Source organism: Phyllobates terribilis, unplaced genomic scaffold (assembly GCF_046119375.1).
Source record: "Phyllobates terribilis strain yellow unplaced genomic scaffold, ASM4611937v1 Scaffold_12__6_contigs__length_324123572, whole genome shotgun sequence".
Taxonomy (NCBI): Eukaryota; Metazoa; Chordata; class Amphibia; order Anura; family Dendrobatidae; genus Phyllobates; species Phyllobates terribilis.
Window position 1 is genome coordinate 122,686,866 of NW_027362772.1, and position 288,358 is coordinate 122,975,223.

At 48.4% G+C, this 288,358-nt stretch overlaps 1 protein-coding gene across 3 annotated transcripts; it reads left to right on the top strand.

Moving 5' to 3' along the window:
• Positions 1-1,243: 1,243 nt before the first annotated feature.
• On the top strand, positions 1,244-234,450 carry LOC141173124 (transmembrane protein 238-like). 3 transcript variants are annotated; one of them, XM_073657766.1, is made up of 2 exons: positions 1,244-1,777; positions 234,324-234,450. In XM_073657766.1, the coding sequence occupies exon 1, from the start codon at positions 1,361-1,363 to the stop codon at positions 1,772-1,774; it is 414 nt and encodes a 137-aa protein (XP_073513867.1). In that variant the 5' UTR covers positions 1,244-1,360; the 3' UTR covers positions 1,775-1,777; positions 234,324-234,450. The 3 variants fall into 3 exon arrangements, with proteins under 3 accessions (XP_073513867.1, XP_073513866.1, XP_073513865.1); XM_073657765.1 differs by lacking the exon at positions 234,324-234,450 and adding an exon at positions 3,072-4,662; XM_073657764.1 differs by lacking the exon at positions 234,324-234,450 and adding an exon at positions 24,907-25,233 and having other exon boundaries at positions 1,247-1,777.
• The last annotated feature ends 53,908 nt before the right edge of the window (positions 234,451-288,358 follow it).

Sequence of the window (288,358 nt, forward strand, 5' to 3'; positions counted from 1 at the left end):
TGCAGAAACGCTCAGGAAAAAATTCTGAGCATTTCTGCATCGTGGGCACATAGCCTTACTGTCTATTTTACTCTTGTATAGCTCATGGGTCCATAGAGTTTCATGGATCTAGACACACATTTGTGAAAAAAACAGATCCGTGTGAGATCTGTAAGATGCAGAGCAGATCCTATTTTGATCCAAGTTTGCAGATCAGAATTAGCCATTTATATCTTTGGGGGTTCACGAAACACAGAAGGTTTGCACTTTGTTTCAATTTTCCATCCATGTCTTCCAGATCTGTTGCATAAAGTATCATTCAAGCAATGTTTTTTATTGCAGCGCTGGAGTGGTGCAGCTAATGTAATTTTCCCTGCCCCTATTCTCATATTTACCAGCCACAGTCTTCTTCTGCTCTCAGCGCCGCACCTGTCGGTCTCCTGCAGGGTGATCCGAAAGTCACTACTCACCGTAAGTCTATGAGAGCCCAAACGAGGCCAGAATAAGGCTCGCATAGACTTAAACTGAGAGCAGTCAGTCAGAAGTTGCGCTCACCAGATTGCGGTGCAGGACCGGAGCAGTGCCGGGAACAGTTGAAGACAGCGGCTGGTAAGTATAATACTAGGCTCAGGGAAATTAGATTAGTTGCACTACTCCAGAGCTGAAATAAAAACAACTCTGGAGTGGTGCTTTAATAATACATTTGAATAAAGACATGTCACCTTCCCGGGGGCGGTTTTATTGACTTGGAAACAAACGTACCTTAACAGTGAAAAATAACGGATGAGAAAGAAGTGAATGCAACAATGATGCAAGCAGGATAATACCTGAGAAAAAGATGATCCGTTTTGAATGGACGGTAAAATGGATGGGTGAATGTAGCCTGAGTGTGGGAGACATTTTAACAATGTGCCAGCCAATTTCAGAAAACATATACAGTAGATATGGTATGTCACATATATTGTTTTTATTTCATCTTTTAGTCATATTTGTCAAAAATGGGAATTATCTCCTGAGTGTAAAATGTGCAGAAACATGTGGCACCAAAATAGGTAAAAGTTTACTCAGAAAAATAAATCTGGAAAAATAAATGTTATTAATTTTTGTTTCTTTCTTTGCTTGTTTCAACAACAGTAGATAAAACATTTTACTTTGTCTTCCTGTGGAAAACCGTGAAGTGTTTTGTTAAGCATACCTGTAAAAGCAGGAACAGGTTAAGAAAAAGGACAAAATGAAAGCTGATCTCTTACACCTCCTCCTTTTCCTTTCTGAAACCAGTCAGACAAGTTCTATTTTACTTTTCATAACCTAATGTGGCTTGCTTCTTTGTGTCCACCCTCCCCTGTGTTTACAGATTATTCCAGATAGTAATTCAGACAAAATGGCTTTAGAGCGCTGCCGACTTGCTCTTCTATTCGCTATTTTGATGGACTTAATTGGTTTAACGTCTCTGCTTGTTGGGATTTTTGCAGAACTGCAACTTAATGGACAAGATTATGGTGACCTGTTGATTTATACTGGAGCAATTCTTGTCTTTCTGAGTCTGATTGGCTGGATATTCTGGTATACAGGTAACATTGAAATATCATTGGAGGATTTGCAACAAGATTACATTATCAAGGATGGAACCTTGGCCTCCTTAGCACGTAAAATCTCTCGCCATCTTTCTCACCGGGATGTAAACCATGGAAGCAGAAAATGGCTTAATGTGAGACAAGAGACACCAGAAAAAGTGAACTCCCTACAACTGTCAAAAACAAAAGTTCTAAAAACGGAACTCGAGGATAAATTTTAATTTGTGAGTATCTTGTTTTATAATGTCTTCTTTTCTTGTAAAATTATTAGATGAATGTTTGTTTTTGACATTTAAGAAATTTGTGACGTACTGTTTGCTTCATACGCTGGAAGGAAAAATGTAGAACATCTATGCTGGCATATAGGCAAGTAAAAGTTGAAAGGTTACACCAAATGTATTTAAAGCACCACTCCAGCGTTTCTTTCTATTTCAGTGCTGGAGACCACTAATATAAGCTCCCTGACCCTAGTCTTATTCTTACCAGTCGCTATCTTCAGCTTTTCCTGGCGCCACTCTGATCCCATGCCACCATCTTGTAACTGCAACTTCTGACTGACTGGAAGTTAGAGGTAATGGTCACAAGCTCTCAGTGTAAGTCTATGAGACCCTCTTTCAGGCCTCGTTCTGGCTCTCATAGACTTACATTGAGCATTGACTTTCAGATTGTCCAGAAAACACTGGAGTGATCCGGCAGGTGACAAACTGCTGGAGAAGAAAAGGAGCAGCGCAGATAAAAGATGAAAATGGTGACTGGTAAGTATAAGACTAGGGGCAGGGGCCTTAAATTAGTAGCACCACTCCTGCTCTGCAATAAAAAAATGCTAAAGTGGTGCTTTAAGAATAGTTTTTTTCAGTGTCATTAAATGCCATTAAACAATGTATGCTGGAGGAATGTCCATATTTTTTGCACATATGAGAAAATGACAAATTTTCATAGACATTTTGGAAAAGATTTCATTAGTGTTTGGTCAGTGTGTCAGATTTTATCTTCAGTGTTTTACCAGTTTTTCTCGTAGGCAAAAAAAAATACTGAAGAAGGTTTTACAGCTGTTCAAGTTTTTCATCAAACTATAAATTTGGGGAGTTTAATCCATGAAACCGATCAAAAATAGACATGTCTGCTTTTTTCTATAGATGCTTAGGCCCGATTCAGTAAGAATGTGTTACACACCTGTCTGGGATCCGTGCTTTGCTTGTCTCTCCCTGGTCTGCTAGACTTTTTTTGTGCTGCACGTTGGGCTTTGCATGTAGCCTGACTTGCTCCCATGTGTTTATTTCCTAGGCCTATATAGGACCTCCCCAGACACACACCTGGGTCTTGGTATTGAGACTTTCTAGTATGTCTTTTAGTTTGTCTGTGCACAGTTCCCGTCCAGAGTCTCCAAGATGCTTCTAATTTCCAGTCCCTGAATTACATGTCTGCGTCTTTCAGTACCACTGCTAACTGGCTAGATTCTCCTGGACGTCTCCTATATGCCGGCGGCTTTCATGGTTTACAGACTTTCTTGTTACGCAGGAGTTCTGTCTTCAACCTGTTCCCGGTCTCCATGGCACCTCCTGTATGCCTGCAGCTTACAGTCCTTGAGTCTTCAATTTGCATGCGTTCTTCGGTAACTCTGCAATCTGCCAGTGGTTCCTAGCTACTCTGCAATCTGCCTGTGGTCTACTGTAACTCTGCAATCTGCATGTGGTCTACAGTAACTCTGCAACCTGCCTGCGGTCTTCAGTAACTTTGAAATCTGCCTGTGGTCTTTAATAACTCTGCAATCTGCCTGTGGTCTTCAGTAACTCTGCAATCTGCCTGTGGTCTACAGTAACTCTGCAATCTGCATGTGGTCTACAGTAACTCTGCAATCTGCCTGTGGTCTACAGTAACTCTGCAATCTGCCTGCGGTCTACAGTAACTCTGCAATCTTCCTGTGGTCTACAGTAACTCTGCAATCTGCCTGTGGTCTGCAGTAACTCTGCAATCTGCCTGCGGTGTTCAGTAACTCTGCAACCTGCCTGCGGTCTTCAGTAACTCAGCAATCTGCCTGTGGTCTACAGTAACTCTGCAATCTGCCTGCGATCTTCAGTAACTCTGCAATCTGCCTGTGGTCTACAGTAACTCTGCAATCTGTCTGAGGCCTTCAGCACCTCTCTTAATGGTTTCCTGACTACTATTTGTGATCTGCATGTCTCACCCTCTTGCTGCTCCGACATCCATGGTCTGCTTGCCCACCCGGACCTTGGGCTTAGAGGATCCACCTCACCCAATGAGGCCTCATTATGTAACAGAACGTTGTTTTGAACGCTTGTCTTGATGAAAAGTGCACTGAAATAAAATGCTCTAAATTCATTAATAAGCATGGCTGTGTGCCCACGATGCGGATTTAATGCATTTCCGAGGCACCATTTCCACCATGAAAACGCATTAAAAACGCATGTTAAGTTGTCTGCCATGTTTCTCAATGATAATCCGCATGTGCTGTGCACATGCTGCGGAAATTTCCGCTGCGGATTATCATTGCGGAGAAATCCGCAGCACAACCAAAATCCGGCTGACCGGTCGCGTGACCATCACATGACTAAATGATGTCAGAGCAGGTCCTTTCAGAACACTGCGGGACGCCAAGGACAGAGGACGCCACCGGAGAAGGAGACCAGGGGCCGCCAGAGAGGTGTGTATAATGTTTTTTTTTATTTTTTACGTTTTAATTATTTTTTTCCTATTGATGCTGCATTTAAAGCAGCATAAGGTGGTCACACAATATAAATTCATGCCGGTTCCATGGATTTATATTGTGTAACCAACTTGTCAAGCACTTTTCCAAGTGATGCTCAAAATCGCTTGGAAAAGCGCTTGAAAAAACACATGCGGAAATGCATGAAAAAACTCTTTAAAAAACGCTTCTCCCTGGCAGAAAAAAACGCATGAAAAATCCGCATGCGCTTTTTTCTGCCAAGGAGATGCAGAAATGCCCAGGAAAAATTCTGCTTCATTTCTGCTTCGTGGGCACATAGCCTTAATGAACTTTGAGCTTCTTTTACAACTGCAAAAAAAGGACTCCTGTAGTGGACTTTTATACATTTCTGTCATCATTTCCAGCACAAAGTTTACACCATAAAATTAAGTCAGGCTATGTGCCCACAATGCAGAAATGCTCCGGATTTTTCCTGAGCGTTTCTGCATCTCCCTGGCAGAAAAAACGCATGTGGATTGTACATGCAGATTGTACATGCGTTTTTCCTGCCAGGGACATGCGGATGTGAAGTGTTCTTCACTGGCATTTCCGCATGCGGGTTGTCAAGCACTTTACAAGCGATTTTAGCATCACTTGGAAAGTGCTTGTCAACTTGGTCACACTATATATATCCATGCAAATGGCATGGATTTATATACTGTGACCCGAGAGAATGGTAAAAAATAAAAAATAAATCTATACTTACCTTCCGATGGCCCCCGCAGTCTTGCTTCACTCGGTGCTGACTGCCGGCAGATCGCGGTACATTGCACTGAAGGACCTGCCGTCACATGACTATGACGTCAGCGCAGGTCCTTCAGTCCACCGCGATCTGCCAGTATGGGAGGCCATCAGAAGGTAAATATAATATTTATTTTTTATTTTATTCCTTTTTTCACAGGTTCTATGGTACCCGGGTCTGGAGGAGAGTCTCCTGTCCTCCACACCCGGGTACCATCCGCACATTGAAAAGCATGGATTCCGCATGTACAGATGCAGTGATACGGATTCCATGCATTCCAATGCAAGTCAATGGCGGTGAAAACGCAGCGCTTCCACAAAATAATTGGTAGTGCTGCGTTTTTTTCCGCAATGATAATCCGCAGCGGAAATTTCCGCAGCATGTGCACAGCAAATGCGGATTATCATTGGGGAACATGGCAGGCCTTCTACAATGCATTTTTTAAGCGTTTCTGCAGCATTTTTGCCGCTGTGGAAACGCTTAAAAAACATATCGTGGGCACACAGCATTATTATTAATTTATTGGCAGCACTCAGCTAAGCCACATCCCAGCTAAGTTTCCATAAATTTTCAGTTTGCAGATCTGTCCACAATTGGCACAAAAAAAAACACTAAAAGCCACACATTTTGTACAATATTTCAAACCGTTTTTGGCCAAAATCCTGCTAAACAGCAATGAATCGTACCATCGGTCTGCAAAAAAACATGGACATGTGAACAGCTTCTTAGATTACAATGGGTATTATAGCCTCAGAGACTACAAGGTTAAAAACATATGTGAAAAACGGATGTCTGAATAAAGTCTAATTGAAATATAGCCAACAAGGCCTTTAATAAAATAGGCTGCAAAGAAACGGGTAAAGTGATTAAAACTCCAACAAATGGCAAGGCAAGCTGAGCAGAAGATAAAAGGAGCCAGAATGTTGAATGTCCTGTGTGGAATCTCAAAGCTCTCTTGACAAATAAATGATAAATAAGGGAAGACTTAAAAACCTTTCAATGAGAAATGCGAAGTTAGTTGGAACGATAATAAATTCATTTCATTTTAACATAGCATATAAATCACATATATTTGAGCACTAACCTGTGTGTTAAATTAGAGTGGATTCTCTAGTTTTTAGAGCATGCCAGTAAAAGAAATACATTTTAATATATTTCAGTCTCAGCGGAGGGATCAGTGAAATCATTTTATTTAATCAAGAGGGGCACAAGAATACTATTCAATTAGCCAGAGAATGCTTCAGTGAATTATTAAACTATGGAGCGCATTGCTTTTGGCTCTTTATTAAAAGGGTTTTCCCGTTACCCTAGGATAGGTCATGAATATCATATTGGTGTTGGTCTAACATACTGCACTCATACAAATTAGCTATTAATTGCACCCGCCAAATTTAAACACTTTGAATGGAGCTTCAAAGCACAACATTTAATGTGTAGTGAATAGTAATGAGAGAGCATGCTCGCTACTGCTCGGTGCTCGCCTGAGCATCCAACTTTTCGAGATGCTCGGCGCTCGTCGAGTATTTCCAGGGTTGCTCGGCGGGAGCTTGCGTCTCCTCCCTGCATGTTTGGCGCTCTTTAGAGGGATTTTAGGGATTGTTTGCCACACACTGTAATGCCGCAGCAATGTTGTTTGTGGCATTACAGTGATTGGCTGGTTGCACAGCGTCATCAGGTCTATATCAGACCTGGCGCCACTATGCTCGTCACAGTCTACTCTGGAATCAGGCAGTGTAGGGAGAGGTGCTGCTGAGCTAGGGAGAGATTCGCTTGTTTCTTAGTTAGTGTAGGTACACCACAACATATTCTACACATATCCATCTCAACTAACATCTGAGAACTAATCCAGCTGCATAGATATCAGTGCTAGGCAGGCAGTGTATGTGGCAGACTGCAGTGCATATAGCAAGAGGGTCCATTCCAATTCTGTCTGCTGGTGCTTTTACAGATATTTCTAGAAATAGCCCCAGGTATCAGGGGCCAGGAATAATTTTTTTTGGATCTTAATCCTCATTATTTGCTTAAAAAACAATCCAGAGAACACTGTTTTTGTGCTCCATTTGCTTGTTGGCACTGCAGAATACAGTCAGGTCCTCTTCATATTACAGCGCTAAAAATCCATCAATTTAAAACTGTGGTTTTTCAGTGTGTCAGCAAAGAAATTGACACAAGATTGCTGTTCAAAATAGTTACCTACAGGCCAATTATTTAAAACTGTGGTTTGTCCGTCACACGGATCACATATAATTGCGCTGAAAATTCTGCCATTTCTGGCCATTTCAGGCCTCCATTGAAATTTTGTTGCAGTGTGTCAGCGAAGTTATTGACATGAGGTCACTGTTAAAAATAGTTACCTACAGGCCAGCTATTTAAAACTGTGGTTTTCCATCACACGTATCATATATCACTGCGGTTCAAATCCAGCCATTTGTACTGAACGTGTAAAATATTGTCCTCCATTTAAAGTGGAGAAAGCGCGTGGCAAGGAACGGGGAAGTGGACGTGATGGTGATGATGGTGCATGCAAAGGATGAGGCCGAGGCCGTGGGCTTGTCTTCTCGCTCGACCTTCCTGTTCCAATTAATAGGGGACCGCAGAACACCACTATTGAACACAGAGCAGTGTGAAAAGGTTATTGATTGGATAGCAGATAATGCTTCCAGTCACTTGGCCACCACCACCACCCTGTCTTCCACACGGTCAAGTCTCAGTAGCCGTGAGTCTGGACTGCATATTCCTCACCCTGATCCTCCTTCCACCCACCATGCCGAGTGCTCGGAGACAACTGATCCCACACTTGGACACTCTGACGAGCTACTCACTTCTCCGTTTATAGATTCGGGCCTCTCGCCAGGTCCACTTGAAGCAGGGCAAAAGGATATCGCATGTAGCGATGCCCAAATATTTGAGCAGCCACAGTAACACGAAGGTGACGAAGAGACACTGTCAGAAGAGGTGGACGATGATGAGACACAATTGCCAGAAAGTCAGGAGGAGGACCAGGGTGTGGAAGTGGAAGATGAGGTGGTGGATGATATAGTAACTGATCCAACCTGGCAGGGGGACATACAGAGTGAGGACAGCAGCACCACAACAGGCAGGAAGAAGCAGTGTGGTGGCCACAGACAGAAGGCGGGCAACCATTCCACGTAACATCAACACGACGGAAGTTTTTTTAAAGACTCTGCTGATAACCCCAAAAAGGCTTTTTGAACCTCATGCCAGGCCAGCATCAGCAGGGATAGCAAAACTACCAGCCTGACCACCACCGGCATGATCAGGCACATGGCAGCAAAGCACCCGACTTAGTGGGCCAAACCCCAGGGTCCAGGAACAGTGTCTGCGGGTGGCACCAGTACTTCTTCCGCTATTGTGCGTGCAAGCCAAACCTCTGTCCATGGCGCATGCGAAGATGCCTCCTGCCCTGCACCTGTCGTTGCACACTCTCAAGTAGCACCATCAGCAAGCACGTCCACTTACTTATTCCAGCGCAGCATTCAGTTTTTCCTACCCCAGTCTTTGTAATGCAAGCAAATACGCAGCCAACGCCACACAGTCTTTACTACTAAATTCACACATTTTGCGACTGCTTACGCTTGAAATGTTTCCTTTTAGGCTCATGGAGATGGAAGCTTTCTGCAACTTGATGGTGGCGGCCGTCCCTTGGTACTCGTCCCAGCAGCCACTATTTCTCCCAGTGTGCCGTCCCCGCATTACACGAGCATGTGTCCCACAACATTAGCCATGCCCTCAACAACGCAGTTACAGGGAAAGTCCACCTAATTAAGGACACGTGGACAAGTGCTTGTGGGCAGAGACGGTACATCTCACTGATGGCACACTGGGTTAACATAGTGGAAGCCGGGACACAGTCAGACCTTGGGACGGAACACGTCCTCCTGACATTGAGGATTGCGGGCCCTGGGTCAATCAGGGTTTCCCCCACATTCTACTGCTCCTGCAGCTCTCCCTCCTCCCCCTCTTCAGCATCCATCCTCGAAATGACCATGTCAGTCACAAGCTGGAAGCCCTGCAGCACTGCCTCGGCCAAGCAGCAATAGGCTGTGCTGAAGCTAATATGCTTAGGTGAGAAACCACACAACGCTGAAGAGTTGTGGAAAGCTCAGAAAGAGCAGGCAGATCTGTGGCTGACACCACTGAACCTACAGCCAGGCATGGTCGTGTGTGACAATGGCCGGAACCTGGTGGCGGCTCTGAGGTGAGGCGAGCTCACACACGTACCATGCCTGGTCCATGTGCTTAAGCTCGGGGTTCAGCTGTTTTTCAAATCCTACCCGGAGCTCCCGAAGCTGCTTGTCAAAGTACGCTGCCTGTGTCCCCATTTTAGAAAGTCGGCTACATCTTAATCCGCCCTTGCCATGTTTCAGCAGTGTTTGCAGCTTCCGGCACACTGACCGGTGTGTGATGTTTCTATGCTTTGGAACTCTACACTGCAGATGTTGGGAAGGATTTGTAAGCAGAAGAGGGCAGTTGTTGACTACCAGCATCAACAAGGCTGTCGGTATTCAGTTCAGACTCCACACATAAGACCTCAGGAGTGGACATGGATGTCAGACATATGTACCATCCTCCAAAACTTTGTGGACTCCACCAAGATGGTGAGCAGCGATGACACCATAATTAGCATCACCATCCTGCCTCTCTGTCTTCTGAAACGCTCTCTGCTACCAATCAAAGAGGATGCATTGCAGGCGGAGCAAGATGAGATGGAAATGGGAACCATACAGGGTGATTACACACAGCCCAGCCTCATCTCATCCCAACGTGGATTGGGTGACAATGAGGAAGAAGAGGAGCTAGTTTCATAAGCTATAGACGGCACTACCTGCACAACTGTCATACCATCTGTTCTGCATGGATGGCCTGAGGACAGGGAGGAGGAGTAGAAGGAGGAGGAGAGCATGTTCAGTCATCCTCTTGGTGACGACACGGAAATCTTGCCTGTTAGCAGTCTGGCACGCATGGCTAAGTTTATGTTACGCTGCCTTTCCTGTGACTCTCGCGTTCTCCAAATTTTGGGTGACAGTCATTACTGGTTTGTAACACTTCTAGACCCATGCTACAAGGAGAACTTTCTCTTATTCCCGAGGCGGACAGGTCTACCAAAAGGCCCTTGTTGCGGAATTATTCTAAAATTCCAATCTGAAAACTCTGGCGGAAGAGGTCACAGTTCGATGGACAACGAAGGAGTACAGGCGAGAGAGACACAACTCCAATCCAGCAGAGGCAGGGGAACATTGTCAAAGTTCTAGGACAGTTTTCTCAGACCCTCCCATCTTACAGGCCCTGAGGCGCGGGGTACTCTCATAAGGTGTGCAAAGTTTGGGAAGATGGTGAGGGCGTACCGTGCCGACTGTACCAATGTCCTCCGTGATTCCTCTGTGCCTTATAATTATTGGGTATCCAAGCTGGACACGTGGAATGAACTGGCACTCTATGCCTTGGAGGTCCTGGCCTGCCCTGCCGTTAGCATTTTGTCAGAGCGGGTTTTTAGTGCCGCTGTTGGAATTATAACTGATTAGCGCATCCCCTTGTCAACTTAAAGTGCTGACAGGCTAACTCTTATAAAAATGAACAAGGGCTGGATTGGACCAGACTTCTCAACACCACCGAATGACAGCAGCATAACATAAACTCAAATCCAGTGTCTTTTTTAGGAGGTTTATTCCCATGCACCTCTTCACACCTACACATGAGTATACACTTCCTGATTTTGGCTATTTGCTCTTGTCCTCCTCTTTCTCCTCATCATCCTTCACCATATCATTCACCACCATTTCTACTATATCACCTCCTCTACGTGTCTTGCCAGGGGCATTGGAGTTCCTCCAAATTTTTGGCAGCCGTTGCTTCACTGCATAGGCAAACAGTATGGGAGACCCACTTCCTAATAATGGGAACATTGTTTTTAAGAGGCTCTCTGACCCCTACGTCTCTTGCAAGGGGCATTTGAGTTCCTCCAAATTTTTGGCAGCCGTTGCTTCACTGCATAGGCAAAAACTATGGGAGACCCACTTCCTAATAATGGGAACATTGTTTTTAGGAGGCTGTTCAACCTCTACGTCTCTTGCAAGGGGCATTGAAGTTCCTCCAAATTTTTGGCAGCCGTTGCTTCACTGCATAGGCAAACAGTATGGGAGACAGTCTCCTTTCTAATGGGAATATGTGGTTACTGTGGCCCTGCTTTATGTGACTTTAAATTGTTAGTGGAGTTTTGCTTAAATTTTGACAGCCGTTGGACTCACTGCCTACCCTATGACTGTTTAGCACACCCGCTCCTTTGTAATGGAAAAATGTCATTACTGTGGCCCTGCTCTATGTGTCTTTAAATTGTTAGTGGGTTTTTTTTCCAAATTTTGGCAGCCCTTGCAGTCACAGCATGGGCATTACCACTATAGGAGACCCGCTCCTTTATAATGGGAACATTTTTTTTACTTAGACCCTCCTCTATGTCTCTTCAAAGGGGTATTGGGTTGCGTCCAAATTTTTGGCAGCCCTTGCAGTCACTGCACACGCAATAACAGTATAGGAGACCAACTCATTAATAATGGCAACAACAAAGCATAGCCGGCTGATAGCTCTCTAACAATAGCGAGGGTCGACTGCTGGCTCTTTAAGAATAGTAAAGGCCGCCTGATGGCCCTATAAAAATAGGCTTTGTGACTTTCAGAGTCCCTCCATCATAAATGAAACAGGATGTGTCTGATGATGTGTCACACACCACATGGCCAGATAAGGTTGTAAAATCTTAACATGACATTTGCCGGTGAATGCATTTGTCTTAAAAAATAACGTAAAAAGAAAAAAAACAAAGTAGGATCTTTCTTTAGTATAAAAAAAAGAGTCGCCAAAGTAACCTCAATGTAATCACATTGTTTAGCTCCTGCACCTCCTCCTCCATCTCCGAAATGACCACATCAGTCACAAGCTGAAAGCACTGCAGCACCGTCTTGGCCAAGCGGCAAAAGGCTGTGCTGAAGATAACATGCTTAATGCTTAGGTGACAAACCACCCAGTGCTGCAGAGTTGTTGAAAGCTGTAACACAGCAGCCTGATCTGTAGCTCTCACTGCTGAACATATAGCTAAGCATGGTCGTGTGTGACAATAGGCGTATCCTGGTGATGGAGAAATGACAGCCGGAGTAAATACGGTTTCCCGCTATGCCAGCACTGAACTAAAGAATATGGCTGTGGTGAATACAACTCCCACTGAGAAGCTGTTTCAAACTGAAAAACATTGGGCCCACCAGAGGATTTGATTCTGAGGGCTCACCTTTCTCCCCCGCTCAAGAGCTGCAAAGTTTGCGCTATCATGAACTCTCCTGATGGAGAAGCTAGAGCCCATGCAAGGATTCTCTGGTGGGACTGTCCAACCCTGCCGAAAAGCAGTCCTGGCTAAGAAAAGTGTATGGGAAGGTTCCCAGACACCCTAAGGCTCCTTTTTTATTGAGGTGGAAACCCATGCAAACATGGGGAGAACATACAAAATCCTTGCAGATGTTGTCCTTGCTGGGATTTGACCCCAGGATCCCAGCGCTGCAAGGCTTCAGTGCTAACCACTGAGCCAATATGCTGCCGTTCACCCTCTGATATCTAACAGGCTGGAGAAAATTGCACCTACTGCTACTCTATCTTCTGCTCCTTTGTGAGAAACTAATGTATTTGGGTTGCCACTCAGTCTACCAAATAGAATTCCTGAGAAGGAAATTGGGGATGGCTTCACGACTGGTACTGGGGGCAGTGCTAATACCATGGCGTCATACCATAGTTCACTGGAAATATTACAGGCTGGCAGGAGGCAAGCAGATTTCCACAGAAAAGTAAGCAGTAATGTTCAGGGACTCTTGCTTGTGGAAGGCGGAGACAACACCGGGAGAAATAGTGGCGGCTAGGGACCTTAGTATGGACACCCGGCCGCCGCCGCCATGAAGTTGTGAAAAGCTTCCGCCTCCACGAGCCTAAAAGGCCACATTTCAAATGCAAGCAGCTTTAGAGGACTTCCTGGGAGAAATGACAGCTGGAGTAGATACGGTTTCCTAAAAGTCAGTCCTTTCACCGAGCTAAAAAATATAGCTGTGGTGCAATACAAATCACTGACAAGCTGTGGACTGGCTACGTACCGTCCCTGGCCACATTCACTTGACCACGTGTTTGTGGTTAGGCGGTCCTTCCCAGTGAGTGCACTGGGGAGAGCACGGGTAATGTTGTGGGACCCGTGCTTGTGGAAGGCAGAGACGACACCGGGACAAATAGTGGCGGCTGGGGACCAAATATGGACACCCGGTCGCCGCCGCCATAAGGTTGTGGACAGCTTCCACCTACACGAGCCTAAAAGGCCACATTTCAATTGCAAGCAGCTGTCAAAAATTTGGCAGTATAGTATTGCAGCCTGTGGGTGGGTGGGGGGCTGGCTGCATACTTGCGCTTGTATTCCAAGGAATGGGGTAGGGACAAATGAACGCTGCACTGGAACAAGGACATGGATGGTGATTGTTGCAAGTCTGCAACAACAAGTGTATGGCAGGAGGCATCTTCGCATGCACCAAGGATTACTTATTAATGGGCACACTTTTATGCAGTGACCTGGGAGTCAGATATGCTTCCAGGGGTCTTCCCCATGCTGTTCCCATGTCTTTTCAACACTGTATGCATGTGTCTGATCATGTCTCACACACCACATGGCCAGATAAGGTTGTAAAATGTTAAAATGATATTTCCTGGTGAATGCATTTGTCTTGGTTGAAAGCAATGCAAAAGTGCAAAAACACATCAAAAACGCTACGTGTGAACATAGTCCAAGGTGTGGAGGAGTATTTTTGTTTTTGGTTATTTATTTTGCCTTATATACAAGTCATTACCTTGGAAAGGATGTTCCTTAACATATTTCCCAGGAAATCCATTTTTGGTTTTGTTTTCATATGTTTTATTGTGAGTCCGTAAAAGTGTCGTAATACTCTGACAACGTTGTTGACAGCAGTGACCTGGGAGTCATAAATGCTTCCCCATGCTGTTCCCATGTCATTTGAGCACTGTTTCCATAGATTTAGGCAATTTTTAGGCCTCTGCAGACCGCCTGGGGGAGCTGCCTGAAAAATGCTCGAGTTTCCCTTAGGCTTACATTGGGCTCGTTGCTCGGGTCAAGCACCCGAGCATCCCAATTTGCTCAACCTGAGCATCAAGCACCCGAGCATTTTAGTGCTCACCCATCACTAGTAGTGACCAATGCTTTTTGATTAGGAGCTGGTCTGCAGTACCTGATATAGCCAATCATCAAACCATTTTCTCCAGATGTCTTGTGGTTACGCCATTCTTGCCCCAGCTGCGACAAAGGGGGCCAAGCTGGGTAGGGCCAGGGGCATGATGACAACCTCTTGTCAAATTCAGCAGAGGCAGGGGTAAGATTTGTGGCATGCACATGGAGCAGTGCACGCCACTTCGCGGCTCACATGATTCATTAAAGGGGTTGTCCACTACTTTTACATTGATGCCCTATCAATTGAATAGGAGGCGGATGTGCAGTACACCGTGGTGGCCACTACCACTTGACGGCAGAGCCCCGCAGGTGAGCACTTCCTGCTGGCAGCCGCCGCCGGCACCGATAACAGCTGATCGGTTGGGGTGCCGCGTTGGGGACCCCGGCCGATCATACATTGATGCCCTATCCTATGGATAGGGCATCAATGTAAAAGTAGTGGACAACTTCTTCAAGAGGCATTTAAAAATGGGGTCCACAGTGAAGACTCAAATAAGAACACAAAGCAGCAAATGACAATGGGTTAACAAGTCATGCTACATACAGTAATAGCATAGTTGAGGGATATTATAGCATGTTGAAGATGTATACTACATAGGTAGGAATAGAAGTGTTTATATATGAAATAGTCACAGTGAAATTCACGTCCTACTCAATGGTGATCTCCACTAAAACATAGTTCCTATCTATTCCAAGAGCTATTTTCCTGGGTATGACAAAGTAACATTATCCAAAAAGTTGTGCTTACCCATAGTTTAAAGTGCCACTGTGCTTTTCATCCAGTCCATTGTGTGTCATTGGGCCTAATGTTATTATTACTCAAGGATATTCTAATTGTGCCAGGAGACATTTCATGGGTGAGTGAGCTGGAAAGGCAATAGCGCAATACGGTCTTATCAAGGTAAAAAATCTATAATATAACCGGGGATGCGTGTCTCTGTCTGAAGCCTTTACAGACTGCTCATGCGTGATGCGCAGTCTGGCTCCAGACAGAATCGCGCATGCAGCCGTTACAGGTAAGAGGAGTGTGTGTGGCGCTGGAGATCGCAGTATGCGTAGACACTGAACGCATACCGCGATCTCCGGCGCCATACTTAGATACTTAGTTTACCAGGAGGAGCATTGCTGCCGCACCTCTCTTCGCTGGAGACCGGGGCAGGAGTGAGGCGACGGATCAGTGCATGCGCATAGCGCTATCCGGCGCCATTTTACTGAAGACACATTTGCAGTGTGCCTTCAGCAAAATGGCGCCGGACAGCGCGGCGCTCCCGTGCCGCACTCCTCCCCCAACCTCTGGCAGAACAGGACCCAGCAGCGCTGGAGCACAGAGAAGAAAGGTGAGTATAACTGTTTATTTTTTTGTATGTGTGTACAGCGTGAAAGGGATGAGGGGGCCACACATACCAGGATTGGGGGGTGAGGGGATCATGCATACCAGGATTGGGGGGGTGAGGGGACCATGCATACCAGGATTGGGGGGTGAGGGGAGCATGCATACCAGTATTGGGGGATGAGGAGGCCACGCATACCAGGATTGAGGGGTGAGGGGACCATGCATACCAGGATTTGGGGGTGAGGGGTACCATACATACAAGGATTGGGGGGTGAGGGGTACCACACATACCAGGATTGGGGGGTGACTGGACCATGCATACCAGGATTGGGGGGTGAGGGGTAACACACATACCAGGATTGGGGGTGAGGGGACCATGCATACCAGGATGAGGGGTACCATGCATACCGGGATTGGGGAGTGAGGGGACCATGCATACCAGGATTGTGGGGGTGAGGGGATCATGCATACCAGGATTGGGGGGGTGAGTGGACCATGCTTACCAGGATTGGGGGGGTGAAGGGTACCATGAACACCAGAATAATGATGAGGGGTACCATACATACCAGGATAGGAATGCTGGGCACCATGCATACCAGGATGAGGGGTAACAATCTTAGCAGGATAAGGATGAGGGGTGCCATGCATACCGGGATTGGGGGTGAGGGGTGCCATGCATACCGGGATTGGGGGTGGGGGTGCCATGCATACCGGGATTGGGAATGAGGGGTGCCATGCATACCAGGATTAGGTATTAGGGGTGCCATGCGTACCGGGATTGGGGGGTGAGGGGTGCCATGCATATTGGGATTGGGGGTGAGGGGTGCCACGCATTCCGGGATTGTGGGAGAGGGGTGCCACTCATTTCGGGATTGGGGGTGAGGGGTGCCACGCACACCGGGAGAGGGGTGACACGCATACCGGTGTAACAGGCCAGATTAAACCCCCCACCCAGAATATACCCGGGGTTAAAGTGGCCTAGGCCAGATTATACCCCGGGTATATTCTGGCCTAGGCCAAACTATGCCCCGGGTATAAATTGGCCTAGGCCAGATTATACCCCTCCGGGTCAGAATATACCCCAGCTGCTGTAGATCAGATTTTTCACGCTTTTGAGAACCATTGAGTGATATACTCAATAACGGGGCCCCAGTCAGTGCACAGGGGCCCCAGACAGTACACAGGGGCCCCAGGCAGCATACAGGGAGACAGAGACAGCGCGCAAGGGGGGGAAGAGACAGTGCTCAGGGCCCCGGTGAGCTTTCTCTGCCCTCCTGTGCGCTGTCTCTGCCCCCCTGTGCGCTATCTGAGACCCAATGTACGCTGTCTGGGACCCCCTGTGCGATGTCTGGGGCCCCGTTCTTGAGTATATCACTCAATCCTGTGCAATATCTGGGGCCCCGTGCGCTGCCTGGGGCCTTGTTATTGGGTATATTACTCAATGGTTCTCAAAAGCCTGAAAAATCTGATCTACAGCAGCTGGGGTATATTCTGACCCGGAGGGGTATAATCTGGCCTAGGCCTATTTATACCCCGGAGTATAGTTTAGCCTAGGCCATAATATATCCAGGGTATATTCTGGTCCAGAGGGGTATAATCTGGCCTAGGCTAATTTATACCCCGGGGTATAATCTGGCCTAAGCCACTTTAACCTCGGGTATATTCTGGGAGGGGGTTTAATCTGTTCTGTTACACCTGGATTGGGGGTGAGGGGTGCCACGCATACCGGGATTTGGGAGTGAGGGGACCATGCATACCAGGATTGGGGGGTGAGGGGTACCATGCACACCAGAATAGAACAGGGATGAGGAGTACCATACATACCAGGATAGAAATGCGGGGTACCATGTATACCAGGATGAGGGGTACCAATCATACTGGGATTGGGGATGAGGGGTGCCATGCATACCGGGATTGGGGGTGAGGGGTGCCATAAATACCAGGATTGGGGGTGGGGGTGCCATGCATACCGGGATTGGGGGTGAGGGGTGCCACGCATTCTGGGATTGGGGATGAGGGGTGCCACGCATTCCAGTATTGGGGGTGAGGGGTGCCACGCATACTGGGATTGGGGGTGAGGGGTGCCACGCAAACTGGGATTGGGGGTGAGGGGTGCCATGCATACTGTGATTGGGGTTGAGGGGTGCCACGCATACCAGGATTTGGGATGAGGGGTGCCACGCATACCAGGATTTGGGATGAGGGGTGCCACGCATTCCATGATTTGGGATGAGGGGAACCATGCATACCAGGATTGGGGATGAGGGGTGCCATGCATACCATGATTGGGGATAAGGGGTGCCATGCAAACCAGGATAGGATGGTGGAGACAGGATGGGGGCAGTGCAAATACCAGGAGGGGGCAGCACATACCAGCATGGGAGACCATATACCAATAAAAATGCTCGCCACCCGGGCGTAGAACGGGTTCAATAGCTAGTTGTTAATATAAAGAGATTTGCTCACCTAACACCACGCTTAATGCACTGCGACGCAGGCTGCAGCAGACCCAAAAGACAAAAGAACAATTAAAGATGGAACAGAATGTCCCTAACATGTTCTGTGGTGTGTGTGCGCAACTCCAGAGAACTGAGACCAGCATGTATATTTTTATAAGTACACGTTGCATACTAAACATGGTGCATAGGTGTAAGTGGTGCTCAGCACATATTCAATAACATTTAAAGAAATGCACATTGTCTTTGCATGTGGTTTTCACAATGCCCAGATAGAGTAGGTAAAACTTTTGAAATTCTAATTTACCAGCACTGCCAAATTGTTCCAAAAATTATAATTGCAAAAATCAATTCATCGCAAATTGCAAGGATTGCCAAACCTATAATTGCCCACATACTAAACACAGAGACTGCTGCATGCATCACATAGAAGACAACGAGGCTGCTGTAAAGACAGCACATGAGACATGGAGCTGTGACATAGACATCACAGCAGACATGGGGCTAGAAAATAAACATCACAGCAGACAATTCAGTTGCTGCATAGACTTCACAGGAGACATGGGGCGGCGACAGAGACATCACAGCAGAGGGGCTGGAGCATAGACATCACAGCAGACATAGAGTTGGGGCATAGACATCACAGCAGACATGGGGTTGCAGCATAGACATCACAGCAGACATGGGGCTGGGGCATAGACATCATTTAGACATGGGGCTGCGGCATAGACATCACAGGAGGCATGGGGCAGGGATAGACATCACAAGAGACATGGAGCTGGGGCATAGACATCACAAGAGACATGGGGCTGGGGCATACAAATCACAGAAGTCATGGGGCTAGGGCATAGATATCACAGGAGACATGGGGCTGTGGCATAGACATCACAGCAGACATGGGGCTGGGGCATACAAATCACAGAAGACATTAGGCTGGGACATAGACATCACAGGAGACATGAGGCTGTGGTATAGACATCACAGGAAACATGGGCTGTGGTATAGCCATCACAGCAGACATGGGGCTGGGGCATAGACATCACAGGAGACACGGGGCTACGGTATAAACATCACAGGAGACATGGGGCTGCAGCATAGACATCACAGTAGACATGGGGCTGTGGCATAGACATCACAGCAGACATGGGGCTGGGGCATAGACATCATAAGAGACATGGGGCTGGGGCATACAAATCACAGAAGACATTAGGCTGGGACATAGATATCACAGGAGACATGGGGCTGTGGTATAGACATCACAGGAAACATGGGACTGTGGTATAGACATCACAGCAGACATGGGGCTGGGGCATAGACATCACAGGAGACATGGGGCTGCGGTATAAACATCACAGGAGACATGGGGCTGCTGTATAAACATCACAGGAGGAGACATTGGGCTGGGGCATAGACATCAGAGTAGGGGACATGGAGCTGTGGCACAGAAATCACAGGAAACGCTGCCAGTGCTGTCCTCTACTGTGGGATGAGAGAGAATTGCACACTAACTTCGCCCACAAATTACATCCTGACGCTGGCAATGGCCAGCACGAGAACATAATCTTTCATTGCACGCGCCTCAGCGTTCAGTAGTAAATGCTGTGTGGTGTGATCACAGAGTAAGAAGAAGTTAAAGGGCCCGTGGTAGGCAAAACACAACTGCCGGCCGAGTGCTGCTTTTTCCCAGGAATTTGCCCAAGGACCGGAGAAAAGGTCACTGTGGGACGTTTACGGCCCACGGGTCTGAGGTTTCTCACTCCTGATGTAAATGTTTTGTTAATATTTGATATTGAATGTTTGACTTATTACTGGTGCTACACCACTCATATGCGTTAGGGGGTAATGTGGATTATTTATCAAGACCAGTGTCTGTCCACTCTATTTTCACTTCAGTCACTGAGAGGAGCTGCGCCTTTGCCGTGTTCAATGCAGGTGCAGTGGTCATGTTTAATTCCTGAGTCCGTTGGTGCTGCCCAATCAGAGTTATGGGGTTAGTTCCTGGCTCCTTTCTGTGATCACTGGGACGGGCTGTCATCTAATTGAACGCCCGAACCTCTGATCTTTATTGCCGGTTCACATTCTTCTCTGCATTTGTCTTGTGCTATAAGTTTTCTTTGCTTGTTGTCTGCCTGTTTCCTCATCATTTTTGTCTTCTGATTCTGTGCCTTGACTGTCCTGGTTCTGACATGGCTACCTCGACTGCTCTTGCCTCTGGTTTGCTCCTTTGGCCAGCAGCCCTTCTGTGGAAGCAATTCAGTGGACCCCATTGTAAGACCAGATCCCACTGTTAAAGAGCGAAGGCTGAAGTTCGCCAGACGGATTAACTAATGCCAGGTCTTTCTGAGGAAGCCCTTTGAGGCTGCAGCTTCTGATAGACATTACATTTTGGTACTGATCCTTTTTTGTTTATATGTTTTCACTGTTGAAAATCCTAATGTCAATTGCTTGATAAAACAAAATACAAAAAATAGTTATGTCTGAGGAAGGAGATATATATTTATGGGATTTACTTTGGACTCCCAATATCATAATGTGGAAAATCTACTTTAAAAAAAAGTTCAATGTGTGCTTGGGCAAGTTGAATTTAGTCATATATACAGTATTACAACTGCAAGCTGCAGGTATCTGTCAATGGAACAATGAATGAGAGAAAATCAATACATATTCATAATAGAAATTAAAGCTGTCTTTCTACAGTTTAAAAAAAAGGTTTTTCAGTCAACACATTATATGTACCCCAAAATCGTGCCATCTACCCCTTCAGAGGCATGAATTTTTCATATTTTCACTTTTTCTTTATTTCCTCGCCTTCCCAGAGGAAAAACGATTTTATTTTTTGTTGGCATAGCTATATGAGGGCTTATTTTTCATCAAACAAGCTGTAGTTTCTAATGACACTATTCATTTTACTAAATAATATACTGAAAAACAGCAAAGAATTCCAAATGGGGTAGAACTGCAAAAAAAGCAATCATTGGTTTGGGAGTTTTGTTTTTACAGTATTCACTGCACTTTAAAAATGACACGTTAAGGCTATGAGCACTCAATGTGTATTTGAAGCAGAAATTTCCTGAGCGTTTCTGCATCGCCTTGGCAGGAAAAATGCATGCGGATTTTACATGCGTTTTTGACGCGGTTTTTGATGCGTTTTCTGATGAGTTTTTTTTAAGCGTTTTTGTACATCAATGAATGCTTTTATGCTTTTTGGAGGTAAATAAAGTTATTTGGTGGGTCCTTGCTTAAACATTGGATTACCATCAGAACTGAGGTGAGAATATTGGTTAATTTGAATGATTAAAGAATGTGTCTGTTGTATTTCAATAAAGTGTTTACTCTGTGTCTGTGTGTTTATTTAACTCTACTTTATTTTAATTAAGTTTGGTCATGAAAACGTCATAACCAAACAAAGATCTAGGTGTCAGCTAGTCCCATTCACCCAATCTTCATTAGCATTTCTATTCACGTAATTTATGCGGCTGCTGTGAGCTGGTATGTTTAGCCTGCGGCGAAGGTGCCATTTGCAAACATTTTCCCTGGCCATAATTAATATCTCACAGCTGGTTTGTTACCCGCTACGTCCCCACGAACAGCTACCAGCAGCGCTTTGAACGCACCTTATTTTTGTTGCGTCAAAAACGTGGTGTTCTAATGCTGCACTTTTGTTGTCGGTACATGTGAATCCACCGCATATAATGACACATCCATCTGTTAAAATCTGTAGTGGAGACTAGTGTGTCTGCTACAGAAATTGACATGCTGTGGGTGAGTTTGGGTACATGGCCACCATCAGGAGCCGCTGCAGGTTTGATGCTGGGTGTTTATACGGAATCACCCGTGGACACTGACATGCAGCGCATCTTTCAGGACCACAGCATGTCAAATTCTCTTGCGGAGTCGCTAGTCTCCGCAACTGAAATTTGACCACTAGAATGTATAGAATGCGGTAAATACACATGGTTCAGTGAACACATGTAGATTTACCTGCGTTCAATAGAATGCAACATTTTGGACACAGCAAAAAATATGCGTCCAAAGCACTGCTATGTCCGGATCGTGGGCACAGAGCCTAAATTTTTTTAAAAAAATGGCATGGGCTCCCACAACATTTTTAGAATCAGCAGAGAGAAAGCTGACTGCTGGAGGCTGATATTAGTAGCCGAGGAAGGGGCCATTAGCCAACAATGTTCCCTAGCTATTAATATCAGCCTACAGATGTTTCTTTAGCCTTTACTGGCTAGATTACAGGGGGACCCCAGAAAAAAATTGACGTGGGATCTCCCTATAAAATCTAACCAGCAAAGGCTAAACTAGACAGCTGCGGGCTGATATTAATAGCCTGAGAAGGGGCCATGGATACCAGCCCCCTCCGTGGCTATTAATATCACCTCTCAGCAGTCCGAAAAAAATGGCGCATCCATAAGATGCGCCAAATCTGGCACTTAACATACGGCTCTTCCCATTGCCCTGTAGCGGTGGTTAGTGGGGTAATGGGGTTGGGGTTCACGTCAGCCTTGTATTCGCGGCTGACGTGAAGCCCAGGTTTGTCATGGAGAGCGTTTATAAGATGCCCCCATTACAATCTGCGTAGTAAAATGGTTGCCGTTTTTTCAATAAAAGACACGGCCAGAATAAAGTATTTTAATGAAATAAAAAACACACGGTTCTACAATTTTTTTTATTACACTCCGTCCGCGAAGCCATCAATTTTCTGAAAAAAACGTAAAATAACAAATAACCATATCCCTCACCTGTCCGCCGTCAACAACGTGATCCATGTACCGCAAACAATTGTCCCATGACGATCCGGGTCAGTTCTACAGCAGTGATATCAGCCATCACTGATATCACTGCTGTAGAAGACAGCATTGTATACTGACAGGGGTGTAAAATAACCCCTGTTAGTATACATGCCGCAGGAGGTCACTGGGGTTGATCAGCTGAAGATCAGCTGATCAGCCCCAGTGAGCTTGCCACCATGCTGCGAATGTTCCCAGGATCAGGTGTGCATCAGCTGATCGGTCACGTGACCGATCAGCTGATCGCTGGTGTCACCAGTCAACTGATGGTCACATGACTGCTCAGCTGATCGGTGATGTCAGCGCAGGTCCTGGAAGCCCACTCCCCGCAATATACCGCTGGCCCCCAGGGAGAGAGCATCACCGGGGCCCAGGTATTTTTCCTTTTTTTCCTTTTTTTTACAGCAGGCAACAGGCTGGGCAGAGCAGACTATTGCTCCTACCATCTATGCCACTCTCGCTGTTATCAGCGAAAGCAGCAGTCAGATGAGAGGAGATGTAGTCCTCCTCTCCTGACCCGGGTACCACCCGCAGCACGTTTCTGGTGCGAATTCATGCCCACTGACTTTCATTGACACGCAGCATATCCGCAGGTATAGATATTATACCTGCGGGTTTCCTGTGATTCAATGCAAGTCAGTGGGTGCAAATTCGCGCCGGAAATGCCCAAACAATGGTTATGCTGTGGTTTTTACTGTAATGCACAGCACATCCGGATTTGCATTGCTATACCTGGCAGACCTATTAACAAGCATTTTCACAGCGTTTCCACGGCGGGAAAACCGCCGTGAAAACGTATCGAAAACGCATTGTGTGAACTTAACCTAACTTTGCTTTGTTTCACTATTGTAAAATTACTGATCTCTTATGTGGCTGAGCTTCATAAATGTACAAACATGGCAGACGTGGGGATCTTTAGTTGTCCCCTGGCATGCCTTGGCATCATGGGCACTCCAGGATTTTGTTGCATGGGGGTGGGGGGCAATGTGTATAAAAAGTGACACCTCCCTTTTCAAAACTATTAAGTTTTGCTTTGACGATTGATAACTCTTGAACAGTCAAACAACTTTGACAAGAGTCAAGTTTGATTGCAGCAGGTGGTGTTGAGTCTACTCCATACATGCATTGCACACATGTAAGGCAAGGGGGAAAATTAACCACTACAAGATTACCCAATATAATAAATTTATAAATGTATACAGTGGCCAGCATAAATAAGTACACCTCTTTTTAAAAGTAAGAATTTAATCAATATCTCACTGAACACAATAACAATTTCCAAAATTTTGTCAAGACTGATTTCATAAAACATTTTTTAACCCATAACATAAAAGTAATGATAATAATATAACTATCATTACACAATTTTTAGGTTTACTCAAATTAGTTGATGCAAAAATAAATACACTTCAAAAACAATTATATCTAGTATTTTGTATGACCCCCATGATGGTTAAGGACAGCACCAAGTTTTCTAGGCATGGAATGAACCAGTTAGTGACATATTGCAACATGTATCTTTTTCCATTCTTCAAGGACCTCTTTTAGATCCTGGATGCTGGATAAAGAGTGATGCTCCATTTGTGTCTTCAGAATTCCCCATAGATGTTTGATTGGGTTCAGATCAGGATACACTTGGCCCCTAAATTACTTTCACTCTGTTCTTCAGAAGAAATGCAAGAGTGACCTTAGATGAGTGTTGGATCATTGTCATGTTGGAAAAGTGCACGTCTACCAAAGGCATGGAGCGATGGCAGCATCTTCTCTTTCAATATAAAGCAGTACATCTGTGAATTCATGATACCATCAATGAAATGTTTCTCCCCGATACCAGCAGCACTCATGCAGCCTGGTTTGGCTTTCTACTTCTTCATCTAACTGCACTGAAATTGCATGTTGATTTTCTTCATCTGTTCTTATCAGAAGATATTCCTGTTTAGGTGTTAACTTCCGTGGTCAGCCAGGACTTCTAGGTGAGATGATTTCAGTTTCATCTTTATTAAATTTTTATATCACTTTTGTTACAGTGTTCTGAAGAACAAGGATTCTTAGAAGTTCTGACATGACCCTCACAGAGTCCTAATCTCAAATTTATTGAGTCTGCCTGGGATTACATGATGAGTAAGGAGGATTTTCACAAGCCTACATTCACAGATTTGTGGTTAGTTCTCCAAAAGGATTGGAACAACTTCATTGCCAAGTTCCTTTAAAAACTGTGTACATATGTAAGTGTACTTAGAAGAATAGCTAATGTTTTGAAGGCAAAGCCTTGTCACAACAGGCAATTTGATTTAAATTTCTCTTTGTTAATTTACTTTGTAATTTTTTAATAAATAAAAATAAAATATTAACAATTTTGAAGGCATTTTCACTTTCCAACATTTTTTCATGTGCTTACAACTTTTGCACAATACTGTATGTGTCCCAAAAAAAATATATATATTTTGATAGACTAAGAAGCAAAATGCAAAGCCCCTTCATAATGCAGAATTCCAGTATATGAAGGTTTGTTCTGGTCATCAAGACTCCAAACTCCACTAATCACAAAGGGATTAAACAAGAAAAGTTCTAGGAATGCAGAAATAAAAACATAAAAAGTATTAAACAAAATCACTATATCCTCAAGGCGTAAAATAACTGCATCCTGATTAGGTTAAAATCAAGTCATTATATAAATTACATCAATGTCGTCCTTATACAATACCAGGCATGTAAATTGAAGGAAAATTGGTAATAGTTTATATCTGTGTTATGTCATAAAATGTATCATTTCTAAAATCCTTACCTACATGAGTTAAGTTTAGCCACAATCTAGATATGTAAAGTGGAAAGGTAATTAACATATATTTGATACAAAAAATTTTTTTACAGTGAACAAAAGTTAGTACAGATTTGTTAAAATATGCTGGGAAAGAACATGTTAACACTGTGTTAAGTTTTAATTTTTAATGAATTATCCCTTTAAGTCTGAAAGCTTCAAGTCATAAACTATTGAAGATAAGGTTTCGGAATGGATATATTTCACATTTAGATGCACTACATGTTCAGGAAAATAAAAACAACTATTCCCGAAAGACAGTTCGGCTTACTATTCAATTCTTCCCAAAAACCTGTATAGCTTCTTTGAGGACTGTCCAGTCACATTAGTTAGAATAAGTGAGATCTCTGGGAGATGCAATAATGCAGCTGTTTTCAGATGTTACATGTGGATGGAGTCTTCTGTCCTTTACATAACAAGCCTCAAACAGACCATGGAGAGGAATCAGGTTTCCTCATTTATGCCCAATGAATTGTTGTTCAAATGTTTTGATGTGCTTCTGAAATTTATCCTCATATTTTAATACCCTTTCATCAATGCTCTAGATATATCATGTAGCAAACAAAAATGTTGGAAATAAATGTCTGTTGGAGTATAAAAATACAATAAACGGAAATGTTCATCGTGCACCTAAATTATCATGACAGATGTTGGCCGAGTTTTGTTTTATCATGCTGCTTATTTTGATGTTGCTATTGGTGTTGAACGAGCACTAAAATGCTCGGGTGCTCGAAGCTTTCTCATATATCCTTGCAAGGGTTTGCTGGACACTAATCCGTGAGCCTGGGATTCCTGTGAGTATCAGGTGATATGAGCTAATTATCTTTTTTTCAGTCTATCCCAGTTCTATGACTTCCGTTAAAACAAAGCTTCAGGTGATGAATGATGGATGAGGTGGTGGCAAAGGAGAAAGAGCAGGAGGAACAGGGACCATTCACATCAATATCAGGCCAGTCAACCACACATGTCTTGTAGGATATGTTTCTGTACCAAAAGGAGCGGTTCGGCTACACAGTTGGCATGCAGTGAGTGCAATGCCTAACAAAAATTTCGAGGCACTCCAATCCCCCTTGGAAGTGACATGGAGGTCAGAGGGCCTTAACTAAACGTTTTTTTCCATTTATAGCAACTGAGTCTCCTGTGCACTGTTGGCCTAAGCAGTGAATGGAAGGCTTTCCAAAAATTATGAGGAACTGTAATGCTCCTTGAAACAGATGTGGATTACAGCATACTAAAAACCTTCTACCCATTATTGGGGAGTGGGTCTCCCTTTGTGTTCGCCTATGCATTGAAAAGCAAAAGCTGACTAAAATTATGAGGAAATGCAATGCCCGTTGGAAGAATGGTGGAGGTCGCTGTGGAATAAAAAGACAATATCAATGCCCCTTGGAAAAGTGGTAGAGGTCGCAGTAGCTTAACAAGACAGTTTTAATGCCCCTTGAAAGAATGGTGGAGGTTGCAGTAGCTTAACAAGACGGTTCTAATGCCCCTGGGGAAAGCGGTGGAGGTCGAAGTAGCTTAACAAGACAGTTTTAATGCCCCTTGGAAGAGACGTGGAGGTTGCAGTAGCTTAACAAGACGGTTTTAATGCCCCTTGGAAGAGACGTGGAGGTTGCAGAAGCTTAACAAGACGGTTTTAATACCCCTTGGGAGAGACGTGGAAGTCGCATTGGAATAAAAAGACAATATCAAAGCCCCTAGCAAAAGTGGTGGAGGACGCAGAAGCATAACAAGACGGTTTTAATGCCCATTGGAAGAATGGTGGAGGTCGCAGTGGAATAAAAAGACAATATTAATGCCCCTGTGAAAAGTGGTGTAGGTCGCAGTAGCTTAGCAAGATGGTTTTAATGCCCCTTGGAAGAATGGTGGAGGTCGCAGTGGAATAAAAAGACAATATCAATGCCCCTGGGAAAAGTGGTGGAGGTCGCAGTAGCTTAACAAGATGGTTTTAATGCTGCTTGGAAGAGACGTGGAGGTTGCAGTAGCTTAACAAGACACTTTTAATGCCCCTTGGAAGAGACGTGGAGGTTGCAGTAGCTTAACAAGACACTTTTAATGCCCCTTGGAAGAGACGTGGAGGTTGCAGTAGCTTAACAAGGCGGTTTTAATGCCCCTTGATAGAGACGTGGAGGTCGCAGGGGAATAAAAAGACAATATCAATGCCCTTGGGAAAAGTGGTGGAGGTTGCAGAAGCTTAACAAGATGGTTTTAATGCACCTTGGAAGAGACGTGGAGGTTGCAGTAGCTTAAAAAGACGCTTTTAATGCCCCTTGGAAGAGACGTGGAGGTTGCAGTAGTTTAACATGACAGTTTTAATGCCCCTTGGAAGAGACGTGGAGGTCGCAGTGGAATAAAAAGACAATTTCAATGCCCCTGGGAAATTGGTGGAGGTCGCAGTAGCTTAACAAGACGGTTTTAATGCCCCTTGGAAGAATGGTGGAGGTCGCAGTGGAATAAAAAGACAATATCAATGCCCCTTGGAAAAGCGGTGGAGGTCGCAGTAGCTTAACAAGACGGTTTTAATACCCCTTGGAAGAGACGTGGAAGTCGCAGTGGAATAAAAAGACAATATCAATGCCCCTGGCAAAAGTGGTGGAGGTCGCAGTATCTTAACAAGACGGTTTTAATGCCCATTGGAAGAATGGTGGAGGTCGCAGTGGAATAAAAAGACAATATTAATGCCCCTGGGAAAAGTGGTGGAGGTCGCAGTAGCTTAGCAAGATGGTTTTAATGCCCCTTGCAAGAATGGTGGAGGTCGCAGTGGAATAAAAAGACAATATCAATGCCCCTTGGAAAAGTGGTGGAGGTCGCAGTAGCATAACAAGACGGTTTTAATGCCCCTTGGAAGAGACGTGGAGGTTGCAGTATCTTAACAAAACGTTTTTAATGCCCCTTGGAAGAGACGTGGAGGTCGCAGTGGAATAAAAGACAATATCAATGCCCTTGGGAAAAGTGGTGGAGGTCGCAGAAGCTTAACAAGACGGTTTTAATGCCCCTTGGAAGAGACGTGGAGGTTGCAGTAGCTTAACATGACAGTTTTAATGCCCCTTGGAAGAGACGTGGAGGTTGCAGAACCTTAACATGACGGTTTTATTGCCCCTTGGAAGAGACGTGGAGTTTGCAGCAGCTTAACAAGACGGTTTTAATGCCCCTTGGAAGAGACATTAAGGTTGCAGTGCAATAAAAAGACAATATTAATGCCCCTGGGAAAAGTGGTGGAGGTCACAGTAGCTTAACAAGACGGTTTTAATGCCCCTTGGAAGAATGGTGGAGGTCGCAGTGAAATAAAAAGGCAATATCAATGCCCCTGGGAAAGTGGTGGAGGTCGCAGTAGCTTAACAAGACGGTTTTAATGCCGCTTGGAAGAATGGTGGAGGTCGCAGTGGAATGAAAAGACAATATCAATGCCCCTGGGAAAAGTGGTGGATGTCGCAGTAGCTTAACAAGACGGTTTTAATGCTTTTGGAAGAATGGTGGAGGTCGCAAGAAGCTTAACAAGATGGTTTCAATGCCCCTGGGGAAAGTGGTAGAGGTCGCAGTAGCTTAACAAGATGGATTTAATGCCCCTTGGAAGAGACGTGGAGGTTGCAGTAGCTTAACAAGACAGTTTTAGTGCCCCTTGGAAGAGACGTGGAGGTTGCAGTAGCTTAACAAGACGGTTTTAATACCCCTTGGAAGAGACATGGAGGTCGCAGTGGAATAAAAAGACAATATTAATGCCCCTGGCAAAAGTGGTGGAGGTCGCAGTAGCTTAACAAGACGGTTTTAATGCCCCATGGAAGAATGGTGGAGAGCACAGAGGAATGAAAAGACAATATCAATGCCCCTGGGAAAAGTAGTGGAGGTCGAAGTAGCTTAACAAGACGGTTTTAATGCCCTTTGTAAGAGACTTGAAGGTCGCAGTAGCTTAACAAGACAGTTTTAATGCCCCTTGGAAGAGACATGGAGGTTGCAGTAGCTTAACAAGATGGCTTTATTGCCCCTTGGAAGAGACGTGGAGGTTGCAGAAGCTTAACAAGATGGTTTTAATGCCCCTTGGAAGAATGGTGGTGGTCGCAGTAGCTTGACAAGATGGTTTTAATGCCCCTGGGGAAGGTGGTGGAGGTCGCAGTAGCTTAACAAAACGGTTTTAATGCCCCTTGGAAGAGACGTGGAGGTTGCAGTAGCTTAACAAGACGGTTTTAATGCCCCTTTGAAGAATGGTGGAGGTCGCAGTAGCTTGACAAGATGGTTTTAATGCCCCTGGGGAAGGTGGTGCAGGTCGCAGTAGCTTAACAAAATGATTTTAATGCCCCTTGGAAGAGACGTGGAGGTTGCAGTAGCTTAACAAGACGGTTTTAATGCCCCTTGGAAGTATGGTGGAAGTCGCAGTAGCTTGACAAGACTGTTTTAATGCCCCTGGGGAAAGTGGTGGAGGTCGCAGTAGCTTAACAAAATGGTTTTAATGCAACTTGGAAGAGACATGGAGGTTGCAGTAGCTTAACAAGACAGTTTAAATGCCCCTTGGAAGAGCCATGCAGTACAGCATCTTAAAAACATTATTCTCATTATTGGGGAGTGGGTCTCCCTTAGTCTTTGCATATGCCTTCCAAGCAAAAGCTGCCAAAAATTAGGGGGAACTTGCAATGCTGGCAGCACGGACCAAGGTCACCCTGGTGGTATAGAGGGGGTGGAGGCTGAGGATAAGAAGAAGAACAAAATACAGCCGAAATGAGGAAGCGTATACCCATGTGTGGGTGTGAAGCGGTGCATGGGAATACACCTCCTGAAATAAAACAGTGGATTTGACTTTATGTTACTCTGCTGTCATTTGGTGGTGATTAGTGTTGAGCCACCCCCGTAGTGTTCGAGTTCGGTTCGTCGAACACCCATGTGTTAGCCGAACTGTTCGTCGAACTGTTCGTCGAACACCTTCGAACACCGTTAAAACCAATGGCAGGCAAACAAAAACACATAGAAACACATAGAAAACACCTTCAAAGGTGTCCAAAAGCTGACAAACTGCTCAGAAGACATAACTAACACATGGAAAAGTGACAAGTACATATAGTCATGCGAAAAGAAAAGAGGTGGAGGAGTAAAAGGAGGGGGAGACACAGATATAGGCATGTCATGCCCTTCTAAAATCCAAAAAGTGAGAAGCCGACACGGCCAGTCCGTTCCTGCCCTTGCCACCTCCGTGTCGCCGGGTTTGTGCCAGAGCCGCGGTGGACCCTGACGGCCAGCCCCCCTCTCCCAATACTGGTGCCTGTCCGCTGGTGGGTCGAGCGAGCCCCCCTGTGGTGGAGGCAGCTCTAAGCTTTTTAATTTAAATTGTCTCTCTAATTTGAATGAATACACTTTAAATCTTTTTGCAAGGATCTATTGGAGGGCAAGTCTCATGCCAGCAGCCGTGTAATTCCAGCTCCAGTAGCGTCCACTAAAGCTGCTGCAGTTAAAAAGCTTTTATAAGGATCGAGCTCGGCTGTCCACCGCAAGGCATCCTACCACCAGTCCCAGCCCCTATGCCTTGGGGTTCCTCCTGATGCTCTTCACTGAGTATCCCGTGGTCCCGAAGCATTTCCTTTGAAAAAATTAAGTGTCCAAACTACAGGTGGTGTAGCTTGCTTAACAGCCGGGATAATCCGCTGACTAGCAGACACTGCTACTAGGCACAAAGTATTTCCTGAGCTAGATGCAGTTAAAAATTTGTAATTAGATACTATTGTTGGATGCTGAGAAAGCATTCCATTGAGTCTCCTGGCACGCCATATATTATTTTCTTAAAAAGCTTGGGGTAGGGGTCTAGGGGACCCTTTTATAGCCAAAATCACGGCCCTGTATCTCAATAAGTTACCTAGGCTGAAGATAAATGGAACTGTAGCACACTGAGGGCTCGGTTGCTACAGAGGTATTGCACCTCACCCAGAGGTGTGATATCTCACCCTCAGGTAAGGATGGAGTGTGGATCAGGACCCGACACCTGCATGCATTACACCACATTGCCGTGGGGCAGGGCGCCCAATATGCCCCTGAGATGGGCACGACAGTCCCTGTCCCTGGCTGGAGTGGGGGGAGGGAACATTGAGGAAGGGGAACCCTGAAGTGCAGGAGCAGGGAGGAAGCAGTTCCTTGGTGCATTGAGAAGGGAGTATAAAAGGTGGGCACCATCTTAGTTCAGTGCAGAGAAGTCTGAGCAGAAGTGACAGGGAGCAGGGGCTCTGCATGAGCTCTGCTCCGGAGGCGGGCCTAGTAACAGAGGCCCAGGCTTGGAAGAGGGAGAAGGAAGGAAGAGGAGCAGAGAAGGCTCCAGGAACGAGGAATGAAGGGATCACAGGGGTGCGGAAGGGCGAATCGCCACCGCACGCCCGAATCCACCTGCGTGGAGGGGTCAGGCCAAAGGGGGAGACCGGTCCCCGAAACTAGTGGAGGCAGGAAACGACCCTCAGCTAGAAACCGGAGGCTGTGACATTTTATGTGGCGCAGTCCCTCGCTACACCCGCTAGGAAGGCACCACATAGGGTCAGGGAAACTGGCGCCAAGTTTACCAAGAGGAGGCCCGAGGCAGCCGGACAGAAGGGTTGGTAAGAAAGGCCAGACAAAGGACACACAAAGGGGGTCCTGTGAAGCACTCCAAAGTTATCTGGGTGTTGTCTGAGCCCCTCACCTGGTGAGCACAGTACGACGTGGGCAGCCGTTACCTGCAGAAGTGGTCTGGATAATAAGAACTGTGAGTAAAGGCCCTGGACTGCATCACTGACTCCGTGTCGTTACTGCTGCTGCCCTGCACCATCACCCCCATCCTCCGCATACACTGCCCTGAGGCTATACTCCTCCCGTGGGGAGTTATGCTACCCTCTGCTGCACCCACAACACCAGCCTCAGTGATCTGCCCTGCAGCGGCGGTTCACTCTGACCGCAATCCACGGGTGGCGTAGTCGGACGTTTAAACATCAAAACCACATAAATAGTTCCGCCACTGGTTTGACCGCCCTGAGCCACAGAACCGGGTTGCCGCCACGGAGACTACAACCACCAGCATCCACAAAAAAGGGTCCAGATCGGGGTGTCCCAAGGCCCAGGGGGCGCGTCAGAACATTTTCATCACCTTTCATAATCACCAATGGGACAAGGCAGGGATGTCCTCTGTCCCCTCTCTTATACATCCTAGTGACGGAGCACCTGCTCTCATCAATTCGCCATAACCCCAATATTGGGTGGATTGAGGTGGGAGGCACCGAGTACAAGTGCTCTCTATTTGCTGATGATGTCCTAGTATATATCACTCAATCACATATATCCATCCCTGCTGTTATGGCTGAAATAGATCACTTTGTTACATGGTCAAATTTTAAAATCAATGCAGCGAAGTCTGAGGCCCTCGATGTCTCCCTCCCCAAATCCATACAGGATTCCATCCAGTCCAACTTTTCCTTTGCCTGGCCTTCACAGGGTATCAAATACTTAGGAATTCCTATTCATAGAGACCTCTCCCATCTATGTTATCTTAATTTTGGGCCCTTTATTGAACAACTCCACACAGACCACGGTTGGCAAGTTAGAACTGTAAGATTCACTACGTGAACCACTGGTGTTTTGTGGAAAGGCACATGTACACTGTGTTCCAAATTATTATGCAAAAAGTGTTTAGGAGTGATAAGGGAAGAATTTGTTTGTTTGTCAGTTAAACTCATTGATGGTGATGTGTGTCAGGGCTCTTTATATCACTGTAAGCAATTGCAGACACCTGTGCTAATTAGTTTGGCAGGTGTGTCCAATGAAAGGCAAGACTTCTTAAGAAGGCTGTCCCACGTTATTAAGCAGCCTACATTTTCTGCCAAAATGGGAAAGAAAAAGGATGTGTCGGCTGCTGAGAAGCAACAAATTGTGGAGTGTTTAGGTCAAGGCATGACTACAATCAACACTGTGCGATGATCAGGATGAAGTGTCTTGGCAATCAAGAAGTATGAAGCTGATTCACAGTACACACGTGTGCGTGCTGATAAGGGAAAATTGAGGACTCTTTCCTACAGGTAATTATGTCAGGTTAAAAGAGCAGCGCAAAAAAGCCTTGTCATAGCAACAGACAAGTTTTTGAAGCTGCTGGTGCCTCCAACGTCCCCCGAACAACAAGATGCAGGGTCCTTCAGAGGTTTGCAGCTGTGCGTATGCCATCCTGTCGACCTCCTCTATCCACTGCACACAAGCAGAAACGGCTCCAGTGGGCCAAACAATACATGAAGACTGATTTCAAAACTGTTTTGTTCACGGATGAGTGCCGTGCAACGCTCGATGGTCCAGATGGATGGAGTGGAGGATGGCTGGTTGATGGACACCCCACGCAAACACGGCTACAGCGACAACAAGGAGGAGGTGGAGTAATGTTTTGGGCTGGAATCATGGGGAGAGAGATTGTCGGCCCTTTTAGGATTAATGAAGGGGTAAATATGAACTCCATAATGTATGTGGAGTTTCTCAAACAGCACTTCCTGCCATGGTTCAAGAAGAAGAACCGTGTATTCCACAGCAAGATCATTTTCATGCATGATAATGCACCTGTCACACTGTCACAGAATACTGGAGGTAGGGGGCCTAAGCTGACCCTAAGCTGGGACCCTGACTAACCCCTCAACCTGGAGGTACTGTTAAAGGTACAGAGGTCCAGGCCGCCAGCGTAACCCCTACCTCCTGAGGATCCCTGCACCTAAGTAATCTAGTCCTGAGAAAGACCCCGATCACAACAATAGGGAACCAGAAATAATATGCCCACACACAGTATTTAGACGAACGAGACAGTACAAGGGAAAAACCAAAACCACCTTGCATACAACTTCTACACAACTACAACAGAGGGAACACCAACGGGAAAGGAGATAAATGATAAAGCGAGGAAAGGGAAAAAACACTTCCAAATGCACTTATCTCAGCAACTCCAAACACCACGATCCGCTCTGAAAGTCAGAATGAAAAGCTTTCACCGACACCTCCCAAACAGACCTGCAGGAATATAAAGGAGTCTCACTAAAGAAGCATTGATTGCAGCTGGGCGAGGCTGGACCTCAGCTAGCCCAGAGAGAGAGAGAATTAACTCCTACACTGCCGAAAAAACACAAAGCACCAACAAGTCAGCTGCGAGAAGTCAGGCTGTGTACTCGTGACGATCTTCGTGGCAACACACCCGTGACAGTACCCCTCCTTCTACGAGGGGCCTCCGGACCCTCAGGGCCAGGTTTATCCGGGTGAGTCGAGTGGAAGGCCCGAACTAATCGGTCTGCGTTAATATCCGACGCAGGAACCCACATCCTCTCCTCAGGACCATACCCCTTCCAATGAACCAAGTACTGAAGGGACCGGCGATTAAAGCGTGAATCAATGACCCTCGATACCTGGAACTCCAAGTTACCATTGACAACCACAGGAGGGGGAGGTAAAGGTGACGGTACCACCGGCGCCACATACCTCTTAAGCAATGATCTGTGAAACACGTTGTGAATTTTAAACGTAGGGGGGAGGTCAAGACGGAATGCCACCGGATTAATAACAGAACTGATTCTGTATGGCCCGATGAACCTGGGACCCAGTTTCCAGGAGGGAACCTTAAGTTTAATATTCCTGGTAGACAACCATACCTGATCGTTCACACTTAGGTCCGGACCAGACACTCTCCTCCTATCAGCCATACGTTTGTATCGGTTCCCCATAGTTTTCAGATTCTTCAGCACCCCTCTCCATACTGAAGCGAGAGATGAGGAAAATCGTTCCTCCTCCGGAACCCCCGAAGAGCCCCCCCTACTGAAAGTACAAAACTGGGGGTGAAAACCATATGCCCCAAAAAACGGGGACTTACCAGTGGACTCGCTCCGCCTATTATTGAGAGCAAACTCTGCCAGAGGTAGGAAAGAAGCCCAGTCCTCCTGGTTCTCTGACACAAAACACCGAAGATATGTCTCCAAGCTCTGGTTCATACGTTCCGTCTGACCATTGGTCTGAGGATGAAAAGCCGACGAGAATGACAAATGCATCCCCCGCCGAGCACAAAACGCCTTCCAGAACTTGGACACAAACTGAGACCCCCGATCAGACACCACCTCGGAGGGTACCCCGTGAAGCCTCACAATCTCCCCAATGAATACCTGCGCAAGAGTTTTAGCATTAGGAAGAGCTGGAAGAGCGATAAAATGTTCCATCTTGCTGAACCTGTCCACTACAACGAGTATGACCGTTTTACCCGAAGACGGAGGGAGGTCCGTAATAAAGTCCATAGACAGATGAGTCCAAGGACGCTCCGGGATCTTCAAAGGTAAGAGGGCCCCAGACGGACGGGTATGTGAGGTCTTAGAGCGCGCACAAACCCCACAGGACGCGACAAAAGTTACCACCTCTTTATGTAAGTTAGGCCACCAAAACCGACGCGAGAGGAGATCCACAGTTGCTTTACTCCCCGGGTGTCCTGCAAAAACTGAGTTATGGTGTGCCTCGATCACCTTTTGTCGCAACTGATCTGGAACGAACAGTCTCCCCGAAGGTCCAACAGGGGCGTCCCCCTGAGCCTCCAATATCTCCTCCTCCAGCTCAGAGCATACTGCCGAAACCACCACCCCCTCCTGAAGAATAGGAATCGGGTCGTCCGTATTCCCGGCCCCAGGGAAACTGCGAGATAAGGCATCCGCCTTTACATTTTTAGACCCAGGACGATATGTAACGACGAAATTAAACCTGGTAAAAAACAATGACCACCTAGCTTGTCTGGGATTCAGACGTTTAGCGGACTCCAGATATAGCAGGTTCTTGTGATCGGTGATGACGGTGACCGGATGAACTGCCCCCTCCAAAAAATGGCGCCACTCCTCAAAAGCTAACTTAATGGCCAAGAGTTCCCTATTGCCGACATCGTAATTCCTCTCAGCGGACGACAACTTTTTAGAGAAAAAGGCGCATGGATGCCACTTACCAGGGGACGAACCCTGTGACAATACTGCTCCCACCCCTACCTCGGAAGCGTCTACCTCTACAAAGAATGGCTGAGACGCATCAGGTTGAATGAGAATGGGTGCCGAGGCAAAACATTTTTTCAAGGAGGAGAATGCTTGACAAGCCTTGTCAGACCACCTAGAAAAATCCGTCCCCTTTTTAGTCATGTCTGTGAGAGGCTTAACCATGGACGAGAAATTACGAATGAACTTCCGGTAATAGTTAGCAAACCCCAGGAAACGTTGTAGTGCCTTAAGATTCTCCGGCCGATCCCACTCAAGAACTGCCCGCACTTTCCCAGGGTCCATACGAAAACCGGACGCTGAAACCAGGAAGCCTAAAAACTGGAGTTCCTGTACGGCGAACACACACTTTTCCCACTTGGCATACAGTTTATTATCCCGCAAGATCTGTAACACCTGTCTAACGTGCTCCTGATGAGACACCAGATCCGGCGAGTAAATTAAGATATCATCCAGATATATGACAACAAACTGTCCCACCAGGTGGCGAAAAATATCATTAACAAAGTGTTGAAACACCGCCGGGGCATTAGTCAGACCGAATGGCATGACAAGGTTCTCATAATGCCCCTCCGGAGTGTTAAAAGCCGTCTTCCACTCATCCCCCTCCTTCATCCTAATCAGATTGTACGCCCCCCTGAGATCCAACTTAGAGAACCATTTGGCGCCCACGATCTGATTAAAGAGATCGGGAATAAGTGGGAGCGGATACGGATCTCGGACCGTAATCCGATTAAGTTCACGGAAATCCAGGCAAGGGCGTAGGCCTCCATCTTTCTTCTTAACAAAGAAGAACCCCGCGGCCACCGGTGAAGATGAAGGTCTAATATGCCCCTTAGCCAGACTTTCAGAAATATAATCCTTCATGGCCTGCCTCTCAGGACCAGAAAGGTTATACAACCTAGCTTTAGGTAACTTGGCCTCAGGGAGCAGTTTTACAGAACAGTCATACTCGCGATGAGGAGGTAGTTCCTGACACCCATTCTCCGAGAATACATCCTCAAAGTCCGCCAGAAATGGAGGTAAGACCCAAGGAGTAACTGCACCGATGACCGTGTTCATGCAGTTTTTATTACAGAATTTACTCCATTGGCTTATCTCTCTGGTTTGCCAATTAATAACCGGGTTATGCTTAGCTAACCAAGGAAGGCCCAACACTATAGGAGTGGGAAGACCCTCCAACACGTAGCAAGACAACAGTTCTTTATGTATTGCCCCCACTTGAAGTTTTACACCATGCACAGCTTGCAAAAAACTTCCCTGACCGAGAGGCCTGGCATCGATCGAGAATATGGGGATGGGTTTAGCCAACTCACTCAATCGCATACCTTGAACCCGGGCAAACCGAGCATCAACCAGATTAGCCCCGGCCCCACTATCCAGAAGAACAGATATCCTCTCAGTTCTCGTACCCACCACCACCTCCGCCGGTACGAGAAACTGAGACGAACCTAGGGACGAAATACCTACTCCCAGATTGCCGTCCACCACACAACCTGGGATCAACAGTTTTTTCGACGACTCTTTACTCTGCAAGGGACGGGATGGACACCCCCCAATAAAATGTCCCTTTTTCCCGCAGAGGAAACACCTTCCTGTCTTATGGCGCACCACCGGTCCCCTTCCCCGAAATGATGTCCCTCCTAATTGCATAGGCTCCTCCGGACTGACCAGGGGAACCACCATATGAGGGGACCTTGTAGGAGGTGGAGACATTACAGGGGGTAGAGTTATCCCGCACCTCTCCCGAAGCCGTCTGTCAACACGAATAGCAAGGGCCATAGCGGCTTCCAGTGACGCGGGAGAGTCATACTGTGCCAACACATCCAGTAATTTGTCGGATAAACCATGACAAAACTGGCTCCTAAGAGCCGGGTCATTCCACTGGGTGTCCGTGGCCCACCTACGGAACTCCGAACAGAATTCCTCCGCCGGACGATCTCCCTGCTGAATCCTACGTAACTTAGACTCAGCAAGGGAGATCCGATCTGGGTCATCATATACGAGTCCCAGAGCAGCGAAAAACCTATCCACTGACTGGAGAACCGGGGAGCTTGGGGGAAGAGAGAACGCCCAAGATTGAGGGTCCCCTTGTAGGAGCGAGATGACAATTCCCACCCTTTGTTCTTCACTGCCCGATGACCGAGGCCGCAGCCGAAAGTACAATTTGCATGCCTCCCGGAAAACAAAAAACTTGTCCCGCCCCCCAGTGAACCTGTCAGGGAGAGCTACTTTAGGTTCTGGTCCGGCTTGCTCCGGAGGATGCAAAACCTTGGACTTAACGTCCGCCAGCCCCATGGACAAACTCTGCAACTGCCGAGCTAGACCGGCTACTGGATCCATGGTAGCTGGAGAAAACTAAGATGGTCGGTGAAAATGTCACACTGTCACAGAATACTGGAGGTAGGGGGCCTAAGCTGACCCTAAGCTGGGACCCTGACTAACCCCTCAACCTGGAGGTACTGTTAAAGGTACAGAGGTCCAGGCCGCCAGCGTAACCCCTACCTCCTGAGGATCCCTGCACCTAAGTAATCTAGTCCTGAGAAAGACCCCGATCACAACAATAGGGAACCAGAAATAATATGCCCACACACAGTATTTAGACGAACGAGACAGTACAAGGGAAAAACCAAAACCACCTTGCATACAACTTCTACACAACTACAACAGAGGGAACACCAACGGGAAAGGAGATAAATGATAAAGCGAGGAAAGGGAAAAAACACTTCCAAATGCACTTATCTCAGCAACTCCAAACACCACGATCCGCTCTGAAAGTCAGAATGAAAAGCTTTCACCGACACCTCCCAAACAGACCTGCAGGAATATAAAGGAGTCTCACTAAAGAAGCATTGATTGCAGCTGGGCGAGGCTGGACCTCAGCTAGCCCAGAGAGAGAGAGAATTAACTCCTACACTGCCGAAAAAACACAAAGCACCAACAAGTCAGCTGCGAGAAGTCAGGCTGTGTACTCGTGACGATCTTCGTGGCAACACACCCGTGACAGCACCGTCTCATGCTGCACATAACACATCTGCATCTCTGGCTGATATGGGCATAAAAGGGGACAAACTTATGGTGTGACCCCCATGCTCCCCTGACCTCTACCCCATTCAGAACCTCTGGAGCATCATCAAAAGGAGTGTCTATGATGGCGGGAGGCATTTCACATCTAAGCAACAGCTCTGGGAGGGTATTCTGTCCTCATGCAAAACAATTGAAGCAGAAACCATCCAAAACCTGACAAATTCAATGGACGAGAGAGTTCAGAAGCTTCTTTCGAACAAGGGGTCCTATGTGCTAATGTAACATCACCTAGAATAAAGTTTTGAGTTGAAAACTGTTTGATTTCAGTTTCTAATAACCTGCTAAAGCTTATAATTTCAAAATTGACCATTTTTTTGTTCTTTATTAAAATGAAAAGGTTGATCGAAGAGTATGGGGGATCTAAGAGTGTGGCAACCCAGTAGTCAGGATTACTTTGAATTCTTACAATCTGAGGGTCATGTTGCAGGTAGTGCAGCAAGAAGGCACTTATGTGTCTTGCGCATCTAGGAGCCCCAAAATTATTTTCCGGGCTAGATGCAGCTAAAAATTATTATTAATTTTAAATCTGGTGGAGCTTAGTATAGATGGCCTAATAGAATCAGTACTGCACACTGCTACAAAGCCCAAATTATTTTCCAGCCAAGATACAGATAAACATGATTAGTAATTTTAAATCTGTTGGAGCTTAGTATAGATGGCCTAATAGAATCAGTACTGCACACTGCTACAAAGCCCAAATTATTTTCCAGCCAAGATACAGATAAACATGATTAGTAATTTGAAAGCTTAAAACGGTTGGTGAGGTGATTTTAACCAATCATCAAGCTTTTACTCTCCCCAGGATGACACAGGGGTAGAAAAGTGGTTTCGGATCCACGATTTGTTTATCTTTATGAACGTGAGTCTGTCTACATTATCAGTGGAGAGCTGTGTGCCCTTATCTGTCAGCACACCACCAGCAGCGCTGAACACACGTTCAGACAGAACGCTGGCTGCGGGGCATGACAAGATCTCCAAGGTGTAAGTGGCTAGCTCCGGCCATTTATCCAGATTGGAAGCCCAAAAAGAGCAAGGGTCCCGTGACACAGTCATGGCTTCAATATTTACTTGGAGATACTCCTGTTCCATCGTCTCTAGGCGTTGACTATGTGTAAGACTTCTTGTCTCCAGTGGCCTTGCAAAGGATGGGCTAAAAAAGTGGTGAAATGATTCCGAAAAATTGATGTTACCAGCAGATACTGTGTTTCTGTTACGGTTTGAGTGCTGAACACTCGACGGTCCCACGGTTGGCAAGTTGGAACTGTGAGATTCACTACGTGCACCACTGGTGTTTTGTGGAAAAGCACATGTAAGATTCTGCAACAGTCTCTGCTGATACTCCTGCATGCGTGCATCCCTTTCTATGGCAGGAATAATTTCTGCAAATTTACTTTTGTACCGGGAATCTAACAGTGTGGCAACCCAGTAGTCAGGATTATTTCTAATTCTCACAATTCGAGGGTCATGTTGCAGGTAGTGCAGCAAGAAGGCACTCATGTATCTTGCGCATCCAGGAGCACCAAGTCCCTGTTGTGTTGGTGGCGAGGTAACAATCATGCTTCCTTCCTCTGTCCTCTCCCCCCAACCTCGCAAAACAGAAATGTGAACAAGGGCTCCCTCATCTGATGAGTCTTCCATCAGTTCGTCCTCCACTTCTTCCTGGGCTCCTGCACCTTCCTCACTAGTTTGGCTGCTACCATGCGCCCTGGTAAAACCATCTCCTCCACCCTCACATGCCTGCCGCCTTGGTGCTGCCGAACGTCTGGACCTTGCAGATGTTAGCCCTTCCGCATACAACTCCTCCTCTACTTCCTCCACCTCCTCTTGTGCCACCACCTGACTCCGAATTCTGTTTAACATGTGCTCTAGCATGTAAATCACCGGAATAGTCATGCTGATAATGGCATCGTCAGCACTAAACATCTTCGTCGCCATTTCAAAACTGTGCAGAAGTGTGCATAGGTCCCTGATCTGAGACCACTCCTCCAGCGTGATTTGCCCCACCTCTGGATCTCGTTGGCCCAGGCTATACGTCAGAACACATTGCACCAGGGCTTGTCGGTGCTGCCACAGTCGCTGCAACATGTGCAGAGTTGAATTCCACCGGGTAGGCACATCGCATTTTAGCCAGTGAAGTGGCAGGCCCAACCACTTCTGTAGAGATGTAAGTCACTGAGCTGCGGGATGCGAACGGCGGAAGTGAGCACACAGCGACCGTGCCCTTTGCAGAAGGCCATCTAGTCCAGGATAGTGGGCTAAAAATTGCTGGACAACCAGGTTCAACACGTGAGCCATACAAGGCACGTGTGTGACATTGCCCCGGCGAAGGGCCGCACCCAGGTTTGCATTATTGTCGCACACGGCCTTCCCTTGTTTCAGGTCCAGTGGAGACAACCATTCATGAAATTGGTTCTCCAGAGCTGACTACAACTCCTCGGCTGTGTGACTCACATTTCCCAGACATTTCAATGTAAAAACCGCCTGATGACATTGAGCCCTACTGCCAGCATAGTAAGGAGGTGTGCAGGATCCCTTCTGCGCAGTTAGAAAGCTTGTGGCATGACCAGACAGGCTTTGGGTGCAGGTGGAGGACCGAGAGGAGGTTGAGGAGGCAGAAGCAGTGGAGGAACTTTGAGATAAAGAGGATTGACGCACAACTCGTGGGGACGGCAAGACTTGGACAGCAGCCCCTTGTCCTGCTGTCACCATAGTTACTCAGTGCCCAGTCAGCGACATGTAACGCCCCTGTCCATGCCTACTCGTCTAAGTGTCTTTGGTGAAATGCACCCTGTCACACACAGAGTTTCTCAAAGAAGTGGTGATGTTGTGTGCGACATGCTGGTGGAGCGCAGGCACACCTTTATTTGAGAAGTAGTGCCGACTGGGCATCTGGTACTGGGGCACTGCGACGGACATAAGGTCTCAAAAATCCTCTGTGTCCACCAGGCGGAAAGGCAGCATTTCTGTAGCCAAGAGCTTGCAGATGGTGAAATTCAACCTCTTAGCTTTCTCATGGCTAGGAGGAAATGGTCTTTTACTTGTCCACATCTGAGGGACCGAGGGCTGGCTGTTGTGCTTAGACGGGGTTGATAAGGGTGTCCCCAGCAAACTGCCAGTCTGTGAGGAAGATGCAGGCGGACATGTTAGGTTGCCTTGATCCAAAGGTGGTGCTATCGATGTCGGACAGCGCTCAACACCAGCTGGTGTTACCACCTCCAAAGAAAATGATGACCTGCCAATCACGCTGGCTGTTGCGGGTAAAGAGGTGGCAGGTCTGCGTCCCAAAGCAGGTGTGACTGCTGTCCCCCCAGTCACAGAGGATGAAGAGGCCACGGATGCACAAGATGTGGCAGACGACGGTTGGCCCGGCCGGATAGGCCGCATTGTAGCACAGTGAGCTTCCCACTGCAACTTATGCTTCATGTCCATGTGCCGGTTCATGCATGAAGTACTCAAACTATGTATTTTTTGGCTTAGCTTTTGCTGACAAATGTTACAGATAACACGAGTTGGGTCATCTTTATCGATCGGAAAAAATGCCCAGGCTATGCAAGGCTTGGCACCCATGCGACCTGAAGAGCCACCGCGACTTGTGGTGAGAGGCAGAGTTGTGTTTGAGGATGCAGTTGTTGACGTGCTTCGAGTACTACGTCTCTGTCCAGGAAGGCGCAACCTGACCTCGTCGTCACTAGCATTCTCCTCCACCTCCTCTGCTGACCTCATCTCTTGGCTGACTGTGGGTTGACAGTAAAAGGGATCTCCAACCTCATCATCATCACCCTATGTGTTATCACACCCGTCGTCCTCAGAGCCCACCTGTTCCTGCCCTGACAAAAAACTCAAGTTGTCGCTCCAATCAGGTATTTGAGTCTTATCATCGTCTTCCTCATTGTCTCCACCAGCAGGAGTTACAGTTTGGGAATGAGGGTCTACATTATGGTCAGAACCTTCTGCGTCTGGTCCTGGATCCGACTCATAAAGATTCTGGGCATCAGTGCAGATCATTTCCTCGTCTGGATTCACAGAAGCGCTGGAGCCGACCTCTGATTCCCAGGCTATAGTATGAGTAAACAGCTCTGCAGACTCAACCATCTGTTCTACCTCATACTCAGATGGCAGCTGGAGATTTGGGAGCTGTGAGGAAGCAAGTGCGATTGGGGTGACACCTCTGAGGACTGGAGTATTTGTGATGTTGAAGTTGATGTGGAGGAGAGCCCACTTAAAGGAGCACTTGATATCCGTTGAAGCACCTGCTGTTTTTGTGCCTCATCTGGAATTTGTAGCGATTGGAATGGCCGTAAGAAAGGGATCTTATCACATTGTCCGCTAAAAGAAGTAGACATTTTAGTTTGGCTGGAAGATTGTCTTTCTTCTGCAGATGTTACTGTTGCTTTAACACCTACACCACGGACACAACCTTTTTTCCCCTTCCCAACACACCTATTCCCCTTTCCACCAGCAACAGGCCTTTTTCCTCTCATTTTGGTGGTTAACTAATTCACAACTCTGGAGTTGTTTGCACAAAAAAACAATGGATGGGAACTGAGCAGAGCTGAGTGGCCAAGCTGTGGTATTAGGCCAAAAGTATTGGCTGGGTTAGATGCAGATAAACATGATATTGAATTTGCAACCTGGTGGAGGTTAGTATAGATGGACTAATAGAACAAGTCCCACACACTGCTAGAAGCCAAAATATTTTTTCAGAGCTAGATGCAGAAAAAAATTATATTGAATTTGCAACCTGATGGAGGTCAGTATAGATGGACTAATAGAACAAGTCCCACACACTGCTAGAAGCCCAAATATTTTTTCAGAGCTAGATGCAGATAAAAATTATTTTTAATTTGCAACCTGATGGAGGTCAGTATAGATGGACTAATAGAACAAGTACCACACACTGCTAGAAGCCCAAATATTTTTTCAGAGCTAGATGCAGAAAAAAATTATATTCAATTTGCAACCTGATGGAGGTCAGTATAGATGGACTAATAGAACAAGTCCCACACACTGCTAGAAGCCCAAAAATTTTTTCAGAGCTAGATGCAGCTAAAAATTATATTCAATTTGCAACCTGGTGGAGGTCAGTATAGATGGACTAATAGACCAAGTCCCACACACTGCTAGAAGCCCAAATATTTTTTCAGAGCTAGATGCAGATAAAAATTATTTTTAATTTTCAACCTGATGGAAGTCAGTATAGATGGACTAATAGACCAAGTCCCACACACTGCTAGAAGCCCAAATATTTTTTCAGAGCTAGATGCAGAAAAAAAATATATTCAATTTGCAACCTGATGGAGGTCAGTATAGATGGACTAATAGAACAAGTCCCACACACTGCTAGAAGCCCTAATATTTTTTCAGAGCTAGATGCAGATAAAAATTATATTCAATTTGCAACCTGGTGGAGGTCAGTATAGATGGATTAATAGAACAAGTCCCACACACTGCTAGAAACCCAAATATTTTTTCAGAGCTAGATGCAGATAAAAATTATTTTTAATTTGCAACCTGATGGAGGTCAGTATAGATGGACTAAAAGACCAAGTCCCACACACTGCTAGAAACCCAAATATTTTTTCAGAGCTAGATGCAGATAAAAATGATTTTTAATTTGCAACCTGATGGAGGTCAGTATAGATGGACTAATAGACCAAGTCCCACACACTGCTAGAAGCCCAAATATTTTTTCAGAGCTAGATGCAGAAAAAAATTATATTCAATTTGCAACCTGGTGGAGGTCAGTATAGATGGACCAATAGAACAAGTCCCACACACTGCTAGAAACCCAAATATTTTTTCAGAGCTAGATGCAGAAAAAAATTATATTCAATTTGCAACCTGGTGGAGGTCAGTATAGATGGACTAATAGAATGATGCTATGCCCAAAGGGTTTTACTTCACTAGGTGCAGTACAAAAATTGGTATTCTATACACAGGTGGTGTAGCTTGCAACACAGATAGGCTACTCCACTGACTAACACACTCTGCAATAGGCCAAAAAGGATTAGCTTTGCTAGATTTAGCCAAATGCTGTGAAAAAAACTTGCACAGCACTGGCACAGACCTGCCTGGCAAAAACTGATAGGTACTGATGTAACTTAGTCCTGAAAAGGACTGCAATTACAATTAGTCTTTACTCCCAACCTAACTATTTAAGAGCACAGACCTGCCTGATAAAAGACATAGGAAATGCTGTAACCTAGTCCTTAAAAGGACTGCAATCACAACTATTCCCTACTCCCAAGCTATCTGTAGATTTGTGCGAAAATTGGCTTGAAATTAACAAGGTATAGCGCACACAGCAATAGCGGTGCCATCTAACATGCAGCTGCAGCAGTGAGAAAATGGTGGCGACGGGGAAAATGGCTGGGTCTTTTAGGGCAAGAACATGTGACATACACTGCCAATGACACATGCCCTTGCTTTTGTGAAAAAAATCACTTCACTCCGTGTGTGCGCTACTGATAGGCTGACAGATTGCACCTCCCCATTGTAAATGCGGGAAAGAGAAAAAAAAAATGGAGATCTTCATTATTCCTGCAGAGATCCATCCCCTGCCCCTCCCCCCGCCCCGTTGTACACTGAAACTGCGTATTAACATTAATTTTCATCATTACTGAGAAAAAATCCAGTTATGATTTTGGTGCACGAACAGTTATCGAACATAACCTCGAACAGCCGAATTTTTTTCAAATCGTTCGTGTTCGCTGAACGGCTCGAACACCGCCCAAAACAGCTTGAATTTGAGATTGGCGAACAGTTCGAGTCGAACAACGCTCATCTCTAGTGGTGATGAGAAGTCTGGCCCAATCCAGCCCTTGTTCATTTTGATAAGGGTCAGCTTGTCAGCATTGTCAGTTGACAGGCGAGTGCACTTGTCTCTTATAATTCCCCCAGCGGCAATAAAAACATGCTCCGATAGCACGCTAGCGGCAGGGCAGGCCAGGACCTACAAGGCATACAGAGCGAGTTCATTCCAAGTGTCCAGCTTGGATACCCAATAATTAAAAGGCACAGAGGAATCACGGAGGATGCTGGTACGGTTGGCAAAATACTCCCTCACCATCTTTTGAAACTTTCCACTCCTTTTGAGAGTACCCCGCGCCTCAGGGCCTGTAAGCTTTGCGGGTCTCAGAAAACTGTCCCAGAACGTTTACAGTGTTCCCCTGCCTCTGCTGGATTGGAGTTGCATCTCTCTCGCCTGTACGCCTTGGTTGGGCAACGAACTGTGACCTCTGCCGCTAGCGTGTTCAGATGGGAATTTTTTTAACAGTTCTGCAGCAAGGGCCTTCTGGTACTGCCCCATTTTTGTAGACCTCTCCACCTCAGGAATAAGTGAGTGAAAGTTCTCCTTGTAGCGGGGGTCTAAAAGTGTCACCAACCAGTAATGACTGTTACCAAACATTTTGACAACGTGAGGGTCACAGTTAAGGCAGCGTAACATAAAGTCAGCCATGCGTGCCCGACTGGTAACGGGCAAGACTTCCATGTCCTCACCAAGATGACGACTGACCATGCTCTTCTCCTCCTCCTCCTCCTCCTCTTCCTCCTCCCCCCTGTCCTCAGGCCACCCATGCTGAACCGACGGTATGACAGTTGTACAGGTACTACCGTATACAGCGCATGATACCAGCTCCTGTTCTTCCTCCTCCTCCTCCTCCCCCTCTCCCTCATTGTCCCCCAATGCACGTTGGGATGAGATGAGGCTGGGCTGTGTATAATCGCCCGCTATGGCTTCTTGATCCATCTCATCATACTCTGGCTGCAATGCCTCCTCTTTAATTCTCTGCAGAATGCGTTGCAAAAGACAGACAAGTGGGATGCTGACGCTAATGAAGGCGTCATCGCCACTCACCATCTTGGTGGACTCATCAAAGTTTGTCAGGATGGTACATATGTCAGACATCCAGGTCCACGCCTGAGGTCTTATGTGTGGAGTCTGACCTGAATATCGACGGCCTTGTTGCAGCTGGTCCTCCACAACTCCTCTCTTCTGCTCACAAATCCTTTGCAACATGTGGAGGGTAGAGTTCCAAAGTGTGGGGACATCACACACCAGTCGGTGTGATGGAAGCTGCAAACGCTGCTGCAACACAGCAAGGGCGGCGGAAGCTGTAGCCGACTTGTGAAAATAAGCTGACCGGCGTACTTTCACGAGCAGGTCTGGCAACTCGGGGTACGATTTAAGAATCCGCTGAACCACGAGGTTAAGCACATGAGCAAGGCATGGTACGTGTGTGATCTCGCCTCGCCTCAGAGCCGCCACCAGGTTACGGCCATTGTCACACCCGACCATGCCTGGATGTAGGTTCAGTGGTCTCAGCCACAGATCTACCTGCTCTTTCACAGCTGTCCACAACTCACAAGCAGTGTGAGGTTTATCACCTAAGCTTATGAGTTTCAGCACAGCCTGTTGTCGCTTGGCTGAGGCAGTACTGCAGTGCTTCCTGCTTGTAACTGATGTGGTGATATCTGAGATGGAGGCTGAACATGAGGAGGAGGAGGAGGAGGAGGAGGATGCACAGGAGCTGTACACTGTGGGGGCAACTCTGACTGACATAGGGCCCGCAATCCTCTGTGTGGGGAAGATGTGTTCCGTCCCAAGGTCCGACTGGGTCCCATCTTCCACTATGTTTACCCAGTGTGCCGTCAGGGAGATGTACCATTCCTGGCCACAAGCACTTGTCCACGTGTCCATCGTCAGGTGGACTCTCCCAGTAACTGCATTGTTGAGGGCACGGCAGATGTTTTGGGACACGTGCTTGTGTAGTGTGGGGATGTCACACCCTGCAAATTAGTGTCGGCTTATAAGGTTGCAGAAGGATTCCGTCTCCACCAGCCTAAAAGGCAGCATTTCCAACGCAAGCAGTCGTGAAATGTGCGAATTTAGGACCGTGGCCTGTGGGGCATTAGCTGCGAATTTGCGCTTTCGTTCAAAGGTCTGGGATATGGACAATTGAACGCTGCGGTGGGACGTGGACTTGGACCTTGATGCTATTTCTTGAGAAACTGCCATAACAAGTGAAGACAGAGAGGAGATGGCATCTTTGCATGCAGTATGGACAGGGGATAGCCTTGCACGCACAACAGGGGGTTATATCACACGCACAACAGCGGAAGAAGCAGTGGTGACACCCGCTGACACAGGTCGTGGACCCTGGGGTTCGCCCCACAAAGTCGGGTGCTTTGCTGACATGTGACTGATCATGCTGGTGGTGGTCAGGCTGGTAGTTTTGTCACCCCTGCTGATGCTGGCACGGCAGGTGGTACAAATGGCCTTTTTGGGGTTATCAGCAGAGTCTTTAAAAATTTCCAGACTCTGGAAGACCAACAGGTTGTACTGGCAACGTCCCTCGTGTTGGTGTTACGGTGAACTGTTGCCCGCCTTCTGTGTGTGGCCACCACACTGCTTCTTCCTGCCTGTTGGGGTACTCTGCCTACCTCCCCCTGTGTGTTGCTGGCCTCGCTCTGTGTGTCCTCCAGCCACGTTGGGTCAGTTACTAGATCATCCACCACCTCCTCCTCTTCCACTTGCACACCACGATCCTCCTCCTCACTTCGTGGCAATTGTGTCTCATCATCGTCTACCTCTTGTGACAAATTGCCAGTGTCGACTTCCTGTGGCCATGGCTGTTCAAATACTTGGGCATCCCTGCATTGGATCTCCTCTTCCACCACTTCAAGTGGAGCAGGCGAGGGGCACAAATATGTAAATGGACCAGTGAACAGCTCTTCAGAGTGTCCAAGTGTGGGATCAGTTGCTGTCTGACAACCCTCGGCATGGTGGGAGGAAGGAGCATCAGGGTGAGGAGGAGTATGCGGTCGAGACTCACGGCTACTAAAACTTGACCGTGTGGAAGACAGACCAGAGGTGGTGGTGCAAAACCACAGTTCTATTTTTCTGGTCTACACCAGACTCTTTTAAACAGATATATTGGTGTCTGAACAGTCTGGGAGACACTATTACTGTTTTTTTATGGCAAAAAATGCCAAAAGCAGGATAATACAGAGATTTGACCCGTGGAACTGCAAAACCACAGTTATAGTTATGTGGCATACCTCAGACTCTTTTAAACAGATATATTGGTGTCTGACCAGTCAGGGAGACACTATTATAGTTTTTTTTTATGGCAAAAAATGCCAAAAGCAGGATAATACAGAGATTTGAGCCATGGAACTGCAAAACCACAGTTATAGTTAGGTGGCATACACCACACTGTTTTAAACACATATAGTGGTGTCTGACCAGTCAGGGAGACACTATTACAGTTTTTTTTATGGCAAAAAATGCCAAAAGCAGGATAATACAGAGATTTGACCCGTAGAACAGCAAAACCACAGTTATAGTTATGTAGCGTACACCAGACTCTTTTAAACAGATATATTGGTGTCTGACCAGTCAGAGAGACACTATTACAGTTTTTTTTTACGGCAAAAAATGCCAAAAACAGGATAATACAGAGATTTGACCCGTGGCACTGCAAAACCACAGTTCTCTTTTTCTGGCCTACACCAGACTATTTTAAACAGATATATTGGTGTCTGAACAGTCAGGGAGACACTATTACAGTTTTTTTATGGCAAAAAATGCCAAAAACAGGAAAATACAGAGATTTGACCCGTGGAACTGCAAAACCACAGTTATAGTTATGTGGCATACACTAGACTTTTTTAAACAGATATATTGGTGTCTGACCAGTCATGGAGACACTATTATATTTTTTTTTTATGGCAAAAAATGCCAAAAGCAGGATAATACAGAGATTTGAGCCGTGGAACTGCAAAACCACAGTTATAGTTATGTGGCGTACACCAGACTCTTTTAAACAGATATAGTGGTGTCTGACCAGTCAGGGAAACACTATTACAGTTTTCTTTCATGGCAAAAAATTCCAAAAGCAGGATAATACAGAGATTTGACCCGTGGAACGGCAAAACCACAGTTATAGTTATGTGGCGTACACCAGACTCTTTTAAACAGATATATTGGTGTCTGACCAGTCAGAGACACACTATTACAGTTTTTTTTTATGGCAAAAAATGGCAAAAGCTGGATAATACAGAGATTTGACCCGTGGAACTGCAAAACCACAGTTATAGTTATGTGGCGTACACCAGACTCTTTTAAACAGATATATTAGTGTCTGACCAGTCAGGGAGACACTATTACAGTTTTTTTTACGGCAAAATATGCCAAAAACAGGATAATACAGAGATTTGACTCGTGGAACTGTAAAACCACAGTTCTATTTTTGTGGCCTACACCAGACTCTTTTAAACAGATATATTGGTGTCTGAACAGTCACAGACACCCTCAATTTTTTTTTTTTTGGCGGGGGGGGGGAATACCTCTGACTGAGAAAAAAAAAAATCCAGGATTTATATGAAAAAAAAAAATTTCCTGGCCCCTGAGACTGGGGTGATAAATCTAGCAATTTGACCGACAGGAGCACATAGGACTGTAATGCAGCGTTTACTGGTATAACCACTGCGTCTCCTATACAGCCTGCCTGCCTGATATCTGGGATGGATATTAGTCCTGAGAAGGACTGTTTGTTTGATTTGGCAGGCTTTAGAGACCCTACACTACCTATTTTGCACTATATATCTCTCCCTAACTCAACAGCACTGACCCTACACTGGCCGATCCGGAACGACTGTGTCCAAGATGGCGGCGCCCAGTTTTAAATACTTGAGGTGTCGCTGTGCGGCCAGCCAATCACTGTAATGCCCACAAACAACATGGCTGCGGCATTACAGTGACTGGCTGGCAATCCCTGCATGTTCATTGGCTCTGTAAAGAGCGTCAAACATGCAGGACGAAGACCCGAACTCCCGCCCGAGTAACCCGGAAATGCTCGGTGCTCGCCGAACATCGCTCGCTCGCTCAACACTAGTTGCTATCTGTATGTGTTTGAAAAGGTTTGGAGTGTTGAAAGCTAGTATATATTGAAGCATATCCTACCTAACTAGTTTAAATCAGAGTATATAGGACATTGAAAATAGAAAACATGATACTTATATAGTAATTTATTATTCACTTTAATATTTTTGTGCATATGCCATCTATAGACAACAATTTACCGCCCAACACATGATTTGACATTATGCTTTTATTGTGATAAAAAGGAGTGATAATAACGAGAAAAGGTTTGTATAAAATAAGAAAAATAATGAAAAATAGTGGGTAGCTTTTGAAAAAGTGATTTCTTCTTAATTCCCAAAGTGGTCAACTTGATCAACAGAGTAGAGAGTGCTATGCACTTGGGGTCAGAGGTGAGTATGAAGAGATCACAGCATAGTTGACATGTGCCACCAATGAGGATGAAGATGGCACCATGTGCTTTTACAGCCAATTGGCTTAGATTTCAAATTTATTGTTCATTTTTGTTTGCTTGTTTTTTTTTTTGTCTGCCAGCCATTAACAATCCATGTGTAAACCCTGATAGTCATAGAAAACATTAAGATACATAACAAACTAAAGTGAGGAGGCATTCACCCCTCCTCTCCTCTCCCACACAGAATTGCAATAGAGTGAACTTTTCAAGGTTCGATTCGGTTCCTATTTATGAATCTTCCAATGTTCAACGAACAGTTTGTCGAAATATCCGAACCTCATTGGATTCAATGGGAGGCAAAACCAAACGCATAGACAACACCGTCAAAGAGTCCCAAAAGCTGTCAAATCAGCTGAAATTAGGAGCAGACACCAGGAAAAGTGCATCAATTGACCCTCAGTATCAATTTTATAATGGCACAGAAGCAGTCAGCCATTGGCCAAGCAAGAGGTATCAGGGTCTGGGCAAGCATTTACAACTTTGAATTGAACTTCAAATGAACACGAGGTGGGTGAGGGATCGGTGTATGCCTGCTGGACTGGGAGCCCTGATGTAACAGCTGAATAGTATACCCAAATGTATATAATGATAAGTATATTGAAACTTCTGAAGTCATATACTAAACAAATAAAACCAGAGTAGATCCACTCAGTTTTATGAGGCATCAACAAGATATTTTTTTTACATTTCATATTTTATTAAAGACAATTTTAAAATCATATAAAAACTGTAAAACAGGAGCTTTCACAATTATGCAGCTCACTGACAGTCAGACAATTTATAAGTTATACAAAAAGGGGGAAATATACAGGGTGGGCCATTTATATGGATACACCTAAATAAAATGGGAATGGTTGGTGATTTCAACTTCCTGTTTGTGGCACATTAGTATATGGGAGGGGGGAAACTTTTCCAGATGAGTGGTGACCATGGTGGCCATTTTGAAGTCAGCCATTTTGGATCCAACTTTATTTTTTTCAATGGGAAGTGGGTCATGTGACACATCAAACTTATTGAGAATTTCACAAGAAAAACAATGGTGTGCTTGGTTTAAGCTTAACTTTATTCTTTCATGAGTTATTTACAAGTTTATGACCACTTATAAAATGTGTTCAAAGCGCTGCCCATTGTGTTGGATTGTCAATGCAACCCTCTTCTCCCAGTCTTGACACACTGATAGCAACACCGCAGAAGAAATGCTAGCACAGGCTTCCAGTATCCGTTGTTTCAGATGCTGCAAATCTTGCATCTTCACAGCATAGATAATTGCCTTCAGATGACCGCAAAGATAAAAGTCTAAGGGGGTCAGATCGGGAGACCTTGGTGGCCATTCAAATGGCCACAAAGACCAATCCACTTTCCAGGAAACTGTTCATGTAGGAATGCTCGGACCTGCCACCTATAATGTGGTGGTGCACCATCTTGTTGGAAAAACTCAGGGAACGTGCCATCTTCAGTAGAGTTGAGCCACCCCCGCAGTGTTCGGGTTTGGTCCGGTTCGTTGAACAGCGGTGTGTTCGCCGAACTGTTCGTCGAACTGTTCGTCGAACACCATCGAACACCGTTAAAACCAATGGCAGGCAAACAAAAACAAATAGAAACACATAGAAAACACCTTCAAAGGTGTCCAAAAGCTGACAAACTGCTCAGAAGACACAACTAACACATGGAAAAGTGACATGTACATATAGTCATGCGAAAAGAAAAGAGGTGGAGGAGTAAAAGGAGGGGGAGACACAGATATAGGCATGTCATGCCCTTCTAAAATCAAGAAAGGCTGGAGTAAAAATCTAAAATCAGCCGACCAACACCCAAACGTCGTGACAAGAAAATTAAAAAAAGAAATATCTTTAGGTAGAATGGCGGTTCCATTCAGAACACTTTCCTTACAAGACATAGTGGTATCTCCGCTGTGACTTGTGCCAAAACGGAACCCCATACATTCGGACTAATCCACCATTTGTCATATCCAAGGGGCAGGTCAGTAAACGACAACATCGACACGGAACCAAGTACAGTAGTATATACTGTACATCCTTTGACAAGGCAATCAGGCGGATCAAGAAGTTGGGAAGGGTCACCCTAATGGCCAAAACAGACATTTATGTGGCGTCCCGGTTACTTACTGCCTGTGCCTCCGAATAGTGTCCACCTATTGGGCTGCTTCTGGGAAGGAGCATATTATATATATCGCTGTTTGCCCATGCGGTGGTCCAGATCCTGCTCACTATTTGAGGCGTTTAGTTGCTTCCTCGAATGGGTTGTAATGGATGTTTCTAAGGGGGCACATATTATCCATTACCTCGACAACTTCTTATGCCTGGGCCCAAAAGATTTGCCACTGTGTGAATACACGCGGTAGTCCACCTACGAGAAGGAGAGAGCTGGAGGGAGAGCGGACACCACAGAGCCGAGGGGTTAGATGGAGAACGGAAGAAGGAAAGAGGGCGAGGGAGGTAAGGGAGTACAGTGGAAGGCCGACCTGAGCTCCCTCACATTCCTGCTGGGCGGGGAACAGCCCTGAGAAGAAAAGCAGCTTCCGCATCCCTTTGAGGTTACGGGCGCGAGCGGGCAGAGGGACTACGCTGGAGTGCGAAGCCGACACGGCCAGTCTGTTCCTGCCCGTGCGACCTCCGTGTCGCCGGGTTTGTGCCAGAGCCGCAGTGGACCCTGACGGCCACCCCTCCTCTCCCAATACTGATGCCTGTCCGCTGGTGGGTCGTGCCCCCCCGCGGTGGAGGCAGGTCTAAGCTCTGTAATTTAAATTGGCTCTGTAATTTGAATGAGTACACTTTAAATCCTTTTACAAGGATCTATTGGAGGGCAAGTCTGATGCCAGCAGCCACGGTAATTCGAGCTCCAGTAGCATCCACTAAAGCTGCTGCAGTTAAAAAGCTTTTATAACGATCGAGCTTGGCGGTCGACCGCAAGGCGTGCTACCGCCAGTCCCAGCCCGTTTGCCTTGGGGCACCTCCCCGATGCTCTTCACTGAGTGTCCCGTGGGCCCGAAGTATTTCCTTTGAAAAAATCAAGTGTCCAAACCACAGGTGGTGTAGCTTGCTTAACAGCTGGGATACTCCGCTGACTAGCAGACACTGCTACTAGGCCCAAAGTATTGCCTGGGCTAGTTGCAGTTAAAAATTTGTAATTAGATCTACAGGCGGTGGCTACTCCGCTGACTAGCAGACACTGAAGCTTTGGAGCAGACCTCTGATTCCCAGGCTATAGTATGAGTAAACAGCTCTTCAGACTCAACCATCTGTGCTACCCCAAGCCATAGTGTATGTAGTTTCTTATGGTTAAAAGGGGGGGGAGACCCGACCCACCTGGAATTGACGATGCCAACGTCATGCAAAACATAGCAAGGGGACTCCAAAAAGAGTCTCCATTTTTTCCAAAAATTGTGGCACAGACACCACCTAAGTGGCATCAATTGTCCCAGAGTTGCTTAAAATGGTTGGTGAGGTGATTTTCCAAAATCCTCAAGCTTTTAGTCTCCCCAGGATGACACAGGTGGGGCAGATGGTGGTTGGCCCGGCCCGCTAGGCCGCATTGTAGCACAGTGAGCTTCGCACTGCAACTTATGCTTCATATCCATGTGACAGTTCAAGCATAAAGTACTCAAACTATTGTTTTTTTGGCCTCTACTCAGCTTTTGGTGACAAATGTTACAGATAACATGAGTTGGGTCATCCTTAGCAATCTCAAAAAATGCCCAGGCTATGCAAGGTTTAGAGCCCATGCGACACTGCTACTAGCAATACTAGCAAATGATTGGCTGGGTTAGAAGCAGTAAAAAATTGTTATTAGATACACAGGCGGTGCAGCTTGCTTCACAGCTGGGCTACTACGCCCAAAGTATTGCCTGCGCTAAATGCAGTTAAAAATTCTTATTAGATACACAGGCTGTGCAGCTTGCATTACAGCTGGGCTACTACGCCCAAAGTATTGCCTAGGCTAGATGCAGTTAAAAATTCTTATGAGATACACAGGTGGTGTAGCTTGCTTCAGAGCTGGGCTACTACGCTGACTAGCAGACACTGAAGCTTTGGAGCAGGCCTCTGACTAAACAGCTCTTCAGACTCAATCATCTGTGTTACCCCAAGCCATAGTGTATGTAGTTTCTTATGGTTAAAAGGGGGGTGGGAGCAACCCAACCCACCTGGAATTGATGATGGCAACGTCACTTAAAACACAGCAAGGGGACTCCAAAAAGAGTCTCCATTTTTTCCAAAAATTGTGGCACAGACACCACTTAAGTGGCATCAATTGCCCCAGAGTTGTTTAAAATGGTTGGTGAGGTGATTTTACCAAATCCTCAAGCTTTTAGTCTCCCCAGGATGACACAGGGGTAGAAAAGTCCTTGCAGATCCATGATTTGTTCATCTTTATGAACGTGAGCCTGTCTACATTCTCAGTGGACAGCCGCGTGCGCTTATCTGTCAGCACACCACCAGCAGCGCTGAACACACATTCAGAGAGAATGCTGGCTGCAGGGCATGACAAGATCTCCAAGGCGTGAGTGGCGAGCTCTGGCCATTTTTCCAGATTGGAAGCCCAAAATGAGCAAGGGTCCAGTGACACAGTCATGGCTTCGATGTTCACTTGGAGATACTCCTGCACCATCCTCTCTAGGCGTTGACTATGTGTCAGACTTCTTGTCTCTGGTGGCCACAAAATTGTTGTTACCAGCAGATACTGTGTTACTGTTACGGTTTGAGTGATGAAGACTCGACAGTCCCACAGTTGGCAAGTAAGGACTGTGAGATTCACTACGTGCACCACTGGTGTTTTGTGGAAAAGCACATGTAAGATTCTGCAACAGCCTCTGCTGATACTCCTGCATGCGTGAATCCCTTTCTATGGCAGGAATTATTTCGGCAAATTTACTTTTGTACCGGGGATCTAAGAGTGTGGCAACCCAGTAGTCGGGATTACTTTGAATTCTGACAATCCAAGGGTCATGTTGCAGGTAGTGCAGCAAGAAGGCACTCATGTGTCTTGCGCATCCAGGAGGACCAAGTCCTTGCTGTGTTGGTAGCGAGGTAAGAATCATGCTTCCTTCCTCTGCCCTCTCCCCCTAACCTCACACAACAGAAATGTGATCAAGGTCTCCCTCATCTGATGAGTCTTCCATGCCCATCGCCAGTTCGTCCTTCACTTCTTCCTCAGCTCCTGCACGTTCCTCAACAGTTTGGGTGCTACTATGCGCCCTGGTTAATCCCTCTCCCCCACGCTCCCATGCCTGCCGCCTTGGTGCTGCCTACCGTCTGGACCTTGGAGATGTTATCCCTTCCGCATACGACTCCTCCTCTACTCCCTCCACTTCCTCTTGTCCCACCACCTGACTCCGATTTCTGTTTAACGTGTGCTCCAGCATGTAAATCACTGGAATAGTCATGCTGATAATGGCATCGTCAGCACTAAACATCTTTGACGCCATTTCAAAACTGTGCAGAAGGGTGCAGAGGTCCCTAATCTGAGACCACTCCTGCAGCGTGATTTGCCCCACCTCTGGATCTCGTTGGCCCAGGTATACGTCAGAATGCATTGCACCAGGGCTTGTCGGTGCTGCCACAGTCGCTGCAACATGTGCAGAGTTGAATTCCACCGTGTCGGCACATTGCATTTCAGCCGGTGAACTGGCAGGCCCAATGACTTCTGTAGAGATGTAAGTCGTTGAGCTGCGGGATGCGAATGGCGGAAGTGAGCACACAGCGATCGTGCCCTCTGCAGAAGGCCATCTAGTCCGGGATAGTGGGCTAAAAATTGCTGGACAACCAGGTTCAACACGTGAGCCATACAAGGCACGTGTGTGACATTGCCCCGGCGAAGGGCCGCACCCAGGTTTGCAGCATTGTCGCACAAGGCCTTCCCTGGTTGCAGGTCCAGTGGAGACAACCATTCATGAAACTGGGTCTCCAGAGCTGACCACAACTCTTCAGCTGTGTGACTCACATTTCCCAGACATTTCAAAGTAAACACCGCCTGATGCCATTGAGCCCTGCTGCCAGCATAGTAAGGAGGTGTGCAGGATTCCTTCTGCGCAGTTAGAAAGCGGGTGGCATTACCAGACAGGCTTTGGGTGCTGGTGGAGGACCGAGAGGAGGTTGAGGAGGCAGAAGCAGTGGAGGAACTTCTAGATAAAGAGCATTGACACACAACTCGTGGGGACGGCAAGACTTGGACAGCAGCCCCTTGTACTGCTGTCACCATAGTTACCCAGTGCCCAGTCAGTGACATGTAATGCCACTGTCCATGCCTACTTGTCCAAGTGTCTGTGGTGAAATGCACCCTGTCACACACAGAGTTTCTCAAAGAAGCGGTGATGTTGTGTGCGACATGCTGGTGTAGTGCAGGCACACCTTTCTTTGAGAAGTAGTGCCGACTGGGCATCTGGTACTGGGGCACTGCGACGGACATAAGGTCTCGAAAATCCTCTGTGTCCACCAGGCGGAACGGCAGCATTTCTGTAGACAACAGCTTGCAGATGGTGAAATTCAACCTCTTAGCTTTGTCATGGCTAGGAGGAAATGGTCTTTTACTTGTCCACATGTGAGGGACCAAGGGCTGGCTGTTGTGCTTAGATGGTGTTGAGTAGGGTGTCCCCGGCAAACTGCCGGTCTGTGAGGAAGTTGCAGGTGGAAAAGTTAGGTTGCCTTGATCTAAAGGTGGTGGTCTCGATGTTGGAGAGCGCTCAACACCAGTTGGTGTTTCCACTTCCAAATGAAATGATGACCTGACAATCACACTGGCTGTTGCGGGTAAAGAGGTGGCAGGTCTGCGTTCAAAAACATGTGTGACTGCTGTCCCCCCAGTCACAGAGGATGAAGAGGCCGTGGATGCACAAGATGGGGCAGACGGGAGTTGGCCCGGCCCGCTAGGCCGCATTGTAGCACACTGAGCTTCCCACTGCAACTTATGCTTCATATCCATGTGACAGTTCATGCATGAAGTACTCTAATTATGGATTTTTTGCCCTCTACTTAGCTTTTGGTGACAAATATTACAGATAACATGAGTTGGGTCATCCTTATCGATCTGAAAAAATGCCCAGGCTATGCAAGGCTTAGAGCTCATGCGACCTGAAGAGCCACCACGACTTGTGGTCAGAGGCAGAGTTGTGGTTGAGGATGCAGTTGTTGACGTGCTTCCAGTACTCCGTCTCTGTCCAGGAAGGTGCAACCTAACCTTGTCGTCAATAGCATCCTGCTCCACCTCCTCTGCTGACCTCATCGACTGGCTGACTGTGGGTTAACAGTAAGTGGGATCTCCAACCTCGTCATCATCACCCTGTGTGTTCTCACACCCGTCGTCCTCAGAGCCAACCCTGCCCTGACCGAAAAGTCAAGTTGTCGCTCCAATCAGGTATTTGAGTCTTATCATCATCTTCATCATTGTCTCCACCAACAGGAGTTACAGTTTGGGAACGAGGGTCTACATTATGCTCCGAACCTTCTTCATCTGGTCCTGGATCCGACTCATAAAGATTCTGGGCATCAGTGCAGATCATTTCCTTGTCAGGATTAACAGAAGCTCTGGAGCAGACCTCCATTTCCCAGGCTATAGTATGAGTAAACAGCTCTGCAGACTCAACCATCTGTGTTATCACTAGTGTTGAGCCACCCCCGTAGTGTTCGAGTTCGGTTCGGTTCGTCGAACACCCGTGTGTTCGCCGAACTGTTCGTCGAACTGTTCGTCGAACACCTTCGAACACCGTTAAAACCAATGGCAGGCAAACAAAAACACATAGAAACACATAGAAAACACCTTCAAAGGTGTCCAAAAGCTGACAAACTGCTCAGAAGACACAACTAACACATGGAAAAGTGACAAGTACATATAGTCATGCGAAAAGAAAAGAGGTGGAGGAGTAAAAGGAGGGGGAGACACAGATATAGGCATGTCATGCCCTTCTAAAATCCAAAAAGTGAGAAGCCGAGACGGCCAGTCCGCTCCTGCCCGTGCCACCTCCGTGTCGCCGGGTTTGTGCCAGAGCCGCGGTGAACCCTGACGGCCAGCCCCCCTCTCCCAATACTGGTGCCTGTCCGCTGGTGGGTCGAGAGAGCCCCCCTGTGGTGGAGGCAGCTCTAAGCTTTTTAATTTAAATTGTCCCTCTAATTTGAATGAATACACTTTAAATCCATTTACAAGGATCTATTGGAGGGCAAGTCTCATGCCAGCAGCCGCGTAATTCCAGCTCCAGTAGCGTCCACTAAAGCTGCTGCAGTTAAAAAGCTTTTATAAGGATCGAGCTCGGCTGTCCACCGCAAGGCATCCTAGTGCCAGTCCCAGCCCCTATGCCTTGGGGTGCCTCCTGATGCTCTTCACTAAGTATCCCGTGGTCCCGAAGCATTTCCTTTGAAAAAATTAAGTGTCCAAACTACAGGTGGTGAAGCTTGCTTAACAGCCGGGATAATCCGCTGACTAGCAGACACTGCTACTAGGCACAAAGTATTTCCTGGGCTAGATGCAGTTAAAAATTTGTAAGTAGATACTCTCGTTGGATGCTGAGAAAGCATTCCATAGAGTCTCCTGGCACGCCATATATGATTCTCTTAAAATGCTTGGGGTAGGGGTCTAGGGGACCCTTTTATAGCCAAAATCACGGCCCTGTATCACAATACGTCACCTAGGCTGAAGATAAATGGAACTGTAGCACCGAGGGCTCGGTTGCTACAGACGTATTGCACCTCACCCAGAGGTGTGATATCTCACTCTCAGATAAGGATGGAGTGTAGATCAGGACCCGACACCTGCATGCATTACACCACATTGCCGTGGGGCAGGGCGACCAATATGCCCCTGAGATGGGCACGACAGTCCCTGTCCCTGGCTGGAGTGGGGGGAGGGAACACTGAGGAAGGGGAACCCTGCAGTGCAGGAGCAGGGAGGAAGCAGTTCCTGGGTGCATTGAGAAGGGAGTATAAAAGGTGGGCACCATCTTAGTTCAGTGCAGAGAAGTCTGAGCAGAAGTGTCAGGGAGCAGGGGCTCTGCATGAGCTCTGCTCCGGAGGCGGGCCTAGTAACAGAGGCCCAGGCCTGCAAGAGGGAGAAGGAAGGAAGAGGAGCGGAGAAGGCTCCAGGAACGAGGAATGAAGGGATCCCAGGGATGCGGACGGGCGAGTCGCCACCGCACGCCCGAATCCACCTGCGTGGAGGGGTCAGGCCAAAGGGGGAGACCGGTCCCCGAACTAGTGGAGGCAGGAAACGACCCTCAGCTAGAAACCGGAGGCTCTGACATTTTATGTGGCGCAGCCCCTTGCTCCACCCGCTAGGAAGGCACCACATAGGGTCAGGGAAACTGGCGCCAAGTTTACCAAGAGGAGGCCCGAGGCAGCCGGACAGAAGTGTTGGTAAGAAAGGCCAGACAAAGGACACACAAAGGGGGTCCTGTGAAGCGCTCCAAAGTTATCTGGGAGTTGTCTGAGCCCCTCACCTGGTGAGCACAGTACGACGTGGGCAGCCGTTACCTGCAGACGTGGTCTGGATAATAAGAACTGTGAGTAAAGGCCCTGAACTGCATCACTGACTCAGTGTCGTTACTGCTGCTGCCCTGCACCATCACCCCCATCCTCCGCATACACTGCCCTGAGGCTATACTCCTCCCGTGGGGAGTTATGCTACGCTCTGCTGCACCCACAACACCAGCCTTAGCAGTCTGCCCTGTAGCGGCGGTTCACTCTGACCGCAATCCACGGGTGGCGTAGTCGGACATTTAAACATCAAAACCACATAAATAGTTCCGCCACTGGTTTGACCGCCCTGAGCCACGGAACCGGATCGCCGCCACGAAGACTACAACCACCAGCATCCACCAAAAAGGGTCCGGCTCCGGGTGTCCCAAGGCCCAGGGGGTGCGTCAGAACATTTTCATCACCTTTCACAATCACCAATGGGACAAGGCAGGGATGTCCTCTGTCCCCTCTCTTATACATCCTAGTGACGGAGCACCTGCTCTCATCAATTCGCCATAACCCCAATATTAGGTGGATTGAGGTGTGAGGCACCGAGTACAAGTGCTCTCTATTTGCTGATGATGTCCTAGTATATATCACTCAATCACATATATCCATCCCTGCTGTTATGGCTGAAATAGATCACTTTGTTACATGGTAAAATTTTAAAATCAATGCAGCGAAGTCTGAGGCCCTCGATGTCTCCCTCCCTAAATCCATATAGGATTCCATCCAGTCCAACTTTCCCTTTGCCTGGCCCTCACAGGGTATCAAATACTTAGGAATTCCTATTCATAGAGGCCTCTCCCATCTATGTTATCTTAATTTTGGGCCCTTTATTGAACAATTCCATACAGACCACGGTTGGCAAGTTAGAACTGTAAGATTCACTACGTGAACCACTGGTGTTTTGTGGAAAAGCACATGTACACCGCGTTCCAAATTATTATGCAAAAAGTGTTTAGGAGTGATAAGGGAAGAATTTGTTTGTTTGTCAGTTAAACTCATTGATGGTGATGTGTGTCAGGGCTCTTTATATCACTGTAAGCAATTGCAGACACCTGTGCTAATTAGTTTGGCAGGTGTGTCCAATGAAAGGCAAGACTACTTAAGAAGGCTCTCTCACATTATTAAGCAGCCTACATTTTCTGCCAAAATGGGAAAGAAAAAGGATGTGTCGGCTGCTGAGAAGCAACAAATTGTGGAGTGTTTAGGTCAAGGCATGACTACAATCAACATTGTGCGATGATCAGGATGAAGTGTCTTGGCAATCAAGAAGTATGTAGCTGATTCACAGTACACACGTGTGCGTGCTGATAAGGGCAAATTGAGGACTCTTTCCTACAGGCAATTACGTCAGGTTGAAAGAGCAGCGGCAAAAAAGCCTTGTCATAGCAGCAGACAAGTTTTTGAAGCTGCTTGTGCCTCCAACGTCCCCCGAACAACAAGATGCAGGGTCCTTCAGAGGTTTGCAGCTGTGCATACGCCATCCTGTCGACCTCCTCTATCCACTTCACACAAGCAGAAACGGCTCCAGTGGGCCAAACATTACATGAAGACTGATTTCAAAACTGTTTTGTTCACGGATGAGTGCCGTGCAGCGCTCGATGGTCCAGATGAATGGAGTGGAGGATGGCTGGTTGATGGACACCCCACGCAAACACGGCTACAGCGCCAACAAGGAGGAGGTGGAGTAATGTTTTGGGCTGGAATCATGGGGAGAGAGATTGTCGGCCCCTTTAGGATCCCTGAAGGCGCTAAAGATGAACTCCATAATGTATGTGGATTTTCTCAAACAGCACTTCCTGCCATGGTTCAAGAAGAAGAACCGTGTATTTCACAGCAAGATCATTTTTCTGCATGATAATGCACCATCTCATGCTGCACATAAAACATCTGCATCTCTGGCTGATATGGGCATAAAAGGGGACAAACTTATGGTGTGACCCCCATGCTCCCCTGACCTCTACCCCATTCAGAACCTTTGGAGCATCATTAAAAGGAGTGTCTATGATGGCGGGAGGCAGTTCACATCTAAGCAACAGCTCTGGGAGGGTATTCTGTCCTCATGCAAAACAATTGAAGCAGAAACCATCCAAAACCTGACAAATTCAATGGACGAGAGAGTTCAGAAGCTCCTTTCGAACAAGGGGTCCTATGTGAAAATGTAACATCACCTAGAATAAAGTTTTGAGTTGAAAACTGTTTGATTTCAGTTTCTAACAACCTGCTAATGCTTATAATTTCAAAAATGACCATTTTTTTGGTCTTTATTAAAATGAAAAGGTTGATCGAAAAGTTTGGGGGATCTAAGAGTGTGGCAACCCAGTAGTCATGATTACTTCGAATTCTGACAATATGAGGGTCATGCTGCAGGTAGTGCAGCAAGAAGGCACTTATGTGTCTTGCGCATCTCGGAGCCCCAAAATTATTTTCCGGGCTAGATGCAGCTAAAAATTATTTTTAATTTTAAATCTGGTGAAGCTTATTATAGATGGCCTAATAGGATCAGTGCTGCACACTGCTACAAAGCCCAAATTATTTTCCAGTCAAGATACAGACAAACATGATTAGTAATTTGAAAGCTTAAAACGGTTGGTAGGGTGATTTTAACCAATCATCAAGCTTTTACTCTCCCCAGGATGACACAGGGGTAGAAAAGTCGTTTCGGATCCATGATTTGTTCATCTTTATGAACGTGAGTCTGTCTACATTATCAGTGGAGAGCCGCGTGCGCTTATCTGTCAGCACACCACCAGCAGCGCTGAACACACGTTCAGACAGAACGCTGGCTGCGGGGCATGACAAGATCTCCAAGGCGTAAGTGGCTAGCTCCGGCCATTTATCCAGATTGGAAGCCCAAAAAGAGCAAGGGTCCAGTGACACAGTCGTGGCTTCAATGTTTACTTGGAGATACTCCTGTACCATCGTCTCTAGGCGTTGACTATGTGTCAGACTTCTTGTCTCCTGTGGCCTTGCAAAGGATGGGCTAAAAAAGTGGTGAAATGATTCCGCAAAATTGATGTTACCAGCAGATACTGTGGTTCTGTTACGGTTTGAGTGCTGAACACTTGACGGTCCCACGGTTGGCAAGTTGGAACTGTGAGATTCACTACGTGCACCACTGGTATTTTGTGGAAAAGCACATGTAAGATTCTGCAACAGTCTCTGCTGATACTCCTGCATGCGTGCATCCCTTTCTATGGCAGGAATAATTTCTGCAAATTTACTTTTGTACCGGGGATCTAACAGTGTGGCAACCCAGTAGTCAGGATTATTTCTAATTCTCACAATTTGAGGGTCATGTTGCAGGTAGTGCAGCAAGAAGGCACTCATGTGTGTTGCGCATCCAGGAGCACCAAGTCCCTGTTGTGTTGGTGGCGAGGTAACAATCATGCTTCCTTCCTCTGTCCTCTCCCCCCAACCTCGCACAACAGAAATGTGATCAAGGTCTCCCTCATCTGATGAGTCTTCCATCAGTTCGTCCTCCACTTCTTCCTGGGCTCCTGCACCTTCCTCACTAGTTTGGCTGCTACCATGCGCCCTGGTTAAACCATCTCCCCCACCCTCACATGCCTGCCGCCTTGGTGCTGCCGACCGTCTGGACCTTGCAGATGTTAGCCCTTCCGCATACAACTCCTCCTCCTCTACTTCCTCCACCTCCTCTTGTGCCACCACCTGACTCCGAATTCTGTTTAACATGTGCTCCAGCATGTAAATCACCGGAATAGTCATGCTGATAATGGCATCGTCAGCACTAAACATCTTCGTCGCCATTTCAAAACTGTGCAGAAGGGTGCATAGGTCCCTGATCTGAGACCACTCCTCCAGCGTGATTTGCCCCACCTCTGAATCTCGTTGGCCCAGGCTATACGTCAGAACGTATTGCACCAGGGCTTGTCGGTGCTGCCACAGTCGCTGCAACATGTGCAGAGTTGAATTCCACCGGGTAGGCACATCGCATTTTAGCCGGTGAAGTGGCAGGCCCAACGACTTCTGTAGAGATGTAAGTCGCTGAGCTGCGGGATGCGAACGGCGGAAGTGAGCACACAGCGACCGTGCCCTCTGCAGGAGGCCATCTAGTCTGGGATAGTGGGCTAAAAATTGCTGGACAACCAGGTTCAACACGTGAGCCATACAAGGCACGTGTGTGACATTGCCCCGGCGAAGGGCCGCACCCAGGTTTGCAGCATTGTCGCACACGGCCTTCCCTGGTTTCAGGTCCAGTGGAGACAACCATTCATGAAATTGGTTCTCCAGAGCTGACCACAACTCCTCAGCTGTGTGACTCACATTTCCCAGACATTTCAATGTAAAAACCGCCTGATGACGTTGAGCCCTACTGCCAGCATAGTAAGGAGGTGTGCAGGATCCTTTCTGCGCTGTTAGAAAGCTTGTGGCATGACCAGACAGGCTTTGGGTGCAGGTGGAAGACCGAGAGGAGGTTGAGGAGGCAGAAGCAGTGGAGGAAAAATGACATAAAGAGGATTGACGCACAACTCGTGGGGACGGCAAGACTTGGACAGCAGCCCCTTGTCCTGCTGTCACCATAGTTACCCAGTGCCCAGTCAGCGACATGTAACGCCCCTGTCCATGCCTACTCGTCCAAGTGTCTGTGGTGAAATGCACCCTGTCACACAGAGTTTCTCAAAGAAGCGGTGATGTTGTGTGCGACATGCTGGTGGAGCGCAGGCACACCTTTCTTTGAGAAGTAGTGCCGACTGGGCATCTGGTACTGGGGCACTGCGACGGACATAAGGTCTCGAAAATCCTCTGTGTCCACCAGGCGGAAAGGCAGCATTTCTGTAGCCAAGAGCTTGCAGATGGTGAAATTCAACCTCTTAGCTTTCTCATGGCTAGGAGGAAATGGTCTTTTACTTGTCCACATCTGAGGGACCGAGGGCTGGCTATTGTGCTTAGACGGGGTTGATAAGGGTGTCCCCGGCAAACTGCCGGTCTGTGAGGAAGATGCAGGCGGACATGTTAGGTTGCCTTGATCCAAAGGTGGTGCTATCGATGTCGGACAGCGCTCAAGACCAGTTGGTGTTACCACCTCCAAAGAAAATGATGACCTGCCAATCACGCTGGCTGTTGCGGGTAAAGAGGTGGCAGGTCTGCGCCCCAAAACAGGTGTGACTGCTGTCCCCCCAGTCACAGAGGATGAAGAGGCCGCGGATGCACAAGATATGGCAGACGGTGGTTGGCCCGGCCGGCTAGACCGCATTGTAGCACACTGAGCTTCCCACTGCAACTTATGCTTCATGTCCATGTGCCGGTTCATGCATGAAGTACTCAAACTATGTATTTTTTGGCCTCTACTTAGCTTTTGCTGACAAATGTTACAGATAACACGAGTTGGGTCATCTTTATCGATCTGAAAAAATGCCCAGGCTATGCAAGGCTTAGCACCCATGCGACCTGAAGAGCCACCACGACTTGTGGTGAGAGGCAGAGTTGTGTTTGAGGATGCAGTTGTTGACGTGCTTCCAGTACTACGTCTCTGTCCAGGAAGGCGCAACCTGACCTCGTCGTCACTATCATCTTCCTCCACCTCCTCTGCTGACCTCATCTCTTGGCTGACTGTGGGTTGACAGTAAGTGGGATCTCCGACCTCATCATCATCACCCTGTGCGTTATCACACCCGTCGTCCTCAGAGCCAACCTGTTCCTGCCCTGACAAAAAACTAAAGTTGTCGCTCCAATCAGGTATTTGAGTCTTATCATCGTCTTCCTCATTGTCTCCACCAACAGGAGTTACAGTTTGGGAATGAGGGTCTACATTATGGTCAGAACCTTCTGCGTCTGGTCCTGGATCCGACTCATAAAGATTCTGGGCATCAGTGCAGATCATTTCCTCGTCTGGATTCACAGAAGCGCTGGAGTCGACCTCTGATTCCCAGGCTATAGTATGAGTAAACAGCTCTGCAGACTCAACCATCTGTTCTACCTCATACTCAGACGGGCAGCTGGATATTTGGGAGCTGTGAGGAAGCAAGTGCGATTTGGGTGACACCTTTGAGGACTGGAGTATTTGTGATGTTGAAGTTGATGTGGAGGAGAGCCCACTTAAAGGAGCACTTGATATCCGTTGAAGCACCTGCTGTTTTTGTGCCTCATCTGGAATTTGTAGCGATTGGCGTGGCCGTAAGAAAGGGATCTTATCACATTGTCCGCTAAAAGAAGTAGACATTTTAGTTTGGCTGGAAGATGGTCTTTCTTCTGCACCTACCCCACGGACACAACTTTTTTTCCCCTTCCCAACACGCCTATTCCCCTTTCCACCAGCAGCAGGCCTTTTTCCACTCATTTTGGTGGTTAACTAATTCACAACTCTGGAGTTGTTTGCACAAAAAAACAATGGATGGTAACCGAGCAGAGCTGAGTGGCCAAACTGTGGTATTAGGCCAAAACTATTGGCTGGGTTAGATGCAGAAAAAAATTATTTTTAATTTGCAACCTGATGGAGGTCAGTATAGATGGACTAATAGACCAAGTCCCACACACCGCTAGAAGCCCAAATATTTTTTCAGAGCTAGATGCAGAAAAAAATTATATTCAATTTGCAACCTGCTGGACGTCAGTATAGAAGGACTAATAGAACAAGTCCCACACACTGCTAGAAGCCCAAATATTTTTTCAGAGCTAAATGAAGAAAAAATTTATTTTTAATTTGCAACCTGATGGAGGTCAGTATAGATGGACTAATAGACCAAGTCCCACACACTGCTAGAAGCCCAAATATTTTTTCAGAGCTAGATGCAGAAAAAAAATATTTTTAATTTGCAACCTGATGGAAGTCAGTATAGATGGACTAATAGACCAAGTCCCACACACCGCTAGAAGCCCAAATATTTTTTCAGAGCTAGATGCAGAAAATTTTTTTATTCAATTTGCAACCTGATGGAGGTCAGTATAGATGGACTAATAGACCAAGTCCCACACACTGCTAGAAGCCCAAATATTTTTTCAGAGCTAGATGCAGAAAAAAATTATTTTTAATTTGCAACCTGATGGAGGTCAGTATAGATGGACTAATAGACCAAGTCCCACACACTGCTAGAAGCCCAAATATTTTTTCAGAGCTAGATGCAGAAAAAAATTATTTTTAATTTGCAACCTGATGGAGGTCAGTATAGATGGACTAATAGACCAAGTCCCACACACCGCTAGAAGCCCAAATATTTTTTCAGAGCTAGATGCAGAAAAAAATTATATTCAATTTTCAACCTGCTGGACGTCAGTATAGAAGGACTAATAGAACAAGTCCCACACACTGCTAGAAGCCCAAATATTTTTTCAGAGCTAAATGAAGAAAAAAATTATTTTTAATTTGCAACCTGATGGAGGTCAGTATAGATGGACTAATAGACCAAGTCCCACACACCGCTAGAAGCCCAAATATTTTTTCAGAGCTAGATGCAGAAAATTTTTTTATTCAATTTGCAACCTGATGGAGGTCAGTATAGATGGACTAATAGACCAAGTCCCACACACTGCTAGAAGCCCAAATATTTTTTCAGAGCTAGATGCAGAAAAAAATTATTTTTAATTTGCAACCTGATGGAGGTCAGTATAGATGGACTAATAGACCAAGTCCCACACACTGCTAGAAGCCCAAATATTTTTTCAGAGCTAGATGCAGAAAAACATTATTTTTAATTTGCAACCTGATGGAGGTCAGTATAGATGGACTAATAGAACAAGTCCCACACGCTGCTAGAAGCCCAAATATTTTTTCAGAGATAAATGAAGAAAAAAATTATTTTTAATTTGCAACCTGATGGAGGTCAGTATAGATGGACTAATAGACCAAGTCCCACACACTGCTAGAAGCCCAAATATTTTTTCAGAGCTAGATGCAGAAAAAAATTATTTTTAATTTGCAACCTGATGGAGGTCAGTATAGATGGACTAATAGACCAAGTCCCACACACCGCTAGAAGCCCAAATTTTTTTTCAGAGCTAGATGCAGAAAAAAATTATATTCAGTTTGCAACCTGATGGAGGTCAGTATAGATGGACTAATAGAATGATGCTATGCCCAAAAGATTTTACTTCACTAGGTGCAGTAAAAAAATTGGTATTCTATACACAGGTGGTATATCTTGCAACACAGATAGGCTACTCCACTGACTAACACACTCTGCAATAGGCCAAAAAGGATTAGCTTTGCTAGATTCAGCCAAATGCTGTGAAAAAAAACTTGCACAGCACTGGCACAGACCTGCCTGGCAAAAACTGATAGGAACTGATGTAACCTAGTCCTGAAAAGGACTCCAATTACAATTAGTCTTTACTCCCACAATCTATCTATTTAAGAGCACAGACCTGCCTGATAAAAGTCGTAGGAAATGCTGTAACCTAGTCCTTAAAAGGACTGCAATCACAACTATTCCCTACTCCCAAGCTATCTGTATATTTGTGCGAAAATTGGCTTGAAATTAACAAGGTATAGCGCACACAGCAACAGCGGTGCCGTCTAACACGCAGCTGCAGCAGTGAGAAAATGGTGGCGACGGGGAAAATGGCTTGGTCTTATAGGGCAAGGACATGTGACATACACTGCCAATCACACATGTCCTTGCTTGTGTGAAAAAAAGCACTTCGCTCCGTGTGTGCGCTGCTGATAGGCTGACAGATTGCACCTCCCCACTGCAAATGCGGGAAAGAGAAAAAAAAATGGAGATCTTCATTGTTCCTGCAGAGATCCATCCCCTGCCCCTCCCCCCGCCCCGCTGTACACTCAAACTGCGTATTAACATTAATTTTCATCATTACTGAGAAAAAATCCAGTTATGATTTTGGTGCACGAACAGTTATCGAACATAACCTCAAACAGCCGAATTTTTCTCAAATTGTTCGTGTTCGCCGACCGGCTCGAACACCGCCCAAAACAGCTCGAATTTGAGATTGGCGAACAGTTCGAGTAGAACAACGCTCATCTCCAGTTATCACATACTCAGACGGGCAGCTGGAGACTTGGGAGCTGTGAGGAAGCCAGTGCGATTGGGGTGACACCTCTGAGGACTGGAGTATTTGTGATGTTGAAGTTGAGGTGGAGGAGAGCCCACTTGAAGGAGCACTTGATATCCGTTGAAGCACCTGCTGTTTTTGTGCCTCATCTGGAATTTGTAGCGATGGGCGTGTCCGTAAGAAAGGGATTGTATCACATTGACCACGAAAAGTAGTAGACATCTTAGTTTGGCTGGAAGATGGTCTTTCTTCTGCAGATGTTACTGTTGCTTTAATACCTACCCCACGGACACAACCTTTTTTTCCCTTTCCAACCCGCCTATTCCCCTTTTCACCAGCAGCAGGCCATTTGCAACTCATTTTGGTGGTTAACTGATTGACAACTCTGTAGCTGTTTGCACAAAAAACAATGGATGGAAACTGAGCAGAGCTGAGTGGTCAAACTGTGGTACTAGCCCTAAAGTATTGGCTGGGTTAGATGCAGTAAAACAATTCTATTAGATACACAGGTGGTGTAGCTTGGTACAGATGGGCTACTACAATGAGTAACAGACACTTCTACAGGCCCAATAGTATTTACTGGGCTAGATGCAGTAAAAAATTGTTATTAAATACAAAGGTTGTGTAGCTTGGTACAGATGGGCTACTACAATGAGTAACAGACACTGCTACAGGCCCAAAAGTATTTACTGGGCTAGATGCAGTAAAAAATTGTTATTAAATACAAAGGTGGTGTAGCTTGGTACAGATGGGCTACTCCAATGAGTAACAGACACTGCTACTATGCCCAAAAGGTTTAACTTGGCTAGGTTCAGTAAAAAATTGGTATTAGATACACAGGTGGTGTAGCTTGCAACACAGATATGCTACTCCACTGACTAACACACACTGCTAGAGTCCCAAAAGGATATGCTTAGCTAGATTTAGCCAAATGCTGTGAAAAACACTTGCACAGCACTGGCACAGACCTGCCTGGCAAAAAGTGCTAGGAACTGCTGTAACCTAGCCCTCAAAAGGGCTGCAATTACAACTAGTCCCTACTCCCTAAACCTATCTGTCTATTTAAGAGCAAATTCGCTTGCAATTCACACAGTTACAAAGTACAGCGCCCACAGTAGCAGCGGTGCCGTCTAACACTCAGCTGCAGCAGTGAGAAAATGGTGGCGACGAGGAAAATGGCTGGGTCTTATAGGGCAAGGACATGTGACATACACAGCCAATTACACATACCCTAGCTTGTGTGAGAAAAAAGCGCTGCTGATAGGCTGACAGACTGCCCCTCCCCACTGTAAATGCGGGAAAGAAAAAAAAATGGAGATCGGCATTATTTCTGCAGAGATCCATCCCCTGCTCCTCCCCCCGCCCACTCTACACTGAAACCGTCTATTAACATTAATTAACAGTATTATTGTGAAAAAATTCAGTTACTATATTGGTGTACGAACAGTTATCGAACATAACCTCGAACAGCCGGATTTTTTGCAATTCGTTCGGGTTCGTCGAACGGCTCAAACACCGCCCAAAACAGCTCGAATTTGAGATTGGCGAACAGTTCGAGTTTAACACTGCTCATCTCTAATCTTCAGTGCATAAAGAGGGCAACACATCATCATGTAGCAATTTCAGATATTCAGTAGCATTGAGGTTTCCATTGATGAAGAATGGCCCCACTATATTTGTACCCCATATACCACACCATACCATCAATTTTTGTGTTTCAACAGTCTTGGAGGGATCTATCCTGTGGGTTAGTGTCAGACCAATAGCGACGGTTTTGTTTGTTAACTTCACCATTCACAAAAAAAAGTTTGCCTCATCACTGAACACAATGTTCTGTGTAAACTGAGGGTCCTGTTCCAATTTTTGTTTTGCCCATTCTGCAAATTCAGTGCGCCGATATGGGTCATCCTCGTTGAGATGCTGCAGCAGCTGGATTTTGTAAGGGTGCCATTTGTGAGTAGCTAATATCCGCCGAAGGGATGTTCGACTGATGCCACTCTCCAGTGATATGCGGCGAGTGTTACTCTGTGGGCTCTCGCTGAATGAAGCTAGGACAGCCACTGATGTTTCTTCATTAGTGACAGTCTTCTTGCATCCACATTTTGGCCAATCCAACACTTAACCTGTTTCACGAAATTTGGGAAGTAGTTTGCTAACTATAGCATGGGAGATGGGTGGTCTTGTAGGGTGTCTTTCATTGAAATCTGCTGCAATGACCGGGTACTGCGTTCACCAAACATAATCACAAACTTGTAAATAACTCATGAAAGAATAAGTTATGTTAAAACCAAGCACACCATTGTTTTTTTTATGAAATTCTCAATAAGTTTGATGTGTCACATGACCCTCTTCCCATTTAAAAAATAAAATTGGATGCAAAATGGCCGACTTCAAAATGGCCACCATGGTAACCAGCCATCTGGAAAAGTTTTCCCCCTCCCATATACTAATGTGCCACAAACAGGAAGTTGATATCACCAACCATTCCCATTTTATTTAGGTGTATCCATATAAATGGCCCACCCTGTATAGTGATAGATATAGGATGGTATACATGCTAATAGATATAATTTAAAAACTCCCAATACAATAATCCCATATAGATCATTAAAGTGCAAGTGCCAATTGGGAGATTTTTGTGAGTTACCAAAAGCAAAAATTTATTATGCATGCAAAAAATATATATATTTTGGTTGAAAGGAGTAAACCATTCAGACCACATAAGGAAATCTGGGCCTCTTCAATAGTATAGTATTCCCCTAAGTGTCATAGTCCGAAAATTGTGCACTTACATAAGTGTGTTCATCTGAGTCTGCACATGCCATGGCTGCCGTCCTACCCCAACGACGCCGTTTTGCCTATGCTGCTTCCAACAGGGGGCGTTAGCTAATTGTTATGTGTGTGTAGTTTTATATGTGTTACCTGCCAGGTGTTTAGGGTTATCACATTAGGTGCGATGGTGATGCGGCGCACGCGTTATTTGCCGAACTCCATTGTAGCCAATGGGACTTCCCGTTCCGCCGAGCCTATCAGTTTTGTAGACTACTATTGCTAGAAAAATTTGAGGATAGTAACACAAGTAGTTTACTGAAAGTAACTGCAGGCCTGCTGGTCTGGGAGACCTTCTGTTACAGGCAACACACATGACGGAGACCCAACTTGGAGTCTCCACATTTCAAAAAAATATTGCCATACCCCACTAAAATGGCATCAATTTCACCAGAGTAGAAATAGTAAAATAGTGCACTGACACACCTTCCATCACCGTAAACACACTAGATGGAGGCCCAACCAGGAGTCTCCACATATCAAAAAATTATTGCCATACACCACTAAAGTGGCATCAGATTCACCAGAGTAGAAATAGTATAATGGGGCACTGGCAACCCTTCAACTACAAGAAGCAAACCAGATGGAGACCCAACCAGGAGTCTTCACGTTTCAAAAAATGATTGATAACATCAGCAGCAGTAGCAACAGCAATCACAGAAGCCACGACAAAGGTGTCATAGACTGCAATGACGCGAGATCAATGCAGCACAATAAAAACTACACAATTGCCTAGTCTGCACAGTCTGCGATTGGGGTGAAAAAGTCTGTGGAGATCCATGACTTGTTCATCTTGATGAAAATTAGTCTGTCTACACTTTTAGGGGACAGCCAAATGCGCTTATCGGTCAGGACACCACCAGCAGCGCTGAAGACACATTCTGGTGAGAGAACGCTGGCTGCCGGGTATGACAAAACCTCCACGGCAGGCCATTTTTTCATTTTTGATAACCAAAGTGCAAAAGAATCCAAACCCTCCCTGATGGCATTGATATTGATCTCAAGATACTCCTACACCATCCTCTCCAATCGTTCACTACATGTCAGACTTGTACTCTGTTCTTCTGGTCCACTGACTGGTCTAAAATATGTGTGAACAACTCATAGAAATTGCTTCTGCCACTTACACTGCTGCTTCTAATGTTTTTGCGTTGATGAATTCACGTTCCCGGGGTTGGAAGTCTAGAATTGCGATGCACAGTGTGTGCCTCATTGCTGTCTTGAGGGAAACCACTCTTAACGTTGTCTACAAACGTGCTTTGATACGCTAGCAAGCATCTGGCAAAATTTACTCTTGTACCATGGATGTAACAGAGTGGAAACCCAGTAGTAAACACTATTTTGAAACTTAACAATGCCGACATCATGTTGCAGATAGTGCAGCAAGAAGGTGCTCATGTGTCGGGCTCTTCCATGAGGTCCAAGTCCAAGGTATGTTGGTGGTGGGTTAACACTGAAGCTTGCTTCCTCCATCCCCTCCAGCCAACCACGGACAACAGAGAGTGGATCAATATCCTCGTGATCTCCAGAGTGTTGCGCTCCCATCACCTCATCCTCCTCGTCCTCATCCATTTGTTCCTCTGTGCCTGCACCTTCACTAACAGTTTGTCTGGTACCATGAGCCCCCCTTGATTGCTGTAATCCACTCTCCCGTGGCACCTCCCTGTGCAACGACAGTCTGGAACTTAGAGATATTGTTATTGCTTCTGCATCCTTCTCTGCTTCCTATTCTTCCTCTGGAACAATCATCTCCTACCGCAGACTATTCAAAGTCTGCTCCAGCATGTAGACCTTATAGTGATGCTGATGACAGCACCATCAGTGCTAACCATCTTAATAGCCATTTTGAAACTGTGTAGAAAGGTGCAGAGGTCCTTAATCTGTGCCCATTCCACAAACGTGATTTGCACCTTGTCCATACTGCGTAAGCCCAGGCTATGCAAAATAAAATACTGTGCCAGGGCTCATCGCTGCTGCCAAGGACAAAGACCTCTGTAGCAATGCAATTCAATGTCCCTTGGGGTGTGAACGGTGGAAGGGAGCACACAGAGACCATGTTTTCTACAGCAGCACATTCAGGCCGGGATAGTGGCGGAGAAATTGCTGTACCATCAGGTTGAGGATGTGAGCTATGCAAGGCACGTATGTGACCTTGCCCCAGTGTAGGACTGCCACCAGGTTCCCACTGTTATCACACATGGTCTTCCCTGGTTCCAGGTTCAGTGGAGACAGCCATTGCTGCTCTTTGCACTGTTGTAACACATGTCTCATTAAGGCACAGGTTGAGGGCGCAGGTGGAGGCCCTAGAGGAGGTGAAAGAGGCAGAAGCAGTGGAGAAGTGTTAGACACAGAAGTTTGTCCATGGGGATTCTAAGACTTGTGGAGCAGCCCCTTCCCCGCCTGCCCCCACAGCCTCCAGAGTCGCCCAGTGCCCAATGCCCAGTCAGTGAGATTTAACGCCCCTGGCCATGCTTTCTCCTCCAGGTGTCTGTGGTGAAATGCACAATGTCAGACATAGATTTTTTCAAGGAATGGGTGATGTTGTCTGTGACCTGCTTGTGTAGCACAGGCACAGCTTTCTAAGAGAAGTAATGGTGACATGGCAACTGGTACTGGGGGACTTAGATGGCCATCAACCTCTTAGCTTTGGTATGTGTAGGAGGAAACCATCTTTCCATGACCACAACTATGGAACCGGGAGTTGACTGCTGTGCTGAGAGAGGGTAGAGTAGGGTGAACACAACAAACAACTGGACTGTTTTCAAATGTGGCCTGGATTTTGTAGCATGCAAGTAGCAGAAAAAAATTAGATTTTATAATGAGGACCCCTGTATGGAGCAGTATATCAGCACAAAAGAATTCAAAGCGGAAATGTGGCCTGGTTTCTGTAGCATGGTAGTAAAAGAAAAAAAAATATTTTCTAAAATGTGGACCCCTGCATATAGCAGAATATCAGCACAAAAGATATAAAAGCTTAAATGTGGCCTGGTTTCTGTAGTTTGGTAGTAGCAGAAAAAAAATAGATGTTCTAATGTGGACCACTGGATGGAACAGTATATCATCACAAAAGAATTCAAAGCAGAAATGTGGCCTGGTTTTCTGGTGCACTGTAGTAGCAAAATAAAATAGATTTTCTAATGTGGACCCTGGATGGAGCAGAATATCAGCACAAAAGAATTAAAAGCTGAAATGTGGCCTTGTTTCTGTAGCACAGTAGAAGCAGAAAAAAATTAGACTTTCTAATGTGGACCCCTGGATGGAGCAGAATATCAGCACAAAAGAATTCAAAGCTGAAATGTGGCCTGGTTTCAGTAGCACGGTACTAGCAGAAAAAATTAGTTTTTCTAATATGGACTCTTGGATGAAGCAGAATATCAGCACAAAAGAATTAGAAGCTTAAATGTGGCCTGGTTTCTGTAGCACGGTTGTAGCAGAAAAAAATTGATTAACTAATGTGGACCCCTGGATGGAGCAGAATATCAGCACAAAAGAATTCAAAGCTGAAATGTGGTCTGATTTCTGTAGCACGGTAATAGCAGAAAAAAATTAGATTTTCTGATGTGGACCCCTGTATGGAGCAGAATATCAGCAGAAAAAAATTCAAAGCTGAAATGTACCTGGTTTCTGTAGCATGGTAGAAGCAGAAAAAAATTTAGATTTTCTAATGTGGACCCTTGGATGGAGCAGAATATCAGCACAAAAGAATTAAAAGCTGAAATGTGGCCTGGTTTCTGTAGCATGTTAGTAGCAGAAAAAAATTAGATTTTCTAATGTGAACTCCTGCCTGGCTAAAAAAAATTACCAGCACCAAATCTTTCTATGCACAAATGGCATTGTTTCAGGACCATGGTATTAGCAGATAAAATTTCAAAGGCGTACTCCTGCATGGAGCACAATATTAGCAGCACAACAGAGTTATATGCTGAAATGTGGCATGGTGTCTTTGGACCACACTATTAGCAAAAAGGATTGATGTGCTGGAAGGTCTATTTCAAAGCCACACAGGATCCTATCTAAACTAGCTGACTGACAAGAAACTGTCTAGCTAGCCATCTCACTATCCAGTAGCAGCAGCAGGAGCAGCCTCGCTGTGCTGTTACACTGACAAAATGGCGCCAAAATAACATGTCCGCTCTTTATATGGAGATGGACATATGACTTTGGCAGCAAATGACACAAGCCTTTGTGCCTGGACTTTGTAAATGCTTCCTGTGCCCTGATTGGCTGCCAGAATCTCCACACATTAAGTTAAGAAAAAATTAAGAATAACAGTCCGCCGCTCCTCTGAACTCTCCCCACCTCCTCCCCTCATCAAACACTCCTCCCTCCTTATCATACAGCACCACTATCCTAGGCAAAGTCCTAAAAAAAATACTAGTGGAGATGTGATCATTTACCTCACTTTTGGCGAATTTTGAAAATTTTGAGTAAAAACGCTCAGGGTACGAACAGAAATCCGAATGTGAAATGTTCATGTCGAATTTGAGATTGGCTAACATTTTCTGAACAAGTTTGCTCATCTCTACTTACAATCTACAAACCTCTTTTGATAATAGGATCACATGTTTAATATACGGGAAGAGACTAAATAACGTATAGCTAGGGGGTGAGGAAATCAATTAAGATAGGAAGAGTTAACCATTCAAGTTATTTTTGAAGACAAGACTCCCTACAGAGTACAGGTAATTAGACAGGAAAGATCCACTGGTGGAAAGTAATGAATATTGGGGTTTGTATAGATCTGATATTGATATGACATACATTTTCACCTTCTGGACTAATCAAGGAAGAACATGCATATTTTCTCATAACTGTGACACCTACCTATAAGTCCCAAATCAATAGTGACCAGATAGTTGACAATAGCTGTGTAAAGTTTACTATCTATGGAAAGGTAAAATCCCTATAAAAAATATGGCGGCAATCTCGAACTTCTGCTAGCGTCAGGAGTGAAGATATTGTTAATGTTGGGAATTTCACAAAATCCTGGAGTGCTGAGAACATCCCATAATCAGGCCTGTGAGGTGATCAAGGAGGGGTGTGTGGGTGTAACTTAAGTGCTGATAGAAAAACAAGGTGAATTATGATCTGGATTCCTGCGGAGATATACATATCAGTATATGCACAATCTCATTCACTGGACATTTCCAACCGAAGTTCTCTCCTTCGCTAAGCCAAATCATCTCTGATCACAGTGGTGTAAGTTTATTTTGTTAATCCGGTTCATTTTATGTAATTGTATATGCTGTATTGCTTTGTTCCCTTTACAAAACCTTTTGTGTATTTTTATAAACACTGCCTACCGTTTTGGATTAAATATAAAATTGAATAGTTCTGTTCCTTTTGTTCTGTAAACCACATCCTGAAGCAATATGCTACCAGAGATTAGGCATCCAGTCAGCCTATATAAACGACTGGTGGTGACAGTGAGTAGTTCTTGGGTTATCGTACAGTTAGCAGCTATGGAGCATACTGAGATGTTGCTGGTGATTAGCGCACGGACCCCCAGCATATTCTAATTTATCGTACATCATGACACAAGGTAATTCCTATACTATATACTGTCCCTAAACCTATATTGGGACATACAGAGATAGAATCAGGTTGCATATAATCCTTTATAATCCTTTGTGATGACCTACAAAACTAATCACCAGCAACATCTCAGTATGCTCCATTGCTTTATATGATCATTAGGAAACCTCACTCATATGCATGGGATCCAGTGTCTCTGTAACTCTCTCACTGTGATGGACATTTCATTATTTTGTGCATAATGCCATTTCAGTCCTCCCTTTTTTTCATCCCAAACCTTTTATATAATCTATTTCTATGCTGTATATTTATATTGTATTGAATAAAATGTATCATCTTTTCATAAAACTGACCCCACAGTTTGCCTGAATTCCTGTCTGTTCTTAATGGAATATAATAATGATAGATCACCAGTTTGGTGATATAGATTTGGGAATTCGTTGTTTTTTGGTTTTACAATACCATACTGCTAGCTTGCTTGCACTTGAAATGAGGCATTTTAGGCTTGTGGAGGCAGACGCCAGCCACCATGTCATGGCTGTGTCGGAGGCCTGGTATTCATACTCAGTCCCCAGCCGCCCGGTGGCCGGGTGTCCACACTCGGTCCCCAGCCACCAGGGGGCGGCCGGGTGTCCATACTCGGTCCACAGCCGCCCCTATTTGTCCCGGTGAGCCTTATACACCAGCACGCATACCAAAACATTACCTGTGCCCTCCCCAGTGCATTTAGTGGGAAGGACAGCCAATTCCACTGTACTGTGTGCACGCCAACCCCCTGTTCATAGCACATGCAAAGATGCCTCCCGCCCTGCACCTGTCGTTGCAGACTTGCAACTATCCCCGTTCAAGTCCTTATCCCAGGGCAGTGTTCAATTGTACCTCCCCTATTCCTTGCAATGCAAGCGCAAGTATGCAGCCTGCCACCCACCCACCCCCAGGCTGCAATACCATACTGCTTGCTTGCACTTGAAATTGGGCCTTTTAGGCATGTGGAGGCAGAATCTGGCCACTACGTCATGGCTGCTTAGGTGGCCAGGTATCCATACTCAGTCCCCAGCCACCAGGGGGCGGCCGGGTGTCCATAAACGGTTCCCAGCCACCCCTATTTGTCCCGGTGCGCCTTATACACAAGCGCGCATACCAAAACATTACCTGTGCCCTCCCCAGTGCATTTAGTGGGAAGGACAGCCTAACCACAAACACGTGGACAAGTGAATGTGGCCAGGGATGGCCCATCTCACTGACGCCTTTACACAGGGTTAATATTGTGGAAGCCGGGACTCAGTTGGACACTGGGATGCAACACGTCCTCCAGACATAGAGGATTGCGGGTACTGGGTCATCAGGCTTCAACACAAAGTTCAGAAGGTAGACAGCAGCAGTGGTCGGCCTCCTACACAACGAATAAATTTTTCATGATCATAAGGCCATCCATCTCCTTAGCTTTAGCATGTATGTAGTAGCGGCTAGGCCTGAGGTGGTCAGCGTTTTGGCGCAAATCCTACCTCCTCCGAGGATTGCTAGATGTTTTCCTGCTACTTTCCCAGTTCTATGACTCCCGTTAAAACAAAGCTTCAGGTGATGAATGATGGATGAGGTGGTGGCAAAGGAGAAAGAGCAGGAGGAACAGGGACCATTCACATCAATATCAGGCCAGTCAACCACACATGTCTTGTAGGATATGTTTCTGTGCCAAAAGGAGCAGTTTGGCTACACAGTTATAGGGCATACAGTGAGTGCAATGCCTACCAAAAATTTCGAGGCACTCCAATGCCCCTTGGAAGTGACATGGAAGTCAGAGGGCCTTAACTAAACCGTTTTTTCCATTTATTACAACTGGGTCTCCTGTACACTGTTGGCCTAAGCAGTGAATGGAATGCTTTCCAAAAATTATGAGGAGCTGCAATGCCCCTTGAAACAGACGTGGATTACAGCGTACTAAAAACCTTCTACCCATTATTGGGGAGTGGGTCTCCCTTAGTGTTCGCCTATGCATTGAAAAGCAAAAGCTGACTAAAATTAGGAGGAAGTGCAATGCCCATTGGAAGAGTCGTGGAGGTTAGGGGTAATTAAAAACAACATTTCAATGCCCCTTGGAAGAGCTGTGGAGTTCAGATTGGTTTAACAAGACAGTTTTAATGCACCTTGGAAGAGACGTGGAGGTCCAAGTGGAATAAAAAGATAATATCAATGCCCCTTGGAAGAGTGATGGAGGTCCCAGTGGAATAGGAAGACAATATCAATGCCCCTTGGAAGAGTGGTGGAGGTTGCAGTGGAATAAAAAGACAATATCAATGCCCCTTGGAAGAGACGTGGAGGTTCCAGGGAATAAAAAGACAATATCAATGCCCCTTGGAAGAGTGGTGGAGGTCCCAGTGGAATAAAAAGACAATATCAATGCCCCTTGGAAGAGTGGTGGAGGTTACAGTGGAATAAAAAGACAATATCAATGCCCCTTGGAAGAGTGGTGGAGGTCGCAGTGGAATAAAAAGACAATATCAATGCCCCTTGCAAAAGTGGTGGAGGTCCCAGTGGAATAAAAAGACAATATCAATGACCCTTGGAAGAGATGTGGAGGTCACACTAGCTTAGCAAGACGATTTTAATGCCCCTTGGAAGAGACATGGAGGTCACAGTAGCTAACAAGACATTTTTAATGCCCCTTGGAAGAGACGTGGAGGTCACAGTGGAATAAAAAGACAATATCAATGCCCCTTGGAAGAGACATGGAGGTCTCAGTGGAATAAAAAGACAATATCAATGACCCTTGGAAGAGACGTGGAGGTCATAGTAGCTTAACAAGATGATTTTAATGCCCCTTACAAGAGCCATGTAGTACAGAATATTAAAAACATTATTCCCATTATTGGGGAGTGGGTCTCCCATAGTCTTTGCCTATGCCTTCGAAGCAAAAGCTGCCAAAAATTGGGACGGAGGAACTTGCAATGCCACTTACAAGAGCCATGCAGTACAGCATATTAAAAACATTATTTCCATTATTGGGGAGTGGGTCTCCCATAGTCTTTGCCTATGCCTTCGAAGCAAAAGCTGCCAAAAATTAGGACGGAGGAACTTTCAATGCCCCTTACAAGAGCCATGCAGTACAGCATATTAAAAACATTATTCCCATTATTGGGGAGTGGGTCTCCCATAGTCTTTGCCTATGCCTTCCAAGCAAATGCTGCCAAAAATTAGGAGGGAGGAACTTGCAATGCTGGCAACACGGACCACGGTCACCCTGGAGCTATAGTGGTGGTGGAGGCTGAGGATAAGGATAAGAGCAAAAAACAGGATAAATTAGAAAGCGTATACCCATGTGTGGGTGTAAAGCCGTGCATGGTAATACACCTCCCGAAATAGCACAGTGGATTTGACTTTATGTTACTCTGCTGTCATTTTTTGGTGATGAGAAGTCTGGCCCAATCCAGCCCTTTTTCATTTTGATAAGGGTCAGCTTGTCAGCATTGTCAGTTGACAGGCGAGTGCGCTTATCAGTTATAATTCTCCCAGCGGCACAAAAAACATGCTCCGATAACACGCTAGCGGCAGGGCAGGCCAGGACCTCCAAGGCGTTCATTCCAAGTGTCCAGCTTGGATACCCAATAAATAAAAGCCATAGAGGAATCACGAAGGACGCTGGTACGGTCGACAAGGTCACCATCTTTTGAAACTTTCCACTCCTTGTGAGAGTACCGTGCCCCTCAGGGCCTGTAAGCTGGGCGGGACTCAGAAAACTGTCCCAGAACATTGACAGTGTTCCCCTGCCTCTGCTGGATTGGAGTTGCGTCTCTCTAGCCTGTACGCCTTGGTTGGGCAACGAACTATGACCTCTGCAGCTAGCGTGTTCAGATTGGAATTTTTTTAATAGTTCTGCAGCAAAGGCCTTCTGGTACTGCCCCATTTTTGTAGACCTTTCCACCTCAGGAATAAGAGAGTGAAAGCTCTCCTTGTAGAGGGGGTCTAAAAGTGTCACCAACCAGTAATGACTGTCACCCAACATTTTGACAATGCGAGGGTCACGGTTAAGGCAGCATAACATAAAGTCACCCATGCATGCTAGACTGGTAACGGGCAAGACTTCCGTGTCCTCACAAAGATGACGACTGACCATGCTCTCCTCCTCCTCCTCCCCCCTGTCCTCAGGCCACCCTCACTGAACCGACGGCATGACAGTTGTACAGGTACTACCAATTACAGCGCATGATACCAGCTCCTGTTCTTGCTCCTCCTCCTCCCCTTCTCCCTCATTGTCCCCCAATGCACGTTGGGAAGAGATGAGGCTGGGCATTGTGTAATCGCCCGCTACGGCTTCTTGATCCATCTCATCATACTCTGGCTGCAATCCCTCCTCTTTAATTCTCTGCAGAGTGCATTGCAAAAGATAGACAAGTGGGATACTAACGCTAATGATGGCATCATCACCACTCACCATCTTGGTGGACTCATCAAAGTTTGTCAGGATAGTACATATGTCAGACATCCAGGTCCACTCCTGAGGTCTTATGTGTGGAGTCTGACCTGAATATCGACGGCCTTGTTGCAGCTAGTACTCCACAACTGCTCTTTTCTGCTCACAAATCCTTTGCAACATGTGGAGGGTAGAGTTCCAACTTGTGGGGACATCACACACCAGTTGGTGTGCCGGAAGCTGCAAACGCTGCTACAACACAGCAAGGGCTGACAGGCGGCATACTTTGACGAGCAGATCTGGCAACTCAGGGTACAATTTAAGAAACCGCTGAACCACGGGGTTAAACACATGAGCCAGGCATGGTACCTGTGTGATCTCGCCTCGCCTCAGAGCCGCCACCAGGTTACGGCCATTGTCACACATGACCATGCCTGGATGTAGGTTCAGCGGTCTCAGCCACAGATCTACCTGCTCTTTCACAGCTGTACACAACTCACAAGCAGTGTGAGGTTTATCACCTAAGCTTATGAGTTTCAGCACAGCCAGTTGCCACTTGGCTGAGTCAGTACTGCAGTGCTTCCAGTTTGTAACTGATGTGGGGATATCTGAGATGGAGGCTGAACATGAGGAGGAGGAGGAGGATGATTCGCAGGAGCTGTACACTGTGGGGGCAACTCTGACTGACATAGGGCCCGCAATCCTCGGTGTGGGGAGGATGTGTTCCGTCCCAAGGTCCAACTGGGTCCCGGCTTCCACTATGTTTACCCAGTGTGCCGCCAGGGAGATGTACCGTCCCTGGCCACAAGCACTTGTCCACATGTCCGTTGTCAGGTGGACTCTCCCAGTAATTGCATTGTTGAAGGCACGGCAGGTGTTTTGGGACACGTGCTTGTGTAGTGCGGGTTTGGCACACCGGGCAAAATAGTGTCGGCTGGGGACCGAGTACCAAGGGATGGCCACCGCCATAAGGTTGGGGAAGGATTCCGTCTCCACCTGCCTAAAAGGCAGCATTTCCAACGCAAGCTGTCGTGAAATGTGTGAATTTAGGACTGTGGCCTGTGGGGTTTTGGCTGCGAATTTGCGCTTTCGTTCAAAGGTCTGGGATATGGACAATTGAACGCTGCGGTGGGACGTGGACTTGGACCTTGATGCTATTTCTTGAGAAACTGCCATAACAAGTGAAGACAGAGAGGAGGGGGCATCTTTGCATGCAGTATGGACAGGGGATAGCCTTGCACGCACAACAGGGGGTTATATCACACGCACAACAGCGGAAGAAGCAGTGGTGACACCCGCTGACACAGGTCGTGGACCCTGGGGTTCGCCCCACAAAGTCGGGTGCTTTGCTGACATGTGACTGATCATGCTGGTGGTGGTCAGGCTGGTAGTTTTGTCACCCCCTGCTGATGCTGGCACGGCAGGTGGTACAAATGGCCTTTTTGGGGTTATCAGGGTTATCAGCAGAGTCTTTAAAAAAATTCCAGACTCTGGAAGACCTACCGGTTGTACTGGCAACGTCCCTCGTGCTGGTGTTACGGGGAATGGTTGCCCGCCTTCTGTCTGCGGCCACCACACTGCTTCTTCCTGCCTGTTGGGGTACTCTGCCTCCCTCCCCCTGTGTGCTGCTGGCCTCGCTCTGCATGTCCTCCAGCCACGTTGGGTCAGTTACTAGATCATCCACCACCTCCTCCTCTTCCACGATCCTCCTCCTCACTTCGTGGCAATTGTGTCTCGTCATCGTACACCTCTTGTGACAAATTGCCAGCGTTGCCTTCCTGTGGCCGTGGCTGTTCAAATATTTGGCCATCGCTACCTGGGATCTCCTCTTCCAACAATTCAAGGGGAGCAGGCGAGGGGCTCAAATATTGAAATGGACCAGTGAACAACTCTTCAGAGTGTCCAACTGTGGGATCAGTTGCTGTCTGACGACACTCGGCATGGTGGGAGGAAGGAGCATCAGGGTGAGGAGGAGTATGCGGTCGAGACTCACGTCTACTAAGACTTGACCGTGTGGAAGACTGACCGGAGGTGGTGGTGCCCAGGTGACTGGAAGTATTATCTGCTATAAAATTAATAACCTGTTCACACTGATCAGTTCGCAATAGTGGTGTTGTTGTGTGCTTCCCTAATAAGAACTGGGAGCAAGAAGATGTGGCTGTTGGTTGTGGCACATTTTCACCTTGGCCACGGCCCCATCCTCTGCACGCACCATCACCAGAACGTCCAGTTCCATGTCCCTTGCCACGCGCCTTGCCCATTGTAAATGAAGTAAAATAGCTTACACTCGCACTATCAATGGCAAAAGAGTAATAAAAAGGAGATTAGAACCGTTCTAGCTCTCTGGCCTACACCAGAATCTTTTAAACAGATATATTTATGTCTGAACAGTCAGCGAGACACTCAAACTTTTTTTTTTATGTAAAAAAGCCAAAAAGGTGGATTTCACCCAGATTTGAACCGTGGAAGAGGAAAACCACAGTTCTATTTCTCTGGCCTACACCAGAATCTTTTAAATAGATATATTTGTGTCTGAACAGTCAGCGAGACACTAACAACCCTATGACACAATCATCGCCGCCATGACGACCCTATGACATCATCATCGTCATGTCGACACTATGACATCATCGTCGCCATGACGACATTATGACATCATCGTCGCCATGACGACCCTATGACATAATCGTCGCCATGACGACACTATGACATCATCATCGCCATGACGACATTATTACATCATCATCGCCATGACGACACTCTGACATCATTGTTGCCATGATGACCCTAGGCCATCATCTTTGCCACGATGACCCTATGACATTACTGTCGCCATGACGACTCTATGACATCATCGTCGCTATTACGACCTTATAACATCATCATCACCATGACGATAGTATGACATCATTGGTGCCATGACGACCGTATGACATCATCGACACCATGAAGACTCTATGACATCATCACCATGACGACCCTATGATATCATCCTTGCCCCGATGACCCTATGACATCATTGACACTATGAAGAATATATGACATCATCGTCGCCATGACGACCATTTTGACATCATCGCCATGATGACCGTATGACATTACCGTTGCCATGACAACCCTATGACATTATCATCGCCATGACGACTCTATGACATCATCGTCGCCATGACGACCCTATGACATCATCGACACCATGACGAACCTATGACATCATCGACGCCATTAAGACTCTAAGACATCATCATCACCATGATGACCATTATGACACAGTCGTCGCCATGACGATCATTTTGACATCATCGCCGCCATGACGACAAAATGTCATAATCGTCGCCATGATGACCATTATGACATCATCATCGTCATTACGATCATAATGACATCATCATCGCCATGACAAACCTATGACATCATCGTCGCCATGACGACACTATTACATCACCGTCGCCAACACAACCCTATGGCATTATCATCGCCATGATGAACCTATTACATCATTGACGCTATTAAGACTCTAAGACATCATCGTCACCATGATGACCATTATGACACAGTCGTCGCCAAGACGACACTATGACATCATCGCCGCCATGACGACCATTATAACATCAAATTCGCCATAACGACCCTATGACATCACCATCGCCTTGAGGAACCTATGAAATCATCATCGCTATGACGACAATATGACATCATTGTCGCCATGTCGACACTATGACAACACCGTCGCCTTGATGACCCTATGACATTATCGTTGCCATAACGACTCTGACATCATCGTTGCCATTATGACATCATCGTAGCCATGATGACACTATGACATTATTGTCGCCATGACAACCCTATCACACATCATCGTCGCCATGACGACCCTGACATCATTGTCGCCATTATGTCCATATGACATAGTTACCATTATGACTCTATGACATAAACGTCGCTATGACAACAATATGACATCATCGTTGCCATGGCAACCCTATGACATCACCATCGCCATGACAACCCTATGACATCATTGTTGCCATGATGACCCTATGACATCGTTGCCATGACGACCCTATGACATTACTGTTGCCATGAAGACCATATGATATCAACGTCGTCATGACGACCTTATGACATAATCGTCGCCATGATGACAATATGACATCATCGTCGCCATGACGACATTATGACATCATCGTCGCCATGACAACACTATGACATCATTGTCGCCATGACGACACTATGACATCATCAATGCCATGGAGACACGATGACATCATCATTGCCATGACGCCATTATGACATCATCATCGCCATGACGACACTATGACATCATCGTCGCCATGACAGCACTATTACATCATCATCGCCGTGATGACACTCTGACATCATTGTCGCCATGATGACCCTATGCCATCATCTTTGCCATGACGACCCTATGACATTACTGTCGCAATGACGACACTATGACATCATTGTCGCCATGACGACACTATGACATCATCATCACCATGACGACACTATGACATCATCGTCGCCATGATGACACGATGACATCAACGGAACCATGACGCCATTATGACATCATTGTCGCCATGACTATACTATGACATCATAGTTGCCATGACGACCTTATGACATCACCGTCGCCATGACAACCCTATGACATTATCCTCACCATGACGTCACTATGACATCATCGTTGCCATGACAACCCTATGACATTATCATCGCCATGTCGACACTATGATAGCATCGTCGCCATGACGACACCAAGACATCATCGTCGCCATGACGACAGTATGACATCATCGTTGCAATGACGACACTAAGACATCATCGTCGTCATGACGACACTATGACATCATCGTCGCCATGACGACACTATGATATAATCTTCGCCATGATGATACTATGACATCATCTTCGCCATGACTACAATATGACATTATTGTCTCCATGATGACACTATGACATCATCGACACCATAAAGACTCTATGACATAATCGTCGCCATGGCGACCCTATGACATAATCGTTGCCATGACGACCCTATGAAATTATCGTCACCATGACGACCATTTTGACATCATCGTCGCAATGACGACAAAATGACAACATCGTTGCCATAACGACCATTATGACATCATCATCACCATGACGACCCTATGACATTACCGTCGCCATGACGACCATTTTGACATCATCGTCGCAATGAAGACACAATGACATCATCGTTGCCATGACGACCATTATGACATCATCATTGCTATGATGACCCTATGACATTACCGTCGCCATGACGACACTATAACATCATTGTCGCCATGTCGACCCTATGACATCACCGTCGCCATGATGACCCTATGACATCACCATTACCATGACTACACTATGACATCACCGTCACCATGACAACCCTATCACATTATCATCGCCATGATGACGCTGACATCATCGTTGCCATGACAACCCTGACATCACCGTTGCCATGACAACCCTATGACATTATCCTCACCATGACAACCCTATGACATTATCATCGCCATGACGACACTATGACATCATCGTCACCATGACGACACTATGACATCATCATCGCCATGACGCACCTATGACATCATCGACCCAATAAACACTCTAAGTCATCATCGTTGCCATGACGACCATTATGACATTATTGTTGCCATGACGACTCTGTGAAATCATCGTCGCCAATATGACATCATCGTCGCCATGACACTATGACATTATTGTCGCCATGACAACGCTATGACACCATCATCGTCACTTTGATGACACTATGACATCATCGTCGTCATGACGACACTATGACATCATCGTAGCCATGACGACATTATGACATCGTCGCCATGACAACACTATGACATCATCAATGCCATGGAGACACGATGACATCATCGGAGCCATGACGCCATTATGACATCATCGTCACCATGATGACACTATTACATCATCATCACCATGACGACACTCTGACATCATTGTCGCCATGATGACCCTATGCCATCATCTTTGCCACGACGACCCTATGACATTACTGTCGCCATGACAACTGTATGACATCATCGTCGCCATGATGACCCTAGGACATCACCATCACTTTGACGACAGTATGACATCACCGTCGCCATGACGACCTTATAACATCATCGTCGCCATGACGACAATATGACATCATCATCGCCATGACGACCCTATGACATCATCGTTGCCCCGACGACCCTATGACATCATCGACACCATGAAGAATATATGACGTCATCGTTGCCATGACGACCATTTTGACATCATCATCGCCATAACGACCCTATGACATTACCGTTGCCATGACAACCCTATGACATTATCATTGCCATGACGACTCTATGACCACATCGTCGCCATGACGACCCTATGACATTACTGTCGCCATGACGACCATTTTGACATCATCGTCGCATGACGACACAATGCTATAATCGTCGCCATGGCGACCATTATGATATCACCGTTGCCATGACAATCGTGACATCACCGTTGCCAACACAACCCTATGGCATTATCATCGCCATGAAGTCACTATGACATCATCGTTGCCATGACAACCATGACATCGCCGTTGTTATGACAACCCTGTGACATTATCATCGCCATGACGACACTATAACATCATCGTTGCCATGACGACACTATGACATCACTGTCGCCATGAAGACCCTATGACAATACTGTCGCCATGACGACTCTATGTCATCATCATAGCCATGACGACCCTATAACATCATCGACGCCATGACGAACCTATGACATCATTGACGCCATTAAGACTCTAAGACATCATCACCATGATGACCATTATGACATAGTCATCGCCATGACGACACTATGACATCATTGCCGCCATGACGACCTTTAAGACATCAAATTCGCTATAACGACCCTATGAGATCACCATCGCCATGACGAACCTATGAAATCATCGTCGTTATGACGACACTATGACATCATTGTCGCCATGTCGACCCTATGACATCAACGTTGCCATGACGACCCTACGACATTATTGTTACCATAACGACCCTGTGACATCATCGTTGCCATTATGACATCATCGTCACCATGTTGACACTATGACATTATTGTCGCCATGACAACCCTATGACACCATCATCGTCGCTATGACGACCCTGACATCATTGTCGCCATTATGTCCATATGACTTTGTTGCCATTATGACACTATTACATCATTGTCGCCATGACGACAATATGACATCATCGTTGCCATGGCAACCCTATGACATCACCGTCACCATGACGACCCTATGATATCAACGTCGTCATGATGACCTTATGACATCATCGTCGCCAGGATGACAATATGACATCATCGTCGCCATGATGACACTATGACATCATAGTCACCATAACGACACTATGACATCATCGTCGCCATGACGACACTATGACATCATCTTCGCCATGACGACACTATGACATCATTGTCGCCATGTTGACCCTATGCCATCATTATCGCCATGTTGACCCTATGCCAGCATTATCGCTACGACAATCCTATGACATTACTGTCGCCATGACGACAATATGACCTCATCGTTGCCATGACAAGCCTATGTTATCAACGTCGCCATGACGAATCTATGAAAGCATCGTCGCCATGACGACGCTATGACATCATTGTCGCCATGATGACCCTATGACATTATCGTTGCCATGAAAAATCTGTGACATCATCGTCGCCATTATGACATCATTGTCGCCATGATGACTCTATGACATTATTGTCGCCATGACAACCCTATGACACCATATCATCGTTGCCATGACGACCCTATGACATCATCGTCGTCATTATGACACTATGATATCATCGTCGCCATGGCGACATTATGACATCACCGTCGCCATGACGACACTGCGACATCATTGTCGCCATGACTGCACTATGACATCATCAACGCCATGGAGACACGATGACATCATCGGAGCCATGACGCCATTATGACATCATTGTCGCCATGGTGACACTATGACATCATCGTCGCCATGACGACCCTATGACATTACTGTCGCCATGACAACCCTATGACATCATCGTCGCCATGACGACACTATAAAATCATCGTCGCCATGACGACACTATGAAATCATCATCGCCATGACGACACTATGACATCATCTTCACCATGACGACACTATGACATCATTGTCACCATGATGACCCTATGCCATCATGATCGCCATTACAACCCTATGACATTACTGTCGCCATGATGACAATATGACATCATCGTTGCCTGATGACCCTATGTTATCATCGTCGTTATAACGACCTTATGACATCATCATCGCCATGACAACACTATGACGTCATCGTCGCCATGACGACACTATGACATCATCGCGCAATAAAGACTCTAATTCATCATCGTCGCCATGACGACCATTATGACATCATCACCATGACGAACCTATGACATTACCGTTGACATGATAACCCTATGACATTATCATCGCCATGACGACACTATGACATCATTGTCGCCATGACTACACTATGACATCATCGTCGCAATGACTGCACTATGACATCATTGTTGCCATGACGACCCTATGAGATCACCGTCGCCATGACGACTCTATGACATCTCTGTCACCATTACGACCTTATAACATCATCGTCGCCATGACGACAATATGACATTATCGTCGCCATGATGACCCTATGACATCATCGTTGCCATGATGACCATTATGACATCATCGTCGCCATGACTCCTCTGAAGGGGAAACAAGAGATTACCGGAGGTGCATCCGGTAATCTCTTGTTACACACCCACATGGAGGCAACTTCTTGGGCCAGGACAAGGTGTGTAACCACGGCTCTTGGATGAGCTTCAAACCATTGGTGTAGACCCTGTAAATTTTATCAAATCTACACTAGAGTTGTGCCTGGATCTGCACTACCCAGATAGGTGAGCCTCTATTTATTTTTCAAAATTCCTAATGTGATGTTATTTACTGCGCTCAGGTAGCGCTCCTTTCTTTTCCCAGTTTCTATCTCTTTTACTGCCCAGATTCCCTCTCCTCCGCGTGAGCGGTCAGGTGGATTACAGCAGGAGACATCTTCGGACAGGTGAGTATAAGGATTTTGTATTTTATTCTTTTTTTTTACACCAGAGCACAGTGGGAGCAGAATACTACTCTCATCATTGTCCCTTGCTCGCACTGATGAGGGCAGCGTTCAGCACCCAGTGCTTGGGAACAGCGCTAACTGTAGCGCTTATTCTCAAGCGCCGGTACGTGTCACACTGATGAAACACGGATTTCATCAATTATATTCAAATTGCGCTCCTTCGCTTCTGAGCCCTGCCGTGTGCCCAAACAGTGGGTTTCCCCCACATAAGTGGTATCCTCGTGCTAAAGAGAAATTGTACAACAAATTTTGGAGTCTATTTTCTCCTGTTACCCTTGTGAAAATAAAAAATTTGGGTCTATACTAACATTTTTGTGAAAGAAAGTTAAATGTTCATTGTTTTCATCCACATTCCAAAAAAATAATGTGAAGCACCTGAAGGGTTAATAAACTTCTTGAATGTGGTTTTGAGCACCTTGAGGGGTGCAGTTTTTAGAATGGTGTCACTTTTGGGTATTTTCTGTTATAAAGGCCCCTCAAAGTCACGTCAAATGTGATGTGGTCTCTAAAAAAATGGTTTTGTAAATTTTGTTGGAAAAATCAGAAATCTCTGGTCAAATTTTAACCCTTATAACTTCCTAACAAAAAAAAATTTGAGTTCAAAATTTGTGCTGATTTAAAGTAGACATGTGGGAAATGTTATTTATTAACTATTTTGTGTAACATATCTCTCTGATTTAAAGACATGAAAATTCAAATTTGAAAATTGCAAAATTTTCTAAATTTTCGCTAAATTTACGATTTTTTTCACCAAAAAAGCCAAGTATATCAAATAAATGTTACCATTATCGTGAAGTACAATATGTAATGAAAAAATAATCTCAGAATCAGTGGGATTCGTTGAAGCGTTCCAGAGTTATTACTTCAAAGTGAAAGTGGTCAGAATTGTAAAAATTGGCCTGTCATTAACGTGCAAACACCCTTAGAGGGTGAAGGGGTTAATGTTCTTGACCAGTTTTGAAAGCCCAATATCCAAATGGGAATCTGAGGTAACAGAATGGACCCTGTTCTGCATTTTCATCCATTAGTCAGAATGAAGACGACCACCAAACTGTGTCTCCTGCCCTGGAGGACAAAACACTTCCACGATTTCAATAGACAGCCCAGTGATTACAGAGAATCATGTGTAATACTTCATTTCTCCTTTGGAGGCGCTGTAGGGAAATTCAGCACCTGCTGCCGGGTACTCGCTTACAGCAGGAGGGATCAGTTTGGTCTTTATCCGCAGCATATTGGGGCTTCACCTCTGACCCATATGGAGAAACCTTACATGAGACCGGATGACCCCATCAAGACTCAGGGGCTAAACCCACATTCAGTACATGGACGACGGATGAAATAAAGACAAGAACAACGATGTAGAGGGTAAACAAAAGATTTTATTTATAGATAGGGTTATTATATGTTATAGTATCATGTATATGTATAAATTATTCACCTATTAGAATAATCCTATTTATGGGCCGTGTTGATCCAGAGGAAGGCGAAACCCCCCTGTGAGGACTAAGCCAATTGTCCTCATATCAGGGGGGAAAATTCCTTCCTGACCCCAAATATGGTGATCAGAATAAATCCCAGGATCAAGGGCTGAGACCGAAATTAAATTAATTTCTAAAAAATGTATTAAACTATTTATCTTTTTCTTATTTTTGTACAGAGCTCCTGTATATATTATAAATTATTTGAAAACTTGTCTATACTTTAAAATGTGTTTTATGTATTTATAATAAGCCATTAATATGTGAATTACTTATATAACTGTCAGTTTATATCTATTTAAGGCCGTGTTGATCCAGAAGAAGGTGAAAAATTCCTTCTTGATCCCAAATATGGCGATCGGGATGAATCCAGGATCAAGGGCTCATAGCTAATGTGTGATACGTAAGTGTAATTTAAAATGAAAATGATATAAAATGATTATTATTATATGTTATATATTATATAAATTCTTATTATAAATAATTATTATATAAAATAGAAAAGTATTTTCTATTTTTGGACTCATTTACGTTTATATTTGTGTATTGCAAATCAAAAATATTATATTATTATTTTACATAAATTCTATTATTTTTTATTTTAATTTTTATTTTGTTAAAATCGTGAGAACCTACTTATTTATTCTATTTTACTAAACCTATCTATGGGCCGTGTTGATCCAGAGGAAGGCAAAAACCCCACGTGAGAAATGTGCCAATTATTCTCATGACGGGGGGAAAAATTCCTCCCTGACCCCAAATATGGCGATCAGATTAAATCCCAGGATCAAAGGCTCGTTCCTCCCTGTGTGTAATGGAAGTGAGATTTTTTTTTAAATATTTTATTTGTTATATATTTAATATATTTAGAATTAAAATGTTTTTGTGTAAAATAAACTATTTTTGAAAATACTTTCTAACATTTTTAAAACTTATTTTTTTGCACTTCTTATGTGTCGATCAATTTATTGATATATTACTAATCCTATTTAAGGCCGTGTAGATCCAGAGGAAGGCGAAAACCCCCTATGAGGAATGGGCCAATTGTCCTCATATTAGGGGGAAAACTCCTTCCTGACCCCAAATATGGCGATCAAATTAAATCCCAGGATCAAAGCCAAAATCTCTATCTACGTGCTATGTATCTATGTGTTTGTGCCTATACCTGTAGTGTAGTGTCTACACCTATCATGTACTGTGTATGTGATGGATTATGGGTGCAGTACTTACCTGGCCTGTGTTGAGGTGAGTTCAGGGATAATGGCCTATATTAGACTATTGTTCCTGAACTCATCAGATGGAAACTTAGCAGAGGCCGCTCCTGGGGCGCAGAGGACCTTCGGGCTGGAGAGATCTCAGATGCTAGCCCTGGATTGGAGGAGGTAAAGTCAAGGGCCTGGTGCAGCGACACGATGGCAGTGGTCCGACATGAAGGTGTTAATGAGAGACATGATGTTCTAGGGCAGCCGAGGTGACAAACAGCAGCAGAGACATGAGGTACGGGCCAGGAAGCAAGAAGTTCTGGGCAGTTGGCACGGGCTCATCCTACAAGACATAAGAGGAAGACATTTCAATAACTTCTATCTCCTGGATCTTCTGTTATCTTAGAGGAATGGTCATTATAATGAACCATTCCCCTATGTAACATCAGATATAGTGTACAGATCTAATGATCGGTGTCCTGAGTGTACAGCGGTCACTCACCAGATGGTCGTGGATTCTTTCACAGCCCAGATATTCTCATCCACCTAAGACTAACAGAGACATAGTCATTGACAGAAACAGTGGGAGAAGACAAGGATGGTGATAATGGCCACAAGGTGAGAAGAACATTTGATGGGATTTATCCTCAGAGAGGATGATCTTACCGGGCCCAGCTTGATGACACGTAATTAAAGCTGGCCACGGGGTTAAAGGCTTTCTTATCCTCCGGACACTGCAGATGATGGTTCTCCAGAACTGGCCTGAATGGTATAAATGGTAGCTTTGCTCTACCTTTTCTCCAGATCCTCCCAGCCGATGTTGGTAAAGAATGGATGCTCTCTGATGTTCCCGCACACACCCAATCGCTTCTCAGGATTTTTGCACAGCAGCTTCTTGATAAGATCTTTCAAGTCAGCATCAAGCCAAGATGGAATTTCAGGCTCTCCTTTGGTTATCACTGTGTAAGCCATTTTGCTGACGGAGCCGGTGTAAAATGGGGAGTGTCCTGTTGCCATCTTGGACACCACAATCCCCAGGCTCCACCAATCCACTGCTGTGACATATCCTTTTTTGAGAAGCACCTCAGGGGCCATGAAATGGAAAGTGCCCGTCACTCCAGAGATGTTATTGGAGGAGGTGAGGCAATCTTGGGCGAGCCCCAGGTAAATTACACAGATGTGGCCATCGGCATCCAGCATGATGTTTACTAGCTTAATATCTCTGCAATGAAATAAGAAAACAGAGTAAGAAATCTGCCCCCTGATACAGGAGATGGGAAATGGATCACAGCAAGATCAGGTAAAATAGATGGGAGGACACCAGGAAAGTTGAGGGCAATTTTTCGAGCATGTAGACAGGACAGAGAGAAGGAGGAAAGTTCTGCTTACCGGTGGACGATGTGTCCGTGGAGGAACTGGAGGCCACATACAATCTCTGCTGTGTAGAATCTGATGGAGAGAACAGAGTGTAGTATCAATGTCATCGCTGGTAGCTCCTTCCCTCCTGAGATACATGATCTGCCAGTCCTCTCCCAGCTACATCTCCACCTCCGCTTTTATTTTCACCCCTCTGCTCTCTTTTTCGTATATCTTCCTCATACTTACCTTACGCTGTCCATGTTCAGGCAGCCACACATTTCAATCAAAGCCTCGAGGCTGCCGCCGGACAGATACTCCGTGATGAAATACACCAGCTTCCGAGACTGCTGTGAGGCATAAAGGTGACATAAGAATGGGCAGTCTCGGGCCGCCAGGAGTATCCGCTGCTCTCTCATAAGGATGTCTTCCTTGACCATTTTTTTCTTGATCATCTTTACAGCTATAGAGATATTTTGGCTGGGGACTGATGTCAGGACCACCTGAGGAAATAAATAGGGAATTCTTAGAAAACGTGTATGGGAGGTGGAAAACAGCTGGTTTACCTACTGCACAAGAAACGGGTGGGCTGAGTGGTTTGTGAGTCTGCTGGTAACATGGACCTTATAGCTGAGCAAAGCTAATCTATCAGCATAATGCACTATCTGCTCCATAAATGCTCTATGGAGAGGTCTTAAAGGGCTATTCCATTATCACCAATAGGGACTAAATGGGATAAAAAAATAGGACAATCACTGGATGGCACTTTGAGCTGGTTGGGGTCAGTGTTGGTCTTATATCAATGTGCAGATGATTTAAAGTTTACTGAAACATAGAGGGAAACGTATATATTGTATCCAGATTGCAGCATATATAGACCATGGCAAGGATGGAAATAAACCATGTCCCCCCAACTCCCCATAGATGTGATCCTGGAGATCAGCTCTTCGATGAATCAGAATACCCATTTATAGTAGCATTACACCTAACTATGGGGATCACATGACCCAATATGTTCAATTATCATAGTGTCAAAGGAGCGTCTGCATGTTTTTTCAGTCATCCCATATAAGAACACTTTAATAAATATCTACCTACACAAGATAACGAATGGAGATAAAATTGCAAATATAGGTTGATAAAGAAAAATATATCAGATAAATCTCAATTTAACCCAAATTCTTAGAATAATTAAAGTCCCCATAAGACAAAAAGTCAAATATGTAACCAAAGAGAAAAAAGGGGGGATGTGCCAGGAACAACGTACAACAATGTTTTTAATAAAGACATACATTTTATTGAGTCAATCAAAAAATATATATAAGCAGCAAAGCAGTAAAAGCAAAAAACAGACACAACACAGACACAGGCGACAAAGAAAGTTGATGAGTGAGCTAATCACATAGAAGATTGAGTAAGTAAGTACACGTGTACATGGGTATACCAAAAGCAAATCACCAGGAGGTACATTTCATAGTAACATAAGAGAACACACGTTTGTTCACCTACACTGCTAAAGCCTATCTAGAGGGCCTTAAGTATAGCAGCTGTTAGTAATGTATCACAATTACAGGTGAATCCCCTTTAAGAAGAATAATGTATATAATCAATAGTAGAGAATAAATACAAGAGAAAGAAGGGGATGAGTTGCAAATGGTATACACACAAGCAATCAATAATACCAAAATGTGGACAGCTCACCCATCAAGACACCCGACACGTGTTTCACCACAGCTTCATAAGCGGTCAAAAAAATAAAATAAAAACTTACATTGCCAAAGCTGCCCCTACCCAAGATTTTATGGATGGTAAAATTGCTCATGTTAAGCCTGTGGTAGGGGCTGGATGTTCCGGGGTTCCTGCTGCATCCAGGTGTTGGCTCTTCATCCTCCAATCCATTGCTTTTGGCCTCTTTCCTCTTCTTCGTGATCTTCTTGAATCCAGAAGAATCACTGTTCTCTTCTCTCTTCCTCTTGTCTTCTCTCTTCTTCTCCTCGCTTTCTCTGTGTCCTGTAGACATCATTCTCAGTAATATCTTTCAGTCTGTAGACCTCCGTCCGATCACTTCAGCCGACAGTTGAAAGTAAACGGCAGTTGGTCGTGTGCAAGTGATGTCAAAGGTGACGGAACCTCAGGTGGCCCCTGCCAGGCAGCGGCTCATGGCCTGGTCTGCCCTATACACTGATGTGGGCATCATGGGTGACAGTTTAGAGTCCAGAGGAACGGCAGAGAACTTCATGGCGGTTTCTCGTGTTGTTTTTTTAATTTCACAATACATTCTTTTTATTCACATTATACAGACAGGTAATAATAAGCCAAGAATATATTAAAAAAAAACTAACATAATATAAAATACCATCTCTTCCCTTTACCAATGTAATTCTAGGGTTTCCATATATTTAAAAAATCATTACTTTTATCTTTCGTGTTATAATACTATTTCTCATATATCACATCTGAAGATGAGCAAATCTATTTGATGCAAATTTAATTTGCATCAAAATTAAAGAAATTCTCTGGAACCGGCAAATTTGAACAATTTGTGATTTAAGTCAACTGAAATGCCAAAAAATGGCCTCTACCACTATAAACAAACCAAAAGTAAGCAAAAGAAGGCTCAGATGACCTCCAGGGCGGCTGTGCGGGCTTCTCCATACAGCCTTGCAGCTATCTCATCACATGATATTACACGGCCCATTACGAGGGTGTTAGAGTTCATCTGGTAAGGAGGATTGCTGAAGCCCCAGGTTAATCAGAGGCATCCACTGTGAGATAAAAGGGCCTGCTGACATGAGGATGGTGTGGGACCAGAGCATTGGAAAAATTAGATTTTACTTCTTGGAAGGCTCTGTCTAATTTGGTGAAGATGATAGCACCTTTAATCCTGGCATATGAGTTTGAAATGGAGGGCAATGGATAACGGTCATCCAGCGTGATTTTATTCAGACCCTGATAGTACTGTGCATGTTCTCATAGACCCGTCTTTCTTTCTGATGAATAAGCAGCCTGCACTGGCTGGAGATGAAGATTTTCGGATGAACTCGAACTCTTTCCAGATTCCCTTTAACCCCTTCATGACCGGAGCATTTTGCATTTTTGTTTTTTGCTTTCTTCTTTCCAGAACCATAACTTTTTTATTTTTCAGTCAATATGGCCATATGAGGGCTTATTTTTTGCAGGACGAGTTGTACTTTTGAATAACATCACTGGTTTTACCATATCTTGTACTGGAAAATGGGAAAATAATTCCAAGTGCGGTGAAATTGCAAAAAAAGTGCAATTCCACAGTTGTTTTTTAGGTTATTTTTTATTTAAGTGGAGAAAAAAAAATCCAAAGTTTTCTAAAAAAAAAATAAAATAACGGTGCCATATTCCGAGACCCATGGCATCTCCATTTTTCGTGATCTGGGTCGGGTGAGGGCTTATTTTTTGCGGTCCAAGCTGACATTTTTATTGATACCATTTTGGGGTAGGTCCAATGTTTTGATTGCCCATTATTGCATTTTATTGCAATGTTGTGGCGACCAAAAAAATTTAATTCTGGATTTTAGAATTTTTTTCTTGTTACGCTGTTAACTGATCGGATTTATTCTTTTTTCTTGATAGATTGGGCGATTCTCGACTGTGCGATACCAAATGTGTGTATGTGTGTATTTTTTTACTGTTTTATTTTGAATGGGGCGACAGGGGGGTGATTTAAACTTTTTATATTTTTAAAAACATTTTTTACACTTTTTACTTGCTTCAATAGTCTCCATAGAAGACTAGAAGCTGTAATTATCTGATACCCTCTGCTACACACAGACGATGATCAGATCACCTGTGTGTAGCAGAATTGCTCACTTGCTATGAGCGCCGACTGCTGGGTGGCGCTCATAGCAATCTGGCAGTGACAACCAGAGGGGTCTGTTGCAGACCCCAGGTTGTCATGCTGACCCATCGGCAACCAGCAATCATGTGACGGGGTCGCCGATGGGCGGGGCCTATGACGCGCTTCCCGGAAGTGTGAGTTAAATGCCTCTGTCAGAGATTGACAGCGGCATTTAACTAGTTAACAGCCGCAGGTGGATTGCAATTCCACCCTCGGCTGTTGCGGGCACATGTCAGCTGTACAGATCAGCTGACATGTGCCCAGAAAGGTGCGGGCTCAGCACCAGAGACTGCACCAAACAGGGGGCTCTCACATGGGGCGTACTATTACGCTCCACGTCAGAAAGGGGTTAATGTAGGCAGAATCTCCTTTCCTCATACCTTACTGCTTTCTCTAGGCCACTGAGTATTGGGCCATAGATGTCATATGACTTTTCTGCCATATTGTCTCTGTTATATTGAGTCTTTTCTATTTATTGAGCATTTTTACTATCCTTCTATTTGTCCTGGGAACCCTTGCTCTTATTTGGAGTTTGGGGTGGTTTGTCCTTTCTGTCCATGACTTGGGACATGGATTGGTCATTTTGCACACGTTGATGGGTTTTTAGATTTTTTTATTCTGTGGATTTGTTCTGCTTTTCTCTTGATAGTGTTCACAATAAATATTTGTTATTTATGTAGATGTTCTGATGAAACTTGGCTCACTCTTTCATTGTTGCTTTTAACTGTATCCAGCCTTGTGCATGTCTACAATTTTGTCCCTTGTGTCCTTAGACAGCTCTTTGGTCTTGGCCATGGTGGAGAGGTTGGAGTGTGATTGAGTGTGTAGACAGGTGTCATTTTTTACAGGTAACAGTTCAAACAGGTGCAATTAATACAGGTAATGAGTAGTGATGGGTGAAACCAAACAGTAAAGTTTGGGGTCCGTACCGAACCCCTATTGTTTGGGCATGGACCCCAAACACAGACTTCCTCAGGGTTACATGACAGCGCAGGAAGTACAAGCTCTGATGGGCGGTAATTGCATTACCGCGATCAGAGCCCTGCGGCATTATGCTGACAGGTGTCAGCATGATGCCACAGCTATGACATGTGACCTCGCGGTGAATAACTTACCGCGGGACATAGGCGCCAACTGAAGATACTACTACCACCATCAGCCGGTGCCTACTGCCATAGTAAATAGCGAGCGTAGGCATCACTGGATGGAAGAAGTAGTCTCTCATCCGCTGGCGCCTGTGCTGAAAGTAAAAAAAGAAAAAGTTAAAAATCAATAAAAATAAATAAAAATAAAACACATTATACTCACCTACACTTTATCCCCGATGTTCCCCGCCTCTGCAAAAAATAAAAAAACACCATATACTCACCTTACAGCTAATCCCTGAAGCTCATGATCAACTGTAATAATAGTAAAATAATAAAGCAACTTCATCCTCACTTGTCCGCCGCAGTCCAAATAACAAGGGTCCCACGATGATCATGAATGGAGCGGCTACATAGTAAAATGTGACCGCTCTATTCAGCAGCCGGCAATACTCTGACGCTCAGTGCCGGCAAATGAGGTCAGCGCATGCGCGGTGATTATTTTCCCACGCTTGCGCTGATGTCAATGATTTGAACTGAGTCCATGTAACATGAACTCAGCTCAGCTCATTGACGGCACTGCGAGTCACTGAGGAGCACAAGTATGCGTGCGCTCCTCAGCGTCTCTGCAGGACGACAGGCTGGATGGTCGCGTCCATCTACAATCCAGCCTGCCATCCAGATGTAGCAGTGCTGGACACGTCGTGGGTAGTGTTGAGTAGAGATGAGCGTTGTTCTACTTGAACTGTTCGCCAATCTCAAATTCGAGCTGTTTTGGGCGGTGTTCGAGCCGTTCGGCGAACACGAACAATTTGAGAAAAATTCGGCTGTTCGAGGTTATGTTCGATAACTGTTCGTGCACCAAAATCATAACTGGATTTTTTCTCAGTAATGATGAAAATTAATGTTAATACGCAGTTTGAGTGTAGAGCGGGGTGGGGGGAGGGGCAGGGGATGGATCTCTGCAGGAACAATGAAGATCTCCATTTTTTTTTCTCTTTCCCGCATTTACAGTGGGGAGGTGCAATCTGTCAGCCTATCAGCAGCGCACACACGGAGCGAAGTGCTTTTTTCACACAAGCAAGGGCATGTGTCATTGGCAGTGTATGTCACATGTCCTTGCCCTATAAGACCAAGCCATTTTCCCCGTCGCCACCATTTTCTCACTGCTGCAGCTGCATGTTAGACGGCACCGCTGTTGCTGTGTGCGCTATACCTTGTTAATTTCAAGCCAATTTTCGCACAAATCTACAGATAGCTTGGGAGTAGGGAATAGTTGTGATTGCAGTCCTTTTAAGGACTAGGTTACAGCATTTCCTACGACTTTTATCAGGCAGGTCTGTGCTCTTAAATAGATAGATTGTGGGAGTAAAGACTAATTGTAATTGGAGTCCTTTTCAGGACTAGGTTACATCAGTTCCTATCAGTTTTTGCCAGGCAGGTCTGTGCCAGTGCTGTGCAAGTTTTTTTCACAGCATTTGGCTGAATCTAGCAAAGCTAATCCTTTTAGGCAAATTGCAGAGTGTGTTAGTCAGTGGAGTAGCCTATCTGTGTTGCAAGATATACCAACTGTGTATAGAATACCAATTTTTTTACTGCACCTAGTGAAGTAAAATCTTTTGGGCATAGCATCATTCTATTAGTCCATCTATACTGACCTCCATCAGGTTGCAAATTGAATAAAAAAATTTTCTGCATCTAGCTCTGAAAAAATATTGGGCTTCTAGCTGTGTGTGGGACTTGTTGTATTAGACCATCTATACTGACCTCCATCAGGTTGCAAACTGAATATATTTTTTTCTGCATCTACCTCTGAAAAAATATTGGGCTTCTAGCTGTGTGTGGGACTTGTTCTATTAATCCATCTATACAGACCTCCATCAGGTTGCAAACTGAATATATTTTTTTCTGCATCTACCTCTGAAAAAATATTGGGCTTCTAGCTGTGTGTGGGACTTGTTGTATTAGTCCATCTATACTGACCTCCATCAGGTTGCAAACTGAATATATTTTTTTCTGCATCTACCTCTGAAAAAATATTGGGCTTCTAGCTGTGTGTGGGACTTGTTCTATTAATCCATCTATACAGACCTCCATCAGGTTGCAAACTGAATATATTTTTTTCTGCATCTACCTCTGAAAAAATATTGGGCTTCTAGCTGTGTGTGGGACTTGTTGTATTAGTCCATTTATACTGACCTCCATCAGGTTGCAAACTGAATATATTTTTTTCTGCATCTACCTCTGAAAAAATATTGGGCTTCTAGCTGTGTGTGGGACTTGTTCTATTAATCCATCTATACAGACCTCCATCAGGTTGCAAACTGAATATATTTTTTTCTGCATCTACCTCTGAAAAAATATGTGGCCTTCTAGCAGTGTGTGGGACTTTCTCTATTAGTCCATCTATACTGACCTCCATCAGGTTGCAAACTGAATATAATTTTTTTCTGCATCTAGCTCTGAAAAAATATTTGGCCTTCTAGCAGTGTGTGGGACTTTCTCTATTAGTCCATCTATACTGACCTCCATCAGGTTGCAAATAAAAAATAATTTTTATCTACATCTACAGTACCTCTGAAAAAATATTTGGGCTTCTAGCTGTGTGTGGGACTTGTTCTATTAGTCCATCAATACTGACCTCCATCAGGTTGCAAATTGAATATAATTTTTATCTGCATCTAGCTCTGAAAAAATATTTGGCCTTCTAGCAGTGTGTGGGACTTTCTCTATTAGTCCATCTATACTGACCTCCATCAGGTTGCAAATTGAATATAATTTTTATCTGCATCTAGCTCTGAAAAAATATTTGGCCTTCTAGCAGTGTGTGGGACATTCTGTATTAGTCCATCTATACTGACCTCCATCAGGTTGCAAATTAAAAATAATTTTTATCTGCATCTACCTCTGAAAAAATATTTGGGCGTCTAGCTGTGTGTGGGACTTGTTCTATTACTCCATCTATACTGACCTCCATCAGGTTGCAAACTGAATATATTTTTTTCTGCATCTACCTCTGAAAAAATATTGGGCTTCTAGCTGTGTGTGGGACTTGTTGTATTAGTCCATCTATACTGACCTCCATCAGGTTGCAAATTAAAAATAATTTTTATCTGCATCTACAGTACCTCTGAAAAAATATTTGGGCTTCTAGCTGTGTGTGGGACTTGTTCTATTAGTCCATCTATACTGACCTCCATCAGGTTGCAAACTGAATATATTTTTTTCTGTATCTACCTCTGAAAAAATATTGGGCTTCTAGCTGTGTGTGGGACTTGTTGTATTAGTCCATCTATACTGACCTCCATCAGGTTGCAAATTAAGAATAAATTTTATCTGCATCTACAGTACCTCTGAAAAAATATTTGGGCTTCTAGCTGTGTGTGGCACTTGTTGTATTAGTCCATCTATACTGACCTCCATCAGGTTGCAAATTGAATATAATTTTTATCTGCATCTAGCTCTGAAAAAATATTTGGCCTTCTAGCAGTGTGTGGGACTTTCTCTATTAGTCCATCTATACTGACCTCCATCAGGTTGCAAATTAAAAATAATTTTTATCTGCATCTAGCTCTGAAAAAATATTTGCCCTTCTAGCAGTGTGTGGGACTTTCTCTATTAGTCCATCTATACTGACCTCCATCAGGTTGCAAATTAAAAATAATTTTTATCTGCATCTACAGTACCTCTGAAAAAATATTTGGGCTTCTAGCTGTGTGTGGGACTTGTTCTATTAGTCCATCTATACTGACCTCCATCAGGTTGCAAATTGAATATAATATTTATCTGCATCTAGCTCTGAAAAAATATTTGGCCTTCTAGCAGTGTGTGGGACTTTCTCTATTAGTCCATCTATACTGACCTCCATCAGGTTGCAAATTGAATATAATTTTTATCTGCATCTAGCTCTGAAAAAATATTTGGCCTTCTAGAAGTGTGTGGGACATTCTCTATTAGTCCATCTATACTGACCTCCATCAGGTTGCAAATTAAAAATAATTTTTTGTCTGCATCTAGCTCTGAAAAAATATTTCGCCTTCTAGCAGTGTGTGGGACTTTCTCTATTAGTCCATCTATACTGACCTCCATCAGGTTGCAAACTGAATATATTTTTTTTCTGCATCTACCTCTGAAAAAATATTGGGCTTGTAGCTGTGTGTGGGACTTGTTCTATTAATCCATCTATACAGACCTCCATCAGGTTGCAAACTGAATAAAAAATTTTTCTGCATCTACCTCTGAAAAAATATTTGGGCTTCTAGCTGTGTGTGGGACTTGTTCTATTAGTCCATCTATACTGACCTCCATCAGGTTGCAAATTGAATATAATTTTTTTCTGCATCTAACCCAGCCAATAGTTTTGGCCTAATACCACAGTTTGGCCACTCAGCTCTGCTCGGTTCCCATCCATTGTTTTTTTGTGCAAACAACTCCAGAGTTGTGAATTAGTTAACCACCAAAATGAGTGGAAAAACGCCTGCTGCTGGTGGAAAGGGGAATAGGCGTGTTGGGAAGGGGAAAAAAGGTTGTGTCCGTGGGGTAGGTGTTAAAGCAACAGTAACATCTGCAGAAGAAAGACCATCTTCCAGCCAAACTAAAATGTCTACTTCTTTTAGCGGACAATGTGATAAGGTCCCTTTCTTACGGCCACGCCAATCGCTACAAATTCCAGATGAGGCACAAAAACAGCAGGTGCTTCAACGGATATCAAGTGCTCCTTTAAGTGGGCTCTCCTCCACATCAACTTCAACATCACAAATACTCCAGTCCTCAAAGGTGTCACCCCAATCGCACTTGATTCCTCACAGCTCCCAAATCTCCAGCTGCCCGTCTGAGTATGAGGTAGAACAGATGGTTGAGTCTGCAGAGCTGTTTACTCATACTATAGCCTGGGAATCAGAGGTCGACTCCAGCGCTTCTGTGAATCCAGACGAGGAAATGGTCTGCACTGATGCCCAGAATCTTTATGAGTCAGATCCAGGACCAGACGCAGAAGGTTCTGACCATAATGTAGACCCTCATTCCCAAACTGTAACTCCTGTTGGTGGAGACAATGAGAAAGACGATGATAAGACTCAAATACCTGATTGGAGCGACAACTTTAGTTTTTTGTCAGGGCAGGAACAGGTTGGCTCTGAGGACGACGGGTGTGATAACGCACAGGGTGATGATGATGAGGTTGGAGATCCCACTTACTGTCAACCCACAGTCAGCCAAGAGATGAGGTCAGCAGAGGAGGTGGAGGAAGATGCTAGTGACGACGAGGTCAGGTTGCGCCTTCCTGGACAGAGACGTAGTACTGGAAGCACGTCAACAACTGCATCCTCAAACACAACTCTGCCTTTCACCACAAGTCGTGGTGGCTCTTCAGGTCGCATGGGTGCTAAGCCTTGCATAGCCTGGGCATTTTTTCAGATCGATAAAGATGACCCAACTCGTGTTATCTGTAACATTTGTCAGCAAAAGCTAAGTAGAGGCCAAAAAATACATAGTTTGAGTACTTCATGCATGAACCGGCACATGGACATGAAGCATAAGTTGCAGTGGGAAGCTCAGTGTGCTACAATGCGGCCTAGCCGGCCGGGCCAGCCACCGTCTGCCATATCTTGTGCATCCGCGGCCTCTTCATCCTCTGTGACTGGGGGGACAGCAGTCACACCTGTTTTGGGGCGCAGACCTGCCACCTCTTTACCCGCAACAGCCAGCGTGATTGGCAGGTCATCATTTTCTTTGGAGGTGGTAACACCAGCTGGTGTTGAGCGCTGTCCGACATCGATAGCACCACCTTTGGATCAAGGCAACCTAACATGTCCGCCTACATCTTCCTCACAGACCGGCAGTTTGCCGGGGACACCCTTATCAACCCCGTCTAAGCACAATAGCCAGCCCTCGGTCCCTCAGATGTGGACAAGTAAAAGACCATTTCCTCCTAGCCATGAGAAAGCTAAGAGGTTGAATTTCACCATCTGCAAGCTCTTGGCTACAGAAATGCTGCCTTTCCGCCTGGTGGACACAGAGGATTTTCGAGACCTTATGTCCGTCGCAGTGCCCCAGTACCAGATGCCCAGTCGGCACTACTTCTCAAAGAAAGGTGTGCCTGCGCTCCACCAGCATGTCGCACACAACATCACCGCTTCTTTGAGAAACTCTGTGTGTGACAGGGTGCATTTCACCACAGACACTTGGACGAGTAGGCATGGACAGGGGCGTTACATGTCGCTGACTGGGCACTGGGTAACTGTGGAGACAGCAGGACAAGGGGCTGCTGTCCAAGTCTTGCCGTCCCCACGAGTTGTGCGTCAATCCTCTTTATGTCAAAGTTCCTCCACTGCTTCTGCCTCCTCAACCTCCTCTCGGTCTTCCACCTGCACCCAAAGCCTGTCTGGTCATGCCACAAGCTTTCTAACTGCGCAGAAGGGATCCTGCACACCTCCTTACTATGCTGGCAGTAGGGCTCAATGTCATCAGGCGGTTTTTACATTGAAATGTCTGGGAAATGTGAGTCACACAGCTGAGGAGTTGTGGTCAGCTCTGGAGAACCAATTTCATGAATGGTTGTCTCCACTGGACCTGAAACCAGGGAAGGCCGTGTGCGACAATGCTGCAAACCTGGGTGCGGCCCGTCGCCGGGGCAATGTCACACACGTGCCTTGTATGGCTCACGTGTTGAACCTGGTTGTCCAGCAATTTTTAGCCCACTATCCCAGACTAGATGGCCTTCTGCAGAGGGCACGGTCGCTGTGTGCTCACTTCCGCCATTCGCATCCCGCAGCTCAGCGACTTACATCTCTACAGAAGTCGTTGGGCCTGCCACTTCACCGGCTAAAATGCGATGTGCCTACCCGGTGGAATTCCACTCTGCACATGTTGCAGCGACTGTGGCAGCACCGACAAGCCCTGGTGCAATACGTTCTGACGTATAGCCTGGGCCAACGAGATCCAGAGGTGGGGCAAATCACGCTGGAGGAGTGGTCTCAGATCAGGGACCTATGCACCCTTCTGCACAGTTTTGAAATAGCGACGAAGATGTTTAGTGCTGACGATGCCATTATCAGCATGACTATTCTGGTGATTTACATGCTGGAGCACATGTTAAACAGAATTCGGAGTCAGGTGGTGGCACAAGAGGAGGTGGAGGAAGTAGAGGAGGAGGAGTTGTATGCGGAAGGGCTAACATCTGCAAGGTCCAGACGGTCGGCAGCACCAAGGCGGCAGGCATGTGAGGGTGGGGGAGATGGTTTTACCAGGGCGCATGGTAGCAGCCAAACTAGTGAGGAAGGTGCAGGAGCCCAGGAAGAAGTGGAGGACGAACTGATGGAAGACTCATCAGATAAGGGAGACCTTGATCACATTTCTGTTGTGCGAGGTTGGGGGGAGAGGACAGAGGAAGGAAGCATGATTGTTACCTCGCCACCAACACAACAGGGACTTGGTGCTCCTGGATGCGCAACACACATGAGTGCCTTCTTGCTGCACTACCTGCAACATGACCCTCGAATTGTGAGAATTAGAAATAATCCTGACTACTGGGTTGCCACACTGTTAGATCCCCGGTACAAAAGTAAATTTGCAGAAATTATTCCTGCCATAGAAAGGGATGCACGCATGCAGGAGTATCAGCAGAGACTGTTGCAGAATCTTACATGTGCTTTTCCACAAAATACCAGTGGTGCACGTAGTGAATCTCACAGTTCCAACTTGCCAACCGTGGGACCGTCAAGTGTTCAGCACTCAAACCGTAACAGAACCACAGTATCTGCTGGTAACATCAATTTTGCGGAATCATTTCACCACTTTTTTAGCCCATCCTTTGCAAGGCCACAGGAGACAAGAAGTCTGACACATAGTCAACGCCTAGAGACGATGGTACAGGAGTATCTCCAAGTAAACATTGAAGCCATGACTGTGTCACTGGACCCTTGCTCTTTTTGGGCTTCCAATCTGGATAAATGGCCGGAGCTAGCCACTTACGCCTTGGAGATCTTGTCATGCCCCGCAGCCAGTGTTCTGTCTGAACGTGTGTTCAGCGCTGCTGGTGGTGTGCTGACAGATAAGCGCACGCGGCTCTCCACTGATAATGTAGACAGACTCACGTTCATAAAGATGAACAAATCATGGATCCGAAACGACTTTTCTACCCCTGTGTCATCCTGGGGAGAGTAAAAGCTTGATGATTGGTTAAAATCACCCTACCAACCGTTTTAAGCTTTCAAATTACTAATCATGTTTATCTGTATCTTGGCTGGAAAATAATTTGGGCTTTGTAGCAGTGTGCAGCACTGATTCTATTAGGCCATCTATAATAAGCTCCCCCAGATTTAAAATTACTAATCATGTTTATCTGTATCTTGACTGGAAAATAATTTGGGCTTTGTAGCAGTGTGCAGCACTGATCCTATTAGGCCATCTATACTAAAGCTTCACCAGATTTAAAATTAATAATAATTTTTAGCTGCATCTAGCCCGGAAAATAATTTTGGGGCTCCGAGATGCGCAAGACACGTAAGTGCCTTCTTGCTGCACTACCTGCAGCATGACACTCATATTGTCAGAATTCGTAGTAATCATGACTACTGGGTTGCCACACTCTTAGATCCCCCAAACTTTTCAATCAACCTTTTCATTTTAATAAAGACCAAAAAAATGGTAATTTTTGAAATTATAAGCATTAGCAGGTTGTTAGAAACTGAAATCAAACAGTTTTCAACTCAAAACTTTATTCTAGGTGATGTTACATTTTCACATAGGACCCCTTGTTCGAAAGGAGCTTCTGAACTCTCTCGTCCATTGAATTTGTCAGGTTTTGGATGGTTTCTGCTTCAATTGTTTTGCATGAGGACAGAATACCCTCCCAGAGCTGTTGCTTAGATGTGAACTGCCTCCCGCCATCATAGACACTCCTTTTAATGATGCTCCAAAGGTTCTGAATGGGGTAGAGGTCAGGGGAGCATGGGGGTCACACCATAAGTTTGTCCCCTTTTATGCCCATATCAGCCAGAGATGCAGATGTTTTATGTGCAGCATGAGATGGTGCATTATCATGCAAAAAAATGATCTTGCTGTGAAATACATGGTTCTTCTTCTTGAACCATGGCAGGAAGTGCTGTTTGAGAAAATCCACACACATTATGGAGTTCATCTTTAGCGCCTTCAGGGATCCTAAAGGGGCCGACAATCTCTCTCCCCATGATTCCAGCCCAAAACATTACTCCACCTCCTCCTTGTTGGCGCTGTAGCCGTGTTTGCGTGGGGTGTCCATCAACCAGCCATCCTCCACTCCATCCATCTGGACCATCGAGCGCTGCACGGCACTCATCCGTGAACAAAACAGTTTTGAAATCAGTCTTCATGTAATGTTTGGCCCACTGGAGCCATTTCTGCTTGTGTGAAGTGGATAGAGGAGGTCGACAGGATGGCGTATGCACAGCTGCAAACCTCTGAAGGACCCTGCATCTTGTTGTTCGGGGGACGTTGGAGGCACCAGCAGCTTCAAAAACTTGTCTGCTGCTATGACAAGGCTTTTTTGCCGCTGCTCTTTCAACCTGACGTAATTGCCTGTAGGAAAGAGTCCTCAATTTGCCCTTATCAGCACGCACACGTGTGTACTGTGAATCAGCTACATACTTCTTGATTGCCAAGACACTTCATCCTGATCATCGCACAATGTTGATTGTAGTCATGCCTTGACCTAAACACTCCACAATTTGTTGCTTCTCAGCAGCCGACACATCCTTTTTCTTTCCCATTTTGGCAGAAAATGTAGGCTGCTTAATAATGTGAGACAGCCTTCTTAAGTTGTCTTGCCTTTCATTGGACACACCTGCCAAACTAATTAGCACAGGTGTCTGCAATTGCTTACAGTGATATAAAGAGCCCTGACACACATCACCATCAATGAGTTTAACTGACAAACAAACAAATTCTTCTCTTATCACTAGTGTTGAGCCACCCCCGTAGTGTTCGAGTTCGGTTCGGTTCGTCGAACACCCGTGTGTTCGCCGAACTGTTCGTCGAACTGTTCGTCGAACACCTTCGAACACCGTTAAAACCAATGGCAGGCAAACAAAAACACATAGAAACACATAGAAAACACCTTCAAAGGTGTCCAAAAGCTGACAAACTGCTCAGAAGACATAACTAACACATGGAAAAGTGACAAGTACATATAGTCATGCGAAAATAAAAGAGGTGGAGGAGTAAAAGGAGGGGGAGACACAGATATAGGCATGTCATGCCCTTCTAAAATCCAAAAAGTGAGAAGCCGACACGGCCAGTCCGCTCCTGCCCGTGCCACCTCCGTGTCGCCGGGTTTGTGCCAGAGCCACGGTGAACCCTGATGGCCAGCCCCCCTCTCCCAATAATGGTGCCTGTCCGCTGGTGGGTCGAGCGAGCCCCCCTGTGGTGGAGGCAGCTCTAAGCTTTTTAATTTAAATTGTCTCTCTAATTTGAATGAATACACTTTAAATCCATTTACAAGGATCTATTGGAGGGCAAGTCTCATGCCAGCAGCCGCGTAATTCCAGCTCCAGTAGCGTCCACTAAAGCTGCTGCAGTTAAAAAGCTTTTATAAGGATCGAGCTCGGCTGTCCACCGCAAGGCATCCTACTGCCAGTCCCAGCCCCTATGCCTTGGGGTGCCTCCTGATGCTCTTCACTGAGTATCCCATGGTCCCGAAGCATTTCCTTTGAAAAAATTAAGTGTCTAAACTACAGGTGGTGTAGCTTGCTTAACAGCCGGGATAATCCGCTGACTAGCAGACACTGCTACTAGGCACAAAGTATTTCCTGGGCTAGATGCAGTTAAAAATTTGTAATTAGATACTCTCATTGGATGCTGAGAAAGCATTCCATAGAGTCTCCTGGCACGCCATATATGATTCTCTTAAAAAGCTTGGGGTAGGGGTCTAGGGGACCCTTTTATAGCCAAAATCACGGCCCTGTATCACAATACGTCACCTAGGCTGAAGATAAATGGAACTGTAGCACCCTGAGGGCTCGGTTGCTACAGAGGTATTGCACCTCACCCAGAGGTGTGATATCTCACTCTCAGGTAAGGATGGAGTGTGGATAAGGACCCGACACCTGCATGCATTACACCACATTGCCGTGGGGCAGGGCGACCAATATGCCCCTGAGATGGGCACGACAGTCCCTGTCCCTGGCTGGAGTGGAGGGAGGGAACACTGAGGAAGGGGAACCCTGTAGTGCAGGAGCAGGGAGGAAGCAGTTCCTGGGTGCATTGAGAAGGGAGTATAAAAGGTGGGCACCATCTTAGTTCAGTGCAGAGAAGTCTGAGCAGAAGTGGCAGGGAGCAGGGGCTCTGCATGAGCTCTGCTCCGGAGGCGGGCCTAGTAACAGAGGCCCAGGCCTGGAAGAGGGAGAAGGAAGGAAGAGGAGCGGAGAAGGCTCCAGGAACGAGGAATGAAGGGATCCCAGGGGTGCGGACGGGCGAGTCGCCACCGCACGCCCAAATCCACCTGCGTGAAGGGGTCAGGCCAAAGGGGGAGACCGGTCCCCGAAACTAGTGGAGGCAGGAAACGACCCTCAGCTAGAAACCGGAGGCTGTGACATTTTATGTGGCGCAGCCCCTCGCTACACCCGCTAGGAAGGCACCACATAGGGTCAGGGAAACTGGCGCCAAGTTTACCAAGAGGAAGGCCCGAGGCAGCCGGACAGAAGGGTTGGTAAGAAAGGCCAGACAAAGGACACACAAAGGGGGTCCTGTGAAGCGCTCCAAAGTTATCTGGGAGTTGTCTGAGCCCCTCACCTGGTGAGCACAGTACGACGTGGGCAGCCGTTACCTGCAGACGTGGTCTGGATAATAAGAACTGTGAGTAAAGGCCCTGGACTGCATCACTGACTCCGTGTCGTTACTGCTGCTGCCCTGCACCATCACCCCCATCCTCCGCATACACTGCCCTGAGGCTATACTCCTCCCGTGGGGAGTTATGCTACGCTCTGCTGCACCCACAACACCAGCCTCAGCGGTCTGCCCTGCAGCGGCGGTTCACTCTGACCGCAATCCACGCGTGGCGTAGTCGGACATTTAAACATCAAAACCACATAAATAGTTTCGCCACTGGTTTGACCACCCTGAGCCACGGAACCGGGTCGCCGCCACGAAGACTACAACCACCAGCATCCACCAAAAAGGGTCCGGCTCCGGGTGTCCCAAGGCCCAGGGGGTGCATCAGAACATTTTCATCACCTTTCACAATCACCAATGGGACAAGGCAGGGATGTCCTCTGTCCCCTCTCTTATACATCCTAGTGACGGAGCACCTGCTCTCATCAATTCGCCATAACCCCAATATTAGGTGAATTGAGGTGGGAGGCACCGAGTACAAGTGCTCTCTATTTGCTGATGATGTCCTAGTATATATCACTCAATCACATATATCCATCCATGCTGTTATGGCTGAAATAGATCACTTTGTTACATGGTCAAATTTTAAAATCAATGCAGCGAAGTCTGAGGCCCTCGATGTCTCCCTCCCCAAATCCATATAGGATTCCATCCAGTCCAACTTTCCCTTTGCCTGGCCCTCACAGGGTATCAAATACTTAGGAATTCCTATTCATAGAGACGTCTCCCATCTATGTTATCTTAATTTTGGGCCCTTTATTGAACAACTCCATACAGACCACGGTTGGCAAGTTAGAACTGTAAGATTCAATACGTGAACCACTGGTGTTTTGTGGAAAAGCACATGTACACTGCGTTCCAAATTATTATGCAAAAAGTGTTCAGGAGTGATAAGGGAAGAATTTGTTTGTTTGTCAGTTAAACTCATTGATGGTGATGTGTGTCAGGGCTCTTTATATCACTGTAAGCAATTGCAGACACCTGTGCTAATTAGTTTGGCAGGTGTGTCCAATGAAAGGCAAGACTACTTAACAAGGCTGTCTCACATTATTAAGCAGCCTACATTTTCTGCCAAAATGGGAAAGAAAAAGGATGTGTCGGCTGCTGAGAAGCAACAAATTGTGGAGTGTTTAGGTCAAGGCATGACTACAATCAACATTGTGCGATGATCAGGATGAAGTGTCTTGGCAATCAAGAAGTATGTAGCTGATTCACAGTACACACGTGTGCGTGCTGATAAGGGCAAATTGAGGACTCTTTCCTACAGGCAATTACGTCAGGTTGAAAGAGCAGCGGCAAAAAAGCCTTGTCATAGCAGCAGACAAGTTTTTGAAGCTGCTTGTGCCTCCAACGTCCCCCGAACAACAAGATGCAGGGTCCTTCAGAGTTGTGCAGCTGTGCATACGCCATCCTGTCGACCTCCTCTATCCACTTCACACAAGCAGAAACGGCTCCAGTGGGCCAAACATTACATGAAGACTGATTTCAAAACTGTTTTGTTCACGGATGAGTGCCGTGCAGCGCTCGATGGTCCAGATGGATGGAGTGGAGGATGGCTGGTTGATGGACACCCCACGCAAACACGGCTACAGCGCCAACAAGGAGGAGGTGGAGTAATGTTTTGGGCTGGAATCATGGGGAGAGAGATTGTCGGCCCCTTTAGGATCCCTGAAGGCGCTAAAGATGAACTCCATAATGTATGTGGATTTTCTCAAACAGCACTTCCTGCCATGGTTCAAGAAGAAGAACCGTGTATTTCACAGCAAGATCATTTTTCTGCATGATAATGCACCATCTCATGCTGCACATAAAACATCTGCATCTCTGGCTGATATGGGCATAAAAGGGGACAAACTTATGGTGTGACCCCCATTCTCCCCTGACCTCTACTCCATTCAGAACCTTTGGAGCATCATTAAAAGGAGTGTCTATGATGGCGGGAGGCAGTTCACATCTAAGCAACAGCTCTGGGAGGGTATTCTGTCCTCATGCAAAACAATTGAAGCAGAAACCATCCAAAACCTGACAAATTCAATGGACGAGAGAGTTCAGAAGCTCCTTTCGAACAAGGGGTCCTATGTGAAAATGTAACATCACCTAGAATAAAGTTTTGAGTTGAAAACTGTTTGATTTCAGTTTTTAACAACCTGCTAATGCTTATAATTTCAAAAATGACCATTTTTTTGGTCTTTATTAAAATGAAAAGGTTGATCGAAAAGTTTGGGGGATCTAAGAGTGTGGCAACCCAGTAGTCATGATTACTTCGAATTCTGACAATATGAGGGTCATGCTGCAGGTAGTGCAGCAAGAAGGCACTTATGTGTCTTGCGCATCTCGGAGCCCCAAAATTATTTTCCGGGCTAGATGCAGCTAAAAATTATTATTAATTTTAAATCTGGTGAAGCTTTAGTATAGATGGCCTAATAGGATCTGTGCTGCACACTGCTACAAAGCCCAAATTATTTTCCAGCCAAGATACAGATAAACATGATTAGTAATTTGAAAGCTTAAAACGGTTGGTAGGGTGATTTTAACCAATCATCAAGCTTTTACTCTCCCCAGGATGACACAGGGGTAGAAAAGTCGTTTCGGATCCATGATTTGTTCATCTTTATGAACGTGAGTCTGTCTACATTATCAGTGGAGAGCCGCGTGCGCTTATCTGTCAGCACACCACCAGCAGCGCTGAACACACGTTCAGACAGAACGCTGGCTGCGGGGCATGACAAGATCTCCAAGGCGTAAGTGGCTAGCTCCGGCCATTTATCCAGATTGGAAGCCCAAAAAGAGCAAGGGTCCAGTGACACAGTCGTGGCTTCAATGTTTACTTGGAGATACTCCTGTACCATCGTCTCTAGGCGTTGACTATGTGTCAGACTTCTTGTCTCCTGTGGCCTTGCAAAGGATGGGCTAAAAAAGTGGTGAAATGATTCCGCAAAATTGATGTTACCAGCAGATACTGTGGTTCTGTTACGGTTTGAGTGCTGAACACGTGACGGTCCCACGGTTGGCAAGTTGGAACTGTGAGATTCACTACGTGCACCACTGGTATTTTGTGGAAAAGCACATGTAAGATTCTGCAACAGTCTCTGCTGATACTCCTGCATGCGTACATCCCTTTCTATGGCAGGAATAATTTCTGCAAATTTACTTTTCTACCGGGGATCTAACAGTGTGGCAACCCAGTAGTCAGGATTATTTCTAATTCTCACAATTCGAGGGTCATGTTGCAGGTAGTGCAGCAAGAAGGCACTCATGTGTGTTGCGCATCCAGGAGCATCAAGTCCCTGTTGTGTTGGTGGCGAGGTAACAATCATGCTTCCTTCCTCTGTCCTCTCCCCCCAACCTCGCACAACAGAAATGTGATCAAGGTCTCCCTCATCTGATGAGTCTTCGATCAGTTCGTCCTCCACTTCTTCCTGGGCTCCTGCACCTTCCTCACTAGTTTGGCTGCTACCATGCGCCCTGGTAAAACCATCTCCCCCACCCTCACATGCCTGCCGCCTTGGTGCTGCCGACCGTCTGGACCTTGCAGATGTTAGCCCTTCCGCATACAACTCCTCCTCCTCTACTTCCTCCACCTCCTCTTGTGCCACCACCTGACTCCGAATTCTGTTTAACATGTGCTCCAGCATGTAAATCACCGGAATAGTCATGCTGATAATGGCATCGTCAGCACTAAACATCTTCGTCGCCATTTCAAAACTGTGCAGAAGGGTGCATAGGTCCCTGATCTGAGACCACTCCTCCAGCGTGATTTGCCCCAACTCTGAATCTCGTTGGCCCAGGCTATACGTCAGAACGTATTGCACCAGGGCTTGTCGGTGCTGCCACAGTCGCTGCAACATGTGCAGAGTTGAATTCCACCGGGTAGGCACATCGCATTTTAGCCGGTGAAGTGGCAGGCCCAACGACTTCTGTAGAGATGTAAGTCGCTGAGCTGCGGGATGCGAACGGCGGAAGTGAGCACACAGCGACCGTGCCCTCTGCAGAAGGCCATCTAGTCTGGGATAGTGGGCTAAAAATTGCTGGACAACCAGGTTCAACACGTGAGCCATACAAGGCACGTGTGTGACATTGCCCCGGCGAAGGGCCGCACCCAGGTTTGCAGCATTGTCGCACACGGCCTTCCCTGGTTTCAGGTCCAGTGGAGACAACCATTCATGAAATTGGTTCTCCAGAGCTGACCACAACTCCTCAGCTGTGTGACTCACATTTCCCAGACATTTCAATGTAAAAACCGCCTGATGACGTTGAGCCCTACTGCCAGCATAGTAAGGAGGTGTGCAGGATCCCTTCTGCGCAGTTAGAAAGCTTGTGGCATGACCAGACAGGCTTTGGGTGCAGGTGGAAGACCGAGAGGAGGATGAGGAGGCAGAAGCAGTGGAGCAACTTTGACATAAAGAGGATTGACGCACAACTCGTGGGGACGGCAAGACTTGGACAGCAGCCCCTTGTCCTGCTGTCACCATAGTTACCCAGTGCCCAGTCAGCGACATGTAACGCCCCTGTCCATGCCTACTCGTCCAAGTGTCTGTGGTGAAATGCACCCTGTCACACACAGAGTTTCTCAAAGAAGTGGTGATGTTGTGTGCGACATGCTGGTGGAGCGCAGGCACACCTTTCTTTGAGAAGTAGTGCCGACTGGGCATCTGGTACTGGGGCACTGCGACGGACATAAGGTCTCGAAAATCCTCTGTGTCCACCAGGCAGAAAGGCAGCATTTCTGTAGCCAAGAGCTTGCAGATGGTGAAATTCAACCTCTTAGCTTTCTCATGGCTAGGAGGAAATGGTCTTTTACTTGTCCACATCTGAGGGACCGAGGGCTGGCTATTGTGCTTAGACGGGGTTGATAAGGGTGTCCCCGGCAAACTGCCGGTCTGTGAGGAAGATGCAGGCGGACATGTTAGGTTGCCTTGATCCAAATGTGGTGCTATCGATGTCGGACAGCGCTCAACACCAGCTGGTGTTACCACCTCCAAAGAAAATGATGACCTGCCAATCACGCTGGCTGTTGCGGGTAAAGAGGTGGCAGGTCTGCGCCCCAAAACAGGTGTGACTGCTGTCCCCCCAGTCACAGAGGATGAAGAGGCCGCGGATGCACAAGATATGGCAGACAGTGGTTGGCCCGGCCGGCTAGGCCGCATTGTAGCACACTGAGCTTCCCACTGCAACTTATGCTTCATGTCCATGTGCCGGTTCATGCATGAAGTACTCAAACTATGTATTTTTTGGCCTCTACTTAGCTTTTGCTGACAAATGTTACAGATAACACGAGTTGGGTCATCTTTATCGATCTGAAAAAATGCCCAGGCTATGCAAGGCTTAGCACCCATGCGACCTGAAGAGCCACCACGACTTGTGGTGAGAGGCAGAGTTGTGTTTGAGGATGCAGTTGTTGACGTGCTTCCAGTACTACGTCTCTGTCCAGGAAGGCGCAACCTGACCTCATCGTCACTAGCATCTTCCTCTACCTCCTCTGCTGACCTCATCTCTTGGCTGACTGTGGGTTGACAGTAAGTGGGATCTCCAACCTCATCATCATCACCCTGTGTGTTATCACACCCGTCGTCCTCAGAGCCAACCTGTTCCTGCCCTGACAAAAAACTAAAGTTGTCGCTCCAATCAGGTATTTGAGTCTTATCATCGTCTTCCTCATTGTCTCCACCAACAGGAGTTACAGTTTGGGAATGAGGGTCTACATTATGGTCAGAACCTTCTGCGTCTGGTCCTGGATCCGACTCATAAAGATTCTGGGCATCAGTACAGATCATTTCCTCGTCTGGATTCACAGAAGCGCTGGAGTCGACCTCTGATTCCCAGGCTATAGTATGAGTAAACAGCTCTGCAGACTCAACCATCTGTTTTACCTCATACTCAGACGGGCAGCTGGAGATTTGGGAGCTGTGAGGAAGCAAGTGCGATTTGGGTGACACCTTTGAGGACTGGAGTATTTGGGATGTTGAAGTTGATGTGGAGGAGAGCCCACTTAAAGGAGCACTTGATATCCATTGAAGCACCTGCTGTTTTTGTGCCTCATCTGGAATTTGTAGCGATTGGCGTGGCCGTAAGAAAGGGATCTTATCACATTGTCCGCTAAAAGAAGTAGACATTTTAGTTTGGCTGGAAGATGGTCTTTCTTCTGCAGATGTTACTGTTGCTTTAACACCTACCCCACGGACACAACCTTTTTTCCCCTTCCCAACACGCCTATTCCCCTTTCCACCAGAAGCAGGCCTTTTTCCACTCATTTTGGTGGTTAACTAATTCACAACTCTGGAGTTGTTTGCACAAAAAAACAATGGATGGTAACCGAGCAGAGCTGAGTGGCCAAACTGTGGTATTAGGCCAAAACTTTTGGCTGGGTTAGATGCAGAAAAAAATTATATTCAATTTGCAACCTGATGGAGGTCAGTATAGATGGACTAATACAACAAGTCCCACACACAGCTAGAAGCCCAATATTTTTTCAGAGGTAGATGCAGAAAAAAATATATTCAGTTTGCAACCTGATGGAGGTCAGTATAGATGGACTAATACAACAAGTCCCACACACAGCTAGAAGCCCAAATAGTTTTTCAGAGGTACTGTAGATGCAGATAAAAATTATTTTTAATTTGCAACCTGATGGAGGTCAGTATAGATGGACTAATAGAGAAAGTCCGACACACTGCTAGAAGGCCAAATATTTTTTCAGAGCTAGATGCAGAAAAAAATTTGATTCAGTTTGCAACCTGATGGAGGTCAGTATAGATGGACTAACAGAGAAAGTCCCACACACTGCTAGAAGGCCAAATATTTTTTCAGAGCTAGATGCATACAAAAAATTATTTTGAATTTGCAACCTGATGGAGGTCAGTATAGGTGGACTAATAGAACAAGTCCCACACACTGCTAGAAGGCCAAATATTTTTTCAGAGCTAGATGCAGAAAAAAATTATATTCAGTTTGCAACCTGATGGAGGTCTGTATAGATGGATTAATAGAACAAGACCCACACACAGCTAGAAGCCCAATATTTTTTCAGAGGTAGATGCAGAAAAAAATATATTCAGTTTGCAACCTGATGGAGGTCAGTATAGATGGACTAATACAACAAGTCCCACACACAGCTAGAAGCCCAATATTTTTTCAGAGGTAGATGGAGAAAAAAATATATTCAGTTTGCAACCTGATGGAGGTCAGTATAGATGGACTAATACAACAAGTCCGACACACAGCTAGAAGCCCAAATATTTTTTCAGAGGTACTGTAGATGCAGATAAAAATTATTTTTAATTTGCAACCTGATGGAGGTCAGTATAGATGGACTAACAGAGAAAGTCCCACACACTACTAGAAGGCCAAATATTTTTTCAGAGCTAGATGCAGAAAAAAATTATATTCAGTTTGCAACCTGATGGAGGTCAGTATAGATGGACTAATACAACAAGTCCCACACACAGCTAGAAGCCCAAATATTTTTTCAGAGGTACTGTAGATGCAGATAAAAATTATTTTTAATTTGCAACCTGATGGAGGTCAGTATAGATGGACTAATAGAGAAAGTCCGACACACTACTAGAAGGCCAAATATTTTTTCAGAGCTAGATGCAGAAAAAAATTATATTCAGTTTGCAACCTGATGGAGGTCAGTATAGATGGATTAATAGAACAAGACCCACACACAGCTAGAAGCCCAATATTTTTTCAGAGGTAGATGCAGAAAAAAATATATTCAGTTTGCAACCTGATGGAGGTCAGTATAGATGGACTAACAGAGAAAGTCCCACATACTACTAGAAGGCCAAATATTTTTTCAGAGCTAGATGCAGAAAAAAATTATATTCAGTTTGCAACCTGATGGAGGTCTGTATAGATGGATTAATAGAACAAGACCCACACACAGCTAGAAGCCCAATATTTTTTCAGAGGTAGATGCAGAAAAAAATATATTCAGTTTGCAACCTGATGGAGGTCAGTATAGATGGACTAATAGAATGATGCTATGCCCAAAAGATTTTACTTCACTAGGTGCAGTAAAAAAATTGGTATTCTATACACAGGTGGTATATCTTGCAACACAGATAGGCTACTCCACTGACTAACACACTCTGCAATAGGCCAAAAAGGATTAGCTTTGCTAGATTCAGCCAAATGCTGTGAAAAAAACTTGCACAGCACTGGCACAGACCTGCCTGGCAAAAACTGATAGGAACTGATGTAACCTAGTCCTGAAAAGGACTCCAATTACAATTAGTCTTTACTCCCACAACCTATCTATTTAAGAGCACAGACCTGCCTGATAAAAGTCATAGGAAATGCTGTAACCTAGTCCTTAAAAGGACTGCAATCACAACTATTCCCTACTCCCAAGCTATCTGTATATTTGTGCGAAAATTGGCTTGAAATTAACAAGGTATAGCGCACACAGCAACAGCGGTGCCGTCTAACACGCAGCTGCAGCAGTGAGAAAATGGTGGCGACGGGGAAAATGGCTTGGTCTTATAGGGCAAGGACATGTGACATACACTGCCAATGACACATGCCCTTGCTTGTGTGAAAAAAAGCACTTCGCTCCGTGTGTGCGCTGCTGATAGGCTGACAGATTGCACCTCCCCACTGTAAATGCGGGAAAGAGAAAAAAAAATGGAGATCTTCATTGTTCCTGCAGAGATCCATCCCCTGCCCCTCCCCCCACCCCGCTGTACACTCAAACTGCGTATTAACATTAATTTTCATCATTACTGAGAAAAAATCCAGTTATGATTTTGGTGCACGAACAGTTATCGAACATAACCTCGAACAGCCGAATTTTTCTCAAATTGTTCGTGTTCGCCGACCGGCTCGAACACCGCCCAAAACAGCTCGAATTTGAGATTGGCGAACAGTTCGAGTAGAACAACGCTCATCTCTACTTATCACTCCTAAACACTTTTTGCATAATAATTTGGAACACAGTGTACATGTGCTTTTCCACAAAACACCAGTGGTTCACGTAGTGAATCTTACAGTTCTAACTTGCCAACCGTGGTCTGTATGGAGTTGTTCAATAAAGGGCCCAAAATTAAGATAACATAGATGGGAGAGGTCTCTATGAATAGGAATTCCTAAGTATTTGATACCCTGTGAGGGCCAGGCAAAGGGAAAGTTGGACTGGATGGAATCCTATATGGATTTGGGGAGGGAGACATCGAGGGCCTCAGACTTCGCTGCATTGATTTTAAAATTTGACCATGTAACAAAGTGATCTATTTCAGCCATAACAGCATGGATGGATATATGTGATTGAGTGATATATACTAGGACATCATCAGCAAATAGAGAGCACTTGTACTCGGTGCCTCCCACCTCAATCCACCTAATATTGGGGTTATGGCGAATTGATGAGAGCAGGTGCTCCGTCACTAGGATGTATAAGAGAGGGGACAGAGAACATCCCTGCCTTGTCCCATTGGTGATTGTGAAAGGTGATGAAAATGTTCTGACGCGCCCCCTGGGCCTTGGGACACCCGGAGCCGGACCCTTTTTGGTGGATGCTGGTGGTTGTAGTCTCCGTGGCGGCGACCCGGTTCCGTGGCTCAGGGCGGTCAAACCAGTGGCGGAACTATTTATGTGGTTTTGATGTTTAAATGTCCGACTACGCCACCCGTGGATTGCGGTCAGAGTGAACCGCCGGTCCAGGGCAGACCGCTGAGGCTGGTGTTGTGGGTGCAGCAGAGCGTAGCATAACTCCCCACGGGAGGAGTATAGCCTCAGGGCAGTGTATGCGGAGGATGGGGGTGATGGTGCAGGGCAGCAGCAGTAACGACACGGAGTCAGTGAGGCAGTCCAGGGCCTTTACTCACAGTTCTTATTATCCAGACCACGTCTGCAGGTAACGGCTGCCCACGTCGTACTGTGCTCACCAGGTGAGGGGCTCAGACAACTCCCAGATAACTTTGGAGCGCTTCACAGGACCCCCTTTGTGTGTCCTTTGTCTGGCCTTTCTTACCAACCCTTCTGTCCGGCTGCCTCGGGCCTCCTCTTGGTAAACTTGGCGCCAGTTTCCCTGACCCTATGTGGTGCCTTCCTAGCGGGTGGAGCGAGGGGCTGCGCCACATAAAATGTCACAGCCTCCTGTTTCTAGCTGAGGGTCGTTTCCTGCCTCCACTAGTTTCGGGGACCGGTCTCCCCCTTTGGCCTGACCCCTCCACGCAGGTGGATTCGGGCGTGCGGTGGCGACTCGCCCGTCCGCACCCCTGGGATCCCTTCGTTCCTCATTCCTGGAGCCTTCTCCGCTCCTCTTCCTTCCTTCTCCCTCTTCCAGGCCTGGGCCTCTGTTACTAGGCCCGCCTCCAGAGCAGAGCTCATGCAGAGCCCCTGCTCCCTGCCACTTCTGCTCAGACTTCTCTGCACTGAACTAAGATGGTGCCCACCTTTTATACTCCCTTCTCAATGCACCCAGGAACTGCTTCCTCCCTGCTCCTGCACTACAGGGTTCCCCTTCCTCAGTGTTCCCTTCCCCCACTCCAGCCAGGGACAGGGACTGTCGTGCCCATCTCAGGGGCATATTGGTTGCCCTGCCCCACGGCAATGTGGTGTAACGCATGCAGGTGTCGGGTCCTGATCCACACTACATCCTTACCTGAGAGTGAGATATCACACCTCTGGGTGAGGTGCAATACCTCTGTAGCAACCGAGCCCTCAGGGTGCTACAGTTCCATTTATCTTCAGCCTAGGTGACGTATTGCGATACAGGGCCGTGATTTTGGCTATAAAAGGGTCCCCTAGACCCCTACCCCAAGCTTTTTAAGAGAATCATATATGGCGTGCCAGGAGACTCTATGGAATGCTTTCTCAGCATCCAATGAGAGTATCTAATTACAAATTTTTAACTGCATCTAGCCCAGGAAATACTTTGTGCCTAGTAGCAGTGTCTGCTAGTCAGCGGATTATCCCGGCTGTTAAGCAAGCTACACCACCTGTAGTTTGGACACTTAATTTTTTCAAAGGAAATGCTTCGGGACCACGGGATACTCAGTGAAGAGCATCAGGAGGCACCCCAAGGCATAGGGGCTGGGACTGGCAGTAGGATGCCTTGCGGTGGACAGCCGAGCTCGATCCTTATAAAAGCTTTTTAACTGCAGCAGCTTTAGTGGACGCTACTGGAGCTGGAATTACGCGGCTGCTGGCATGAGACTTGCCCTCCAATAGATCCTTGTAAATGGATTTAAAGTGTATTCATTCAAATTAGAGAGACAATTTAAATTAAAAAGCTTAGAGCTGCCTCCACCACAGGGGGGCTCGCTCGACCCACCAGCGGACAGGCACCAGTATTGGGAGAGGGGGGCTGGCCGTCAGGGTTCACCGCGGCTCTGGCACAAACCCGGCGACGCGGAGGTGGCACGGGCAGGAGTGGACTGAACCTGTCGGCTTCTCACTTTTTGGATTTTAGAAGGGCATGACATGCCTATATCTGTGTCTCCCCCTCCTTTTACTCCTCCACCTCTTTTCTTTTCGCATGACTATATGTACTTGTCACTTTTCCATGTGTTAGTTGTGTCTTCTGAGCAGTTTGTCAGCTTTTGGACACCTTTGAAGGTGTTTTCTATGTGTTTCTATGTGTTTATGTTTGCCTGCCATTGGTTTTAACGGTGTTCGAAGGTGTTCGACGAACAGTTCGACGAACAGTTCGGCGAACACACGGGTGTTCGACGAACCGAACCGAACTCGAACACTACGGGGGTGGCTCAACACTAGTGTTGAGCGATACCTTCCGATATCGGGAAGTATCGGATCGGTTTGGATCGGACCGATACCCAAAAAGTATCGGATATCGCCGATTCCGATACCGGAAACCAATGCAAGTCAATGGGACACAAATATCGGAATAAAAATAATCCCTTTCTTTCCTTGTAGGTTAATTCTACATGAAGGAAAACAACTAAGAATAATGTAGAATGTATTGGGGGAGGTGGTTGCCCAAATCGATGGGAACAGTGCTCACAGGGAAACATGAAAAGCCGGCAATTCAGCAGCGGCATATACCGGTACCCGACAATTTACAACAGAAAGAATAGAACATCACACATAGATTAGATAGATAGAAACATGTCAGTCACATATATATGAAGTACAGTGACAGTGTTGCTTACTGTACATGTCATTTAGTGTAAAGGATTTATTAAAAAAAATAACAGTGTTTTCATGCACCGTCTCTTTAAAAAAGAGGACAGTTCATGTATTTCTATGACCTCCATATTGTGCAGTTCCTGGAAATGTAAGACCACTCGACTCCTAGATGTCACGTTCCCCTTTATAATGGGGTGTGTTCCTACACAAGCTGCATATTATGGCACTGTTATAAAACTATGGGACAATTCATTGGTGTATTTGCACCTTTTTTTCTAGTTTTTAGAATTTTTCATTTGTGCCTTATTCTTCTTTTAATTTGCGCCTTTTTTAAAGTCTGCAGCGTTCCCTTTTTTTTTTCATTGATCATTATAGGGTTTCCGGCTAATTCTATAATTGCGACTTATTAAAAAGTTGCCAAATTTTTGCTCAAATATATTTCAAGTGATTTTATGTTCTGTAGTCCTGGAGATTTATTTGTATAAACATTTTAGCATGCCACTGTTTTTGCGATAAAAATTCGCAAAAAAGATTAAAGACAAAAATAAAACATTTCTGATTTTGGACAAAATCCATGAACCAGGTGCACCACTTTTAGGAATTTGGCACAAAAAAAAAATCAAATGATACTAAGAGATCTAAAAAGAAAAGGGACTTAAAAATATGCAATGTTGTATTGGGCCCTATGACGGCACAGCAAAGATTTTAGTAAAGGTTTTGCAGGATTACTAAGAGGGGTTCACATGCTATCAATTGTTAAAAAAAAGAAACAAAATGATGAATCGGACCCTCCACTTTTTGAGGTATAAGGCTTCGTTCCCACGATGAGCTTCTAGTGGGTTTTTGATATTGCAGATTTTCTGCACCATTTCTGCACCCATTAAGTAAAATAGGTTACTTGCATTTTTTCTAAAATATATAGCATTAAATTTCACCAAAAATTGTGGGAATGTAGCCTATGGGTATGTGCACATCATTTAGACGCCAGTGAGCTTTCCCTGATGAAGCTGTGACTCCAAGAGATTACCGGAGGATCTCCCGTGGATGATGAAAGAGATTACTGGAGGCGCTCCCGTGGATGATGAAAGAGATTACTGGAGGCACTCCCATGGATGATAAAAGAGATTCCACTGTAAGTACTGTGGGAACGTACGAATGGGCTCGCAGGTGACTGCTCAAAAGCGCAATCTATACTTTAAAGGGAACCTGTTATGTCCCTAAACGCTATTAACCTGCAGATATGGGGTTAATCTGCAGGTTTATGAAGCTGCCGGGCGCCTTACTGAAGGCCCGGCTACCGGGAGGAAATGCACTTTTTTCTTCCCGGCAGCCTCCAGCTTTCAGTCATAGAAGCGCGGCTTCAGTCACCATTCAGTACATTCAGAGCAGCATGTGTAACCGCACCCTGGCACTGACTGACAGCCGGCTAAGCAGTGGCTGTAACTGATCCTTGGCACTGACTGACAGCCGGCTAAGCGGTGGCTGTAACTGCTCCCTGGCACTGACTGACGGCCGGCTAAGTGGTGGCTGTAACTGCTCCATGGCACTGACTGACAGCCGACTAAGTGGTGGCTGTAACTGCTCCCTGGTACTGACTGACAGCCGACTAAGCGGTGGCTGTAACTGCTCCCTGGCACTGACTGACAGCCGGATCTGAACTGATACACCGCTGTGAGTAAAAATGTGAGTAAAACCTGAAGACTGCACCCCACTGTGTCCTTGAATAATTGCTGCGCCATCACCAGCCCTGCACTACACAGCACCAGCAACATCTACCTCATACAATTTATCATTCCCTGCCCTGGAGCTTAGCTCTACCTGTGGAGAGCTGAACCAACTCTGCTGCGTCACCCTCAGCTGCAGTGGATCTGCACCACAGCGGCGGCTCCATATATCTGCATACCACAGGTGGCGTCATGAACGTTATCTCTAAAAACTTTATTCCTCTTTTACTTTGCCTTTAATTGACCGCCCTGGGTCACGGACTGGGTCACTGCCAACATGACATCTGACCAGCCCGGTTACCAAGTACCCCACAGCCCAGGGGGCGCGTCATTACAGCTACCGTTCACTATCTATGTAAGGGGGAAGACCGGGGTGTAAGTACTTTCAGAGCAAGGGATCCGGAACTGCCGGGGCAGTGCCTCTGGTTGCAGGGGGAAGAAAGACTGCGAGCACAGGAGTCAGGTGACTGGGAAGCTGGGGGTGTGTCCAGAGTGAGAGCTGGGAGGTCAGGTGACCGAGAGACTGGTGGCGTGGGTAGAGAGAGGAAGAGACAAGGACGTTTGCGCGGGAAAGCGGAGCTGGGTCCTGCTCAGCAGAGCTGTGTAAAACGGTCCAGTCTCCTGGCTCCAGGACTGGGAGTCCCTAAATCTAGCTTGCCACTGGGGGCCATGCTCAGCAATCTCCCAAAGTTCACCGGGGACAATATGATGTTGTGGGACTGGATTGAGAGAGTTAGGCGTATGTTACGTATGCATCCGATGACCCCAGCTATGCAAGCCGAAATAGCCTTACTGGCCCTGGACGGCGAGGCCCGACAATCCGTGATGTACCGCCCTCCCCATGACCAGGATACTGTAGAAAAAGTGGTGTGGATACTGGAGGAGATGCATGGGGATCCCACCAATGTAGGAGAGCTGAGGATACAGCTGTTTCACCAAGTGCAGCAGGAGGGGGAGACTGTGACACAGTATGTTAATGCCTTACAGAGGGTGCATCCCTATATCACTAGAAAAGACGACATGGGGAATTTGGGAATGGGCCCCCCTGACGTGATCTTAAGGGACCAGTTTGTGGCAGGCCTCAGGTATGTGCAGCTGTAGCAGGTCTTGCCAGAGCGCCTGCGCGCCAACCCACGTATGAGTTTTCTAGAAGTGGGGGTGGAGGCACATGAGAGAGAGCAGGAGATGGGGGTGACGGCCCTGGCAGGGATGGTCCGGAGTAACGAGGTACCCACCCCGCCTGCAGCTGAACCGGAATGGGCTCGAGAGATGCGAAAGGAGATACAGGAGATGCGGAGTGAATGGTCCAGTCTCAAGAAGACCCCTGCCCCGACACCAGAGATACCCAGATCAATTGCTCCAGTTATGGAAAGAATTAAATTCAGGACCCCCCCCTGCAGGAGAGTTCCGTAGGGGAGTGAGGCAGCCCTACACAGACAGAGACATGACCTGCTGGAAGTGTGGAGGCGCAGGACATTACGCCAGGGGCTGTGCTAGCCGAGGGCGGCCTCTGTCGCGGCAGCCGTTAAACTAGTGGGCTCCGTGTTTGGGGCACACAGCCCAGAGCCTGAGGAAGGGGAAAGAAAAAGAGGAAGTCCAAAGGACCTGGTTTCCACCAGCCCGACTGTCTGGGCCGAAATAAGCGGTCGTGCTGTTCACTGCCTGATTGACACGGGATCCCAGGTGACTACGATGACAGAAGACTTCCAAGAGCGATTTCCAAAGATAGCGCGACCTGAATGGGGACCAGTAATTAGACTCACGTCAGCTAATCAATTACCCATCCCGGTCGCAGGGGTGGTGTGGATGAAAATCTGAGTGTGTGGCAAAGATGTGGGAAAAAAAGGAGTCGTCCTGGTCACAGGGGGAACCGGAAGTGGACCCCCGGTGACCCTCCGGCAAATCCTGATTAGTGAGCCGAAGGAGATTCCTCTAGACCAGTGGGACCCGCAAACCCCCCAAAGGAGGATCTTTCAACAACTAATCCGAGCTGCCCAGGCTCAGGAGACGTCGAGTGAAGGGAAGATCCTGGGGAAAATAATAGTGTCAGCAGCTACGGTACTGTACTCACTTTATCCACATGGGCCTGCACACCTCATGAGGGGGTCGAAGTTCAGATAGAACCAACATCAATGGACAAAGTACCCCCTGGACTCTTGGTGGCTCGGACACTGGCCACCGTTCGGGGTGGCAATTTTAAAGTGCGGTGTGTTAATCTGGGCGAAGATGATCTCACACCCCCTCCCTGGGTGGAAATAGCCCAGATTCTGGAATGCCAGAGAAGTTGGTGCGACCTGATGTGGTACAGCTGTCCGCTGTACGAGGAGACCCCTGGACTCTGGCAGTCACCTTGCTGCCGGAATCCCACCGGGCTAGTGCGAAGGGGGGACGAAGGATCCTAGAACGAATGCGGGTTGAATTGACGGGACTTACACCTCGACAGGTGCAGCAGGTTGAAGAGGTGCTGGAGCGGTACCAGGAAGTCTTTGCTCTCCATGAAGATGATTTTGGTTGCACCAAAGCTATTACCCACGAGATTCCCATGGGAAGCGCTGCCCCAGTGCGGGAGAGATACCGACAGATACCTCCCCAGATGTATAAAGAGGTTAAGGAGATGCTAGCGCATATGTTACAGAATGGTGTGATACGGGAGAGTCAGAGTCCATGGGCAGCCCCGATTGTCCTGGTCCGGAAGAAAGATGGGACCCTGTGGTTCTGTGTGGACTATAGACGACTGAATGTCTGTACAGTATGGGACTCTTACCCACTACCCCGAATCAAAGAGTCCCTGTCGGCCTTAGGGAAGGCAAGATACTTCTCCTCCTTGGATCTGGTCAGTGGGTACTGGCAGGTGCCCGTGGCCGAACATGACCGTGCGAAGACCGCATTTATATTACCCATGGGACTGTTCGAGTTCAATCGGATGCCCTTCGGCCTGACTAACGCTGCCGGGACGTTCCAGCGTCTGATGGAGAGGTGCCTGGGCGATTTAAACTTTGAGGCGACACTGATTTACCTTGACGACATAATTGTCTATGCCGCCACCTTTGAGGAGCACCTCCAGTGACTGGAGCAAGTACTGAGTCACCTACAGAGTCATGGCCTAAAGGTGAAGCTCCAGAAGTGCCACCTGTTTCGCAAATGGATCAAATATCTCGGTCATACTGTGTCCGGTGAAGGAGTCAGGCCCACCCAGGAAACGGTGGCCGCCGTACAGGAGTGGCCTACCTCGAAGACAGTGAAGGACGTTCGGGCCTTCCTGGGACTTGCCGGGTACCACCGAAGATTCGTGAAGAACTTCACCCCCATAGCCAACCCATTGCTGGAGCTACTTAAGGGAGTGCCGGCGGGCTCCAAGAATCAGGCGATTCGGTGGGGAAGCAGCCAGGAAAAGGTCTTCCGTGCCCTAAAAATGGCCCTGACCGAATACTTGCCTATGCGGATTTCTCCCAACCCTTCATACTCCACACTGATGGGAGCCTACATGGTTTGGGAGCCATGTTATCCCAAGTACAAGAGGGGAAAGAGCGCGTGATTGCGTACGCCAGCCGCTCCCTTCACGACTCCGAGAGGAACCCGGATAATTATAGCTCTTTCAAATTAGAGTTGCTGGCTCTGGTTTGGGCAATGACCGAGAAGTTTACAGAGTATTTGTCCGGGTCCGAAGTACTGGTGAGAACAGATAACAACCCGCTGGCCCACCTGGAGAATGCGAAATTGGAGGCCCTGGAGCAGCGGTGGGTGGCCCGCATGGCCAGGTACCGGTATAAGATCGCCTACCGGCCTAAGGCAGAGAATACTCGCGCAGATACTCACGCAGACACCCTCTCCAGAGTGACATATGAACGGCCTGATCATGACCGCGATGAAGATGTGGAGGTAGATGAGACCCCTAGCTTCCGAAGTTTCTTGGGACCGCTGGCCGCGGCTCAGGGACAGATCGGAGAGACGTCGGAAGAACAAGTGCTAGGGCGGCCAAGAGATGACTGGATCCGACTTCAATGGACTGACAGAGAAGTTGCTCAATTACGTTAATAGGTGGCTTTGCGGCAAGTCGCCAGTCGAGAAGAGAGGAGTACCCTGTCCCTGGGAGCACTGAAGGTGCTGGGACAATGGGAGAGACTGTGTTTGTGAGACGGGCTGCTGTACCGACGGGTGCAGCTACTGCGAGAGTTCGGGACCACTTGACAAGTGGTGATCCCAGAGAAGTTGGTCGGAGTAGTGGCTAAGGAGGCTCATGAACGAGGGGCTCACTTCAGCTGTGAGCTGGTTAAGCCCCCGGAGCAGCGAGTCCCCATACAAACTATTGTGACTTCTGCCCCCTTGGAGGTGCTGATGATCGACTATTTGACTGTTGGACCGGCGCATCTCGGGTATGAACATTGCCTGGTAATGACAGACCACTTCACAAATTTTGCGGTAGTGACCCCAACCAGAGACCAGACTGCCGAGTCCGCTGTGCAGGCCATCTACGAAGACTTCATTCGGGTGTACGAATGCCCAAAGAGGATTCATTCCGATCAAGGCGCCTGCTTCCAAGGCCGAGTGATGGAAGAGCGGCACCGGTTGTACAAGATTGAGAAGTCACGGACTACTCCTTACCACCCTCAAGGAAATGGGGCCTGTGAACGCTTTAATCGGACACTGATCCAAATGCTCTGCACTTTGGAGGAAGATCGGAAGGTACGGTGGCCTAAGTTTGTGGCCGAGCAGGTGTGGGTCTACAACAACCGAGTGAATAGTATGATGGGGTTCACTCCTTATACCTTGCTGTTCGGGCAAAAGGGGAGAGAGATTACCGAGTTAGAGCTGGACCCTGAGGAGGACTACCCACGGACGGGGGTGTCTTCCTGGGTCCGGGAACATCGGCATCGACTGCAGACCCTCCGACGGTTGGTACAACAAAAGTTTCAGGAGCTCAAACATCATGAGACATTGCCCCTTCGAGGGACAGCTCTGAGGCCCTGGGAGCGGGTGCTGGTTCAGGACAGGCGGCACCGGGGCAAATTGAGTAGGCGGTGGGAACGGACCCCGCACCGAGTGAAGCGCAGGATTGGCGCTGAAGGACCTGTGTATGAAGTTCAACCCGAGGGGGCTGAAGGAGCCCCTACCAGAGTGGTTCATCGTAATATGCTGCGACCCTGTCTAAAGATGAAGAGGATGGAGAAGAATCACCTGCTTCTAGAGAGGGTCCTGACACAGTTGCCCCAAGCCACATTTTGGACTAAGAAGAGTTGTTGATTCTACCTCTGAGCCCCAGCACTCGATTACCAGCAGTCCCCAGTGTAGGCGGCGAGGGAACAACATCGGTTGAAGCCACCGGGCAGGCGGAGATTGGAAATCCAAGTGACCCTGTACCACCCATCAGTCAGACTGAGTTGCGCCGGTCAGAACGGACAACAGCAGGAGTGCCTCCTCACCGTTACGAACAAGATCAATTCATATGGTACCGTATCGTACAGGAAGTCCAAGAATGTGAATGTTTGATGAAGGAACTCTCGCCCGTGGAATGGCGAGTTAAAGGAGAGTGGGAGTGTAAGGGGGAAGACCGGGGTGTAAGTACTTTCAAAGCAAGGGATCCAGAACTGCTGGGGCCGTGCCTCTGGTTGCAGGGGGAAGACAGACTGCGAGCACAGGAGTCAGGTGACTGGGAAGCTGGGGGCATGTCCAGAGTGAGAGCTGGGAGGTCAGGTGACCGAGAGACTTGTGGAGTCCTGCTCAGCAGAGCAGTGTGAGAGGGTCCAGGCTCCTGGCTCCAGGACTGGGAGCAAGAGCCATGTGCAGTGAACCAGAGGAGTCAAACCGACTAGAGAAGAGACGCAGGGTCGGTGGAGCCGGGCACGTGAGGTGCTGTGTTATGGACTAGGGGCTCAGGGGGTAAAACCGGAGACCGCCCGCTTCCGCCAGAAGACGGAGCATTGTTTGGGCGGGGAAGCCTGAAGAAATCAACACCGGCCACAACTGGCAACTGCCTTGAGGAGGAAAAGAGTCAGCTTAGTGTAAAAACTGTCGTTTACAACCGGTTCGACTCTGCTATATCTAGTTAAACTGTGAACTGTCAGTTAAAGACTTTTACCTGCTACTTTCCTTGTTTTTCCCCATATTTTCCCCTGTTACTCCCTGCGTGGAGATTTACCCTGTTATTATAAACCTCCCCTGTTTATTAACACTGTATTGGCTGCTCTGTGTTTCTGTGACCCTGTATCTAAAGTACCCCGGTTACATCTACTGAGAGGTGTCTGAAAGAGAACCTGTCAGCAGTATTTTGCTTAGAAAACTACAGGCAGTGTCATGTTGGGGCTGCTGCACTGATTAATATGATACCTGAGGTGAAGGAATCCGTCTTGTGGTTCTTGTGTAACACTGTTCAACAAGGTTTTTGTTTCCTGCATGAAATTGGGTGAATCTTATTGGAATTGTCATGCAGAGTTCAGAAATATGCAATTATATGTATGCATTGAATACTGTCATATTCATAGTGACATGTGATATTCCGAATGCAAAAGGCAGCAACAGCGATCAAGTTTAGAAATGTTTTGCCATTGATTTTCGCTTATAATCACTCTCCGACGATTCACGGACAAGATTCCAACAATAGTAACCCACCATCGAGGGACTCCACCACCCCTCGTACCATTTCTCCATCTGGGAAATGTCTTGATGAAACCTTTCACCATGTTCATCACTTACAGCGCCGAGGTTTAGTGGGAAAAAGACAATGTGTGAATGAAGGAAATGTATTTTAAGTGACATGTTGCACTTCATTGACTTGTAAGTAGTGTTGAGCCACCCCCGTAGTGTTCGGGTTCGGTTCGGTTCGTCGAACACCGGGATGTTCGAGGAACTGTTCGTCGAACTGTTCGTCGAACACCTTAGAACACCGTCGAACACCGTTAAAACCAATGGCAGGCAAACAAAAACACATAGAAACACATAGAAAACACCTGCAAAGGTGTCCAAAAGCTGACAAACTGCTCAGAAGACACTCTCTTTAAAAAAGCCGGCCGGCAAATTCAGCAGCGGCATACACCGGTACCCGACAATTTAGACAAGAAGGAATAGAGCATCACACATAGATTAGATAGATAGAAACATGTCAGTCACACATATAAGAAGCACAGTGACAGTGTTGGTTACTGCACTTGTCATTTAGTGTAAAGGATTTATTAAAAAAAATATTAGTGTTTTCATGCACCGTCTCTTTAAAAAAGCCGGCCGGCAATTCAGCATCTGTACCCGACAATTTAGAACAGAAAGAATAGAGCTTCACACATAGATTAGATAGATAGAAACATGTCAGTCACATATATAATAAGTACAGTGATAGTGTTGCTTACTGTACTTGTCATTTAGTGTAAAGGATTTATTTAAAAAAATAATAGTGTTTTCATGCACTGTCTCTTTAAAAAAGCCGGCCGGCAATTCAGCAGCGGTACCCGACAATTTAGAACAGAAAGATAGAGCATCACACATAGATTAGATAGATAGAAACATGTCAGTCACATATATATGAAGTACAGTGATAGTGTTGGTTACTGTACTTGTCATTTAGTATTAAAATAAAGGATTTATTATTAAAAAAATTGGCGTGGGGTTCCACTTAATTTTAGGCTCTAGCGGAGGTTAAGCAGACGGCTGGGGCAGATGTTTGAAGCCTGGGAAGGGGGTAATACCCACGGAGCTTCCCAGGCTACTAATATCAGCCCCCAGCTGAATACATAGCCTTTACTAGCTATTAAAATGGGGGACCCCCCAAAAAAAATGACGTGGGGTCCCCCCTAATTTAATAGCTAGCAAAGGCTAGGCAGACAGCTGGGGGCTGATATTAATAGCCCAGGAAGGGAGCCATGAATATTGGCCCCCTCCCAGGCTAGAAACACCAGCCGTCAGCCGCCCCAGAAATGGCGCATTCATAGGATGCGCCAATTCTGGCACTTAGCCTCGCTCTTCCACGCTGCCCTGGTGCGGTGGCAGGGGGTAATAGGGTTGGGGTTGATGTCAGCTTATAATGCCAGCTGACATCAAGCCCAGGTTAGTAATGGAGAGGCGTCTATAAGACACCCCCATTACTAACCCCATAGTCAAAGTTAAAAAAAACACAAACACCCAGAATAAAGTCCTTTAATTGAAATAAAGACACAATCCTTTATTGTTCTAAATTAAACCATACTTACCATCACGCCCATTCCAGCTGAAGCCAACGATCTCCTGCAATAAAAGAAAAATAATAAAGCAACCTCATCCTTACCTTTCCATGGTTCCCACGACAGCTTCAGCTCTGCTACATCGAGATGACAGGCTGGACCGCAGCAGAACGCTGCCATCCAGCCTGTCATCCCGCAGACACTGAGAAGCGCAGGCTTGCTTGCGCTGCTCAGCGTCTCTCTGTGACGACATCCAGATGAGCCGAGTTCATGTCCAATGAACTCGGCTCACCTCATGCACGTCACTGACAGCATGGGAAAATTCTCACGCTGAAGCGCTGATTGCAGGAGAATTTTCCCACGCTGTCAGTGACGTGCAGGAGGTGAGCTGAGTTCATTGGACATGAGCTCACCTCATGCACATCACTGACAGCGTGGGAGAATTCTCCTGCACTCAGCACTTCAGCGTGAGAATTTTCCCACGCTGTCAGTGACGTGCATGAGGTGAGCCGAGTTCATTGGACATGACCTCGGCTCATCTGGATGCCGTCACAGCGAGACAGTGAGGAGCGCAAGCATGCCTGCGCTTCTCAGTGTCTGCGGGATGACAGACTGGATGGCAGCGTTCTGCTGCGGTCCAGCCAGTCATCTCGATGTAGCAGAGCTGAAGCTGTCGTGGGAACCATGGAAAGGTAAGGATGAGGTTGGTTTATTATTTTTCTTTTATTGCAGGAGATCGTTGGCTTCAGCTGGAATGGGTGTGATGGTAAGTATGGTTTAATTTAGAACAATAAAGAATTGTGTCTTTATTTCAATTAAAGGACTTTATTCTGGGTGTTGTGTTTTTTTTAAATACTTTACTAGAAATTCATGGCGGTCATGTCTAATACTGGCGTGACCCCATGAATTTTGGGCTTGGGGCCAGCTGATAATACCAAGCTGGCCCTAACCCCTTTATTACCCAGTGAGCCACCGCACCAGGGCCCTGGATGAGTTGGGTACAGCGCCAGAAGATGGCGCTTCTATGAACGCGCCATTTTCCGGGGTGGCTGCGGACTGCAATTTGTAGCGGGGAGGGGCCCAGAAAGCTTGGGCCTCCCTGCGCTGCAGATTCCAGCCCCCAGCTGCCTAGTTGTACCTGGCTGGACACAAAAATAGGGCGAAGCCCCACGTACTTTTTTTTTAATTATTTCATGAAATTCATGAAATAATTAAGAAAAAAAGGGCTTCCCTATATTGTTGTGTCCGGCTAGGTACAAATAGGCAGCTGGTGGATGGGGGCAGCCCGTTCCTGCCTGCTGTACCTGGCTGGACACAAATATAGTGCGAAGCCCCACTTCAATTTTTTTAAATTATTTCAGGAAATTCATGAAATAATTTTAAAAAAATTGACGTGGGGCTTCGCACTATATTTGTGTCCAGCCAGGTAGAGCAGGCAGGAACGGGCTGCCCCCAACCACCAGCTGCCTATTTGTACCTGGCCGGACACAACAATATAGGGAAGCCCTTTTTTTCTTAATTATTTCATGAAATAATTTAAAGAAAATTGACGTGGGGCTTCGCCCTGTTTTTGTGTCCAGCCAGGTACAACTAGGCAGCTGGGGGCTGGAATCCGCATCGCAGGGAGGCCCAAGCTTTCTGGGCCACCCCCGCTGCAAATTGCAGTCCGCAGCCACCCCGGAAAATGGCGCGTTCATAGAAGCGCCATCTTCTGGCGCTGTACCCAACTCATCCAGGGCCCTGATGCGGTGGCTCACTGGGTAATAAAGGGGTTAGGGCCAGCTTGGCATTATCAGCTGGCCCTAAGCCCGAAATTCATGGGGTCACGCCAATATTAGACATGACCACCATGAATTTCTAGTAAAGTATTTAAAAAAAACACAACACCCAGAAAAAAGTCCTTTAATTGAAATAAACACACAATTCTTTATTGTTCTAAATTAAACCATACTTACCATCACGCCCATTCCAGCTGAAGCCAACGATCTCCTGAAATAAAAGAAAAATAATTAAGCAACATCATCCTTACCTTTCCATGGTTCCCATGACAGCTTCAGCTCTGCTACATCGAGATGACAGGCTGGACCGCAGCAGAACGCTGCCATCCAGCCTGTCATCCCGCAGACACTGAGAAGCGCAGGCTTGCTTGCGCTCCACAGTGTCTTTCTGTGAGGGCATCCAGATGAGCCGAGTTAATGTCCAATGAACTCGGCTCACCTCATGCACGTCACTGACAGCGTGGGAAAATTCTCCTGCACTCAGCGCTTCAGCGTGGGAGAATTCTCACGCTGAAGCGCTGAGTGCAGGAGAATTCTCCCACGCTGTCAGTGACGTGCAGGAGGTGAGCTGAGTTCATTGGACATGAGCTCACCTTATGCACGTCACTGACAGCGTGGGAGAATTCTCCTGCACTCACCGCTTCAGCGTGAGAATTTTCCCACGCTGTCAGTGACGTGCATGAGGTGAGCCGAGTTCATTGGACATGAACTCGGCTCATCTGGATATCGTCACAGAGAGACGCTGAGCAGCGCAAGCAAGTCTGCGCTTCTCAGTGTCTGCGGGATGACAGGCTGGATGGCAGCGTTCTGCTGCGGTCCAGCCTGTCATCTCGATGTAGCAGAGCTGAAGCTGTCGTGGGAACCATGGAAAGGTAAGGATGAGGTTGCTTTATTATTTTTCTTTTATTGCAGGAGATCGTTGGCTTCAGCTGGAATGGGCGTGACGGTAAGTATGGTTTAATTTAGAACAATAAAGGATTGTGTCTTTATTTCAATTAAAGGACTTTATTCTGGGTGTTTGTGTTTTTTTTAACTTTGACTATGGGATTAGTAATGGGGGTGTCTTATAGACGCCTCTCCATTACTAACCTGGGCTTGATGTCAGCTGGCATTATAAGCTGACATCAACCCCAACCCTATTACCCCCTGCCACCGCACCAGGGCAGCGTGGAAGAGCGAGGCTAAGTGCCAGAATTGGCGCATCCTATGAATGCGCCATTTCTGGGGCGGCTGACGGCTGGTGTTTCTAGCCTGGGAGGGGGCCAATATTCATGGCTCCCTTCCTGGGCTATTAATATCAGCCCCCAGCTGTCTGCCTAGCCTTTGCTAGCTATTAAATTAGGGGGGACCCCACGTCATTTTTTTTGGGGGGTCCCCCATTTTAATAGCTAGTAAAGGCTATGTATTCAGCTGGGGGCTGATATTAGTAGCCTGGGAAGCACCGTGGGTATTACCCCCTTCCCAGGCTTCAAACATCTGCCCCAGCCGTCTGCTTAACCTCCGCTAGAGCCTAAAATTAAGTGGAACCCCACGCCAATTTTTTTAATAATAAATCCTTTATTTTAATACTAAATGACAAGTACAGTAACCAACACTATCACTGTACTTCATATATATGTGACTGACATGTTTCTATCTATCTAATCTATGTGTGAAGCTCTATTCTGTCTGTTATAAATTGTCGGGTACCGCTGCTGAATTGCCGGCCGGCTTTTTTAAAGAGACAGTGCATGAAAACACTATTATTTTTTTTGATAAATCCTTTACGCTAAATGACAAGTACAGTAAGCAACACTGTCACTGTACTTCGTATATATGTGGCTGACATGTTTCTATCTATCTAATCTATGTGTGAAGCTCTATTCTGTCTGTTATAAATTGTCGGGTACCGCTGCTGAATTGCCGGCCGGCTTTTTTAAAGAGAAGGTGCATGAAAACACTATTATTTTTTTTGATAAATCCTTTACGCTAAATGACAAGTACAGTAAGCAGCACTTTCACTGTACTTCGTATATATGTGGCTGACATGTTTATATCTATCTAATCTATGTGTGAAGCTCTATTCTTTCGGTTCTAAATTGTCGGGTACAGGTGTATGCCGCTGCTGAATTGCCGGCTTTTCATGTTTCACTGTTGGCACTGTTCCCATCGATTTGGGCAATCACTGTAATGCCACAACCACCATGGCTGTGGCATTACAGTGAGTGGCAGACAATCCCTGCATGATTGGTGCTCTAAATAGCGCCAGACATGCAGGACACGCTTTTGGTGCACGAACAGTTATCGAACATAACCTCGAACAGCCGAATTTTTTGCAAATCGTTCGGGTTCGTCGAACAACTCGAACACCGCCCAAAACAGCTCGAATTTGAGATTGGCGAACAGTTCTAGTCGAACACCGCTCATCTCTACTTGTAAGCTTGAAGACTTTCAACCTGTTCTTCGATAGGTATTGAAGGGTAGACATTGCCATTGTGTAGCAAGACAGCCTTCAAACCTAAGACAGATGAATCAATGAACAGTCGCCATTCCCTTGGGTCATGGTCAACTCTAGGGACAGAAAACAATCCAGTAATATCACTGCAGAAAATGAGACTGTCAGCTTGACTGAAATATTTGGTCAAATCTTCATGATGACTGCAAAATACAGAAATTTTTGTACCTGGCTGCAACAGATTCCACCCTTGCAACCTTGATCCAAGAAGTCCAGCCTGACTCTTTGATAAACCCAAATCTCTGACCAGATCGTTGAGTCTTGCTTGAGATATTAAACAGGGAGAAGTTGATATTGATGCTTCGAAATCAGAATCAGCAGCAGCTTCCATCTCTATGAATCAACCGTCATTTCATCGCCATCTCCTATTCTCCACACCGATGGTGGTTTTGGAACGGGCAGACTTTCATCGTGCGCCACTGGTCTAATTGCAGAAGCAAGATGGGATATTCAATAGACCTCCTGTTCTTAGAAGAAAAACCGGATACATTCGTCATGCAAAAGTAACAATCGGTTATATGGTCCTTCTGCTGCCTCCAGATCATTGGAATGGCAAAGTTATTTCTACAAAAAATACACTTCTGAAACACCGTGTCTGCAAATTGAGATTCTGATTTGGCTTATATCCTAAGTCATATTGCATGACTCGTTAAAGGGTTGATTGTGACTTGTAGGATTGCTGCTTCCAATAGGTGGTGCTATAGAGTTCAAGTCCTCTTTTTCTCTGAAGAGGCAATTTGCACACTTCTGAAATAAAAAGTTTAATATAAATGCCAATTTATTACGCACTATGTACAGTGCTCATCATTCTAATCGTAAAATGAAAATATCTTGGAAATGGTACATGCTACAGAGATTCTGATGACATTTCTGAAATCAGCGCCTCAAAATACATAAAAGTAACATATTTTAAGAGAGGAAACAAAAAAAAAGTAAAAATTTGTTGACCAGTGTAATCAGTATTTGCAGTTTTGAGTTGATGAGATTCTCGTGCTCCGGGGCCGGACTGTAGGCCGGGTCTATCCTGTGCTCCGGGGCCGGACTGTAGGCTGGGTCTATTCTGTGCTCCAGGGCCGGACTGTAGGCCGGGTCTATCCGGTGTTCCGGGGACGGACTGTAGACCGGGTCTATCTTGTGCTTCGGGGCCGGACTGTAGGCAGGGTGTATCCTGTGCTCCGGGGCCGGACTGTAGGCCGGGTTTATCTTGTGCTCCGGGGCCGGACTGTAGGCCGGGTCTATCCTGTGCTCCGGGGCCAGACTGTAGGCCGGGTGTATCCTGTGCTCCGGGGTCGGACTGTAGGCCGGGTCTATCCTGTGCTCCGGGGCCGGAATTTGGGTCGGGTCTATCCTGTGCTCAGGGGCCGGACTGTAGGCTGGATCTATCCTGTGCTCCGGGGCCGGACTGTAGGCTAGGCTGGGTCTATCCTGTGCTCGGGGGCCGGACTGTAGGCCGGGTCTATCCTGTGCTTTGGGCCGGACAGTAGGCCAGGTCTATCCTGAGCTCTGGGGCCGGACTGTAGGCCGGGTTTATCCTGTGCTTCGGGGCCAGACTGTAGGCCGGATCTATCCTGTGCTCTGGAGCCGGACTGTAGGCCTGGTCTATCCGGTGCTCCGGGGCCGGACTGTAGGCGGGATATATCCTGTGCTCTGGGGCCGGACTGTAGGCCTGGTCTATCCTGTGCTTCGGGGCCGGACTGTAGGCCGGGTTTATCTTGTGCTCCGGGGCCGGACTGTAGGCCGGGTCTATCCTGTGCTCCGGGGCCAGACTGTAGGCCGGGTGTATCCTGTGCTCCGGGGTCGGACAGTAGGCCGGGTCTATCCTGTGCTCCGGGGCCGGAATGTGGGTCGGGTCTATCCTGTGCTCAGGGGCCGGACTGTAGGCTGGATCTATCCTGTGCTCCGGGGCCGGACTGTAGGCTAGGCTGGGTCTATCCTGTGCTCTGGGGCCGGACTGTAGGCAGGGTCTATCCTGTGCTTTGGGCCGGACAGTAGACCAGGTCTATCCTGAGCTCTGGGGCCGGACTGTAGGCCGGGTTTATCCTGTGCTTCGGGGCCAGACTGTAGGCTGGATCTATCCTGTGCTCTGGAGCCGGACTGTAGGCCTGGTCTATCCGGTGCTCCGGGGCCGGACTGTAGGCGGGATTTATCCTGTGCTCTGGGGCCGGACTGTAGGCCTGGTCTATCCTGTGCTTCTGGGCCGGACTGTAGGCAGGGTCTATCCTGTGCTCCGGGGTCAGACTGTAGGCCGGGTGTATCCTGTGCTCCGGGGTCGGACTGTAGGCCGGGTCTATCCAGTGCACCGGGGCCGGACTGTAGGCCGGGTCTATCCTGTGCTCCGGGGCCGGAATGTAGGCCGGGTCTATCCTGTGCTCCGGGGCCAGACTGTAGGCTGGATCTATCCTGTGCTCCGGGGCCGGACTGTAGGCTAGGCCGGGTCTATCCTGTGCTCCGGGGCCGGACTGTAGGCCGGATCTATCCTGTGCTCTGGGGCCGGACTGTAGGCCTGATCTATCCTGTGCTCCGGGGCCGGACTGTAGGACGGATCTATCCTGTGCTCTGGGGTCGGACTGTAGGCCTGGTCTATCCTGTGCTTCGGGGCCGGACTGTAGACCGGGTCTCTCCTGTGCTCCGGTGCCGGACTGTAGGCCTGGTCTATCGTTTGCTCCGGGGCCAGACTGTAGGCTGGGTCTATCCTGTGCTCCGGGGCCGGACTGTAGGCCGCGTCTATCCTGTGCTTCGGGGCCAGACTGTAGGCCGGGTCTATCCTGTGCTCCGGGGCCGGACGGTAGGCCGGGTCTATACTGTGCTCCGGGGCCGGACTGTAGGCTGGATCTATCCTGTACTCCGGGGCCGGACTGTAGGCTGGGTCTATCCTGTGCTCCGGGGCCGGAGAGTAGGCAGGGTCTGTCCTGTGCTCCGAGGCCAGACTGTAGGCCGGCTCTATCCTGTTCTCCGAGGCCAGACTGTAGGCCCGGTCTATCCTTTGCTCAGTTGCCGGACTGTAGGCCGGGTATATCCTGTGCTCCGGGCCCGGACTGTAGGCTGGGTCTATTCTGTGCTCCAGGGCCGGACTGTAGGCCGGGTCTATCCGGTGTTCCGGGGACGGACTGTAGACCGGGTCTATCCTGTGCTTCGGGGCCGGACTGTAGGCAGGGTGTATCCTGTGCTCCGGGGCCGGACTGTAGGCCGGGTTTATCTTGTGCTCCGGGGCCGGACTGTAGGCCGGGTCTATACTGTGCTCCGGGGCCAGACTGTAGGCCGGGTGTATCCTGTGCTCCGGGGTCGGACTGTAGGCCGGGTCTATCCTGTGCTCCGGGGCCGGAATTTGGGTCGGGTCTATCCTGTGCTCAGGGGCCGGACTGTAGGCTGGATCTATCCTGTGCTCCGGGGCCGGACTGTAGGCTAGGCTGGGTCTATCCTGTGCTCGGGGGCCGGACTGTAGGCCGGGTCTATCCTGTGCTTTGGGCCGGACAGTAGGCCAGGTCTATCCTGAGCTCTGGGGCCGGACTGTAGGCCGGGTTTATCCTGTGCTTCGGGGCCAGACTGTAGGCCGGATCTATCCTGTGCTCTGGAGCCGGACTGTAGGCCTGGTCTATCCGGTGCTCCAAGGCCGGACTGTAGGCGGGATCTATCCTGTGCTCTGGGGCCGGACTGTAGGCCTGGTCTATCCTGTGCTTCGGGGCCGGACTGTAGGCCGGGTTTATCTTGTGCTCCGGGGCCGGACTGTAGGCCGGGTCTATCCTGTGCTCCGGGGCCAGACTGTAGGCCGGGTGTATCCTGTGCTCCGGGGTCGGACAGTAGGCCGGGTCTATCCTGTGCTCCGGGGCCGGAATGTGGGTCGGGTCTATCCTGTGCTCAGGGGCCGGACTGTAGGCTGGATCTATCCTGTGCTCCGGGGCCGGACTGTAGGCTAGGCTGGGTCTATCCTGTGCTCTGGGGCCGGACTGTAGGCAGGGTCTATCCTGTGCTTTGGGCCGGACAGTAGACCAGGTCTATCCTGAGCTCTGGGGCCGGACTGTAGGCCGGGTTTATCCTGTGCTTCGGGGCCAGACTGTAGGCCGGATCTATCCTGTGCTCTGGAGCCGGACTGTAGGCCTGGTCTATCCGGTGCTCCGGGGCCGGACTGTAGGCGGGATCTATCCTGTGCTCTGGGGCCGGACTGTAGGCCTGGTCTATCCTGTGCTCCGGGGCCGGACTGTAGGCAGGGTCTATCCTGTGCTCCGGGGTCAGACTGTAGGCCGGGTGTATCCTGTGCTCCGGGGTCGGACTGTAGGCCGGGTCTATCCAGTGCACCGGGGCCGGACTGTAGGCCGAGTCTATCCTGTGCTCCGGGGCCGGAATGTAGGCCCGGTCTATCCTGTGCTCCGGGGCCAGACTGTAGGCTGGATCTATCCTGTGCTCCAGGGCCGGACTGTAGGCTAGGCCGGGTCTATCCTGTGCTCCGGGGCCGGACTGTAGGCCGGATCTATCCTGTGCTCTGGGGCCGGACTGTAGGCCTGGTCTATCCTGTGCTCCGGGGCCGGACTGTAGGACGGATCTATCCTGTGCTCTGGGGCCGGACTGTAGGCCTGGTCTATCCTGTGCTTCGGGGCCGGACTGTAGGCCGGGTCTCTCCTGTGCTCCGGTGCCGGACTGTAGGCCTGGTCTATCGTTTGCTCCGGGGCCAGACTGTAGGCTGGGTCTATCCTGTGCTCCGGGGCCGGACTGTAGGCCGCGTCTATCCTGTGCTTCGGGGCCTGACTGTAGGCCGGGTCTATCCTGTGCTCCGGGGCCGGACGGTAGGCCGGGTCTATACTGTGCTCCGGGGCCGGACTGTAGGCTGGATCTATCCTGTACTCCGGGGCCGGACTGTAGGCTGGGTCTATCCTGTGCTCCGGGGCCGGAGAGTAGGCAGGGTCTGTCCTGTGCTCCGAGGCCAGACTGTAGGCCGGCTCTATCCTGTTCTCCGAGGCCAGACTGTAGGCCCGGTCTATCCTTTGCTCAGTTGCCGGACTGTAGGCCGGGTATATCCTGTGCTCCGGGCCCGGACTGTAGGCTGGGTCTATCCTATGCTACGGGGCAGGACTGTAGGCCAGGTCTATCCTGTGCTGCGGGGCCGGACTGTAGGCCGGGTCTATCCTGTGCTCCGGGGCCGGACTGTAGGCCGGGTTTGTCCTGTGTTCCGGGGCCGGACTGTAGGCCGGGTCTATCCTGTGCTCTGGGGCCGGACTGTAGGCCGGGCCTATCCTGTGCTCCGGAGCTGGACTGTAGGCCGGATCTATCCTGAGCTCCGGGGCCGGACTGTAGGCCAGGTGTATCCTGTACTCCGGAGCCAGACTCTAGGCTGGAACTATCCTGTGCTCTGGGGCCGGACTGTAGGCTAGGCCGCTACTATCCTGTGCTCCGGGGCCAGACTCTAGGTCGAGTCTATACTGTGCTCCGGGGCCGGACTGTAGACCAGGTATATCCTGTGCTCTGGAGCCGGACAGTAGGCCCGGTGTATCCTGTGCCCTGGAGCCAGACTGTAGGCCGGTCTATCCTTTGCTCCGGGGCCAGACTGTAGGCCGGGTCTATCCTGTGCTCCGGGGCCGGACTGTGGGCCGGGTTTATCCTGTGCTCTGGGGCCAGACTGTAGGCCGGGTCTATCCTGTTCTCTGAGGCCAGACTGTAGGCCTGGTCTATCCTTTGCTCAGTTGCCGGACTGTAGGCCGGGTATATACTGTGCTCCGGGCCCGGACTGTAGGCTGGGTCTATCCTATGCTACGTGGCAGGACTGTAGACCAGGTCTATCCTGTGCTACGGGGCCGTACTGTAGACCACGTATATCCTGTGCTCTGGAGCCGGACAGTAGGCCCGGTGTATCCTGTGCCCTGGAGCCAGACTGTAGGCCGGTCTATCCTTTGCTCCGGGGCCAGACTGTAGGGCGGGTCTATCCTGTGCTCCGGGGCCGGACTGTAGGCCGGCTCTATCCTGTGCTCTGGGGCCGGACTGTAGGCCGGGTATATCCTGTTCTCCGGGGCCGGACTGTAGGCTGGGTCTATCCTATGCTACGGGGCAGGACTGTAGGCCAGGTCTATCCTGTGCTACGGGGCAGGACTGTAGACCAGGTCTATCCTGTGCTCCGGGGCCTGACTGTAGGCCGGGTCTATCCTGTGCTCCGGGGCCGGACTGTAGGTCGGATCTATCCTGTGCTCCGGGGCCGGACTGTAGGCCAGGTGTATCCTGTACAACAGGAACGGACTGTCGTACTGGTCTATCCTGTGCTCCTGGGCCGGACTGTAGGCCGGGTCTATACTGTGCTCCGGGGCCGGACTGTAGGCCGGGTCTATCCTGTGCTCCGGGGCCGGACTGTAGGCCGGGTCTATCCTTTGTTCCGGGGCCGGACTGTAGGCCGGGTCTATCCTGTGCTCTGGGGCCGGACTGTAGGCTGGAACTATCCTGTGCTCTGGGGCTGGACTGTAGGCTAGGCCGGGTCTATCCTGTGCTCCGGGGCCAGACTCTAGGTCGGGTCTATCCTGTGCTCTGGGGCCGGACAGTAGGCCCGGTCTATCCTGTGCCCCGGAGCCGGACTGTAGGCCGGGTCTATCCTTTGCGCCGGGGCCAGACTGTAGGCAGGGTCTATCATGTGCTGTGGGGCCAGACTGTAGGCCGGGTCTATCCTTTGCTCTGGGGCCAGACTGTAGGCTGGGTCTATCCTGTGCTCCGGGGCCGGACTGTAGGTCAGGTCTATCCTGTGCTTCGGGGCCAGACTGTAGGCCGGGTCTATCCTGTGCTTCTGGGCCGGACTGTAGGCAGGGTCTATCCTGTGCTCCGGGGCCGGACTGTAGGCCGTTTCTATCCTGTGCTCCGGGGCCAGACTGTAGGCCGGGTGTATCCTGTGCTCCAGGGTCGGACTGTAGGCCGGGTCTATCCCGTGCACCGGGGCCGGACTGTAGGCCGGGTCTATCCTGTGCTCCGGGGCCGGACTGTAGGCTGGATCTATCCTGTGCTCCGGGGCCGGACTGTAGGCTAGGCAGGGTCTATCCTGTGCTCCGGGGCCGGACTGTAGGCCGGATCTATCCTGTGCTCTGGGGCCGGACTGTAGGCCTGGTCTATCCTGTGCTCCGGGGCCGGACTGTAGGACGGATCTATCCTGTGCTCTGGGGCCGGACTGTAGGCCTGGTCTATCCTGTGCTTCGGGGCCGGACTGTAGGCCTGGTCTATCGTTTGCTCCGGGGCCAGACTGTAGGCTGGGTCTATCCTGTGCTCCGGGGCCGGACTATAGGCCGCGTCTATCCTGTGCTTCGGGGCCAGACTGTAGGCCGGGTCTATCCAGTGCTCCGGGGCCGGACGGTAGGCCGGGTCTATACTGTGCTCCGGGGCCGGACTGTAGGCTGGATCTATCCTGTACTCTGGGGCCGGACTGTAGGCCGGGTCTATCCTGTGCTCCGGGGCCAGACTGTAGGCCGGGTCTATCCTGTGCTCCGAGGCCAGACTCTAGGCCGGCTCTATCCTGTTCTCCAAGGCCAGACTGTAGGCCGGGTCTATCCTTTGCTCAGGGGCCGGACTGTAGGCCGGGTATATCCTGTGCTCCGGGGCCGGACTGTAGGCCGGGTCTATCCTGTGCTCCGAGGCCAGACTCTAGGCCGGCTCTATCCTGTTCTCCAAGGCCAGACTGTAGGCCGGGTCTATCCTTTGCTCAGGGGCCGGACTGTAGGCCGGGTATATCCTGTGCTCCGGGGCCGGACTGTAGGCTGGGTCTATCCTATGCTACGGGGCAGGACTGTAGGTGAGGTCTATCCTGTGCTCCGGGGCCGGACTGTAGGCCGGGTCTATCCTGTGCTCCGGGGCCGGACTGTAGGCCGGGTCTGTCCTGTGTTCTGGGGCCGGTCTGTATGCCTAATCTTTCCTGTGCTCCGGGGCCGGACTGTAGGCTGGGTCTTTGCTGTGCTCTGGGGCCGTGCTGTAGGCCGGGTCTACCCTGTGCTCCGGGGCCGGACTGTAGGCCGGGTCTATCCTGTGCTCCGGGGCCGGACTGTAGGCTGGAACTATCCTGTGCTCTGGGGCCGGACTGTAGGCTAGGCCGGGACTATCCTGTGCTCCGGGGCCAGATTCTAGGTCGGGTCTATCCTGTGCTCCGGGCCGGACTGTAGACCAGGTATAGCCTGTGCTCTGGAGCCGGACAGTAGGCCCGGTCTATCCTGTGCCCTGGAGCCGGACTGTAGGCCGGTCTCTCCTTTGCTCCGGGGCCAGACTGTAGGCCGGGTCTATCCTGTGCTCCGGGGCCGGACTGTAGTCCGGGTCTGTCCTCTGTTCCGGGTCCGGACTGTAGGCCGGTTCTATTCTGTGCTCCGGGGCCGGACAGTAGGCAGGGTCTATCATGTGCTCCGGGGCCAGACTGTAGGCCGGGTCTGTCCTGTGCTCCGAGGCCAGACTGTAGGCCGGCTCTATCCTGTTCTCCGAGGCCAGACTGTAGGCCGGGTCTATCCTTTGCTCAGTTGCCGGACTGTAGGCCGGGTATATCCTGTGCTCGGGGCCCGGACTGTAGGCTGGGTCTATCCTATGCTACGGGGCAGGACTGTAGGCCAGGTCTATCCTGTGCTCCGGGGCCGGACTGTAGGCCGGGTCTATCCTGTGCTCCGTGGCCGGACTGTAGGCCGGGTTTGTCCTGTGTTCCGGGGCCGGACTGTAGGCCGGGTCTATCCTGTGCTCCGGGGCCGGACTGTAGGCCGGGCCTATCCTGTGCTCCGGAGCTGGACTGTAGGCCGGATCTATCCTGAGCTCCGGGGCCGGACTGTAGGCCAGGTGTATCCTGTACTCCGGAGCCAGACTCTAGGCTGGAACTATCCTGTGCTCTGGGGCCGGACTGTAGGCTAGGCCGGGACTATCCTGTGCTCCGGGGCCAGACTCTAGGTCGGGTCTATCCTGTGCTCCGGGGCCGGACTGTAGACCAGGTATATCCTGTGCTCTGGAGCCGGACAGTAGGCCCGGTCTATCCTGTGCCCTGGAGCAAGACTGTAGGCCGGTCTATCCTTTGCTCCGGGGCCAGACTGTAGGCCGGGTCTATCCTGTGCTCCGGGGCCGGACTGTGGGCCGGGTTTATCCTGTGCTCCGGGGCCAGACTGTAGGCCGGGTCTATCCTGTGCTCCGGGGCCGGACTGTAGGCCGGCTCTTTCCTGTGCTCTGGGGCCGGACTGTAGGCCGGGTATATCCTGTTCTCCGGGGCCGGACTGTAGGCTGGGTCTATCCTATGCTACGGGGCAGGACTGTAGGCCAGGTCTATCCTGTGCTACGGGGCAGGACTGTAGACCAGGTCTATCCTGTGCTCCGGGGCCTGACTGTAGGCCGGGTCTATCCTGTGCTCCGGGGCCGGACTGTAGGTCGGATCTATCCTGTGCTCCGGGGCCGGACTGTAGGCCAGGTGTATCCTGTACAACAGGAACGGACTGTCGTACTGGTCTATCCTGTGCTCCTGGGCCGGACTGTAGGCCGGGTCTATCCTGTGCTCCGGGGCCGGACTGTAGGCCGGGTCTATCCTGTGCTCCGGGGCCGGACTGTAGGCCGGGTCTATCCTTTGTTCCGGGGCCGGACTGTAGGCCGGGTCTATCCTGTGCTCCGGGGCCGGACTGTAGGCTGGAACTATCCTGTGCTCTGGGGCTGGACTGTAGGCTAGGCCGGGTCTATCCTGTGCTCCGGGGCCAGACTCTAGGTCGGGTCTATCCTGTGCTCTGGGGCCGGACAGTAGGCCCGGTCTATCCTGTGCCCCGGAGCCGGACTGTAGGCCGGGTCTATCCTTTGCGCCGGGGCCAGACTGTAGGCCGGGTCTATCATGTGCTCCGGGGCCGGACTGTGGGCCGGGTTTATCCTGTGCTCCGGGGCCAGACTGAAGGCCGGGTCTATACTGTGCTCCGGGGCCGGACTGTAGGCCGTGTCTATCCTGTGCTCTGGGGCCGGACTGTAGGACTGGTCTATCCTGTGCTCCGCGGCCGGACTGTAGGCCGGGTCTATCCTGTGTTCCAGGGCCGGACTGTAGGCAGGGTATATCATGTGCTGTGGGGCCAGACTGTAGGCCGGGTCTATCCTTTGCTCCGGGGCCAGACTGTAGGCTGGGTCTATCCTGTGCTCCGGGGCCGGACTGTAGGTCGGGTCTATCCTGTGCTTCGGGGCTAGACTGTAGGCCGGGTCTATCCTGTGCTTCTGGGCCGGACTGTAGGCAGGGTCTATCCTGTGCTCCGGGGCCGGACTGTAGGCCGTTTCTATCCTGTGCTCCGGGGCCAGACTGTAGGCCGGGTGTATCCTGTGCTCCGGGGTCGGACTGTAGGCCGGGTCTATCCAGTGCACCGGGGCCGGACTGTAGGCCGGGTCTATCCTGTGCTCCGGGGCCGGAATGTAGGCCGGGTCTATCCTGTGCTCCAGGGCCGGACTGTAGGCTGGATCTATCCTGTGCTCCGGGGCCGGACTGTAGGCTAGGCAGGGTCTATCCTGTGCACCGGGGCCGGACTGTAGGCCGGATCTATCCTGTGCTCTGGGGCCGGACTGTAGGCCTGGTCTATCCTGTGCTCAGGGGCCGGACTGTAGGCCGGATCTATCCTGAGCTCCGGGGCCGGACTGTAGGCCAGGTGTATCCTGTACTCCGGAGCCAGACTCTAGGCTGGAACTATCCTGTGCTCTGGGGCCGGACTGTAGGCTAGGCCGGGACTATCCTGTGCTCCGGGGCCAGACTCTAGGTCGGGTCTATCCTGTGCTCCGGGGCCGGACTGTAGACCAGGTATATCCTGTGCTCTGGAGCCGGACAGTAGGCCCGGTCTATCCTGTGCCCTGGAGCCAGACTGTAGGCCGGTCTATCCTTTGCTCCGGGGCCAGACTGTAGGCCGGGTCTATCCTGTGCTCCGGGGCCGGACTGTGGGCCGGGTTTATCCTGTGCTCCGGGGCCAGACTGTAGGCCGGGTCTATCCTGTGCTCCGGGGCCGGACTGTAGGCCGGCTCTTTCCTGTGCTCTGGGGCCGGACTGTAGGCCGGGTATATCCTGTTCTCCGGGGCCGGACTGTAGGCTGGGTCTATCCTATGCTACGGGGCAGGACTGTAGGCCAGGTCTATCCTGTGCTACGGGGCAGGACTGTAGACCAGGTCTATCCTGTGCTCCGGGGCCTGACTGTAGGCCGGGTCTATCCTGTGCTCCGGGGCCGGACTGTAGGTCGGATCTATCCTGTGCTCCGGGGCCGGACTGTAGGCCAGGTGTATCCTGTACAACAGGAACGGACTGTCGTACTGGTCTATCCTGTGCTCCTGGGCCGGACTGTAGGCCGGGTCTATCCTGTGCTCCGGGGCCGGACTGTAGGCCGGGTCTATCCTGTGCTCCGGGGCCGGACTGTAGGCCGGGTCTATCCTTTGTTCCGGGGCCGGACTGTAGGCCGGGTCTATCCTGTGCTCCGGGGCCGGACTGTAGGCTGGAACTATCCTGTGCTCTGGGGCTGGACTGTAGGCTAGGCCGGGTCTATCCTGTGCTCCGGGGCCAGACTCTAGGTCGGGTCTATCCTGTGCTCTGGGGCCGGACAGTAGGCCCGGTCTATCCTGTGCCCCGGAGCCGGACTGTAGGCCGGGTCTATCCTTTGCGCCGGGGCCAGACTGTAGGCCGGGTCTATCATGTGCTCCGGGGCCGGACTGTGGGCCGGGTTTATCCTGTGCTCCGGGGCCAGACTGAAGGCCGGGTCTATACTGTGCTCCGGGGCCGGACTGTAGGCCGTGTCTATCCTGTGCTCTGGGGCCGGACTGTAGGACTGGTCTATCCTGTGCTCCGCGGCCGGACTGTAGGCCGGGTCTATCCTGTGTTCCAGGGCCGGACTGTAGGCAGGGTATATCATGTGCTGTGGGGCCAGACTGTAGGCCGGGTCTATCCTTTGCTCCGGGGCCAGACTGTAGGCTGGGTCTATCCTGTGCTCCGGGGCCGGACTGTAGGTCGGGTCTATCCTGTGCTTCGGGGCTAGACTGTAGGCCGGGTCTATCCTGTGCTTCTGGGCCGGACTGTAGGCAGGGTCTATCCTGTGCTCCGGGGCCGGACTGTAGGCCGTTTCTATCCTGTGCTCCGGGGCCAGACTGTAGGCCGGGTGTATCCTGTGCTCCGGGGTCGGACTGTAGGCCGGGTCTATCCAGTGCACCGGGGCCGGACTGTAGGCCGGGTCTATCCTGTGCTCCGGGGCCGGAATGTAGGCCGGGTCTATCCTGTGCTCCGGGGCCGGACTGTAGGCTGGATCTATCCTGTGCTCCGGGGCCGGACTGTAGGCTAGGCAGGGTCTATCCTGTGCACCGGGGCCGGACTGTAGGCCGGATCTATCCTGTGCTCTGGGGCCGGACTGTAGGCCTGGTCTATCCTGTGCTCAGGGGCCGGACTGTAGGACGGATCTATCCTGTGCTCTGGGGCCGGACTGTAGGCCTGGTCTATCCTGTGCTTCGGGGCCGGACTGTAGGCCGGGTCTATCCTGTGCTCCGGTGCCAGACTGTAGGCCTGGTCTATCGTTTGCTCCGGGGCCAGACTGTAGGCTAGGTCTATCCTGTGCTACGGGGCCGGACTATACGCCGCGTCTATCCTGTGCTTCGGGGCCAGACTGTAGGCCGTGTCTATCCAGTGCTCCGGGGCCGGACGGTAGGCCGGGTCTATACTGTGCTCCGGGGCCGGACTGTAGGCTGGATCTATCCTGTTCTCCGGGGCCAGACTGTAGGCCGGGTCTATCCTGTGCTCCGGGGCCGGACAGTAGGCAGGGTCTATCATGTGCTCCGGGGCCAGACTGTAGGCCGGGTCTATCCTGTGCTCCGAGGCCAGACTGTAGGCCGGCTCTATCCTGTTCTCCAAGGCCAGACTGTAGGCCGGGTCTATCCTTTGCTCAGGGGCCGGACTGTAGGCCTGGTATATCCTGTGCTCTGGGGCCGGACTGTAGGCTGGGTCTATCCTATGCTACGGGGCAGGACTGTAGGCCAGGTCTATCCTGTGCTCCGGGGCCGGACTGTAGGCCGGGTCTATCCTGTGCTCCGGGGCCGGACTGTAGGCCGGGTCTGTCCTGTGTTCCGGGGCCGGACTGTAGGCCGGGTCTATCCTGTGCTCCGGGGCTGGACTGTAGGCCGGGCCTATCCTGTGCTCCGGAGCTGGACTGTAGGCCGGATCTATCCTGAGCTCCGGGGCCGGACTGTAGGCCAGGTGTATCCTGTACACCAGGGTCGGACTGTCAGACTGGTCTATCCTGTGCTCCGGGGCCGGACTGTAGGCCGGGTCTATCCTGTGCTCCGGGGCCGGACTGTAGGCCGGGTCTATCCTGTGTTCTGGGGCCGGTCTGTATGCCTAATCTTTCCTGTGCTCCGGGGCCGGACTGTAGGCTGGGTCTTTGCTGTGCTCTGGGGCCGTACTGTAGGCCGGGTCTATCCTGTGCTCCGGGGCCGGACTGTAGGCCGGGTCTATCCTGTGCTCCGGGGCCGGACTGTAGGCTGGAACTATCCTGTGCTCTGGGGCCGGACTGTAGGCTAGGCCGGGACTATCCTGTGCTCCGGGGCCAGATTCTAGGTCGGGTCTATCCTGTGCTCCGGGGCCGGACTGTAGACCAGGTATATCCTGTGCTCTGGAGCCGGACAGTAGGCCCGGTCTATCCTGTGCCCTGGAGGCGGACTGTAGGCCGGTCTATCCTTTGCTCCGGGGCCAGACTGTAGGCCGGGTCTATCCTGTGCTCCGGGGCCGGACTGTAGTCCGGGTCTGTCCTCTGTTCCGGGTCCGGACTGTAGGCCGGTTCTATCCTGTGCTCCGGGGCCGGACTGTAGGCCGGGCCTATCCTGTGCTCCAGGGCAAGACTGTAGGCCAGGTCTATCCTGTGCTCCGGGGCCGGACTGTAGGCCAGGTGTATCCTGTACACCAGGGCCGGACTGTCGGACTGGTCTATCCTCTGCTCCGGGGCCAGACTGTAGGCCGGGTCTGTCCTGTGCTCCTGGGCCAGACTGTAGGCCGGGTCTCTCCAGTGCTCTGGGGCCGGTCTGTATGCCTAATCTATACTGTGCTCCGGGGCCGGACTGTAGGCTGGTTCTTTGCTGTGCTCTGCGGCCGGACTGTAGGCCGGGTCTATCCTGTGTTCCGGGGCCGGACTGTATGCCGGGTCTATCCTGTGCTCCGGGGCCGGACTGTAGGCTGGAACTATCCTGTGCTCTGGGGCCGGACTGTAGGCTAGGCCGGGTCTATCCTGTGCTCCGGGGCCAGACTCTAGGTCGGGTCTATCCTGTGCTCTGGGGCCGGACTGTAGGCCAGGTCTATCCTGTGCTCTGGAGCCGGACAGTAGGCCCGATCTATCCTGTGCCCTGGAGCCGGACTGTAGGCCGGGTCTATCCTTTGCTCCGGGGCCAGACTGTAGGCTGGATCTAACCTGTGCTCCGGGGCCGGACTGTAGGCCGGGTCTATCCTGTGCTTCGGGGCCAGTCTGTAGGCCATGTCTATCCTGTGCTCCAGGGCCAGACGGTAGGCCGGGTCTATCCTGTGCTCCGGGTATGGACTGTAGGCTGGGTCTATCCTGTAGTCCGGGGCCGGACTGTAGGCCAGGTCTATCCTGTGCTCCGGGGCCGGACAGTAGGCAGGGTTTATCATGTGCTCAGGGGCCAGACTTTAGGCCGGGTCTATCCTGTGCTCAGGGGCCGGACTGTAGGCCGGGTATATCCTGTGCTCCGGGGCCGGACTGTAGGCTGGGTCTATCCTATGCTGCGGGGCAGGACTGTAGGCCAGGTCTATCCTGTGCTACGGGGCAGGACTGTAGGCCGGGTCTATCCTGTGCTCCGGGGCCGGACTGTAGGCCGGGTCTATCCTGTGCTCCAGGGCCGGACTGTAGGCCGGGTCTGTCCTGTGTTCCGGGGCCGGACTGTAGGCCGGGTCTATCCTGTGCTCCAGGGCCGGACTGTAGGCCGGGCCTATCCGGCCGGGTCTATCCTGTGTTCCGGGGCCGGACTAAAGGCGGGGTCAATCCTGTGCTCCGGGGCCGGACTGTAGGCTGGAACTATCCTGTGCTCTGGGGCCGGACTGTAGGCTAGGTCGGGTCTATCCTGTGCTCCGGGGCCAGACTCTAGGTCGGGTCTTTCCTGTGCTCCAGGGCCGGATTGTAGGCCAGGTCTATCATGTGCTCTGGGGCCGGACAGTAAGCCCGGTCTATCCTGTGCCCTGGAGCCGGACTGTAGGCCGGGTCTATCCTTAGCTCCGGGGCCAGACTGTAGGCCGGGTCTATCCTGTGCTCTGGGGCCAGACTGTAGGCCGGGTCTATCCTGTGCTCCGGGGCCGCACTGTAGGACGGGTCTATCCTGTGCTCTGGGGCCGGACTGTAGGCCGGGTCTATCCAGTGCTCCGGGGCCGGACTGTAGGCCGGGTCTATCCTGTGCTCCGGGGCCGGACTGTAGGCAGGGTCTATCTTGTGCTGTGGTGCCAGACTGTAGGCCGGGTCTATCCTGTGCTCCGGGGCCGGAATGTAGGCAGGGTCTATCCTGTGCTCCGGGGCCAGAATGTAGGCCGAGTCTATCCTGTGCTCAGGGGCCGGACTAGAGGCCGGGTCTATCCTGTGCTCCGGGGCCGGACTGTAGGCCGGGTCTATCCTGTGCTACGGTGCCGGACTGTAGGCCGGGTCTATCCTTTGCTCCGGGGCCAGACTGTAGGCTGGGTCTATCCTGTGCTCCGGGGCCGGACTGTAGGTCGGGTCTATCCTGTGCTTCGGGACAAGACTGTAGGCCGGTTCTATCCTGTGCTTCGGGGCCAGACTGTAGGCAGGGTCTATCCTGTGCTCCGGGGCCGGACAGTAGGCCGGGTCTATCCTGTGCTCCGGGGCCGGACTGTAGGCTGGAACAATCCTGTGCTCTGGGGCCGGACTGTAGTCTAGGCCGGGTCTATCCTGTGCTCCGGGGCCATCCTCTAGGCCAGGTCTATCCTGTGCTCTGGAGCCGGACAGTAGGCCCGGTCTATCCTGTGCCCTGGAGCCGGACTGTAGGCCGGGTCTATCCTTTGCTCCGGGGCCAGACTGTAGGCTGGGTCTATCCTGTGCTCCGGGGCCGGACTGTAGGCCGGGTCTATCCTGTGCTTCGGGGCCAGACTGTAGGCCAGGTCTATCCTGTGCTCCGTGGCCGGACTGTAGGCCGGGTCTGTCCTGTGTTCCGGAGCCGGACTGTAGGCCGGGTCTATCCTGTGCTCCAGGGCCGGATTGTAGGCCGGGCCTATCCTATGCTCCGGAGCCGGACTGTAGGCTGGATCTATCCTGTGCTCCGGGGCCGGACTGTAGGCCAGGTGTATCCTGTACACAAGGGCCGGACTGTCGGACTGGTCTATCCTGTGCTCCGGGGCCGGACTGTAGGCCGGGTCTATCCTGTGCTCCGGGGCCGGACTGTAGGCCGGGTCTATCCTGTGCTCTGGGGCCGGACTGTAGGCCGGGTCTATCCTGTGTTCCGGGGCCGGGCTGTAGGCGGGGTCAATCCTGTGCTCCGGGGCCGGACTGTAGGCTGGAACTATCCTGTGCTCTGGGACCGGACTGTAGGCTAGGTCGGGTCTATCCTGTGCTCCGGGGCCAGACTCTAGGTCGGGTCTTTCCTGTGCTCCGGGGCCGGACTGTAGGCCAGGTCTGTCCTGTGCTCTGGGGTCGGACAGTAAGCCCGGTCTATCCTGTGCCCTGGAGCCGGACTGTAGGCCGGGTCTATCCTTTGCTCCGGGGCCAGACTGTAGGCCGGGTCTATCCTGTGCTCCGGGGCCGGACTGTTGGCCGGGTTTATCCTGTGCTCCGGGGCCAGACTGTAGGCCGGGTCTATCCTGTGCTCCGGGGCCGGACTGTAGGCCGGGTCTATCCTGTGCTCTGGGGCCGGACTGTAGGCCGGGTCTATCCAGTGCTCCCGGGACGGACTGTAGGCCGGGTCTATCCTGTGCTCCGGGGCCGGACTGTAGGCAGGGTCTATCTTGTACTGTGGTGCCAGACTGTAGGCCGGGTCTATCCTGTGCTCCGGGGCCGGACTGTAGGCAGGGTCTATCCTGTGCTCCGGGGCCAGAATGTAGGCCGGGTCTATCCTGTGCTCAGGGGCCGGACTAGAGGCCGGGTCTATCCTGTGCTCCGGGGCCGGACTGTAGGCCGGGTCTATCCTGTGCTACGGTGCCGGACTGTAGGCCGTGTCTATCCTTTGCTCCGGGGCCAGAATGTAGGCTGGGTCTATCCTGTGCTCCGGGGCCAGACTGTAGGCCGGGTGTATCCTGTGCTCCGGGGCCGGACTGTAGGCCGGATCTATCCTGTGCTCTGGGGCCGTACTGTAGGCCTGGTTTATCCTGTGCTCCGGGGCCGGACTGTAGGCCGGATCTATCCTGTGCTCTGGGGCCGGACTGTAGGCCTAGTCTATCCTGTGCTTCGGGGCCGGACTGTAGGCCGGGTCTATCCTGTGCTCCGGGGCTGGACTGTAGGCCGGATCTATCCTGTGCTCTGGGGCCGGACTGTAGGCCTGTTCTATCCTGTGCTCCGGGGCCGGACTGTAGGCCGGATCTATCCTGTGCTCTGGGGCCGGCCTGTAGGCCTGGTCTATCCTGTGCTTTGGGGCCGGACTGTAGGCCGGGTCTTTCCTGTGCTCCGGTGCCGGACTGTTGGCCTGGTCTATCCTTTGCTACGGGGCCAGACTGTAGGCTGGGTCTATCCTGTGCTCCGGGGCCGGACTGTAGGCTGGGTCTATCCTGTTCTTCGGGGCCAGACTGTAGGCCGGATCTATCCTGTGCTCCGGGGCCGGACGGTAGGCCGGGTCTATCCTGTGCTCCGGGGCCGGACTGTAGGCTGGGTCTATCCTGTACTCCGGGGCCGGACTGTAGGCCGGGTCTATCCTGTGCTCCGGGGCCGGACAGTAGGCAGGGTCTATCATGTGCTCCGGTGCCAGACTGTAGGCCGGGTCTATCCTGTGCTCCGGGGCCAGACTGTAGGCCGGCTCTATCCTGTTCTCTGAGGCCAGACTGTAGGCCGGGTCTATCTTGTGCTCAGGGGCCGGACTGTAGGCCTGGTATATCCTGTGCTCCGGGGCCGGACTGTAGGCTGGGTCTATCCTATGCTACGGGGCAGGACTGTAGGCCAGGTCTATCCTGTGCTACGGGGCAGGACTGTAGGCCAGGTCTATCCTGTGCTCCGGGGCCGGACAGTAGGCCGGGTCTATCCTGGGCTCCGGAGCCGGACTTTAGGTCGGGTCTGTCCTGTGTTCCGGGGCCGGACTGTATGCCGGGTCTATCCTGTGCTCCGGGGCCGGACAGTAGGCCGGGCCTATCCTGTGCTCCGGAGCTGGACTGTAGGCCGGATCTATCCTGTGCTCCGGGGCAGGACTGTAGGACGGGTCTATCCTGTGCTCTGGGGCCGGTCTGTATGCCTAATCTATCCTGTGCTCCGGGGCCGGACTGTAGGCTGGGTCTTTCCTGTGCTCTGTGGCCGGACTGTAGGCCGGGTCTATCCTGTGTTCCGGGGCCGGACTGTAGGCTGGGTCTATCCTGTGCTCCGGGGCCGGACTGTAGGCTGGAACTATCCTGTACTCCGGGGCCGGACTGTAGGCCGGGTCTATCCTGTGCTCCGTGGCCGGACAGTAGGCAGGGTCTATCATGTGCTCCGGTGCCAGACTGTAGGCCGGGTCTATCCTGTGCTCCGGGGCCAGACTGTAGGCCGGCTCTTTCCTGTTCTCTGAGGCCAGACTGTAGGCTGGGTCTATCCTGTGCTCAGGGGCCGGACTGTAGGCCTGGTATATCCTGTGCTCCGGGGCCGGAGTGTAGGCAGGATCTATCCTATGCTACGGGGCAGGACTGTAGGCCGGGTCTATCCTGTGCTACGGGGCAGGACTGTAGGCCAGGCCTATCCTGTGCTCCGGGGCCGGACTGTAGGCCGGGTCTATCCTGTGCTACGGGGCAGGACTGTAGGCCAGGCCTATCCTGTGCTCCGGGGCCGGACTGTAGGCCGGGTCTATCCTGTGCTCCGGGGCCGGACTGTAGCCCGGGTCTGTCCTGTGTTCCGGGGCCGGACTGTAGGCCGGGTCTATCCTGAGCTCCGGGGCCGGACTGTAGGCCGGGCCTATCCTGTGCTCTGGAGCTGGACTGTAGGCCGGATCTATCCTGTGCTCTGGGGCCGGACTGTAGGCCAGGTGTATCCTGTACTCCAGGGCCGTACTGTCGGACTGGTCTATCCTGTGCTCCGGGGCCGGACTGTAGGCCGGGTCTATCCTGTGCTCTGGGGCCGGACTGTGGGCCGGGTCTATCCTGTGCTCTGGGGCTGGTCTGTATGCCTAATCTATCCTGTGCTCTGGGGCCGGACTGTAGGCTGGGTCTTTGCTGTGCTCTGGGGCCGGACTGTAAGCCGGGTCTATCCTGTGTTCCAGGGCCAGACTGTAGGCCGGGTCTATCCTGTGCTCCGGGGCCGGACTGTAGGCTGGAACTATCCTGTGCTCTGGGGCCGGACTGTAGGCTATGCCGTGTCTATCCTGTGCTCTGGGGCCAGACTCTAGGTCGGGTCTATCCTGTGCTCCGGGGCCGGACTGTAGGCCAGGTCTATCCTGTGCTCTGGAGCCGGACAGTAGGCCCGGTCTATCCTGTGCCCTGGAGCCGGACTGTAGGCCGGGTCTATCCTTTGCTCCAGGGCCAGACTGTAGGCCGGGTCTATCCTGTGCTCCGTGGCCGGACTGTGGGCCGGGTTTATCCTGTGCCCCGGGGCCAGACTGTAGGCCGGGTCTTTCCTGTGCTCCGGGGCCGGACTGTGGGCCGGGTCTATCCTGTGCTCCAGGGCCAGACTGCAGGCCGGGTATATCCTGTGCTCCGGGGCCGGCGTGTAGGCTGGGTCTATCCTATGCTACGGGGCAGGACTGTAGGCCAGGTCTATCCTGTGCTACGGGGCAGAACTGTAGGCCAGGTCTATCCTGTGCTCCGGGGCCGGACTGCAGGCCGGGTCTATCCTGTGCTTCGGGGCTGGACTGTAGGCCGGGTCTGTCCTGTGTTCCGGGGCCAGACTGTAGGCCGGGTCTATCCTGAGCTCCGGGGCCGGACTGTAGGCCGGGCCTATCCTGTGCTCTGGAGCTGGACTGTAGGCCGGATCTATCCTGTACTCCGGGGCCGGACTGTAGGCCAGGTGTATCCTGTACACCAGGGCCGTACTGTCAGACTGGTCTATCCTGTGCTCCGGGGCCGGACTGTATGCCGGGTCTATCCTGTGCTCCTGGGCCGGACTGTGGGCCGGGTCTATCCTGTTCTCTGGGGCCGGTCTGTATGCCTAATCTATCCTGTGCTCCGGGGCCGGACTGTAGGCTGGGTCTTTGCTGTGCTCTGGGGCCGGACTGTAGGCCGGGTCTATCCTGTGTTCCAGGGCCAGACTGTAGGCCGGGTCAATCCTGTGCTCAGGGCCGGACTGTAGGTTGGAACTATCCTGTGCTCTGGGGCCGGACTGTAGGCTAGGCCGGGTCTATCCTGTGCTCTGGGGCCAGACTCTAGGTCGGGTCTATCCTGTGCTCCGGGGCCGGACTGTAGGCCAGGTCTATCCTGTGCTCTGGAGCCGGACAGTAGGCCCGGTCTATCCTGTGCCCTGGAGCCGGACTGTAGGCCGGGTCTATCCTTTGCTCCGGGGCCAGACTGTATGCCGGGTGTATCCTGTGCTCCGGGGCCGGACTGTGGGCCGGGTTTATCCTGTGCTCCGGGTCCGGACTGTGGGCCGGGTATATCCTGTGCTCCGTGGCCGGCGTGTAGGCTGGGTCTATCCTATGCTACGGGGCAGGACTGTAGGCCAGGTCTATCGTGTGCTACGGGGCAGGACTGTAGGCCAGGTCTATCCTGTGCTCCGGGGCCGGACTGTAGGCCGGGTCTATCCTGTGCTCCGGGGCCGGACTGTAGGCCGGGTCTGTCCTGTGTTCCTTGGCCGGACTGTAGGCCGGGTCTATCCTGTGCTCCGGGGCCGGACTGTAGGCCGGGCCTATCCTGTGCTCCGGAGCTGGACTGTAGGCCGGATCTATCCTGCACTCCGGGGCCGGACTGTAGGCCAGGTGTATCCTGTACACCAGGGCCGGACTGTCGGACTGGTCTATCCTGTGTTCCGGGGCCGGACTGTAGGCCGGGTCTATCCTGTGCTCCGGGGCCGGACTGTAGGCCGGGTCTATCCTGTGCTCTGGGGCCGGTCTGTATGCCTAATCTATCCTGTGCTCCTGGGCTTGACTGTAGGCTGGGACTTTGCTGTGCTCTGGGGCCGGACTGTAGGCCGGATCTATCCTGTGTTCCGGGTCCGGACTGTAGTCCGGGTCTACCCTGTGCTCCGGGGCCGCACTGTAGGCTGGAACTATCCTGTGCTCTGGGGCCGGACTGTATGCTAGGCCGGGTCTATCTTGTGCTCCGGGGCCAGACTCTAGGTCGGGTCTATCCTGTGATCCGGGGCCGGACTGTAGGCCATGTCTATCCTGTGCTCTGGGGGGGACAGTAGGCCAGGTCTATCCTGTGCCCGGGAGCCGGACTGTAGGCTGGGTCTATCCTTTGCTGCGGGGCCAGACTGTAGGCCAGGTCTATCCTGTGCTCCGGGGCCAGACTGTGGGCCGGGTTTATCCTGTGCTCCGGGGCCAGACTGTAGGCCGGATCTATCCTGTGCTCTGGGGCCGTACTGTAGGCCTGGTTTATCCTGTGCTCCGGGGCCGGACTGTAGGCCAGATCTATCCTGTGCTCTGGGGCCGGACTGTAGGCCTAGTCTATCCTGTGCTTCGGGACCGGACTGTAGGCCGGGTCTATCCTGTGCTCCGGGGCTGGACTGTAGGCCGGATCTATCCTGTGCTCTGGGGCCGGACTGTAGGCCTGTTCTATCCTGTGCTCCGGGGCCGGACTGTAGGCCGGATCTATCCTGTGCTCTGGGGCCGGCCTGTAGGCCTGGTCTATCCTGTGCTTTGGGGCCGGACTGTAGGCCGGGTCTTTCCTGTGCTCCGGTGCCGGACTGTTGGCCTGGTCTATCCTTTGCTACGGGGCCAGACTGTAGGCTGGGTCTATCCTGTGCTCCGGGGCCGGACTGTAGGCTGGGTCTATCCTGTTCTTCGGGGCCAGACTGTAGGCCGGATCTATCCTGTGCTCCGGGGCCGGACGGTAGGCCGGGTCTATCCTGTGCTCCGGGGCCGGACTGTAGGCTGGGTCTATCCTGTACTCCGGGGCCGGACTGTAGGCCGGGTCTATCCTGTGCTCCCGGGCCGGACAGTAGGCAGGGTCTATCATGTGCTCCGGTGCCAGACTGTAGGCCGGGTCTATCCTGTGCTCCGGGGCCAGACTGTAGGCCGGCTCTATCCTCTTCTCTGAGGCCAGACTGTAGGCCGGGTCTATCTTGTGCTCAGGGGCCGGACTGTAGGCCTGGTATATCCTGTGCTCCGGGGCCGGACTGTAGGCTGGGTCTATCCTATGCTACGGGGCAGGACTGTAGGCCAGGTCTATCCTGTGCTACGGGGCAGGACTGTAGGCCAGGTCTATCCTGTGCTCCGGGGCCGGACAGTAGGCCGGGTCTATCCTGGGCTCCGGAGCCGGACTTTAGGTCGGGTCTGTCCTGTGTTCCGGGGCCGGACTGTATGCCGGGTCTATCCTGTGCTCCGGGGCCGGACAGTAGGCCGGGCCTATCCTGTGCTCCGGAGCTGGACTGTAGGCCGGATCTATCCTGTGCTCCGGGGCAGGACTGTAGGACGGGTCTATCCTGTGCTCTGGGGCCGGTCTGTATGCCTAATCTATCCTGTGCTCCGGGGCCGGACTGTAGGCTGGGTCTTTCCTGTGCTCTGTGGCCGGACTGTAGGCCGGGTCTATCCTGTGTTCCGGGGCCGGACTGTAGGCTGGTTCTATCCTGTGCTCCGGGGCCGGACTGTAGGCTGGAACTATCCTGTACTCCGGGGCCGGACTGTAGGCCGGGTCTATCCTGTGCTCCGTGGCCGGACAGTAGGCAGGGTCTATCATGTGCTCCGGTGCCAGACTGTAGGCCGGGTCTATCCTGTGCTCCGGGGCCAGACTGTAGGCCGGCTCTTTCCTGTTCTCTGAGGCCAGACTGTAGGCTGGGTCTATCCTGTGCTCAGGGGCCGGACTGTAGGCCTGGTATATCCTGTGCTCCGGGGCCGGAGTGTAGGCAGGATCTATCCTATGCTACGGGGCAGGACTGTAGGCCGGGTCTATCCTGTGCTACGGGGCAGGACTGTAGGCCAGGCCTATCCTGTGCTCCGGGGCCGGACTGTAGGCCGGGTCTATCCTGTGCTCCGGGGCCGGACTGTAGCCCGGGTCTGTCCTGTGTTCCGGGGCCGGACTGTAGGCCGGGTCTATCCTGAGCTCCGGGGCCGGACTGTAGGCCGGGCCTATCCTGTGCTCTGGAGCTGGACTGTAGGCCGGATCTATCCTGTGCTCTGGGGCCGGACTGTAGGCCAGGTGTATCCTGTACCCCAGGGCCGTACTGTCGGACTGGTCTATCCTGTGCTCCGGGGCCGGACTGTAGGCCGGGTCTATCCTGTGCTCTGGGGCCGGACTGTGGGCCGGGTCTATCCTGTGCTCTGGGGCTGGTCTGTATGCCTAATCTATCCTGTGCTCTGGGGCCGGACTGTAGGCTGGGTCTTTGCTGTGCTCTGGGGCCGGACTGTAGGCCGGGTCTATCCTGTGTTCCAGGGCCAGACTGTAGGCCGGGTCTATCCTGTGCTCCGGGGCCGGACTGTAGGCTGGAACTATCCTGTGCTCTGGGGCCGGACTGTAGGCTATGCCGGGTCTATCCTGTGCTCTGGGGCCAGACTCTAGGTCGGGTCTATCCTGTGCTCCGGGGCCGGACTGTAGGCCAGGTCTATCCTGTGCTCTGGAGCCGGACAGTAGGCCCGGTCTATCCTGTGCCCTGGAGCCGGACTGTAGGCCGGGTCTATCCTTTGCTCCAGGGCCAGACTGTAGGCCGGGTCTATCCTGTGCTCCGTGGCCGGACTGTGGGCCGGGTTTATCCTGTGCCCCGGGGCCAGACTGTAGGCCGGGTCTTTCCTGTGCTCCGGGGCCGGACTGTGGGCCGGGTCTATCCTGTGCTCCAGGGCCAGACTGCAGGCCGGGTATATCCTGTGCTCCGGGGCCGGCGTGTAGGCTGGGTCTATCCTATGCTACGGGGCAGGACTGTAGGCCAGGTCTATCCTGTGCTACGGGGCAGAACTGTAGGCCAGGTCTATCCTGTGCTCCGGGGCCGGACTGCAGGCCGGGTCTATCCTGTGCTTCGGGGCTGGACTGTAGGCCGGGTCTGTCCTGTGTTCCGGGGCCAGACTGTAGGCCGGGTCTATCCTGAGCTCCGGGGCCGGACTGTAGGCCGGGCCTATCCTGTGCTCTGGAGCTGGACTGTAGGCCGGATCTATCCTGTACTCCGGGGCCGGACTGTAGGCCAGGTGTATCCTGTACACCAGGGCCGTACTGTCAGACTGGTCTATCCTGTGCTCCGGGGCCGGACTGTATGCCGGGTCTATCCTGTGCTCCTGGGCCGGACTGTGGGCCGGGTCTATCCTGTTCTCTGGGGCCGGTCTGTATGCCTAATCTATCCTGTGCTCCGGGGCCGGACTGTAGGCTGGGTCTTTGCTGTGCTCTGGGGCCGGACTGTAGGCCGGGTCTATCCTGTGTTCCAGGGCCAGACTGTAGGCCGGGTCAATCCTGTGCTCAGGGCCGGACTGTAGGTTGGAACTATCCTGTGCTCTGGGGCCGGACTGTAGGCTAGGCCGGGTCTATCCTGTGCTCTGGGGCCAGACTCTAGGTCGGGTCTATCCTGTGCTCCGGGGCCGGACTGTAGGCCAGGTCTATCCTGTGCTCTGGAGCCGGACAGTAGGCCCGGTCTATCCTGTGCCCTGGAGCCGGACTGTAGGCCGGGTCTATCCTTTGCTCCGGGGCCAGACTGTATGCCGGGTGTATCCTGTGCTCCGGGGCCGGACTGTGGGCCGGGTTTATCCTGTGCTCCGGGTCCGGACTGTGGGCCGGGTATATCCTGTGCTCCGTGGCCGGCGTGTAGGCTGGGTCTATCCTATGCTACGGGGCAGGACTGTAGGCCAGGTCTATCGTGTGCTACGGGGCAGGACTGTAGGCCAGGTCTATCCTGTGCTCCGGGGCCGGACTGTAGGCCGGGTCTATCCTGTGCTCCGGGGCCGGACTGTAGGCCGGGTCTGTCCTGTGTTCCTTAGCCGGACTGTAGGCCGGGTCTATCCTGTGCTCCGGGGCCGGACTGTAGGCCGGGCCTATCCTGTGCTCCGGAGCTGGACTGTAGGCCGGATCTATCCTGCACTCCGGGGCCGGACTGTAGGCCAGGTGTATCCTGTACACCAGGGCCGGACTGTCGGACTGGTCTATCCTGTGTTCCGGGGCCGGACTGTAGGCCGGGTCTATCCTGTGCTCCGGGGCCGGACTGTAGGCCGGGTCTATCCTGTGCTCTGGGGCCGGTCTGTATGCCTAATCTATCCTGTGCTCCTGGGCTTGACTGTAGGCTGGGACTTTGCTGTGCTCTGGGGCCGGACTGTAGGCCGGGTCTATCCTGTGTTCCGGGTCCGGACTGTAGGCCGGGTCTACCCTGTGCTCCGGGGCCGCACTGTAGGCTGGAACTATCCTGTGCTCTGGGGCCGGACTGTATGCTAGGCCGGGTCTATCTTGTGCTCCGGGGCCAGACTCTAGGTCGGGTCTATCCTGTGATCCGGGGCCGGACTGTAGGCCATGTCTATCCTGTGCTCTGGGCCGGACAGTAGGCCAGGTCTATCCTGTGCCCGGGAGCCGGACTGTAGGCTGGGTCTATCCTTTGCTGCGGGGCCAGACTGTAGGCCAGGTCTATCCTGTGCTCCGGGGCCAGACTGTGGGCCGGGTTTATCCTGTGCTCCGGGGCCAGACTGTAGGCCTGGTCTATCCTGTGCTCCGGGGCCGGACTGTAGGCCGGGTCTATCCTGTGCTCTGGGACCGGACTGTAGGCCGGGTCTATCCAGTGCTCCGGGGCCGGACTGTAGGTCGGGTCTATCCTGTGCTCCGGGGCCGGACTGTAGGCAGGGTCTATCATGTGCTGTGGGGCCAGACGGTAAGCCGGGTCTATCCTGTGCTCTTGGGCCGGACTGTAGGCAGGGTCTATCCTGTGCTCCCGGGCCAGAATGTAGGCCGGGTCGATGCTGTGCTCAGGGGCCGGACTAGAGGCCGGGTCTATCCTGTGCTCCGGGGCCGGACTGTAGGCCGGGTCTATCCTATGCTCCAGGGCAGTACTGTAAGTCGGGTCTATCCTGTGCTCCGGGGCCGGACTGTAGGCCGAGTGTATCCTGTGCTCCGGGGCCGGACTGTAAGCCGGGACTATCCTGTGTTCCGGGGCCGGACTGTAGGCCGGGTCTATCCTGTGCTCCGGGGCCGGACTGTAGGCCGGGTATATCCTGTGCTCCAGGGCCGGACTGTAGGCCGAGTCTATCCTGTGCTCCGGGGCCGGACTGTAGGCCAGGTGTATCCTGTACTCCAGGGCCGGACTGTCGGACAGGTCTATCCTGTGCTCCGGGGCCAGACTGTAGGCCGGGTCTATCCTGTGCTCTGGGCCGGACTGTAGGCCGGGTCTATCCTATGCTCTGGGGCCGGACTGTATGCCTGGTCTATCCTGTGCTCTAGGCAAGATCAGCAAGAAAAGACCTGACCGCAGGCTGCCCTGAAGCACAAGTATGGTCCTCATCATAGAGACGGCAGAGAGACAGACAGACTGTCTTATACATCAACCACTCAACCATACACAGCCCCCTCCAGAGACCCTGCCACTGCAGCACACAATATGTCAGCGACCTCGCAACATCAGCGCAGAGTATGTCATTGACCACACCACAGCAGCACAGTGTATGTCAGCGAATCCACCACCACAGCAGCACCGAATATGTCAGTGAATCCATCACCACAGCAGCACAGAGCATGTCAGCGACCCCACCACAGCAGTACAGTGTGTGTCAGCGACTCCACCACAGGAGCACAGAGTATGTCAGTGACTCCGCCACAGGAGCACAGAGTATGTCAGTGAATCCACCACCAAAGCAGAGCAGAGTATGTCAGCGAATCCACCACCACAGCAGCACAGAGTATGTCAGCAACTGCGCCACAGCAGCACAGAGTATGTCAGCGACTCCACCACAGCGGCACAGAGTATGTCAGCGACCACTTCCACAGCAGCAGAGAGCTTGCCAGCGAATCCAACACAGCAGCACAGAGTATATAAGGGACACCACCACAGCAGCAAAGAATATGTCAGCGACTCCACCACAGCAGCTCAGAGTATGTCAGCGACTGTACAACAGAAGCACAGAGTATGTCAGCGACCCCACCACAGCAGCACTTAGTAGGTCAGCGAACCCACCACAGCAGCACAGATTATGTAAGCGACTCCACCACAGCAGCAAAGAGTATGTCAGAGACCACCACCACAGCAGCACAGAGTATGTCAGTGACTGCACCACAGAAGCACAGAGTATGTCAGCGACCCCACCACAGCAGCACTGAGTAGGCCAGTGACCACACCACAGCAGAACAAAGTATGTCAGTAACCTCTGCCACATGAGCACAGAGTATGTCAGCAATTCTACCACAGCAGCACAGAGTATGTCAACGACCACCATCAAAGCAGCACTGAGTATGTCAGCGACTCATCCACTATAGGATCACAGAGTATGTCAGCGAGTGCACCACAGCAGCACAGCGTATGTCAGCGAATCCACCACCACAGCAGCACAGAGTATGTCAGCGACCACCACCACAATAGCACAGAGCATAGCAGCATCTCCACCACAGCAGCACAGAATATGTCCGGGACTTCATCACAGCAGCACACAGTATGTTAGCAACTGTACAACAGCAGCACAGAGTATGTCAGCGACCCCACCACAGCAACACTGAGTAGGTCAGCGACCCCACGACAGTAGCACAGATTATGTAAGCGACTCCATCACAGCAGCAAAGAATATGTCCGGGACTACACCACAGCAGAACAGAGCATGTCAGAGTACACCACCACATCAGCACAGAGTATGTCAGCGACTGCACCACAGAAGCACAGAGTATGTCAGCGACCCCACCACAGCAGCACTGAGTAGGCCAGCGACAACACCACAGGAGCACAGAGTATGTAAGTGACCTCTGCTGTTAGAACCTTGCTCTTAGTTTTTTTTCCTTTGCTGGTCACATGACCTTGTTGGCCTATTTAATCCTGCTCCGCCCTTCTGGCTTTGCTGGACTTCATTGTATATCTACTTTCTAGCTAGCCTGTGCTCTGTGTCTTGCTCTGTTAGTTTGCTTGGTCTACTGACCTCTATGTTCTATATATTTTGTTTGTTCGTCTGTCTGCTACTATTTCTGTTAGGAGGTGTCCCATATTCCTCCCAGTCCTTAGTACTTGTAGGGATTCCTTCCCCCCTCTGAGGGTTTTACTGTCATCTGGGTGGTCGTGGACCGTTTTAGCAAGATGTGTCACTTGGTTCCTTTCATCAAACTGCCCTGCGCTAAAACTCTCGCTAAGGCCTTTGTCAAGGAAATTGTCAGACTTCATGGCGTTCCTACTGACATTGTTTCTGATAGGGGTCCTCAGTTCGTGGCTCGTTTTTGGCGTGCCTTTTGTGATAGGTTGGGAGTTCATTTGTCGTTCTCGTCCGGATATCACCCTGAATCTAATGGCCAGACAGAAAGGAAAAACCAGGATGTTGAGCAGTTCTTGCGTTGTTTTGTGGCAGACAATCAAGAGGGGTGGTCTGAGTTTATGCCACTTGCTGAATTTGCTCTGAACAATCATACATCTTCTTCTGCTGGTTGTTCGCCTTTTTTTTGTTGTTCTGGGAGACATCCGTCGTTTGGGTCGTTCTCCAAGTTGGGATCTGCCGTGCCTGAGGAGGAGAATTTTTCCGGTGATTTGGAGAGAGTTTGGACGGATGTGCGTGGTAATCTTCAGGAGGCCAACAGAAAATCTAAAGACTACTTTGATAGGAAACGACAGGAGGTTTTGTTCGCTGTTGGTGACATGGTTTGGTTGTCCTCTAGGAATCTGCGGTTGAGGATTCCTTCAAAGAAATTGGGTCCCAAGTTTGTAGGGCCCTTTAAGGTGCTTCAGGTTGTTAACCAATCTGCTGTTAGGTTGGAGGTTCCTACCTCCTGGAGAATTAATCCGGTATTTCATGTCTCTCTGTTGAAAAAAGCTGTTGTATCGGATTGTGACGCCTCTGCCTCTGTTCCTCCGGTGGTGGAGGACGGGGAATATGAAATTTCTCGCATCCTTAACTCTAGACGGTATAGAGGTAGTTTGCAGTATCTTGTGGCCTGGAAAGGTTTCGGTCCCGAGGATAACTCTTGGGTGAGGTCGGATGATGTTTCCGCGTCCAGACTTATCAGAGCGTTTCACAGGAGATTTCCTGATAAGCCTGGTCCTAGGGGATCCGGAGGATCCTCTTAGAAGGGGGGGTACTGTTAGAACCTTGCTCTTAGTTTTTTTTCCTTTGCTGGTCACATGACCTTGTTGGCCTATTTAATCCTGCTCCGCCCTTCTGGCTTTGCTGGACTTCATTGTATATCTACTTTCTAGCTAGCCTGTGCTCTGTGTCTTGCTCTGTTAGTTTGCTTGGTCTACTGACCTCTATGTTCTATATATTTTGTTTGTTCGTCTGTCTGCTACTATTTCTGTTAGGAGGTGTCCCATATTCCTCCCAGTCCTTAGTACTTGTAGGGATTCCTTCCCCACATCTATAGGTCTCCGTACAGACTAGCTTAGGACTTTAGCAGGTCTGATCGCAGGATCAGGTTCCCTGTTACATCGTAGGGATTAAGCTGAGTTCTATCGTAGGGACAGATCTCCTCTCTTTCCTTAGCTCTGGTAGCAGAACATAACATCTGCCACATGAGCATAGAGTATGTCAGCAATTCTACCACAGCAGCACAGAGTATGTCTGCGACCACCATCAAAGCAGCACTGAGTTTGTCAGCGACTCATTCACCATTGCAGCACAGAATATGCCAGCGAGTGCACCACAGCAGCACAGCGTATGTCAGCGAATCAACCACCACAGCAGCGCAGAGTATGTCAGTGAATTCACCACCACAGCAGCACAGAGCATGTCAGCGACTCCACCACAGCAGCACAGAGTATGTCAGCGACTCCACCACAGGAGCAGAAAGTATTGTCAGTGACTACGCCACAGGAGCACAGAGTGTGTCAGTGAATCCATGACAAAAGCAGAACAGAGAAATTGAGCGCATTCACCATCAGAGGAGCACAGAGTATGTCAGCAACTCCACCACAGCAGCACAGAGTATGTCAGCGACTCCACCACAGCAGCACAGAGTATGTCAGCGACCAACATCACAGCAGCACAGAGCATTCCAGCGACTCCAACACAGCTGCACAGAGTATTTAAGCGACTCCACCACAGCAGCACAGAATATGTCGGCGACTCCAACACAGCAGCACAGAGTATGTCAGCGACTGCAACACAGCAGCACAGAATATGTCAGCGATCACCATGACAACAGCACAGAGCATATCAGCGACTCCACCACAGCAGCACAAATTATGTAAGCGACTCCACCACAGCAGCACAGAATATGTCCGCGACTCCACCACAGCAGCACAGAGTATGTCAGTGACCACCACCACAGAAGCACAGAGTATGTCAGCGACTGCGCCACAGAAGCACTGAGTAGGTCAGTAACCCCACCACAGCTGCACAGGGTAAGTCAGTGACTCCACCACAGCATCACAGAGTATGTCAGCGACCACCACCACAACAGCACAGAGCATGTTAGCGACACCACCACAGCAGCACAGGGCATGTCAGCGACTCCACCACAGCAGCACAGAGTATGTCAGCGACAAGCACCACGACAGCACAGAGCATGGCAGCGATTCCACCACAGCAGCACAGATTATGTAAGCGACTCCACCACAGCAGCACAGAATATGTACGGGACTCCACCACAGTAGCACAGAGTATGTCAGAGACAACCACCACAGCAGCACAGAGAATGTCAGTGAATCCAATGATACAGCAGCACAGAGCAAGTCAGCGAATCCACCTCAGCAGCACAGAATATGTAAGCGACTCCACCACAGCAGAACAGAATATGTCAGCGACCACCACCACAGTAGCAAAGACCATAGCAGCGTCTCCACCACAGCAGCACAGATTATGTAAGTGACTTCACCAGAGCAGCACAGAATATGTCCGGGACTCCATCACAGCAGCACACAATATGTCAGCGACTGTACCACAGAAGCACAGAGTATGTCAGCGACTCCACCACAGCAGCACAGAGTATGTCAGCGACCCCACCACAGCAGCACTGAGTAGGTCAACGACCCCACTACAGCAGCACAGATTATGTAAGCGACTCCATCACAGCAGCAAAGAATATGTCTGGGAATCCACCACAGCAGCACAGAGTATGTCAGAGACCACCACCACAGCAGCACAGAGTATGTCAGTGAATCCACTGCCGCAGCAGCACAGAGCATGTCAGCGACTCCACCTCAGCAGCACAGAATATGTAAGCGACTCCACCACAGCAGCACAGAGTATGTCAGCGACCACCAGCACAGTGGCATAGAGCATAACAGCGTCTCCACCACAGCAGCAAAGATTATGTAAGCGACTCTACCACAGCAGCACAGAAAATGTCCAGGACTTCATCACAGCAGCACACAGTATGTCAGCGACTGTACAACAGAAGCACAGTGTATGTCAGCGACCCCACCACAGCAGCACTGAGTAGGTCAACGACCCCACCACAGCAGCACAGATTATGTAAGCGACTCCATCACAGCAGCAAAGAATATGTCCGGGCCTCCACCACAGCAGGACAGAGTTTGTCAGAGACCACCACCACAGCTGCACAGAGTATGTAAGCGACTGCACCACAGAAGCACAGAGTATTTCAACGAACCTACCACAGCAGCACTGAGTAGGCCAGCGACCAAACCACAGCAGCACAGAATATGTCAGTGACCTCTGCCACATGAGCACAGAGTATGTCAGCAATTCTACCACAGCAGCACAGAGTATGTCAGCGACCACCATCAAAGCAGCACTGAGTATGTCAGCGACTCATCCACCATAGCAGCACAGAGTATGTCAGCGAGTGCACCACAGCAGCACAGCGTATGTCAGCGAATCCACCACCACAGCAGCACAGAGCATGTCAGCGACTCCAACACAGCAGCAGAGAGTATGTCAGCGACTCCGCCACAGGAGCACAGAGTATGTCAGTGACACTGCCAAAGGAGCACAGAGTATGTCACTGAATCCATGACCAAAGCAGAACAGAGTAATTGAGCATATCCACCACCAGAGCAGCACAGAGTATGTCAGCAATTCCAACACAGCAGCACAGCGTATGTCAGCGACTCCACCACAGCAGCACAGAGTATGTCAGTGACCACCGCCACAGCAGCACAGAGTATGTCAGCGACCAACGTCACAGCAGCACAGAGCATGCAAGCGACTCCAACACAGCAGCACAGAGTATGTAAGCGACTCCACCACAGCAGCACAGAATATGTCGGCGACTCCACCACAGCAGCACAGAGTATGTCAGCGACTGCATCACAGCAGCACAGAGTATGTCAGCGATCACCATCAGAACAGCACAGAGCATGTCAGCGAATCCATCACAGCAGCACAGATTATGTAAGCGACTCCACCAAAGCAGCACAGAGTATGTCCGCGACTCCACCACAGCAGCACAGAGTATGTCAGCGACCACCACAGCAGCACAGAGAATGTCAGCGAATCCACTGCCACAGCAGCACAGAGCATGTCAGCAACTCCACCTCAGCAGCAAAGAATAAGTAAGCGACTCCACCACAGCAGAACAGAGCATGCCAGCGACTCCAACACAGCTGCACAGAGTATTTAAGCGACTCCACCACAGCAGCACAGAATATGTCGGCGACTCCAACACAGCAGCACAGAGTATGTCAGCGACTGCAACACAGCAGCACAGAATATGTCAGCGATCACCATCACAACAGCACAGAGCATATCAGCGACTCCACCACAGCAGCACAAATTATGTAAGCGACTCCACCACAGCAGCACAGAATATGTCCGCGACTCCACCACAGCAGATCAGAGTATGTCAGTGACCACCACCACAGAAGCACAGAGTATGTCAGCGACTGCGCCACAGAAGCACTGAGTAGGTCAGTAACCCCACCACAGCTGCACAGGGTAAGTCAGTGACTCCACCACAGCATCACAGAGTATGTCAGCGACCACCACCACAACAGCACAGAGCATGTTAGCGACACCACCACAGCAGCACAGGGCATGTCAGCGACTCCACCACAGCAGCACAGAGTATGTCAGCGACAAGCACCACGACAGCACAGAGCATGGCAGCGATTCCACCACAGCAGCACAGATTATGTAAGCGACTCCACCACAGCAGCACAGAATATGTACGGGACTCCACCACAGTAGCACAGAGTATGTCAGAGACAACCACCACAGCAGCACAGAGAATGTCAGTGAATCCACTGATACAGCAGCACAGAGCATGTCAGCGAATCCACCTCAGCAGCACAGAATATGTAAGTGACTCCACCACAGCAGAACAGAATATGTCAGCGACCACCACCACAGTAGCAAAGAGCATAGCAGCGTCTCCACCACAGCAGCACAGATTATGTAAGTGACTTCACCAGAGCAGCACAGAATATGTCCGGGACTCCATTACAGCAGCACACAGTATGTCAGCGACTGTACCACAGAAGCACAGAGTATGTCAGCGACTCCACCACAGCAGCACAGAGTATGTCAGCGACCCCACCACAGCAGCACTGAGTAGGTCAACGACCCCACTACAGCAGCACAGATTATGTAAGCGACTCCATCACAGCAGCAAAGAATATGTCTGGGAATCCACCACAGCAGCACAGAGTATGTCAGTGAATCCACTGCCGCAGCAGCACAGAGCATGTCAGCGACTCCACCTCAGCAGCACAGAATATGTAAGCGACTCCACCACAGCAGCACAGAGTATGTCAGCGACCACCACCACAGTTGCACAGAGCATAACAGCGTCTCCACCACAGCAGCAAAGATTATGTAAGCGACTCTACCACAGCAGCACAGAATATGTCCGGGACTTCATCACAGCAGCACACAGTATGTCAGCGACTGTACAACAGAAGCACAGTGTATGTCAGCGACCCCACCACAGCAGCACTGAGTAGGTCAACGACCCCACCACAGCAGCACAGATTATGTAAGCGACTCCATCACGGCAGCAAAGAATATGTCCGGGCCTCCACCACAGCAGGACAGAGTTTGTCAGAGACCACCACCACAGCAGCACAGAGTATGTAAGCGACTGCACCACAGAAGCACAGAGTATTTCAGCGAACCTACCACAGCAGCACTGAGTAGGCCAGCGACCACACCACAGCAGCACAGAGTATGTCAGTGACCTCTGCCACATGAGCACAGAGTATGTCAGCAATTCTACCACAGCAGCACAGAGTATGTCAGCGACCACCATCAAAGCAGCACTGAGTATGTCAGCGACTCATCCACCATAGCAGCACAGAGTATGTCAGCGAGTGCACCACAGCAGCACAGTGTATGTCAGCGAATCCACCACCACAGCAGCACAGAGCATGTCAGCGACTCCAACACAGCAGCAGAGAGTATGTCAGCGACTCCATCACAGGAGCACAGAGTATGTCAGTGACACTGCCAAAGGAGCACAGAGTATGTCAGTGAATCCATGACCAAAGCAGAACAGAGTAATTGAGCATATCCACCACCAGAGCAGCACAGAGTATGTCAGCAATTCCAACACAGCAGCACAGCGTATGTCAGCGACTCCACCACAGCAGCACAGAGTATGTCAGTGACCACCGCCACAGCAGCACAGAGTATGTCAGCGACCAACGTCACAGCAGCACAGAGCATGCAAGCGACTCCAACACAGCAGCACAGAGTATGTAAGCGACTCCACCACAGCAGCACAGAATATGTCGACGACTCCACCACAGCAGCACAGAGTATGTCAGCGACTGCATCACAGCAGCACAGAGTATGTCACCAATCACCATCAGAACAGCACAGAGCATGTCAGCGAATCCATCACAGCAGCACAGATTATGTAAGCGACTCCACCAAAGCAGCACAGAGTATGTCCGCGACTCCACCACAGCAGCACAGAGTATGTCAGCGACCACCACAGCAGCACAGAGAATGTCAGCGAATCCACAGCCACAGCAGCACAGAGCATGTCAGCAACTCCACCTCAGCAGCAAAGAATATGTAAGCGACTCCACCACAGCAGAACAGAATATGTCAGCGACTACACCACAGCAGCACAGAGTATGTCAGCAACTCCAACACAGCAGCACAGAGTATGTCAGCGACCACTACCACAACAGCACAGAGCATGTCAGTGACTCTACCACAGCAGCACAGATAATGTAAGTGACTCCACCACAGCAGCACAGAATATGTCCGGGACTCCACCAGAGCAGCACAGAGTATGTCAGAGACCACCATCACAGCAGCACAGAGTATGTCAGTGACAGCACCACAGAAACACAGAGTATGTCAGCGACCCCACCACAGCAACACTGAGTAGGTCAGCGACCCCACGACAGCAGCACAGAGTATGTCAGTGACCTCTGCCACATGATCACAGAGTTTGCCAGCAATTCTACCACAGCAGCATAGCGTATGTCAGTGACCACCATCACAGCAGCACTGAGTATGTCAGCGACTCCACCACCACAGCAGCACAGAGTATGTCAGCGAGTGCACCACAGCAGCACAGCGTATGTCAGCAAATCTGCCACCACAGCAGCATAGAGTATGTCAGCGACTGCACCACAGAAGCACAGAGTATGTCAGCGACTCCAACACAGCAGCAGAGAGTATGTCAGCGACTCCACCACAGGAGCACAGAGTATGTCAGTGACACTGCCAAAGGAGCACAGAGTATGTCAGTGAATCCATGACCAAAGCAGAACAGGGTATTTGAGCATATCCACCACCAGAGCAGCACAGAGTATGTCAGCAATTCCAACACAGCAGCACAGCGTATGTCAGCGACTCCACCACAGCAGCACAGAGTATGTCAGTGACCACCGCCACAGCAGCACAGAGTATGTCAGCGACCAACATCACAGCAGCACAGAGCATGCAAGCGACTTCAACACAGCAGCACAGAGTATGTAAGCGACTCCACCACAGCAGCACAGAATATGTCGGCGACTCCACCACAGCAGCACAGAGTATGTCAGCGACTGCAACACAGCAGCACAGAGTATGTCAGCGATCACCATCAGAACAGCACAGAGCATGTCAGCGAATCCATCACAGCAGCACAGATTATGAAAGCGACTCCACCAAAGCAGCACAGAGTATGTCCGCGACTCCACCACAGCAGCACAGAGTATGTCAGCGACCACCACAGCAGCACTGAGAATGTCAGCGAATCCACTGCCACAGCAGCACAGAGCATGTCAGCAACTCCACCTCAGCAGCAAAGAATAAGTAAGCGACTCCACCACAGCAGAACAGAGCATGCCAGCGACTCCAACACAGCTGCACAGAGTATTTAAGCGACTCCACCACAGCAGCACAGAATATGTCGGCGACTCCAACACAGCAGGACAGAGTATGTCAGCGACTGCAACACAGCAGCACAGAATATGTCAGCGATCACCATCACAACAGCACAGAGCATATCAGTGACCACCACCACAGAAGCACAGAGTATGTCAGCGACTGCGCCACAGAAGCACTGAGTAGGTCAGTAACCCCACCACAGCTGCACAGGGTAAGTCAGTGACTCCACCACAGCATCACAGAGTATGTCAGCGACCACCACCACAACAGCACAGAGCATGTTAGCGACACCACCACAGCAGCACAGGGAATGTCAGCGACTCCACCACAGCAGCACAGAGTATGTCAGCGACAAGCACCACGACAGCACAGAGCATGGCAGCGATTCCACCACAGCAGCACAGATTATGTAAGCGACTCCACCACAGCAGCACAGAATATGTACGGGACTCCACCACAGTAGCACAGAGTATGTCAGAGACAACCACCACAGCAGCACAGAGAATGTCAGTGAATCCACTGATACAGCAGCACAGAGCATGTCAGCGAATCCACCTCAGCAGCACAGAATATGTAAGCGACTCCACCACAGCAGAACAGAATATGTCAGCGACCACCACCACAGTAGCAAAGAGCATAGCAGCATCTCCACCACAGCAGCACAGATTATGTAAGTGACTTCACCAGAGCAGCACAGAATATGTCCGGGACTCCATCACAGCAGCACACAGTATGTCAGCGACTGTACCACAGAAGCACAGAGTATGTCAGCGACTCCACCACAGCAGCACAGAGTATGTCAGCGACCCCACCACAGCAGCACTGAGTAGGTCAACGACCCCACTACAGCAGCACAGATTATGTAAGCGACTCCATCACAGCAGCAAAGAATATGTCTGGGAATCCACCACAGCAGCACAGAGTATGTCAGAGACCACCACCACAGCAGCACAGAGTATGTCAGTGAATCCACTGCCGCAGCAGCACAGAGCATGTCAGCGACTCCACCTCAGCAGCACAGAATATGTCAGCGACCACCACCACAGTAGCACAGAGCATAACAGCGTCTCCACCACAGCAGCAAAGATTATGTAAGCGACTCTACCACAGCAGCACAGAATATGTCCGGGACTTCATCACAGCAGCACACAGTATGTCAGCGACTGTACAACAGAAGCACAGTGTATGTCAGCGACCCCACCACAGCAGCACTGAGTAGGTCAACGACCCCACCACAGCAGCACAGATTATGTAAGCGACTCTATCACAGCAGCAAAGAATATGTCCGGGCCTCCACCACAGCAGGACAGAGTTTGTCAGAGACCACCACCACAGCAGCACAGAGTATGTAAGCGACTGCACCACAGAAGCACAGAGTATTTCAGCAAACCTACCACAGCAGCACTGAGTAGGCCAGCGACCACACCACAGCAGCACAGAGTATGTCAGTGACCTCTGCCACATGAGCACAGAGTATGTCAGCAATTCTACCACAGCAGCACAGAGTATGTCAGCGACCACCATCAAAGCAGCACTGAGTATGTCAGCGACTCATCCACCATAGCAGCACAGAGTATGTCAGCGAGTGCACCACAGCAGCACAGTGTATGTCAGCGAATCCACCACCACAGCAGCACAGAACATGACAGCGACTCCAACACAGCAGCAGAGAGTATGTCAGCGATCACCATCAGAACAGCACAGAGCATGTCAGCGAATCCATCACAGCAGCACAGATTATGAAAGCGACTCCACCAAAGCAGCACAGAGTATGTCCGCGACTCCACCACAGCAGCACAGAGTATGTCAGCGACCACCACAGCAGCACTGAGAATGTCAGCGAATCCACTGCCACAGCAGCACAGAGCATGTCAGCAACTCCACCTCAGCAGCAAAGAATAAGTAAGCGACTCCACCACAGCAGAACAGAGCATGCCAGCGACTCCAACACAGCTGCACAGAGTATTTAAGCGACTCCACCACAGCAGCACAGAATATGTCGGCGACTCCAACACAGCAGGACAGAGTATGTCAGCGACTGCAACACAGCAGCACAGAATATGTCAGCGATCACCATCACAACAGCACAGAGCATATCAGTGACCACCACCACAGAAGCACAGAGTATGTCAGCGACTGCGCCACAGAAGCACTGAGTAGGTCAGTAACCCCACCACAGCTGCACAGGGTAAGTCAGTGACTCCACCACAGCATCACAGAGTATGTCAGCGACCACCACCACAACAGCACAGAGCATGTTAGCGACACCACCACAGCAGCACAGGGAATGTCAGCGACTCCACCACAGCAGCACAGAGTATGTCAGCGACAAGCACCACGACAGCACAGAGCATGGCAGCGATTCCACCACAGCAGCACAGATTATGTAAGCGACTCCACCACAGCAGCACAGAATATGTACGGGACTCCACCACAGTAGCACAGAGTATGTCAGAGACAACCACCACAGCAGCACAGAGAATGTCAGTGAATCCACTGATACAGCAGCACAGAGCATGTCAGCGAATCCACCTCAGCAGCACAGAATATGTAAGCGACTCCACCACAGCAGAACAGAATATGTCAGCGACCACCACCACAGTAGCAAAGAGCATAGCAGCATCTCCACCAGAGCAGCACAGATTATGTAAGTGACTTCACCAGAGCAGCACAGAATATGTCCGGGACTCCATCACAGCAGCACACAGTATGTCAGCGACTGTACCACAGAAGCACAGAGTATGTCAGCGACTCCACCACAGCAGCACAGAGTATGTCAGCGACCCCACCACAGCAGCACTGAGTAGGTCAACGACCCCACTACAGCAGCACAGATTATGTAAGCGACTCCATCACAGCAGCAAAGAATATGTCTGGGAATCCACCACAGCAGCACAGAGTATGTCAGAGACCACCACCACAGCAGCACAGAGTATGTCAGTGAATCCACTGCCGCAGCAGCACAGAGCATGTCAGCGACTCCACCTCAGCAGCACAGAATATGTAAGCGACTCCACCACAGCAGCACAGAGTATGTCAGCGACCACCACCACAGTAGCACAGAGCATAACAGCGTCTCCACCACAGCAGCAAAGATTATGTAAGCGACTCTACCACAGCAGCACAGAATATGTCCGGGACTTCATCACAGCAGCACACAGTATGTCAGCGACTGTACAACAGAAGCACAGTGTATGTCAGCGACCCCACCACAGCAGCACTGAGTAGGTCAACGACCCCACCACAGCAGCACAGATTATGTAAGCGACTCTATCACAGCAGCAAAGAATATGTCCGGGCCTCCACCACAGCAGGACAGAGTTTGTCAGAGACCACCACCACAGCAGCACAGAGTATGTAAGCGACTGCACCACAGAAGCACAGAGTATTTCAGCGAACCTACCACAGCAGCACTGAGTAGGCCAGCGACCACACCACAGCAGCACAGAGTATGTCAGTGACCTCTGCCACATGAGCACAGAGTATGTCAGCAATTCTACCACAGCAGCACAGAGTATGTCAGCGACCACCATCAAAGCAGCACTGAGTATGTCAGCGACCCATCCACCATAGCAGCACAGAGTATGTCAGCGAGTGCACCACAGCAGCACAGTGTATGTCAGCGAATCCACCACCACAGCAGCACAGAACATGACAGCGACTCCAACACAGCAGCAGAGAGTATGTCAGCGACTCCACCACAGGAGCACAGAGTATGTCAGTGAATCCATGACCAAAGCAGAACAGAGTAATTGAGCATATCCACCACCAGAGCAGCACAGAGTATGTCAGCAATTCCAACACAGCAGCTCAGCGTATGTCAGCGACTCCACCACAGCAGCACAGAGTATGTCAGTGACCACCGCCACAGTAGCACAGAGTATGTCAGCGACCAACGTCACAGCAGCACAGAGCATGCAAGCGACTCCAACACAGCAGCACAGAGTATGTAAGCGACTCCACCACAGCAGCACAGAATATGTCGGCGACTCCACCACAGCAGCACAGAGTATGTCAGCGACTGCATCACAGCAGCACAGAGTATGTCAGCCATCACCATCAGAACAGCACAGAGCATGTCAGCGAATCCATCACAGCAGCACAGATTATGTAAGCGACTCCACCAAAGCAGCACAGAGTATGTCCGCGACTCCACCACAGCAGCACAGAGTATGTCAGCGACCACCACAGCAGCACAGAGTATGTCAGCGAATCCACAGCCACAGCAGCACAGAGCATGTCAGCAACTCCACCTCAGCAGCAAAGAATATGTAAGCGACTCCACCACAGCAAAACAGAATATGTCAGCGACTACACCACAGCAGCACAGAGTATGTCAGCAACTCCAACACAGAGGCACAGAGTATGTCAGCGACCACTACCACAACAGCACAGAGCATGTCAGTGACTCCACCACAGCAGCACAGATAATGTAAGCGACTCCACCACAGCAGCACAGAATATGTCCGGGACTCCAACAGAGCAGCACAGAGTATGTCAGAGACCACCATCACAGCAGCACAGAGTATGTCAGTGACAGCACCACAGAAACACAGAGTATGTCAGCGACCCCACCACAGCAACACTGAGTAGGTCAGCGACCCCACGACAGCAGCACAGAGTATGTCAGTGACCTCTGCCACATGATCACAGAGTTTGCCAGCAATTCTACCACAGCAGCATAGCGTATGTCAGTGACCACCATCACAGCAGCACTGAGTATGTCAGCGACTCCACCACCACAGCAGCACAGAGTATGTCAGCGAGTGCACCACAGCAGCACAGCGTATGTCAGCAAATCTGCCACCACAGCAGCATAGAGTATGTCAGCGACTGCACCACAGAAGCACAGAGTATGTCAGCGACTCCACCACAGGAGCACAGAGTATGTCAGTGACACTGCCAAAGGAGCACAGAGTATGTCAGTGAATCCATGACCAAAGCAGAACAGAGTAATTGAGCATATCCACCACCAGAGCAGCACAGAGTATGTCAGCAATTCCAACACAGCAGCACAGCGTATGTCAGCGACTCCACCACAGCAGCACAGAGTATGTCAGTGACCACCGCCACAGCAGCACAGAGTATGTCAGCGACCAACGTCACAGCAGCACAGAGTATGTAAGCGACTCCACCACAGCAGCACAGAATATGTCGGCGACTCCACCACAGCAGCACAGAGTATGTCAACGACTGCAAAACAGCAGCACAGAGTATGTCAGCGATCACCATCAGAACAGCACAGAGCATGTCAGCGAATCCATCACAGCAGCACAGATTATGTAAGCGACTCCACCAAAGCAGCACAGAGTATGTCCGCGACTCCAGCACAGCAGCACAGAGTATGTCAGCGACCACCACAGCAGCACTGAGAATGTCAGAGAATCCACTGCCACAGCAGCACAGAGCATGTCAGCAACTCCACCTCAGCAGCAAAGAATATGTAAGTGACTCCACCACAGCAGAACAGAATATGTCAGCGACTACACCGCAGCAGCACAGAGTATGTCAGCAACTCCAACACAGCAGCACAGAGTATGTCAGCGACCACTACCACAACAGCACAGAGCATGTCAGTGACTCCACCACAGCAGCACAGATAATGTAAGCGACTCCACCACAGCAGCACAGAATATGTCCGGGACTCCACCAGAGCAGCACAGAGTATGTCAGAGACCACCATCACAGCAGCACAGAGTATGTCAGTGACAGCACCACAGAAACACAGAGTATGTCAGCGACCCCACCACAGCAACACTGAGTAGGTCAGCGACCCCACGACAGCAGCACAGAGTATGTCAGTGATTTCTGCCACATGATCACAGAGTTTGCCAGCAATTCTACCACAGCAGCATAGCGTATGTCAGTGACCACCATCACAGCAGCACTGAGTATGTCAGCGACTCCACCACCACAGCAGCACAGAGTATGTCAGCGAGTGCACCACAGCAGCACAGCGTATGTCAGCAAATCTGCCACCACAGCAGCATAGAGTATGTCAGTGACTGCACCACAGAAGCACAGAGTATGTCAGCGACCCCACCACAGAAGCACTGAGTAGGTCAGCAACCCCACCACAGCAGCACAGATTATGTAAGCAACTCCACCACAGCAGCAAAGAATATGTCTGTGACTCCACCACAGCGGCACAGAGTATGTCAGAGATCACCACCAGAGCAGCACAGAGTATGTCAGTGACTGCACCACAGAAGCACAGAGTATGTCAGCGACCCCACCACAGCAGCACTGAGTAGGTCAGCGACCACACCACAGCAGCACAGAGTATGTCAGTGACCTCTGCCACATGATCACAGAGTTTGCCAGCAATTCTACCACAGCAGCATAGCGTATGTCAGTGGCCACCATCACAGCAGCACTGAGTATGTCAGCGACTCCACCACCACAGCAGCACACAGTATGTCAGCGAGTGCACCACAGCAGCACAGCGTATGTCAGCAAATCTGCCACCACAGCAGCATAGAGTATGTCAGCGACTGCACCACAGAAGCAGAGAGTATGTCAGCGACCCCACCACAGCATAACTGAGTAGGTCAGCAACCCCACCACAGCAGCACAGATTATGTAAGCAACTCCACCACAGCAGCAAAGAATATGTCTGTGACTCCACCACAGCGGCACAGAGTATGTCAGAGATCACCACCAGAGCAGCACAGAGTATGTCAGTGACTGCACCACAGAAGCACAGAGTATGTCAGCGACCCCACCACAGCAGCACTGAGTAGGTCAGCGACCACACCACAGCAGCACAGAGTATGTCAGTGACCTCTGCCACATGAGCACAGAGTATGTCAGCAATTCTACCACAGCAGCACAGAGTATATCAGTGACCACCATCACAGCAGCACTGAGTATGTCAGCGACTCCACCACCACAGCAGCACAGAGTATGTCAGCGACTGCACCACAGCAACACAGCGTATGTCAGCGAATCCACAACCACAGCAGCACAAAGTATGTCAGTGAACCCACCACCACAGCTGCACAGAGCATGTCAGCAACTCCACCATAGCAGCACAGAGTATGTTGGCGACTCCACCACAGCAGCACAGAGTATGTCAGTTGTAGCGTCGGCGTCCCTGCCTCCTGCTAGGCAGGGACGCTGTTCCCCTCACCTCTCCGCTCCGTGCCCGGCGTCTTCCTCCCGCCCTGCTGGCCCTCTTAAAGGGGCCGCGCGCGCCATCCTAAGGAGTCCCCGGCCAATGGCCGGAGGACTTCACCATATATAAGGCACCTCCTCCAAAATGGAGGTGCCCGAGCAATGTTGTTGCAAAGCCTTCACTCTGCTTCAGCCCTCAGGTCCCGTTGCCTGTTACCTGCCAGTCACCTGCTAGATTCCTGCTTGTTACCTGCCAGTCACCTGCCAGATTCCTGCCTGTTTCCTGCCAGTCACCTGCCAGATTCCTACTTGATACCTGCCTGATATCCGTTTACCTGCTTGCAAGCCTGCGGTCCGACGGTCTGCCTTCCGACACCTGTCAGTCTGTCTATGGACCAGCCTGCCCGCTCACCTGGGAGCGCTCATCTGCTACCTGCCTGCTAGCCTACCTCGAGGCTCCGCCGTCACTTGCCGTGACCACCTGCCTGTCCAGAGACTCTTGCCTGCTCACCTGGGAGCGCTCACCTGCTACCTGTCTGCTAGCCTACCTGGAGGGTCTGCCGTCACTTGCCGTGACCACCTGCCTGTCCAGAGACTCTTGCCTGCTCACCTGGGAGCGCTCACCTACTACCTGTCTGCTTGCCTACCTGGAGGCTCTGCCATCACTTGCCGTGACCACCTGCCCGTCCAGAGACTCTTGCCCGCTCACCTGGGAGCGCTCACCTGCTACCTGCCTGCTAGCCTACCTGGAGGCTCTGCCGTCACTTGCCGTGACCACCTGCCCATCCAGAGACTCTTGCCCGCTCACCTGGGAGCGCTCACCTGCTACCTGCCTGCTAGCCTACCTGGAGGCTCTGCCGTCACTTGCCGTGACCACCTGCCTGTCCAAAGACTCTCGCCCGCTCACCTGGGAGCGCTCACCAGCCACCTGCCTGCTGTCCTTCTACCCAGAGACTGTCCCTGTCACTTGCCGTGAGTACCCGTCCTTCTACTCAGAGACTGTCCCTGTCACTTGCCGTGACTACCTGCCCTTCTACCCAGGGACTGTCCCTGTCACTTGCTGTGACTACCTGCCCCTCTACCCAGAGACTGTCCCTGTCACTTGCCGTGACTACCTGCCCGTCTTCCCTGGGAGGCACCCGCTTCCTTACAAGGACCGCCCCCTTGTATAGTTGCTCAGAGGTTCCGCCTCCCAGACCCGTTACATCAGTGACTCCATCACAGGAGCACAGAGTATGTCAGTGAATCCACGACCAAAGCAGAACAGAGTAATTCAGCGAATCCACCACCAGAGCAGCACAGAGTATGTCATTGACTCCACCAGAGCTGCCAGAGTATGTCAGCGAGTCCAACACAGTGGCACAGAGTATCTCAGTGACCACCGCCACAGCAGCTCAGAGTATGTCAGCGACCACTGCCACAGAAGCACAGAGCATGCCAGCGACTCCAACACAGCAGCACAGTGTATGTAAGCGACTCCACCACAGCAGCACAGAATTTGCCGGCGACTCCACCACAGCAGCACAGAGTTTGTCAGCGACTGCACCACAGCAGCACAGAGTATGTCAGCGATCATCACCACAACAGCACAGAGCATGTCAGCGACTCCTCTACAGCAGGACAGATTATATAAGCGACTCCACCATAGCAGCACAAAATATGTCTGCGACTCCACCAATGCAGCATAGAGTATGTCAGCAACCACCACCTCAGCAGCACAGAGTATGTCAGCGACTGTACCACAGAAGCACACAGTATGTCAGCGACCCCACCACAGCAGCACAGAGTATGTCAGCGACCACCACCACAACAGCACAGAGCATGTCAATGACTCCACCACAGCAACAAAGAGTATGTCAGCGTCTCCACCACAGCAGCACAGAGTATGTCAGCGACCACCACCACAACAGCACAAAGCATGGCTTCGACTCCACCACAGAAGCACAGATTATGTAAGCGACTCCAGCACAGCAGCACAGAATAACTCAGGGACTCCACCAAAGCAGCACAAAGTATGTCAGAGACCACCACAACAGCAGCACAGAGTATGTCAGCGAATCGACCTACTCAGCAGCACAGAGCATGTCAGCGACTTCACCAGAGCAGCACAGAGTATGTCAGCGACTCCACCACAGCAGTACAGAGTATGTCAGCGACCACCGTCACAGCAGCAAAAAGTATGTCAGGGACCACCGCCACTGGACCAAAGAGCATGTCAGCAACTCCACCACAGCAGCACAGAATATGTCAGCGACCATCACCACAACAGCACAGAGCATGTCAGCGACTGCACCACAGCAGCACAGAGTATGTCAGTGACCACAGCACAGTAGCACTGAGTATGTCAACTACCCAACCACAGCAGCCCGGAGTAGGTCAGCGACCCCACCACAGCATCACAGAGTATGTCAGTGACCTCAGCCACATTAGCACAGAGTATGTCAGCAATTCTACCACAGCAGCTCAGAGAATGTCAGGGACCACCATTACAGCAGCACTGAGTATGTCAGCGACTCCACCAACACAGCAGCAGAGTATGTCAGCAACTACACCACAGCAGCACATCGTATGTCAGCGAATCCACCACGAGAGCATCACAGAGTAAGTGAGTGATTCCACCACCACAGCAGCACAGAGCATGTCATCGACTCCACCACAGCAGCACAGAGTATGTCAGCATCTCCACCACAGCAGCACAGAGTATGTCAGTGACTCCACCACAGCAGCACAGAGCATGTCAGCGACCACTGCCACAGCAGCACAGAGCATGCCAGCGACTCCAACACAGCAGCACAGAGAATGCAAGCGAATCCATCACAGCAGCACAGAATTTGTCAGCGACTGCAACACAGCAGCACAGAGTATGTCAGCGACTGCACTATAGAAGCACTGAGTAGGCCAGCGACCACACCAGAGCCGCACAGAGTATGTCAGTGACCTCTGCCACATGAGCAAAGAGTATGTCAGCAATTCTACCACAGCAGCACAGAGCATGTCAGTGACCACCATCAAAGCAGCACTGAATATATCAGCGACTCATCCACCATAGCAGCACAGAGTATGTCTGCGAGTACACCACAGCAGCACAGCGTATGTCAGCGAATCCACCACCACAGCAGCACAGAGTATGTCAGTGAATCCACCACCACAGCAGCACAGAGCATGTCAGCGACTCCACCACAGCAGCACAGCGTATGTCAGCGAATCCACCACCAGAGCAGCACAGAGTAAGTCAGCGATTCCACCACCACAGCAGCACAGAACATGTCATCGACTCCACCACAGCAGCACAGAGTATGTCAGCATCTCCACCACAGCAGCACAGAGTATGTCAGTGACTCCACCACAGCAGCACAGAGCATGTCAGTGACCACCGCCACAGCAGCACAGAGCATGCCAGCGACTCCAACACAGCAGCACAGAGAATGTAAGCGAATCCATCACAGCAGCACAGAATTTGTCAGCGACTGCACCACAGCAGCACAGAGTATGTCAGCGACTGTACTATAGACGCACAGAGTATGTCATCGACCTCACCAAAGCAGCACTTAGTAGTTCAGCGACCCCACCACAGCAGCACAGATTATGTCAGCGACCACTACCACAACAGCACAGAGCATGTCAGCGACTCCACCACAGCAGCACAGAGTATGTCAGCGACCCCACCACAGTAGAACTGAGTATGTCAGCGAACCCACCACAGCAGCACTGAGAAGGTCAGCGACCCCACCACAGCATCACAGAGTATGTCAGTGACCTCTACCACATTAGCACAGAGTATGTCAGCAATTCTACCACATCAGCACAGAGTATGACAGCGACCACCATTACAGCAGCACTGAGTATATCAGCGACTCCACCAATACAGCAGCAGAGTATGTCAGCAACTACACTACAGCAGTGCAGCATATGTCAGCGAATCCACCACCACAGCAGCACAGAGTACGTCAGTGATTTCACCACCACAGCAGCACAGAGCAAGTCAGCGACTCCATCACAGCAGCACAGAGTATGTCAGCGACTCCATCACAGGAGCACAGAGTGTGTCAGTGAATCCACGACCAAAGCAGAACAGAGTAATTCAGCGAATCCACCACCAGAGCAGCACAGAGTATGTAAGCAACTCCACCACAGCAGCACAGAGTATGTCAGTGACTCCACCAATGCAGCACAGAGTATGTCAGCGACCACCGCCACAGCAGCACAGAGCATGCCAGCGACTCTAACACAGCAGCACAGAAAATGTAAGCGAATCGACCACAGCAGCAAAGAATTTGTCAGCGGCTCCACCGCAGAAGTACAGAGTATGTCAGCGACTGCACCACAGCAGCACAGAGTATGTCAGCGACAGCACAACAGAAGAACATATTATGTCAGCGACCCCGTCACAGCAGCACAGATTAAGTAAGCAACTCCATCACAGCAGCAAAGAATATGTCCGGGACTCCACTACAGCAGCACAGTGTACGTCAGAGACCACTACCACAGCAGCACTGAGTATGTCAGCGACTGCACCACAGCAGCACAGAGTATGTCAGCAACAGCACAACAGAAGAACATATTATGTCAGCGGCCCCATCACAGCAGCACAGATTATGTAAGCAACTCCATCACAGCAGCAAAGAATATGTCCGGGACTCCACTTCAGCAGCACAGAGTATGTCAGAGACCACTACCACAGCAGCACTGAGTATGTCAGCGACTGCACCACAGCAGCACAGAGTATTTCAGCAACCCTACCACAGCAGCACTGAGTAGGCCAGCGACCACACCAGAGCCGCACAGAGTATGTCAGTGACCTCTGCCACATGAGCAAAGAGTATGTCAGCAATTCTACCACAGCAGCACAGAGCATGTCAGTGACCACCATCAAAGCAGCACTGAATATATCAGCGACTCATCCACCATAGCAGCACAGAGTATGTCTGCGAGTACACCACAGCAGCACAGCGTATGTCAGCGAATCCACCACCACAGCAGCACAGAGTATGTCAGTGAATCCACCACCACAGCAGCACAGAGCATGTCAGCGACTCCACCACAGCAGCACAGCGTATGTCAGCGAATCCACCACCAGAGCAGCACAGAGTAAGTCAGCGATTCCACCACCACAGCAGCACAGAACATGTCATCGACTCCACCACAGCAGCACAGAGTATGTCAGCATCTCCACCACAGCAGCACAGAGTATGTCAGTGACTCCACCACAGCAGCACAGAGCATGTCAGTGACCACCGCCACAGCAGCACAGAGCATGCCAGCGACTCCAACACAGCAGCACAGAGAATGTAAGCGAATCCATCACAGCAGCACAGAATTTGTCAGCGACTGCACCACAGCAGCACAGAGTATGTCAGCGACTGTACTATAGACGCACAGAGTATGTCATCGACCTCACCAAAGCAGCACTTAGTAGTTCAGCGACCCCACCACAGCAGCACAGATTATGTCAGCGACCACTACCACAACAGCACAGAGCATGTCAGCGACTCCACCACAGCAGCACAGAGTATGTCAGCGACCCCACCACAGTAAAACTGAGTATGTCAGCGAACCCACCACAGCAGCACTGAGAAGGTCAGCGACCCCACCACAGCATCACAGAGTATGTCAGTGACCTCTACCACATTAGCACAGAGTATGTCAGCAATTCTACCACATCAGCACAGAGTATGACAGCGACCACCATTACAGCAGCACTGAGTATATCAGCGACTCCACCAATACAGCAGCAGAGTATGTCAGCAACTACACTACAGCAGTGCAGCATATGTCAGCGAATCCACCACCACAGCAGCACAGAGTACGTCAGTGATTTCACCACCACAGCAGCACAGAGCATGTCAGCGACTCCACCACAGCAGCACAGAGTATGTCAGCGACTCCATCACAGGAGCACAGAGTGTGTCAGTGAATCCACGATCAAAGCAGAACAGAGTAATTCAGCGAATCCACCACCAGAGCAGCACAGAGTATGTAAGCAACTCCACCACAGCAGCACAGAGTATGTCAGTGACTCCACCAATGCAGCACAGAGTATGTCAGCGACCACCGCCACAGCAGCACAGAGCATGCCAGTGACTCTAACACAGCAGCACAGAAAATGTAAGCGAATCGACCACAGCAGCAAAGAATTTGTCAGCGGCTCCACCGCAGAAGTACAGAGTATGTCAGCGACTGCACCACAGCAGCACAGAGTATGTCAGCGACAGCACAACAGAAGAACATATTATGTCAGCGACCCCGTCACAGCAGCACAGATTAAGTAAGCAACTCCATCACAGCAGCAAAGAATATGTCCGGGACTCCACTACAGCAGCACAGTGTACGTCAGAGACCACTACCACAGCAGCACTGAGTATGTCAGCGACTGCACCACAGCAGCACAGAGTATGTCAGCAACAGCACAACAGAAGAACATATTATGTCAGCGGCCCCATCACAGCAGCACAGATTATGTAAGCAACTCCATCACAGCAGCAAAGAATATGTCCGGGACTCCACTTCAGCAGCACAGAGTATGTCAGAGACCACTACCACAGCAGCACTGAGTATGTCAGCGACTGCACCACAGCAGCACAGAGTATTTCAGCAACCCTACCACAGCAGCACTGAGTAGGCCAGCGACCACACCAGAGCCGCACAGAGTATGTCAGTGACCTCTGCCACATGAGCAAAGAGTATGTCAGCAATTCTACCACAGCAGCACAGAGCATGTCAGTGACCACCATCAAAGCAGCACTGAATATATCAGCGACTCATCCACCATAGCAGCACAGAGTATGTCTGCGAGTACACCACAGCAGCACAGCGTATGTCAGCGAATCCACCACCACAGCAGCACAGAGTATGTCAGTGAATCCACCACCACAGCAGCACAGAGCATGTCAGCGACTCCACCACAGCAGCACAGCATATGTCAGCGAATCCACCACCAGAGCAGCACAAAGTAAGTCAGCGATTCCACCACCACAGCAGCACAGAGCATGTCATCGACTTCACCACAGCAGCACAGAGTATGTCAGCATCTCCACCACAGCAGCACAGAGTATGTCAGTGACTCCACCACAGCAGCACAGAGCATGTCAGTGACCACCGCCACAGCAGCACAGAGCATGCCAGCGACTCCAACACAGCAGCACAGAGAATGTAAGCGAATCCATCACAGCAGCACAGAATTTGTCAGCGACTGCACCACAGCAGCACAGAGTATGTCAGCGACTGTACTATAGACGCACAGAGTATGTCAGCGACCTCACCAAAGCAGCACTTAGTAGTTCAGCGACCCCACCACAGCAGCACAGATTCTGTCAGCGACCACTACCACAACAGCACAGAGTATGTCAGCGACTCCACCACAGAAGCACAGAGTATGTCAGCGACCCCACCACAGTAGAACTGAGTATGTCAGCGAACCCACCACAGCAGCACTGAGTAGGTCAGCGACCCCACCACAGCATCACAGAGTATGTCAGTGACCTCTACCACATTAGCACAGAGTAAGTCAGCAATTCTACCACATCAGCACAGAGTATGACAGCGACCACCATTACAGCAGCACTGAGTATATCAGCGACTCCACGAATACAGCAGCAGAGTATGTCAGCAACTACACCACAGCAGTGCAGCATATGTCAGCGAATCCACCACCACAGCAGCACAGAGTACGTCAGTGATTTCACCACCACAGCAGCACAGAGCATGTCAGCGACTCCACCACAGCAGCACAGAGTATGTCAGCGACTCCATCACAGGAGCACAGAGTGTGTCAGTGAATCCACGACCAAAGCAGAACAGAGTAATTCAGCGAATCCACCACCAGAGCAGCACAGAGTATGTAAGCAACTCCACCACAGCAGCACAGAGTATGTCAGCGACTGCACCTCAGCAGCACAGAGTATGTCAGCGACAGCACAACAGAAGAACATATTATGTCAGCGACCCCATCACAGCAGCACAGATTAAGTAAGCAACTCCATCACAGCAGCAAAGAATATGTCCGGGACTCCACTACAGCAGCACAGTGTACGTCAGAGACCACTACCACAGCAGCACTGAGTATGTCAGCGACTGCACCACAGCAGCACAGAGTATCTCAGCAACCCTACCACAGCAGCACTGAGTAGGCCAGCGACCACACCACAGCAGCACGGAGTATGTCAGTGACCTCTGCCACATGAGCAAGGAGTATGTCAGCAATTCTACCACAGCAGCACAGAGCATGTCAGCGACCACCATCAAAGCAGCACTGAATATGTCAGCGACTCATCCACCATAGCAGCAGAGTATGTCTGCGAGTGCACCACAGCAGCACAGCGTATGTCAGCGAATCCACCACCACAGCAGCACAGAGTATGTTAGTGAATCCACCACCACAGCAGCACAGAGCATGTCAGCGACTCCACCACAGCAGCACAGAGTATGTCAACGACTCCACCACAGCAGCACAGAGTATTTTAGCGACTCCACCACAGGAGCACAGAGTGTGTCAGTGAATCCACGACGAAAGCAGAACAGAGTAATTCAGCGAATCCACCACAGGAGCACAGAGTGTGTCAGTGAATCCACGACGAAAGCAGAACAGAGTAATTCAGTGAATCCACCACCAGCATAGAGTTTGTCAGCAACTCCACCAAAGCAGCACAGAGTATGTCAATGACTCCTCCACAGCAGCACAGAGTATGTCAGCGACCACAATCAAAGCAGCACTGAGTATGTCAGCGACTCCACCACCACAGCAGCACAGAGTATGTCTGCGACTGCACCACAGCAGCATAGCGTATGTCAGCGAATCCACCACCACAGCAGCACACAGTATGTGAGAGAATTCACCAACACAGCAGCACAGAGCATGGCAGCAACTCCACCATAGCAGCACAGAGTATGTCAGCGACTCCACCACAGGAGCACAGAGTATGTCAGTGACTCCGCCACAGGAGCACAGAGTAAGTCAGTCAATCCACGACCAAAGCAGAACAGAGTAATTGGGCGAATCCACCACCAGAGCAGTACAGAGTATGTCAGCAACTCCACCACAGCAGCACAGATTAAGTCAGCGTCTCCACCACAGCATCACAGAGTATGTCAGCGACCACCGCCACAGCAGCACATAACATGCCATCGACTCCAACACAGCTGCACAGAGTATGTAAGCGACTCCACCACAGTAGCACAGAATATGTCGGCGACTCAACCACAGCAGCAGAGAGTATGTCAGCGACAGCAACACAGCATCACAGAGTATGTCAGCAATCACCACAACAGCAGCAGAGAGTTTGTCAGCGACTGCACCACAGAAGCACTGAGTAGGTCAGCAACCCCACCACAGCTGCACAGATTATGTCAGTGACTCCACCACAGCAGCAGAGAGCATAGCAGCGATTCCACCACAGCAGCACAGATTATTCAATCGACTCCACTACAGCAGCACAGAATATGTACTGGACTCCACCACAGTAGCACAGAGTATGTCAGAGACCAACACCACAGAGGCACAGAGAATGTCAGCGAATCCACTGCCACAGCAGGACAGAGCATGTCAGCGACTGCACCACAGAAGCACAGAGTATGTCAGGGACCCCACCACAGCAGCACTGAGTAGGTCAGCGACCCCACCACTTCAGCACAGAGTATGTCAGTGACCTCTGCCACATGAGCAGAGAGTATGTCAGCAATTCTTCCACAGCAGCACAGAGTATGTCAGCAATTCTACCACAGCAGCTCAGAGAATGTCAGCGACCACCATTACAGCAGCTCTGAGTATGTCAGCGACTCCACCAACACAGCAGCAGAGTATGTCAGCAACTACACCACAGCAGAACATCGTATGTCAGCGAATCCACCAACAGAGCAGCACAGAGTAAGTGAGTGATTCCACCACCACAGCAGAACACAGCATGTCATCGACTCCTCCACAGCAGCACAGAGTATGTCAGCATCTCCAGCACAGCAGCACAGAGTATGTCAGTGACTCCACCACAGCAGCACAGAGCATGTCAGCGACCACCGCCACAGCAGCACAGAGCATGCCAGCGACTCCAACACAGCAGCACAGAGAATGCAAGCGAATCCTTCACAGCAGCACAGAATTTGTCAGCGACTGCACCACAGCAGCACAGAGTATGTCAGCGACTGCACTATAGAAGCACAGAGTATGTCAGCGACCCCACCAAAGCAGCACTTAGTAGTTCAGCGACCCCACCACAGCAGCACAGATTATGTCAGCGACCACCACCACAACAGCACAGAGCATGTCAGCGACTCCACCACAGCAGCACAGAGTATGTCAGCGACCCCACCACAGTAGAACTGAGTATGTCAGCGAACCCACCACAGCAGCACTGAGTAGGTCAGCGACCCCACCACAGCATCACAGAGTATGTCAGTGACCTCTACCACATTAGCACAGAGTGTGTCAGCAATTCTACCACAGCAGCACAGAGTATGACTGCGACCACCATTACAGCAGCACTGAGTATATCAGCGACTCCACCAATACAGCAGCAGAGTATGTCAGCAACTATATCACAGCAGTGCAGCATATGTCAGCGAATCCTCCACCACAGCAGCACAGAGTACGTCAGTGATTTCACCACCACAGCAGCACAGAGCAAGTCAGCGACTCCACCACAGCAGCACAGAGTATGTCAGCGACTCCACCACAGGAGCACAGAGTGTGTCAGTGAATCCACGACCAAAGCAGAACAGAGTGATTCAGCGAATCCACCACCAGAGCAGCACAGTGTATGTAAGCAACTCCACCACAGCAGCACAGAGTAAATCAGTGACTCCACCACAGCAGCACAGAGTATGTCAACGACCACCACCACAGCAGCACAGAGCATGCCAGAGACTCCAACACAGCAGCACAGAAAATGTAAGCGAATCGACCACAGCAGCATAGAATTTGTCAGCGACTCCACCGCAGCAGTACAGAGTATGTCAGTGACTGCACCACAACAGCACAGAGTATGTCAGCGACTGCACCACAGCAGCACAGAGTATGTCAGCGACTGCACTACAGAAGAACATAGTATGTCAGCGACCCCATCACAGCAGCACTTAGTAGGTCAACGACCCCACAACAGCAGCACAGATTATGTAAGCAACTCCATCACAGCAGCAAAGAATATGTCCGGGACTCCACTACAGCAGCACAGAGTATGTCAGAGACCACTACCACAGCAGCACTGAGTATGTCAGCGACTGCACCACAGCAGCACAGAGTATTTCAGCAACCCTACCACAGCAGCACTGAGTAGGCCAGCGACCACACCAGAGCAGCACAGAGTATGTCAGTGACCTCTGCCATATGAGCAAAGAGTATGTCAGCAATTCTACCACAGCAGCACAAAGCATGTCAGCGACCACCATCAAAGCAGCACTGAATATGTCAGCGACTCATCCACCATAGCAGCAGAGAGTATGTCTGCGAGTACACCACAGCAGCACAGCGTATGTCAGCGAATCCACCACCACAGTAGCACAGAGTATGTTAGTGAATCCACCACCACAGCAGCACAGAGCATGTCAGCGACTCCACCACAGCAGCACAGAGTATGTCAGCAACTACACCACAGCAGCACAGCGTATGTCAGCGAATCCACCACCAGAGCAGCACAGAGTAAGTCAGTGATTCCACCACCACAGCAGCACAGAGCATGTCATCGACTCCACCACAGCAGCACAGTGTATGTCAGCATCTCCAGCACAGCAGCACAGAGTATGTCAGTGACTCCACCACAGCAGCACAGAGCATGTCAGCGACCAACGCCACAGCAGCACAGAGCATGCCAGCGACTCCAACACAGCAGCACAGAGAATGTAAGCGAATCCATCACAGCAGCACAGAATTTGTCAGCGACTGCACCACAGCAGCTCAGAGTATGTCAGCGACTGCACTATAGAAGCACAGAGTATGTCAGCGACCCCACCAAAGCAGCACTTAGTAGTTCAGAGACCCCACCACAGCAGCACAGATTATGTCCGCGACCACCACCACAACAGCACAGAGCAAGTCAGCGACTCCACCACAGCAGCACAGAGTATGTCAGCGACCTCACCACAGTAGAACTGAGTATGTCAGCGAACCCACCACAGCAGCACTGAGTAGGTCAGCGACCCCATCACAGCATCACAGAGTATGTCAGTGACCTCTACCAAATTAGCACAGAGTATGTCAGCAATTCTACCACATCAGCACAGAGTATGACAGTGACCACCATTACAGCAGCACTGAGTATATCAGCGACTCCACCAATACAGCAGCAGAGTATGTCAGCAACTACAACACAGCAGTGCAGCATATGTCAGCGAATCCACCAACACAGCAGCACAGAGTGCGTCAGTGATTTCACCACCACAGCAGCACAGAGCAAGTCAGCGACTCCACCACAGCAGCACAGAGTATGTCAGCGACTCCATCACAGGAGCACAGAGTGTGTCAGTGAATCCACGACCAAAGCAGAACAGAGTAATTCAGTGAATCCACCACCAGAGCAGCACAGAGTATGTAAGCAACTCCACCACAGCAGCACAGAGTATGTCAGTGACTCCACCACAGCAGCACAGAGTATGTCAGCAACCACCGCCACAGCAGCACAGAGCATGCCAGCGACTCCAACACAGCAGCACCGAAAATGTAAGCGAATCGACCACAGCAGCAAAGAATTTGTCAGCGACTCCACCGCAGAAGTACAGAGTATGTCAACGACTGCACCACAGCAGCACAGAGTATGTCAGCAACAGCACAACAGAAGAACATATTATGTCAGCGACCCCATCACAGCAGCACAGATTAAGTAAGCAACTCCATCACAGCAGCAAAGAATATGTCCGGGACTCCACTACAGCAGCACAGTGTACGTCAGAGACCACTACCACAGCAGCACTGAGTATGTCAGCGACTGCACCACAGCAGCACAGAGTATGTCAGCAACAGCACAACAGAAGAACATATTATGTCAGCGGCCCCATCACAGCAGCACAGATTATGTAAGCAACTCCATCACAGCAGCAAAGAATATGTCCGGGACTCCACTTCAGCAGCACAGAGCATGTCAGAGACCACTACCACAGCAGCACTGAGTATGTCAGTGACTGCACCACAGCAGCACAGAGTATTTCAGCAACCCTACCACAGCAGCACTGAGTAGGCCAGCGACCACACCAGAACCGCTCAGAGTATGTCAGTGACCTCTGCCACATGAGCAAAGAGTATGTCAGCAATTCTACCACAGCAGCATAGAGCATGTCAGTGACCACCATCAAAGCAGCACTGAATATATCAGCGACTCATCCACCATAGCAGCACAGAGTATGTCTGCGAGTACACCACAGCAGCACAGCGTATGTCAGCGAATCCACCACCACAGCAGCACAGAGTATGTCAGTGAATCCACCACCACAGCAGCACAGAGCATGTCAGCGACTCCACCACAGCAGCACAGCGTATGTCAGCGAATCCACCACCAGAGCAGCACAGAGTAAGTCAGCGATTCCACCACCACAGCAGCACAGAACATGTCATCGACTCCACCACAGCAGCACAGAGTATGTCAGCATCTCCAACACAGCAGCACAGAGTATGTCAGTGACTCCACCACAGCAGCACAGAGCATGTCAGTGACCACCGCCACAGCAGCACAGAGCATGCCAGCGACTCCAACACAGCAGCACAGAGAATGTAAGCGAATCCATCACAGCAGCACAGAATTTGTCAGCGACTGCACCACAGCAGCACAGAGTATGTCAGCGACTGTACTATAGACGCACAGAGTATGTCATCGACCTCACCAAAGCAGCACTTAGTAGTTCAGCGACCCCACCACAGCAGCACAGATTATGTCAGCGACCACTACCACAACAGCACAGAGCATGTCAGCGACTCCACCACAGCAGCACAGAGTATGTCAGCGACCCCACCACAGTAGAACTGAGTATGTCAGCGAACCCACCACAGCAGCACTGAGTAGGTCAGCGACCCCACCACAGCATCACAGAGTATGTCAGTGACCTCTACCACATTAGCACAGAGTATGTCAGCAATTCTACCACATCAGCACAGAGTATGACAGCGACCACCATTACAGCAGCACTGAGTATATCAGCGACTCCACCAATACAGCAGCAGAGTATGTCAGCAACTACACCACAGCAGTGCAGCATATGTCAGCGAATCCACCACCACAGCAGCACAGAGTACGTCAGTGATTTCACCACCACAGCAGCACAGAGCATGTCAGCGACTCCACCACAGCAGCACAGAGTATGTCAGCGACTCCATCACAGGAGCACAGAGTGTGTCAGTGAATCCACGACCAAAGCAGAACAGAGTAATTCAGCGAATCCACCACCAGAGCAGCACAGAGTATGTAAGCAACTCCACCACAGAAGCACAGAGTATGTCAGTGACTCCACCAATGCAGCACAGAGTATGTCAGCGACCACCGCCACAGCAGCACAGAGCATGCCAGCGACTCTAACACAGCAGCACAGAAAATGTAAGCGAATCGACCACAGCAGCAAAGAATTTGTCAGCGACTCCACCGCAGAAGTACAGAGTATGTCAGCGACTGCACCACAGCAGCACAGGGTATGTCAGCGACAGCACAACAGAAGAACATATTATGTCAGCGACCCCGTCACAGCAGCACAGATTAAGTAAGCAACTCCATCACAGCAGCAAAGAATATGTCCGGGACTCCACTACAGCAGCACAGTGTACGTCAGAGACCACTACCACAGCAGCACTGAGTATGTCAGCGACTGCACCACAGCAGCACAGAGTATGTCAGCAACAGCACAACAGAAGAACATATTATGTCAGCGGCCCCATCACAGCAGCACAGATTATGTAAGCAACTCCATCACAGCAGCAAAGAATATGTCCGGGACTCCACTTCAGCAGCACAGAGTATGTCAGAGACCACTACCACAGCAGCACTGAGTATGTCAGCGACTGCACCACAGCAGCACAGAGTATTTCAGCAACCCTACCACAGCAGCACTGAGTAGGCCAGCGACCACACCAGAGCCGCACAGAGTATGTCAGTGACCTCTGCCACATGAGCAAAGAGTATGTCAGCAATTCTACCACAGCAGCACAGAGCATGTCAGTGACCACCATCAATGCAGCACTGAATATATCAGCGACTCATCCACCATAGCAGCACAGATTATGTCTGCGAGTACACCACAGCAGCACAGCGTATGTCAGCGAATCCACCACCACAGCAGCACAGAGTATGTCAGTGAATCCACCACCACAGCAGCACAGAGCATGTCAGCGACTCCACCACAGCAGCACAGCGTATGTCAGCGAATCCACCACCAGAGCAGCACAAAGTAAGTCAGCGATTCCACCACCACAGCAGCACAGAGCATGTCATCGACTTCACCACAGCAGCACAGAGTATGTCAGCATCTCCACCACAGCAGCACAGAGTATGTCAGTGACTCCACCACAGCAGCACAGAGCATGTCAGTGACCACCGCCACAGCAGCACAGAGCATGCCAGCGACTCCAACACAGCAGCACAGAGAATGTAAGCGAATCCATCACAGCAGCACAGAATTTGTCAGCGACTGCACCACAGCAGCACAGAGTATGTCAGCGACTGTACTATAGACGCACAGAGTATGTCAGCGACCTCACCAAAGCAGCACTTAGTAGTTCAGCGACCCCACCACAGCAGCACAGATTCTGTCAGCGACCACTACCACAACAGCACAGAGTATGTCAGCGACTCCACCACAGAAGCACAGAGTATGTCAGCGACCCCACCACAGTAGAACTGAGTATGTCAGCGAACCCACCACAGCAGCACTGAGTAGGTCAGCGACCCCACCACAGCATCACAGAGTATGTCAGTGACCTCTACCACATTAGCACAGAGTAAGTCAGCAATTCTACCACATCAGCACAGAGTATGACAGCGACCACCATTACAGCAGCACTGAGTATATCAGCGACTCCACCAATACAGCAGCAGAGTATGTCAGCAACTACACCACAGCAGTGCAGCATATGTCAGCGAATCCACCACCACAGCAGCACAGAGTACGTCAGTGATTTCACCACCACAGCAGCACAGAGCATGTCAGCGACTCCACCACAGCAGCACAGAGTATGTCAGCGACTCCATCACAGGAGCACAGAGTGTGTCAGTGAATCCACGACCAAAGCAGAACAGAGTAATTCAGCGAATCCACCACCAGAGCAGCACAGAGTATGTAAGCAACTCCACCACAGAAGCACAGAGTATGTCAGTGACTCCACCAATGCAGCACAGAGTATGTCAGCGACCACCGCCACAGCAGCACAGAGCATGCCAGCGACTCTAACACAGCAGCACAGAAAATGTAAGCGAATCGACCACAGCAGCAAAGAATTTGTCAGCGACTCCACCGCAGAAGTACAGAGTATGTCAGCGACTGCACCACAGCAGCACAGGGTATGTCAGCGACAGCACAACAGAAGAACATATTATGTCAGCGACCCCGTCACAGCAGCACAGATTAAGTAAGCAACTCCATCACAGCAGCAAAGAATATGTCCGGGACTCCACTACAGCAGCACAGTGTACGTCAGAGACCACTACCACAGCAGCACTGAGTATGTCAGCGACTGCACCACAGCAGCACAGAGTATGTCAGCAACAGCACAACAGAAGAACATATTATGTCAGCGGCCCCATCACAGCAGCACAGATTATGTAAGCAACTCCATCACAGCAGCAAAGAATATGTCCGGGACTCCACTTAAGCAGCACAGAGTATGTCAGAGACCACTACCACAGCAGCACTGAGTATGTCAGCGACTGCACCACAGCAGCACAGAGTATTTCAGCAACCCTACCACAGCAGCACTGAGTAGGCCAGCGACCACACCAGAGCCGCACAGAGTATGTCAGTGACCTCTGCCACATGAGCAAAGAGTATGTCAGCAATTCTACCACAGCAGCACAGAGCATGCCAGTGACCACCATCAAAGCAGCACTGAATATATCAGCGACTCATCCACCATAGCAGCACAGAGTATGTCTGCGAGTACACCACAGCAGCACAGCGTATGTCAGCGAATCCACCACCACAGCAGCACAGAGTATGTCAGTGAATCCACCACCACAGCAGCACAGAGCATGTCAGCGACTCCACCACAGCAGCACAGCGTATGTCAGCGAATCCACCACCAGAGCAGCACAGAGTAAGTCAGCGATTCCACCACCACAGCAGCACAGAACATGTCATCGACTCCACCACAGCAGCACAGAGTATGTCAGCATCTCCACCACAGAAGCACAGAGTATGTCAGTGACTCCACCACAGCAGCACAGAGCATGTCAGTGACCACCGCCACAGCAGCACAGAGCATGCCAGTGACTCCAACACAGCAGCACAGAGAATGTAAGCGAATCCATCACAGCAGCACAGAATTTGTCAGCGACTGCACCACAGCAGCACAGAGTATGTCAGCGACTGTACTATAGACGCACAGAGTATGTCATCGACCTCACCAAAGCAGCACTTAGTAGTTCAGCGACCCCACCACAGCAGCACAGATTATGTCAGCGACCACTACCACAACAGCACAGAACATGTCAGCGACTCCACCACAGCAGCACAGAGTATGTCAGCGACCCCACCACAGTAGAACTGAGTATGTCAGCGAACCCACCACAGCAGCACTGAGTAGGTCAGCGACCCCACCACAGCATCACAGAGTATGTCAGTGACCTCTACCATATTAGCACAGAGTATGTCAGCAATTCTACCACATCAGCACAGAGTATGACAGCGACCACCATTACAGCAGCACTGAGTATATCAGCGACTCCACCAATACAGCAGCAGAGTATGTCAGCAACTACACCACAGCAGTGCAGCATATGTCAGCGAATCCACCACCACAGCAGCACAGAGTACGTCAGTGATTTCACCACCACAGCAGCACAGAGCATGTCAGCGACTCCACCACAGCAGCACAGAGTATGTCAGCGACTCCATCACAGGAGCACAGAGTGTGTCAGTGAATCCACGACCAAAGCAGAACAGAGTAATTCAGCGAATCCACCACCAGAGCAGCACAGAGTATGTAAGCAACTCCACCACAGCAGCACAGAGTATGTCAGTGACTCCACCAATGCAGCACAGAGTATGTCAGCGACCACCGCCACAGCAGCACAGAGCATGCCAGCGACTCTAACACAGCAGCACAGAAAATGTAAGCGAATCGACCACAGCAGCAAAGAATTTGTCAGCGACTCCACCGCAGAAGTACAGAGTATGTCAGCGACTGCACCACAGCAGCACAGAGTATGTCAGCGACAGCACAACAGAAGAACATATTATGTCAGCGACCCCGTCACAGCAGCACAGATTAAGTAAGCAACTCCATCACAGCAGCAAAGAATATGTCCGGGACTCCACTACAGCAGCACAGTGTACGTCAGAGACCACTACCACAGCAGCACTGAGTATGTCAGCGACTGCACCACAGCAGCACAGAGTATGTCAGCAACAGCACAACAGAAGAACATATTATGTCAGCGGCCCCATCACAGCAGCACAGATTATGTAAGCAACTCCATCACAGCAGCAAAGAATATGTCCGGGACTCCACTTCAGCAGCACAGAGTATGTCAGAGACCACTACCACAGCAGCACTGAGTATGTCAGCGACTGCACCACAGCAGCACAGAGTATTTCAGCAACCCTACCACAGCAGCACTGAGTAGGCCAGCGACCACACCAGAGCCGCACAGAGTATGTCAGTGACCTCTGCCACATGAGCAAAGAGTATGTCAGCAATTCTACCACAGCAGCACAGAGCATGTCAGTGACCACCATCAAAGCAGCACTGAATATATCAGCGACTCATCCACCATAGCAGCACAGAGTATGTCTGCGAGTACACCACAGCAGCACAGCGTATGTCAGCGAATCCACCACCACAGCAGCACAGAGTATGTCAGTGAATCCACCACCACAGCAGCACAGAGCATGTCAGCGACTCCACCACAGCAGCACAGCGTATGTCAGCGAATCCACCACCAGAGCAGCACAAAGTAAGTCAGCGATTCCACCACCACAGCAGCACAGAGCATGTCATCGACTTCACCACAGCAGCACAGAGTATGTCAGCATCTCCACCACAGCAGCACAGAGTATGTCAGTGACTCCACCACAGCAGCACAGAGCATGTCAGTGACCACCGCCACAGCAGCACAGAGCATGCCAGCGACTCCAACACAGCAGCACAGAGAATGTAAGCGAATCCATCACAGCAGCACAGAATTTGTCAGCGACTGCACCACAGCAGCAGAGAGTATGTCAGCGACTGTACTATAGACGCACAGAGTATGTCAGCGACCTCACCAAAGCAGCACTTAGTAGTTCAGCGACCCCACCACAGCAGCACAGATTCTGTCAGCGACCACTACCACAACAGCACAGAGTATGTCAGCGACTCCACCACAGAAGCACAGAGTATGTCAGCGACCCCACCACAGTAGAACTGAGTATGTCAGCGAACCCACCACAGCAGCACTGAGTAGGTCAGCGACCCCACCACAGCATCACAGAGTATGTCAGTGACCTCTACCACATTAGCACAGAGTAAGTCAGCAATTCTACCACATCAGCACAGAGTATGACAGCGACCACCATTACAGCAGCACTGAGTATATCAGCGACTCCACCAATACACCAGCAGAGTATGTCAGCAACTACACCACAGCAGTGCAGCATATGTCAGCGAATCCACCACCACAGCAGCACAGAGTACGTCAGTGATTTCACCACCACAGCAGCACAGAGCATGTCAGCGACTCCACCACAGCAGCACAGAGTATGTCAGCGACTCCATCACAGGAGCACAGAGTGTGTCAGTGAATCCACGACCAAAGCAGAACAGAGTAATTCAGCGAATCCACCAACAGAGCAGCACAGAGTATGTAAGCAACTCCACCACAGCAGCACAGAGTATGTCAGCGACTGCACCTCAGCAGAACAGAGTATGTCAGCGACAGCACAACAGAAGAACATATTATGTCAGCGACCCCATCACAGCAGCACAGATTAAGTAAGCAACTCCATCACAGCAGCAAAGAATATGTCCGGGACTCCACTACAGCAGCACAGTGTACGTCAGAGACCACTACCACAGCAGCACTGAGTATGTCAGCGACTGCACCACAGCAGCACAGAGTATCTCAGCAACCCTACCACAGCAGCACTGAGTAGGCCAGCGACCACACCACAGCAGCACAGAGTATGTCAGTGACCTCTGCCACATGAGCAAGGAGTATGTCAGCAATTCTACCACAGCAGCACAGAGCATGTCAGCGACCACCATCAAAGCAGCACTGAATATGTCAGCGACTCATCCACCATAGCAGCAGAGTATGTCTGCGAGTGCACCACAGCAGCACAGCGTATGTCAGCGAATCCACCACCACAGCAGCACAGAGTATGTCAGTGAATCCACCACCACAGCAGCACAGAGCATGTCAGCGACTCCACCACAGCAGCACAGAGTATGTCAACGACTCCACCACAGCAGCACAGAGTATTTTAGCGACTCCACCACAGGAGCACAGAGTGTGTCAGTGAATCCACGACGAAAGCAGAACAGAGTAATTCAGCGAATCCACCACAGGAGCACAGAGTGTGTCAGTGAATCCACGACGAAAGCAGAACAGAGTAATTCAGTGAATCCACCACCAGCATAGAGTTTGTCAGCAACTCCACCAAAGCAGCACAGAGTATGTCAATGACTCCTCCACAGCAGCACAGAGTATGTCAGCGACCACAATCAAAGCAGCACTGAGTATGTCAGCGACTCCACCACCACAGCAGCACAGAGTATGTCTGCGACTGCACCACAGCAGCATAGCGTATGTCAGCGAATCCACCACCACAGCAGCACACAGTATGTGAGAGAATTCACCAACACAGCAGCACAGAGCATGGCAGCAACTCCACCATAGCAGCACAGAGTATGTCAGCGACTCCACCACAGGAGCACAGAGTATGTCAGTGACTCCGCCACAGGAGCACAGAGTAAGTCAGTCAATCCACGACCAAAGCAGAACAGAGTAATTGGGCGAATCCACCACCAGAGCAGTACAGAGTATGACAGCAACTCCACCACAGCAGCACAAATTAAGTCAGCGTCTCCACCACAGCATCACAGAGTATGTCAGCGACCACCGCCACAGCAGCACATAACATGCCATCGACTCCAACACAGCTGCACAGAGTATGTAAGCGACTCCACCACAGTAGCACAGAATATGTCGGCGACTCAACCACAGCAGCAGAGAGTATGTCAGCGACAGCAACACAGCATCACAGAGTATGTCAGCAATCACCACAACAGCAGCAGAGAGTTTGTCAGCGACTGCACCACAGAAGCACTGAGTAGGTCAGCAACCCCACCACAGCTGCACAGATTATGTCAGTGACTCCACCACAGCAGCAGAGAGCATAGCAGCGATTCCACCACAGCAGCACAGATTATTCAATCGACTCCACTACAGCAGCACAGAATATGTACTGGACTCCACCACAGTAGCACAGAGTATGTCAGAGACCAACACCACAGAGGCACAGAGAATGTCAGCGAATCCACTGCCACAGCAGGACAGAGCATGTCAGCGACTGCACCACAGAAGCACAGAGTATGTCAGGGACCCCACCACAGCAGCACTGAGTAGGTCAGCGACCCCACCACTTCAGCACAGAGTATGTCAGTGACCTCTGCCACATGAGCAGAGAGTATGTCAGCAATTCTTCCACAGCAGCACAGAGTATGTCAGCAATTCTACCACAGCAGCTCAGAGAATGTCAGCGACCACCATTACAGCAGCTCTGAGTATGTCAGCGACTCCACCAACACAGCAGCAGAGTATGTCAGCAACTACACCACAGCAGAACATCGTATGTCAGCGAATCCACCAACAGAGCAGCACAGAGTAAGTGAGTGATTCCACCACCACAGCAGAACACAGCATGTCATCGACTCCTCCACAGCAGCACAGAGTATGTCAGCATCTCCAGCACAGCAGCACAGAGTATGTCAGTGACTCCACCACAGCAGCACAGAGCATGTCAGCGACCACCGCCACAGCAGCACAGAGCATGCCAGCGACTCCAACACAGCAGCACAGAGAATGCAAGCGAATCCTTCACAGCAGCACAGAATTTGTCAGCGACTGCACCACAGCAGCACAGAGTATGTCAGCGACTGCACTATAGAAGCACAGAGTATGTCAGCGACCCCACCAAAGCAGCACTTAGTAGTTCAGCGACCCCACCACAGCAGCACAGATTATGTCAGCGACCACCACCACAACAGCACAGAGCATGTCAGCGACTCCACCACAGCAGCACAGAGTATGTCAGCGACCCCACCACAGTAGAACTGAGTATGTCAGCGAACCCACCACAGCAGCACTGAGTAGGTCAGCGACCCCACCACAGCATCACAGAGTATGTCAGTGACCTCTACCACATTAGCACAGAGTGTGTCAGCAATTCTACCACAGCAGCACAGAGTATGACTGCGACCACCATTACAGCAGCACTGAGTATATCAGCGACTCCACCAATACAGCAGCAGAGTATGTCAGCAACTATATCACAGCAGTGCAGCATATGTCAGCGAATCCACCACCACAGCAGCACAGAGTACGTCAGTGATTTCACCACCACAGCAGCACAGAGCAAGTCAGCGACTCCACCACAGCAGCACAGAGTATGTCAGCGACTCCACCACAGGAGCACAGAGTGTGTCAGTGAATCCACGACCAAAGCAGAACAGAGTGATTCAGCGAATCCACCACCAGAGCAGCACAGTGTATGTAAGCAACTCCACCACAGCAGCACAGAGTAAATCAGTGACTCCACCACAGCAGCACAGAGTATGTCAACGACCACCACCACAGCAGCACAGAGCATGCCAGAGACTCCAACACAGCAGCACAGAAAATGTAAGCGAATCGACCACAGCAGCATAGAATTTGTCAGCGACTCCACCGCAGCAGTACAGAGTATGTCAGTGACTGCACCACAACAGCACAGAGTATGTCAGCGACTGCACCACAGCAGCACAGAGTATGTCAGCGACTGCACTACAGAAGAACATAGTATGTCAGCGACCCCATCACAGCAGCACTTAATAGGTCAACGACCCCACAACAGCAGCACAGATTATGTAAGCAACTCCATCACAGCAGCAAAGAATATGTCCGGGACTCCACTACAGCAGCACAGAGTATGTCAGAGACCACTACCACAGCAGCACTGAGTATGTCAGCGACTGCACCACAGCAGCACAGAGTATTTCAGCAACCCTACCACAGCAGCACTGAGTAGGCCAGCGACCACACCAGAGCAGCACAGAGTATGTCAGTGACCTCTGCCATATGAGCAAAGAGTATGTCAGCAATTCTACCACAGCAGCACAAAGCATGTCAGCGACCACCATCAAAGCAGCACTGAATATGTCAGCGACTCATCCACCATAGCAGCAGAGAGTATGTCTGCGAGTACACCACAGCAGCACAGCGTATGTCAGCGAATCCACCACCACAGTAGCACAGAGTATGTTAGTGAATCCACCACCACAGCAGCACAGAGCATGTCAGCGACTCCACCACAGCAGCACAGAGTATGTCAGCAACTACACCACAGCAGCACAGCGTATGTCAGCGAATCCACCACCAGAGCAGCACAGAGTAAGTCAGTGATTCCACCACCACAGCAGCACAGAGCATGTCATCGACTCCAACACAGCAGCACAGTGTATGTCAGCATCTCCAGCACAGCAGCACAGAGTATGTCAGTGACTCCACCACAGCAGCACAGAGCATGTCAGCGACCAACGCCACAGCAGCACAGAGCATGCCAGCGACTCCAACACAGCAGCACAGAGAATGTAAGCGAATCCATCACAGCAGCACAGAATTTGTCAGCGACTGCACCACAGCAGCTCAGAGTATGTCAGCGACTGCACTATAGAAGCACAGAGTATGTCAGCGACCCCACCAAAGCAGCACTTAGTAGTTCAGAGACCCCACCACAGCAGCACAGATTATGTCAGCGACCACCACCACAACAGCACAGAGCAAGTCAGCGACTCCACCACAGCAGCACAGAGTATGTCAGCGACCTCACCACAGTAGAACTGAGTATGTCAGCGAACCCACCACAGCAGCACTGAGTAGGTCAGCGACCCCATCACAGCATCACAGAGTATGTCAGTGACCTCTACCAAATTAGCACAGAGTATGTCAGCAATTCTACCACATCAGCACAGAGTATGACAGTGACCACCATTACAGCAGCACTGAGTATATCAGCGACTCCACCAATACAGCAGCAGAGTATGTCAGCAACTACAACACAGCAGTGCAGCATATGTCAGCGAATCCACCAACACAGCAGCACAGAGTGCGTCAGTGATTTCACCATCACAGCAGCACAGAGCAAGTCAGCGACTCCACCACAGCAGCACAGAGTATGTCAGCGACTCCATCACAGGAGCACAGAGTGTGTCAGTGAATCCACGACCAAAGCAGAACAGAGTAATTCAGTGAATCCACCACCAGAGCAGCACAGAGTATGTAAGCAACTCCACCACAGCAGCACAGAGTATGTCAGTGACTCCACCACAGCAGCACAGAGTATGTCAGCGACCACCGCCACAGCAGCACAGAGCATGCCAGCGACTCCAACACAGCAGCACCGAAAATGTAAGCGAATCGACCACAGCAGCAAAGAATTTGTCAGCGACTCCACCGCAGAAGTACAGAGTATGTCAGCGACTGCACCACAGCAGCACAGAGTATGTCATCGACTGCACAACAGAAGAACATAGTATGTCAGCGACCCCATCACAGAAGCACTTAGAAGGTCAACGACCCCACCACATCAGCACAGATTATGTAAGCAACTCCATCACAGCAGCAAAGAATATGTCCGGGACTCCACTACAGCAGCACAGAGTATGTCAGAGACCACTACCACAGCAGCACTGAGTATGTCAGCGATTGCACCACAGCAGCACAGAGTATCTCAGCAACCCTACCACAGCAGCACTGAGTAGGCCAGCGACCACACCACAGCAGCACAGAGTATGTCAGTGACCTCTGCCACATGAGCACAGAGTATGTCAGCAATTCTACCACAGCAGCACAGAGCATGTAAGCAACCACCATCAAAGCAGCACTGAATATGTCAGCAACTCATCCACCATAGCAGCACAGAGTATGTCTGCGATTGCACCACAGCAGCACAGCGTATGTCAGCGAATCCACCACCACAGCAGCACAGAGTATGTCAGTGAATCCACCACCACAGCAGCACAGAGCATGTCAGCGACTCCACCACAGCAGCACAGAGTATGTCAGCGACTCCACCACAGCAGCACAGAGTATTTCAGCGACTCCACCCCAGGAGCACAGAGTGTGTCAGTGAATCCACGACGAAAGCAGAACAGAGTAATTCAGCGAATCCACCACAGGAGCACAGAGTGTGTCAGTGAATCCACGACGAAACAGAACAGAGTAATTCAGCGAATCCACCACCAGCACAGAGTATGTCAGCAACTCCACCAAAGGAGCACAGAGTATGTCAATGACTCCACCACAGCAGCACAGAGTATGTCAGTGACCACAATCAAAGCAGCACTGAGTATGTCAGCGACTCCACCACCACAGCAGCACAGAGTATGTCTGCGAGTGCACCACAGCAGCAGAGCGTTTGTCATCGAATCCAACACCACAGCAGCACACAGTATGTGAGTGAATTCACCAACACAGCAGCACAGAGCATGTCAGCAACTCCACCATAGCAGCACAGAGTATGTCAGCGACTCCACCACAGGAGCACAGAGTATGTCAGTGACTCCGCCACAGGAGCACAGAGTAAGTCAGTCAATCCACGACCAAAGCAGAACAGAGTAATTGGGCGAATCCACCACCAGAGCAGTACAGAGAATGTCAGCAACTCCACCACAGCAGCACAGATTAAGTCAGCGTCTCCACCACAGCATCACAGAGTATGTCAGCGACCACCGCCAAAGCAGCACATAACATGCCATCGACTCCAACACAGCTGCACAGAGTATGTAAGCGACTCCACCACAGCATCACAGAATATGTCGGCGACTCAACCACAGCAGCAGAGAGTATGTCAGCGACAGCAACACAGCAACACAGAGTATGTCAGCAATCACCACCACAACAGCACAGAATATGTCAGCGACTCCACCACAGCAGCACAGAATTTGTCAGCGACCATCACAACAGCAGCACAGAGTTTGTCAGCGACTGCACCACAGAAGCACTGAGTAGGTCAGCAATCCCACCACAGCTGCACAGATTATGTCAGTGACTCCACCACATCAGCAGAGAGCATAGCACCGATTCCAGGACTGCAGCACAGATTATTCAATCGACTCCACTACAGCAGCACAGAATATGTACGGAACTGCACCACAGTAGCACAGAGTATGTCAGAGACCACCACCACAGCAGCACAGAGAATGTCAGTGAATCCACTGTCACAGCAGGACAGAGCATGTCAGCGACTGCACCACAGAAGCACAGAGTATGTCAGGGACCCCACCACAGCAGCACTGAGTAGGTCAGCGACCCCACCACTTCAGCACAGAGTATGTCAGTGACCTCTGCCACATGAGCAGAGAGTATGTCAGCAATTCTTCCACAGCAGCACAGAGTATGTCAGCGACCACCATCAAAGCAGCACTGAGTATGTCAGCGAATCCACCACAGGAGCACAGAGTATGTCAGCAAGTGCACCACAGCAGCACAGCGTATGTCAGCGAATCCACCACCACAGCAACACAGAGTATTTAGGTGAATTCACAACCACAGCAGCACAGAGCATGTCAGCGACTCCACCACAGCAGCACAGAGTTTGTCAGCGACTCCACCACAGGAGCACAGAGTATGTCAGTGACTCCGCCACAAGAGCACAGAGTATATCAGTCAATCCACGACCAAAGCAGAACAGAGTAATTGGGCGAATCCACCACAAGAGCAGCACATAGTATGTCAGCAACTCCAGCACAGCAGCACAGATTAAGTCAGCGACTCCACCACAGCAGCACAGAGTATGTCAGCGACCACCACCAAAGCAGCACAGAGTAAGTCAGTGATCACCCCCACAGCAGGACATAACATGCCAGCGACTCCAACACAGCTGCACAGAGTTTGTAAGCGACTCCACCACAGCAGCACAGAATATGTCGGCGACTCAACCACAGCAGCACAGAGTATGTCAGCGACTGCAACACAGCAACACAGAGTATGTCAGCAATCACCACCAATACAGCATAGAACATGTCAGCGACTCCACCACAGCAGCACAGAGTTTGTCAGCGACCACCACCACAGAAGCATAGAGTATGTCAGCGATTGCGCCACAGAAGCACTGAGTAGGTCAGCAACCCCACCACAGCTGCACAGATTATGTCAGTTACTCCACCACAGCAGCACAGAGTATGTCAGCGTCTCCACCACAACAGCACAGAGTATGTCAGCGACCACCACCACAACAGAACAGAGCATGGCAGCGATTCCACCACAGCAGCACAGATTATGCAAACGACTCCACTACAGCAGCACAGAATATGTCCTGCACTCCACCACAGTAGCACAGAGTATGTCAGAGACCACCACCACAGCAGCACAGAGAATGTCAGCAAATCCACTGCCACAGCAGAACAGTGCATGTCAGCGACTGCACCATAGAAGCAGAGAGTATATCAGCGACCCCACCACAGCAGCAATGAGTAGGTCAGCGACCCCACCACAGCAGCACAGAGTATGTTAGTGACCTCTGCAACATGAGCACAGAGTATGTCAGCAATTCTACCACAGCAGCACAGAGTATGTCAGCGACCACCATCACAGCAGCACTGAGTTTGTCAGTGACTCCACCACCACAGCAGCACAGAGTATGACAGCGACTGCACCACAGCAACACAGCATATGTCAGTGAATCCACAACCACAGCAGCACAGAGTATGTAAGTGAACCCACCACCACAGCAGCACACAGCAAGTCAGCAACTCCACCACAGCAGCATAGAGTATCTCAGTGACTCCACCACAGGAGCACAGAGTATGTCAGTGACTCCACTACAGGAGCACAGAGTATATCAGCAAATCCACCACCACAGCAGCACAGAGTATGTCAGCGACTCCACCACAGCAGCACAGAGTATGTCAGCGACTCTACCACAGCAGCATAGAGTATGATAGCGACTCTGCCACAACAGCACAGATTATTTCACTGACCACCATCACAGCAGCACAAAGTATGTCATCATCCACTGCCACACTAGTACAGAGTGTGTCAGAAACTCCACCACAGCAACACAGTGTATGTCAGTGAGTCCACCACAGCAGCACAGAGTATGTCAGCGACTCAAACACAGCAGCACAGAGTATGTCAGCTACTCCACCACAGCAGCACAAAGAATGTCAGCAGAATGTCAGCGACTCCACCACAGCAGCATAGAGTTTGTGAGCAACCACTGACACAGCAGCACAGAATATTTCAACGACCCCCACCACAGCAGCACAGAGTATGTCAGCGACCACCGCTAATGCAGTACAGAGTATGTCAGCAATTCCACCATAGCAGTACAGAGTATGTCATCGACTGCACCACAGTAGCACACAGTATGTCAGTGACCCCACCACAGCAGCACACAGTATGTCAGCGACACCAACACAGCAGCAGAGAGTATGTCAGCTACTCCACCAGAGCAGCACAAAGAATCTCAGAGAATGTCAGCGATTCCACCACAGCAGCATATAGCATCTCAGCGACACCAACACAGCAGCACAGAGTATGTCAGCGACCACAGCCACAGCAGCATAGAGTATGTCAGTGACTCCACCACAGCAGCACAGAGTTTGTCAGCGACTCCACCACAGCAGCATAGAGTATGTCAGTAACTCCACCACAGCAGCACAGAGTATGACTGAGACCACCGCCACAGCAGCACAGAGTATGTCAGCAACTCCACCACAGCAGCACAGAGCATGTCAGCGACTACACCACAGCAGCATATAATATTTCAGCAACTCCACAACAGCAGCAGAGTATGTAAGCGACCACCGCCACAGAAGCAGAGTATGTCAGCGACCACTGCCACAGCAACACAAAGTATTTCAGCGACTGCACCACAGCATCACAGAGTATGTCAGCGACCCCATTACAACAGCACAGAGTATGTCAGCGAACCCATTACAGCAGCACAGAGTATGTCAGCGACCCCATTACAGTAGCATAGAGTATGTCAGTGACCCCAACACAGCATCACAGAGTATATCAGTGACTCCACCACAGCAGCATAGAGTATGACAGCAACCCTGCCACAACAGCACAGAGTATGTCACCTACCACCATCACAGCAGCACAGAGTATGTCAGCACCCAACGTCACACTAACACAGAGTGTGTCAGCAACTCCACCACAGCAACACAGAGTATGTCAGCGACTCCACCACAGCAGCACAGAGTATGTCAGCGACTCCACCACACCAGCAAAGAGTATTTCAGTGACTCCACCACAGCCAAACAGAGTATGTCAGCAAGCACCGCAACAGCAGCACAGAGTATATCAGTGACTCACTACATCAGCACACAGTATGTCAGTGACTCCAACACAGCAGCACAGAGTATGCCAGCGACCACTGCCACAGCAGAACAGAGTATGTCAGTGACTAAAGCAAAGCAGCACAGATTATGTCAGCCACCCCACCACAGCAGCACAGAGTATGTCAGCGACACCATCACAGCAGCAGGAAGTATGTCAGTGACCCCACCACAGCAGCACAGAGTATGTCAGTGAATCCACAACCACAGCAGCACAGAGTATGTCAGCGACTGCACCACAGCAGCACAGTGTATGTCAGCGAATCCACCACCACAGCACCACAGAGTATGTCAGTAAATCCACCACCACATCAGCACAGAGTATGTCAGCGACTCCACCACAGCAGCACAGAGTATGTCAGCAACTCCACCACAGGAGCACAGAGTATGTCAGTGACTCCACCATAGGGGCACAGAGTATGTCAGCGACTCCACCACAGCAGCACAGAATATGTCAGCGACTCCACCACAGGAGCACAGAGTATGTCATAGACTTCGCCACAGGAGCACAGAGTATGTCAGTGAATCCACCACCAAAGCAGAACAGAGTATGTCAGCGAATCCACCACCAGATCATCACAGAGTAAGTCAGCGACTCCACCACAACAGCACAGAGTTTGTCAGCGACTCCACCACAGCAGCATAGAGTATGTCAGCGACCACCGCCACAGCAGCACAGAGTATGTCAGCGACCACCGCCACAGCAGCACAGAGCATGTCAGCGACTTTACCACAGCAGCACAGAGTATGTAAGCGTCTCCACCACAGCAGCACAGAATATGTCAGCGACTCCACCACAGCAGCACAGAGTATGTCAGCGACCACCGCTGACTCAGCACAGAGTATGTCTGCAATTCTACCACAGCAGTTCAGAGTATGTCATCGACTGCACCACAGAAGCACACAGCATGTCATTGACTCCACCACAGCAGCACAGAGTATTTCAGTGAACTCTGCCACAGGAGCACAGAGAATGCCAGCAACTCTACCACAGCAGCACAGAATATGTCAGTGACCACTGCCACAGGAGCATAGAGTATGTTAGCGATTCCAGCAGAGCAGCACAGAGTATCTCAGCGACTCCACCAAAGCAGCACAGGAGCACAGCGTATGTCAGCGACCACCGCCACAGCAGCACAGAGTATGGCAGTAATTCCACCACAGTAGTACAGAGTATGTCAGTGACTCCAACACAACAGCAGCACAGAGTATGTCAGCGACCCCCGCCATAGCAGCAAAGAGTATGTCAGTGACTCCACCACAGCAGCACGGAGTATGTCAGCTACTCCACCACAGCAGCACAAAGTATGTCAGTGACTCCACCACAGCAGCATATAGTTTGTCAGCAACCACCGACACAGCAGCACAGAGTATGTCAGCGACTGCACCACACCAGCACCTTCAAATACCACCTCTTCTAACTGCATATAACTGGATGAGGTCTCTTTGTCATCCACACAATGCCCAACGTCTTGCACTACAGTTAAATCACTGGCTATTCAATAGGGCACAGTAAGGTGCGCCTGCGCAGGCCTCCGAGCTCACTGAACAAGTGCGACACTTCAGTCACTGCGTTGATGATGTAGAGACGTCATCCACTTACATTAATTAGGAGAGGTGGCATTTAATGTGACCAGGGCAGCATTCGATGGCACTGATTATAATCTGGAGACACCCATCGGACCGGACCATCCAATGCATATGCAGCGCGGGACAAGTATATAGCTCTTTGTCTGAGGTATGCAGGGGCATGTGTGACAATATAGAGGTGTTGCAGAAACCCCATTCACATTATATAAAATGTGCTGGGCATAGTTTATAAGCGAAAAAACTGGTGACTAATTACCTTTAAGCAAAGAAAAAAAGCATCACATAAATTCTATATTGGAGAAGTTTATAGAAAAAAAGCAGAGTCTGACATAGGGTAATATTTAGTGATGAGCCAATCTGCTGAAAATTTAATTTAGTAGATTTTGTTATTTTGGTAATTTGTTAGAATTTGACCAGGAAATTCAATTTGTTTTGATATTATTTGAAGCAAATTAAAAATTCCTTATAACAGCACAAGGTCCCTAAACAATCCAGAGCATATTGAAAATGGGGTGAAAAAAAATACCTTGCTGCTCACCTGTAATTACTGGATGCCATTTTGCTGTATTAGCATGAAGCAAATCAGAAAAAAATTGGATTCAGGAAAATCTGAATATTTTTTAAAATTGAAGAAAAATTACATTTACCTTGAACTGTTTCACTCAACTTGAATAATATTGATATGAACAAGTGTTATTCCTGATGTAAAGAAGTATATGAAGGTGGAAGCAATTATTTAAATCAAAATATAAAAACAAATAATCTCAAATACAACATTGGCTTTGGCACTTACATTGAAAATAATAGGTTTTTATTTGTTTGAAACATGTTATACGTTCCGGGGGGATTCCCCTTAACCAGATAAAAATACACACTATAGTTTTTTTATTTATTTGAGTTAAAAAAATTATATAAAAACAAATAATCTGAAAAACAACCAGGCTACAGGGCTTACATCGAAAAAAAGAAGAATTTTATATTTCTTTAAAATATATTATGCATTTCAAGGGAACGCTCTACTTTAATCTGATGAAGGGGAGTTCCCTTGAAATGCATAATATGTTTTAGAGAAATATGAAATTCTCTTTTTTTATGTAAACACTTGAGCCCAAGTTAAACTATATAGTTCTTTGGATTGCTAATAAAAGACCCTCACTGCATAAGAAACTGAGTTGAATGGGCTGCACAAAAAATAAATATTACATTTTTCTTTTAGATCATTCAAAACAGAACAATGTCAATTGTGGTTGTCATAGAAAAAAATTGTAAAAATTCATAAAGATATCTCTGGGGAGGGGACATATCTGATGGGAACCAGCCAACAAGCCTAGGTTTTGTATACTTAGAGGTGGAGAAGTACAGGGCTTCCTCTGTTCAAAGAAATCAGCTTTCTCTATTCAAAGGATTTATCTCAGATTCTCTGGAGCCAGTGGTCAGTGATGAATATTGAGGTTTGCTTTGATCCGATATTTGTAGGAGGATATTTATAGGAGATATATTTTTGATGTCTTAGTGAAAGGACGAACTTAACGCATTCACTCACATCACCTTAAGGCCTACCGAGCACTTCCAACTTCATATTGGTAAGATGGATTATGCTATCCATGCCACGTTTCATCTCTATAGAAAAGGTAAAATCGTGATAGGAAACATGACAATGATATTTCCTGCCTGGGGCCTCCAGGGGCAAAGATATCTGAAAAGTTGGGGACCTCATAAACTTCTAAAAGACCTAGCATATCCCACGACAAGCCTCCATATGAACTCACCCAGGGGAGGTATGTAGGAGAAACCTTGATCTAATAAAATTCAGTGTTTGGTTTTTGGTCATTTGTCAGTACTGGAAAGTACTGATTGCTGTGGTTCAGCCCATTGCTCTAAGGAGTTTTGCTAAAAGTTTTGCTCTCTAAACCCCTAAAGCCTTACACTACCTGTAACGAGTGTCCAATCAGCCTGTATAAATGGTTGGTGGTGGCAGCTAGTAATTCCTTTTGTTATTGTGGAATTGGAAGTGATCGTATTGGTGTATACATGTATATATACAGTGCATAGTATATATGTATATACCATGCACTGTAATCGAAAGTTTATATACCATACGCTCACTGTGAGTTCTCTGGAGCCAGTGGTCAGTGATGAATATTGAGGTTTGCTTTGATCCGATATTTATAGGAGATATATTTTTGATGTCTTAATGAAAGGACGAACTTAACGCATTCACTCACATCACCGTAAGGCCTACCGAGCACTTCCAACTTCATATTGGTAAGATGGATTATGCTATCCATGTCACTTTTCATCTCTATAGAAAAGGTAAAATCATGATAGGAAACATGACAATGATATTTCCTGCCTGGGACCTCCAGGGGCAAAGATATCTGAAAAGTTGGGGACCTCATAAACTTCTAAAAGACCTAGCATATCCCATGACAAGCCTCCATATGAACTCACCCAGGGGAGGTATGCAGGAGAAACCTTGATCTAATAAAAATCAGTGTTTGGTTTTTGGTCATTTGTCAGTACTGGAAAGTACTGCTTGCTGTGGTTCAGCCCATTGCTCTAAGGAGTTTTACTAAAAGTTTTGCTCTCTAAACCCCTAAAGCCTTACGCTACCTGTAACGAGTGTCCAATCAGCCTGTATAAATGGTTGGTGGTGGCAGCTAGTAATTCCTTTTGTTATTGTGGAATTGGAAGTGATCGTATTGGTGTATACATGTATATATGCTGTGCATAGTATATATGTATATACCATGCACTGTAATCGAAAGTTTATATACCATACGCTCACTGTGAGTTCCCCAATAACTGGCCTAGTAGTGGAAACAGCCACGGTCTCGTCCATCACTTGTCAGTCAATTGCGTAATTGTCCTGACGATTGGAGGCAGCAGAGTTGCGTCCTCTGAAAAATAGGTGGCAGCGGTGGGATCCCTGTGATCTCTCTGGTGTTCTCACTGACAAATTGGTGGCAGCGGTGGGATCTTCATGATCTCTCCGTTGTTCTCCATGACAGTGGTCATTAAAAAAATTCTCCTGTATCTAAATATTGCAAGTTAAATATATTTTATATACAGTGGCTTGCAAAAGTATTCACACACCCTTAGCATTTTTTGTGTTTTGCTACCTCACAACCTGGAATTTCACAGTTTTTCTTGAGGGTTTGCATCAGCTCATGTAAAGAACATGTCTACAACTGAGAACATTTGGTTTTCTTTTTATTGTGTAGCAAATATAAAATAACTGAAAACTTCAGTGTGCATAACTATTCACCCACCCTCTAAAGTCAGTACTTTGCAGACCCTCCTTTTGCGACAATTAAAGCTGCAAGAAGTAACACACACTTTACTCTTTGATAATGGAGAAGCAATAGGTTTTTCACAATCCTTTCAAAAATTATCCATTTATGAAGTCAAAACAGGTGTAATGTTTTGAACATTAAAAAGTAATGGCTTCCCAACTGCAAGTGAAAAAATTATCCCCTTTTTAAGATCCATAACAGGTTTGATAATTGCAAAATGCTTAAGCAATTAACAAAGTTTTCTACCAAGCCATCCAAAAATTATTTCTTTTTTTACGAAGCAGGAATGAGCTACCTGTTTTCAAAGTGAAGAAGTAATGGTTTGTCGCAAAACTTTTCCAAAATTTTACATATTTTGGAAGCTGTTTCGTGTTCGTGAGAACTCAAGATATGTTTGTTCCCCAGAATCCATACTGTCTAACACTATAAAACATAGTGAGTCGCCAGGAGATGTGTGACTGACATGGCTCTGCAGTGACAGTGGTAGCTGCAAAGGCCACACAGTAAGATGAGTCAGGTAAGGAGCTGTATGCTAGTATAGGGCTCACAATGGCTGCCCTTACATAAGCAGTACTACAACATAGATGAAATGATGGACAGGGAGTAGATGCCTGTGACTGTGGGCCATCAGCCCTGGCTCCAGGATACATTAAACAAAAGACAGGAAGGCAGATAGATGATATGGCTGATTTAATCAATGGCGTCAGCACTGGGTGAATGAAAGTCAGCACTGATCCATCCCTGAATCATTTTGACAAATGTTACATTTTTCTGCACTAGCAGACTTAATCTGCTTGGGTGTGACAAAGCCGGCAGCTATGTCAAATCTCCTTTCTAGCAGTACATTGGAGGCTCAATAGGACAGTATGCCCCTAGAAACTGTGGAACTTCCTTCCACTTGTCCAATCTGCGGAACCTGAAAACAATCAAAATAGAAGATCAGAATACCTGCTGGTGCAAGGACATGGTGCAGGTATGGCTGAACCTGACTGTTCAGGCAGGGCAAATCTAGTTTGCGGCTTGTTCCAGTGGTAGATAAGCCATCTGGACCATCATGGCAAAAAATGGATGCTGGCACGTTTAGGCGGGCTGCGCTGTGGGAATGAGGAGCCTTGGGATTCCAAAATGTTTTTATTAATGCCAATGCGTTTCTGATCTGGACCGGTGTCTTACTCAAGGTTTAAAAATCAAATGTCACTTGGTATTGCCCTATTTTGTGTGTGCTTCTGTCCCTCTACATAGCTTATTGATCTGGACCACCATGTCATATATAGTATATTGTAATTGATGTTGCTGCCTCAGTTATTTGTAAAATTGTTTATTTTGTGAAAGAAAATTCCATTTATGAAATTCAAGGAATTTGATCATTTTAAACAATTTAGTCCATTCTGACAATTTTTCCTTTTCTGACCTGCCCTGCATATTGGCCGCATACACTTAAAAGTGTTGACTCTGAAAGAAGCAGGTAGTTGTCACATGGTCATGCAAGCGGTCATCAACTGACCAATTAAGGAACACAGATGTTCCTAGTAATATGTCAATTTCCCTGCCCAAAAAAATTCTGAACAATTTTGGAAAAAAATCACTGTAGTCAAGGAATTTTGGTTTGATAGCATTAAACAATTTTTCTCTTTCTAACCTGCCCTGCGCAGGAGCCACCCATGTGAAGTTTTGACTCTGCAGGGAGAGGGGAGGGAACTCTTGGTCACTTCAGACATACAGTTGGTAAACATTTGCCAACTGGCGAGTACAGATTTTCATGGTAAAACACAATACCCCTGAAAAAAAGCATTTTGAAAAAAAATTTCACAGATATAATAATTGTCTAAAATTTTGCTCTTTCTCACAATCTTGATCAGGGTGCTACTGTAAAAATTCATCCATGATGCAGTCACAATAAAGTTGAATTTCACCCAAATTTAGAAAGAAGGTGAGTTGTATTGAAAAAAATAATGTGTGTAACAAAATACAGTACATACCAAAAGTTTGGACACACCTTCTCATTTAAAGATTTTTCTGTATTTTCATGACTATGAAAATTGTACATTCACACTGAAGGGATCACAACTATGAATTAACACATGTGGAATTATATACCTAACAAAAAAGTGTGAAATAACTGAAAATATGTCTTATATTCTAGGTTCTTCAAAGTAGCCACCTTTTGCTTTGATGACTGCTTTGCACACTCTTGGCATTCTCTTGATGAGCTTCAAGAGGTAGTCACCGGAAATGGTTTTCACTTCACAGGTGTGCCCTGTCAGGTTTAATAAGTGGGATTACTTGCCTTATAAATGGGGTTGGGACCATCAGTTGTGTTGTGCAGGAGTATGGTGGATACACAGCTGATAGTCCTACTGAATAGACTGTTAGAATTTGTCCTGTGCCATAGGGCTAATACCACCACTAGTTCCCCTACCTCCAGGACAGCTGACTGTTCATCTCTTCCATTAAATCTACAGGAAGTTGTTCTAGTGTAGTATGTTACTCATGGCCAAGGTGCTGTAGGGTAGAGGGCAATGGGGCTGAATATAAATTTTGCTCTATAAAACATTAAAAAGCTATGGCAGACTGAGAATGTGGACTGAGCAAAACACTGACTATAGCTAATGGTGTCACTGTGAAAACTTACATTATCCTGCTGTGATTCCTCCATGTACTTCCCACTAATACACTTGCCAGATGCTAGACATTGTAATAGTAACAGGACAGCAGCTGCTCCAATGTTTTTTTTTCTATGATGTTACCATGTCTATTTCCCATGCCACATTTTAGTTTAACAAACATTTTTGACATAAGTATAATGTTTAGTGATGAGCGAGCACTAGGGTACTCGTTGTTCGAGTCGAGCAAATTGGAATGCTCGAGTGCTCGGTCCGAGTAACGAGCCCAATGTAAGTCTATGGGAAACTCGAGCATTTTTCCGGCGGCTCCCCCCGGCGGACTGCAGAGGGCCTAAAAATTGCTCATATTGATGGGAACAGTGCTCAAATGGCATGGGGAAGACCCCTGGAAGCGCCCCTGACACATCATCAGACACATGCATACAGTGCTGAAAAGACATGGGAACAGCATGGGGAAGACCTCTGTAAGCATCTCTGACTCCCAGGTCACTGCCTAAAAGTGTGCCCATCATAAGTGATCCTTGGTGCATGCAAAGAAGCCTCCAGCCATGCACCTGTCATTGCAGACTTGCAAAAATCACCATCCACGTCCTTGTCCCAGTGCAGTGTTCAGTTGACCCTACCCTATTCCATGGAATGCAAGCGCAAGTATGCAGCCAGCCACCCACCCGCTGACCACAATAGTAAACTGTCAGATTTCTGGGCAGCTGCTTGCACTTGAAATGTGGCCTTTTAGGTTTGTGGAGGTAGAATCTGTCCACAACCTCATGGCGGCGGCTGGGTGTCCATACTCGGTCCCCATCCACCACTATTTCTCCTGGTGTCAGCTCCACCTTCCACAAGCATGGGTCCCACAACATTACCCATGCCCTCCCCAGGGCACTTAGGTGGGAAGTACCGCCTAACCACAAACACGTAGACTGGTGAACGTGGCCAGAGATGGTACGGAGCCAGTCCACATTAAAATGCAGCCATAAAGTGTCCGGCAATCTTCCCACACACTTTTCTTAGCCAGGGCTGCTTCTGGACAGGGTTGGTGGGCAGCTGCTTGCACTTGAAATGTGGCCTTTTAGGTTCGTGGAGGCGAAAACTGTCTACAACCTCATGGCAGCAGCTTGGTGTCCATACTCGGTCCCCAGGTGCCTCTATTTCTCCCTGTATCGTCTTCCACAAGAAAGGGTCACTGAACATTACTGCTGTTACTTTTCTGTGGGAATCTGCTTGCCTCCTATCTGCCTGGAATATTTCCAGTGAACTATGGTAAGTCGCCATGGTATTAGCACTGCCCCGAGTACCAGTAGTGAAGCCATCCCCAATTTCTTCTCAGGATTTTTTATTTGGTAGACTGAGTGGCTGCCCAAATACATTAGATTCTCACAAAGGAGCTGAAGATAGAGTGGCAGTAGGTGCAAGTTTATCCAGCTTGTTAGATATCAGAGGGTCGATTGCAGCACATTGGCTCAGGGATTAGCACTAAAGCCTTACAGCGCTGAGATCCTTTGGTCAAATCCCAGCAAGGACAACATCTGCAAGGATTTTGTTTGTTCTCCCCGTGTTTGCGTGGGTTTCCACCTCAGTAAAAAAGCAGCCATAGAGTGTCCGGGAACCTTCCCAAACACTTTTCTTAGCCAGAACTGCTTCTCAGCAGGGTTGGAAGGTCCCACCAGAGAATTCTCAGGTGGGCCCTTGCTTCTCTATCAGGAGAGTTCATGATAGCGCCAACTTTGCAGCAGCTATGGGGCTCTTGAGCAGGGGAGAAAGGTGAGCCCTCAGAATCAAATCCTCTGGTGGACCCAATGTATTTCAGTTTGAAACTGCTTCTCAGTGGGAGTTGTATTTCACCACAGCCATATTCTTTAGCTCTGTGAAAGGACTGGCATAGAGGGAAATCGTATCTACTCCGGCTGTCATTTCTCCATGTAAAAAATACTTATTTACGTATATTTTTATAGCAGACTTCTTATCAAATGCGATTGATTAAAAAATATGTATCATGATATTCTTATAAAAAAATGTAAGTTTATTCTTGGATTGTCCGTTAAAAAGAACAATTGCAGTAGTTGCATATAATAGGTGAAATAGTTACAAAGTGATTGTCCATTTGACCATTATTAGCTTAATAGTTGCGATTCACCCATCTTTTCCTGGGATCCTGAATGGTAGGTTGCGTCTGACTGTGTACAGCACGTGTGTCAGGATGACACCATGTGTCTGGGCCTTGTCATCTGACTTCTACACATAGATCCGTCATCTAGTGTCTTGTGAAATGGCAACAGCACAAGAGCCCCCCTTCATGTATGGGTTATATAGGCCGATCATACTAGCTGTTCTACTTATGGTACTAACTTACATCGAACTAAAAAAATCCTGAATGTCTAGCACGAGGCTAGTACAATCTTATGCAATGTACAGAATTCCGAATTAAAATAAAAATGAATATCCATAATTAATATTTAACACTCCGTTACCAGGTTCTGCCCATTGTCACACACAACCATGCCTGGCTGTATGTTCAGCGGTGATAGCCACAGATCTGGCTGCTGTGTTATAGCTTTCACCAACTCTGCAGCGGTGGGCAGTTTGTCACCTAAGCATTAAGCATGTTATCTTCAGCACAGCCTGTTGCCGCTTGGCCAAGGCAGTGCTGCAGTGCTTTCAGCTTGTGACTGATGTGGTCATTTCGGAGATGGAGGCCGAACTGGAGGAGGAGGTGCAGGAGCTGAACAATGTGATTACATTGAGGTTACTTTGGCGAGTCTGGTTTTCATACTAAACAAAAATTCTACTGTTTTTATTTTCTATTTATTTATTTTTTTACGTTATATTTTAAGACAAATGCATTCACCAGGAAATGTAATTTTAACATTTTACAACCTTATCTGGCCATGTGGTGTGTGACACATCATCAGACACACCCTATTTCTTTTATGATGGAGGGACTCTGAAAGTCACAAAGACTATTTTTATAGAGTCATCAGATGGCCCTTACTATTCTTAAAGGGCCAGCAGTCGGCCCTCTCTATTGTTAGAGAGCCATCAACCAGCTATGCTTTGTTAATCCCATTATTAACGAGTGGGTCTCCTATACTGTTATTGCATATGAAGTTACTGCAAGGGCTACCCAAAATTTGGACGCAACCAATACCCCTTTGAAAATACATAGAGGAGGGTCTCAGTGAAAAAAATGTCTCCTATAGTGGTAATGCCCATGCTGTAACTGCAAGGGCTGCCAAAATTTGGGAAAAACCCCACTAACAATTTAAAGACACATAGAGCTTGGCCACAGTAAATAGTACAACATGTTCCCATTAGAAAGGAGAGGGTCTGCTGTTCAGTTTTAGGGTATGCAGTGAGTGCAACGGCTGCCAAAAATTTGGAGGAACTCCAATGCCGCTGGCAAAAGACGTAGAGGTCAGAGGGCCTCCTGAAAACAATGTTCCCATTATTAGGAAATGTGTCTCCCATACTATTTGCCTATGCAGTGAATGCAAAGGCTGCCAAAAATTTAGAGGAACTCCAATGCCCCTTGCAAGAGACGTAGATATGTTGATATGGTACATATGGTGGTGATATGGTGGTGGAAGATGAGGATGTGGAGAAGGAGGAGGACAAGAGCAAATAGACAAAATCAGGAAGCGTATACCCACGTCTGGGTATGAAGACGGAGGTGCATGGGAATAGAGTTAGACCTTCCAAAAAAGACAATGTATTTGAGTTTATGTTATGCTGCTATCATTCGGTGGTGTTGAGAAGTCTGGCCCAATCCAGACCTTGTTAATTTTTATAAGAGTCAGCCTGTCGGCATTTTCAGTTGACAAGCAGATGCGCCTATCGGTTATAATTCCACCGGGAGCGCTAAAAACCCGCTCTGACAAAACGCTAGCGGCAGGGCAGGCCAGGACCTCCAAGGCTTAGAGAGCCAGCTCATGCCACGTGTCCAGCTTGGATACCCAATAATTATAAATCACAGAGGACGTTGGTACGGTCGGCAAGGTACTCCCTCAACATCTTCCGAAACTTTTCCTTCCTTGGGAGAGTACCCCACACATCAGGGCTTGTGCGATGGGAAGGTCAGAGAAAACTGTCCCAGAACTTTGACAGTGTTCACCTGCCTCTGCTGGATTGCATTTGTGTCTCTATCACCTCTACTCCTTAGTTATCCAACGAATTGTGACATCTGCTGCCAGCGTTTTCAGATGGGAATTTTTTAAATAACTCCCCAACAAGGGCCTTCTAGTACTGCCCCATTTTATTAGGCCTGTCCTGCTTGGGAATAATAGACAGAAAGTTCTCCTTGTAGTGTGGGTCTAGAAGTGTCACCAACCAATAATGACTGTCACACAAAATTTTGACAACGCAAAGGTCAGGGGAAAGGCAGGGTAACATAAACTCAGCCATGTGTGCCAGCCTGCAAAGAGGCAAGACTTCTGTGTCCTCACCAAGAGGACTACTAACCATGCTCTCCTCCTTATCCTCCTGGTCTTTCTCATCCTCCCTATCCTCAGGCCATCCACGCTGAACAGACGGTATGACAGTTGTGCAAATAGTACCGTCTATAGCACAGGAAACTAGCTCCTGTTCTTCCTCCTCCTTCTCCTCCTCTTCCTCATTGTCACCCAATCCACGTTGAGATGAGGCTGGGCTGTGTGTAATCAGCCTTTATGGTTCCTTGCTACATCTCATCGAGCTCCGCCTGCAATGGATACTCTTTAAATATGAGCAGAGAGCATTACAGAAGACAGAGAAGCGGGATGGTGACGCTAATTATGGCGTCATCGCCGCTCACCATCTTGGTGGAGTCCTCAAAGTTTTGGAGGATAGTACATATGTCTGACATCCATGTCCACTCCTGAGGTCTTATGTGTGGAGTCTGAACTGAATACCGACGGCCTTGTTGATGCTGGTACTCAACAACTGCCCTGTTCTGCTCACAAATCCTTCACAACATCTGCAATGTAGAGTTCCAAAGTGTGGGGACATCGCAGATTAGTTGGTGAGCTGGAAGCTACAAACACTGCTGAATCACAGCAAGGGCAGTGGAAGCTGTAGCTGACTTTCTAAAATGGGCACACAGCCGGCCTACTTTGACAAGCAGATTAGGTAGATCTGGGTAGGTTTTGAGAAACTTCTGAACCACGAGGTTAAGCATATGGGCCAGGCATGTTAGGTGTGTGAGCTCACCTCACCTCAGAGCCGCCACCAGGTTCCGGCCATTGTTACAGACGACGATGCCTGGCTTTAGGGTCAGCAGTTTCAGCCACAGATCTGCCTGCTCTTTCAGAGCTGTCCACAACTTTTCAGCGCTGTGTGTTTGTCACCTAAGCATATTAGCTTCAGAACAGCCTGTTGCCGCTTGGCCGAGACAGTGCTGCAGTGCTTCCAGCTTGCGACTGATGTGGTCATTTTTCAGATGGATGCTGAAGAGGAGGAGGAGGAGGTGCGGGAGCTGTAGAATGTGGGGGCAACCCTGATTGTCCCAGGGCCCGCAATCCTCGGCATTGGGGGGACGTGTTCCGTCCCAAGGTCCGACTGGGTCCCGGCTTCCACTATATTAACCCAGTGTGCCGTCAGCGAGATGTACCATCCCTGCAAAACAATCACTTATCCACATGTCTGTGGTTAGGTGGACTTTCCCAGTAACTGCGTTGTTGACGGCACGTCTAATATTGTGGGACACGTGCTTGTGAAATGCGAGGACGGCACACCGGGAGAAATAGTAGTGGCTGGGGACCGAGTACCGAGGGATGGATGCCGCCATCAGGTTGTGGAAAGCTTCCGTCTCCACGAACCTAAAAGGCAACATTTCAAACACAAGCATTCGTGAAATGTGTGAATTTAGTAGTGTGGCTTGTGGGGAGTTGGCTGCGTATTTGCGCTTGAGTTCCAAGGACTGGGGTAGGCACAACTGAACGCTGCACTGGGACAAGGACGTGGACGTGCTTGCTGATGGTGCAACTTGAGAGTGTGCAATGAAAGGTGCAAGGCAGGAGGCATCATCGCATGCGCCATGGACAGGGGATTGGTGTGCGCGCATAACAGCAGAAGAAGCATTTTTTGTCACCCGCAGAAACTGTTGCTGGACACTGGGGTTAGGCCCACTTAGTCTGGTGCTTTGCTGCCATGTGCCTGATCAGTCTGTTGATGGTCAGGCTGCTAGTTTTGCTACACCTGCTGATGCTGGCCTGGCAGGTGGTTCAAATGGCCTTTTTGGGGTTATCTGCAGAGTCTTTAAAAAATAACCAGACATGGGAAGACCTAACAGTTGTACTGGCAAATTCCGTCGTGTTGGCGTTACGAGGAACGCTTTCCCGCCTCGTGTCTGTGGCCACCACACTGCTTCTTCCTGCCTGTTGTGTTGCTATGCCTCCCTCCCCCTATGTGCAGCTGTCCTTGCTCTGTATGTCCCCCTGCCAGGTTGGATCAGTTACTATATCATCCACCACCTCGATTTCCACTTCCACACCATGTTACTCCTCCTGACTTTGTGTCAATTGTGTCTCATCATCATCCACCTCTTGCGACAGTAATTGTACTTTCCCACCGTCACCTTCATTTGACCGTGGCTGCTCCAATATTTGGGCATCACTACACGCATTCTCCTCTTTACTCGCTTGAAGCTGGGCGGGCGAGAGGTCTGAATCTACAAATGGAAAAGTGAACAGCTTTTCTGAGTGTCCAAGTGTGGGATCAGTTGTCTCCGGGCATGATGGGAGGAAGAAGGATCAGGGTTATGAATATGCGGTTCAGACTCACGGCTACTGAGACTTGACCGTGTGGAAGACAGGGTTGAGCTGGTGGTGGCAAAGTGACTGGAAGCATTTTCTGCTATCCAACCAATAACCTCTTCACACTGCTCTGTGTTCAATAGTGGTGTTCTGCGGTCCCCTAGTAATTGGGACAGGAAAGTCGAGCGACAAGATGTTTGTGATTGTTGTGGCACAATTTCACTTTACCCATGGTCATGTCCTCGGCCTCTGCATGCATCATCACTACCCCATCCCTTGCCACGCACCTTGCCCATTTTAAATGGAGGACAATATTTTTCACATTCATGAGAAATGGCTGATTTTGCAACGCAGTTATATGTGATACGTCTGAAAGAGAACCACGATTTTAAATAGCAGTCCTGTAATTTACTAATACAGGGAGACGTAGTGTGAAAAACTTCACCGACACACTGCAACAGAATGAAAATGGAAGAAATGTATGATTTTTGAATAGTCTTATAGGTGATATGTCTGACAGAGAACCACGGCTTTAAATTGTAGGCCAGTAAGTTACAAATATTATTCTACACGGAGACGTAGTGTGAATAGCTTCACCGACTCACTGCAACGGAATGAAAATGGAAGGAATATATGATTTTTGAACAGTCTTTTAGGTGATATGTCTGACAGAGAACCATGGCTTTAAATTGTAGGTCTCTAATTAACTAATATTATTCTACACGGAGACCTAGTGTGAATAGCTTCACAGACACACTGCAACAGAATGGAAAAGGAGGCCAATATTTTCCACGTTCACTTCAAATTTCTGGATTATTATCGCTGAAATATGGAACAAATCTGGCTTTATTCTCCAGTGAGAACAAGCAAATGGAGCAGAAAATGGTGTACTCTGGATTGCTTTTTAAGCATAAAAACAGGATTAAGATAAAAAAACATTTTCCCTGGCCGCTGATATCTGGGTCTATGTCTAGAAATATCTGTAATTATTACAGCAGCAGGAGCAGACAGGACATTCAATGGACCCTCTTGTGCTGTATCATACACTGCAGTCTGTCACATACACTGCCTGCCTGCCTAGCACCGATTATATGCAGCTTGATTAGTCCTCAGAAGGACTGTTAGTTCAGATGGATAAAGATATATGTTGTGGAATACCTATACTAACTATAAACAAGCAAATCTCTCCCTGACATAGCAGCAGCTCTCCCTACTCTGCCTATTTCCGGAGTAGACTGTGACGAGCATGGCGGCGCCCGGTCTTATATATACCTGATGATGTGACATGACACCCGCATACGATTGCATCAAAATCTGTAGTCCAAAACATCACTCTTTCCTTTCTGAGCCCTATTGTGCACCCAAACAGTAGTTTTCCTCAACATATTGGGTATTGGTGTACTCAGGAGAAATTGCACAACAATTCGTATGATGCATATTCTCCTGTTACCCTTGTAAAAATAAAATAAAAATTTGGGCTAGAACATTTTTGTCAGAAAAATGTGATTTTTTATTTTCACAGCTCAACGTTATAAACTTCTGTGAAGCACCTGGGGATTCAAGGGGCTCACCACACATCTAGATAAATTATTTGAGGGGTCTAGTTTTGAAAATTGGGTCCCTTGTGGGGGGGGTTCTACTCTTTAAGCACATCAGGGGCTCTCCAAATGTGACATGGGTCCACTAATGATTACAGCAAATTTTGCATTCAAAAAGTCAAATTGCGCTCCTTCCCTTCGGAGCCCTGCCATGCATCCAAACAGTAGTTTTCCTCCACATATTGAGTATTGGCGTACTCAATAGAAATTGCACAACAAATTGTATGGTGCATTTTCTCCTGATACCCTTGTGAAAATAAAAAAATTGGGGCTAAAAACAATTTTGTAGGATGAATATGATTTTTAATTTTCACGACTAAACGTTATAAACTTCTGTGAAGCACCTGGGGGTTCAAGGTGCTCAAAACACATCTAGATAAGTTCCTTGAGGGGTTTAGTTTCCAAAATCAGGTCACTTGTGGGGGGGGGGTTCTACACTTTATGCTCATCAGGGGCTCTCCAAGCGCAACATGATGTCATGATTACAGCACAGTTTGCATTCAAAGAGTCAAATGACGCTCCTTCCCTTCCGAGCCCTGTCATATGCCCAAACAGTAATTTTTCTCCACATGTTGGGTATCAGCGTACTTAGGAGAAATTGAACAAAAAATTGTATGGTGCATTTTTTCCTGTTACTCTTGAGAAAATAAAAAAAAATTGGGTCTAAAATAAAATTTGTGTGAAAAAAAAGTTAAATGTTCATTTTTTCCTTCCACATTCCATTAATTCCTGTATAGCACCTGAAGGGTCAATACTTCTTGAATGTGGTTTTGAGAACATTGAGGGGTGCAGTTTTTAGAATGGTTTCACTTTTGGATATTTTCTGTCATGTCAAATGTGATGTGTTCCCTAAAAATATGTTTTTGCAAATTTCATTGGATATATGAGAAATCGCTGGTCAACTTTTAACCTTTCTAACCTCTAACAAATAAAAATTATGTTTCAAAAATTGTGCTGATGTAAAGTAGATGTGTACGAACTGTTATTTATTAACTATTTTGTGTGACATGTCTTTCTGATTTAAGGGCGTAAAAATTAAAAGTTTGAAAATTGCAACATTTTCTAAATGTTTGCCAAATTTCCATTTTTTTAACAAATAAATGCAAGTAATATTGAATAAATTTTACCACTATCATGTACAATATGTCACGAAAAAAACATTCTCAGAATCAATGGGATCCGTAGAAGCATTCCAGAGTTATTATCTCATAAAGTAACACTGGTCAGAATTGAAAAAGTGGCCTGGTCAGGAAGGTGAAAACAGGCTTCGTGGTGAATGGGTTAAGGTAACAAAACCAGCAGTTCTGATAAGAGATTCCAAGAATGTTTGTCATGTAGGGTCTCTGTACTTTGTGCCTTACATTTCTATTGGACCTTTAGGGTATGTGCACACGTTCAGGATTTGAAGCAGAAATATCCTGAGCGTTTTTGCGTCTCCCTGGCAGAAAAAAACACATGTGGATTTACATGCGTTTTTTGAAGCATTTTTTGAAGCGTTTTTGTACATCAATAAATTCTGGATTTTAGAGCTAAATAAAGTTATTTGGAGGGACATTGCTTAATCCCTTGCATTACCATAAGAACTGGGGTGAGTATATTGGTTCATTTAAATGATTAAAGAATGGGTCTGTTGTATTTCACAAAAAGTGTTTACACTTCTGTGTGTTTCTTTACTTTAATTAAAGTTTGGCCATGAAAAAGTCTGATTGACACCAAACAAAAGAGCTGGGTGTCAGCTAGTCCCATTCACCCAATCTTCATTAGCATTTCTATTCATGTTTTTATGCAACTGCTGTGAGCTGTTTTTTTTAGCCTGGGTAGCTGCCATTAGGCAAACATGGTCCCTAGCCATTAAATATCATCTCACAGCTGGTTCGTTAGCCACTATATCCCCCGATCAGCACTCAGCAGCGCTTTGGACACAATGTATTTATGTTGCGTCCAAAACGCGGTATGCTAATGCCGCACTTTTCTTGTCGGCACATGTGAATCCACCGCATATAATGACATTTCAATCGGTCAAAATCTGCAGCGGAGACTAGCGTGTCCGCTACAGAAATTGACATGCCGCGAGTGAGTTTGGGTACGTGGTCACGATCAGGAGCTGCTGCAGGTTTGATGCTGCATGTTTATACAGCATCAAACCCGCAGCGTCTAGATGTTACAGCACAGTGGATGGGATCTCTAGAAATCCCAAATCCACTATGCGTGCATCAGAGGCTGCGAATCACCCGGGGACCGCAGCATGTCAAATTCTCTTTCGGAGTTTCTAGTTTCCACAACAGAAATTTGACCACTATAATGTATAGAATGCAGTAAATCCTCATGGTTCAGTGAACACATGTGGATTTACCTGCGTTCAATAGAATGCAATGTTTTGGATGCAGCGAAAATTTGTGTCCAAAGTAGTGCTATGTCTTAATTATAGGCACAGACCCTAAAATTTAAAAAAAAATGGCGTGGGCTCGCGAGTCATTTTTATAACCAGCAGAGGGAAAGCTGACCCCTGGGGGCTGATATTATTAGCCACGGAAGTGGCCATTAGCCAACAATGTTCCATGGCTATTAATATCAGCCCACAGCTGTTTGTTTAGCCTTTACTGGCTAGATTACAGGGGGACCCCAGAAAAAAATTGACGTGGGATCACCCTATAAAATCTAACCAGCAAAGGCTAAACTAGACAGTTGGGGCTGATATTAATAGCCAGGGAAGGGGCCATGAATACTAGCCCCCTCCGCGGCTATTAATATCACCCCTCAGCAGTCCCAGAAATGGTGCATCCATAAGATGCGCCAATTTGGCGCTTAGCCTTGCTCTTCCCACTGCCCTGTAGCGGTGGTGGGGGTAATGGGGTTGGGGTTCACGTCAGCCTTGTATTGGCGGCTGATGTGAAGCCCAGGTTAGTAATGGAGGTATCTATAAGATGCCCCCATTACTAACTGTGTAGTAAAATTGTCAGCGCATTTTCAATAAAAGACACGGCCAGAATAAAGAATTTTAATGAAATAAAACGCTACAATTTTTTTTATTACACGCCACCGCGAAGCCCTCAATCTCCTGAAAAAAATGTAACATAATAAACAACCGTATCCCTCACCTGTCCGCCGTCAACGACGCAGTCAACGATCACCGCCGAGTGTCCCACGATGATCAGGGTCACTTCTACAGCTGTGACATCAGAAATCACTGATGTCACAACTGTAGGATACAGCACTGTATACTGACAGGGGTGTAAAATCACCCCCTGTCAGTATACAGGCTGCAGGAGGTCACTGGGGTTCATCAACTGAAGATCAGCTGATGAGCCCCAGGAAGCTAAACACCATAGGAACATTCTTGCGAATGTTCCCAGGGTGAGCATCAGCTGATTGGTCATGAGACCAATCAGCTAATTACCGACGTCCGCAATCAGCTGATGGTCACGTGACCATCAGCTGATTGCTGCCAGCACTGATCACCTGATGGTCACGTGACCATCATCTGACCACTGACGACACTGATCAGCTGATGGTCGCGTGACCATCAGGTGATCGCTGACGTCACCACAGGTCCTGGCAGTGCACTGAAGGGCACGAGCCCGCGCCCTGCAGTGTACTGCTGGCAGTTGGAGAGACAGCATCGCCACCAAGGACAAGGAGGACACCAGGAGCCGCAGGACAGGTGAGTATACAGGTTTATTTTTGATTTTTGATTTTTTATTATTTTTTTTACTACCATGGGCATGTGGACTGGATAGAGCAGACTGCTGCTCCTCCCATCCACACTGCTCTCACTGTCAGTGGTCAGATGAGAGGAGTAGCAGTCTCCTCTCCTGACCCGGGTACCACTCACAGCGCGATTCCACAGCGGTTTCGCGCCTATTGATTTTCATTGAAATGCAGCAATTCCGCAGGTATAGATATTCTACCTGCTGGTTTGCTGCGATTCAATGCAAGTCAATGGGTGCAAATTCACAGTGAAATCGTGCTAGAAATGGTCCTGCTGTGGTTTTTCCCGCAATGTGAATCCGGAGTGTAAATTTCCGCATCATGGTCACAGCACATCCGGAGTAGCATTGCTATACATGGCAGACCTATTAACATATCCTTAGTATGACTTATGATTGGTTTATTAACTCCATATAGGCTGTTTTATTATGATTCTATTGGACATTTTTTACATACTTCTAGAAACTATGAATGCTTGCATACCTCACAAATAAAATATAGTTAGCTTGCATTACACAGTGTGCCTGTGAGTCTCATGTCTTGCTCTCCAGTTCTCTGCACCTAATTAGAAACCATCTGGCAGAAAGGGAGGCATGAGCCTCGATAGTTTTCATAGTGCCAAAACGCGGTAATCCATATGGGGACTGCATCCGACTGCTTGGAGTGAGTTCTCGGATCTCTAATGTCTACAAAACCCGGGGAAATAATACTTTTGTTACTGACCTCGGACATCTGCATAAGGGACTCTTAGATGGGTGCACAGACCCAAGTGACAGCAAATTGCAGAGGATGGTTGAATGACCATAGATTGATGGATCAAGCAGACACTTGGTTGAAATGTCTCGGATGGTGAAAGCATATGTGCACAAAGTGTATGAAATGAACAAAGGAAACATATATGAACTGTTTGAGCCTCTGAGACTCCAAGAGGAGCCTGCCCACTCACCTCCTTTGCCAACACCAACACCTCTTTATGCAGGTCTTAGCTTCTGGATCTGTCTCCATTGTGGCCAGCAGAAATACTCCCCATGCTGATTATTGTGTCAGCTGTGGATGAATGCAACCAGGTGGCCCTCATGCGGCCCAATTGTTCCCCCTGAAACCCACCAGTCATATGATCTGGACATGTGAAAATCTATTGACCCCCCTGATAGAAATCTGGTGTCTCACACCTTTATACCCTAGTCTCTCAGTGAATTTTTGGGTTTACTTGACCAGTTGCAAGACCCAGTTAAACCCCTTCCCCCACTTCCTTTAAAAGAAAACTAAAAGGAGTCTGGAAAACCTGGTGTCACCTTCTTCTCCATGCTTATCTCACCCTAACTGTTCTGGTGACCCTGGAGGATAGACAAACAGTCCTATGTCTTTTAGACACAGGAGCAGCCCATTCAGTAACAAAACGTGATCACGTAGTGAAATAATTTCTCCTGACTATATAGTGTACATGACAGTCAAATTGTCAACCGAGTTCTAGTATTTAAATCCATTCCCTATAATCTGGTACGAACTTGAAATCACAACTGCATTCCCACTTAGATTTCTCTCCAAATGGCCCCCTTGACTGCCCCCTTGAATTAAAAATCCCTTTGACACCTCCTGACCTCCAGGATAGTCCCTGAGGAATACCCAGCCACCCAATTCCCCAGGTGGCTAGATGAGATTCATGATCAATTGTGGACAAAGGATAAGTGCAGTTGTCACCCTTTAAAATATATTTTGGCTCCACTTCTAAAGCAGAGGTGTTATTCACACCATCTTTGCAATCAGGATATGACAGTCTAACCTCCTAATTGTCTGCATTGCAGCAAGAACTAACTGCTGTACATAAATGTGTCTTTTCCTTGATTCTAGACTCAGAATCTATAACAGGAATATACATTTTGCTTTCTGGAAAATGGGCGGTTATAACGAAGCATCTTAGGAAAACTATTAACCGCAAGTATGAAGGACCAGTTTTCATCCAACTGACAAGACCCATATTAGTCAAGTTTGAGGGGAAGCCCACTTGGATCTATATCAGCTACTGCAAGAAAGTGCTAAACTGCAATGCACCTGACCATGGACATGGCTCTTTTGATGTTGCTCCTGGCAGAGATGCTGAACAAGGTTCTTGAGGATGACTGGAACAATAAGTTCAGACACTCCCCTACAAAGGAGCTGGCTGTGCCTCTGCATTCTCTGGCAGAAAAGTCTCCTGTTTTCACAGGACAGTAGAGAAGTGGTCCTTTCCAACAATGTCTAAGAATGAGAAAAAGGAGGGAAAAGGCTAAAGTGATAATTTCTCTATTCTCATTCTCCATATTGTATATAAGACTCCATTTTGTGTTTTCTCTCTTTCTTTCTATATCAACTTTAAACAGCTTAAGCAATATTAAGCCAATAAAACCCACAGTTGTGATAAGAGATTTTGTGAAGATGAGTCATGAAGCGTTATTGTAGTTTGTGCCTTTTATTTCTATAAGTGCATTAGTATGACTGATGATTGGCTTACTAACTATGCTTAAGCTGCTTTCTTATGATCCTACTGGACTTTTTTATATGTTTCTAGAAACTATAAAAACTTGCACGCATCACAAATAAAGTAGAGTAATCTTGTATCACACGCTTGCGTCTGTGTGTCTCACGTCTTTCTGTCCAGCGTTCTGCATCTAATTAGAAACCATCTGGCAGATAGAGAGGCCTCAGCCTTTACCTAAATTATTTCTCCTGCGGACCAGCAGGATATCCTTTGACAAGATATACACCAAGCAATGATTTAATGACTGGCTATATATTTGTAAGAGTGATCCAAGACACTCATTTGAATGTCTATCAGTTCTAACAGCTTAAAGTGCATCAAGTGGCATTCAAATAAAAACTTTTGAATATTTTTTCAATTATTTTTGTCTATAAAAACGTACCTGTTTTGTTGCCATACTGACATGAACTAGTTAGTAGATACGCAAATTAATGTTTTGCATTTTATGATAAAGCAACGAAGAGAGGTTGCAATTCAGAACGTATTCAAAACATAATTCAAATTTGCCAGCTCTGCAAATTCTACCCAAAATTTAGCTTGTTGTAAATAAATTTGCCATGAATCTCATTACTGCAAAACCTGTAATTGCTCGGAATCACTCTGAGGCTACGTGCCCACGATGCAGATTTGAAGCAGAAATTTCCTTAGCATTTTTGTCTTTCGTTGCCAGAAAAAACGCATACGGTTTTTACATGCGTTTTGATGCGTTTTTACATGCGCTTTTTTTAAGCGTTTTTTGAAGCGATTTTGGGCATCAATGAATGATTTTTGGAGCTAAATAAAATTGGTGGGACATTGCATAAGCCCTTGGATTAAGAACTGGGGTGAGTATATTTGTTCATTTAAATGATTAAAGAATGGATCTATTGTATTTCAAATCAAGTGTTTACACTATGTCTGTGTGTTCTTTACTTTGTTTGGTCATGAAAATGTCTGATTGACACCTTGACATCACCAAACAAAAGAGCTGGGTGTTAGCTAGTCCCATTCACCCAATCTTCATTAGCATTTCTATTCATTTAATTTATGCGACTGCTGTGAGCTGTTTTTTTTAGCTGTTTTTTTTGGGGGGAATGTGTCACTAGGCAAACATTTTCCCTAGCCATAATTAACATCTGACAGCTGGTTTGTTAGCTCCTATGTCCCCCCTCCCCTATCAGCACTCAGCAGCGCTTTGGACACAACGTATTTATGCTGCGGAGTTATAATGCCGCACTTTTGTTGTCAGTGAATGTGAATCCACCGCATATAATGACACTTCAATCGGTCAAAATGTGCAGCGGAGACTAGCGTGTCCGCCACAGAAATTGACATGCTGCAGGTGAGTTTGGGCATTTGGCCACAGTCAGGAGCTGCTTCAGGATTGACACTGCGTGTTTATACAGAGTCAAACCCGCAGCGTCCAGATGTTACAGCATAGTGGATGGGATCTGCAGAAATCCCATGTCTGCTATGCATGCATCAGAGGCTGTTGATTACCCGTGGACACTGACATGCGGTGCATCTTTGAGGACCGCAGCATGTCAAATTCTCGTGCTGAGTCGCTAGTCTCCATAACAGAAATTTGACCACTAGAAAGTACTGAATGCGGTAAATCCGCATGGTTCAGTGAACACATGTAGATTTACCTGCGTTCAATAGAATTCAACGTTTTGGACGCAGAAAAAAAATAAATTGCGTCCAAAGCGCTGCTACGTCTGAATTATGGGCACAAAGCCTAAAATAAAAAAAAAAGGCATGGGCTCCTCCGTCATTTTTATAACCAGCAGAGGGAAAGCTGACCACTGGAGGCTGATATTAGCAGTCGCGGAAGTGGCCATTAGCCAACAATGCTCCATGGCTATAAATATCAGCCCAGAGCTGTTTGTTTAGCCTTTACTAGCTAGATTGCAGGGGGACCTCAGAAAAAAATTTACGTGGGGTCCTACTATAAAATCTAGCCAGCAAAGGCTAAACTAGACAGCTAGCTCCTCGTGACCATCAGGTGATCAGTGACATCACCGCAGGTCCTGGAGCAGTGTGCAGTGAGCTGCTGGACAGACAGCATTGCCCAGGAGGACACCAGGGGCCACCGGAGAGGTGAGTATGAAGGGTTGTTTTATTATTTTTTACTTTTTGATACTACTTTTTAACTGCGCTAGCACGCGGGCTGGGAGAAGCAGGCTGCCGCTTCTCCCATCCACGCTACTCTCGCTGTTATCAGCCAGATCAGCGGTCGGATGAGAGGAGTAGCAGCCTCCTCTCCCGACCCGGGTACCAGCCGCGGAGCGATTCTGACGCGATTTTGTGCCTATTGATTTACATTGAAAAGCTGCAAATCCGCATGTATAGATCTTATACATGCGGGTTTGCTGTGATTCAATGCAAGTCAATGGGCACAATTTTGCCGCAAAATCACGCCTAAGGCTGTGTGCCCACGATGCGGATTTAATGCGTTTCCATGGTGGCATTTCTGCCGCGGAAACACATTAAAATCGCTTGTTAAGATGTCTGCCATGTTTCCCAATGATAATCCGCATGTGCTGTGCACATGTTGCGGAACTTTCCACTGCGGATTATCATTGCGGAAACATCCACAGCACAACCAATTTGGGCATGATTTCGCAGCGAAATCGCACCCATTGACTTGCATTGAACCTCATAAAATCCGCATGTATAAATCTATTTTATGCGGTTCTATGCGTGGATTGTACCCGGGTCTGGAGAAGAGGAGACTCTCATCTGACCTGGGTACCATCGCACCCGCAAGTTAAAAATGAATTATAAAGTAAAAAATAAAAAAAATTATTCGTACTCACCTCTCCGGCGGCCCCCGGTCTCCTTCCGGCGGTGATCCTCTCTCCTCGGTGGCCCGCAGTGTACTGGCAGGACCTGCGGTGACGTCATTTAATCAGGTGATGGTCACTGGCTTTAGCAATCAGCTGATGGTCACTTGACCATCAGCTGATTGCTGTGGCACTGATTGATTTACGTTGAAAAGCAGCAAATCCGCATGTATAGATGTTATACATGCGGGTTTGCTGCGATTCAATGCAAGTCAATGGGCACGATTTCGCCGGGAAATCGCGCCTGATGCTGTGTGCCCAAGATGCAGATTTAATGCATTTCTGCAGAGGCATTTCCATACCCGCAAGTTAAAAAAGAACTATAAAGTAAAAAATAAAAAAAATTATTCACACTCACCTCTCCGGCGGCCCCCAGTCTCCTCCCAGTGGCAATCCACTCTCCTCAGCGGCCCGCGGTGTACTGGCAGGACCTGCGGTGACGTCATTTAATCAGGTGATAGTCACGCGAACAACACCTAACTAGAGATGAGCGGTGTTCGAATCGAACTGTTCGCCAATCTCAAATTCGAGCTGTTTTGGGCGGTGTTCGAGTCGTTCGACGAAAGCGAACGATTTGAAAAAAATTTGGCTGTTCGAGGTTATGTTCGATAACTGTTCGTGCACCAAAAGCGTGTCCTGCATGTCTGGCGCTATTTAGAGCACCAATCATGCAGGGATTGTCTGCCACTCACTGTAATGCCACAGCAATGGTGGTTGTGGCATTACAGTGGTTGCCCAAATCGATGGGAACAGTGCTCACAGTGAAACATGAAAAGCCGGCAATTCAGCAGCGGCATACACCGGTACCCGACAATTTAGAACAGAAATAATAGAGGATCACACATAGATTAGATAGATAGAAACATGTCAGTCACATATATAAGAAGTACAGTGACAGTGTTGGTTACTGTACTTGTCATTTAGTGTTAAAGGATTTATTAAAAAAAATATTAGTGTTTTCATGCACCGTCTCTTTAAAAAAGCCGGCCGGCAATTCAGCATCGGTACCCGAAAATTTATAACAGAAAGAATAGAGCATCACACATAGATTAGATAGATAGAAACGTGTCAGTCACATATATAAGAAGTACAGTGATAGTGTTGATTACTGTACTTGTCATTTAGTGTTAAAATAAAGGATTTATTTAAAAAAAAATTGGCGTGGGGTTCCCCGTAATTTTAGTCTCTAGCGGAGGTTAAGCAGACGGCTGGGGCAGATGTTTGAAGCCTGGGAAGGGGGTAATACCCATGGAGATCCCAGGCTACTAATATCAGCCCCCAGCTGAATGCCTAGCCTTTACTAGCTGTTAAAATGGGGGACCCCCAAAAAAATGACGTGGGTTCCCCCCTATTTTAATAGCTAGCAAAGGCTAGGCAGACAGCTGGGGGCTGATATTAATAGCCCAGGAAGGTTGCCATGATTATTGTCCCCCTCCCAGGCTAGAAGCACCAGCCGTCAGTCGCCCCAGAAATGGCGCATCCATAGGATGCGCCAATTCTGGCACTTAGCCTCGCTCTTCCCACTGCCCTCTAGCGGTGGCAGTGGGGTAATAGGGCTGGGGTTGATGTCAGCTTATAATGCCAGCTGACATCAAGCCCAGGTTAGTAATGGAGAGGCATCTATAAGACACCCCCATTACTAACCCCATAGTCAAAGTTAAAAAAAAAACACAAACACCCAGAATAAAGTCCTTTAATTGAAATAAACACACAATTCTTTATGGTTCTAAATTAAACCATACTTACCATCACGCCCATTCCAGCTCAAGCCAACGATCTCCTGCAATACAAGTAAAATAATAAAGCAACATCATCCTTACCTTTCCATGGTTCCCACGACAGCTTCAGCTTTGCTACATTCACATGACAGGCTGGACCGCAGCAGAACGCTGCCATCCAGCTTGCCATGCCGCAGACACTGAGAAGCACAGGCATGCTTGCGCTCTGCAGTGTCTGGCTGTGACGGCATAAAGATGAGCCGAGGTCATGTCCAATGAACTCAGCTCACCTCATGCACGTCACTGACAGCGTGGGAAAATTCTCCTGCGCATGCGGTGAGTGCAGGAGCATTTTCCCACGCTGTCAGTGACGTGCATGAGGTGAGCTCATGTCCAATGAACTCGGCTCACCTCATGCACGTCACTGACAGCGTGGGTAAATTCTCAGCGCTCAGCGCTACAGCAGGAGAATTCTCGCACACTGGGATGGCATTGAGATGACAGGCTGGATGACAGCTGAGCGCTGCCATTCAGCATGCCACCCTCATAGACACTGCAGAGCGCAGGCATGCTTGCACCATTTCTGGGGCGGCTGACGGCTGGTGTTTCTAGCCTGGGAGGGGGCCAATATTCATGGCACCCTTCCTGGGCTATTAATATCAGCCCCCAGCTGTCTGCCTAGCCTTTGCTAGCTATAAAAATAGGGGGGACCCCACGTCATTTTTTTGGGGGTCCCCCATTTTAATAGCTAGTAAAGGCTAGGTATTCAGCTGGGGGCTGATATTAGTAGTCTGGGAAGCTCCGTTGGTATTACCCCCTTCCCAGGCTTCAAACATCTGCCCCAGCCATCTGCTTAACCTCCGCTAGAGACTAAAATCACGCCAATTTTTTTTTAAATAAATCCTTTATTTTAACACTAAATGACAAGTACAGTAATCAGCACTATCACTGTACTTCTTATATATGTGACTGACATGTTTCTATCTATCTAATCTATGTGTGATGCTCTATTCTTTCTGTTATAAATTGTCGAGTACCGATGCTGAATTGCCGGCCGGCTTTTTTAAAGAGACGGTGCATGAAAACACTATTATTTTTTTTACTAAATCCTTTAGCACTAAATGACAAGTACAATAAGCAACACTGTCACTGTACTTCTTATATATGTGACTGACATGTTTCTATCTATCTAATCTATGTGTGATGCTCTATTCCTTCTTGTCTAAATTGTCGGGTACCGGTGTATGCAGCTGCTGAATTGCCGGCCGGCTTTTTTAAAGAGAGTGTCTTCTGAGCAGTTTGTCAGCTTTTGGACACCTTTGAAGGTGTTTTCTATGTGTTTCTATGTGTTTTTGTTTGCCTGCCATTGGTTTTAACGGTGTTCGACGGTGTTCGACGGTGTTCTAAGGTGTTCGACGAACAGTTCCACGAACATCCCGGTATTCGACGAACCGAACCGAACCCGAACACTATGGGGGTGGCTCAAAAATACACCTAACCGATGGAAAGGTGAGTATAAGGTTTTTTTTTTTCTTTTTACTTTTTAATTCTATTTTTTAGTATAGATGCATCATTTGAAAGCAGAACTCTCCTCATAAGTTGGTCACACAAAATAAATCCATGCCAGTTGGCTGGATTTATATTGTGTGACCAACTTATATTGTCAAGCCCTTTTCCAAATGCATGTGAGTGATGCTCAAAATCGCTTGGAAAACCGCTTGAAAAAATGCATGCATAAATGCATGTAAAAATGCTTAAAAAAAGCATGTAAAATCCACATGTGTTTTTTCTGCCAGGGAGAGGAAAAAACGCTCAAGAAATTTCTGCTTCAATTCTGCATTATGGGCACATACCCTTAGTTGGTTGTGCTACAGATTTTTCCACAATGATAATCTGCTGCAGATATTTTTGTATCATGTGCACAGCACATGCGGATTATCATTGGTAACCATGACAGACCTTGTACCATGCGTTTTTAATGCGTTTGCCGCGGTGGTATTTCCGACGCGGAAACGCATTGAAAACGCATCATGGGCACACAGCCTGCGGTCTCCTAGGACTATATTGAATCCCTTTTGAGCACTTTACTGCAAACACGGCCTTATTAATGCCTGGGTGACCTCACCATATTTGGAACTAATAATTGGAAATATGGACCCATATCAATATTATAGAAATAGCAAATTTTTGAGGTACCTAAAATAAAACATATCAAGCTTATTACCACCAAGTAACACATTAAGTAATATCTACTGATTCCAGTAAGTTTTTATAATCTCAAACTTTATTATAAATCAATTAAACACAACACTACAAACAATTACTTAAAACCCCATAAAGGACCCATAAAAACAGAGACAATAGGGAAATGTGGTCATAAATAAATACAAGCACAGCAATAGTTCAAATATCAAGTATCAAAAAGTACAAGGATATAGATAATCTGTCATGTATATCATTAAGCAGAAGTTTAGTTTCAACATTGATAAACTATTTAAATGAAGACTAGTGCAGCCTCACAATCACTAGTCAGTATTTAGCAAGCATAGATTATACTATAATAAATAGAGACAGCCAGTGCATTCACACATCCATATGAAAAACATCTATGCAAGAAAAGAGATCAATCTATACACACCATGTGCCATTGTAAAATCAGTGCACACTGCCCAGCACCCCAAAGTGCGTTTCATGTGCAGCTTCGTCAGGGGGTACTGGGGTAGTGCTACTAGCTGGTATATACTGTATAGTGCTCATGTCACCTGAGATCGTTCTACCTTAATGGGCTCATGCCCGCAGCCCATTGCTCCGTCGCCTGCCGCGTCTGACATCCTGGAAGTCCCACTACGCATGTCTACAAAGCGGGAGCTCCTATTTGATGCTGGACAAGGTGAGGGAAGACTGTAATGATGCAACGAGCATGCACTCCAGTGGAGAGATTCTGAGGAGGGTCCACCTTTGTAGGTGCATGCCCACTGCCCATTGCCCCGTCACCCACCACGGCCGGCATCACGGGAGTCCCACTGCACAGGTCTGCAAAGCAAGAACTCCGGCCAGATGCCGAGGTAGGAGAGAGAGGGCTGCTATTACACAGCAAATTCTTTATTTACAGAACAGAAGAATCTGTGAAAAAAAAAATTAACCCTATTTTGGAAGCTTTTTGATATTTGTGTACCCTCAATAGAATATTTTTTTCTAGCAGCAGTAGAGTATAAGTGTGTAATGTGCACCCAAGAGATGAGTGGCTTACGTGTCTGGACAATGCAACATAACCCTAAAATGCTATGTTGCTTAGTAGCTACACATAGGTTCATGTCCAAAAAAGAAAGTGTGATTTACGTCCCAAAAACAAGCAATTGAAACAGTCTGTAGTATTCAATAAGTGTGTACAAGACTAATTTTAGACTAATGAAACAAGGAAGTGTGCAACATTTTACATTTTTTTAGAGCTTACATTTCTGGATTGTGGAGATTTTTCTCTTGTGCTTAAAAATTATACAATATCTCACAAAGGTGAGTGCACCCCTCACATTTTTGTAAATATGTTATTATATCTTTTCATGGGATAACTCTGAAGATATGACACTGATACAATGTGAAGTGAGCAGTGTACATATTGCATAACAGTGTAAATTTGATGTGTCCTCTAAATAACTCAACACACAGCCATTAATATCTAAACCGCTGGCAACAAAGGTGAGTAAACCACTGAGTGAAAATGGCCAAATTTTGTCTAAAGTGTCAAAGTTTTGTCATTATTTGGCCACCATTATTTTCAAGCACTGCCTTAACGCTCTGAGGCATGGAGTTTACTAGAGTTTCAAAGATTACCACTGGAATCCTCTACCAGTTCTCCATGACAACATCATGTAGATGGTAGATGTTAGAGACCTTGTGCGCCTCCACTTTTCATTTGAGGATGCACCACAGATGTTCAATAGGGTTTAGGTCAGGAGAGATGCCTTGCCAGTCCAGCACCTTTACCCTCAGTTTCTTTAGCAAGGCAGTGGTCATCTTGGAGGTGTGTTTGGGATCGTTGTGTTGTAAGTTTACAAAGGGAGGGGATTACACTCCTGTGTCAGTGTGAGCCTGCTGTCCTGGAGAGAAGGCACATCAGTGACTGCTGATGTGACTGCTCTCCAAGTCACCTGGATCATTGTGGGACAGTATGGATTATCTCTTCACTTCAAATAGATGAGGAATATGGTTGTTTTTTCTTATTTTATTTGTTTTTTTACAGGAGACAATGGCTTTAGGGATTATATGTTAGGTGAGTATAAATTTATTTTTTATTTTTTGTTTTTTAACACGAGATAGCTCCCAGCTCCCAGCTGTTTGTTTGAAGTTTACTGGCTAGTTTACAGGGGGACCCTAGAAAAAAAATGATGTAAGGATCCCCATATAAATTCTAACAAGTTAAAGGCTAAACAGACACCTGTGTGCTGATATTAATAGCCAGGGAAGGGGCCATGGATACTAGCCCCCTTCGAGGCTAACAACATCAGCCCTCAGCAACCCTAGAGATGGTACATCAATAAGATGTGCCAAATCTAGCACTTCGTTCTTCCCACTTGCCCTGGTTCAGAGGCAAGTGGGGTGTGAGGACCTGGCCACTTACTAAATACTTTTCCAGCAATGAGCACCCATTTTCATCGAACTTATTTTTGTATTTTGTTAGAAATTTGCTTGCTGTGTTTTGTTAGTGATTTGTTTGCTCATCAGTTCAATCTAAGGTATCCATTCCATTCAGTGACCTTATCTCAGGGGCCTTGGACCATTGTTCTTTCAGCCAAGAGACCCCTTATGTAGATGGAAAGAGTGGACACAGTGGAGCTGTCACCACAGGAGGTCTTACATGCAGTTTCATGTTAAAGTAAATGCTTAAGGGGGAGGGTGTCATCACTTCTGACCTTGGAGGGGGCTGACCCCAGGAAAGAAAGGACAGACATGTTTTAGTCAGAGTTGTGTGGAAGGATTGAAGGAAGAGAATGGAGACCGTGGACTTGGAAGGATGAATGGATAGACATGTTACCATTATGGATTATGTCGTTTGGATTTACACTTTCTTAAAAGAACTGCAGCTACTGGATACCTGTGCTTTCATTGTTTTATCTGTCGTCTAGAGGACAATGGACTGTGGCTACAGACTATACTAGCTGGAGATATGAAATCTTTTGGGCCAACCAAAAGTTGGGAGACAGTGAGCATGGCCTTATACAAAGCCAGTGGAACTACTGAACCCAGATTGGGAATTTGAGGACTGAGAGAACTGTATTTTGGCCATTTACCTGGAACTGCTTTATTACCATGGCTGTGATCAATAAAATATTGTTGCATCGTTAAAAAAAAAAAAAAAAAAACAACTGTGGAATTGCAATTTTTTTTTGTATGGGGTAATAGGGTTGAGGTTCATGTCAGCCTTGTATTGGCAGCTGACATGAAGCCCAGGGGTTAGTAATGGAAAGGCATCTTTAAGCCACCTCCATTACTAACCCAATAGTAAAAGTTTGTAAATATAGACATAGACTGAAAAAAATACACAGTTATACTCAGCTAGCGTCTAATCCAATAAAGTCATTGTCCCCTGTAAAAAACGAAAATAAAAAAGCTAATTTATATTCACCCAACGCCTAATCCCCAAAGCCATTGTCCTGTAAAGAAAAAAAAAAAAAAGCACCATATTCCTCACCTGTCCTAAGTGATGAAATAATCCAGAGTGTCCCACAACAATCCAGATGACTTGGAGAGCAGTCACATCAGCAGTCACTGATGTGACTGCTGTCCAGGGCAGGAGACTCACATTGTCACAGGAGTGTGTAGCACTGAGCTGAGGTGAGAAAGTTCACCAGAGTTCATCAGCTGATGAACCCCTGTGAACTCACTTATGGCACCCCTGCTGAGTGAGAACTCTCTCACTGCTGCAAGAGGTGCCTTAAGTGAGGTCACCTGGTTCATGAGCTGATGAACTCTAGTGAACTTTCTCACCACAGCTCAGTGCTACACACTGCAGGAGTGATTACACTCATGTTAGTGTGAGCCAGCTGCTGAGTAGAACAGTGACATGCATTATTTTCACAGCTGACAGGTGAGTATCATGGTGGCTTATTATTTTTTATCTTTGACAGGTGACACTGGCATCGGGTATTAGATGTTAAGGTGAGTATAATGCTTTTTTATTTTTATTTCAATATTTATTTGTTTAAATTCTTTTTTTTATAACTTGGAGAACAGAGGTCGGCTGATGAACACTGCCATCAGCGGCACCTCCTCTCACTGTTATCAACGACTGCAGGCATAGGCTGATGGGAGTAGTACTCTCATCAGCCGACACCTGTGTCCAGAGGTAACTAATCTTTTTTTGTGGGTCGGAAACCACAGATGTTCGAGTCCCACATTCATATGAATGGAGTTCGGGTACCGTTCTGGTACCCGAACTGAACGTTTTATAGAGGTTTGGCCAAATACGCTGGACCACAGGTTTGCCTTGCACTATTCATATCCCTATTGCCACAATATTAAATTATAACTTAAAATCCACAAGTATGTAATCTTTGTCTCCTTGATTCAAACAGATGCAGAGATATGAACACATTGTAATGAAAGAGGAGACATTATAAGGGATATGTCAGCTGCTGACTTAGCCCTTACTACAATCCAGGACTGGGTAAAGAAGTCAGGTAACTCAAAGAGAAGATGCCTGAGGAAGACTGGGTACAGACGAAATATGTTGTGGCTTTAGTACATTTAAATTTTTGCAAATTTTTTTTCACTCTGCAGAATTAATAATGATATATTCTTGGAGTACACATAATTACAAATGGGGGGATTTGATATTTTAGCTCCGTAAGGACCGAGCCCCATTATTCAATTATGACATATCCCAGTGATTCTGAGACTGTTTTTTTCATGACACATTGTACATTATAATAGTGGAAAATTTAGTTCAATAAAAATTTGCATTTATTTATGAAGTTCAACTCTGAGGACAGCAGGAGTACACTTACCATCTAATCCAAATCCCAAGTATGGTAGAATTCAAGAAATATGTTAAAAATAGTTATCAGGTGGCATCTTACTCTACTTAAAGGGAATTTGTCTAGAGGATTTCACTTCACCTCCCAAACTATTTACAGTCATGCTTCATTGTTATTGGCATCCATAAAGTTTCATAATGTGGAATATATCCCGAAAAAAATAAATCAAGTGAAACAGTTTTTTGTATAGAGCACTCGTGTTAAGTACAAATGATAAACAATAATTTAAATTAAAAAAACAATGGGAGAGAAAAATAGAAAAACCTAATGATTGCTGTCTCATTGGTATTGGCACCCTTTACATTAATTTAGTATGGAAACACATTTTGACTTGCCTTTGGCAAATCACAAAAGAGAATCACCTGTGATTAATTGTGGGTGCCAATGTGACATGAATGTGACATGAATTAGCCAATGAATGATGACTTCAGTGTTTTAAAAAGCCACATGGTAGGCCCTGTTCCTTTGCCACAATGGTGAAGACAAAGGAGCTCTCTGACGACATCAGAAATGCTATTATTAGCAAACACAAGACTACCAAAAGACCTTGATATCCCAGTTTCAACAGTACGCAATGTTATTAAGAAGTTTGCCAAGCATGAAACTGTCAAGAACCTACCTGGACATGGGAGGAAGGAGGTAAATTGACAAGAGATGTCTTCGAAGGTTGGTGTAAATGGTGGAAAAAACACCACGTCAAACATCCAAGTACCCGAAGGACAACCTATTACAGTCTGGGGTCATGTTTTCAACAAGTACCATATGCCGCACACTAAACCAAGCAGAGCTTTATGGGCGAAGGCCAAGGAAGAAACCATTGCTGAAGAAAAGACATAAAAAGAAATGACTAATCTTTGCCAAAGCGTACCTTGACAAACCACAATTCTTCTGTGGACAGATGAAACAAAAATAGAGAAATTTGGCAATGCAAAACAACAGTTTGTTTACAGACGGCGCAATGAAGCTTATAAGGAAAATAACACCTTACCAACAGTTAAGCATGATGGAGCATTCATGATTCTGAGACTTTGCTTTGCTGCGTCTGGTACTGGAGGACCTGACCATATTGCAGGAATCATGAAATCAGAGAATTATCAAGAGATTTTAGAGCGAAATGTTCTATCCAGTGTAAGAAAACCTGGTTTGAGTCGAAGATCATGGGTCCTCCAGCAAGACAATGACCCAAAGCACATATCCAAAAGTACACAGGAATTTTTGAAAAATAAAAAATGGACTGTTTTAAAATGGCCAGCAATGAGTCCTGACTCCTGACTAGTGTTGAGCGATACCTTCCGATATCGGGAAATATCGGATCGGATTGGATCGGACCGATACCGAAAAAGTATCGGATATCGCCGATTCCGATACTGGAAACCAATGCAAGTCAATGGGACAGAAATATCGGAATGAAAATAAACCCTTTCTTTCCTTGTAGGTTAATTCTACATGAAGGAAAACAACTAAGAATAATGTAGAATGTATTGGGGGAGGTGGGGGAGACAATAAAGGCATAGAGGTTTAGCCCAATCAAATGGAATAGCAGGAATTAATATTTTTTTTTAAGACGTTCTGAGTTACGGAAATATTGACTATGTTAAGTATTTTTATATTTTGTCAGATATTTATGTTTCACTACTTCCATGCTCTTCACCTTCTTTTTTACTTCTCCCACACTTTCTCCTTCATCATCTTCAGCATCTTTTTCATCCACTTCTTCTTCACCTTCTTCATCTTCTTCTTCTTCACCTTCTTCGTATTATTCCTTTTTTTTACATTCTTCATATTCTACTTCTTCATCTTCTTCATCTTCTTCTTCTTCTTCATATTCTTATTTGTGGCAGGCATTCCTGTAGTTGTTATCTATAAAAGGTTGGACATTACACCTTTCGTTCTGCCCGTCACAAAAGATTTACAACAGGAATTGTCCGCGTTCAGTTTGGCCTGCAGCAGCAGGTCTTTTCCAGGGGCACCACGAGGAGGAACGGACTCACCTCCATACACTGCTTAGTCATCTTCTGCTTATAATTTAGATATTATCTTTTGCTCTGATTTTTAGTCTTATGCTTAATGTTCTTCCGCTTTTTGTTCTGCAGCTTCTTTTATTTCTGCTTCTTGGCTTTCTGTCTCTTGTTCTTCTGTATCTTGGTGCTTGTCTTCTCTTCTTTGTCCTCTTGGTCAACTTCTTCAGGGTCATCTTCTTGGTTTTCTTCGGGGTGGTCTTCAGGGTCGTCGTCTTCGGGGGTCCTCGTCTTCGGGGTCCTCGTCTTCTTCAGGTTGGTCTTCTGGGTCCTCGTCTTCGGGGTCCTCATCTTCTTCAGGGTGGTCTTCAGGGTCCTCGTCTTCTTCGGGGTGGTCTTCAGGGTACTCGTCTTTTTCGGGGTGGTCTTCAGGGTCCTCGTCTTCTTCGGGGTGGTCTTCAGGGTCCTTGTATTCAGGGTCGTCGTCTTCGGGGTCCTCGTCTTCTTAGGGTTGGTCTTCGGGGTCCTCGTCTTCAGGGTCCTCGTCAGGGAGATCTAGAGTGATTACCAAGAACCATTTCAAAAAGCTTGAACTTGGAAATGTAGCAGAAGGTACAAGAAAGCTGAGGAACTACCGAGGACCAGCTGACGGTACTGGAACCCGGATGGGTAGCAGAAGGTACAAGAGCCAATGGAACTGCCGAAGACCAGCCGACGGTACTGGAACTCGGTTACTAAGCAGGAGGTACCTGTGCCAGAAACCACTACCAAGGACCAGCAGACGTTGGTGGAACTTGGATACCGAGAAGGAGGCACCTAATCCAAAGGCACTGCCGAGAACCAGCTGACGGTACTGGAACCCGGATGGGTAGCAGAAGGTACCCATGTAAAAAAAAGTTCAAGGCCGCGAGCCGGCCGCAGTTACCAAAACCCACAGTCCTACAGGGGGTGCTTGTCCTATTGGCACTATGGAACCAGCCTTCATTGCCAGATCCCGCAGCCCACATAGGAGTCACCTAAACTGCAGGCACCATAGAGTCGGCTAACCCGACCGCAACACGACAGGACAACGCATTGGAGGCAAAGTGACGTTGACACTACCCGGAAACAGCTGGCGTGATGGAACCAGGCTGGGCAGGAGGGAGTACCCGTGCCAAAGTCACTGCCGAGAACCAGCTGACGGTACTGGAACCCGGATGGGTAGTAGAAGGTACAAGAGCAAATGGAACTACCGAGGACCAGCTGACGGTACTGGAACCCGGATGGGTAGCAGAAGGTACAAGAGCCAATGGAACTGCCGAAGACCAGCTGACGGTACTGGAACTCGGTTACTAAGCAGGAGGTACCTGTGCCAGAAAGCACTACCAAGGACCAGCAGACGTTGGTGGAACTTGGATAACGAGAAGGAGGCACCTAATCCAAAGGCACTGCCGAGAACCAGCTGACGGTACTGGAACCCGGATGGGTAGCAGAAGGTACACATGTAAAAAAAAGTTCAAGGCCGCGAGCCGGCCACAGTTACCAAAACCCACAGTCCTACAGGGGGTGCTTGTCCTATTGGCACTATGGAACCAGCCTTCATTGCCAGATCCCGCAGCCCACATAGGAGTCACCTAAACTGCAGGCACCATAGAGTCAGCTAACCCGACCGCAACACGACAGGACAACGCATTGGAGGCAAAGTGACGTTGACACTACCCGGAAACAGCTGGCGTGCTGGAACCAGGCTGGGCAGGAGGGAGTACCCGTGCCAAAGTCACTGCCGAGGACCAGCTGACGGTACTGGAACCCGGATGGGTAGTAGAAGGTACAAGAGCAAATGGAACTACCGAGAACCAGCTGGCGGTGCTGGAACCCAGGGTAAATACTAAAAACAGAGTGGAGCCAGAGGTGTAATTGGAGCAAGTTTTAAATCCGCAGTACAGTGGATGTGGACAAAGCAGGAGAATTTGCCGGACACACAGCTGGGGATCAGCTGACGTTACTGAACCCCAATAACACTGGAGCAAGCGTTGACTGTGCAGACAGCACTTCTGAGCAGCAACTAGCGGTATTGGAGCCCAGGGTAAATACTAAAAGCAGAGGAGCCAGAGGGGTATTTGGAGGAGGTTTAAAATCAGTAGTACAGTGGATGTTGACAAAGCAGGAGAATTTGCCGGACACACAGCTGGGGATCAGCTGACGTTACTGAACCCCAATAACACTGGATGCAAGCCTTGACTGTGCAGACGGCACTTCCGAGCGCCAACTGGCGGTGTTGGAGCTCAGGGATAATACTAAAAACAGAGGAGCCAGAGGTGTAATTGGAGCAACTTTAAAATCTGTAGTAGTGAGAATGTGGACAGAGCAGGAGAAATTGCCGTCCGCACAGCAGGGGAACAGCTGACGTTACTGAACCCCAATAACACGGCAGCAAGTGTTGACTGTGCAGACGGCACTTCCGAGAGCCAACTGGCGGTGTTGGAGCTCAGGGATAATACTGAAAACAGAGGAGCCAGAGGTGTAATTGGAGCAACTTTAAAATCTGTAGTAGTGAGAATGTGGACAGAGCAGGAGAAATTGCCGTCCGCACAGCAGGGGAACAGCTGACGTTACTGAACCCCAATAACACGGCAGCAAGTGTTGACTGTGCAGACGGCACTTCCGAGCGCCAACTGGCGGTGTTGGAGCTCAGGGATAATACTGAAAACAGAGGAGCCAGAGGTGTAATTGGAGCAAATTTAAAATCTGTAGTAGTGAGAATGTGGACAGAGCAGGAGAAATTGCCGTCCGCACAGCAGGGGAACAGCTGACGTTACTGAACCCCAATAACACGGCAGCAAGTGTTGACTGTGCAGACGGCACTTCCGAGCGCCAACTGGCGGTGTTGGAGCTCAGGGATAATACTGAAAACAGAGGAGCCAGAGGTGTAATTGGAGCAACTTTAAAATCTGTAGTAGTGAGAATGTGGACAGAGCAGGAGAAATTGCGGTCCGCACAGCAGGGGAACAGCTGACGTTACTGAACCCCAATAACACGGCAGCAAGTGTTGACTGTGCAGACGGCACTTCTGAGCGCCAACTGGCGGTGTTGGAGCTCAGGGATAATACTGAAAACAGAGGAGCCAGAGGTGTAATTGGAGCAACTTTAAAATCTGTAGTAGTGAGAATGTGGACAGAGCAGGAGAAATTGCCGTCCGCACAGCAGGGGAACAGCTGACGTTACTGAACCCCAATAACACGGCAGCAAGTGTTGGCTGTGCAGACGGCACTTCCGAGCGCCAACTGGCGATGTTGGAGCTCAGGGATAATACTGAAAACAGAGGAGCCAGAGGTGTAATTGGAGCAACTTTAAAATCTGTAGTAGTGAGAATGTGGACAGAGCAGGAGAAATTGCCGTCCGCACAGCAGGGGAACAGCTGACGTTACTGAACCCCAATAACACGGCAGCAAGTGTTGACTGTGCAGACGGCACTTCCGAGCGCCAACTGGCGGTGTTGGAGCTCAGGGATAATACTGAAAACAGAGGAGCCAGAGGTGTAATTGGAGCAACTTTAAAATCTGTAGTAGTGAGAATGTGGACAGAGCAGGAGAAATTGCCGTCCGCACAGCAGGGGAACAGCTGACGTTACTGAACCCCAATAACACGGCAGCAAGTGTTGACTGTGCAGACGACACTTCCGAGCGCCAACTGGCGGTGTTGGAGCTCAGGGATAATACTGAAAACAGAGGAGCCAGAGGTGTAATTGGAGCAACTTTAAAATCTGTAGTAGTGAGAATGTGGACAGAGCAGGAGAAATTGCCGTCCGCACAGCAGGGGAACAGCTGACGTTACTGAACCCCAATAACACGGCAGCAAGTGTTGACTGTGCAGACGGCACTTCCGAGCGCCAACTGGCGGTGTTGGAGCTCAGGGATAATACTGAAAACAGAGGAGCCAGAGGTGTAATTGTAACAACTTTAAAATCTGTAGTAGTGAGAATGTGGACAGAGCAGGAGAAATTGCCGTCCGCACAGCAGGGGAACAGCTGACGTTACTGAACCCCAATAACACGGCAGCAAGTGTTGACTGTGCAGACGGCACTTCTGAGCGCCAACTGGCGGTGTTGGACCTCAGGGATAATACTGAAAACAGAGGAGCAAGAGGTGTAATTGGAGCAACTTTAAAATCTGTAGTAGTGAGAATGTGGACAGAGCAGGAGAAATTGCCGTCCGCACAGCAGGGGAACAGCTGACGTTACTGAACCCCAATAACACGGCAGCAAGTGTTGACTGTGCAGACGGCACTTCCGAGCGCCAACTGGCGGTGTTGGAGCTCAGGGATAATACTGAAAACAGAAGAGCCAGAGGTGTAATTGGAGCAACTTTAAAATCTGTAGTAGTGAGAATGTGGACAGAGCAGGAGAAATTGCCGTCCGCACAGCAGGGGAACAGCTGACGTTACTGAACTCCAATAACACGGCAGCAAGTGTTGACTGTGCAGACGGCACTTCCGAGCGCCAACTGGCGGTGTTGGAGCTCAGGGATAATACTGAAAACAGAGGAGCCAGAGGTGTAATTGGAGCAACTTTAAAATCTGTAGTAGTGAGAATGTGGACAGAGCAGGAGAAATTGCCGTCCGCACAGCAGGGGAACAGCTGACGTTACTGAACCCCAATAACACGGCAGCAAGTGTTGACTGTGCAGACGGCACTTCCGAGCGCCAACTGGCGGTGTTGGACCTCAGGGATAATACTGAAAACAGAGGAGCAAGAGGTGTAATTGGAGCAACTTTAAAATCTGTAGTAGTGAGAATGTGGACAGAGCAGGAGAAATTGCCGTCCGCACAGCAGGGGAACAGCTGACGTTACTAAACCCCAATAACACGGCAGCAAGTGTTGACTGTGCAGACGGCACTTCCGAGCGCCAACTGGCGGTGTTGGAGCTCAGGGATAATACTGAAAACAGAGGAGCCAGAGGTGTAATTGGAGCAACTTTAAAATCTGTAGTAGTGAGAATGTGGACAGAGCAGGAGAAATTGCCGTCCGCACAGCAGGGGAACAGCTGACGTTACTGAACCCCAATAACACGGCAGCAAGTGTTGACTGTGCAGACGGCACTTCCGAGCGCCAACTGGCGGTGTTGGAGCTCAGGGATAATACTGAAAACAGAGGAGCCAGAGGTGTAATTGGAGCAACTTTAAAATCTGTAGTAGTGAGAATGTGGACAGAGCAGGAGAAATTGCCGTCCGCACAGCAGGGGAACAGCTGACGTTACTGAACCCCAATAACACGGCAGCAAGTGTTGACTGTGCAGACGGCACTTCCGAGCGCCAACTGGCGGTGTTGGACCTCAGGGATAATACTGAAAACAGAGGAGCAAGAGGTGTAATTGGAGCAACTTTAAAATCTGTAGTAGTGAGAATGTGGACAGAGCAGGAGAAATTGCCGTCCGCACAGCAGGGGAACAGCTGACGTTACTGAACCCCAATAACACGGCAGCAAGTGTTGACTGTGCAGACGGCACTTCCGAGCGCCAACTGGCGGTGTTGGAGCTCAGGGATAATACTGAAAACAGAGGAGCCAGAGGTGTAATTGGAGCAACTTTAAAATCTGTAGTAGTGAGAATGTGGACAGAGCAGGAGAAATTGCCGTCCGCACAGCAGGGGAACAGCTGACGTTACTGAACCCCAATAACACGGCAGCAAGTGTTGACTGTGCAGACGGCACTTCCGAGCGCCAACTGGCGGTGTTGGAGCTCAGGGATAATACTGAAAACAGAGGAGCCAGAGGTGTAATTGGAGCAACTTTAAAATCTGTAGTAGTGAGAATGTGGACAGAGCAGGAGAAATTGCCGTCCGCACAGCAGGGGAACAGCTGACGTTACTGAACCCCAATAACACGGCAGCAAGTGTTGACTGTGCAGACGGCACTTCCGAGCGCCAACTGGCGGTGTTGGAGCTCAGGGATAATACTGAAAACAGAGGAGCCAGAGGTGTAATTGGAGCAACTTTAAAATCTGTAGTAGTGAAAATGTGGACAGAGCAGGAGAAATTGCCGTCCGCACAGCAGGGGAACAGCTGACGTTACTGAACCCCAATAACATGGCAGCAAGTGTTGACTGTGCAGACGGCACTTCCGAGCGCCAACTGGCGGTGTTGGAGCTCAGGGATAATACTGAAAACAGAGGAGCCAGAGGTGTAATTGGAGCAACTTTAAAATCTGTAGTAGTGAGAATGTGGACAGAGCAGGAGAAATTGCCGACCGCACAGCAGGGGAACAGCTGACGTTACTGAACCCCAATAACACGGCAGCAAGTGTTGACTGTGCAGACGGCACTTCCGAGCACCAACTGGCGGTGTTGGAGCTCAGGGATAATACTGAAAACAGAGGAGCCAGAGGTGTAATTGGAGCAACTTTAAAATCTGTAGTACTGAGAATGTGGACAGAGCAGGAGAAATTGCCGTCCGCACAGCAGGGGAACAGCTGACGTTACTGAACCCCAATAACACGGCAGCAAGTGTTGACTGTGCAGACGGCACTTCCGAGCGCCAACTGGCGGTGTTGGAGCTCAGGGATAATACTGAAAACAGAGGAGCCAGAGGTGTAATTGGAGCAACTTTAAAATCTGTAGTAGGGAGAATGTGGACAGAGCAGGAGAAATTGCCGTCCGCACAGCAGGGGAACAGCTGACGTTACTGAAGCCCAATAACACGGCAGCGAGTGTTGACTGTGCAGACGGCACTTCCGAGCGCCAACTGGCGGTGTTGGAGCTCAGGGATTACAGTTCAGGTGGTAGAAACATGAACACAACAGGAGACCTGGATACTGTTGCCAACCAATTATTTATTCTGGAAGAGGACTGGCAAATTCATGAGAGATCCAGGCCTTGTTCTTTTTGAGAAAAGTAAGCCGGTCAACGTTATCGGAGGATAGTCGCATGCGACGGTCTGTTAGTACACCACCTGCGGCACTAAAGACGCGTTCCGATAATACACTAGCAGCAGGGCAAGCTAGCACCTCCAATGCATACTGACTAAGCTCTGGCCATGTATCCAGCTTACAGACCCAAAACTTGAAGGGAGAAGAGCCGTCTGGGAGTACACTAAGAGGGCAAGACATGTAGTCTGTCACCATCTGACGGAAACGTTGCCTCCTGCTGACTGGAGCCGTCTGTGATGGTGTAGACATTTGTGGCGGCGGGGACACAAAACTTTGCCACATTTCGGCCATACTGGTCTTGCCTTGTGCTGAGGCGCTGCTTCTGCTCCCTCTTTGTGCAGAGCTTCCTCCACTGCCTCGACGCACTGAGCTGCTTTGTAAAGCACTAGCAGCACTGCTCTCGTTTGGAATGGAGAACATGATGGAATGCACCAGTGTGTCTTGGTACTCCCGCATTTTACGCTCCCGGTTCAACGGTGTTATGAGGCTTTATAAGTTGTCCCGGTAGCGAGGATCTAGGAGGGTGGACACCCAATAATCAGCCGTGTTGAGAATGTGGGCGATGCGGCGGTCATTTCTCAGGCACTGCAGCATGAAATCAACCATGTGCTGCAGACTGCCAACTGGCCAAGAAACGCTGTCCCCTGCTTGAGGCGTGATCTCTGCCTGCTCTGCATCACCCCACCCTCGCTCTAGATACTGACTACTAGAGCATTGTGTACCTCCCTCCTCTGGACAGATGTCTTCCTCATCCATTGACTCCTCCTCATCCTCCTCACAAAGTGTCCCCTGCCTAGGCCTTTGTGAGGAACCACGTTGTGCAGACTGTAGAGAAGCAGATGGCATTTGTGACTCCTCATCCTCCACCTCTTCCAAAACCTCGTCCCTTAGTGCTTGCAGTGTTTTTTCAAGCAGGCAGATAAGGGGGATAGTCATGCTGACTAGTGCATCATCTGCACTCGCCATCCGCGTGGAATAATCGAAGGCACGCAAAACGTGGCAAATGTCCTTCATAGAGGCCCACTCAGTGGTAGTGAAGTGTGAACGGCGCGCACTGCGACTTGTTTGCGCCTGCTGCAGCTGGTACTCCATTACTGCTGCCTGCTGCTCACACAACCTCTCCAATATATGTAACGTTGAATTCCACCTGGTGGGTAGGTCACTTATGATGCGATGTTCCGGAAGACGTAATCGGCGCTGCAGAGCTGCAATGCGTGATCTTGCATTGCTGGAATGCCGCAAGTGAGCGCACTCTATGCGGACCTTGTGAAGCAGTGCATCAAGATCCGGATAGTCCCTCAAAAAACTCTTCACGACCAAGTTGAGCACATGTGCCAGACATGGGATGTGAGTGAGATTGCTTAGGCCCAGAGCTGCCACCAGATTTCGGCCATTGTCACACACTACCATGCCTGGCTGGAGATTCGCTGGCACAAACCACACGTCGCTCTGCTGCTTGATGGCATTCCAGAACTCCTGCGCTGTGTGGCTTCGATTCCCCAAAGAAATTAATTTTAATACGGCCTGTTGACGTTTGGCCACGGCTGTGCTCATATCGGTCACCATAACAGGTAACCGTTCATGGGTCGATGTGGAGGTAGACCGTGATGGCTCCTGCAGCGCTGATTCAGAGGAACTGGAGTATGAGGAGGAGTCAATGTGTACAGACTGGATTCCTGCAATCCTTGGAGTTGGCAGAACACGTCGTCCCTGTCCATGCTTACTGGTCCACGCATCGGTGGTTAGGTGGACCTTGCTACTGACGGCGTTTTGTAGCGCATGTTTAATTTTTCCCTCCACATGATGTTGCAGGGCAGGGACGGCTTGCCTGCTGAAATAAAATCGGCTGGGCACATTGTATTGTGGGACTGCCAATGCCTTAAAGTTACGGAATGTGTCAGTCTCCACCAGCCTGAATGATAGCATTTCAAGGGCCAGTAGTTTAGCAATGCCAGCATTCAGAGCCTGTGCTCGGGGGTGGTTTGCCGAGTATGGGCGCCTTTTCTCCCATGCCTGTACTAACGATGGCTGTAGACTGGCCTGGGAGTGTGAGGATGACTGGGAAAGTGGAGCTGTGGGTGGAATTACACTGTGTCTCTGTACAACAGTGCCAGAGATTCTTCCATGGCGATCCTGTGAGGAAGCCGAACCAGCTGTGTGTGAGCTGGAGGAAGAGGCTACAACACGAGCTGAAGAGGTGGTAGGTGGCGCTGTAGGTTGGCCTAGGTCTTCAGTGTGTTTTTGTAACTCCACCACGTGCTTGGTCCGCACATGTTTCCACATATTTGTGGTATTGAAGTTGCTGACACTTTTCCCTCTTTTCACCTTCTGATTACACAGCTTGCATTTGACAAAGCAAATGTCATCTGCAACTGTGTCAAAAAAGGACCAGGCACTGCAAGTCTTGGGAGCGCCCACTTTGGATTTTGGAAGAGCCATGCTCCTAATGGGTGCCGTAGTGGAGGCTACAGGCAACCAAGTCTGCCCCCTCCCTCTCCCTCCTTTTTGGGCCGTTCGGGGAATCTCTTCCTCAGAGCTGCTCCCACCACCTTCCTGTCCCTCACGCCATGATGGGTCAAGGACCTCATCATCTACACCACCCTCTTCAAACAACTGCTTCTCCTGGGTAGTCTCGACAGCACAGTACGCACCAGAAAGTGGCACCTGAGTCTCATCATCAGATGCGTACTGAGGTGTGCTGCTGACCATAGGCACTGGCCCACCCGCCTCTTCAGATTCAGAGAGACAAAACGGGTGCGCATCACTGCATACTACCTCTTCTTCAAATTCTAGAATTCTGCTTGGCTGGCCCCCTCTTTCCAAGCCAAGAGATTCAGAGAACAGAAGTAGAGATGGCTCCTGTCCAGGGCTCTCTGACTGCCTGGGCAATTTGGCAGGTGGTGAAGAGACAGATGGGTGCTCTTCAGTGCTCAGGACCTGAGAGGATCTGGAACTAATTGAAGTCGATGCGTTAGCTGCCATCCATCCGACAACGGCTTCAATTTGGTCCTCGCGCAGCAGTGGGGTACGGCTAGCTCCTACAAAGCTGCGCATAAAGGACTGTTCCCTGGTAAAACTGGGGGATGCTGAGTCACTGGTGCCCGCAGCAGGCACAGAATCCCCACGTCCTCTCCCTGCAGGCACAGAATCCTCACGTCTTCTCACTGCAGAAACTCCACACCCACGCCCACGCCCACGCCCACGACCACATGCCTTACTCCCTGCCTTCTTCATCTTGGTAGACTGATAAAGATAGGCAGAAAAGTACTAAGGGCTTAGTGTGCTTATTCCTCAACAGCTGCTAACAGGTATAAGAAACACTAATTTTATAAAGTGTTGACTAGACTTTAATATGAGCTAATGTGGCCTACACAACTGTAAAGTGGAGTGTTTGGTGAACTTTATTTAGGTTTTTTTTGTCACAAAAAGACACTGGATGTGCCTAAAGATGTAATAACGATAGTATCACAAACTTTTTGTAGCTATTACAATGTAGAAAGGTAACCTACAATGCAATAGATGAGGCTGCAAAAAATAGGCTAATACTAATCTGGCTGGGGCTGCAGGGCCCAATGCTGCAGAAAGGCTCCTCTAACTACTCCTATATAGTGTGTTTGGAACCAATTTAGCTGAATACAGATGGAACCACCACACTAATAGGAGAAATCAGGAAAAATTATGAATTGGCAAAAAAGGACAATGTATGAGGCAGTGACACACACTGAGTGCACTACAACCAGACGTGGTTGAAGCACACACTACAGGGTGAGCTGCACTCACACACACAGACCTTGCAGACAGCGGTGAACAGTACAGATGAAGAGCACTGTGCACTAGCGCTGCAAGACCAAAAATATTTCTCTATCTACTCCTATATAGTGTGTTTGGAACCAATTTAGCTGAATACGGATGGAACCACCACACTAATAGGAGATATCAGGAAAAATTATGAATTGGCAAAAAAGGACAATGTATGAGGCAGTGACGCACACTGAGCGCACTACAACCAGACGTGGTTGAAGCACACACTACAGGGTGAGCTGCACTCACACACAGAGACCTTGCAGAAAGCGGTGAACAGCACAGAGAACTGTGCACTAGCACTGCAAGGCACAGCGATTTATAAAGTAGCTTGGGTAAAGCAGAATAGACCAAATAGGTAGCTAAAACTGTCCCTCAGAACAACAGCGTCCTATCCCTAACTGAATTCACAGCAGAGTGAGCTCAAAATGGCGGCGGCGGCTTTTATAGTGCATCATGACATCATTTCAGCAGCCAATCACAGCCATGCCATTAGTTAAGATGCCCACATGCCTAACAGGATGTGCCCACACTTCTTAGGATCCTCATTGGCTGAATAAAATGAAAATGGCTCATTGTATTATGGAAACTTCCGATTCCGGTATACGATACTGCAAAAGTATCGGAATTAAGTATCGGAATTCCGATACTGCGAATATCGGCCGATACCCGATATTTCAGTATCGGAATGCTCAACACTACTCCTGACCTCAATCCCATTGAAAATCTTTGGGGTGAGCTGAAATCTGCCATTGGGAAAAAAAAAAATGCAAATATTCAAAAATTTGAATAAACTGCAACGGAAGAGTGGAAGAAAGTTCCAGCTGAGAAGTGCAAGAACGTTATAGATGGCTACAGGAAACGTTTGGATGCTGTCATCAATGCCAAAGGGTGTGCAACCAAGTATTAATTAGGGGTGCCAGTATTGCTGCACTTGCTGTTTATTCTGTTTTTTCTTTGAAATTGCAACATGGAAGTTGAAAAACAATGCTTTGTTTTTGTATTACTTTGGACCACTAATTAAAAATTCCTGAGGATATAACTTTGGTCCATTTCTATTTATTTCTGAAGATATTAATAATAATAATAATTATTATTATTTTTATTAAATAGCGCCAACATATTCTGCAGCACTTTACATGTACAGACAATAAATTCAATACAAGATAAGACAGTTTAAACAGTTACATTAGGATCGAGGTCCTTGCTCATAAGCTTACAATCTACAAGGAAATGGGGGGACACAATAGGTGAAAAGTGCTTGTTATTTCAGGTCTAGCAATTATAATAAATAGGGATTTTCATATAAGACTGTATGATCCAGTCATCAGCCCGTATGTTTTAGTGCAATAATCAAGTATCGAGTGCTGTTATCTTGTGCATGGAGGGTGTGGAAACAGATGAATAGTAGGGAACAGATTCTGAATAATATTTAGAAGGAGGTAACAGGGGAAAGTTAGTTTATTGAGTTGAAGCGATAGGCTTGTTTCAAGAGTTAGGTTTTTAAAGTACGGTTGAACATGTGGGGGCTAGGTGTCAGTCGGATCATCTGGGGAAGTGCATTCCAAAGAACTGGCACAGCACAAGAGAAGTCTTGGAGACAGAGGTGCGAGGTTCGGATTATGGGGGATGTTAGTCTTAGGTCATTTTGATATTGTACAGAAGATATTGTACAGTCTGTGAAAAAAATGAAGGGGTGCCAATAATGGAGAGCAGCACTGTATATGCATATGTAGCTCTTTCAAACGCATGTCTGATAGTTTAGATGGCAAATAAAAAGTCTAAGAGGAGACTTAATAGCTGCCTACAAATATCGGAAGGGATGTCACAGTGTAGAGGGATCATCCTTATTCTCATTTGCACATGGGAACACGAGAAGCAATGGAATGAAACTCCAAGGGGGGAAGATAGAGATTAAATAGTAAAAAAAATATTTTTGACAGTGAGGGTGACCAATGAGTGGAACAGGCTGTCACGAGTAGAGAATAGCGAACCTTTCAAAGTTTGGTTCAACTCGGTTTGGTGAACGTCTCAATGTTCGCCGACAACACCTTCAGGGGGGCCCAGAAGCTGTCAAAACAGCTCAAATTAGGCGCAGACACCAGGAAAAATGGTATAATTTGACCTAGAATACAAATAGAATAATTATGTAGCTTAAATGCATAGGACAGGGCCTGGGACAGGGCTTGGACCAGCATTTCTAGCTTAAATATTGATCAGAAACAGGTGGATGAGTGACAGATGTAGGCCTGGTGCTCTGAGAGTCCTGCCAAATTCAGTCAACACACATGAAAGAGACACAACTTGGAGTTTGAACATTTCCAAAAATTAGGGGCAGACACCAGGGAAAGTGGCATCAATTGTCCCACAGTAGAAATTATATAATGACACAGCAGCAGTCAGCCATGGGTCATTCATGAGGTATCAGCATCTGGGCCAGCATTTACAGCTTTGAATTTAAGTTCAAATTAAGACGAGGTGGGCATGGGACCGGTGTAGGTCTGCTGTGCTTGGATCCCTGATACATCATGCAACAGCTCAAACTGCTTTACTTCTCAGCCACAGTCAGGTGGCACAAATATCAGCTTGGTAGACTACTAATGTTAGAAAAATGTATTGATAGTGTGGCACCCCAGGGGTCCGGTTGCCACAGTGGCATTGCCTCCCTCACAAGAGCTGATGCCATGCCTGGAAGCAAGCAGGTGTCCCCTAGTCAGGTATACTAACATGCAACACGTTCCTGGCTCCAGACCAGCAAGGAGAGCCACTCCCCTTGGCAACTGGGATCTGGGGCAGGGTTACTTAGACTTAGTGTGAGGAGTTGAAGTGAGGACGTCGACGAGAGAGGAGCTGGGGAGTGGATCTGCGCGGCAGTTCACCCCAGAAGGAGCCAACACGGAGGAACCGGACACGGGAGTCCGAGGCTGTGGGGCACTGAAGGCCCAGCAGCAGAGCCCGGAGGGCAGGAGACTGCAGGTCTCCTGGTCCCATCAGACACCTGGAGGCTCCGTAGCACCGCAGGACCCAGCACCGCCACGTGGGAGCGACGCATCAGCAAGGCCCGAGCTACCTGCCATATGGGTGAGCACAAAGACGTTGCACTCAGGGACGAGGGTCACCGCACAGCTACAAGCAGCAGGGCCAAATAGAATAGTGGAAAGGGAAGGCCTCCAACTTCACCTGGTGAGGTGGATTCCTTACTTGCTTCCAGGCTGCCCGGACTTCCACTTCTAGCCAGTACCCTTGTCCCGGTTTGCCTAATCACCGCCAGTAAAGAGGAAACCGCCATTAAGTTGTGGACTGATTATTGCTGCGCCATCAACCCCTGCACTACAATGCCCAGCATCACCTATAACATCTACACAGCCCTGGAGCTAAGCTCTACCTGTGGAGAACCACACCAGCTTTGCTGCACTAACATCTGCTCCAGACGACCTGCTCCGCAGCGGCGGCTCCCTTTAGCTGCATACCACAGGTGGCGTCACAAACTTTGTACATAAAAACTATAAAACCCCCCTTTTTACTGACCGCCCTGGGTCATGGACCGGGTCACCGCCACTGTGACATCTCCCCTAGCAACGACCGGCCTGGCACCAAGTGCCCCACGGCCCAGGGGGCGCGTCAATAGTAACACAGGTAGTCGACTGACAGTAAGTGCCAACTGGCCGGTCTGGGAGCCCTACTGATACAGGCAACACACATGAAGGAGACCCAACCATGAGTCTCCACATTTCAAAAAAATTATTGCCACACACCACTAAATAGGCATCAATTTCCCCAGAGTAAAAATAGTAAAATAGAAATAGTAAAATGGGCTCTGACATCTTTTCCACTATTGAACTCAAGATACTCCTGCACCATCCTCTCCAGTACGTATCAGACTTGTACTGTGTTCTGCTGGTGCACGGGTTGGTCTAAAAAATGTGTGAAACAAATCACAGAAATTGCTTCTGCCACTTACATTGCTGCTGGTGCTAATGTTTTTCCATTGACGACATTCCCAGGGTTGGAAGTCTAGAACTGCAATGCAGACTGTGTGCCTCACTGTTGTATTGGAGAAAACCACTCTTGACATTCTCTACAAGCATGTTTCGATACTCCAGCATGCGTGTGTCCCTTTCCAGGAGGGGAAGCTTTTGGCAAAATTTACTCTTGTACCGTAGATCAAACAGAGTGGCAACCCAATAGACAGCACTATCATGTTGTAGATAGTGCAGCAAGAAGGCACTCATTTGTCGGGGGCTTCCATGGGGTCTAAGTCCATGGTGTGTTGGGGGCCAGGTAACACTCAAGCCTGCTTCCTCTGTCCCCTCCTGCCAACCACAGACAACAGAGAGGGGATCATTATCCTCTTCATCTCCTGACTGTTACACGCCTATCATCTCTTACTCCTCGTCCTCCTCCATTTTTTCCTTGGCTCCTGCACCTTCACTAGCAGTTTGTTTGATACCATAAACCCCCTTGATAGCTGTAATCTACCCTCCCATGATACTCCCCTGTGCGACGACAGTCTGGAGCTTAGAGATATTGTTATCCCTTCTGCATCCTCATCTGCTTCCTCCTCTTCTTCTGGGACCACCACCTCCTTCCCCATACTATTCTAGTAGATGACTGGAATAGTGATGCTGATGATCGCATTCTCAACGCTAACCATTTTGAAACATTTCAGAATGGTGCAGAGGTCCTTCATTTGTGCCCACTCTGTAAGCACGATTTGCACCATGTCCATACTGTGTTGGCCTAGGCTATGCAAAATGACATACTGTACCAGGGCTCATCGCTTTTGCCAAAGTCGCTGCAACATGTGCAGAGTGGACTTCCACTGTGTTGGCACACCGCATATCAACCGGTAAACCGGTAAGCCGAAAGATCTTTATAGTGATGCAAGCCGATGACCCGCAGGGTGCAAAAGGTATAAGTGAGCACACAGCGACCGTGCTTTCTGCAGCAGCGCATAGCGGCAGAGAAATTGCTGTACCACCAGGTTGAGGACATCAGCCATGCAAGCCACATGTGTGAGGTTGCCCCTCATAGGGCCGCCAGCAGGTTCACACCGTAATTTCACACAGCCTTCCCTGGCTCCAGGTTCAGTGGAGACAGCTATTGCTCAAACTCGGCCTGGATAGCTGTCCACAACTCATCAGCTGTGTGACTGCGATCTCCAAGGCATATTAATTTAAATACTGCCTGAGTGTGGTGATCCCTGGCTGCGCAGTACGGAGGTGGGGGGGATTCTCTCTGCACTGTTGGAACACGTGTCTCAGTAAGGCAGAGGTTGAGTGCGCAGGTGGAGGCCATAGAGGAGGTGAAGGAGGCAGGAGCAGTGGCGGAAGTGTTAGATACAGAGGTTTGTCCCTCAAGCCTTGGGGATTCCAAGACTTGTGACCAGCACCTTTCCCTCGTGTCCCGACAGCCACCAGAGTCACCCAGTGCCCTGTCAGCGAGATGTAACGCCCCTGGCCATGCTTGCTCGTCCAGGTGTCAGTGATGAAATGCACCCTGGCAGATATAGATTTAGTCAAGGAGCGGGTGATGCTGTCTGCGACTGGGGGACTGCAAAAAGCGTAGTTTTTTAGCCTTAAATAAAAGATGGACTTTAACTGAACCTTTGATTCCTTATCCACGTGTGGAGGAGCGTGGATTTATTTGCACCATTCCTATCCTTTCTGGCTTCCCATAGAAGAAAGAAAAGGTATGGATCATGGAGGGAATGCAGGGCGGGATTACGATGCCGCAACTGCATGTCACAGGGCACTGTAATGTGCAGGGGAGTGGGTGGCATTATAATGAAGAGAGGGATTTCTTCCAGGCCCCCATGCCCCAAGGCCAGGAAGGAATCATTAACATAAAGATATATAATATGATTTCACAACAAGACCATTAATATGAGGCATACAGGTAGGACTAGTTTAACGTTTCATATTAATAGGTTATATACGTTCCAGGGGGTGACAGATTCCCTTTAAGTTAATAAAAAAAAAGAATAACAGGCCGCCGCTCCTCTGAACTCTCCCCACTCCCTCCCCCCATCAAACCCCCACGTTCATCATACAGCACCACTATCATAAACCAAAATCCTAACAAAAGGATTAGTGGAAACTCGATCATTTATGCTCGGGAATCCAAACAGAAATCCGAATCTGCAATGTTCATGACGACTTTGAGATTGGTGAATGTTTTCTGAACAAATTCGCTCATCTCTAGTCACGAGAGGTGATGTATTCTCCTTCAATGGAAGTCTTCAAACAGAGGCTGGAGAGATATCTGTCTGAGATGGTTTAGTGAATCCTGCATTGAGCACGGAGTTGGACACGAAAAACCTGTAGGTCCCTTCTAACTCTAACAGTCCATGATTCTATGAAAAATTTTTTATTTTTTTTTCCATTTATGATGGCCTGGATGTTATCACCTGCTGTTGGCCAAATATTATCTGAGTTACCTCCAAAATGACGAACACCACACCACCTGCGTGTCCAGAAGTCAGTCCTATGCACCTCTTCCCTGACAGGTTTCATATATAAAACTTTTGATGGTTAGACATCTGCTTGCATCTACTAAGATTCTAATCTCAACCCACAGAAATTATAATCAGGACCAACAATTGATCAATGCATGCAGAAGGTTGACTTCCACTATATACTTTAGTCAATAAAAATGTTGAAGATATGATTTATTTAAGATTGTTTTTAAAAAACAGTAAACACAAAAATATGTTAGATTCTAGGTTGAACTATGAAACGATAGAAACAGCAAAGATTAGATCAAAAAGTTTTTTTTTTTTATATTTGCATAACAAAATAAAATTATATACTACATAGTAATTTATCTGTCCCCGAAAACAGTGACAAAAAACTAAAAAATACAAATTGTCCTGCATTAAACAGTCTCATACAGACACGTCCGTGAAGAGATTCAAAACTTATAGCTGCTGAAAGGGAGGAAGCAAAAATATGGCCTGTCATTAAGGCTCTTTCAGGCCTGGACACTAAGCGGTTAAGAAAATTAATTTAAAAAAATTGAGACGTAAAATCCATAGGGAGGGAGAGAGTGGGATTGTGGGGTCCAGCATCATAAAATATATTTGTGAGGCTCCTGACAAACTGATGCTGAGACAAAGCACTTTATGCTACATACTATGTATTTGTCTCATAGCATAACTCACTGTGAAGGAAGGTAATAGATCTTCCACGTGTGGATTATATCAGTTCTTCTTAAATAAATAAGTAAACAGAAGTCACAAAAGTCAACCTTCAAGGCAAACATCAAGTATCTGGTGACAGCCACTGTAAATTTTGAAAAGAAGAAATGCTCTCCACATCAAGTATCTGCTTTTCCCAACCTTGGCCCTATTCCAGTAGAAAGATAATTGACAGTTCATTACATCAAATGTACAGCAGCCTTCTACCGCTTAGATTTACAGCAGCACTTTTTTTTTTTAATAAAAAGCTGGTGTCCCATCTGCATCATTATTTATGTTTTTGGATCTCTTTTCGGAATAGTAAAAATTAAAATACTGGCAATGTTTGATCCGTCGTCACATGATAGACACCAACAGAGTCCAACAGACTATAATGTAATTTTGCTGAAAAATCTACCACTGCATGCTGTGCTATTACTTCTGGGGTTTTTCTTTCCTTTTTCAGAATTTTGTTGATGTGAGCCTCACCTAGATCTAAAGAAAAATTTAGGTTAAAAATTAATTTGTACAATGATTTATACCAACACGTTCAATGTGGAAAAAATAGGAGGACAAGACAGACAACCTGGTATGAAATATACAAATTCATTTTATTAAGTTATATTGTTAAAAAAGTTTATGAAGACAGTATTCAAGGTGGAAGCAAAACCGGAAATATATAACAGTTTATAGCCCTACATCTGGGCAGTAAACAGTAAAGATTTAAATATGCTAGCTCCAAATGGATCTAAAAGGATGCCCTTGAGAAAGCGGACAGCCGTGCCGCGAAACACGCGTCAGGCGCATCCTTCTTGTCCTACCGCCCCCCCATCCCTGGTAAGCATTCCGGTCATTACACCGCTCTAAGCAGCTCCTCCTCTCTACCTTCCCAGTCCGCTATATCGATCTCTCCTGTGCATTGTGCTCCTGCAATGTATGATGGGCCATTGAGCCCTTATGTATTTTTTCACTAGCTACCTATGCTTTTGTGAAATGTTGAGGCCATTGGGGCACAGTGCAATAATGGGAGATTATGATTATATATGTCTGTGATAGGGTATCTTTTAGATCCATTTGGAGCTAGCATATTTACATCTTTTCTGTTTATCGCCCAGATGTAGGACTATAAACTGATATACAGTTATATGAAAAAGTTTGGGCACCCCTATTAATCTTAAGCTTAATGTTTTATAAAAATTGGTGTTTTTGCAACAGCTATTTCAGTTTGATATATGTAATAACTGTTGGACACAGTAATGTTTCTGCCTTGAAATGAGGTTTCTTGTACTAACAGAAAATGTGCAATCTGCATTCAAACAAAATTTGACAGGTGCATAAGTATGGGCACCCTTATCATTTTCTTGTTTTAAATACTCCTACCTACTTTTTTCTGACTTACTAAAGCACTTTTTTTAGTTTTGTAACCTCATTGAGCTTTGAACTTCATAGCCAGGTGTATGCAATCATGAGAAAAGCTACTTAAAGTGGCCACTTGCAAGTTGTTCTCCTGTTTGAATCTCCTCTGAAGAGTGGGCTTCTCAAAACAACTGTCAAATGATCTGAAAACAAAGATTATTCAACATAGTTGTTCAGGGAAAGGATACAAAAAGCTGTCTCAGAGATTTAACCTGTCAGTTTCCACTGTGAGGAACATAGTAAGGAAATGGAAGAACACAGTGACAGTTCTTGTTAAGGCCAGAAGTGGCAGGCCAAGAAAAACATCAGAAAGGCAGAGAAGAAGAATGGTGAGATCAGTCAAGGACAATCCTCAGACCACCTCCAGAGAGCTGCAGCATCAACTTGCTGCAGATGGTGTCACTGTGCATCGGTCAACTATACAACGCACTTTGCACAAGGAGAAGCTGTATGGGAGAGTGATGCGAAAGAAGCCTTTTCTGCAAGCACACCACAAACAGAGTCGGCTGAGGTATGCAAAAGCACATTTGGAGAAGCCAATTTCTTTTTGGAAGAAGGTCCTGTGGACTGATGAAACCAAGATTGAGTTGTTTGGTCATACAAAAAGGCATTATTCATGGTGGCAAAAAAACACAGCATTCCAAGAAAAACACTTGCTACCAACAGTAAAATTTGGTGGAGGTTCCATCATGCTTTGGGGCTGTGTGGCCAATGCCGGCACCGGGAATTTTGTTAAAGTTGAGGGACGCATGGATTCCACTCAGTATCAGCAGATTCTTGACAATAATGTTCAAGAATCAGTGACAAAGTTGAAGTTACGCAGGGGATGGATCTTTCAGCAAGACAATGATCCAAAACACCACTCCAAATCTACTCAGGCATTCATGCAGAGGAACAATTACAATGTTCTGGAATGGCCATCCCAGTCCCCAGACCTGAATATTATTGAACATCTGTGGGATCATTTGAAGAGGGCTGTCTATGCTCGGCGACCATCAAACTTAACTGAACTGGAATTGTTTTGTAAAGAGGAATGGTCAAAAATACCCTCATCCAGGATCCAGGAAATCATTAAAAGCTACAGGAAGCGACTAGATGCTGTTATTTTTGCAAAAGGAGGATCTACTAAATATTAATGTCACTTTTCTGGTGAGGTGCCCATACTTATGCACCTGTCAAATTTTGTTTGAATGCAGATTGCACATTTTCTGTTAGTACAATAAACCTCATTTCAAGGCAGAAACATTACTGTGTCCAACAGTTATTACATATATCAAACTGAAATAGCTGTTGCAAAAACATCAATTTTTATAAAACATTAAGCTTAAGATTAATAGGGGTGCCCAAACTTTTTCATATAACTGTATATTTCCGGTTTTGCTTCCACCTTGAATACTGTCTTCATAAACTTTTTTAACAATATAACTGATGTTCTTTTTGGCCATGTATTGGGGTCCAACACGTTCTATATGTTGGATGAATATTGTTTCCAATTTTACCAAACTAGCTCATTACGAATGGTGAAAATGAAAAGTTATTGCTGAGTATGCAGTCTGATAATAAAATGTTGTGTTATATCGACATCTAGTGGAAAAGTTACAGATTGCATTCTAAATTTATATTTATGCAATGTGATAAAAAACCTTATGTATGAGAAAAATATTGCAGACAATACTAAAAATGCTCCTCATAGCATCCAGAAATGAAGGTGCATTTCCTAACCTGCTTTTGAAATCTCAGCAATACACTTCAAAGACCACAATAATGGACAATCACACTATTCCACAAGCAGTGCCTGACTGCAGCAAAGTAAGCTGATGTAAATATCTAGCAGATCAGCAAGTAAACATCACTACTAAATTGCCTGTGACTCAGCACATCACATTGGGGCTAGTAAAGGCAAATAATGGCTGCTTGATATTATTAATGAGCTTGCTACCGATTGGCTGTCTAGTCGCTCTTCTCTGTAGTACAGTGCAGTGCTACAAAGACTTCCATCAACCCTTTGTAAAAAAATGCTGGATTTCTGCTCAGCCACATTCATCATCATAAGGTCTTAATGTTGAGCAACAGCAAGTCATCAAGAATCAGCAGCCTTATTTCAAGTCGATAGCTTGAGACTAAACAAATGATTACCAATTTGTTTAGGTCAGGTTATATTGTTCTCTCTGTAAGAAAATTAAGAAGCCCTATCATATGAATTTTCAGCCATGTGACACTTCTACTTGAACCTCCTTCTTGTTAAATAATTCTCTTTTTTGTGTTTTTTCCACTCTAGCTAATGTTCCTCTCTACGATGTCTATTATAGATGGTATGAATCTATTCCAATGGTCACATCAGTGATCTGTGGCTGTACCTTTCAGCATTTGTAACATGGAGTGGGGTGGTAGCCGTGGGTGAGGTACTCATCTCTTACGCTCCAAATCGTTACATGAAAGTGGAGGTCCTGACTGGGTGTGTGGACTTGTGCTGTGGGGGAGCTACGCCCGTGCAGGTCGCAAGTAGCTGGTGTTGCTGGTTTTCCAGGACCAGGTGTTGGACAGTGTAAGGTGCCCCAGTGAGGTAGTAGTGGGTGAGCTGCGGGCCCTGCTCGCTCTGGCACCCTACAGATAATACGTGTCCTCCCTCTGATGTGTGGCCGTGTATGTGGTGCTCTCCACTTACTTCAGACCATCCGATCGCGGCTGTCTCCAGGCATTACTCTTCTGGGACTAGGGCAGCAATAAATGCAGAGGACACGAGGTTCTTAACCATAACTGGGACTTTACTTGGGGAAGAGGAATATGTGCAATATTTACAGGCAGATATAATGGATAAGGCACGACAGGTTATCATCTCCCTCAACATCTTCAGCCTTGGTTCCCTCTTTAAGTGAAGCATCTCTGTGACTCTAATCTCTGGCCCAAGAGAATCATCCTCACCAGCGACAGTATACCTGGATCCTATATCTCCCCCATGTCTTAGCCTGGAGTCTTAGCCTGGACTCCTCTGCTGCCTGCAGACTGAAAGTGCCCCGGGTCCTCAATACCTCCGTTGAGTTTCTCCGGCCAGCTAACAGGACTCTTGCATAGGTAGATCTTTACACTGGTGATCCTACTGTCTGGGGTACGGAGCTCCCGTCTACCCTAGCAGCCACCATATAATTAGGCTGCCCATACAGTTCTCTGCCCAAACTCTCACTGATCATTTCTGGAAACTCACCACAGGTTTCCTAGAGTGCCCACCCTCTATGGGCTGTCCTTTTACTCAATTAACTCCTCACTATCACCCTGCTAGCAGACTCTTACTAACAGCTATACCTGACAGTGGCATCTTGTGGCTGGTTACAAGTACTACAGCCCACAAGGAATTATGTTAAACTAAGTTCTAGACATACTCAATATCTGACCATGGCACCAATTTCCCCCTCTACTCTACGGACTGGACCACTGCAGCTAACTCCTTAGCTTGGCCTAACAACAGTTCAAAAAGGGCTAACTACGGGAACATTTTCTTTAACTACTTCAGTGCCAAAGGAAGGTTACATCCTTCCTCACTATTACAACAGTTCAATAAAGCAGACCACCATTTTAAAATAAACTTTTTACTGAACAGGAACTTGGTATGAAACATATACAAGAGATTGCGGACACAAAGTTTTATGAACAGATTCCTTTACCTTTTCACTCTTATCCTCTATCTTTACTTTTCCTCTTTACTTTTTCACTTGTCCTCTGTCTCCACTGTTTCTCACTACTTCACCACTACCCAGCTTGACTTTACAGTCCTGTTAAGCAAGTGTCCTTTACTCGACCTGCAGTTCCACGTCTTCTTTCCCCTTAGGGTTGTCAGTATGGCCACAACTTATCTTCTCTAATGCTGATGCTCTAGAACTCCCGGCCAGGACAATCTGTTCATCTCACCTACTCAGTACTGTCTAGGCCCGTTAGCTTGCAAGTTTTAAACTCCAGGCCTTCCTGCTAGGCGTCCTCTCCCAGGACCTGTCTCTGAACAATCATTCTGTCTCTCAGTCACTTCTGCTCCCGATCTAGCTATCCCTTTCCTCTTGTTTCCATTCACTTAGAGGCACTCCAGAATTCAGCACTGCTCACAATAGACCTTAGGTCTTCTTACTATGCACTCCAGGCTCTATCTGCCTCACTACCAGGAAACAGTTTCTCTTTCCTTTCAGCTTATCCTTAGCCCCAAACTTAACTCAAACTGTTCCTACTCCCTGTCTGTTACTGAGCAGAACACAGCTTTCTCACAGTACTGTGTAAAACATTAATCTATCTTGCCCTACTGTCTGGCACAACACAGTCTATCACTAACAGCGCATATTACAACTCATATTGCAAATCATTAACATTTATTACATTATACATCATATTTCAAATTACACTACATTACATTAAATTTGTTTCTTCAAGGGGGAACGTGGGCAGTATGTCCATTTCCTTACACAACCACAGCTCTTCTGTTGATTATGCAGCCTGGTATGACATTACATGTGTGCTACGCCACAATGATGATACCGCTCCAGGTTAGCTAATCAAAAATGAAGCCAGAGATACCAGCAGATAGGTGTTGGCACACTGCTCTACTGTCCTGAAGCTACAGATTACAGGGTCATGTAAAAGTTTGGACACCCCTGGTCAAAATCACTCTTATTATGAACAGATAAGCAAATTGAAGAAGAAATGATCTCTAAAAAGACTAAAGTTAAAGATGACACATTTACTTTGTATTTTAGGCAAAAAAAAAATATATACACATATATATATATATAGTAATTTTTTACATTTCAAAATTAAAAAATGGAAAATCAGACAGATGCAAATGTTTTGGCACACTTGGAGATTTGTGTGCTCAGATAATTTTGACCAAGATTTCAGACCTTAATTAGCCTGTTAGGGCTATGGTTTGTTCACTATCATCATTAGAATAGGTCAGGTGATGCAAATTTCATGGGTTCTTCTAAACAGCTGCCATATATTCTGAAAATTATGTATGCCCACAAAGTAGCAGATGGCTATAAGAAGATTGCAAAGCAATTTCAAGTTGCCCTTTCCTCAGTTTGAAATGTAATTAAGAAATGGCAGCTAACAGGAACAGTGGAGGTCAAGATAAGGTCTGGATGACCAAGCAAAATTTCAGTGAGAGCTGCTCGTAGGATTGTTAGAGTGGCAAATCAGAACCCCCGCTTAACTGCCAAGGACCTTCACAAAGATTTAGCAGACTCCGCAGTTGTGGTACATTGTTTTACAGTTTAGAGACACCTACTCAAATATGGCCTTCATGGAAGAGTCATCAGAAAACCTCTTCTGCTTCCTCACCATAAAATATAGTGTTTGAAGTATGCAAAAGAACATCTAAACAAGCCTGATGCATTTTGGAAACAAGTTCTGTGGACCGATTAGGTTAAAATTGAACTCTTTGGCCATAATATCAAAGGCATGTGTGGAGAAAAAAGGGCACAGAATTTCAGGAAAAGAACAACTCACCAACAATTAAGCATGGAGGTGGCTCAATCATGCTTTGGGGTTGTGTTGCAGCCAATAGCACAGGGAACATTTCATGGGTAGTGGGAAGAATGGATTCAATGAAATTTCAACAAATTATTGTTGCAAACATAACACTATCTGTAAAAAAGCTGGAGTAGAAAAGATGATGGCTTCTTCAAATGGATAATGATCCTAAACACACGTCAAAATCCACAATAGACTACCTGAAAAGGTGCAAGCCGAAGGTTTTACAATTTACCTCATTGTCCCCTTATCTGAACATCATTGAAAATCTGTGGCTAGACCTCAAAATAGCAGTGCATGCAAGACGACCCTGGAATCTCACAGAACTGAAAAAATTTACCAAGGAAGAATGGATGAAAATCCCTCAAACAAGAATTGAAATTCTGTTGTCTGGCTACAAAAAGTGTTTACAAGCTGTGACACTTTTAAAAGGGGGTGTTACTAGGTACTAACCATGCAGGGTGCCCAAACTTTTGCACCGGTCCATTTTCCTTTTTGTAATTTTTAAAATGTAAAAGATGAAAAAAATATATATATTTATATAATATATGTTATATACATATAACATATTTTACCTAAAATACAAAGGAAATGTGTCATCTTTAACTTTAGCCCTTTTAGAGATCATTTAATCTTCAATTTGCTTAACTGTTCACAATAACAGTCATTTCGACCAGAAGTGCCCAGACTTTTACATGCCATGGCATGACTGACTTTTACTGACATGGCCTCTGGACCAGGTCCTGCAACTCGATTTGCACCATCTCTAGTGTCCATATGTCCATATATCCACCCTTTCCTTATCTACGAATTTTGTTAAAGTGTATTGGTCATTTAATCAGAATATGAAATAAATGCATTGTTATGTAGTTCTGGTGTTTCATATCATTTCTAGTGTTGAGCGAGCATGCTCGACACTGCTCGGTACTCGCTCGAGCATCTCACTACTCGGGATGTTCGGCGAGCACCGAGCATTTCCGGGTTACTCGGGCGGGAGCTCGCGTCTTCGCCCTGCACGTTTGGTGCTCTTTACAGAGCCAATGAACATGCAGGGATTGCCAGCCAGTCACTGTAATGCCGCAGCCATGTTGTTTGTGGGCATTACAGTGATTGGCTGGCCGCACAGCATCACCTCGAGTATTTAAAACGTCGCGCCACCATCTTGGACACAGTCGCTCCGGATCAGACAGTGTAGGGTCAGTGCTGCTGAGCTAGGGAGAGATTTATACTCCGAAATAGTTAGTGTAGGGTCTCTAAAGCCTGCCAAATCAAACAAACAGTCCTTCTCAGGACTAATATCCATCTCAGATATCAGGCAGGCAGGCAGGCTGTATAGGAGACGCAGTGGTTATACCAGCAAACGCTGCATTACAGTCCTGTGTGCTCCTGTTGGTCAAATTGCCAGACTTATCACCCTGGTCTCAGGGGCCAGGAAAATTTTTTTTTTTTGTCATCTAAATCCTGTATTTTTTTTTTCCTTAGTCAGACTGTCCAACTACGCGTCTTATTAACCTTTTGGTATCCCCCCCCCCCAAAAAAAAAAATTTAGTGTGTCTGTGACTGTTCAGACACCAATATATCTGTTTAAAAGAGTCTGGTGTAGGCCAGAAAAATATAGCTGTGGTTTTGCAGTTCCACGGGTCAAATCTCTGTATTATCCTGTTTTTGGCAAGTTTTGCCGTAAGAAAAAACTGTAAAAGTGTCTCCCTGACTGGTCAGAGACCAATATATCAGTTTAAAAGAGTCTGGTGTAGGTCAGAAAAATCTAACTGTGGTTTTGCAGTTCCACGGGTCAAATCTCTGTATTAACCTGTTTTTGGAATTTTTTGCTGTAAAAAAAAAACGTAATAGTGTCTCCCTGACTGGTCAGACACCAATATATCAGTTTGAAAGAGTCTGATGTAGGCCAGAAAAATATAACTGTGGTTTTGCAGTTCCACGGTTCAAATCTCTGTATTATCCAGCTTTTGGTATTTTTTCCATAAAGAAAGAAAGTAATAGTGTCTCCCTGATTGTTCAGACACAAATATATCTGTTTGAAAGATTCTGGTGTAGGCCAGAAAAATATAACTGTGGTTTTGCAGTTCCACGGTTCAAATCTCTGTATTATCCAGCTTTTGGTATTTTTTCCGTAAAGGAAAACAGTAATAGTGTCTCCCTGATTGTTCAGACACAAATATATCTGTTTGAAAGATTCTGGTGTAGGTCAGAAAAATATAACTGTGGTTTTGCAGTTCCACGTTTCAAATCTCTGTATTATCCAGCTTTTGGTATTTTTTCCCTAAAGAAAAACAGTAATAGTGTCTCCCTGATTGTTCAGACACAAATATATCTGTTTGAAAGATTCTGGTGTAGGCCAGAAAAATATAACTGTGGTTTTGAAGTTCCACGGTTCAAATCTCTGTGTTATCCAGCTTTTGGTATTTTTTCCGTAAAGAAAAACAGTAAAAGTGTCTCCCTGATTGTTCAGACACAAATATATCTGTTTGAAAGATACTGGTGTAGGCCAGAAAAATATAACTGTGGTTTTGCAGTTCCACGGTTCAAATCTCTGTATTATCCAGCTTTTTGCCTGTTTTACGTAAAAAAAAAAAAAAGTGTCTCCTTGTCTGTTCAGTCACAAATATATCTGTTTAAAAGATTCTGGTGTAGGCCAGAGAAATAGAACTGTGGTTTTCCTCTTCCACGGTCCTAATCTCCTTTTTATTACCCTTTTTCCATTGATATTGTGAGTGTAAGCTGTTTTACTTAATTTACAATGGGCAAGGCGCGAGGCAAGGGACGTGGAACTGGACGTTCTGGTGATGGTGCATGTAGAGGATGGGCCGTGGCCAAGGTGAAAATGTGCCACAACCAACAGCCACATCTCCTCGCTCCCACTTCTTGACCAAATTACTAGGGAAGCACACTACAACACCAGTATTGCGAACTGATCAATGTTAACAGGTTATTAATTGGATAGCAGATAATACTTCCAGTTACCTGGGCACCACCACCTCCGGTCTGTCTTCCACACGGTCAAGTTTTAGTAGCCGTGAGTCTTGACCGCATACTTCTCCTCACCCTGATGCTCCTTCCTCCCACCATGCCGAGCGTCATCAGACAGAAACTGATTCCACACTTGGACACTGTGAAGAGCTGTTCACTGGTCCATTTCCATATTTGTGCCCCTCGCCTGCTCCGATTGAAGTGGTGGAAGAGGAGATCCCATGTAGCGATGCCCAAATATTTGAACAGCAACGGCAACAGGAAGTCGACGCTGGCAATTTGTCACAAGAGGTGGACGATGACGAGACACAATTGCCACGAAGTGAGGAGGAGGATCGTGGTGCGCAAGTGGAAGAGGAGGAGGTGGTGGATGATCTAGTAACTGACACAACATGGCAGGAGGACACGCAGAGCGAGGCCAGCAGCACACAGGGGGAGGGAGGCAGAGTACCCCAACAGGCAGGAAGAAGCAGTGTGGTGGCCGCACACAGAAGGCGGGCAACAGTTCCCTGTAACACCAACACGAGGGACATTGCCAGTACAACCGGTAGGTCTTCCAGAGTCTGGAATTTTTTTAAAGACTCTGCTGATAACCCCAAAAAGGCCATTTGTACCACCTGTCATGCCAGCATCAGCAGGGGTGACAAAACTACCAGACTGACCACCACCAGCATGATCAAGCACATGGCAGCAAAGCACCCGACTTTGTGGGGCGAAACCCAGGGTCCACAACCAGTGTCAGCGGGTGTCACCACTGCTTCTTCCGCTGTTGTGCATGTAATAGAACCCCCTGTTTTGCGTGCAAGGCAATCCCCTGTCCATACTGCATGCAAAGATGCCCCCTCCTCTGAGTCTTCACATGTTATGCCAGTTTCTCAAGAAACAGCATCAACATCCACGTCCACGTCCTACCGCAGCGTTCAAATGTCCATATCCCAGACCTTTGAACGAAAGCACAAATTCGCAGCTAAAGCCCCACAGGCCACAGTCCTAAGTTCGCACATTTCACGACTGCTTGCGTTGGAAATGCTGTCTTTTAGGCTGGTGGAGACGGAATCCTTCCGCAACATTATGTTGGTGGCCGTCCCTTGGTACTCGGTCCCCCACTATTTTCCTCGGTGTGCCATCCCCGCACTACACAAGCACATGTCCCAAAACATCTGCCGTGCCCTCAACAACGCAGTTACTGGGAGAGTCCACCTGACAATGGACACGTGGACAAGTGCTTGTGGCCAGGGACAGTACATCTCCCTGACGGCACACTGGGTAAACATAGTGGAAGCCGGGACCCAGTCGGACCTTGGGATGGAACACATCCTCCCCACACCGAGGATTGCGGGTCCTATGCCAGTCAGAGTTGCACCCACACTGTACAGCTCCTGCACCTCTTCCTCCTCCTCCTCCTCATGTTCAGCCTCCATCTCAGATATCACCACATCAGTTACAAGCTGGAAGCACTGCAGTACTGCCTCAGCCAACCGGCAACAGGCTGTGCTGAAACTCATAAGCTTAGGTGAGAAACCTCACACTGCTTGTGAGTTGTGGACAGCTGTGAAAGAGCAGGCAGATCTGTGGCTGAGACCGCTGAACCTACATCCAGGCATGGTTGTGTGACAATGGCCGTAACCTAGTGGCGGCTCTGAGGCGAGGCGAGATTACACACGTACCATGCCTGGCTCATGTGCTTAACCTCGTGGTTCAGCGGTTTCTTAAATCGTACCCCAAGTAACTTTGAGGAGTGCACCAAGATGGTGAGTGGCGATGACGCCATCATTAGCGTCAGCATCCCACTGTTATGATCTGCAACATGTACTAAGGAAAGATAGGGGAAAGCTGTCCCTACAGTAAGACTAAGCTGAATCCCTACGATGTAGTGGGCTGCCTGTTCCTAGTGAACAGACCCGCCTTAGTCCTCGGCTAGTCTGAACGAAGACCTATAGAATTAAGGGAGGGGTCCCTAAAAGAACTAAGGACTGGAACAAAAATGGGACACCTCCTAAGCAGAAGTTGTTGCAGAACACAAAAAGACAAACTGACAAAAAGTACTAGAGGTCCCAGAGGACAAAGAGAACTGACAGAGATAGGCACTGAAGCACCAGGCTAGCAAAAAAGTCAAACCACACTGAAGTTCAGCACAGCCATAAGGGCGGAGCTGGATTATAAAGGCAAATGGTCACATGACCGCAAAACACAAGATAGAAAGGTCCATCTCAAAGCCCTCGCTGGAGACAAGTGCCCAAAAAACTAATTGTCTGCACAGCGACTCACATTTCTCCAGCTTAGCAAAGAGTGAATTATCACTCAATAACTGCAAAACTTCACGTACACTCTGCCAATGGGACTCTAGATCTGGTGAATAAATCAAAATGTCATCCAAATACACAACTACATTCTTACCAATCAAACGTCTCAGAATGTCATTAATAAGGTTCTGAAAAAATGCAGGTGCATAGGTAAGACCAAAAGGCATCACCAGATTCTCAAAATGACCTACCGGAGTGTTAAAAGCAGTTTTCCATTCATCACCCTCCTTCACACGTAACAAATTGTATGCCCCCTGGAGATCAATTTTGAAGAACCACTTGGCTCTCATTAACTGGTTAAACAAGTCAGGAATTAACGGCAATGGGTAGGAATTGAGTACGGTAATCTTATTAATTTCACGAAAATCCAGACATGGACGTAAACCGCCGTCCTTTTTTTTAACAAAGAAGAATCCAACTGCCACAGGCGACTTAGAAGGTCTAATGTGACCAGCAGCCAGGCTAGTCTGTATGTACTCCTCCAAGGCCTTACTTTCAGGGATAGTCAGATTAAACAAGCGACTTTTGGGAAGAGTAGCACCCGGAACAAACTCAATGGGGCAATCATAATCCCTATGAGGAGGTAAAATTCGACTCCTCCTCTGAAAAAACCCTCCAAAAATCTTGAATAGGTACCGGTAATTCCCCTTTTTCCACAGCCGCAATGTGACCATTACAACATTTATCATAGCACTTCGGACTCCAAGACTTAATCACATTAGTAGACCAGGCCAATAAATGATTGTGCAGTTTTAACCAAGGCAATCCTAGAACGACCGGAGAGGGTAAATTATTCAAAACAACTAAGTCCAAAATTTCTTGGTGAACTCCATTGATAGTGAGGGGAAATGCAGCAGTCTTTTGAGTAATACATTTCAAGGGAGTGTTATCAATTGCAATCACAGAAATAGGTGATGACAAAGGTTTGGATTTCAATTTAAGGTTTTCCAAAAACGCTTTATCAATCACATTAAGTGTTGAACCACAATCCACAAATACCTGAAATTCAATCAAATCTCCCTGCAGAGTAGTACTCCCAGAAAGACATACTCCTGCAGAGTGTAAACAAACTATACGGGCGGAACTGACCTTTTTTTTCTTTACTTAAACGACGCTCACAATGCTTAATCAAATGGTCAGCTTTACCACAATAAAGACACAATCCCTCGGCGAATCTCCGATCTCTTTCTTGAGAGAGGAGTGACATTGCCCCAACCTCTATCGGTTCCCCACCATCAGAGCAGATTTTCAGGGGACTAGGACCTGACATTACAGGAGTCTTTATCTCATTCTGCCTGCACTTCAGTCTCCTGTCTATATGAACAGCTAACTGCATAGCTTCCTGCAGAGTCTCAGGTGAAGGGAATGCAATTAGAAAATCCTTAATCCTTTCACTCAGACCAGCAAGGAATAAACATCTCAGTGACTAATCATTCCACTTAACTTCTGAAGCCCATCTCCTGAAGTGTGTGCAATAATTTTCAACATTACCTGACCCCTGATTCAAACGTCTAAGTTCTGATTCAGCAGATGAGACTCGATCAGGATCGTCATATAATAGCCCCATAGCAGAAAAAAATTCTTCAACAGACCTTAAACACGGATCATTAGGCTGGAAAGAAAAGGCCCACCCATGTGGTTCATTGCGCAAAAGTGACATAATAAAACCAATGCGCTGTGATTCATTCCCAGAGGATCTTGGTCTGAAACAAAAATATAACAAACAAGCATTTTTAGAGGAAAACAAATCTTGCTGTTTACCATAAAAAACATCAGGCAGTCCTACCTTGGGTTCGACAAAATGCGCTGCAGGACAGCTACTCCCGTGTTGCTGAATCTCGGCCACCTCCAGAGACAATCCCTGCAGGTGTTGAGCCAAATCCTGGATGGAAACCATACTGATCCTCGAATTTCTTTCCTTTTATTTTTTTGGGCTGGACTTACTGTTATGTTCTGCAACATGTACTAAGGAAAGATAGGGGAAAGCTGTCCCTACAGTAAGACTAAGCTGAATCCCTACGATGTAGCGGGCTGCTTGTTCCTAGTGAACAGACCCGCCTTAGTCCTCGGCTAGTCTGAACGAAGACCTATAGAATTAAGGGAGGGGTCCCTAAAAGAACTAAGGACTGGAACAAAAATGGGACACCTCTTAAACAGAAGTTGTTGCAGAACACAAAAAGACAAACTGACAAAAAGTACTAGAGGTCCAAGAGGACCAAGCGAACTGACAGAGATAGGCACCGAAGCACCAGGCTAGAAAAACAGTCAAACAACACTGTAGTCCAGCACAGCCATAAGGGCGGAGCTGGAATAAAAAGGCAAATGGTCACATGACCGCAAAACACAAGATAGAAAAAACTAACAGGAGGGTTCTAACACCCACTTGTCTGTCTTTTGCAACGTTCTCTGCAGAGAATTAAAGAGGAGGCATTGCAGCCAGAGTATGATGAGATGGATCAAGAAGCCAAACGGGCGATTACACATATCCCAGCCTCATCTCATCCCAACGTGCATTGGGGGACAATGAGGGAGAGGAGGAGGAGGAGGAAGAACAGGAGCTGGTATCATGCGCTGTAGACGGTAGTACCTGTACAACTGTCATACCGTCGGTTCAGCGTGGGTGGCCTGAGGACAGGGGGGAGGAGGAGGAGGAGGAGCGCATGGTCAGTCGTCATCTTGGTGAGGACACGGAAGTCTAACCCGTTACCAGTCTGGCACGCATGGCTGACTTTATGTTACGCTGCCTTAACCATGACCCTAGCGTTGTAAAAATGTTGGGTGACAGTCATTACTGGTTGGTGACACTTTTAGACCCCCGCTACAAGGAGAACTTTCACCCTCTTATTCCTGAGGTGGAGAGGTCTACAAAAATGGGGCAGCACCAGAAGGCCCTTGCTGCAGAACTGTTAAAAAAATTCCCATCTGAACACGCTAGCGGCAGAGGTCACAGTTCGTTGACCAACCAAGGCGTACAGGCGAGAGAGACGCAACTTCAATCCAGCAGAGGCAGGGGAACACTGTCAACATTCTGTGACAGTTTTCTGAGACCTGCTCAGCTTACAGGCCCTGAGGCGCAGGGTACTCTCACAAGGAGTGGAAAGTTTCAAAAGATGGTGAGGGAGTACCTTGCCGACCGTACCAACGTCATCCGTGATTCCTCTGTGCCTTTTAGTTATTGGGTATCCAAGCTGGACACTTGGAATGAACTCGCTCTGTACGCCTTGGAGGTCCTGGCCTGCCCTGCCGCTAGCGTGTTATCGGAGCGTGTTTTTAATGCCGCTGGGGGAATTATAACTGATAAGCTCACTCGCCTGTCAACTGACAATGCTGACAAGCTGACCCTTATCAAAATGATCAAGGGCTGGATTGGGCCAGACTTCTCATCACCACCAAATGACAGTGGAGTAACATAAAGTCAAATCCACTGTGTTATTTCGGGAGGTGTATTCCCATGCACCGCTTCACACCCACACATGGGTATACGCTTCCTCATTTCGGCTGTATTTTGCTCATCTCCTTATCCTCAGCCTCCACCACCACTATACCACCAGGGTGACCTTGGTCCGTGTTGCCAGCATTGCAAGTCCCTCCCTCCTATTTTTTGGCAGCTTTTGCTTGGAAGGCATAGGCAAAGACTATGGGAGACCCACTCCCCAATAATGGGAATAATGTTTTTAAGATGCTGTACTGCAAGGCTCTTCCAAGGGGCATTAAAACCGTCTTGATAAGGTACTTCGACATCCACCATTCTTCCAAGGGGCATTTAAACCGTCTTGTTAAGCTACTGTGTCCTCCACCACTCTTCCAAGGGGCATTAAAACTGTCTTGTTAAGCTACTGCGACCTGCACCATTCTTCCAAGGGGCATTAAAACTGTCTTGCTAAGCTACTGCGACCTCAACCACTTCTCCAAGAGGCATTAAAACTGTCTTGTTAAGCTACTGCGACCTCCACCACTTTTCCCAGGGGCACTAAAACCGTCCTGTTAAGCTACTGCGACCTCCACCACTTTTCCCAGGGGCATTGATATTGTCTTTTTATTCCAATGTGACCTCCACGTCTCTTCCAAGGGGCATTAAAACCGTCTTTTTAAGCTACTGCGACCTCCACGTCTCTTCCAAGGGGCATTTAAATGGTCTTTTTAAGCTACTGTGACCTCCACCGCCCTTCAAAGGGGCATTAAAACCATCTTTTTAAGCTACTGTGACCTCCACCGCCCTTCCAAGGGGCATTAAAACCATCTTTTTAAGCTACTGAGACCTGCACAACTTCTCCAATGGGCATTAAAACCACCTTGTTAAGCTACTGCGACCTCCACCACTTTTCCAAGGGGCATTAAAACCGTCTTATTGAGCTACTGCGACCTCCACGTTTCTTCCAAGAGGCATTAAAACAGTCTTGTTAAGCTACTGTGACCTCCATGTCTCTTCCAAGGGGCATTAAAACCATCTTGTTAAGCTACAGCAACCTCCACGTCTCTTCCAAGGGGCATTAAAACCATCTTGTTAAGCTAGTGCGACCTCCACGTCTCTTCCAAGGGGCATTAAAACCGTCTTGTTAAGCTACTGTGACCTCCACCACTTTTCCAAGGGGCATTAAAACCGTCTTGTTAAGCTACTGCGACCTCAACCACTTTTCCAAGGGGCATTAAAACCGTCTAGTTAAGCTACTGCGACCTCCACGTCTCTACCAAGGGGCATTAAAACCATGTTGTTAAGCTACTGTGACCTCCACGTCTCTTCCCAGGGGCATTAAAACCGTCTTGATAAGCTAATGCAACCTCCACGTCTCTTCCAAGGGGCATTAAAACCGTCTTGTTAAGCTACTTCAACCTCCACGTCTCCTCCAAGGGGCATTAAAACCGTCTTGTTAAGCTACTGCAACCTCCACATCTCTTCCAAGGGGCATTAAAACCGTCTTGTTAAGCTACAGCGACATCCACGTCTCTTCCAAGGTGCATTAAAACCATTTGTTAAGCTACTGCGACCTCCACCACTTTTCCAAGGGGCATTAAAACCATCTTGTTAAGCTGCTGCGACCTGCACGTCTCTTCCAAGGTGCATTAAAACCGTCTTGTTAAGCTACTGCGACCTCCACGTCTCTTCCAAGGGGCATTAAAACCGTCTTGATAAGCTACTGCAACCTCCACGTCTCTTCCAAGGGGCATTAAAACCGTCTTGTTAAGCTACTGCGACCTCCACCACTTTTCCAAGGAGAATTGAAACCGTCTTGTTAAGCTACTGTGACCTCCACCACTTTTCCAAGGGGCATTAAAACCATCTTGTTAAGCTACTGCGACCTCCACGTCTCTTCCAATGGGCATTAAAACCATCTTATTAAGCTACTGCGTCCTCCACGTCTTTTCCAAGGGGCATTAAAACCGTCTTGTTAAGCTACTGCAACCTCCACGTCTCTTCCAAGGGGCATTAAAACCGTCTTGTTAAGCTACTGCAAACTCCACGTCTCTTCCAAGGGGCATTAAAACCGTCTTGTTAAGCTACTGGGACCTCCACGTCTCTTCCAAGGGGCATTAAAACCGTCTTGTTAAGCTACTGCGACCTCCACGTCTCTTCCAAGGGGCATAAAATCCATCTTGTTAAGTTACTGCAAACTCCACGTCTCTTCCAAAGGGCATTAAAACCGTCTTGTTTAGCTACTGCGACCTCCACGTCTCTTCCAAGGGGCATTAAAACCGTCTTGTTAAGCTACTGCAACCTGCACGTCTCTTCCAAGGGACATTAAAACCGTCTTGTTAAGCTACTGCAACCTCCACGTCTCTTCCAAGGGGCATTAAAACAATCTTGTTAAGTTACTGCGACCTCCACGTCCCTTCCAAGGGGCATTATAACCGTCTTGCTAAGCTAGTGCAACCTCCACGTCTCTTCCAAGGGGCATTAAATGCGTCTTGTTAATCTGCTGCGACCTCCACCACTTTTCCAAGGGGCATTAAATCCATCTTGTTAAGCTACTGCGACCTCCACCACTTCTCCAAGGTGCATTAAAACTGTCTTGTTAAGCTACTGCGACCTCTACCACTTTTGCAAGGGGCATTAAAACCATCTTGTTAAGCTACTGCACGCTCCACGTCTCTTCCGACGGGCACTAAAACCGTCTTGTTAAGCTACTGCGACCTCCACGTGTCTTCCAAGGGGCATAAAAACCATTAGTTAAGCTACTGCGACCTCCACGTCTCTTCCAAGGGGCATTAAAACCATCTTGTTAAGCTACTGTAACCTCCACGTCTCTTCCAAGGGACAGTAAAACCGTCTTGTTAAGCTACTGCGACCTCCACGTCTCTTCCATGGGGCATTAACACCGTCTTGTTAAGCTACTGCTACCTCCACGTCTCTTCCAAGGGGCATTAAAACCGTCTTGTTAAGCTACTGCGACCTCCACGTCTCTTCCAAGGGGCATTTAAATTGTCTTGTTAAGCTTCTGCAACCTCCACGCCTCTTCCAGGGTGCATAAAAACCGTCTTGTTAAGCTACTGCAACCTCCACGTCTCTTCTAAGGGGCATTAAAACCATCTTGTTAAGCTACTGCTACCTCCACGTCTCTTCCAAGGGGCATTAAAACCACCTTGTTAAGCTACTGTGACCTCCACGTCTCTTCCAAGGGGCATTAAAACCGTCTTGTTAAACCATTCTGAACTCCACAGCTCTTCCAAGGGGCATTGAAATGTTGTTTTTAATTTGCTCTAACCTGCATGACTCTTCCAACGGGCATTGCATTTCCTCCTAATTTTAGTCAGCTTTTGCTTTCCAATGCATAGGCGAACACTAAGGGAGACCCACTCCCTAATAATGGGTAGAAGGATTTTAGTGTGCTGTAATCCACGTCTGTTTCAAGGGCCATTGCAGTTCCTCATAATTTTTGGAAAGCATTCCATTCACTGCTTAGGCCAACAGTGCACAGGAGACCCAATTTCTATAAATGGAAAAAACAGTTTAGTTAAGGCCCTCTGTCCTCCATGTCACTTCCAAGGGGCATTGGAGTGCCTCGAAAATTTTGGTAGTCATTGCACTCACTGTATGCCCTATAACTGTGCAGCCAAACCGCTCCTTTTGGTACAGAAACATATCCTACAAGACATGTGTGGTTGACTGGCCTGATATTGATGTGAATGGTCCCTGTTCCTCCTGCTCTTTCTCCTTTGCCACCACCTCATCCATCATTCATCACCTGAAGCTTTGTTTTAATGGGAGTCATAAAACTGGGATAGTAGCAGGAAAACATCCAGCAATCCTCGGAGGAGGTAGGATATGCGCCAACACACTGACCTCATCAGGCCTAGCCGCTACTACATATATGCGCTTGCATTCCAAGGAACAGAAAGCTAAGGAGATGGATGTGTGGCACCCCTGAGGGTTCAGTCACCATAGGGGTACTGCACCTCAGTAGAGGTGTGGTATCTCCTCTTCCAGGTAAGGATGGAGCACTTCTCAGGACCCTACTTCACAATTCAACACTTCACCACTCCGGTTCTGTAGGGGGCCTAAAGGCACCAGGGTGCTGCCCTGACCCGGGATATAGGGGATGGGGGGGAACCAAAGTTAGGGGGAACCATTTAGTGGGTGAGAGTGGAGGACACACTTTTAGGTTACACTTATTCATTCATATTTAATCTACAGCCATCTCAGGTTCAAGGTCTTTGATTGTGATCTTTATCGCTGATTGTGGCCTTCTGTTAGAACCTGCAGCCTATTGTAGATACACGGTCCTCGTTCTCTGGCCTTGAGACGAGGAGCGGGTCAGAGTTAACCACTGCCTCTACCCGGTTAAGGTCCCTACCTAAGAAGGCCTGGAGGGGAGCAGAGGAGACCAGCTCCACAGGCAAAAGGATCCCAGGGGGATGTGGACAGAGCGGCACACGCCACCTGTATTTTTTATTCTGGCCTAGTCAGAGGGACTCTTGCTGCAAGAGGGGTGACCGGCCCCCGATATCTGACTCTATTACTTCACGTCTCAGTCAGAAAAACCCGGAGGCTTAGTGGATCCCAGGAGGGATACGGACGGAGCGGCATACGCCACCTGTACCTCACTACCTGCATTCATCCAGTGGGACCCGGCCTTACACCTAGTTCTAACCACACATACAGTCAAGTGAAGACTTAGTGGGAGAACTCACCAAGGAGAGGAACACACACACCAGAGGGGTCTCGACAGGTGCTCCTGATCTATCTGGAAAGTGCTGGACCCCCTTCCTGGTGGCCGCAGCACGCCGCGAGGAGCAGAGGGAAGCTTTGCGGCTAAAGTACATCTGAATGTGAGTAAAAACCCTGGATGACTTCACACCCCGCTTCAGCCTGTTATTTCCTGCGCGGCACTGCACCCACCATCCTTCCTCACACTGCCCTGAGGTCCGCTCCGCCTGCGGGGAGCCATCCCATCTTAGCTGCCTGTAACACCGGCCTCAGTGGACTGAAGCAGCGCTGGTGTCCTTCACCGGGAACCGTAGGTGGCGTAGTCGGAAAATTACCACTCAACCCTGAAAGCCCATTAAATCTTTTATGTGACGGCCCTGGGCACGGACCGGGTCCAGGCCACGACTGCAACCCCCAACATCTGACCCGGTTCCGAGTAACCCCATCTCTCAGGGAGGGCAGAGAGCGTCACAGATGGCCTCATGATCATGAATAATTTACTCGTTGTGTAGGAGGCCGACCACTGCTGCTGTCTACCTTTTGAACTTTGTGTTGAAGCCTGATTGACCCAGGACTCGCAATCCTCTATGTCTGGAGGATGTGTTGCATCCCAGTGTCCAACTGTGTCCCGGCTTCCACAATATTAACCCAGTGTGAAGGCGTGAGATGGACCATCTCTGGCCACATTCACTTGTCCACGTGTTTGTGGTTAGGCTGTCCTTCAAATAGGGGCGGCTGGGGACCATTTATGGACACCCGGCCGCCCCCAGGTGGCTGGGGACCGTGTGTGGACACCCGGCCGCGGGGAGGCTGGGGACCGAGTATGGACACCCGGCCGCCGGGCGGCTGGGGACTGAGTATGGATACCAGGCCACCGACGCAGCCATGATGTGGTGGCCAGATTCCGCCTCCACATGCCTAAAAGGCCCAATTTCAAGTGCAAGCAAGCTAGCAGTATGGTATTGCAGCCTGGGGGTGGGTGGGTGGCAGGCTGCACACTTACGCTTGCATTCCAATAAAACAAAGCAGATGCTAACTTCTATCATCATCATGCTCCTCACCTTGGCACTCTCAACTCCCCTAATGGAGAAGCCAGAGCCCACCGGAGGAGTCTGGTTCTCTGGTGGGCTCATCCAATGCTGCCCTAAAGCAGGCCGGGCTAAGAAAAGTGTGTGGGGGGAAGTTGGCAGGAGAAATAGGGGCCGCTGGGGACCATTTATGGACACCCGGCTGCCCCCAGGCGGCTGGGGACAGTGTGTGGACACCCGGCTGCGGGTGGCTGGGGACCGAGTATGGACACCCGGCCGCCCCCTGGCGGCTGGGGACCGAGTGTGGACACCCGGCCGGCAGGCGGCAGGGGACTGAGTATGGATACCAGGCCGCCGACGCAGCCATGACGTGGTGGCCAGATTCCGCCTCCACATGCCTAAAAGGCCCAATTTCAAGTGCAAGCAAGCTAGCAGTATGGTATTGCAGCCAGGGGGTGGGTGGGTGGCAGGCTGCATACTTGCGCTTGCATTGCAAGGAATAGGGGAGGTACAATTGAACACTGCCCTGGGACAAGGACTTGCACGGGGATAGTTGCAAGTCAGCATCTTC

Bases quoted from the DNA above. Each gene is read 5' to 3' on its own strand.
- LOC141173124 (XM_073657766.1), top strand. From the start codon at position 1,361: ATGGCTTTAGAGCGCTGCCGACTTGCTCTTCTATTCGCTATTTTGATG.